Below are 288,358 nucleotides of genomic sequence, written 5' to 3'. Positions count from 1 at the left end.
ACCCTGTGACCCTGTCAACGAGCAGACATCCACAGGTCAAACACACACACACACACACACACACACACACACACACTGACACACACACACACACACAGGATACTAATCCCTCAGCCTGCTGAACTTGCTAACCCCAGAACTCCAACAGAGCTTGAATTAAAACCAACTTGAGTCGAACAGCCTTTATGTTTTTGTTCCTCAGTCTTCATAGTTTTTAATTTATGTTCCCTGAATCTTCTCTTTCCTTTTAGTGGATTTTTTTTTTTTTTGTCTGTGTGTCCAACTTTTATTATGAGCTGGAAAGTGGAATTTGAAAGGCAGAACTCTCAGCAGCTGGTCTCTGAAACTTGTTCTGAAAGTTTTCCACTCGTCCTGTTGGTCAGCTTTCACTGATTTACACACATGAACGAGGAACGTTGCTGCAGAATTAGACCTCATGTTACAATGGCTTCAGGGGGAATTATGGGGCTTGCTAGGACCAGAAGACAGAACATCACACTTTTGACCTAAATAAGAGAATTTGCCTTTAAGGGCACAAAGTTGAAAAAAGGACGTGTCATTTGAAATGTTTACTGTTTGCTCTTACTGGTCTCATTGATTTAAGGTAAATGAGCTGGAAAACCTGCTTTTCTTTGTTGTTTTTTTCTTAATTTTGGTTTAGATCCTTAAAAGAGGATCCACCATCAGAACCATGATGAAGACATCTGTTTGACTGAGGAATTATATTCTCTTCATCTGCTTTTTAATTAATGTTTTATCCTCTGTAGTAAAACAGTAATAAACCCTGTGACATTCTCACAGTGGACGATGTCACAGTTTTGGTAATAAATGATTAATCTGTGAATCTAGGCCAAAGTCTGATAAAAAAAAAAAAAGCACTCACAAGTCTGAAGTGGTGTTTATATCTAGAGAGCTACTGCTGACCTACTGCCGCTGTATAGTAAATGTTCAACCCAGTTTCCTAGAGATTATGTTTATACTATTAGATTGTTTTCCCGATTATGTTGCGTTTGCAAACACTTCAAACATAATCAGTGCCTCTGTTCACAGGTGAAGTTTTATCATAAGCCCTACATTTATTCTCCGAAGTCAATTGAGGTTTGCAGCCTGAATCCTGCATGTGTTTAGGCAACAAAAGCCCTGCAGTTAAGGTTAAAGAAAAGATTGTGGTTTCGCTTAAATCTTAATAACCATGTTGTAGTCATTATGGACCTTTTTCTGTATTAAAGAGCTGGTACTGTGGAAAACAAGAAAATGAGTTGGAGCCCTCCTGTGCTGTAAAATTACTGGTCTCTGTCTCCTCTGTCTTTTAAAGTTATTTGAAATTTGCGGCTCAAGAGCTAGCGGCGTTGAAGCAGAACCTGTTATTACATCACACCAGAAAGTCAACTCAAATATGTTAGGAAGCTTTAGCATGAGCCCACCCCTGCTGTAACTTCTGTAGTTTGCATTTCAGTCGCATGACAAGCAAAGCAGGACGCTGGCTAAGCTAGCGACCTCTGGCTGAATTTGAAAAAATAACTTTTAGTATGTGAGGAAATGTAGACACAATCGTATTGTTCTGAAACATCCTGTTGAAATCTGAACTGTGCAACAGCAGGTTCTTCCCCTTCATTCATGATCAGACTCAGGTTCATAGATACTGGATCTATTTTCCTGCAGGTGCAAGGCCGGTGCTGGTCCAAACGCAGTCTTTATACAAGGTGCAAGTCTACTTTTTGTGTGTCTGGTAATTTTCTGGCACCAAAGGAGTGCACTTGTGCCAACATGGGAGGAGGGGCATAGCTGAGGCTGTTTATGCAGATTAGGTGGAGCAGTGCAGTTTTGGTGCTCATTTTGGCATGAAATTGCATTAGCTTTAAATCTCGCTCAGACCACCTTTTATCACAGATGCAGGGCAATTTTCGTGGCTTCAGTTGGCAGAGGTGCACGTACGCAGACGGCTCCAAAATCACAAAACACTTTATGCTGATTTATGTCTGTTTTGTAAGGAAGATTCTTACCGATAATATCATGAGCATAATCCGGTGACCGGTGCGTTCTGTCGGATTCCATTTCTCACAACAACTTGTAGAATGTCGGATCTTTTCCGTGTTTATTTAACAGCTGTAGTCATCACACAGCAGCAGGAATGATACGTGTGTTTCATCTACAGTCTCTGATTTGAGAGAGAGGCTGTCATGTGTGGATGGCACAGAAGAAGAAACGTCATTAATTATTTAAATCTCCCAACGTGGCAACAGGATCAGACAGGATCTAAAGTCATTAATGTTCAGCATTTTCTAAACATCAGACTGGAAAACTGTTACTCGCAGATCCCAAGTTTAACAATAAATAATTTGAAGTTACACAGTTGTCCTCAGGATGCGTCCTGACCTCCATCAAATCTGTCGGGACATTTTTATTAAATAAGAGTATAAACTCAGTTTAGAGAACTGAAACATTTTTTCTTTCATGTCACAAGGATCATTACAGTGAGTTTTCAGTTTTGCCACTGACAGTCAAGTTTCAAAATACTGGCAGTAGTCTTTTCTGTGCACGGATGTGTATCCATATAATCAGTGTGTAAAACAGCCTCTGACAGCTGGAGGTCCTGTGCCGTGTGAAAAAAAATCAACAGCAAAATACAAGAAGTGGATAAACTTGTCAACATTGCGATGGCTGATTTAAATAGACCGCAGGTTTGACTCATTCCTCCAGTCATAAAAAGGAAAGAAAGTTCAATATTTGTTTAGAAGCTTTCAGATGGTGGAAACTAGAAAGCAATTTAATTGATTTAAATTATAATAAACTGGTATATGTGAGTTTTTTTGTGTTTGTGCACCAGGTACATTTTTGTACATTTTATTCTGCTCAATTTAAACATTAAACTTGTAACAGCTCGTTTTCAATAGTAATATAATATATTTTATACATTTTATTGTAAATTTCAATTAAAATTAAAATTTATGATTACTATATTTTTGTGTATATTTTGATTGTTATGCACCAAAGTAAATTCCTCATATGTGCAAACCTACTCGGCAATAAACCTGATTCTGATTCCTATCAAGTATTACTCAAGTTGTTGGGGCATAAATCTGTTTACAAAGTCACATTTTCAGGACTCCAGTTCCTTTTGGGAACTTAAAGCAAGTCCCCACAATGTATATCATTAATTTTAGGGTGAAGACTTGGTTTAAAGTTAATGTAAGGTTAGATTTATAAGAGGGCGGTCTACAGCCGGAGGTTGTAGCTCGAGGTGTAAATGATATTAAAGGAGGCATCAGGTTAGGGTTAAGATTAAGGTAAGTCTGATCCTCTGAAATTATGTAAATATGACTGTGTGTGTGTACGTGTGTGTGTGTGTAAATATTGTGTTTGCATATTGAGGTCAGGTTCATAAACCACTTAACCTCAACTGACAATAAATATCACCACATGACATGAATGAGCAGGAGTTACATCCTGAAATGAAGTCAGAGTCATAAAAAGAGAGTAAAGGTTGTGACATTTCGCTCATGTGAAGTTCCTGACTTGAACAACGGTGATAACAGCAGCCTGAAGGTCAGAGAAACAGGCTTATAACCAAAATGTCACCAATTTGAATCCGCACACCGGCTGGCAAGAACTGGGCAGGGCTCAAAAAGAACATAGGCCTGATAAAATGTAAGCAATAAACCACAAGAGACGGTTGTTTACAGTGATTTTAGAACAGCTTAACGGCTTTGTTTGGCACTCTGCCAAGTTAAATCATTGCATCATTAACTTACCATAGATCGTTGGTGTAGTTTGTCCACTTTGGAAGGAGATATATGGATTGAGTAGCAGTAATGAGAGGTATTTTTCCAAGGAAGTGACAGGACACAGTCGGTCCCCTGGCTGCTCAAACATAAATCCCCATAGGTTCTCTTTGTTTCTTTTGCTGGCATCTTTGTGCATTTGTTGAATGACAGCCTTTTATACTTCTGACTGTTCTCGTCAATAAATGATTCGGGCTTCAGTTGGCGGTCGCCCTCTTTAGCTTTGCGTCCCATATGCAGCTGTACATCAGACCAGACTTTGTTGAAAAGACCCTCAGGTGTGTTTGGATTCAGTGCCTGACAGTGCCTCCGTTAATGCTTGGTGGTGGGATGTTTTGTCGCGTCGTTCTCTGCAAAGTTTGTTCACTACTCCAACGAAGATGTTGCTAGCGATAAACTCTGGATCTTTCAACAGACACCAGGATTGGTTGATCGGTGGATCATTGACTACGTTTACATGCACCTTAATATTCCACTAATTCCAAATATGACAGTACTCTGAATTTGATACGGGTCATGTAAACAGCATATTCTGTTTGGATATTCTGAATTAGGCCTTATTCCAAATTTTCTGATTAAGGCATGTGGGATATGCGGATATTACTCAGGTTTTCGGAGCATTCGGAATATGCGTCTCAAATAGGGGTTTTACCGCAGTTTGTGACACACGGCCTTTTGCCTGTTTACAGTCAGCTCTGTGTGTTGTAAACAAACCAACTAGTAAACAGTTTGCAAGGCTGGGATAGAGATGCCTGACAGGCTGGTTGTGTAACGCACCCCTGTGCAGGCAAAATGACATATGCTGGAGCAGGAAGGCAGACAGAGGAGAGGACTGACAACTCGACTCAGTAGTGTAGTAAACATCATGGAACAACCTCGGTACTGGATGTGCCTGTAACGACATTTATAATATCAGTCATATCAGTATCACTAATAAATATCAGGCAGCAGCTCACTAATGTTTTTCACCTCGCTGGTTTACTTCACTGCCTGCAGAGATCTGGTGATTCCAGTTCCTACTGGAGCAGAGGGAAACCCTGAAAACCCTCTGCATGTGACGGGAATATTGGTGGAATATTCATGTTCATTAGCAATGTAAACAGCTTAGTAGGAATATTGTCTTTTTCAGAATAAGGGGAAAAACCAGAATATTTTGTGCATGTAAACGTAGTCAATGTGCCAGTTAAGCCTCACACGTAGGCCGACATACCTATTGAAACCATGTGGGTTCACATTTCCTGTTTTTCACAGTTTAATAAAACTGAAGGAGAGCCTGGTTCAGCTCTATTTTGGTGATTGTTTTAAAATCAATAGCCGGATCTTTCTCAGCACACCAAGTCTGAAAACAGCTAACAGACCACATTGTCTGTTTAAAGGTCTTCGTTTCTTGACTTTTCCAGCTCTTCAGTTTCTCTCTCAATAATTTCAGCGTGTTTCTTTTCTTTTTTATCTTCCTCCTCTATCCTGTCGATCTCTTTCCACACTTAGCCCACCCAGTAAACCAAAATTCACAACAAAATCTGACATTTTGAAACATTTTGTATAGGTGACTAATTGGCACAGTAATTTGTAATGTGGTCACAGCTTTGAACGCAGCTCAGCCAATCATAATCAAGGACATTTCAAATATTTGGACAAATTGTATTTGGATGCTTTGGCAAATTGTTCTCGAAACTTTCATGCCAATAAAGCGCACTGAGTTGAATTGAATTGAATTAAATTGATCTATTTTATAAAACAGCTTTAAAAAATCTTCCTCTAACTGTGACCAGCACGTGCTGCTTTTATTTACTGCAAAAGCATTTATAACTTCCTAACAGTGAACACCGTTATCTGAGAGTTATTGTGATCCACAAAGATAACAGAGCAATAAAGGTAAATTTTTTTACAAACGAGGGCTGTAAAACTTTTCCACTAAGGTGTTGTTGATGTCGTCTAACAAACCCACACAGAAAACATTTCTAGAATTACATGAAACCACAGATTCACAATTTATACGTCAATGTTATTTCATGTTTCTCTAATTATCGCATTTTGTCAAAGCGAATAATGCAGTGGGGAATGTTTTTTAAAAAAATTTCACTGCTGGAATTTTTAGAATTGACAGTCAGCTACTGAATCATCTCAAAAGCAAGAAAACTCCAAAATGACCCTGTTTCAATTTCCCTTCCCTTTCACACTCACAGTCTCTCCATGGGGGCTTTCCTACTGTGAAATCTTGAAGTATAGCCCTGGAGAGCTGGAGAGCTGACAGATGGCTCTCTAGTTCACTTTTTGAGTCATTTCTGTACATACGTCCACAACTCAGCTGACTTCGCTTAAGGGAATAACCCAGAATGCCTCGTGTTGTGATGTTAAACCAGCAATGACAGCAGAATATATCATCGGAAAAAGAAAAATTATAAAAACATATTTTTCACTACAGGCCTAACATTTTGTAACCTCAACCCCACAGGTAAAATTCATCTTAAAACAAACAAAACCAGCTCACGTCTGGTTTACAGTAACACTAGAGTAGTTTATCCAAGTTCATCTAATTTAATGTCGTCATAAGAGATGGTTTTGTGAAAGCCTGACTTATAAAATGTTTATGAAGAGAACAATCCTGCACTCAGACCCAAAATGAATTTCAGAGAGAACATTGAAGTGAACTAACTTGATGATTGAATAACAGTCTATGAATTCACAGCACACATATTGCATAGCACAGTGTAGTGAAGTGGGTGACCTGGATACCGCTGTCATGTGAGGAGATGTGCTAACTGCCGGCCCCCCCCCCCCCCCCCCCCCCCCCTACTCTCTGTATCTCTTCTTTCTTCTTGCACTTTCCTTGCTATTTTTGGCTTTCTCTGTCTTCCACAAATTTACAGTACATGCAGTATCTGATCAGTATCAATCTGACATTTTACTCTACTGGCACCGAGGACATGACTGGCAGGGTCGCAAAGCATATCCAGTGAGGAATGTGTTTATGTATAAAATGATAAAACAATATAAGATTAACTTAGGTGCAATGCTGGAATAAAGGCCTGAGAATGCTTTAACTGAAGCGCTTGTCGGATCATTGAACAGCGTCTGAAAACCGTCCCTCCACAACTTTCTGACATTAGAATCTGGGGCTGCTGCTCAAACCATTTTTGTAACTTTCCAAAACCAATAATCTGACAATCACGCCCACTTTATGCAGTAATTTAATCAGGTGTGTGTGAAGGTGTTAACTTCTCCCTCAAGCTCTCTGTCTTCATTGCTCACATTAATTTGCCAAGTTTTTGTGTGAATATCCAAATGCAACTTCATGGATGTCTTCTGGGAGAGACAGTGTCTGTTATCCCCATTTTTACAACTCACCGTGTCTCATCCATCTCTGTGACAGCAGGCTTTTGGCCTGTCATGAGGAACAGTTGTAGCCATGTATGCCTTTAGACATGTTCAGGCAACACCTTACGAATTAGTCTGAAGCATACTGAAACCTTTAGCATGATTAATGGAGCTGTTTCTGTTATATTACCTGGCTTGTAAACTATGTTGACACACAGGTGTTGTCTGATCCAGTGGTCTGTACGGTGGTCCCCAAAGGACAAAACACATAAAAAAAGTTAAAGAAACATGAAGGAAATGAACTTCAAATTCAAAAATGGTACAAATTGTAAAACACATTCACCAGGTGAAAACATAAACATTCATAAAAGTGCGGTTTGAATCCAAAAAAATGCTACAAATACTAAAACCAGGGATGTGATTTTTCTGGATTAATCTGGAATTCCGGATTTCCTGACCTGAAAATATGACCCATGTGAATCATGCATATCCGTAAAAAAAATAGCCAGTAAATTGTCGGTGGCAGGATGTTTCGCTAGCCTGCAAAACACTCACACTGGAGCAGCGTCAGCCGTTGCCAGTGCAAGTTTTTAGCTGTTTTTCAGCAGTAAATAAATAAATAAACAGCTGTGTGTATCTGACTGTAAATGGAGGAGCTGTTCAATAGCTTTGTGGAATTTGTTGGTTGCAGCGGTGGCTGTTAGCAGTTAGCTCTGCTCATTACCCGCTGAACTGCAGCAGCAACATGCAGGCAGAGCGAGCAGCTGCCAGACTTCACATCTGTTTATCCCTGCAGGTCTCAGATCCGGACTGTCAGGAGAAGGTTTATGGTTTGTTTGCGGTTTGACAGGCGCGTACGAGGCTCGGTTATCTGTGAGTGTAGCTGTGCTGTAAGTAAACAGTCTGAACTCGGTGGAGTTTTCGCTGATGGAGCGGAAAGTCTAGTTTTTATGCATTTTGTGGTCCCGGAGTTATCACCGACACTGTGAGAGGACATGAGTTTAAACGTCGGAGTTTTAGAAAGAATTCAAGCTGAAATGAAGTTATTTTTTTCCTTGTAAACAGTGAGATCGATAAGTCAGAGTTTACAGTGAACTTGGGTACAAATAGTTTGTCTAGTTGACTCAAACTGGTTATTTATGGTCTCAAATTTGAGATTTTGAGCTTTTTTTTAAATGATGATCAGTAAGTGTGTGCTCGTAAATCATCATAAACCTGTCAAAAACTCTGCTGGAGAAATGCAAGTTTGTAAACGTGTAGAAAATATTTGTAGTTGTAGAAAAAAAATTACATCTAAATAAAATTTTGTGCACAAATTATATCAACAAGGAGGTTTCCCAAATATTCTGAGTGCTTTTTAGAATATATGAGTTAGGGCAGAAACAAATAGCTGAGTAATTGATTAGCTTATTGTTATTAAGCTAATAGTTATTTTCCAATCAAAAATGGTCAAAAAAAACAAGACATTCAAACACTTTGGACTCTTAGAAAAGTGAGATGGACAATTTTAGCTGATTTCTGTCACCATACAGACAGAACAACTCATAATTTACTCGAGAATATAATCCTAATCTGATTAGAGATGCAACAAAAGATTATCATCATTGATCAATCTGACAATCATTTGGTCTGTAAAATGGCAGAAAACTATCCAAGGTGACTTTTTGACTGATAGAAAAACCAAAATGTATAATTTATGACGATTTAACACAACAGAAAAGCAACAAATTATCAAATTTGAGAACCTGAATCCATCAATATATATAGACAAGGCCGAAATTATTGATACCCTTGCATTTTATTAAAATAATGCACCATTCGCAGTGAACAGTGTTGAAATTAAAAGATATTTTATTACCAATGCATGTCTATGTTTGGTTTGCAGCAAACAAAAAAGTTGTGAAAATAACTGAATCCATGCTTTTTCTACAAAGACGTTCAAAAATAGCCTGAACAAAATTATTGGTACTCTTCAGAAGTTGACAGAAGTAATTGATTTGTAGTGATACTTTAAGCAGACTATCGTGTTTTAATTAGTATCACAAGTGTTTTCAATCTTACAATTGCTCATGCAGCCAGTTTAAAAGGAGAAAATTGCTCACTCCGCTGTTTTGTGCCACTTTGTGCATCACATTGAACATGGAAAACAGAGGGAAAACCAGAGAGTGGTCTGAAGACATTAGAAAAAAGGTAACAGCCAAGCATGGTCAACATAAAGGTTACAAGACCATCTCTAAAGAGCTTGATGTTCCTGTGACCACTCTTGTCAATATTATCAAGAACTTTAAGGCTCGTGGAACTGTAGCCAACATCTCTTGACATGGTCGCAAGAGGGAAATGGGCCCGAGATTGAGCAGAGGGATTGCTCAAAGGGTCGAGAAATAACAAAGAAAACTTCAACACAGACCCAAGCTGATCTTCAAGTTCAAGGTACAATAGTTTCAAGTCGCACCATCCGTCGCTGTCTGGATGGGAATGGTAGAGGACCCAGGAAGACCCCACTAAGAGGGACACATAAAAAAGCCAGACTGCTTTGGACAGATGAAACTAAATTAGAGCTTTCTGTTAAATCACACCAACCCTATGTTTACAGAAGAAAAAATGAAGCCTTCAAAGAAAAGAACATCATGCCTACCATGAAATATGGAGGAGGCCCAGTGATGTTTTGCTGCTTCAGGCACTGGGAGCCTTGAATCACAAGACTATCAAGGCATTTTTGAGCTGAACATACAGCCTAGTGTCAGAAAGCTATGTCTTAGTTGCAGGTCATGGGTCTTCCAGCAGGATAATGACCCCAAACATACATCAAAAAGCACCCAAGAGTGTATGAGAAGAAAACGTTGGACCGTTCTGAAGTGGCCCGGTATGAGTCCTGATCTGAATCCCATTGAACATCTGTGGAAAGAGCTGAAACTTGCAGTTGGGAGACGGCGCCCATCAAACCTGAGAGAAGTGGAGCAGTTTGCTCAAGAAGAGTTGGCCGAACTACCAGTGGAGAAGTGCAGAAACCTTATTCAGAGTTACAGAAAGCGCTTGACTGCAGTTGTTGCCTCCAAAGGCTGTGCTACAAAATATAAAGTTATGGGTACCAACATTTTTGGTATGGTTTTATTGTATTAAATAATATGTTAAGTTGTAAATCAAAAGCAAAGTTTCAGTTGTATTCAATGTAAAATAAAGAATGATTGATACCATATAATACTTCTGTCAGTTTCAACTTAATACAGAGAAAATATAGGGGGTTTTTTTTCAAAAAAGGTGCAATATTTTCGGCCACGTCTGTACTTAATAAATGACTTATACGGTTAAGTATGTGGGGTTAGGGTCACCCTAACCCCTGTGTGTATGGGGGGAGGGTGGGGGGGCTGCCACGTCGTGCTCTGCACTCTGTATTGTCCTATTTTTTTGTCCTTTGCCAATCACATGCATATAAAAGATACAATAGTTAAAACACAAGCAATAAAGGGCATACATCATGCTTTTTGTGATTTTCTGTCATTTTTATACTGTTATGATGTCGGATGTCTATGTTAAACATGGTTGAATTTCCAAAACTTGAAGTGAACGTATGTAGAAATGATATTTTCTCGATGGGAAGTATTTTTGAAGATGTTTAAGGCCAGATAACAATTTAAAGAAACGTAAAAAAAAAAGGTAAATTCTTGGGCTCTGACATTTGTAGAAACATCTTGCGGATGCTAAGCTTTCATAAAATTTCAACATACAAAGTCATGAATACGACATCTATGGAAGCTCGTTTCAGAAAAAAAACTAATACTAAAACTAATAAAATATAAATACATATGATAGATGAAATTTATGAGACACTAAGTCAAAGTTTTAACTTTTGAAGTCAAGATTATGAGATACAAAGTCATAAATTTGCATTGTATGTGAAGACACAATATTGAGATAAATCACGATTTTGACCAGCTTACTGTCTCTGAACTTTGAATCATATTTTATGAGTAATTTTATTCATCATTGTACAACATTTCATCTATTTTTCTGCTACTGTTGTAAAATTGGCCTCATACAAGTGGACTATCTTCTGTAAATACAACCCTACTTGAACGCACCATGTAATTAGATTGCATTACATTCATAAAAGTGTTCATTCATAGAGTTTGTCAGACTAACTGTTGTATCCCAAACCAAACATCCTATATCAAACAGTTCAGGATAGACATGAGAATTGATAAAAACCCTTTGATCTTAGCTGATAGTTTTGTGGCCTGTGACTGACACTGTAATCCAGCATCTTTCAGTCAGTCAGCCGTCAGGAGTTTCTAGTGACATTTTGGAGTCAAAGGAAATTAGATCCATTCTTTAGTGTCAGTCGTCCTCAGGGTGTTTCAGTGGAGCAGGTCACTAATACACCTGATCACATGACCAAAACACTGTTCACCTGGTGGAGTGGAAAAACTAACCTGCACCAGGGTGGGGTGGGGGGTGAAAGATTGTCTTCAGGTCCATCACATGACAACGGTATCCAGGTCATTTAGCTCATTACACTGAGGTGTAAATGTGTATGTTTGTGTGTTTGTGTGCTGTTGTGCTGTTATTGTATCGAGTTTCAGACATTGAAAATGAGGACATCTTGTCCACTCCTCACATCTTCAAAGAGTTGTTTGAGGGTTAAGACTTTTAGTTAGGCTTAGACATGCAGATGTGATGGTTAAGGTAAAAGTCCAACTGAAATTAAATACTTTTTTGTCTGCTACAGTATATCTGCGCTATAAATCACATGTCCTGTGCTCTCATTTGAGAAAAAATCTGAAACCAGAAGTTTGGTGTTTTGTTTCATGATGGCGCTCCTGATTTTGCATTAATACTCAGAATACTGTCAGTTCTCCACCGACTTAGATGGATTTCTTCTTTCCATAAAGCTGGAATGTCATCATGCTATCAAAGGCAGACGGTCACACTGAGCCTGATAGCATCCTGCTACACAACACAAGAGCCTCAGAGTCTGAACAACAACCTACATTAGCTTTCCTGCTACAAACATGAACACACATCTTGCACCATAGCTTGTTTAACAAGCAACAAACAGTCACCAGGGAAAGGTGCACTGCTAACATCATTTAGCAGGCTGGATATCTAATTAGCTGCTTAACTTATGAATAACTGTAAATTATATATAACTATATTCTCAGCCCATTACTTCCCCCTTGCAGCAGCATTTCCAGTGTAGCAATGAGCTTCGCAGCATTTTTTGTTTTGCATGCTTTCCCTTTCCTTTGCATGTGTTTTGGTATTTGTTGCATTTCTGGATTTGGAGCGTGTTTCCCTTAATGTTTGTGCTTTCACTCTTGTGTGTGCTTTGTCCTTAGGGGCCACCATAGGTTAGATAAAAGGGGGTATTTATGATATTTCTGCAAAAAATACCTTTTTTCTTCCTTTTAATGATAAAAACCTGATCACAATACATTTAAAAATCATATTATTTTTGATTGCAAAAAGGGATGACTAGATGTGATTTCAGCTGGATTTTAAGGGTTCAGTATGCTTGAAATGACCTAGATTGTACAATGTGTCTAAAGGTTTTGTTTTGAATGTTTCAGAGTCTCTCCTCCTAATGCATTACTGGTGATACACGTGATTGTAGACATGCAAAGTTACAGAAACAATTGCAGGAAAAATGAAAAAAAGAGATTGAGAGAAAAGTCCAAACCACACCACGTCACACAAATTACTTTCACACCACAACACATCTGGCCAATAAAGCCTTTTCATGGCAGACATTTCAACTTGTCAAAGCAGGATAAGCACCACTGTAATGACGGTTCATTCCATTACATGTGCCAGTAAGCCATGTCAGGGAGCGGCTCACTTAAATACAATGCAGCCATCATTAATGTTATTAATTCCACCTATGTTTTTCCTGCTTTGACAAGTCAAAATGTCTAACGTGTAAAGGGTCTATTACTTTGTAAATTGGCGTGATTATCAGCTCTGTTTTGGAGAATGATCAGACGTAAATCCCAATACACTTCTGACGTTGGAAAGTTGGTTTCAGACACGGTTTGTCAAGCAGCTCAAAAGTTTAAATCACAGACTGACTGGCAACAAGCTGCACGTACTCTGTCATTGTCCACCCTGTCACCAAGCCTTCCATGACAGGGTGGACATGTGCATAATGCTTGCCACATTGTGATAATGTTACACATATTACAACAGTTATTACACACATATTACAACAGTAGATGCTATACATAGTAGGAGTGGGTGGTGTGGACTTTTTTGGCGATATCGGTATCAGCAGGCCTTTTGATGATGATGATGATCAGACTGTGATCAAAACAAAGTCCATATAACATATTGCATTGCCTGTTACCTGCCTAGGATAATTATGCGTCTGTATGTAGTATGAATACTATTTGTCCTATCCTGTTTGTTCAGTGTTGTATGTCATTACCAAGAGACTGCAAATCTAAAGGTACTGTAGCTCTCGCTCTGGTATGAATGACATTTATCTTGAATTTTGTACATGGTCCCTCACAAATAAATCTTATAAAAGGCAAAGAATAGATATTTAACCCAGTTACATATATATCTGTGCACCAGCAGTGACATTCACAATGGCTCAGTGTCATTATATGGATGTTACATTGTGTGTCGTGTTGGTGTGTTCCAGCCTCGTCGGCGAGCTAAAGTTTTTGTGCCACTTAATCCTTTCCTGCCCAGACTGTTTATTCATTGTGAGCTACAGTATAAAGAGCTTAATAAAATGTTTGTTTTCCAGATCACCAACAATCACAATCAGACGTACTGTAGTTGAGAATGTGGAGATCATGAGATCAGTCCGTCATTGTGCTAAGTAAAGACTCAACACCTGCTGCAGCGGATTTACCAGGACAGAGAGACACTAGAGAGAGATAAGATACATGCACTGCGTGGCCAAAAGTATATGGACATCTGAGCACACTGAATACTGAAGGATCCATTACATATTTCATATTGATGATTTTATATTTTATATATGAGTACGGAGCCAGGAAATGCAAAACAAAATGTCTCAAGCTCTCCTTCGTCCCTACCTCCATCAGGCTGTTGAACAAAGAACCTGTGTGATTCCCAGTATATCAGTTACACAGTTGTTTATTTTAACAGACTAGAAGGTATACCCAGTTCAATATGGTTTCATGTGCAATACTGACTGATGGTGAGCAGCGCCTGAAAACCTCAAAACTTGAGCCCCTTCAACCATTTAGCACTTTGTTGATTGTTGCGCTACTTTTTTGTTGTTTACGGTATTTCTTATGCACTTGTCTACTTCCAGTTGTTTCAAATAGAAATAAAAAAACTTCCGTCTAGCACTCTTTCTCATTGCACTCGTACCTGGTCAGCTACTTGAGAATTTGAACTTTCTGAGTCGCTGTCCTCGAACACTTGATCGTCTTGCCTCACTTGTAAGTCGTTTTGGATAAAAGCGTCTGCCAAATTATATAAATCGTAAGTGCAACACTCTTGAACTGTTAATTGGATATCAAATTTATGAACATTGCCTATTTTGCACATCTGGTTTTCACCTTTTTTATTGTTTTTAACTCTTCTAAACATGCTCTGCTACTGTACTGACCACAAATCATTGTGTTTTATCATTTTAGGAACAGTGTATACTCTGTGTACTGGGGTTACAGTAGTGTATTGTGTCTATCTGGTGTCTCTATGTAAGAAGGTTCCTGTTTATTGACAAAGCTCACCTGGACATGTCAAACTTATCAAACACTTAATGCATTCGTTTACAGGTTCTGTGAGTGAATACTGAGCTTGAGAAGTCAGCTTTCAGATGTGCTGCTCCACTCTCATGCAATAATTTACACCAGATCCTAAAGTTCAATAATCTGGTGTCCCTGATTACTTTCAGAGAACTCATTAAGGGCATAATTAATATTAGTTGTATACGCTTTAGCAGTGCTGCTCTTGAATAATACATTGATGTTTCAGTTAATAATTTGATGTATTTGATGTTTTTTTTCTTTCTTGTTCATTTTTAATGTCTGTTTTTACGATGTAAACTCCTACTAGCACCTGTACCTCAATGTGCTCTTTCTGAGCATAAGTGAAGGTATGAATATATTGTATGTATGGTACCCTGTTTTTTTTTCTATATGTAGCTGTATATAACACTTGAGCCCAAGATAAACTTCCCCTTGGTGACAATAAAGTATATCTTACACAAATTTCATAACATGGGCATTAATCTGCTGCTATAACAGCCTCCACTCTTGTAGTTTCAGGCTTTCCACCAGGTTTTGGAACCGGCCTGCAGGGATTTGCGCCCATTTAGCCACAAGAGCTTTAGTGAAGTCCAACACTGATGTTGGGCGATAAGGCCTGGCTTGCACTCCTGGTTCCACCCAAAGGTGTTAGATGGGATTGAGGTCAGAGCTCTGCAAAGGCTAGTTAAGTTCTTCCACACCAAAATGGAAAATAACGGACCTTAATGGACCTGGCTTTATGTGTGAGATCATTGTGATGTTGAAACAGGAGAGAGACTTCAAAAAAACAGCTGGAAACACACTGTTGTCCAAAATATCACTGTATGCTAGGCCTATAGCATCAAGATTTCCCTTCATTAGAACTAAGGGGCTCAATCCAGGAAAAACAGACCTGGAAAAAATGTACAGTACATAAAGAAGAGGACAGAGATACACAGGGCTGTCTTGCAGAAAAATAAAGATCGAAGACAGTGCAGCAGACTGATGCAGTGAGAGAAAATGATGTAGACCGAAGCAGCAGATTTCACTTTATATTGCTTGTTCAGCTGCTGCTCTCAACTGGTTGCTGGTGGAACTTACACAATCTGTCAAGGAGCAATTCTGCATTGTACTGTACTCATAACACATCCTCATCATGTAGAGTTGTGTTTAAGAATCAGATTTCAACTCAAATGTTACCATCCAGCACAGTAATACATACACTCACCAAACACTTTATCAGGAACACCTGTGCAATCTGATGCAATCCAATACACCAGCTCCCGATTTCCTGATTCCTTCTCCCAGCGTCCTCTGGGTTTTCTCTAGACTCTTAACCACCACCTCAGACTCCCACTGGTCCAGGAATACATACACTCACTCTTAACCACCACCTCAGACTCCCACTGGTCCAGCAATACATACACTCACCAAACACTTTATCAGGAACACCTGTGCAATCTGATGTAATCCAATACACCAGCTCCCGATGTCCTGATTCCTTCTCCCAGCGTCCTCTGAGTTTTCTCTAGACTCTTAACCACCACCTCAGACTCCCACTGGTCCAGGAATACATACACCCACTCTTAACCACCACCTCAGACTCCTACTGGTCCAGGAATACATACACTCACTCTTAACCACCACCTCAGACTCCCACTGGTCCAGCAATACATACACCCACCAAACACTTTATCAGGAACACCTGTACAATCTGATGCAATCCAATACACCAGCTCTGCCTATAAATTTGACTTTAGCTTATAAGTTTTCAGTTTTTGTCGACATTATCAGAAAGGTGATAATTCTACTTTATGTGTATTATTGAGGGCGTAGTGGGTGGTGGTGGTCTACTGGAGTGCCGCCCTCGTGTATGCTAATGTGGTGGAAAAACTGTTAGGAACACTAACACTCAATAATGAAAATGTATAAACTTTATGGCAGAGCTGTTGTATTGGATTGCATTAGATATCACAGGTGTTCCTAATAAAGTGCTCGGTAAGTGTATAACGATCATGTGTAAAAAATGTGTTTCTTTATCAGTCATTCATCAGTCAGTCAGGCTCAGCAGAAGTTTTCCCTTGAGAACATTTAATACAGTGACAGTGTCAACAACATGACGAACGACCCAACATCAACATGAAATCACATAACACGCTCAAGTACTGAAAGAGATTGAAAATGAATTCCACTGTTGACGGGATCTGTTAAATTTCATTAGGATTTTTGCACAATTTTTAATTTAGTTAGCATTTGGGAATTTCACTTTTTATTGACAGGACAACAAGGATTCCAGTGATTCACAGCAGGTTACTGTCCACCTCAGATTTTGGAGGATGATAAATAAAAACCCTAATTTGTCAATTTGTATGACGATATTTTCCTAAATTAATCTTTTTTTCCTCTGCAGTGAGGTAAGTAAAACATAGCTAACTTATTCTCATTATTGCCCTTTTATATGTTTATATTTTTACTGATCTTATGCACAATTTCATGCCCTGTTAAATGAGAGGAACAAAGTTTTGTCGTCAATCCTTCACTATTGTCGGAGAGTTATAGCTTGGAGCAGACTGGAAATGACTCCCAGAGGTTGAATCATGAACGGAATATGTGGTCCCTCTGACGTTCAGCAAGTCAAAAAATTACAGGTTGATGATTAAAATGCTGACTCAGATTACCAGAGTTAAAAACTCACTTGGCGCTGGACTAACTTGGCTTCAGATAAACATCAGTTACCAATGCGGTTCCAGCCAAGTGCTTGAGAGCGCAAGTCAAACTGGCGTTCACCCCTATAGGGTTTGATCAGTGATGCAGCAGCTCTTCTGCAAATCAGACGCTCAGAAATTCTCAATCAGGAGGTTTCTGAGATGCAGTAGATAGTAGTAGTAGTAGCAAATGTTTCAGTAGATAAAACAATTAACAGATAATTAATCAGGAAAATATTTGATCATCATTTCAGTCTTAACAAGAAAAAATGTCAAACATTCTCTGGTCACAGTTTCTTAAAGGTGAGGATTTTCTCCTTTTCTCCATTTTATACCATGAATTAAACTCTTGGTGGGCAGAGGTGAATTACCAACTGGGCAAAGTCGGTCCTCATATGTATATATGTAGTGTGCCAATTTGATAAATTGTAATTTATTTGGAGGAATATCAACCATTAAGTCTCAATGATTTTGGCCTTAAGCTGGCTCCTTCATTATTATCTATCTTGGAGAGAGCCCTGTGTCAAAATATACATGCTGTATATTCCTAAACTAATTAGTTTATTTTTTACCAAATTACCACAAACATGGGAGCACCTACAGCTCATTTCTGTCCCAGGGATCTGTAAGTGGTTAATGCTGGATGTTGGAAATGTTGAATGGACAAAAAAAAACGACATGAAGATGTGATCTTGGGCTCTGGGTAATTGTGATGGGCGTTTTCACTATTTTTTGACATTTTATAAAGTAAACCAACAAAGTATTTGATGGACGCACCCATATAATTACATAATGGCATGTGACATCAACCTGACGTCAATGCTGAACTCAAGTGTTTCATTCAGTACATTTTGGAGAAATCTGATCAATCTGATGATCATATCTGACTGTTTAAAGATGTGATAGACGCTCATACTGCTGAGCACTAGCAGTGGAATGCAACATAGCTAGAAATAGGGCCAAACTCCTTTTAAATTATCTTGATTACACTGTTAGAGCCAACCAGTCGCTCTCGGCTTGAGTAGTTCAGCAAACATCAGCGGTAGATGACGAGCCCAAATCAACACCTGTAAACCGGTTTATTAGAAAACTTCCACCATGAAAATATTATATCCTGAAATAATTAATTTAGATTATTACCAGTAGTGTTTAAGTGCATGTTTACATATTCTAACTTGAGGTATCTTCTCTAACCAGTTCCTCTAAGCAGCATGTAGACAGCAGAGATGGTGATGGCGGTGGCAGTGTACGCGAACACAGCGTTATAAAAGGTGTTTTTCCTAATTCCTTCTCCCAGTGTCCTCTGGGTTTCCTCTAGACTCTTAACCACCACCTCAGACTCCCACTGGTCCCCTCTCGCTGGTCTTTCAGGCCTCTCCGGCTGCGGCTGACTAGCCTGTATTTCCCTCTGTGGACTGGTCTCCAGCAGCCTCCTCACCACAGACACTTCGCTCTCTACCCGACCGAGTCCTTGCTCCAGTTGGCCCAGTTGTGGTGGGAGGGACTCCAGGAGGGACTCTGTCCTTTCGCTGCCAATGTGGAGGTCTTTTAAGGCTGAAATAGGCACAACAGGTGAGTCTGAAGTCGGACTTTCCTTTTCCTGAAGGGAGTCGTCCTTCTTCGTGAAGGCGTCCTTCAGAGTGAACCTGAGGCTGTCGATGAGCATTCTGAGCTCGTCCTGCTGGGAGCGATGGTTTCCAGCCTGAACCCTGAGGGCTTCCTGCAGGCTCTCTGGACCTTTCTGGGCCTCCAGCAACAGACTCTTAAGCTCCTACAGACAAGAGGAGTGAAGATGTTATCAGATCACAATCATCAGTGCACACTGGTTTCCCAGTGAAGCGCTGATAGAATATACAGCACAAGGAGCAAAACAACTTCGTATGTTCACTTCAAAAAATTAAGAGAAAAGTATGTGTGATTTGTAGTGAATGATGCATTGAAATTAAGTTTATAATCATTTTCCTGTCAAAATGACAATAAATCATAAACTGTAAATCCAACCTGGCAGCATCAAACAACATTTTTTGAGTTCACAATGTTACAAAAAATGTTAATTAATCCATTATTTGGTGAACTTTGCAGCAATTTTGATCAATTAATCATTTAATTAATTCATCAACCTAAAAATGCCAACCATTCTTTGGTTCTTGCTTCCCAAATGTGAAGATTTCCTGCTCGAGATCCATTTCTTACATCATTGTAAGTTGAATATCTATCTATCGTCACCTTGGACTCTGATTATTTAAGTCAAAGCCATCATCACTCTTCCTCACCTGCAGGCGGACGCGGTTGACGTACGTTGATCCCATGACCCCGATCAGGGCTCCGAGCACCGAGCCGATGATGGACCAGTTCTTGGTGCGTTCGGCTCTCGTCCTCTCCTTCTCGTGGCTCTCCCTGACGCCTGCTGAAAACAAGGCGAACTTCTCCCTCTCTGCAGCCTCGGCGTTCTCGTAGGCTGTCCGGAGACGACGCTCTTCCTGCGTTCAGGAGAGAGCGTGAGGGTTAGGGTCAAATTCAATCTGTTTATTCCACAAACAGATCATTTTTTAACTGATCTCTCTAACTGGACTGATAACTTAATTCCCTACAACATCATTATCAACAAGGTAATTATAATTGTTTCATTACTTGGTGGTAGTTTATGTGCCACTGTGGCTAAATCTACTTAATCTTATTCTGATCTCAAACTATCTGGATCTAATACACCGTAATGCCAATATCTACCTATATAAGTCTCACTGACTGCTCAGGCAACATCTGTGACAACAAATTAAGCCCTTTAAGCTGTGGTAATGTGGTGGATATTTGTCATTATTATCATCAAGTAAGCTACATTGTGCAGGGATTTTTAAATGTTTTACTTTGGTGCCATCTGGTGGTTGTATCAACAATAACATCATGACTGACAGCAACATCTGCAACAACAATTTTTACCTGGATTGTTTCATTTTCCTACATATAAAACATACATATAATGAGTTTAAGGCTTCTATAATCCACTAAAAGGCATGATTCATCTTCTTCTTTATTTCACATAAATGTCTATTTGATGAAAGTCTTGATCTTGATACAAATGAAGTTTCTAAACATATTCATGTTAAAATAAAAGATTTAAAGGGTTTCTTTTTAGTATTTGTTTTGCTTGTATATTCATATGTCTAAACACCTGTTTATGCCACAACTAACCTGCAGCAGTTTGTGCTCCATCGTTGCCAGCTCCAGGTAGTGAGCCTCCTCCCTGGAGACTCTGTCCAGCCGGTCTCTGACCTCCTTCAGCCTGCCCTGCAGAGCCTCCAAGCTGGAATGAGCCTCTCGTACCATCCCTCTGGCCACCATGAACGCTGCCTCAGCCTGGGCGAAACACACACATCAGATTTTTCTCAGTATGTATCATCCTCCGTGACTTTTTGGAGTTCATCTATAATGCAGGTCTAATTTCACTGACTCTTAAAATGAACACACAGCATCCTGGATGCTGGATTTCCAAAGTTTCCTCCAGCTGCACAGTGCTGACACAAGCTGCCTTCACTCAGCTGAACTCCTCCACTAACATAATGAAAAGTTAATTCTGCCGAGACAAATTTCATGATAAATCACCCGTACAGACAAGATAAATATTACAGGGGCAGGTCAGTAATTAAAGATTTGCCGTGCTCCTCAGTAATTAAAGTAATTGTTCCAGATGACATTTAACTTTTGCAAAACTACAGGAGCTGGTTTTCAGTACAAGGATATTCTACAGGAAAACAATATTTATTATCATCACCAACTGGCTTCTATTTACTGGTAATTTAATTATTTACCTACAAGCTGAAAACTACTCAAATGACTCTTTCTGGATGCCTGTTTTGGTTTTACAGTTGAAATCAGTTAAGCTGTACAAAGACAGACCAGCGAAGACAGAATAAGACGTTAAAACAGCCCGTCTGATGCACTTGTAAGGTATTACTCTCATAATGTTTTCCTTAATTGTACAAGTTGACTAAAAATTGGTTGTTATGAGCTGGAATCCATCAAGGAAAATACGTTTTCTATATCTTCAGTTATTACAAAGAACTGATGAAAATCCATATACACTTTTAATACGCAGAGCACCTCTCTGGATGGGCCTTAAATTACAGAGGAACCAGTGGGCACTTTGGGGCTGTAATTACATCTGAGGTCTGGGGTGAAAAATTAAACACGTGGTCTGGTTGGGGTTAAACTCACTGGCCAGCACTTTATTTATTAAAATCACCTGACTTTCCTTGAAGAAATTAATCCTGTCTGAATTAGGCTCAGTACAACAGTCCTGCAACAAATCCTTCCTTCATGAAGCTTATGATGCTCAGTTTTATTGAGGTGTTGATTCAATATAAGGAGGCTCTAGTCTGCGGTGCTATTAAACTGTATTGTGTACTGAGAGATGTTTCTCTTATTTTGTCTACCCCATTTATATATACGTGACGGTCGACTAAACTTGGCGGTTGCGAGTTGAGGTGCTTCTTACTGTCTACTGACCTCAGTGACCTTGGTTTGGGCCTTGCGGACCTCGTTGAGACCGACGAATTCCTCGTACCTCTCCCACCAGTTGTTGACTGTGGCGGTGGTCATCTGAGCCGACCACTGACCCCACTGCCGCCCCACATCACCTGCATGCTGGAGGAGGAAGAGGAGGGAGAAAAAGGACAAATTATTTTAGTGATGAAATTATTTGGTCTTGTGTTCTTTTGTGTTTAATGCTTTAATGTCTTTGTATCAGATGATAGATGTGTTTTTATTATAAAATTGTTAATACAGATTAATATGTGGTAATGAACATGTTAGCAGTGATGTCTCTGGTCTGGAAAGAGTCAACACAGGGATTTCCTGTACCTGTAAGGCAGCCAGGGCGTGCTCCTTCACCACCTCGGCTCCTCCCTTCCCCTCAGGAGGGGCTGGGTTAGTAGGTGGGGGGGAGCCAGGCTGATGGTGAGCACTGTAGGTTCGGACCAGAACGATTCTGCCAGGCAGAGATCCAGGCGGGAAGAGGCGGGATAAACAGCATGAGCCATGAGCCCAGAGACAGATCTGAGCTCCTCTGTACCTGACACAGTAAAGATACTGTTAATCCTCAGCATCAGTGCTGTATTTTGACATAAAACCAGTCGTAGAGCTCAGTTCTCCTCTGTGGTCAACATTTTAAATAAGTACCTCATTGAGAAAAGCAGCGGTCAGAAATCCAGCTTGAAAACTGTCAGAGCTTCACTTTCACTGCAGCTACGGAGCTGACACTGGAACAGGCACCTGTGAGAACAACCGTATATAAAATATTAGATGACAGATAAACTATCGACTGTACATGTTGCCAGGTTCAGGACATCTCATTGAGATCAGCTGGAGGTGTGCTGTTGTGTCAGAGGGATCGGACAACTGAACTGGGTCCAGTTTCAATAGAATAATAACTCAAAAAACATCTTCAAGACAAAATTCATCATTGCATGGGCCAGTAAAATTATTTATTAATGTGGTAAGTTTTTTTAAAATATATGTTCACATGAGTTTTGTCAACAGCCATCGTCAATAATGAAACCATAACAAAGGAAACTAGGGCTGCAACTAAGGATTTTCACTATCAATTAATCTGTTGATTATCTTCTCGATTATTGATTTATTGTTTGGCCTATAAAATGTCAGAAAATTGTGAACAATCTATATCACTGTTCCCCACAGTACAAGGTGACACCTGCAAATGTCCAATTGTGTCCCGACCAACAGTCCACAACCAAAGATATTCAGTTTACTGTCACAGAAGACTAAAGGATCAAGAAATTATTCACATTTGAGAAGCTGGAATCAAAGAATTTGGACATATGTTTTCTTAAAGAATGACTCCAAACAATTAACTGATTATCATTATAGTTGGCAATTAATTTAATGGTTGCCAACTAATCCATTAATCAACTAACAGCTCTAAAGGAAACCCTTCATGTTATTCTGTTATTGAATTCACATTTGTGTGAAGTGACATAACTCACATCTAAAATCAATAACAGATACTTAAATACCAAAATTGAAGAACTTTCTAACCACATCCTTACTGCTACTAAATGTAAAACATGAAAGAAAACATGACTAATATGGACTCTGTACATACAGCATGATGAATGACTTTCAATACAGTGAACTGTCCTAAATTCATCATAAACAAACCACAACTCAACACCACTAATGTGGCTGATACATCAAATCAATAATCAGACTGGAGAGAGATAAAGTTTACAGACATGAACGTCATTACTATAACTTAAATCAAATTAGTTCCTCCAAGGTTAGCTGACTGCTCTGTTCCTGTTTCTCTGTTTCATTGCCAACATATGAGCTTTAAACTGTAGCTGAAAAACGATCCGTGATGACGTTTTAACTCATATAACAAGGTGACAAAATAAATATACCTGTTTTCTTCAATACTGTCAAAGCAAACATGTCACATGGATGAAGTTTCTTTGAGCTAATTTATAGTTAGCATCATGATGTCAAATGAAAGGGAGTTTCGGTTTAACGAGTGACCGTGTTAACTTGTGACTGACGTTCAGCGTCGTGGGTCCTCGTAGTGACGTAGGTGTCCTCTTAAAAGCCTTAATAATTTTACTTGAATCAATACTGATCTGTGTAATTGTTTAAAAAGGAGGGTCATATGTTTACTTGTAGTGAATTCTTATCAGAGTATAACATTTTTGTCTTTGACGCTATTCTGTAAGGTATTAAAATTCTGCTGTCATCTGCAACCAGAGATATCCATCAAACTACTCCACCACAATTATATATAGGGAATTCAGATACTTTTTTGAATATAAAAACTAATAATGTATTGAATGTATAAGGGAAATAATCCAGAGGGGCACGATTAGTAAACTGTATATTGGTATAGGATGAAAAAAAAACATATATATATTTTTTGAAGTAAGGTGCGAGAGGTGTCTCTGAATATATTGCACATGTGTTATCCAGTTAATTTAGCTATTGTTCCTTCTGTCACCACACAAATAAAATGACAACTCATCCTTTTTTTGGTGGTGGTGGTGGTTATTTAATTTAAGAGAATTTAAGGACTTTTTTTCTTCCAAACTCCATAAAACAAATCACATATTACAAAACAACATACAACTTGAAACCAGTGGACACAGATATGACATTAATAACAGATCTATAATACACATAAGAAATGAAAAGGAGCAAATGGAGCAGCATAAAATAATAAAGGGAGGTTTGTAAATGAAAGCTGTTTTCAATTTAAGGCTTCACTGAGGACACCTATGTGATTTGTATCTGGTTTCAACAGCTGCCTCCACAACGCGCAACCACGGACGCAACCGGCTGAAAGTCACCAGTTAACACGGTCACTCGTTAAAACGTAACACCGGGTGGATTTTTGATCAGGCATATAAAACAGATATTCTGTTTCCGGTTCACAGTTCGCTGGGGTCCTGTCAGTGCGGATTATAGTCACACAGCCGGCTACATTCTCAGCGGAATACGTTTAATTCTTCTCTTTACACCTCCCTTACAAATCTAAAACATGTCCGGCAGAGAAGGTGAGACGTCGTTGTTTCTTCTACTCGAAATGTCTGTCGTCATAAGAGATTATTTTTTGACAACGCGACAAAACTCAGCATAACGTGTCAGCTAGCTAACTTAACTAACTGCTGAAGAGCGCGCGAGCCTGGTAACGGTTTCTTCTTTTGCCAGAATACGTTCATTTTTTTTAGAAAATTAACGCCTTTTTCTTTGTTTACAAATATAAACACAAGATAGAGTATTTATTTTGACCACGTACGATTCACGGCTATCGTTTTGGACATTCGGCTTTTTAAATTATCTTCCAAGCAACTAGAATTGTTAATGACTGATAGATTAATTGCCGTCGATAATTTAACTGTTCAAAAATATATTAACCGGTAATGCAGAAGACGAGGGAGATGCGGTGTAACTGTCAGAAAATGTGTAGATATTTATTGGACAACGTTTAAGGTATCTACAGTACAAGACTGCGGCTATTTTAAAGGATCAGTGTGTAGGATTTAGTGGCATCTAGCGGTGAGGTTGCGAATTACAACCAACTGAATACCCCTCCTCACCCCCCCTCCCCCTCATCTTCCTCCCCTTCCAAGTGTGTAGGAGAACCTGCGGTGGCTGCCAAAAACTGTCTACAGCCAGTGTTTGATTTATCTGTTCTGGGCTACTGTAGGAACATGGTGGTGCAACACGGTGGGCTCCGTGGAAGAAGACCCGCTCCCTATGTAGATGTAAAGGGCTCAATCTAGGCTAACGAAAAAACAATGATTCTTATTTTTAGGTGATTATACACTAATTAAAACACACTCATGGATATTACATTAAATTTCTGCCAAGTCCGTTTTGCTAGATGCCACAAAATTCTACACACTGCACCTTTTAATGAAGTCCATAGTATTTCATAAATTGTCGAAAATCACTTGAAATTTGCATCCCAAACAAAATCTTAAATATTTAATGCCTGTGTTATTAACAGGCAAACTAATGTCTATTCTAAAATTTGAAATCCATATAGGGGGCTTCTTGCTGCAGTGGGTTTATGTCACGTATCACCATTGTCCTTTTGTCTACTGTCTGACAAGTCTTTTTTGCAGACAGCGAGCTAACTTTTCATTTATTGTCCTCAGGAGGCAAAAAGAAACCACTGAAGGCGCCCAAGAAACAGACCAAGGACATGGATGAGGTAAGTGTCCTTCTGTGCTCAGAGATGATCGATACTGTACATCTGTGGTAGGCAAATCTGGCCCTCCATCAAAAATATACGGCCATCTAAAGGGAAAAAAAAGCTAAAATTCCTCCTTTCTATGGACTGTAACAAAGACATGTTCATGTTTATGAGCTGCTGCCACTCTATGAGCTTTATGGGAATTATGAAATCTGCTCTCAGATTCAACCCTAAAACTATTAAATAAGTCCATTTATTCTTGAATGAATGACTGAAAAGGAATAAACAGAACATATTAAAACCATTTTAGCTTTGTTTTCACTGCGCCTATATGTAGCCCCCCCCATAAGCAGTGCAGAAAGAACTGGCCCATGGTTGAACCTAATTGCTGATCCATACTGTATATGAACAGTATAGCTTGTATAACAAAATCTTTTTTATGACATAGAATTGGACAATATGAAATAAAAATATGCTTTTAAGAGAAATTACTTTGACATTTCTGTTAAATCTGCTTGCTCTAATGTATGGATGCATCCATACAGTATTTTCTAAATTAACAACAATAACTCATATTTAAAGCTACAGCTACCATTCACTCATTTTCATCATTGATAAGTTTTCATCTTAAGTAATTAGCCTGAAAATGTTTCAGCAACAGTCCAAAAGCCAAAAAAGATTCAGTTTAGAAGGATGTAAAGAAGAAAAACCGTAAATACTTGAAATGTCAGGCTTTTATGGCTTTTATGGCTTGAGATTATTTCTTTCAGCTCCAATAATATGTTCCCAATACTGATTATTCCCCAATCCAATATTTTTCGGTTTTATTAAGAAACGTGAAAAGATTTATTAAAATTCATCAGTCAGTTGCCGTTTTTGCTCTGGGAACCTGTGATATAAATTTGAATTTTTATTTATTTACTTACTTATTTATTTGACTAAAGTGATAAATCATTTAGCTGCAAAAATAGTCATAAATAAACATTAGTTGCAACCCAAACACAAGAAGAATATACGACAGAAGTGATATCAGTTGAAGCATTATAAACTGTGTGTGTGTGTCTGCAGGATGACATGGCCTTCAAGCAGAAGCAGAAGGAGGAGCAGAAGGCGATGGAGGCAATGAAGGCCAAAGCTTCAGGAAAAGGACCTCTAGGTAAGACCAGAAAATCAGCCATGGTGTTTGTGACATGTATGTGACCCATAAAGTGTTTTTTTAATTTATACTTTTGCGTTGGACTTCACCCGTTGATTTCACCACCACAACACTAGATGAATGTATCACACGTGTTTAGATGAAATGTTTCCTTTTTTGATTATTTTTTTAGCTGTCTTCAAAGCAGTATTGGCCTTTTAAAAGGGGGGGGGGGGGGGGGGGGTAAAAAAAAATCTGTATGATGTATAAAATGAAAATTTAAAAAGTGTAAAAAACACGTGATCGCCATGTTTCTGTACCTTTACTCACTGACGGAGAACAGCGATCACAGTAAGGAGAAGGACTTGTTAAATGTTTATTACTGAAAGTAGCAGATTACTGAGACTTTCTTAAACCTGACTTCACTCAGCGAACCTCCACCAGAAGCACAGTTCTTATGGACTTCATGTGGTGTCTCTGTTGGCAGCGTAAGCCTGATGCGTAGTTACATAGTTGAGCACATGTTAGCTACTGCTGCTACAGCTTAGGCTCCAAAGCTGCGCCGTAACCACTTAACACGCCACTTAGGGCTAGCCAATATAATTAATTCTAATTTTTCTTTTTGCACAAAGTGTAAAATGTCTAAATCGTAAAAATCAAGTAATTACAAAACGCACTATTGTTAGTTTAGTTGAAGCTCTGGGAGTCGACTGAACAGTTTCCAGACTCTACATTGTACAGTTCATCTCTATCTGCAGGGCGCTAACGCTAGCTAGCAGCAGTCTGCAGATATCAGGCTGATGTCTTGTAAAGAAACACAAACAGCAGCAGATCAATTAGTGAGCGGACGTTTCTGCTCTGTCTGAGCTGAAACTGATTATTAAACTGGATGTACTCTCAGTTGAAGCATCTGGAACCGACTGTCTGTAGCTGTGTGGTGTTTTTTTTTTTTTTACAGTGATGAGTGGTCAGAGATATAGCAGGGAGAGAGGCCATGAAGAGCCTTAAAAGTAGTCAGTAAGATCTTAAAATCTATTCTAAAACATACAGGGAGTCAGTGTAAAGAGGCTAAAACAGGAGTGATGTGATCATGTCTCTTGTATCAGATCATGTAATTCCACAGAGTATATTTTACACAGAGGGTAAATGAAAAGGTCCAATGTGTGTTTGTTTGCACACATGCTGTTTAAAGTTAAAAGAAGTAGCGATGTTTAAAAAAACCAGTAGCATGAACATTATTGGAGTCATCAATGTGGATGATAAAATTACCACAAAGAACTGATAACTGATGGATTATTGATCAGTTATTTTATTTTAAACATGTTAAAATAACATAATAAAATATATAGGCAGCGAAACAAAACAAATAAAATAACGGCAAACTTTCAGTAAACAACACAAATAACCATTTAATGTTCGAAAAGGGCATAGGATGAAGAACTTTTCTAGTCCTACCCCTTTTTTTTAAATACTTTTATCAATCAAATCAAAGACAAAAACTGTTTAAATTGTGATAATTTAAAACAAAATTGGATAAACATTCAGGGAGTAAAAAGCTGCCAGTTGGTTTTGGGGGAGCAAACATGAGCCAGATGGAGACCGCCAAGTGTAAAAGTGTGAACTTCAAAGGAAGAAAATGCACCACAAGGTCTTTGATACCATTTGGGCTCTAACCATAAACACTCACTGGGCTACCACCATGACAACCACTGACCCTGTGTTGGATGAAACAATCATAGCGTGGACACACTTCAACAAGACGGCTTTGATCATTAGTCTGCAGCCAAGATTCAGTTTAAGTTTGTAGATGAATTAAAACCAGAGATCTCACATTGAAGAAGCCGTTTTAAGTGTATTTGTGCTGAGCAGAAGTTGATGCATTTGTCCGAATCTTTAATAGATTATTAATATTTCTGAGTAGAATGTGCACGTGTGGGTCGACAGACCTATGTGTTATGATTACAGGTATATCAAAACTATGTGAAGAGACAGACTCATCCAGCATTTCTTACAAACTCATTTTTTAAATGTTTCCTGTCTTTTCTTTCCTGCAGCAAGCGGTGGCATCAAGAAATCAGGGAAGAAGTAAAATCTGAAGATGACGTTTTGTTTGCTCCCCTGCCTCGGTTCCCCTGCGTCCGAGATGTCTGTTTGCTCTCTAAGAGACTCCAGTTTGTTTTGCTCTTTGAAAACACGAACCCATCAAACACAAAACATGTCCCAGGTGTTGACCTCGTCCACAGTGATAATGAATTTCAACAACAGGAATGTCTGTTGCCAGTCAGGTCCAGTACACACATCAAAACTCCCCCTACGGCCCTAATTTGAGGTTTCACACTGTGATATCTGTCAAACACGTTTGTCACTCAGTCATACACACTGACCAAAATCTTCCAATTCATTCAGAAATGAAGCTCTGCAGCTGTAGAGATGGATAGCGTGTGTTCTGTTTTGTCATGTATCAGAAACGCATCAAAACCCCCAAGTTCTTTTGTTTGTCTGGTCTGAGTTTTGTTTTATTGTAAAGAGGGAGATACAATAAAGATTTTGTAATTACTGTGTGTTAATTTAATTCTTAGTATGGATGAAAGGAATCTCTTAGTAATCTCAAGTTTTTACAGTAACAGCAGTGATGAGCTGTTCCTTTTAAACCCCCAGTTGTCAGTTTCAGGCCTCATTAAATCAACAGTTGGCTTTGGTACAGTGTTTTGTTTTTTTTATAAAAGCAGTAACATGACAGAAAGCTGGAGGTTGTCACACAGCCTCGGTTATAACACGTCATTGAGAGGAATAAATAAATTAACACCATTTATTAAGAGTTTTTGTTTAGAAAATCCAATATTTTTGACTAAAAACTTTTGAACAGTTGATTTACAACATGCATTAGACTTGATTTACATACATGTGTGTGTCAGTTCTGGGTTTAAAGGTGGTTTACGTTCAGTTTTCTCCCAAAAAACACATTGGCTGTGTCCGAAATCACTCCATATTTACTATATAGTGCACTACATTTACCCTTCACCATTTTATTCGAGTGTATAGTCAGTAAGATCTTAAAATCTATTCTAAAACATACAGGGAGTCAGTGTAAAGAGGCTAAAACAGGAGTGATGTGATCACGTCTCTTGGTTCTGGTTGAAAGCCTGGCAGCTGAGTTCTGAACAGTCTGGAGTCAATCTATAGATTTTTGGTTCAGGCAAGAAAAAAGACTAAGAATCTGAGCATGATGAGATGAAGGTGTGAAACTTAAAATATATTGTTTTGTTTTTTTTCAATTACAACTTGGAACCAGCAGGATTTGTTTTGCCATGAGCTGGGACCCGATGACAAGGATCTCTGTTTTGTTAGACTTCAGCTGAGGAACATTTTTTCACATCATGAAGGCAGATAAGTTAAGTTAAGTGCATTCAGTATTCCAGGGTCTGTGGATCTAACAGGCAGGTATCATCGACATAATAACAGAAAGAGACACTATGTCTATGAGTAATGTACCCAAGGAGAAGCATGTATAAAGAAATTCAACAAACGCCTGAGGCACAACAAAAGAAAATGAGACAGTTGTTCACACAGACAAAGACCTTACTGTTAGACAGGTATGATGAAAACCTTTGAGATGCTTTGCTCATTAAAGATGCAAGTGGGACAGTATTAATAACTGGCGATTCACATTTAAAAACTATACATTTGTGATCAGATAAAGTAATATCCAGTAATTCCACAGAGTATATTTTACACTGAGAGTAAATGAAAAGGTCCAGTGTATGTTTGTCTGCACACATGCTGTTTAAAGTTAAAAGAAGTAGCATGAACATTATTGGAGTCATCAATGTGGATGATAAAATCACCACAAAGAACTGATAACTGATGGATTATTGTTCAGTTATTTTATTTTAAACATGTTAAAATAACATAATAAAATATATAGGCAGCGAAACAAAACAAAAATTAAGGAACTGTCATAAATTAAAACAAGAGTGGATAAACATTCAGGGTAGTAAAAAGCTGCCCGTTGGTTTTTGGCAGCAATAAAGACAGCAAACATGATCAAATGGAGACCGCCAAGTGTAAAATTGTGAACTTCAAAGGAAGAAAATTTATCACAAGGTCTTTGATACCATTTGGACTCTGACCATAAACACTCACTGGGCTACCACCACGACCACTGACCCTGTGTTGGATGAAACAATCATAGCGTGGGCACACTTCAACAAGACGGTTTTGATCATTAGTCTGCAGCCAAGATTCAGTCTAAAAACATAAAATCTAAGTTCATACGCCTGAGGCACACCATACTTAACAAAATAAAATGAAGAGACATAGTTCTTCACAGAGACAAAGACCCTACTGTTAGACAGGTATGATGAAAACCACTCTAAGCGGTTACGTTGTAGAGCACAAATAAACATGCCCACAAATCCACACACCTCCGCCCGACCCTGCGGCTGAACGCTGCACTGCCTGATTTGGTGTGAATGAAGGGTTAAGGCTGTACCACATATCCTCTCTAACAGGAAGCTGTGGTCAATCACGTCAAAGGCTGCGCTAACATCCAGAAGTACAAGGACTGGGTTGTTGGTAACCTTGAGCAGTGCAGTCTCATGCTGTGATACTTCCAGAAACCAGATTGAAACTTTTCTAAATTATTGATATTTCCTAGTGCAGAGATAAATTGCTTAGACACTTTTTTTTCCAAAAAAAAAAAATGATAGAAAAGGAAAATTGGTCTGTAGTTTTGAGGGAGGGAACCAGCCTAGGTAACAGTGGGCTCACACAAGCAATTTTAATATATTCAGGGACACACCCATTAGACAAGCAACTGTTAAAAACAGAAACACAGCCTGACAGAGTCCATTACTTTTATTAAAAGCTTTGTTGGTATTATATCAAGAGGGCTGGAAGACACTCTCATATGATACTTTCTCTAGAAGTTCAGACAAGGTAATGTGATAAAACTGATTCAAACTATCTTGTTGCGGGTGGTGGACATCAGAGTAAGTGGCGTTGGGGGTAATAGAGACTCTGATTGACTCCACTTTATCAGAATACTGTCGTTAAACCAAGGCTGCTTTCTTTCTGAGGACTTAGATTTGACCTTAAGAGGTGCAATAATATTTAGTGAAGACGAGTAGATTGAATATTCCCACACCGATGAACTGACTAACACTTCTAATTCAGACAGGTGTGGGCTTTGATTATCAAACAATGCGCAGAACTTTGAGATGCTTTGCTCATTAAAGATGCGAGTGGGACAGTATTAATAACTGGCGATTCACAGTTAAAAACTATACATTAGTGATCAGATAAAGTCATATCCAGTAATTCCACAGAGTATATTTTACACCGAGGGTAAATGAAAAGGTCCAATGTATGACCACGGTTATGTGTTTGTCTGCACACATGCTGTTTAAAGTTAAAAGAAGTAACGATGTTCAGTTTTCTCCCAAAAACCACAGTGGCTGTGTCCAAAATCACTCCCTATTTACTATATAGTGCACTACATTTACCCTTCACCATTTTATTTGAGTGTCCGAATGCTGAGTGTGTAAATATATCTGCGATATAGCACCCTCAAAAATTCCACAATGAAACAAAAAAAGCAGAAGTGTCCATTGCATGTACACTACTTTCTGCTAGTAATCCCACAATGCAATGCTCCACATTTTAAAGATGTGAAAACAACCGTCACACGACTCTACAGCTGACTGTGACGACACACGATGACGACGATTAGTTAAGAGTCTGAAAACTTGATTTGCTGCTCACTATTGAGTGAACTATTTAGTATATTATGTGTAGTGAACAAGTGAATAACAGAGTGGTTTCAGACGCAGCCATCCTGTGCATCCTTGAGGCCGAACAAACATGAAATGCATTCCCCTCATGAAACATTTACAAAGATGTTTTTTTTTAAATATTATGATACTTGTATTTTTTTATATCCATTAACATTAACATCTGCTGTCTTGGAGCGTTATTGCTACCAACTGTCCATCAGCAGAAAAGCATGCAGGAACTGTAGGGATGTGTTGTGATTGTGCACAAGATCTAACAAAACCAAAATCACAGCGTGTGAAAAACCTTTTATTAATATGCAATGGCAGAAATAAGTACACCCACACCCACATCCTTTCCCTTCATAGGAAGCGACGAGATCAGGGTAGAAAATGCTAACTGTAGTTCTGAAGGTATTTCCAGAATCGAATCCTCAATGAATCTTCTTACCACATGGATTGGAAGTAAAAACCTGTTTTTAAGTATGCAAGGAAAGCAGACCGGGAGATGAATCAAAGGGAAAAACCTCAATGAGTGGAGAAACATACTGAGTGTAGATGTTTCCACACAGGTCCACCGCATGGTGCGGTTAAGTAATAAACATCCAGTCATGCTCTGCATCATGTATTCAAGTTTTGAGCAGGACCAGATGTTTTAGACTTTGGATGGCAAAAGGAAAAGAGGGTTCATTGTTTGAGCATAGATGGGAAGAGCTTCGGTCACAAGGACTGATCAACTGGCTGGTGTTTCAATAATAACAGTGACTAAAGTGACATTTGCATTTAGATCTATGGGAAAGAAATCAGTAAATAGGATAGGAAATTGTAGCCAACAACACGCATTTGATGACCGTGAACCAGCCAAAGGAGAGATTCGTATATAAAAGTCACCCAATGAGAAAGTCTGCAGACATACAGAAGCAGCAGCATACAAAGTACAGTGATGTATGAGATCACCACAGCCAGTAACAAAACATAAAGCACAGTGGTGTCCAGTATCTAACTTCTTTAGGCACTAGTCAGGTGCATTCATAAAGAGCAGATCACCATAATCATAAACTTTGGCACTACTGGCCAGACTGGAATCCATCCAGCTTCTGACCTATCAGGTTACCAAACGCCAATCATGATCTGAATTGAGTAACCTGAATATAGCTTTTGACGATTAGTCACATGGATTTTCTAACAATTTGAGAAATCTAAAATAAATATATGCTGGAAATAAATAAATTCAGTAGTGATTAAACATGCTGATATAATTCAACTTAAGGCAATGATTTGCTTCCATACTGGAGGGGATCTTAAAGTTTATTTTGCTTCTGAACCGAGGCGTCAAGTTTCCACGTCACACTTGTGCAACCTGAATACTAGCCCACGATTGGGTCCGAAACTAGTTGTGATGTCACAAATCCTGCTTGTGGCTACACGTGTTTAAACTGAGATTTAAGGTGAGCTCAGAGAAACTTTCCTCCTTCAGTAGATGAATGTGAAAACAAACTCTGCACAGAGAACAACATCCAACTGAAGGAATGAGAAGAAAGACGTGTTTTTTGAGTGGAGTGTCACTAAATTCACTGTAATAATCTAGTGACACTAATACCTATCATTAGATACTCTTGAGAGAAATTAGAAGATGTTTTATTATAATTTGTGGGAACAGATCATTTAATAATAATGACTAAAACAATGAAGAACAAAGACAAATAGTGTCAAAGAAAGGCAAAAAAAGCTTTAATATGTAATATAATTTATATATAATAAATAACTATATATAAATTTATAAAATTACATTTACAAAGCTTAAAGTGCATTGAAAAGTGCATAACAAAACATACAAAAAATCATACAAACGGGTGACAAAAAATAAAGGAAAAACCGGTACAGGTCTGAATGCTTGACCCCTACAGCGAGGGGATCTGTTGTGCTTTGGGGGACATTTTGTTGGAATGGTTTGGGTCCACTTGTCCCCTTAGAGGGAAGGCTCACTGCTAATCAAACAGTCAATAAGGGGGACGGGGACGAGGGGGGGTTGTTCTGCATCATTATTCTATGATGACACATTTATTTTCCCTTTAATTTGGCACACTCAAATGGAAAAGCTTATCACAGCAGAACTGTGAGGCCAGAATGCACGTATTAGGGCTTAATTTGACAGGTGTGTTGTGTTTGTTTAGCATGTGTATAAAACACATGTTTTGGATTCAACTCAGCTTCTTTTTTTTTTTTATCCTATAATGACACATCTATTTTCCCTCTAATTTGTCACCCGTCTGTACAAACACATGCACACACACACAGAGAAATCTCAGGTCAGCAGGCAGTAACATTAAGTTCTTTAACCTCTTAACATCCACCATTTTTTGGGAATTTTTGCCTATTTGCCACACCCAAATGGAAAAGCTTATAATAGCAGAACTATGAGGCCAGAATGCATGTATTAGGGCAGGGGTTCTCAACTGGTCTCAGCCCGGGACCCACATTTTCCCATGGTCATTAAGTCGCGACCCACCTTTATAGAATACAAAACAAACAAATTTATTTTGTTTTTGAAACAACCTTCAAAAACACATTTAAACATACATATGCATGCAAAGCGAATGCATAGCAATTTTTTAAGAAACTCAGCAGGAACATGACAACTACATGTATAAAAGTTACTGCAATAAAATTAAATATCAAAACTGCACAAAATAAATAAGGCCACAAAATTAGATATTTTACTTCTCTGCATATCTCTGTACATTAGTAAGAGGCTGAGGAGGACCATGCCAACTGCATGTATAAAAGTGATACAGTGAGCTACGTGGTAAGACGCCCGGAGCGTTTGTTCTTGTTTGGAGCAAGATGCTGTCAGACACTTCTGTGATACCTTCAGTTCATGAAGTCGTCTTTGAAAAAACTCCACCGGCTTGTCTTTACATGCAGGATGTTTCGTTTGTAAATGTCGCATTAGTTTGGATGGTTTCATGCTCTCATGTGCCAGCACTTCATTACAAATAACACACTCTGGTTTCTCTCCGTGTTTGTCCTCAATGAACGAAAATCCACATTTCAAATACTCCGGGTTATATTTGCGTTTCGCCATCATCACAAATTTAAAGAGAAGGGTTACCGGCAAACGAATGGTGGTTACCATGGCAACGAGAATGCTGCGCACATCTGATGCGTGCCTCAGAACGTGTCCGTGACCCACTTTTGGGTCGCGACCCACCAATTGAGAATCGCTGTATTAGGGCTTAATTTGAAAGGTAACATCTTCTAGTTTTTGGAAATGTGTTTGTTTAGCATGTGTCTAAAACAACCAAAACTACATAAGTTCAAACATGTCTCAAGAAAGTGTTTTTGGTCCCCGTCTATAATGAGTCACAAACCTTACCAAAATGTCTCCAACTTTCTCCGGCTTGTACTCATTAGTGTATGATGGTAAGCCTCTTACAACTGGCTTTAACATAACCAGCTTTAAAAAATTTTTTCAATTGCTTAGAAAAGTATGTGCAAAAACTGGATCGCTGAAAACTGCGAAGGAAGAAGGCAACCTGGATATTTCCCTATTGAATAATTGCAGACGCTTCTCTAATCTTCCCTTTATTGAGAAACTACTGAGAAAATTGTTTTGGATTCAACTCAGCTTTTTTTTTTTTTTTTTTTCTAAAATTGTAAATGCCCTTCTGGAAAGATTTCAGTCTGGCTTCAGATCACACCACAGTACTTCATCTAAATCGGGTCAGGTCTCCTTTTACTGCCGTGGGTCTGTAGGTCAATATTTCCGATACCAGAGTGTACGCGGTATCAGCTCTGATCATGTGGTACGTCACAATCACCGCAGGAGAAGATGGTGTGTTGTAAGGCCAGATCGACTGTCAGTGTTTCCCCTACATTCATTCAGCAAAATTAATGAGCGCCGCTGCTAAAATTTCAGACGATCATTAATATCAATGGGCTACTAATGATTTTCACTTGCACACTGTGCGAGAACAATAACACCCTACGGATTTTTTTAGTCATCCTCTCTCTCTCTTCGTTCTTCAAAGGACATCTACGTGAAAGGTACAAAAGTAGCGGAAGGAATAAGGCAGTGCGTGTGTAGTTGCGCGAGCGGCAGAAACATGGCGTGAACACGATAAACAAGCAAAGTGCATTACAGCAATCTGTACTGAGCAGCTTCATTAGGCAGTGTTATTAATTAAATTAGAAAAGTGAAATAAGTCACTTCAAGTCTTGCTGGATGATTTTCAGGCCGTTTTCCACAGTGCTGTCCAGGTCTTTACCCTCTTCTACTGCTCAGATCATCAGGTTGTCCATTTGACCGTTGTTTGCCGGCATCTCTGCTTCCCCCTCCCTCCATCGTCTGAACCTCCTCCTCAGTTCTATGAGAGAACATGACAACCAGTTTGTGAACATGAGGTTTTACAGTTTAAGGAAGTCTGTGCATACTGCTGAGCAAGTAAGTGTTAGGGATGATTATGGATACGGATATATTTCAGTTATTTATTTATCACAATATGGCAAAAGTTTGCAAAATAAACTGACGTTTAAGGCATGAACTGTGCTCCACTGTTCATTCCATGAGCTAGAAGTATAAAATAAGAACTTAATACTTGTTTTTCTAAATTATGGCTTGCTTGAAAGCTTTCACTAGGAAAAAAATATCTGTGATAAGAACAATATGATAGCAAATGTTATGTACGTTAGTATATGATAACGGAATTATCAATCAGCTCTGGTGTTTAAAGCACAAATGTCTCAAAATATTACATTTTCACAGGAAATGAGGTCGACTCTGTGATCACTGGATAAGTTTACATACAAACAAAGTGAGATTAGTGGGTTAGCCAGCTATCTTTGGGCTTAACTCAAGTTTCTGAGACTTGACTGCATCCTTTGGCTCAGTGTAGCCGATAGGAGAGCCAGACTAAAAGGTGCATCCCGATTCCCTTATTTGATCGTTCCTCGATCTCGATTGCTTGACCCAGAAGTCGTTCCAGTCTGCCATCATGAAAGTTGTCCCAAAACACTTATTTCTGCTCTTTAAATGTTGATATTAAAAAGCTGTGGGTAAGTTAGGCTTGTAACTTACCATTTCTATAGATCCAGCCTAGAGCTCCGATGAGACAGCAGATGACAATGACAGTGAAAATGGTGCCGGTAAGGATAGCTGCTGTGTTTTTACCACCTGAAAGGATATGAGAGAAGAAGTTTGTTTGAGAGGCAGCGCAAGCTCAATGAGATGCAGTTTTTCCCTTAAGGGAGGGACTTAAAAGAGAAAATTGAAAGCAGAAAGTAGCTCCAATTATAACTGATGACAGTAAAGTCTGTGGATCATTAGGGACACCATTTCTGCACACAGACATTGAGGTTGTATTTATTTAATCAATTTACACCTCTGTCGTATTTTGAAAACACTGGGCGAATTTACACAGAATGGATTGCAGCCGCTAAAAGCACCGTGAATTGCGCATCATTTGCAACCGTCTCAAAGTCTGATTCACAAAAGATTTTATATGATATGACGGCGCAAACATGCCCAGAAAGTTTTGCAGCTAAGTGCAATTTCTCCACATTTCAAAGCTATCTGTATGGTGAGATAATACTTAAGTATTTACAGTCAAGACATTCAGCTGCACATTTTCACATGAGACTCACAATTTTTTCTCTTGATCTTACAGAGAAATAAAGATAAAGTGTGCTGAAGAAACTGCACTTTGAAAACATCTCAAAGTCATTTACCAGAATACATCTCGGTCACATCTGGATGTCTGGTTGTCCTCAGGTCGTCATCTTGTGTTTGGTTGCTTTGGACTTTTTCTCCTGTTAAAAAATGAGATAAAATTGAGGAAAAGTACTCATAACCAAGACTTGTTTTTACAAATGATTTAAAACTCAGTTTGAAACAAAATTCTTATATAAACCAATAACTTCAGCTTGCTTACCAACTTTGAGGGTAATAAAACAATAGGTGTCTGTTTTTTTGACAAAGCACTTGAATGTTCCATTATCAGACAGCCGTACAGAAGAAAGTTGCAGTGTCACATTTCCTCGGCTCAAACCTTCACGGAAGAGGACTGTCCTGCCTTTGTACTCGTCCTTCTGGTCATTAAAGTAGTCTTGTCCATGTCTATACACATGGACGAAATTTGTGCGGCCATCTTTAGTCCACTCCACGAGTGAACGCTCCAAATTGACTTGAGGATCCTGTGGACACTGTAACAAGACGTTGTCGCCTTCTTCTGCTACTACTTCTACTTCTTTTAACGTAGCTGGAAAACAAACATTATAATTAGATATGCAACAATAACCAAGATTACTTTTGAATTAAGTGTTTTTAAATCCAACGTAACAACAATTCTTCAAATATACTTGTGGTGCACCACCTAATTTCACAGCAACATAATACACTACATAGTGATTTTTAACTGAAACCTTCTTATCAGTTTTCCATGTGTGCACACGTGGGAAAAAAAGTGTAAAAACAGTTTTGTTTTGTTTGTTTTTTTTGTTTTTTTTATTTCATGTAAAGTGGGGCAAATTGAGTCTGGAGGCTCAGCAGTGACAAAGAGATTTTTTTTTAACTTTAACAGAACATGTACATACAACATATTTACAACCAAAACAGATTTCTCCAGGGATATAGACGGCATATATATCAAAATATAGTTTTAATAAATAAAACAAACAAAATGTTAAACAAAAATGTTTAACATATCTAAATGTGGCACCATACCCTGATAGTTCTTGCAAAGGTCTCTAACGTCCAAAGTTTGAAGTCAGTCCATTTCTTTTTATGTAAATTTTCCTATTAATAAAACCAAAGAATATCACGTCTTTGGGCCATCTCATTGCCTTCAAAACAAAGAAAATGTCCTCATCATTTGCTCAGTTTTCCTCCTTCTATGTCCATCTCAAAAGGACGGAAGAACAGATGGTAAATACTTAATTTAACTAGTCTACAGAATACATCCAGCAGCCTGCCCGGTGTGTCTCACTCATGGTCTCGCAGCCTGACAGTTCATTAGTTAGGAGACATTAGTTCTTGGCGAAGCTCTATATGTGTTTGCACGTTAGCATAAACGTTTTAAAACCATGACATAAACTTGTTATCTAACAACATTATAGCAATGTTAAAGACCTGAAAACAGTGTCGATGCTGAAAGCTTCTTTAGGTATTAACTGAAAAAGCGAGGTTAATTAGCTTAGTTTAGCTTACCGGTTTCGATGAATGGTAAAATGCACAACAAGGCTACCAAAGTCGTCTTCATCATCACGGCAAAGCCCGGTTTTAAACTACCGACAGTCATTGAGATTATCAACAAACCGGGTCCTGTTATCTCTCTGTGATTTGTAATGTTTGAGTCACAGAGTCATAGAAGTTAAAAGCTGCTCCGCCCACTGTTCCGCGCCAGCACAGTTGAAACACAGGAAATCTCGACTTACTAAGGGACAGTTCAGGGAAACGATGATATGTTTTTTCACGACTTACACGCAGCTAAAGTCTTAACGCTGTTTAAACCCACTTTCAGACCTGTGAAACATTTATCTTGCTAATATACTTATTGCTTTTTTCCCCCATCAAGTGTAAGTGGTGCAAAAACGAAGAATCAGCGGCTAAATCAATATTTATGTTTCCCTTAACTTTCCCTTTTAACCCCAAAGATACTTTGTCACAAATAAAGTGAAAGAAGTTGGGTATAAACTTATTCCTTACACACCTTACTACCACAGCAATATCCACCTGACCTACACTAATGTACGGTGTACTATATTATAGCATACTGATGTCACTGAACAGTGTATACTCAGCAAATAGTACATTCTAGTCATGGTTATATCTCTAGTCTCTATATTTGAGTTAGTCTATTTAGTTATTGTATATAATTTATATATTTGTATCTTTTACCTAAGTTACCTCATTGTTTTTGTATTTTGATGTCAAGGGATGAGCACCTCTCACTGTAAACTGCAGTAATTAACTTAAGACATGCAAACAAGTTTTCTAAACTAAAGTGGAAAATAACATGCCACAAAAATTGAGAAACTTTTTAACAACCCAGTATTCATCAATGGATGAATCTAAGTTGGGGGGGTAATGACACAGACACCCGCTACAGCCTCTTCAACAACATTAACTACAAGGTTTAAGCAAATTAAAGTTTTATATTTGTTAACTTGTAAACAACACATCTAAGATTTCACATTTAGTCTTGAAATGAACATATAGCCACATTCTTACCTGTTTTTAGAAACTTTGAGGACAACCCAAACTTTAGGTGCTGTTAACTCGATCATCTTCTCAAGCCCCTCCCACATGTTATTGCGCCACGTGGGCCCGATCTGCTGCCACTTCCTCTAAATTTCGCGCCGTTTTGGGCTTCGGAGGCTTCTTATTGGCTTAGAGCAAAAGAGGGCCGTGTCAGTGGTCACGTGATTGGGCGGAATTCTTTTTCTACAACTTCAAATCTAACAGATTGACAAAATTTACGTGAAATACAGTTTAACTTCGCTCTCAGCCTTTAAAATGACAATCTATCACTTACAGTGGTTCATATTACTGTCAATTAATAACATTACATTCAATTTATTGATGAGCGCATATCAATCTGAACCATACAGCCACGATCTGAACACACAAACATGATACATATATTTCAGAAGAGTCTTGTTATAAATAGATTTGATTAATACTGCAGGACGTTTTAGAGGTTTACAAACTGCGGGAGGGAGTTTGACAGAGTGGAGGCGTGAGTGTAAAAAAAACCAACAACACCACATCCTCCTTTGAGTCATAATAATCTGAGCGTGATTCACACTTTCGAGGATATTATTTTCTCTGGTGTGCATTTCCAATAAACCTCCATAAATCCGCTTAGAAATCGTAAGAAAAGAAGAAGCTTCAGAATTTGCCTGGTAATTTTCACGTTTTTAAGTTTTCTTCAGTAATCCAGTGATAGTTGTCTGTACATACACGATTACACACATACAAACAGGAGCTGATAAAAACTGGCTCAAGTTATAGCACACCAGCGAATTCAGAGCATGGATGTATAAAGAGAACTCTTTCTCTCCCATGATTCAGAGACGGTGTACATTTTGTTTAATCCCTCAAAGCATTTTGGGAACCTGAGTTCAAAACTGAGCACGATTATTCCCCAAACTGGAGGAAGACAAAATAATGAAAGGAGTTACAATATACATACACACACACACACACACACATATATATATATATATATATACACACACACACAGTTGCAAGAAAAAGTATGTGAATCCTTTGGAATTACTTGGATTTCTGCATCAATTGGGAAAAAAATGTGTTCTGATCTTCATTTAAGTCACAACAATAGACAGACACATTCTACTTAAACTAATACTGCACAAAAAACTATATGTTTTCATTTTTTTAATGAACACAACATGTAAACATTCACAGTGCAGGGTGGAAAAAGTATGTGAACCTTTGGATTTAATAACTGGTTGACCCTCCTTTGGCAGCAATAACCTTAACCAAACGTTTCCTGTAGTTGCAGATCAGACCTGCACAACGGTCAGGAGGAATTTTGGACCATTCATTCCTCTTTACAAAACTGTTTCAGTTCAGCAATATTCTTGGGATGTTTGGTGTGAATTGCTCTCTTGAGGTCATGCTACAGCATCTCAAACGGGTTGAGATCAGGACTCTGACTGGGCCACTTCAGAAGGCGTATTTTCTTCTGTTTAAGCCATTCTGGAAATTCATTTTTCCGTCAATGACAGCAATACGCCCAGGCCCAGAAGCAGCAAAGCAGCCCCAAACCATGATGCCCCCTCCACCATATTTCACAGTTGGGATGACGTTTTGATGTTGGTGTGCCGTGCCTTTTTTTCTCCACACATAGCGTTGTGTGTTCCTTCCAAACAACTCAGTTTTGGTTTCATCTGTCCACAGAATATTTTTCCAGTAGTGCTGTGGAACATCCAGGTGCATCTTTTGCAAACTTCAAACGTGCAGCAATGTTTTTCTTTGACAGCAGTGGCTTCCTCCATGGTGTCCTCCCATGAACTCCATTTTTGTTTAATGTTTTACTTATTGTAGATTTGTCAACAAAAATGTTAGCATGTATCAGAGATTTTTGTAGGTCTTTAGCTGACACTCTAGGATTCTTTTACACCTCACTGAGCATTCTGCGCTGTGCTCTTGCAGTCATCTTTACAGGACGACCACACCTAGGGAGAGTAGCAACAGTGCTGAACTTTCACCATTTGTAGACAATTTTTCTTACTGTAGACACATGAATATCAAGGCTTTTAGAGATACTTTTGTAGCCCTTTCCAGCTTCATTTAAGTCAACAACTCTTGATCTTAGGTCCTCTGAGAGCTCTTGTGGCGTGGCATGGTTCACATCAGGCAATGCCTCAAATCTGGTGTGCATTTTTAGGGCAGGGCAGCTTTAACCAAAACCTGCAGTCTCACATTATTTGGACTTTTTCCAACCCGCACTGTGAATGTTGTGTTCAATAAAAAAAATGAAAACATATTATTTTTTGTGCAGTGTTAGTTTAAGCAGAATGTGATTGTCTATTGTTGTGACTTGGATGAAGATCTGAACACATTTTATGTCCAATTTATGCAGAAATCCAAGTAATCCCAAAGGGTTCACATACTTTTTCTTGCAACTGTATATAGCTACTGATGAAGAATAAGAATAAGCATACCATTGTTTGTTATATCCTGATGCTATTGATCTAAAGTTTTTAATACACAAAATTGTTTAGCTAATGTTAATCAAGTAATATCTGGGAACAACTGCCTACCCCCTCCTGTTTCAACCCCTTGAACCCCCCTGCCAATCAACAGTCTCCATATTGTTATTACATTATTAACATAAATATCATTGCATCAATGTATGCAGCATTTTAGTGTAGCTGGTCACAGAGCTAATTATATGTACTGTTGGGTAGTTTAAAGTCCCCCTCCACTCAAAAATATGTTTTTCTTCATGTTCCTACAGTTGGATGTTTGAGCTTCAGCGTGTAGAATGATGTATATTTCTCTGTGCTCAATTCATTTTTAGTTTCAGTTGTGGTCCTACGAGCATGATTTGTGACATCACAACTAGTTTGGAGTCAATTGTGGTCCAATATTCAACTTACACAAGTGTGATGTGGAAACTTGAAGCCTCCAGTGCACAAACACTGAGAATGGACTTGACAGTGGTCACATCTTGTGTCCAGCAGGAAAACTACATAATAAAATATTTGCATATTTATAGATCCTGGATTTTTTTTTTAATGAGGGAGAAGGAGGAGATGCCATTTTAATGATTTTACATGGTAATTATCCTTTTTTTGTGGAAAAAAAACATATCAGACACACATTATTGTTCCAAGCAAAGTATTTTTATAATAGATGTCTGGAGGGGATCTATAAAAATGCATCATATTTAGAAACTTAATTTAAAGAACCCTTCCAGACATATATGAAGTGATTAAAATACTCTGCTTGAAACAATAATGTGTGTCTGATATAATTGGGGGCCAAATCTGGCACCTCGACAAAACTATTTTGCCCCGTAATGAAAGCTAAAGTTTTCCTCTTTATAGAGCAATTCAATTCTTTTACATTGTTCTTAATGTATCTACATATATAACGATGTAAAAACAAGGCTCATTTAAATCCCAATAAATATGACCTGTTAACTTCTTATGAACTTGCAAGATGAATAACACATGTACATAACATAACTTGGCTGGTCTGTCCAGAACAGATTTATATCAATAAGAGCACTTTGTGAAGCAGGCCACTGCTTATTGTGTGAGGTTAAGCTATCAATTACATTTCTAGTCTATGTTCAAGTTCATGAGTCATTTTTTCCAAATGAGTAATAACATAAGATACTGTCTCTGTCTTCATCATGCCTGTCAAACATCAGGCATTATTAACTGACACATAGTTGAAGCCAATAGCTGAGCCCTGCAGTACAATCTATAATCTTTATCTGGGGGAACTGGATGGTCTGCTGTGCTGCAAAAATTACTGCAAAAAGAGAAAATACAAGAAAGAAGGAATTTTTTATCCCATGACTCTTTTTTTCATGACATTCTCCAGTGTACCTGTCGTACAAGTAGCTACTTCAGCTAATTTTCTCCTCTGGAAACTGTCACAATGATGACTGGAGGGGCTGGTCTGCCAACTGATGCCAACGAGCAAATTCAGATGATCTGTGAAAACATAAGTAGAAAATATGAATTGTTTACAGTTTATTTCCTGCACACATTCACACTGCGTCATGCTGGTGTTTCTGTCACCAGATGAAACCCCTTGCAGAGAATCGAGCAGGAAAGTGCTTGGTCCCTTTCTTTTCCCCTCAAATTCAAAAAACATACTGCATAAACAAGTATGAGGAACAAAAAGAGGAAACAAAGTGCCAGGGAATTCAGTTATGACAAATGATAAAATAACATAAAAAAACATTCAGTAAGCTTTTTACCTTCAATGAAAAAAGAATAATACAAGGGAAGAGGAAAAAATAAAGAAATAAAGGGTTACAGATTAATAATCAAGTAACATTAGTCAATAATTTTATCCATCCATTTTCTTTACCGCTTATCCTCTAGAGGGTCACAGGGTCGCTGGAGCCAATCTCAGCTGACATTGGGCGAGAGGCGGGGTGCACCCTAGAGAGTTTGACAGGTCACCAGTCAATCATATGGTTAATATATAGTATAGAGACAGACAACCATTCACACCTATGGGCAATTTACAGTCACCATTTAACCTAACCTACATGTTTTTAATCTGTGGGAGGAAGCACGGGGAGAACACGTAAACTCCAAACAGCAGGGCCTCAGCCGGCCAGTAGGTTCGAACCCAGAACCCTCTTGCTGTAAGGCGACAGTGGTAACCACTATTTTATATTATGTTGCTTTTTCATTTTGCAGTTTAACTAGAGAATTATTACAGAGCTCAATATCAATTAAAAATAAGGTAAAGTTTGGTTTTATAGTGGTCAATTTCATTGTGTGTATATGGAATTTGCCAAAAATGATAAATAGTTTATTTAAATTACATCACCAATCTGACAGACACACACAGCGGTGATTTAAGTTTCTTCCAAAAGGCAAAGACAGCATAATATGCTGCTTTGATCCTTGTAACTTATAAATTGATGAAGACTGCCCATCTATAAGTCACAAAGCAACCAACAAATGTGGTAGAAACAATACTCTTGAGTTACTACACCACCTTGTGTTTTCTTTTGGAACAACTGCTGTGAAAATATTAACTGGAAGTGGTTTTTGGATGTTAACGAGAAAATATCTGTTAACAAACAAGGTAAAAGAAGTGTCTTTTAAAATGAACAGTGGTGTAAGAAGTTTTCAGATTCTTTACTTAAGTAAAAATACCAACACAACAATGTAAAAATACTCCTTTACAAGTAAAAGTCCTGCATGAAAAATCCTACTACAGTAAAAGTACATAAGTATTATGAGCTTGATGTAGTTAAAGTATTGAAGTAAAAGTAGTGATTTGGTCCCTCTGACTGATATATTATTATATATGACATCATTATATTATTAATACTGACACATCAGTGTGTAAGCAGCATGTTACTGTTGTAGCTGCTGGAGGTGAGCTAGTTTCAACTACTTTATATACAGTTAGATAGTTTAGTCCAGTGGTTCCAAACCTAGGGGTTGAGGCCCCTCCAAAGGCTCACCAGATAAATCTGAGAGGTCGTGAGATGATCAATGGGAGAGGAAAGAAGAAAAAATAAAGTTCTGATAAAAAAATCTGTTTTCAGTTTTTGGACTTTTTCTCTAATCTTTGATTTTTGCTGAAATATTAGATCATTTAAACATTTTTTGAAATGAAAGCATGTGAGAAGTTTAGAGGGAAAAATCACTATTTGGTGGAGCTGTTAACAACTCATAGACATCTGAAATGTGACCCCAACTACACACTGCTTTTTGTAAGACATCAAAAGACAAAAAGGTTGGAAACCACTGGTTTCATCTTTAACAATGTGTTGTATATTAAAAGCTTGTTATATTATCCATTGTGTCAAATCTTCATCTGAAAAGTAACTAAAGCTGTCAAATAAATGTAGTGGAGTAGAAAGTACAATATTTTCCTGTGTAGTGGAGTAGTGGAAGTATAAAGTAGCATCAAATGGAAATACTGAGAGATGATTGATGGGAGAGGAAAGAAGAAAAAACAAAGTTCTGATACAAAAATCTGTTTTCAGTTTTTGGACTTTTTCTCTGATCTTTGATTTTTTTTTTTTTTTAATAAAATGAAACCATGTTAGAAGTTTAGAGGGAAAAATCACTATTTGGTGGATCTGTTAACAACTCATAGACTTCTGAAATGTGACCCCGACTACACACTGCTTTTTGTAAGACATCAAAAGACAAAAAGATTGGAAACTATCTTGATATGTAGTTAATCACTCGCGTGTTGACCAGTAGGTGGCAGTAATGGTCTACAAGTCCAGTCTAGATTGTTAAGGTAATGCTGGCAACATAACGTCGTGTCTGAACTCTTTCCCTTGTTGCAAAATAAGAAATAAAACAGAAACCACTGGTTTCATCTTTAACAATGTCATCTTTTTAAAGCTTGTTATATTATCCATTGTGTCAAATCTTTATCTGAAAAGCAACTAAAGCTGTTAAATAAATGTAGTGGAGTAGAAAGTACAATATTTCTCTCTGAAATGTAGTGGAGTGGAAGTATAAAGTAGTATCAAATGGAAATACTCAAGTAAAGTATGAGTACCTCAAAATTGTACTTAGGTAGCTTACAGTACATGAGTAAATGTACTTAGTTACTTTCTACCACTGATCCTCACTCTACGTTACTCTGGAAAAATGTATTGTTTGGATTCATTAAATATGACAGGAATCTTGTTATGTTATGTTTTTATTCCAATGTTAATTTGTATACAGTTTTAATTTTGAACATTGCCTTCAGAATAAAGTATATATGAGTAGTTTGTAAATCGGATTTCTCTTTGTTTATAGGGTATAAAATGTACAGATGCCATGGTTGATGTATCAAAAGCCACCATTATCACTGTTGCTATTGTGCAAGGATTACAACTCAGCACAATTTATTTTTGAGCCATGTGCAGGAATGTGTGTTACCTGATCTGTGAACAGGTTTCTGTGCCGCTACACCCTCTGGCACCTCTGTAGCCTCCACTGTCTCTGCACAAGAAACCTGTTTTTCGATTTGATGTAACGCTGCAGCCAAAAAACAATGGCATTTTGGCTTTGAATATTTCACTAGATTATAAACATTCACATGTTCGCCAAACATTACAAATTGAAATCTAATATTGTAGGAGCATCAGTGGGTAGATCTTTCCTTGAAGATGTATCTAAGCTAAGTAACTTGGAAACTGTTTGTACCTGATATAGATAACAGCATTATCAATGTGATGTAGCTTCAATGAGGCAAGACACAGAATGTGACCTTTTTATACAACAGAATATTTTATTTTCATACAGTGTGGAAAAGTTTTGCCTTTCTTCTTTTGCGCCTGCTGAGAAGAATTTCCCTCAACTCACCAGTAGTCTATGTGGTGAAATGACATCCAGCAACATTTTAATTAAAAAAAAAAAAACACAGCTAGATTTACATCGATCAATCATGCACTGATCACATCTCCTTTAAGCAATTGGTGAGATGGACACAAGAGAACAAAAATTACTGTTTTAAGCCTGTTTCCCTTTATTTAATGATTTGATGAACAATTACAAACACTGCACATAATTAGAGTAGCTGATAAAACTGATTTGAACAGATAAAAGAAAACAAGAATGCAACAATGAAACAGATGAAAACCAGAATAGCCTCGGAGTGTCATACACCTTTAAGAAAGAAAGAAGCATAACTTGAAGTAGGCGTAACGTGAAGGTGGTGTAACTTATAGTTATGCGGGCTGCAGATGGATTATTTTGGTTGTTCGGACAGATCTGACTTCCTGAGTTTAAACTCAATCTCCATGTTTCATAATGGCCATCTTCTGCCGGAGCATTTGGATCTCCAGGTTGAGCTTCTCTCTCTCCAGAAGCAGGTTTTCTCTCTTCAGCTCATCCAGATCTCTATCTGGGGGAGCTGACCCATACTGCTGTGGTTTTGGACCTGCAGGAAAAACAAACAAACAATCCACTGAGTTAAATCAGCACAAGTTAGGAAGGCTAATTTTTAAAGGAATAGTTTGACATTTTGGGAAATGCGGTTATTTGCTCTCAGGCAGAGTTAGACGATGATGATCAATATGCGTCCATTAAATATGAAACAGATAGCAGCCGGTCAGCAGTGGTGGAAGAAGTATTCAGATCCTTTACTTAAAGATGGAGTGCAGGACTTTTGTCTCCCCCTTCTGGCAGTGAGAGTAATTACAAAAACACTGTTGATGTGCTACTAATAGCCTTCTAGTTGTGGCTGTAAAACGGTGGATAAACTGTTTTGAGTGTCACGCAAAATGACTCATTTCACTATCAGAATTTGATCCATTTGGTCCGATAACATTTGGAAAGTCTAGAAGAGCCGCATGATTAAATTATTTTATCCCCATTCAAATTAGCAGAGAGCTAACTGGAAGTTATTTGTTCGCCCGGCAGAAGTCTGCATTCATGCATTCATCAAGCCAGTGCGGGAATGTCAAACCCAACACCAGATTAAAAACTGTATACTGTGAAATACAGAGAGATTTATCTGGCAGTGACAGGCTTAATCAGATTTGTGTGAACTCGTTTGGCTTGGATGTAAAGGACTTCTGTTTATATGTAAAAGTTCCGCACTCCAGGTTTAAGTAAAAGTGCCAATGCAATAATGTAAAAATACTTCCATTAGTCCTGCATGAAAAATCCTACTTTAGTACTTTAGTACATAAGTGTTATCAGCTTGATGTAGTTAAAGTATTGTACTAAAAGTAGTGGTTTGGTCCCTCTGACTGATATATTATTATATATGACATCATTAGATTATTAATAGTGAAGCATCAGTGTGTAAGCAGCATGTTACTGTTGTAGCTGCTGGAGGTGGAGCTAGTTTGTACTACTTTATGTACAGTTAGCTAGTTTAGTCCAGTGGTTCCCAACCTGGGGGTCGAGGCCCCTCCAAAGGGTCAGCAGATAAATCTGAGGGGTCGTGAGATGATTAATGGGAGAAGAAAGAAGAAAAAACAAAGTTCTGATACATAAATCTGTTTTCAGTTTTTGGACTTTTTCTCTAATCTTTGATTTTTAGTGAAATATTGGATCATTTAAACATTTATTGAAATGAAAGCCATGTGAGAAGTTTAGAGGGAAAAATCACTATTTTGTGGAGCTGTTAACAACTCATAGACATCTGAAATGTGACCCCAACTACACACTGCTTTTTGTAAGACGTCAAAAGACAAAATGGTTGGAAACCATTGGTTTCATCTTTAACAATGTGTTGTATATTAAAAGCTTGTTATATTATCCATTGTGTCAAATCTCTATCTGAAAAGTAACTAAAGCTGTCAAATAAATGTAGTGGAGTAGAAAGTACAATATTTTCCTGTGTAGTGGAGTAGTGGAAGTATAAAGTAGCATCAAATGGAAATACTCAAGTTAAGTATAAGTACCTCAAAATTGTACTTAAGTAGCTTACAGTACTTGAGTGAATGTACTTTCCACCACCGATCCCCACTCTACATTACTCTGGAAAAGTGTACTGTTTGTATTCATTAAATATGACAGGAATCTTGTTATGTTAATGTTAAGCTTTTTATTCCAATGTTAATTTGTATACAGTTTTAATTTTGAACATTGCCTTCAGAATAAAGTATGTATGAGTAGTTTGTAAACCGGATTTCCCTTTGATTGTAGGGTATAAAAGGTACAGATGTGTCAAAAGCCATCATTATTACTGCTGTTATTGTGCAAGGTTTACAACTCAGCAAAATTTATTTTTGAGCCATGTGCAGAAATGTGTGTTAGCTGACCCATCAACAGGTCCCTGAGCCACCACACCCTCTGGCACCTCTGTAGCTTCCAGCATGTCTGCAGCCTCCAGCGTCTCTGCACAAGAAACCTGATTTTCTATTTAATGTAATGCTGCATGCGTGCAACGATGGCATCTTGGCTTTGAATATTTGATAAAGTAATATCAAATGGAAATCCTCAAGTAAAGTACAAGTTAGTCAAAATTATACTAAGTAAAATACTTGAGTAAATGAACTTAGTTACTTTCCACCACTGCTGGTTAGTTTAGCTTAGCATAGCATAAAAATGGAAACAGCTAGCCTGCCTAACAACACTTCTAAATCCCACTAAGTAACATGTTATATGTCTTGTTTTTTTCAATCCATCCAAAAGCCGAAGTGTAAAAATTACAATTTGGTTATGTGGGATTATTTCTTGCTCAAGACTGGCTATTAATTAAACAGTGTAGACACAAGGAAGTTACTACTCCCAGCAAAGAAATAGTATAATGCATATTTTTCTAGTTACCTTCTACGATTATGGACTCGAGTTCAACCTCCACAGGGTAATGGTCACTCACATCCAGCGCCTGGAAAATAAACAGTTATTAATTGAGTAATCACTGTTTGGATTTAGCAATTACATAATTCTGGATGAATATGAACCAAGTGCAGTTAGACAGAATCAAATCAGGTCATACAAATATACAGTTAACCAAAGGAAAACCTGTTCCCACTAAGTCACATTATGGCTCTTGTTTTGTTTTTTTTATTTATTTTTTTATTTTAGCTTATGGTGTCCATTAGAATTGCAACAATTAATCAATTAATCATATTATTTATTATTTTATTATTATTATTATTATTATTATTATTATTATTATTATTATTATTATTATTATTATTATTGTTATTTAATTATATTAAATAAATTATATTATTATATTATTATAAATTAATCGGCAACTATTTTGGTAATTTTGCACACAAGATATCTAATATAACAGTTGGATTGCAGAGTTGTTTGCTGTTCCTATTCAACATCACTGGAGGATGAATCATGGCGGCCTTTCCTATATTGTCACACTCATAATGGTAATAATAATAAAAAATAATAATAATAAACTTTATTTGTATAGCACCTTTCATACAAAAAAAATGCAGCTCAAAGTGCTTCACATTGAAAAGATAAAAAAAACAAACAAGAGACATTAAGAACATTAAACAGGAATACATGAGTAGAATAAAAGGGGGCAGACAAGAAAAATGAAATAGTGCATTACATTAAAAGAGAGCACAAGAATAGTTAGAATTCTTAAGTAAAAGACATAATCACTCATGAAAAAGAACGACACAATTGCACATATTATACCAGATTAGAGTACCATGAAAAGTTGCCAAACATTTTCATCATTAAATATACACTGTAAAAAAAAATGATGGGCGCGCCCAACTCTCCATTTGAAAGGTATTACAGAATGTAATTAGGTTAATTATCTTGTCATTAGCTTGAACCTGGTGATTGTGTAACGTGTTCTCTGTAAGGCCAATCTGAGGTCAGACGAACAGTGGCAGACTTTAGGAGTATGCCACAATAATTAATTTCAGGCTTCATGAAATGAAAGTATGAACATAACAGACCTGCTCCTGAGTGAGTCCGTATGCTTCGTGGAAGTTGAAGGGTTTGGCAGAGTTTGGTACAACAGCCTTGAGCATGTCGTCTCCGTAGATCACTATCCTGAACAAAGAGACATGGATAGATCAATGCTTTAGATCCTTTCATTATAGTTTTGTCAGACCAAAGTGTTTGCACCTCTGTGTTGTTTTTTTTGTGTTACCTGTCGTATGTGTGGTCATTTTTGGTGCTTGCTGTGGTGTCGACATCATCTCCAATCAGCCAGTGGAAGTTCTTGTCGGTACGGATACGGATGCTCTTCATGTCTTTCTTGGAGACATACGAGCCGTCCGCATTGAAGTCGCCCAGGATCATCACGTTCTAGAGCACAGAGGTGGCAGAACGTCAGTGATCAAAGAGCTGAAACATGGAGCTCAATTTCTGTTGGGCTAGTTGGGCTATGATACTTATACTTTTATTCTCTTAATGTAAATTTCCTAGTAGGTAAAACATTTTTTATTTTAAACTAAAATTTATTTAACCCTATTTATTATATAAAGGCAGAAATTGTAATATGTTTTCCATACAACTGCACCGTCAATATTGTATTGGTTAAGTTTTTATCTATATTACTACCTGGAGTGGCAAAAGCTTGACGTTTCAATTATTTATCCATTAATGTTTGCTATGTATTTTAACCATACATTAATTGAAGTGTTTTCATTATTCATCCATCATTTTAAACAAAGCATACATTAGTTTTACCTATCTAGTTCAACCATTTATCCATTTTAGCTATCTACATCAGCTGTTTACTCATTACTTCTAGCTAGCTATTTTAACTGTTACTTTTAGTTGTCAACCTTTTATCTATTGTAGCTTTTTCGCTATTTTCTGCTACTTTTAGCTAACTATTTCAACTGCTATTGCTTTTAACTATTTCAACTGTTTATACAATACTTTTAGCTATTTCAGCTGTTTATCAGTTACTTTTAATAATTATTATTTTCTACTTTTTCAATTGTTAAACAGAAAACTAGTTTTCATAGACTCTCAATTCCAACATGTTTGGTCTAGACATTTGAATTCACTTTTTAAATTTAGTTATATATTTTTTTTTTCAAAGGAGATGATCTGTTTTACAATCCATGAACTCCCTGGCAACTGCAGAGGACGCCCATCGGGTATGAGTATCCTTGGATGGGAATCACTGTATTAGATCATGTTTTGTATACCATCAGCAGTACCCTGTCACTGTTAGTGTACTAATCATGAAATGTCCTTACATCAGTTTTCCACTTCTTCTTGACATTCAGGAAAACATCATAGAGCTCATCAAGCTCAACCTCCGAGTCCTCTGGTTTGGTGTGAACTGGGATCAGCACCAGGTCCTTCAGCTCTGTTGTGCACACAAACACACACATATCTTTACATCCACACAGTTAAAGCTGACAGTAAGGCCCCTACAGTCGTTTCTTCCTGTAAACGTTGCTGTTACACTAAAAACACTCAAGCCTGATCCTAACCCTCAACCATTTGCTCTTCTTTAAAAACAAATGTTCTTTTATGTACATGACAGGCGTCTTCTACCTGTATTGTGGCATCTGAATCGCAGGATGTAGGGATCTCTGGCGAAAACATCTTCTCCCTCAGTCGCCTCGTCATCAAACTGATAGGAGCCCACCAGGTCCACCATGTCATCCCTGCACACACACACACACACACACACACACACACACACACACATGTAATTTGTATTGTAATGCATTATACTTTATTATTATTATATTCTATTTTGCAGCTTCATACAGCTCCAAAATGATAGACAGACAGACAGATAGATAGATAGATAGATAGATACATAGATAGATAGATAGATAGATAGATACATAGATAGATAGATAGATAGATTTCCAAAAGTTATGGGAAAGCTGTAAGAATCTGTGTCAGATGAAGCTCACCTGTACAGGAACATGAACTGCTCCTTGTAGCGAGTTCTTCCCAGACGACTGCTGATCTTCAGAGTGTAGTGATGGTCCGGGTTGGCTCTGAACATACAGAAAGGCAAACATGGTGTAAATGTTACTTTAATTTCCCCTTAAATAGCTGTTGTTTACTGTTGACTGGTTAATGTGCTTTCTGCAGTTGGTGTCTGCACTCAGCTAAAGATCATTCATGGAGAAAAAGACATATCATCGCCCTATGAACATGAGTGGACTGTGTGTTTTTAGCCATGCTAGTCCACCACTTCTGTACAGACTGAAACATTTCAACAACTATTGGATGGATAGCCATTAAACTTTGTACATGGTCCCCAGAAGATTAATCCTAATGTTTTTGGTGATACCCGGACTTTTCCTTTAGCACTACCATTAGTTGAAATTGGTGGTTTTGAGTAAAATATTTCAACAGCTATTGGATGGGTTGACTTTCATGTTCCCATCAGGATTTCTTGTAATAACTTTGGTGATCCTTCTCATGTAGTGTGATCATCAGGACAAAATTTCCTAATGACATTCTCATCAGCCTTAGCTGTATTTAGTGCTAATTCCAAAATGGTAGCATGTTAACACAATAAACTAAGATAATTAATATGGTAAACATTATAACTGCAAAACACATTGTGAGCATGTTAACACGCTGACTTTGCCCCAAAGCACCCCTGTGTCCAAGTACAGCCTCGTAGAGCCAATAGCGTAGCTGTGGATGATTAATCTTATTTTTCATAATTTTGCCATAAATTGAAATTCTTGTAAAAATTGTAAGGCTGATAATCTAGCTTACTGAGAGTAATAATAATAATTATAACAATATTAAAAAATAAGGAGAGAAACAAAGCGTTCGCTCACTTGTTGAGTGCTGTCATAAAGGTTTCTACTGAATCTCCGCTGGCGTCCACCACCTCCAGGATCACTATGATGTCATATCGAGACACGATCTGGGGGGACAGACAGAGAGGGAAAGACCTCAGTGTGACATCAGTATACTATGTAAAGTCTTAAATATGGAGGATCAAACCTGACTTATAAAGAATTTAAAATAAACAATGTGAAATTAATTTGTCACACACCAAGATGTAATATACTGTATGTCTCATTTTATTAATGCATCTTATTATGCATTTATTCATTCTTTTGTTGTTAATTTATCAATATAATTAGTAACTTAATTGACCAAGAGAGGATTTTCATAATCAAATAAATGTTTAGTCATTTTTCAAGAAAAGTTTATCAAAAATTTGTGGTTCCAGCTTCTCAAATGTGAGGATTCACTGACTTTCAAGCAATCTGAATACATCAGTTTTCATTCCAGGAAACAGTGATGTTTGTTTTTTTTCAGTATTTTCTAAAATTTAATAGACTAATTGATTAATCCAGAAAATAATCTGCAGATTAATATAATGAAAATGATTGTTTGTTGAAGCCCCAGTACTATGACTCATTTTATTTCTTTAGAAAAATTAATTGAAAATTAATTAAATTAGTAAGTTTGGTTTTCTGATTAGTAATTTAAATTAGTAATTTCTGAATGGCCTCAGCTATTTAATTTAAGGTAAACTAAATTTAAGATTTATTATTATGTATTATAATTGTTGGAATTCTGCCTTCAAAATGACATGAAATACTATCATGTGCTCCAACATTTTAAGCATGAAACACTGTACTTTTTCCTCATGAAGATGAACTTTTAGTGGGAGCAGGTGATAGTGTTGCAAGTACTTAACAGTTCTGGATTCAGCATGCGGGCAAGATGTGTGTGTGTGTGTGTTTTCACACTGGCCACTGTTACCTTAACCAGGATATCGAGGACAGCTGGGTCTGACACTTTATTTTTTCCAAACTTCTGGATGTTAAAAGCTGCTACTTTCATGATGGCTGCAGATGAAAAAAGAAAAAGAGAGAGAAGAGGGAGGGAAAACATTATAATTATTATTATTATTATTATTATAGAGCCTGGCTCTGTCTGAACATGCCGAGGCATGTGTGATAAACAAACTAATCTGAATGTACAGGTGTGTCCCGTGTGTGCAGCTACAGTCTGTGTTAATATTCTGCCGAAACCCGAGGGCTTTACAACTCCACTCGCCTGAGGCCTCTGTCAGACCTTAATAACACATACTAATAAAAGAACTTTTTTGATGTAATTACAACTACTTATTACTTATTAAGATAAGACAAACTGTTGGAAGCATGTTTCACACACAGCAGGTGTGTGTTTGACCTTTGTTTCTCCAGGAAGTAACAGAAATTACAATTACAAAAGATTATACTATCATTACTATTATAAAATGATAGTTCTTGTCAAATGAAAATATGAAATTAATAATTTGAAGCATTTAAAAGACACTTTGATTAAATTAGAGAGGATGTGATTAAAATCAGTTTGGAGTCATTTGTATAGTTTATCAGCATTTTCTCCCCATAATTGTTTAAATAACAAAATGATTAGAAAATGAACAGCGTGATGAAAATGAATGTGAACTGAAGAAGAGAGTTCAGAACAAAATATGAATAATTAAACATGAATATTTTACAATGAACCACAGGAACATAAAACAACAAATGAAGAATATTGTCTTAGTGACATAAAACATATTTTTTTAATCTTGTGAAGCTATACTTTCACTTTGTTTACACTTTCACATAACAACAATAAAAACAAAAAGTACATAAATATCTATTCTCATGGTCTGTGACTCTGGTTTGTACATATCCATCAAAAAACACAATTTTTATATAATGTCTTTAAACAAGTGATAGCTATATTTGATGTTACAGTACTATTCATTGATATTTTTTCACGTACCAATGAATTTACTGCCACAACTATTCAAATTTTTGAGAACTCATTGAACATGATTTTATAACATAACAAAAGAAGACATTAGTTGAGGTGAATTAAAGAGCTTATTTGCTAAAATGTCAACACTTTGTCCCATGTGTGCTATAATTATTCATTCATCAGATTAATTAGCTACTTTCTGAGCTTTTCTAACTTACGGCAGCCTGACTGAGGTCAGTGCTTCAACCAAACCGTCTGAGGAAAAATGTTCAATACTTGTTCTAACAAGTTTAAGCAGAGTTTTTTTTTTTCCAATGCCTCCTCTCCCCCCACCACCTTTCTCCACTGATTAGACTGCCTGCAGCTGTCTGCTTTGCATGAACACAGGATATACTGTTAACATCCTACTGTGCTGTCAGTTTAGCTGTCAGTCTACTCTACAGACTCCAACTCTGCTATTTACCTACATGAAGGGAGAGGTCTCTGGGGAAAAACCAAACAGATCTCCAAATATAACAAATGATGAACCTGTAATTTAACAGTTTTTTCAGGATGTAAAAAAAAAGGAAATGCATCATCTCAAAGTCAAACAGCTCAGTACTTTATATCTCATAACATGTTGCAATTCTCTCCACTTCTGTATTGACTATGAAGTTCAGTTTAGTCATATTCAGTGGTGGGAAGTAACTACGTATATTTCCTCAATTACTATATTTACGCACAGTTTTAAAGTACTACTTTAGAATTTTCATTTAATTTTTACTCCACTTCATTTATTTGACAACTTTAGTTACCCATTACTTCTCAGATTATGTTTATTTATGAAGTATTTCCTTGAATCCAAGACAGTTTTCATGTGATGAGCTTCTAAAATACGATACGCTGTTATATAAATGAGTTAAAATGACCTTTGTCAGATAAAACCTTTTAAAATGTAAACTTACTGATTTATGTATCTATGATAATATTCCATTAATATAATACACAGTAAATGATAAAAGGGCCATTCTGCATAATGAGCACTTTTACTTTTGATACAAGTACTAAAATTTAGTTTATTATTTTATTATTATCAATATTATTGTGTTACTGTGATGGTGTTGACTTAATTAGAGATATTTTTGCATGTTTGCATAAGGATAAGAACATAATAAATATATTTTAAAATATAATCATAAAAGTACATTTTGCCAAAAATATTATGTAATGAAAGTATGTTTTTTGTGTATTTTTACATTGTGGTACTTGGTGGAAAATTACATAAGTACAATTTTTTTTTTTTTTTTTTTTTTACTTTTCCAGAGTAATGTAGAGTGAGGATCAGTGGTGGAAAGTAACTAAGTACATTTACTCAAGTACTGTAAGCTACTTAAGTACAATTTTGAGGTACTTGTACTTTACTTGAGTATTTCCATTTTAAGCTACTTGATACTTCTGCTCTACCACTACAATTCAGATGCCAGTACCATACTTTTAACTCCACTACATTTATTTTACAACTATATTTACTTGCTACATTTCGGATTAAAATTTTACAACAAATAACACGTGACGAGCTTGTAAATTACAAAACATTGTTTAAGATTAGTAGCACTAGTATTATAGTGACAGTAGAGAGATGACATGCAAAAACGGTCTGCTGCTAGATTTCAACCGACATTGCAGTTTTTTGGCATGCGGCTACCGGGGCGGGTACCTAGTACTTTTAATCCTTGATTAAATTTAGCTGATAATACTCATGTACTTTTACTTAAGTAGGATTTTAAATACAGGACTTTTGTTTGTATTGGAGTGTTTTTACATTGTGGTTTTGCTAGCGAGTGTTTGGAACATAGAGTGGAAGGAAATGCATTGTGCTGGATGTTCAGTTATGGCTGTTTTGATCATTTTGTCCATCATGAACACTGCTCACGATAGAAGTATGCTAGGAGCAAACTACCAACAGCTCAAGTATTTGAGCCACTGCTGGAGAAGAATAAAGCCATAATATTCTGAGAAAAAAGTTGCAATTATGAGAATGAAGTTGTAATTTCAAGAAAAAAAAATTTAATCGTTATTAGAATAAAGCTTTAGCTTTTGTCTGTTTCCTAAAACCAATAACACTGAGGTGCTTATTGGTGAAACCAATAATAATAAATAATAATAAAATCTTCCACATCTCTTATTTTAACACACAAACTGACTGTTTTCACCTGACAGGGTTTAAAAAATAAAGAACATTTTGTGTAATTTACAACTTTATTCTCAGTATCACAGTTTTTTGATAAAATAACTACTCTAATCTTACAATATTAAGATTTAAGAGTAGATTTTATTGACTTTTTCTTGTAAAACTGTGACTTTGTTACTGACTTTTTTCAAAACATTACAACTTACTTCTTGTAATATTATTTTTCTCAAAGTTACAACTTTATATTCACAATAAACCCCCCAAGAAATGCCCCTAATTCTTTGTTGTAACATAGATAAAAGACTGAACTGATTGTTAGTAGTGTCTTGCCCTTAACTGTTTTGAGCTTTGCACAATCCTCACCGACATTAGGAGATCCATTTCCACTTTATGACATCCATACATTCACATTAAATGTCTGTTTTGGCAGCGGCACACGTTCAGCTGTCTGTGTAGCAGCCTCAGGACATGTTGTTGCAGTAGTTCAGGAATGTCATTCACTTGTAATATTCTATATATCTGATAAGATGTTAAATCTGAGTGTTCAAGTGTGTCTCTTCTATTAAGGCAGCTACAGTATGTGTCAACATTCCCACAAAACCTGGCAGCTTTACAACTCCATTCGCCTGAGGACTCTGTAGGTGGTTAATAATACACACTATAACAAAAGAACCTTTTTGATGTGGTTTAAGTACACGCTATAAAGGTAAAACATATGTGACCTACATGGTTGGTTTCAAACGCAAAAACAAATTGGCTGACTATACAGACCTGTTCATTCTTCAATCCAAAAAGAAGCAACAATAAAAGGAATTGCCAAAAACCAAAAAGGGACCATTTTCGATTGGTTTTTTGATTCTGACACAAAAAATGTTTTTTTCTGTTTTTGGTTTTGAAACAAATAACAGATTTATGTTTTTGAATACGGATTATCCGATGATACCTGGACTCATACTGTTGGCAGCATGTTTCACTGAGTCTGACTGTACATATCAGGTGTGTGTTTCACCTTTGTTTTTCCAGGAAGTAACAGAAATTACAACAAAAATGTTATGGAAGAAAACATATAATGATAGTGCTTGTAAATTAAAATATGCATCACAAAATGTGAAGAATTTAAAAGACACTGATTAAATTAGAGGGGATTTGATTAAAATCAGTTTGGAGTATTTTCTATCATTTAGCAGTACTTTCTCCCCGTAACTGTTTAAATAGCAAAATGATTAGAAAATGAACAGCGTGATGAAAATGAATGAATATTTTACAATGAACCACAGGAACATAACAAAACAACAAATAAAGAACAATGTCTTAGCGAGATTGTGAAATGGAACAAAATTTTTAAAAAATCTTGTGAAGCTATACTTAGATTTCACATAACAGCAATAAAAACAATAAACAAAAAGTACATAAATAACTATTCTCATGGCCTGTCACTCTGGTTTGTACATATCCTTCAAAAAACACAATTTTTATATCATGTCTTTAAATAAGAGATACCTATACTTGATGTAACAGTACTACACATCTACATTTTTTTCACATACTAACAAATTTGCTGTTTGCTGCAGGTCACTGTCTCACCACGAGAATGCCATTCACTTGGAAGTTTTGCTGTCCAGCTAGAAGGTCACGCCTCTTTTCAGGAATTACATCACACACCCTCCTGGAAGCAAGTAGTAAACATGCTACCGCCCGGCTATCTCTCACTGGTTGTCAGTTATCATTTATGGGCGACTCAAACAACAACAACTTTATCTCCAGAAGTCGATTTGCATGTGTATTTTGGAGCTTGTCCAACTAGTTTGAATTTATGCTATCCAGTCAAGTGACCAAAGTCTGCAGTCTAAACCTGCTCTATGTGAAAAGAGCCCTGAGATAACCTCTGTTGTTAATTGATGTTATATAAATAAAATTGACTTGGCTTGACTAGCTGATAACTGCAACAAAGTGCCGACACGCCTACTTTTCCTCAGAGCAGATAATGGTATGATGATGTTGTTGTAAACACTGGTATCAGATATCAGTGTTGCCCTGACGAGTTTTACATCTTATGCAACTGTCGTACTGTTTCACTCTTTGTTTCTATCGGCTGGTGACTTTCCTACAAGCTCTCTCACTATAGGCTGTGTGAAAAAATGGGCGTTTTGGTGCCTGGGTGTATTTTGGTTTACCACTTGCTTCCATCTTTAAGACCTTTTCAACAGCAGGAACCTTTTAGGAGCTCATGAACTCAGACCTGTGTTCATTTTTAAATTGCATGTTAGCTCCAGTTTTACTTCCTGCCCCACAAATAGTACCTCTTAATTTTATGCTTTCTGATCAGCCAGCAACCATAAAAGTTAAGTTAATAATAGAGTTCAAACACATTCCTCCGGACTGTAACAACTTGTGTACAGTATTCTTTCAGACTGTAAACAAGAACTGGCTGAATCGGTGTCAACATCAAGATTTTAGATGACGATCAAGATTTTTCCTCTTGTGTTACTGGTGTTTAAATGATAGTTATGCAGCTAACATACTGAAGAAAAACATAAAGGCAGTTGGCAACAAATCCAACTGAAACCCTTAAATCTGTTTAAACTCAAGACCAATGCCATCCTGTGACACTGCTGAAATTCAATTTTTATCATAGAGGTTTTTATTCATGTAAGCCACATGACACTGGATGTTGATGGCGGTCTAAAATTGGTCCAACATCAAACAAATATCTCACCAACTGTTGAATGGATTACCATCAAGTTTGACACAGACATTCTCCAAACTAGATTTTTTTGTCATTTCCATCCAAAACAACCCATGCAATGTTCTCATGTAATCTTCAGCAGTGAAACTGTGTGACAGCACAAATATTTGAACAAATGAATGGAGTATGTGAAGTCCTGCATATTTCCAGGAGCTTACTGGGAGCTTCAGGTTTCACTGCTGTTTTATCTCTTTGTTCTCTGTCAACTTCCAGTTTTTTTTATCTCGTCCTGCAGCTGCAAACGATGCTGTAGGTAAAAGGTGGTCCTGTGACTTTTCCTCTTGTGCTACCATGAGGTTGGTTTTTTTAATCATGTACTGAAATGTCTTTACAACAATTGGATGGTTTGCTGTGAAATTTGGTTCAGCCTCCATCGGCCTCAGCTGTACTGTGTTAAGTGCTAATTAGTGAATTTTAACAAGCTAAATCAACTCAGAACTACACCTGTAGTGCTTCAGTTTGTCATACATTTTTCATATTTCAACACATTTGTAATGATAGTAATAAACTGACTTTTATTGCAATTTTGTGTAAAGATTTTGGTTTGGGGGCCAGTGAGGGAGCAACCTCTAAATTTTATGTTGTGCTTCAACCGCCCTATATGGGGACATAACAACATGGTAACCATTATACCTGCTAAAGATTAACATGCTACAACCCCAAAAAGTTAAAAATCAGCTACAATTGATTAAGAACTCTGCAGCCCGACTGCTGAACAGGAAGGAGAGAACACATTACACCTGTTATAAAATCCTTAAATTTGTTACCTGCCAGGTTCCCATATTGATTTTGAAATTATTTTACTTGTCTTTAAAGCACTTCATGGTCTTGACTTGCACGCGCCTACATGCCTCACATAGTTACAATGTATGAACCAATACGGCCCCTCAGGTCATTTGGCAGCTTTTAGCTTTTACACTCTGTGCTGCTGGAACAAGATCTGAGAGCAGCTGGAAGTGTTAAACTTAAAACTTACCTCTTTAGTCTGGCTTTTAATTAAGAATATTTATAGACATTATTTACCTTATTTTATTTTATTGTTTTGTATTTATATTGTAAAAATTTCATTTGATTTTATTTATTTATTTTTCCTTCTTACCAATTTTATTTGTCTTTGTTTTTCATCTAGTTTTTTAATCTCGTTTTTATTTCACCTCAATTTTCTTTATTATTATAGTTTGTAAATCAATTTTATTTTCATATTTTTTATTTCTCGTGTGCATTAGTCTCAAATTGTTTTACTGTTTGCATTTGTTAAATGTTATTATTGGATTGTCAGTCATCTGTGAAGCACTTGAAATTGCACTAATCTGCATGAAATGTGCTATACAAATAAAGTTTGATTGATGTTAGCTTTGTCATTGTGATGCTGTTAGCACACTGATGTGAGTTATTTCATTATCTCCGATTTGTATTATGGATGCATGAACAGGTACGCTGCAACTCATCAATAAATTAACACATACAGGGACCATTTTCCACAATAAGTACTTTTCACATCTGGTGAATTTTACTTCTTATGCTTGTTTGCTTTTATTGAAGTCAAATTTTACTCAATATTTTTCCATTGTTTAACTTGTATGTTAAATAAAGCATTTGACTAACTCTTGCATTAAAAACATAACAACAAAGGCTCACATAAAAGCCATTTAAACCACCAGTACCACAGATCTGTACTCGAATGACTCAACTCAGATTTTCTACCTGTTGTTTTAGGCCTACCTTTGATGAGAGGAGGTTGTTTCATTGTCTGAAGACAAATATGTTAAGACTCTCAGGTATTTAACTGACAAAAGAGGAGGACAACAAACAATAAGAGGCTTTGTTTCTCACCTTCGAGAGTCGATTCTGCTGCTGCTGCTGCTGCTGCTGACAGGAACTCAGGTGAGATTTGTTTATTTACAGTTAGGGTGCAGTAAAATGGAAGACAGAGGGGAAAAGCCTCGTTCACTTCACACGAGGCTGTTGCTCTTAGATCTGATCTGCAGTCACTCAGAGGGACAATATATTCTACAGAGGGTGACCACAGACAGTGTGATTGGTTGAAAGCCAACCAATAGCTGGACAGAGACAGAGGTAGAGAGAGAGAGAAAAAAAAAACAAACACAAGTATCCCGCCCTGTTTTATGTTTATATGTGTTAAAAGGTATGTGTGTGTGTGTGTGTGTGTGTGTGTGTGTGTGTGTGTGTGTGTGTGTGTGTGTGTGTGTGTGTGTGTGTGTGTGTGTGTGTGTGTGTTTGTGTGTGTAAGAGGATACCTTATTTGTAAAAGGATCTGTAGGCCTACCTTAGCTGTAGGGTGATGGGTGGTATTAGAAACAGGATTGACTCAGGTGACAAAGACAAGTTTGTTTTGTCCAGTTCATCTTTCTGCTGTGAGAGCTTTAAAGGAGCTTTAAAATGTCCTTGTGTGTGTGTGTGTGTGTGTGTGTGTTTGTGTGTGTGTGTGTGTGTGTGTGTGTGTGTGTGTGTGTGTGTGTGTGTGTGTGTGTGTCAGAGAGGGAGGGAATGTTTGTCTGCTCTTGGTTGCTCAGTAGCAAATCTACAGAGATCAGACACCATGAAACCCTCAGTACAATGACAACTAACACACCCTATAGGAAAGGGTTTACCCTTCAGAATACCCAAAACATCACTCTTGTTTGTGATGACATTTTCCTTCGATAGTGACGTTGGACTTGGAATTGAAGTTGGAATTGTAAATGTCTCATCAGTCACAGATAAATGTGTGACTAATCCTTAATGAAGCTTTCAGAGAGCAGAGAGAGTTTATTCTTTAGTTTTTATGCTTTTTGTTTATGGAGAAAAAAAACATTTTTTTGAATAAATATGGTTCAAACACTACAAAAGTGTGTATCAGCTGCACAAAAATGTTTTTAAAAAGTTTAAATATTTTCAATTCTGTATATTCTGGGTCACATTAGGGCTAAAAGGATGTTTTTACTGATCTTAAATGTAAAATCAGGTCAAATTTGACCCTGAGCACAACTGTGATTTCAACATGAAAAACACGCTTAAAGAGAGACAGAATCAGACAGAGTTGTAAACAACAAAGCAAACACTCATTCCTCTGATATCTCTCTGATTTCGACAAATGATTTGACCTGGATTTAATCAACATGTATATATGATGAGATTACAGACACAGAGAGTGTGTCTGAGTAGTTAAATACTACACATGACAGTGTAGCTAATTTATTCAGCGGCTTTGATCTATAACATATAAACTGAGCAGTAATATTACGGAGTGAGTCTCAGGCAGTTTTATATTCTCACGATTAGAGTGACAGACAGTTAATAATGACAAAGCAACTGACGAAACCAAAGTGATGTAAGAACGTACTCAACCAGTTGGCCTTTGATCAGAGCAGGGATTAACGAGGGATCGTATGCCTATTTTCAAGGCCCATTTGATGACGATCTCAAATTGTGTACCTCATCATCTAATCCAATCCAATTACTTTACATAGATATCCGATGTAAAAACCATCTTGAACTCGTTCACACCATAAAAAAAGGCATTCAATTATAAATTAAAATATGCTAACAATTACACACATAAACGGGGAGAGGAAAAGTTAATGTTACTAATAAAACACAACTACCACATTTAAGTGTCAGGCATAATTAGACAGTCTTAACATTTGTATGCTGTACAGATGTTATTTTGAGAATCCTCACATCCTGCTTGTTACCAAAAATTTTGTGTCACTATAGAATAACGATTATATTTTATTGACAGTAAATGTAGAGAGACGGGAAACTCGGGGAGAGAGAGAGGGATATGATATGCAACGAAGGTCCCTTGGCCAAGAGTCAAACTGTAGATGTTGCAGTTACCGTACACACCTCAACCATTAGGCCATCAGGGTGCCCACCATAATTAAATATTTGATATATTTATTTTAATTTACTGGTAGTAATCAAATTTGTCATCCACCGAGGAACATTTATTCTGTTGAGTAAACTTTCACAGTACAAAATAGGACAAATAAAAGGAAAAGTTCCTGTAAAAATATCGATGAAGACTTTAAGATATGTCTGAAAGCTCCGGAAGAAGCTTATAAGTGGACCCTTATTTAAAATTCTGTTGTAATTTTTTCCAAGGTCGAAAAATGAAGTTTAACACTTAATCTACTGATAATGTTTGGATTTATTTTAATAACTTTAGTTGATAATGAAGAGAGCTTTAGAGAAAGTTCAGTCAGGAAGATTACTGTATCTTTTACATGCTCAGGTCTGTAGTTTCATTTATTTATTCGCTCATAATTTCCTTGTTGTCATTACCCGGGGCCATCAATTGAGATGTCAACTGTTCACCTCAGCTAGTCACGTGTAACCAATAGCACAGTGGCACACCTTCACTGTCAGCCTATCATCTTGCAGCTGTATTTTTTTTTAGATGTTTTCTTCCTCTCTGCCTTGGTGCTTTTATGCTTCCGCCATGCGCACCCAACCATGTCTCCATCACCACCCAGTCTCTACAAATTCATCAGTGCATCACTTCAGCAACCTTATCAGCCTTATCAGTCTCAAAACGTCATCAGCCACCGGTATCTGGACTCCATGGAGGGATTTATCTTGTTGCTGCACAGGACCGATGTGTCTCAATTACAGAATCTCCCTGTAGAGTCTAAGCACCAAATACTTTTCACAAGACGTAATCATCAACATCATCTGTATGATAAACAATTCTTTTTTGCTTCAATCAATTGTCTCTCCTGATGGAAATACCCATCAACAGTTGTCAAAGCACAACATGATGCTATGATATTTCTTGCTATGTCTGACAGACAGTCTGAAAACCCAAAGAGATTCAATTTAGAAACATTCACATTTGAGTTAATTCATTAACATTGTAATGTAAGTCAATTATCCCATTGGCTTACATTTTTCTGATTTTCTCCCGATCAACCCTGTTCTCACCAAGAAAATATCAGAAGCAGAATCATTTGTTCAGTTGCTTTAAACAACCTACAGGTATTTTCCTGACAAGCAGCCTGTCTGTGCACATAACTGAAACTGTATCGCATTAAATTACATTTTTTATCTGTCCTTTTGCAATATTATTTTTTTTATGTCCCATCACGGTATCCTGTTTCAGCACATCATATTTAATATGCTGTTCACACAAACAAACCTTTGCTGCGTCAGTGAGAGACACCGATGGGAAAGATAACTCTTGACAAAAGGTAGGTGGATGCTGAACAGCCAAAGTAAATAAACTTCTCTTAAATTTCCTCCTACCTCACTTGATGATTCATTTATTCTTATGGTGTTTGGACAGGTGAAGTAATCTCTGTCGGTGGCACCTCAGTAATGTGCGCCTCTTTGCCAGAGGCCCTGTAAGGAAGCAAGCTGCTGCCAAAATGTGTTTCAGTGGAATTTTAAATGATAATTATGGTAACACTGAATTGTGAGTACTTACTGAGAAACACATCTGGAACAACCTGACAATGGATGAGTCGCTAATAACTCTGAATTGAGGACAATATAGTCCTAGTGTTAGAACAGATTTAAATATCTGTGAATCGACACCACTTTCTTTATGATTCGTTCCTGATTAACTTTGATCAGCACTAAACTAATAACTGATCATTAATTACTAATTACTTAAACATTAGTTACTATTTTTGTGCACTCCCAAGTAATATCTCATGACATTCATCATTATGTTTCCATTATTTACCCTTTTTATGTCCCATCAAGTAAACAATCATCCAACAAAACTAACAAATAGCTACTGAGTTTTTAGTTAATATTTTATTAATAACAAACCAAAAACAGCAGGATTATTATAAAATCTTTTAATCATCATAATCAGAGCACATATACATTAATATTCATGATGTCCAGTAGCCTTTGGTTCAGAATTAATCAGGAACAGCATTTATGAACTTATTATTACATAATGATTCATTAATAAAGTATCTCCCTGTCTGTCCTCTACTAACTCATCATTATAGTCCTTGTTTCAGAGTTATGGAGGAACTTATTAATGATTTATCAATTATCATTCATTCCTCCCTCATTCCTTCATAACTGCTCATGATTGTGTGCACCGTATGTCATCTTTGTGTTTTTATGTGTTTTAAAACTGTATCATCTTTACAATCTCTGCTGAACTTAACAAAACACTGTTGATTTGGTTTTACTCCAATTTTTTTTTCTTTTTTTTTTTTTGCTTTTAGTCATCTTTATTGTAGCTGCTTTGACTTTGACTGGACTTTCTGTTGACTTTTATCACCCTTATTCATGTGTTTGACTCTCTCCTTTATTTTTATTTCCTGAGATTTGCCCGATTTCATTAATTGTGTTTTTATTTCTGTGTAACTTTTGTTTTGGAAAGAAATGTATAAAGCGATGTTATAATGATAATGTTTATGGACCATAATGTTTTTCCATCATTTCTGGATGACGTGATGGAAACTAAACCAGAAATATGGGATTAACAGTGTGTTTCACGTGTATTTTCCATTCTTACAGAAACAGCCTACAAGACAGGACTTGTCATGGTTTCTTAGCATTCTTCTCATGAAAGGTATGTTGAAATGTGAACTCCAAGCAGTGTGACAGTTTGTTATCATCATATATATCATCAGCTATCTTCAAAATGCTCCTGATGGCCTGATGAAGCTCCACCTCCTACCATGTGACGCAAACAGGAAAGAGAGTTATTCTTTGTTGCTCTGACAAGAGATTCACAAACTGAGAGACAGATATTAAAATTAATCGCCATAACTGAGGAAGGATTGTCACCACGATACTGAATACTTCTCTTCAAATCTGCTGCCAACTAAAAAGAGGATGAATCAAAGTGAAAGTAACTGAGGAAACTTGTTACAGCAGCGAGGGAAAACACAACTGACTGTCTTCCTGTTTTAGCCTTCGGCTGGGTGTGTTTTTGGCTTCACTCGAAGAGGAAATGGCTTCCTGTTTAGCGAAGGATCTCTCCTGTCCTGTCTGCCATGACATCTTTCAAGATCCTGTTGTCCTGTCATGTAGCCACAGCTTCTGCAAAGCCTGCGTGCAGAGCTGGTGGAGAGAAAAACTACCACATGAGTGTCCGGTTTGTAAGGAAAGACATTTACTGAGTGATCCACCTCGTAACCTGGTATTAAAGAATCTGTGCGAGACCTTCTCACTGAAGAGAGATCAGAGAGCTTCAGCAGGGTCTGAGGCTCTCTGCAGTCTGCACTTTGAGAAACTGAAACTTTTCTGTCTGGACCATCAGCAGCCAGTGTGTCTCGTCTGCAGAGATTCAAAAACACACAACAACCACAGATTCAGACCCATTGATGAAGCTGCACAAGATCACAAAGAGGAGCTCCAGAAATCTCTGAAGCCCTTGCAGGAGAAACTGAAGCTCTTCAAAGAAGTTAAAGGAAACTGTGATCAAACAGCAAAACACATTAAATTTCAGACCCGAAACACAGAGAGGCAGATTAAGGAGCAGTTTAAGAAGCTTCACCAGTTTCTACAAGAGGAAGAGGAGGCCAGGATTGCTGCTCTGAGGGAGGAGGAAAAGCAGAAAAGTAAAATTATGAGGAATAAGACTGAGGCTCTGAGTAAAGAGATAGCAGCTCTTTCAAACACAATCAGAACCACAGAGGAGGAGCTGAGAGCTGAAGACGTCTCATTCCTGCAGAACTTCAAGGCTGCAGTGGAAAGAGTCCAGCAGCGCCCCCTGCTGGATGATCTAGAGCTGAACTCAGGAGCTCTGATAGATGTGGCCAAACACCTGGGCAACCTGACCTTCAACATCTGGAACAAGATGAAGGAGATGGTCTCCTACACTCCTGTGATTCTGGATCCAAACACTGCTCATCCAGGGCTCATCCTGTCTGAAGATCTGACCAGTGTGAGACGTGGAGAGACACAGAAGCTTCCTGAAAACCCAGAGAGGTTTGACTATTATTGCATTGTCCTGGGCTCTGAGGGCTTTAACTCAGGGACTCACAGCTGGGATGTTGAGGTTGGAGACAGTACAGGCTGGGTCCTGGGTGTGGCAGCAGAGTCTGTCCAGAGGAAGGGAGACATAAAGTCTGGATTATGGAGAATAGGGTTATCTAATTGTAAATACGCAGCAGTCTCCCCATCAGTTCCCCACACTACTCTCTCAGTGAAGGAAAAGCTGCAGAAGATCAGAGTTCATCTGGACTGGAACAGAGGAAAACTGTCATTCTCTGATCTTGATACTAACACACACATACACACCTTCACACACACTTTCACTGAAAGACTGTTTCCATACTTCAACAATAGGAATGAACTCCAACTAAAAATATTGCAGAGAAGACTCTGTAACAGTGGAACAGCCCAGTTAGAGATGATGATGAAGCATGAATAGTAATATTTTTTTAAAAGGAAATGCTGCACACTTAGAGCTCTTTACTGTGTATTAATGAGAGTTTATTATCTTTTGTGCTTGCAAGGTGGCTCTGATAAGTTTATAGTTTGGTTGTCAGCTTGTATTCAAAGCTTGATTCCAATGTTGACCCAGAATCATGGAAAAATAACATCAAAATGTCCACGTAAACTTCTCAAACGACTCCTGCAGCATAACCAGCTTCTGCACTGCTGATATTCTCCAAGATTTTTTATTGAGTTTGTCTTGTCTTTTTAGAGAGCTTGAGTTGGTTCTGGAAATGTTGACTGACATATATGTATGTGAAAATACTAGACTTGATATTTAATTGATGTTAGCATATTATGATTGGCTGTTTCAATACTACACACTAGCATCGGCATCAGTTATAGTATTTGCTTTTATATGATAGTCTAACAGTGTAGTCAGACTATCATATAAAAGAGTAAACATTTTTTGGTTCAAGTGTTGAAATTATTATCAGTATTAATATATGTAGTTAGAAGACAAAGTGGACATAAGTTTGTGCCACAATCATTTCTTCAATATATCGTAAAAAGTAACGTGACTCTACTAATCAAACATGTCACTCTGTGCTCTTTAGCTTCTTTGCTAACATGATAGTTATATTTGCTTACTAGTGTAACTTACCTAGGAGCTCACAAATGTTACTGTTTTTTAAAGTCTGTTTACAAATGTACAAGACTTACCTTTTTCAGAGGTATTTTTTCATCAGCTCATACATGTCTTTGTTAGTTTTGACAGGAATAGTTATCCTGGAATATGAAGTAGCAAAAGTTAACCAAGTCTCAAAATAACTTTGGCTGACTAGTCTGTTAGCTAGCTTTAGTGAGCTACGGTTAATCTGCTAAAGTAACTTCATCTACTAGGTCTGTCACTTTTTATTCAAAATTTAAACTACAATTTCAACATGGGAAAAATTTGTAATGTTTGATCAAAGACCAGCTTCAAATTTAACAGTGTGTAGAAACACAACAGGCTCCAGCGAGGGGTTTTCCTTAAATGCACTGTGAATGACTGTGGGAGCCATGGCATGCCCTGTTGGCCTATAAAATAGGCTATTGTTGTTCTCTTGCTAATGAAAAGTGAAGAAAACATGGCTGTTTGTCAATGACAGTAAAATTAGTTTAGGAGTATAGGTTCATATTAATTCAGACAAAATATGTTTGTTTGAATTAATTCTAATTAGATTTATTGAAAAAGTTCTACTCCTATTACTAACCCAAACTTAACCCCACAGTAATTTTCTGAGAACTTGTCAGTTGTTAATTTTAGTCACTGTGGTGTAAAGCTACTGAAATGCTGAATCATTGTAAGGTCAAGATGTCTTGCATGACTTTAACAGGCTTGTAACCTCTCTCACACTCAGTGGGGGCCTGATGGACCATGTGACCTTGCAGGGGTTCAACTCTTATTAGTTTGTTGCAATGACTGGCTCCTTCCACAGATAACGAGGGGAGCTGTTTGCATCAGTTTATGACCTTGTTGTCTCTTGTGCCGAGGTATAAGTCAAGTATTCTTTAAACATTTGTATTGTTTATTTTATTCTGTAATTGCATTCTGTGTGTGTACAATTGCTTCCTGGGCTCAAAATTAAAGTACTTTCATCTAAGACAACAGAGACCTGACCAGAGAGTTTTGGGGTTAACATTTGCAGAAATGCTCCCTGCAAGTCTAAAGCCAGGGCTACAACCTGTCAAATGTTTTTCTTAAGATGGAGAAGTCATGACCTGCCGTACTCTACCTCTGATTGGCTAGTACTCATTACCTTCGTTGATTGGGTTGGTTGGGTTTAGGCATGAGGAGTGAGATTGGTTAGGGTTAGGGTAAGAATATCAGGGTAAGCCAATCAGAGGCAGAGTAGGGCGGGTCATGACTTCGCCATCCAAGGAAAAACAATATCGCCAACCTGCCCTCGGTTGCTAAGGTTGTTGCTAAGGTTGTTACATGGGTTGTTGACATTGATTGGATTTCAGCTCCAACATGCACAGATGTATTTGAGAAGTTGACATTTCGAGTAAACAATGAGAAAAAGAAGTGAAATCCTGCTACTACAGTTTTTTGACGTTGCCTCCTTAGCTGCCAGATGAGGAAATGTACGCAGTTACTTCCCACCACTGAATATGACTAAACTGAACTTAAATCATGGTCAATAAAGGGATCCAGAGAATTGTAGCACGATATGAGATATAAAACACTGAGCTGTTTGACTTTGAGATAATACATTTTCTTTTCTTTGCATCCTGAAAAACAGAGACATTTTTAATTACATATTTGTCATTCATTTTAGTTGTTTCTTTCACATCAGATCATAACTTCCCCTAAAGGGTGATCAGTTACAGGAAGGAACACTAGCAGGCCCGAGGCTACCATTGTGGAAACCGAGGTCATGTCCTAGGTATTTTTTCTGGGCCTTTTTCAATATATATATTTCTTAAAATGTTAAAGTAAAGTGACAAATCGCTAAAACTGCTTAGTTGTATGGTGTGTTGTGAACAAAGGTTGACATCATCTCGCCAGCAGAGTTGATCAGCTCTACGTAGAGTACGGTCCCTTCAGTTCAGCCTCTGTCTGAAACAGGTTGTTTTGGCTCCTGTCTCTTTAAAGCCCCCTTCCCAATGAACCCACTCTGTTCTTATTGGCCAGCTTCCAGAAGGTGACCCTCGGCAATCTTTAACCTATGTTACAACAGAGAATCAGGGCCACTTCTTGGGGGTTTAGGTTAAGAATTGGTTGTAGGCTCCTTAGCTGCCAGAATTCTGCCGAGTGTCAGCTTCTGGAAGTTGGCCAATCAGAACAGTGTGGGCTCATTGGGAGGGGGGCTTTAAAGAGACAGGAGCCAAAACAACCTGTTTCAGACAGAGGCTGAACTGAAGGGACCGTACTCTACGTAGAGCTGTTCAACTCTGCTGGCGAGATAATGTCAACCTTTGTTCACAACACACCATACAACTAAGCAGTTTTAGCGATTTGTCACTTCAGTTCACTGAACTGAAAGGCAACATATGGAGCCAGTATAAGATAAATAACATACTTATCCCTGATTTTCTTTGACCCTTTTTTCCTTATTTGTATTTTAGAGACTAGACTTTGCGAGGTAACTCCAAGTAACTTTCTTATATACTATTCCTGTCTAGTACAAATTGAATGGTCTGCACACGATACTGTGAGGAGGCTTATGTTCCCAGGCAGGATTTTTTGGTCATTGGTGGTTACAAATGTCAGTGAGATTTTAAATTAGGTGATCTTACTTTTGAAACAGAGCCCAGAAGATCAGTATAACTCAGTTTTGGCTCTCTGTTGCACAATTAAATGAAAATCAGTTATGTATGCATCCTCATACTTGCAATGATGTGCAGATATGGGGACATATGACCACAAAGAAAAATGTTATTTTCATATATATATGTAGTATTGTTGTATATATGTTTATATATACATAATATAATGTTTATATATTACATTTCTATAGTACAACATAGTGTACAGAGTAAGAAGTAAGAGCTTGTCTTTTACTGCTGTCCTTGATGAATAAAAACCGACATTCATAGTGCTGTGAAAGGAAATACATGCTTTGTTTATTGCACTGAATGGCTTATTGTTTGACACAGAGTGCCTGACAAAGCACCACCTCCTACTCACCTGAGACAAACCAGGAAACAAGACCGTTGTTCCTCCACCAGGAAGCCACACACATACACACACAACAAACATGCAAACTTTTTGTTCCCCGCACCTCTGAAATGAATCAGATACCCCTGAAACCAGGCAGGTACATGTTTACTGGTTGATGCCAGGCAAGTGTGCGATTCATCTTCTTGAGAAGAGGTGGGAACCGTCTTGCTCAACAGCAAAATTTACAATGAAATATTAAACTGTAGCAACATGTCCTGAAGATGCTGCACAGTCAGCTATTATTGCATAAAGCTGTATATGAACATGTGCTGCTGCCTTTTTGCTGATGTTGTAAACCAAGACAGACATTTAATGTGTGTGTTGATTTCATAAAGTAGAAATGGAGCTCCTAATCTCAGTGAAGATTGTGCAAAACTCAAAACAGTTAATGGAAATACATTGTACATACGATCAGTTCAGTCTTTTTAATTTAAACTATGTTACAACAGAGAATTAGGGACACTTCCCAGGGGAGTTTATTATGAATATAAAGTTGTAATGTCGAGAAAAAAATAATATTACAAGAATAAAGTTGTAATCTTTTGAAAAAAGTCAGTAACAAATTCATAAATTTACAAAAAAAAAAAATCAATAAAATCTACTCTTAAATTTGAATATCATAAGATTACAGTGGTTATTTTTCCAAAAAACTGCAATAACCAAGAATAAATCACAAAAGGTCATCTTAACTCATTTATATAACAGTGCATCGTATTATAGAAGCTCATCACATGAAAACTGTCTTGATTCAAGGAAATACTTCATAAATAAACAAAATCTGAAAAGTAATGGCAAACTAAAGCTGTCAAATAAATGTAGCAGAGTAAAAACTAAATTAAAATTCTACAGTAGTACTTTAAAACTGTACGTAAACATAGTACTTGAGGAAATGTACGCAGTTACTTCCCACCACTGAATATGACTAAACTGAACTTCAATCAAAGTCAATAAAGGGATCCAGAGAATTGTAGCACGATATGAGATATAAAACACTGAGCTGTTTGACTTTGAGACAATACATTTCCTTTTCTTTGCATCCTGAAAAACAGAGACATTTTTAATTACATATTTGTCATTCATTTTAGTTGTTTCTTTCACATCAGATCATAACTTCCCCTAAAGGGTGATCAGTTACAGGAAGGAACACTAGCAGGCCCGAGGCTACCATTGTGGAAACCGAGGTCATGTCCTAGGTATTTTTTCTGGGCCTTTTTCAATATATATATTTCTTAAAATGTTAAAGTAAAGTGACAAATCGCTAAAACTGCTTAGTTGTATGGTGTGTTGTGAACAAAGGTTGACATCATCTCGCCAGCAGAGTTGAATAGCTCTACGTAGAGTACGGTCTCGTCATTCTATTCACTCCGTGGATGAGAAGGCTGTAACCTACACACACATACAACACTTACAAGATTAGTCAACACTGTGTTTAAATACAGTTTGCTCTTTCAAACCATGCATGACTGACCATGGATAATACAAATCCTCTTAAGAACAATATAGAATGGCAATAATAAGGTGGGGCGATCCGGTTATATAGCCTACATCTTTAGGCAAGATTGGTCAATGTCATGAACGATAAGCCTGGCTATAGCCTTCTATAGACTGTATTCCACTTGATCTACACGCACAAAACAAGTAACTACAAGTTACACTACAGGAACAGAAGCTGCAACTGTGTTCAAGATCTGAGCTCACAAACTATTAATCTTTCAAAACGTGATGTGTCCAAACTTATGCACACGGAATCAATTAGGAGTTTCCGCTCTGATATTTTAAGTAGCACAAATATTGGTGGGAAACAGGCTAATAAATTATAATAAAGTTACAGAGAATTACTGTCTGCACGGCAGCAGCTTTGGATAAACAATTAGACTGTGTTGCTGCTGTCATGCTGTCTGTTATTGCATCAGGGCATATAGCCTATGTCCAAAATAATGCTGCTCCTTCATGTATCAGAATCTGCAGACAGGAAATGAGGCACAGATAGACAATTGTGTGTACAGTGATTATTACCAAAATGTTTCAATGATACCTTATTTATCACTATAATTCATTGATCAATAAAGAGAAATACCTCTTCCTTTTATTTCATTGCTAATAAGAATTACATGAACAGTATTTTATTTCTTATTTTAAAGGGCATACTATGTATTGGTATATATTTAATTTAAAGACATATTAGGCCGATGTATCTTTTCAACAATTTTATACAACTTCCTTGAATCTGTGGAACATGTTAGTATTTTTTTTTTTGTGCAAAGTTTGAATCAAATTGTAATTTTCCAAGTCAAAAAATTTCGAGCACCTCTTTCTTCCCTTGTATTGAACACGCCATTTTTGGTGGGTGTAGCAACCATCACATTTAAAATGAATCATTTCCATCCCTGCCTGGCTACCCCATACCCAAAAGTAAAAAAAAATAATTACAAACTGAGCAGTGGGCTACAGTACATTAGGTAAGCAATGCTCCTGCCTCCAAAAAGCACAGCTAACTGATTAATCAATGCTAGTTCATTGCATTACAGAATTACTGTCTTTGACATCATCAGGGACAGTAACTTAAGTAAATGTGAGTGTGATATAAGTACAATCCTCATAATGTGCAGTGTACTTAGCTCGAGTCACTTGTGATTGCATCTCAGAATTGCTCCTTGCAGATATAATTTATGGACAGTATCTGTCTGCTGCCATTGCATCATGTGACCACATGAGGGCGCCCCAATCTGTCTAAATTGTTGAATTTGTGGTTTGCACTCAAGTCATTATTGCTGAAAGTTATTTTATTTTATTCATTATTTGTTTGTAGTTTTTCATGCATATCAGTTGGTATATGATACTTTGGGAAATATATATATATATCCCACATTTGAGAATCAAGGTTTTTGATCAACAGTGAAACTAAACTTTCTTTTCTTTTTGATATTTGAGAGAATTTTATCGGTTATACTTGTTCTCTTTTACTTGTAAATTTTGAATGCTTTCTGCATTATATTTTCACTGTGGTGTTACTACTTTTATTGAAGTAAAGGATTTTAATACATCACAGACAGATGTTCCAGCGCTCTGTGTGTCTGTGTTTGCTTCAAAAAGGCCACATATTCTAACAGTTTTATTGTTGCTTTCTCTGACTGCCTGGAAGGTGAGGTTTGATTTGTTAAATGGTTATCAATAATGTTGAGGAGACTATAGGAAAATTGTTGTGTGTTAAAAAAAAAAAAAGCTAAATCACAGCTATGAACCTTTAAATCTCAACCCCATCAACCCTGATTAAGTCCTACAGCAGCAACTTTTATGTCGATCCATCTTTCTGTGAGAACATAAGTTTCATTTCCTTGCTGATTTTGTACTCTGTGTGTGTGTGTGTGTGTGTGTGTGTGTGTGTGTGTGTGTGTGTGTTTGTGTCAGAATAAGTCAGTGAGTGTCTCTTCAGTCTAATAAGAACTCTTCATTTGTTCACCAAAAGAGGAAATACCGTCCTTTGCAGCTCTGAATCTCCGCTGGTAAGACAGAAAACTCGACTGGTGAGTAAAATAAAAACTGGTGAAAAACTGATAATAGAAAAAAAAAAACAATTTTCTGTTCAATATTTCTTTATTGTGCTCTTTAAAAAATTACAACAATCAACTAAAACAATCAAACAAATCTTATTTTGTCTGAAATGTTTTGGTACCTTCTCAATATTAAAAAGCTGTTGAGGTAACAGTGAAGCAGCACAATATGTAACTTTGTTCAAACAATGTGTTTGTGGAGGCACATATCAGTTTCTTTTTTATGTTTTTAGGCAATCAACCTCAAATGACCAAGTCATACTGTATGCCATTAACTCCAGTGTCTTTTTTTTTCTTTTAATCTTTACTCTTACACTCTTTTTCCTGGACTGATTTGTGTGTGTGAATAATTTAATGTGTTTTTGTGTGTTTTAATGTTCGGAAACCAGCTTTCCTATAATTCCCCCCCTAAGAGGGACGAATAAGTCATTTGAATCAGTTTTAGATTGATTTTCTTCTTGTTAGACAGCCATTAATTTCAGCTGATTTCTATGTAAAAACAATTTGCAGAGATTTGAATCTTGCTGCAGACAGCTTGTTAAATTAAAGTCATGTTTGAGTCATGTTGTTTTCCTTTTGACTACCCTCACACATTACAACAAAAATGCAATCTGTAGTTTCAAGTTAGCTGTTTAATTATATTTTCCTATAAATTTTATTTCACAAGATGAAGGTCTAACTGTCTAAAGTCTGTTTACAGTACAGGACAAATAATGCAAAGAAAACAAATATGTCTCTGGTTGTTCTGTGTCGATTTTGATCCTTTTTTTACTGTCCAGTCCGGTGTACTCTTAAATACTCCATAGACATATAGGATACAAATACTGAAATCAGAGTAAAAAATAAAATACCCATGATGTGTAAGTTATTACTTTAATTGTAGAATGGCTGCTAGAACCAAAAATACACAGTTCATAACCTCAATATCTTCAATATCGGCTGGTTTTAAAGTCTTAAAACGTGTAAAAATGATTTCCACCAACATATACTTAAATATCTTATATCATTTATTCTCATTATCTCTTTCTTGTGTTTTAACTATTGTCATCACCATCATCACCTTTTTCTTCTAGTGTTTTGGGACCATGGGAGAGTATTATGGGCTGGCAGTTGCGGTGGGCGTGGCCTTGTTGCTGTCGACCGGCCAATGTGATGTGAACTGTAAAGGATTGGACGGTCGACCGGGAGAGGCAGGACCTCTGGGCAGAGATGGATGGCCTGGACAGAAGGGAGAGAAAGGAGAGCCAGGTAAAAGTCTGAAGAGTACACAAACACATAGTTAATGCATACTGATTTGTTCTTTAGGCAGCTTTCTGTATGGAGACCTAAAGTCTTTATTTTGGGGTATTTTATTTATTTATTTGCTTGGTTGGTTGTTCTTTGCCCTTCTAATCATACTGCAGAGTACTCTCAGTAGAGCAGCTCAGGGGAATCAATCATTCCAAATGTGGGAGAAAATAGTGATCCAATCCACTGCTAAAATTTCAAATACTGATTGTATCAAAATAATTATCCTGGAAATATGTCCTGTCGTGATAAAAGCTAGAAAATGACTAAATACTTCAGAAATTAGGAGCAGATTTGTCTCGTTCATTTTGGTTGACAGTTAAACCTGTATTATCAGGGTTGGGGTTTTTTTGGCCACTTGGAAGCAGCAGAAAAAAGTTGTGAACACAAAACTAACATATCATTGTCTTTTAGGTTGATGTGGCACTTGTTAGCAAACAGTTGCTTATTTACACATCCAGCAGTTTAGGAGCAACATTATCATTCATTTGCAGTTGTGTTTCTGTCCACCTGGTCCAATAAGTCCAATACTCACTCTCTTTTAGTTCTGTTTTTAGTCTCTACCGACTCCTGAGGGAAATATCTGGTTCTTTAGCTGCTAAATGCTCCACTATGTTCACCAGCTAGTCTACAGCTAAATGTGTCTCTTTGCTGTTTGGTGCCTAGCAGGTAGTGTACGGTGGGTTTTTAGAGCTTTTTCTCTGGAAATAGCTGCCTTCTGCAGCTGAAAAAGGACGCTATGAGAGCGCTGAGAGTGAACCAAAAAGCTAAACAGCTAAACAATGAGCTGAAACTGGCTATAAATCTCCATAAAGACGAGGGGAGCTGCAGCGTCTGTAGGTTCATCACTACGAGAAACGCCTCTGACATTACACAGTCATTTGATACATTGTTATGATGAAAAATATTAATTATAGCCGCTTTAAGAACAGCATCATGATGCCCTTCTCTCCCGGTAGCTGTTAATCATTCATCTGTTTGTCTTCAGCTGTGGCGGACAACACTCAGGTGGATGCAAACACCCTGCTGATGCTGAGGGGGGAGATGGGGAGTCGGGGCTTGCAAGGGGACATGGGTCCCAAAGGTTACCGTGGAGCTCTGGGAGCAGTGGGTCCATCTGGACAACCTGGTCAGCCCGGCCCTGAGGGGAAGAGCATCGGCCACAGTAATGACACGACCTCTGACTCTCCTGTATATAAATATAACTGACTCTTTAACTTATCTCTCATGTATTCTTTATGCCTAACAAGTTTAAAGAGTAACTGAACACCAGTTAAGTCCTGATACATGTCTTATCACACCCAGTGGTGATGTCACAGTGTAATGACCACACCCTGAGTACACTTCTACATCACGTCAGTAAAGTGAAAACTTCAACAAAAACAAGACTTTGCAGCTGGTGTTGAATTACACTTTAAATGCAGCCATGGCCAATTCTCACACTCCTTATCAGCTAATTCTCCTTATTATATCATAATACTATAAAGCAAATATTTCAACAAATGTATTAAATTAAGGTGCTCACATTTTACTGTACAGATGACAGGATTGATATTTATGCTGATACCTCTTTGAAGGGCCAAAGTCTGAACTACTTTTGTGCTACCTCACAATACTTTTCCCATTGACCCTGATCCATAGAGGAAGGCCATTAGTACAGTATGACCACGGCTGTAGCTGGCTGTGAGTTGAGTTATAGTTGAAGTTGTGGCTGTTTCTGTGGCTGTTGCTATGGATATGTACATCTTAAGCACTGCATGTGATGTCTAGTTTAGTGTACTGGTCATGGTGTATTATCCATGTGTGGACTATGTCTTGGACTGCCCGCTAATTGTGAGTTATTTTTCTTCTTTCTTTCGTATGTTGAATTTTGTGACCACACTGCATTTCCCTCTGGGATGATAATAAAGTTAACCAAATATAGCTACAGCTATACAACTGTACTACGACGAGTATGACAAAAGTGGCTACTCTTTACAGCTCCTAATGTATTAACAGTAGCTGAGAAAACATGGTAAAACTTGACACTCAGGAACCCTGTGCTTCTACCAAATATGACAAGTGTGTTGCTTATATAGACCACAGAGGTTCAGGAATAGTTTCACCACAAAAATCAGCCATGTCTACTCACTGCACACACACGCACAACCCCTGCATGTAGTTCACACTAATTAAAATCTCACATGGCTATAGTCACCATCATGGTGACAGTGGCAGTCCACTAGCTTGCCTCCACTAGTTATCTTGACATTAGTTGCAATGAAAAAGACGTGCACTGTGGTCACAACCAGCTGCTGTAATATTATTGTATATCGTAATACATCCATGTTGTATGTTAGCATCAAAACTCCTCCTTCCTTCCTTTATGGCTCAGAGGGAAAATAAAAAAGTATCTCAAGGTGATGGGAAAGGTAGAAAGAAGGAAAAAAGGTGACCTTGGTCTGTAATATGTCCTCCTCTGTGTTTGATGGTAAAGAAGAGTGATGTTCACCACTGTGTCTCCTCTCTGCTCCTAGGTGATGACTCCCCTCAGCAGGCCAAGTCAGCCTTCTCAGTGATCAGGAATACTAACACTTACCCTACCTTTAACCAGGTCCAGTCTGTCGTCCATCACTCCTCTCTGTCTCTCAACTTTTTCATTATGAAATGTTTTCAACATTTAAGAATACATCTGTTTCTTTCTTTAATGTCTGCTGGAGTAAAAGAAAAGACATTACATTTTAATACTATAATTAAAGGATGTGGCTAGCGATTTTCTGTATTTTTCTCTTTTTTTCAACAGAGTCAAACCAACAATGATCTACTTACAAGTATTGTTTGTATATCCAAAGCCTGATATATCTTATTCCTCTGTGACGAAGGAAGACCTTCGTTTTTGTCCAAAAACTATTAAAAACACGTCAGTGAGCCACACTGTTGCACTGGGTGACATGTTCCTTCATCCCGAAGATCAAGATCACGTTAGTTTGTTTAGAAACGGCTCCAAAGACAAATAACAGCGATCACGTTTTGAGTCTCCAGAGAGTAGTTCTCACTAGCTTATGCTACATATCACAACCTCTTGACTTTGTACTACATTATAAATTCATAAAGAACTTTAGTACAAAGTCAAGAGGTTTTGATATTTATCACAATAAGCTAGTGAAGCTTTGTAAATGGAACCACGTTCCTGCCTTACACAGAACTACTCTCCAGAGACTGAAAACATGATCGCTGTTATTAGTCTTTGGAACTGTTCCTAAACCAAAATCTTCAGGACCAAGGAGCATGTTACCCAGTGCAGCTGTGTGGCTCATTGATGTGTTTTTAATAGTTTGGAGGTCTATGACACAGAGGAATAAGATATATCAGACTTTGTATACGCATACACAATGCTTGAAAATAGATCAGATCATCTTTGGTTTGGTTCTGCACATGAGATTTGATTACAATAAGAAAAAGATTGAAAATTGCCAAAAAAATATATATGTTTAGCCATGCAGATATTTTTTGAGTCATCTGCTCATGTTTTAAAATATCTGTCTTAACTGTTGCCTCTGCCCCAATACACTGCTGATAGTAGCGTGTCTTTCCTGTAAAAGTCTGTTATTCCTTGTTACTTAACATCCAGCAACAAATGACATTTTTCACCGAGTCTTTTATGTTTTTCTCATTCTTGTCATTATTTATCTTGTACTGTCTAATAGGTAGTAACCTACCAGACATATGCGGTCAACAGACCTGGGGACTTTGACAAAGACACAGGTTACTTCACCTGCAGAATACCTGGTGTTTATTACTTCGTCTTCCACTCTATGGCCAAGGTAACACACTGACTGCTTCTTTACATGAGAATAAGTGCTGACCATTTCCTAAAATATATCATGAATGTTTTTGATATCAGAATGTGTTTTATTACTTTCTAGATAGACAGGAGTTTCATTAAATGCAGTAAAAATCAACATGCAGCGAAGAGACTTTAAACCTGAGATGTGATCTAAACCTTCAGCTCTATCATCGCTCTGTGTTACAGTGATGTTGTGTGTTTGTAGGTCAGCATGTGTCTGCGTATCGCCAGTGAGGTTCTGGGCCAAGACAAGATTGGATTCTGTGATTACAACAGAAACCTTGATCAGGTAAGTTTCAATTAGTACCACAGTGCCAAGGAAATATCAGGAGAGGAAGTCTTTCACTGAAATTCCTAATGTACTCTTTAAAATGACTTAATGATGAATCAATAGGTTATTCCCTACCATTTGTCCTTGTGGAGTGCAACTAAACCTTACTCGAGTTTACCTGAAGCTGTGTTTTGATGAACTAGAAGAAATTTGCTATATCTAGTCTTTTGTGCCTGAGCAAATTAGTTTTTTCCCCTTTTTCCACATTATCTTTATTGACAGTACCAATAAACAGGATTGTGACAGTTTGAAATAAATTATAATAATAATAAATACAGTCCAGACAGTAAGTATTTGGACAGTTATACATTCTTTGTCCGTCAGGCTCTCTGACCCTTCACAGTATCCTCTCATAATTAGTCCCCCACAAATATATTTTTCATTCATAAATACCTTATCAGTCATTAATAAATGGGTGATTAATCCTTAATGAAGCTTTCATAGAGCAGAGAGAGTGTATTATTTAGGTTTTACACTATTTGTTTACAAAGAAAAAACACAATCACGCTATACAATAGTCCTATGATACATAAAGCACAAGAACATAACAGCACCATGATTTCAATTAATTGTATTGAATTTGAAGAATACAACAACATTTTGAAGGGTGATTTATGAAAAAATACAGGTCAAATTTAACCCGGAACACCCTCTATCATTCTGGGAAAAGTCTTAACATTTCAGGCTAAAAGAAAGGGTGTTTTTACTGCTCTCACATGTCAAAACGGGTCAAATTTGACCTGAGCAGTATGTAATAGTTAAAGTACCAAGTGTCAGCTTTGATGTGAGTAGGATTACGTCAATATTGAAAGAACTGTGTGGGAGATACTGCCCTTTTACTTTTGTACTGTTGCAAAAACACAGTTTAGGCTGCTTTGGAATCACAGATGGTTACAGGACACAATAATCTGTGTTTTTAGTTGTTTAATATATATTGACGGCTGAGTATTGTCATGAAGTCTTAATGTAATTGTTGTGTTTCAGGTGCTGTCGGGTGGCGTGGTCTTAGAGCTGAGATTTGAACAGAGGGTCTGGCTGGAGTCCTTTAAGGAGCATCAGACAGATAATGATGCAAGAGACTCCAGAGAAAAAGAGATCATCTTCAACGGCTTCCTGCTCTTCGCAAATTAACAAAAAAAGTTCAGTTGTACACTCAATGATTTCACTAAAGCATGGATTCAGTGCTGAAGACTGAGACCGCACCAGTTTATGAATTTAGCATCTAAAAGTCTCAGATTTCAGTTCACACTTTTCAAAAAGCTGTTTTTAAAAGTTGCTTGTGAAACTTTTGATTTGTTCACTGATTTGTTTCCTTTATACTGACTCATGTAAACCTTCTTTAAATGTTTATTTGGTCTGTAAATGCTACTAAAACAAAATTAAAGTGTATTATTGAGTGTGGGTATGTTTGGTATAATTTCATTACACACAGATTTAATACAGACAATCACTGATTTTATTGTAGCTTCAAGCAATCCTCCAAAATCGAGCATTTCCTCCATTTCCACAAATTTTCACAGTTGAGTTTCAAAACATAAAAACTTCCTCTGAGTGAATGCGGAAGAAATTTGGAGATTAGGGAGCACTGTTATGCACTATAAAAAACCTCAGGGTCTGATGTTCTTGTGTGTATAAATGCTAACACTGGCTACTAGTATATGGTGAGATATGCCACATGTTGTTGTAGTATTATCACACTTTGTTGTACTTAAATGTTATCAAACTTTATTGTGTAATTGTAGAATAATATTATTGATTTTAACTTTCAATAGGACTGTGAATGACCTTTGGTTTTGTCTGAATACACATACAAACTAACTGTCAAACACTCAGAGAGGAAACACTCTCGCCAAGTGTGCATAACTCTCTAAATCTGGTATCATAAAAAACAAACGTTTAAAATTTTGAATATGTATCTGGATTCAGATATGTATCAAAATACACATTAATAATTAAAATAATGAGATATATGTGCCAGATTTTAGTTGAAGTTGAAAATGTTCAAAAATATATTGTCTCTTAAAGGTGCAGTGTGTAGGATTTAGTGGCATCTAGAAGTGTGGTTGCAGATTGTAACCAACTGAATACCCCTCCCCCTCACCTTTCAAGCATGTGGAAGAACCCACAATGGCCATAAAACCTTTGAAAAATGTAAAAGGCCCTTTTTAGAGCCGATGTTTGATTTGTCTGTTCTGGGCTACTGTAGAAACATTGCGGTACAACATGGCAGGCTTCATGGCAGAGGACCAGCTATGTAGATATAAAGGGCTCATTCTAAGGTAACAAAAACCCAATGATTCTTATTTTCAGGTGATTATACACTAATTAAAACATATTTATGGGTATTACCTTCCAATTCTGCTGAGTCCACTCCGCTCGCCATTAAATTCTTCACACTGCACCTTTAATGTTTAGAATTTTTATAAAAACTTTTATAAAAATCATGGATTACTTGTTCCTGGTCGACAGCTGAACTGTCTACCAAACTTGCCAAAGTCTGTACAGTTTTTGCATTATCCCACTAACAGACAAAGAGGACCAAAAACATGACCTCCTTGGTAATTTTTTCTGTCTCAGCTAACACAGCTAATCAATAGACCAAGCCCTCTTCCCACATCCACAGAGAATATTTCAATATGACACATAAAAAGCAGACTAGTTTGACCTCGCGGCAATGAACATCTTACAGAATGGAAGTATGTATCGTCTTACTCAGATAAGAAGATCAGCAGGGCAAAGTTATCAGTTTCCCCTTGCTTCCAGTCTTTGTGCTTCGCTAGGCTAAATAATGTCCCGGATCTATGTTTGTATATGAAGCACAGAGATGAAACTGATCTCCATCTTCTCATCTGAGTCTGAGGAAGACAGAGAACAAGCAGATTTCGCAAAAATGTTGCACTGTTCTCATAGGTCATCTATGCACAAAACACTGTAAACAAGTTCATCACCCCGTCTCAGCATTGCAGACCTCCATAAAAAATTTTAAAGTCTTGTTTCCTTTCTTGCATATTTATTGATTTTCTCTCATCACATTCTCGTGTGACCCCTCTGAAGGTTACGGAAGTGAAACGTTTTCAGGTTTTTGCACTTCTTCTTTTTGGTAAACTTTTGTCATTTTGGCACATCCTCAGCTGACCTCTTCTTTTTATTGTAGTGTGTGTGTGTGTGTGTGTGTGTGTGTGTGTGTGTGTGTGTGTGTGTGTGTGTGTTTGTGCATGTTTTGAAGTGTATTCTTGCTGTATTTGTGGTTAAATCGCTGAAACCTGCATCTAAGAAAAACATATCCTGTCAAGAGTCAGAAATAACTTGCCAGTATTTTTTGAGATAAGAATGCATATTCAATAAGGCTGGCGATATTCTACATAGGGCTGCATCTAATGATCATTTCATTATCAATCAATCTGTTTTCTTGATTAATTGATTAGTTGTTTGGTCTATAAAATGATGAAGTATGTCGATCACTGTTTCCCAGAGCCCAAGTTGACATCTTCAAATGTCTTGTTTTGTCTACAAACCAAAGATATTCAGTTTACTGTCATAGAGGACTAAAGAAGCCAAACAGATATTCACATTTGAGAAGCTGGAACCAGAGAAACTAGAGACAAGAAGATCATCAGACACTACATGAGTAAATGTACACTACATGGCCAGAAGTATGTGGACAATGTATGTGGTCCAAGTGTACTGGTCTGAGGCTGTTCTTCCGCCTTTGGTCTGGTCCTCTTAGTTCCAATTAAAGGAAACGTTAATGCTGCAGCATACAATGATATTTTCAACAGCAGAGTGCTTTCAACAGAAAGTCCTTTCCTGTTACACGACAATGTCCCTGTTCACAAGGCCAGCTCCATAAAGAAATGTTTTCCCAGTTTGGTGTGGAAGAACTTGACTGGCCTGCACAGAGCTCTGACCTGAACCCCATCCAACATCTTGGGGGTGAAGTGGAACACTGACTGTGAGCCAGGCCTTATCACCCAACATCGCTGTTGGACCTCACTAATACTCTTGTAGCTGAATGGGAGCAAATCCCTGCAGCCAGGTTACAAAATCTTCTGAAAAGCCTGAGACCAGGAGAGTGGAGGCTGTCATATCAGCAGCTTAATGCTCATTGTTTTGGAATATCACATATGGGTGTAATGTTCAGGTGTCCACATACTTTTGACCATGTAGAAAACTTTCATACCTCTGCTGGTTTTGTGTCTCAGTTTGACAACTTGCTGGTGTCATAAAAAATTTGAAACCTAAACACAGAAAAGGTTGACAAACACTCATTTACTGTTGAGGGATTTGTTACTTTATTATCTCTCTCTCTCTCCTTCCATCTCTCAATCACTCCCTAAAAATGCAGAACTACATACAGCAGACGCCGAAAAAATAGCAAAAGCTGCTGAATCTTCGGTTCTGTGTCGGCTTCCTCTTCTGGCTGCTGCAGGACTCGGAGCTCCACTTCAGTTTGCTTGGAACGCCAGGTGGTGGATTTTTATTCCTCTGTCTGTCCTCTCAGGTGAGTTTAATACATTTATTTTCAACATCTTTCAACATTTACGGTGTTCTAAATAGAAGTAAATGAAATCTATTTGTGAAAGAGAATCTGCTTTTGTTAACAAGATCATCTACTGTTTCTCCTATTTTACTATGATTGTGTATTATTTTTTATTAAAAGAGGACTTTGATATCTGATACACTTTGATTATTGGGGATTGAACCAACAACCTGTCAGCACCTGCTTTTCTCCTTCTTCTCCTTGTCTCCTCTTCTTCTCCACTTCATCCTCTTCCTCATCGTACTTTCTCTCCTCTCCTCCTTCCTTCTTCCCTTATCTCATCTATCATGTTTCTTTCCTTTTCTCATCATCTCCTCTCCTTCTGTCCTTTCATCTAATCTCCCTCCTCTCCTCTTTTCTCCTGTTTTATCATCTTCTCCCCTCTCTTCTTTCCTTCTCTCCTCTCCCTCTCTACCCTTTGTCCTTTTCCACTCCTCTCATCCCTTCCCATCCTGCCTTCACCTATTTTCCTCTCCTCCTTCCCTGTATTCTCATCCTCATTCTTCTTATAATTCCTTGTCCCTTCCTCTCTCCCTATTTCCCTCCCTCGCATTTCTTTTCTTCTCAGCTTCTCCTCTCATTGAATCCCTCAACTCCTCTCCTTGTCTCCTCTCGTCTAATCTCCTCTTCTTTCATCTATCTCCTTTTCTCTTTGTCAGGTTCTCCATCATGCTCCATCGTTGTCTCATTGTGACCGGAGCCCTGCTCTCATTAGCTGTAACCCTGCTGGTTGCCCAGGACACCTGCCGAGCAACAGGGATGCCTGGGATGCCAGGTATGTGCGTGCATGTGTGTATATGTTTATAGGTGCATGTGTGTGTGTGTGTGTGTGTGTGTTCATCTGTTTATCTATCTGTACGTCCTCAGGTATTCCCGGGCTGCCCGGCAGAGACGGTCGTGACGGAGAGAGAGGACAGAAAGGAGAGCCAGGTATCCAACACACACACACACACACACACACACACACACACACACACACACACACACAGGGGTAACCATCAGAAGTTTGTACAGATATTAGAATACAGTAAGGAAACGATAAGTCACACAGAAACTTTGCACTTCTCTAAATTTTCAGCCAGAATTTCCCTGAATCTTCTTAAGACCCTTCTACATAAGGCACATTTTTTTTTGGGGGGGGGGGATTCATTTTCATGTCATTTAAAAAACATATAACTGAATTAAATAATGCAATAACCTGCAACAATGCAACAATTGCTCCAAAGTCAAATTTTCCTTATTTTACCTGTCACACATTGCAAAGTACAGAAAAAAATGGTAGATCATATCATTTACAACTCACAGCAGCCTCCACTTTTTGTAAAGCCTATATTAAAAAAAAACACATTCAGATATTGGCATCCAGTTTTCAGTTCCGAGAAAGTTCACCAAGGTGCAGACAGTAGTGCTGGTTTTGGTGCACACATGATTAAAATCTCAGACAGCTGTTCATTTATCTACCATAATGGGCAGCAGCTGATATCAAAGCAGCTTTTTCTCAAATGCAAAGCAGTATGAAGTATTCAAATTATCTGACTATCATATTGTTCTTTCAAGCTGTGTGAAGCTTTGTGGAAATAACTGGAGGAATCGTCTTAAATTTGCACTGCAAATTAACAACGTTGACAGCAAACTTGACACATTTTCATGCTATTAATTCTTGACGAGTAAAAGGGCCTTTAGTTTTTGTCCTTTCGTGTAAAGTTCAGTTTTAACAAAATGTGTCTTATGTTTGTACTTTAATTCGTCTTTGTATGAAAAAACACAAAACAAATCTCCTTTATTATATAAACTAGAATAAAGTTAATGCAAATACAATGCATGCTGAAAAGTATGCTTATAGAGCTAATTGTCAAATTATTTTATTATTTGACAAATTATTTGCTGTTATCTTAACAAAGTTTAAGTTGATTTGACAGGATTAGTGAATGATCAGCATTAAGCAGGACGTCCATTCAACTCATTTCAAGTCACATGACTTGAACATCTGATTATAAGTCTACCTCCTCCTTTAGCCAACTCCTACTTAAACCACAAACAGTTCTTTAATATCTGTGATTGGAACAAATGAGATACAATATGTTAACTTGAGAGTTTTAGAGGTGCTGATAGGTGTATTTAGATGAACTTTGAACAGAGCTTAGCTTGCTGTTTCCCCCCTGCTTCCAGTCTTTATGCTAAGCTAGGCTAACCACATCCCGACTCCAGCTTCTTGAAATGAATAAGCTGAACTGTTCCTTTAAAGTGTCTGACACAGCAGGCGATTGCTCCTGTTTTTTCTCTACAATGACTCGCCTGTTGTTGTCATCTGCAGGACAAGCGTGGGGCGGCGGCCGCGGCCCTCAGAGGGGAGTGAAGGGGGACCCGGGGAATGTGGGATTTGTTGGTAAACGAGGTCAGAGCGGGGAACCAGGGAAACCAGGGGTCTCAGGGCTTGCAGGACCTCCAGGAGAACCAGGAGAAAATGGGTATGGAGTCAGACAAACCCTTGAGCAAAGTACAAGTGTTCTAATGTGGACAGCAGGGAGGTTGACTGAGAAGTTTTGGTTGTTAAAAGTTTTGGAATCCGTCATCCTGCTTTGAATTAAAGGAGACCCCAGTCTACATTATAAACCATTACAAACTAATAAAATCTTAGACCACTCTGCAAGCCCACAGGGGTTAAATCTACCATACTCAAAAGACAGAGAGTGTGAGAGTGTGAGATTTTCAGAGGAGAGTCACTTAAAGGGACTTAATTATATTTGATGAGAACAGATTGCCAGATTCAGCTGAGCCTCGAGGCTGGATGACTGAGTGGGCCCCAGACCCTCAAGGGGCCTCAGATTCACTGTGTGGCAATAGCTTTGTGGTATTTTGATTAACAGAATATAAACAATATAAAATTCAAAAGGCAATTCCTGGATTTTTACCTTCTAACCTAAAATCTAGTTTTCATATTCCAATTGATTTAATGTTTACATTGTGCATATATAACGTAGCATCTAATTAAACTAAGTTGGGGGACATTGGCAGCTCAACAAGGGCCCACTAGCAGGTTAATCTGGCTCTGAGTGTCACTGTGTTGTTTCTGTGGTTACAGGGCTGCCGGAGTCCAGCAGAAGGCGGCCTTCAGCGTGGCCAGAGGAACCACCGAATACCCGGACAGGAGCAGCGTCATACGGTTCACCAAAGTCATCACCAACATCAATAACGACTACAACACAGAGACAGGACACTTCAGGTGAGGAAACCACTCGTTTTCTAGTCATATATTACTGAAAGGTAAAACCCTAGACTACAAATAAAGTTGGATGTAGTGAGGTGTGACGTCACCCATTGCTCTGTATTGGAGCCAACAAGTAATATTAAACTGAGTGAAATATTACGACAATAGTCCGAGTCCGAGTCAGGGAGAGTAACAGGTGAGCCAACTGTCAATCACAACTGTCAATCAATGCTCACACAGCAGATATCACAGCTACTAAAAGTCTTCAAATCTTATTAATGGAGCAATAATTTCCAAAATAACCACCAGCACACTTATTAGAGGGCCTGAATTTAGTGATTGAGACCATAATGACTTCTTGACGCTTTGTGAATGGGAGTCAGTTGGAACGCTTCAGCCTCAAGCCGTAGTAGTTTCCACTTTATCACAAATTTGTATGATCAACTGACTCTGAATAAATCGTTTTGGATGAGGTTAGGGCAATGTCAGTTCAATGTAAACAAGACTAAGAGTCTACAGCGTGGCTCACAATGACGATGCTAACATGCTGATGTTTAGTGGTTTACTGTCTTCCCCATCTTAGTTTAGCATGTTAACATGGCTAAAATTAGTTAATTAGCACCAAATGCAAGTGCGGCTGAGGCTAATTGGAACGTCATTCATTTTGCAGATATTTAGTCATAAACCAAAATATTTGAGAAATAGAAATTTTGACCCAACAATGAAGTTAGATGATAAGTCAGAGGATCATCAAAGTTATTAAAGTTCATCATGAGGAGAGCATGTCTTAACCAAATTTCATGGCAGTCTATCAAAGAGATGATGATGATCAATGGGACTTCCTCCTCTAGAGACAATGAAAGTCTGTACAAAATTTCGGGGAAACCAATCCCACAGTTATTGAGATATTTTAGACCAACATCCTTACAGCCATGCCGCCAGATTGGCTAAAAGCTAAATGATTCCCTGGTTGCTCTGCAATGTTTCAACCATGTCAAACAAATTCAAGACATTTCTTTTTGTACGAATTTCATTTGTGATCAAACTGTCAAACCAGACAGGAGGAAAAAAAATCCACTTTTAGTGAATTAATGAAGTTTGTGTGTTGTAGGTCTCGGATCCCAGGAACGTACTACTTTGTGTTCCACGCCTCTGTAGATAACCGCCTCTGTGTGACGCTGAAGCTGGACGGAACATCGCTGACGTCGTTCTGCGATCATCGCCACAGGAGACGACAGGTAAGAGCATTAAAGGGATAGTTCAAATTTTTTTGAAGTAGGATTGTATGAGGTACTTATCCATAGTCAGTGTTTTACCTGCAGTAGTTTGGGGGTCGGCACGTTCCCAGTTTCGAGAGGCAAACAAGAGTACGGAAGCCAAGAGCACAACAGCATTACAACATATTTTAGTCACTTAAATAAAAGCCCACTTAAAAAAGTCAATATCAGTTTAAGTATACACTATATTCAGAATATTTTCACCGCTTTACCTTGCAGTGAGACAGCCCTTTACTTTGGCACTACATTTTCTCAACCATAGAACTACTCCTATGCATGCCACGCACTATATTACACCACACATCAGCTGTTTTGGTCAGAAAGTGCTGTTGCATCCATGCTGGTACTCGTGTCTCCAAACTAGGAGCAAGCTGATCCAAATCTACTGCAGGTAACACACTGACTATGTATAAGTACCTCATACAAACCCACTTCAAAAAATACAAACTATTCCTTTAAAACAATACTACAGATTTATTTTACTACATTGTTGTGCCACCAAATAATACTCAAGTATTAAACAAAATAAAATAATATTAAATCTAATGAGTCAGCTCATGTTTCAGCTAACTAAACTACTAACTAAATCCTCAAATTTTTGTAAAGTATGAGTGCATGTTATCGTTTACAGTAGTTCTCATTTCTGGAAAAAGATGCACCCTGTAGTTAAATTTCAACCGGTACTGATTACAGGTGACTTCAGGCGGCCTGGCGGTCTACATGTCGAGGGATCAGGAGGTTTGGCTGGAGACTAAAGACTACAGAGGGATGACAGGGACAAGGACTGGTTACAGCATCTTCTCCGGCTTCCTGCTGCATCCTCACTGACCCGCAGGGACGAGAAACACAAAACAGCCTTTCTCTCGCTTTTACTGAACAGTTTAACAGCAACTATTTGAGTGAAATGAGTGAAACTAAAGGCAAAACAGTATCTTCCCTCCCTTCACACTGACCCTTTCACATTGTTAAAAAAAAAACATGTTCGTTACTTTTCATTCTAACATTTAATTTTCTGTTGATTTTCAATGATTTAACCAGGTTAAGGCTCATTAAGATTGATATTTAGGTTAAAGAGAGTTGGCCAAGAGGGCAGCATAAAAAATGTTCTTACTAACAACATAAACACTGTCACATGCTAAAAATAAGTGCAGGCAATTTCCTGTTAAGATGCATAAACACATTTTCTCAAAATTATCTAAAAAAAAAAAAAAAGCAAACACTTTGACCAAGAATATGGTTTTCCAGATCCATTTAGGTCCTTCTGTACATTGTTTCAGGTGGAAGGGAAAGCACATTTAAAAGCTTTTTTTTTTACCCAACTTTGTCCAAACATCTGCACAACATCATGAGACTGAAGGTCATACTAGATTAGATTTTTACACATGTATGTACACAGAGAAGGAGGAACCAGCCCACAGAGAGATTTATTAATAAAAGTGCAGTGGTGTACAAGATAACATAGACAGTAATCTGAAAAAAAAACATCTGCTGATGTTACTTTCTCTGTCTGTCAGTAAACAGATAATATTGTATGAACAGGAAATCAAATAAACAGCTGAAAAACAACCTGAATGCTTCGTATTTGTTTGTCATTTCTCCTTTTCTCTAATCTGTTCAATATTTATTTATTATTTTCTCAACACAAAAAGCTACTATCAACTAGCTAAGCTATTTTAATTGTATTTTAAAGTGTCCATCTCCATGTGTTGTTTAAAGACAGCTGAGGCTAATTGATTTACAATAACAATAAATAAAATAAAACTCTCCTAATTATTTTTTTTTAAAGATTTTTCGAACATGGTTCAGCAGGCATTAAAACAACACGACAGAGTGCAATTTGCAGAAAGCCTGGAAGGTATCAAGGTTATAAATTTTAATAAGACCAACATACTTATATCTAGAAATAAATTCATAAAAAATAACACGATCCAGACTCTTTTCTTTTGTGGTTCTGCGATGGTGGATTGAGCTACTCAGCACCACACATCTGCTGGTTCCCCTGGTGCGTTCAAGAAACACCTGAAAACTCAGCTCTTCCGTGAACACCTCAACACTTGAGCCCTTTAAACCCTTTAGTACTTCTAAGCACTTTGTTGATTGTTGCATTAGTTTCTTGTTGTTTATGGTATTATTCTAACTTTAATTTACAAAAAACAACAACAAAAACGTGTCTGTCTGTCTGTCTTCTGTTTGTTTGTTTTTGTATTAATTGAGCATAGCATTCAAGCAGAGCCCTGAACATTGCACTTGAATTAGCTGATTAGTATCAGCTGCTTCATTCATCATGCAGGTGTCCAGTGTGGCCATTATAACCAGACACATCTTGTTATTACTCTGCTGATACCTTCGTTACAACGCCATCTGATGCTGCAGCTCCTGCAACCCCAAACCTCCTCCTTATAGCTTTTCTATTGTTGATTTACAATCATCTATGTTTGTTACATAAGGGAGGATTCATTCTCTCTGCAGAGTCTTTGCTGCGCCTCAGTTTCCTTGAGAGCTCCCTCGAGGAGAAGAGCCTTTTTCTGCCAATTTTAACCATTCACAATAAATAGACACTTACATTTCTGCTTGGAGTTTTTCCTTATTTGAATCAAGGGTCTAAGGATAGAGACTGTTGTATGGTGAACAGATTGTAAAGGCATCTCAGTGTCATTTGACATTGACATTCATGCAAAATTTGGTGATTGCCAAGTCAAGTTGATTTTTTATTTGTATGGCCCAATATTGCAAATCAGAAATTTGCCTCAGAGAGCCTGAAAAATGTGGTTGTTTACCTGGAAAATATTTAGTAGTGCATTCATTCATTAGGTGTAACAACATGATTCAGACCAACCCAGGACATTAACCCCCAAAACACAAGGGATCATGGGTGGAAGCTGATGCTCACGTTTACCAGAACGAGAAAACGGAAACATGGACAGAATGCAGTAAATGGAAAGAGGATCTGAGAAAGACTGAATATGACAAACAGGAAGATTTCACAGGATGTAATTATTACATAAAAAATACATATCAGCTCTCTGTTTTTAGATGCAGCTGAGGAAATTAAATATTTTGTGGAACAGATACTGACCTCCACATCCGGGGGGGGGGGGGGGGGGATCAGCGAAACACTGCCGGGAAACCAGTTTGTGTTTCTGGCAATAACGAAGAGGAAGTCCAAAGAAAAACAGAACAAAATGTTAATTTGAAGAAAACTTTTTCTAAGAATCAGATACATTCAATGATGCTTCATCAGTTCTTCATCAGGTGGACTTGTTCCTGACTTCGGGTTAAATAGTTTCACTTCCTCTGATTCATGATTTGCAGATAAATGCAATCAAATACTCCATCGAAACCCACAGAAATGAAACTGATTCGAAAAAATGGAATGAAGACACAAACAGGAACAGAGCAAACAGGAGGGATGATAAACAAATGCAAGAAGATTTAAAGTATCATGCAGGAAATTATCAGCGATTCTGCAGCTCCTCTCGGCTTTATGGAGCTTTATATTGAGTTTCAGCTCTTTCCAGCTGCAGCAGGAAGCTGTTTTCAGAGAAAAACTACTAAAAACCCACTTTACACTACCTACTCAGCACCAAAAAGCAAACATACACAGTTAGCAACACTTAGCAAGAGCTAAAAGCGGATATTGGACTCACATTCACCAGTTTGACAGAAACTCAAAATGAATCATAACGTTGCTCCGTAACTGCTGGATGTGGAAATAAAAACTTAAAAGTTGATGATATGTCAGTGTTTTGTTCACGACTTGTTTCTGCTGCTCCCAAGTGGCCAAAAAATCAGTTAATGCAGGTTTAAGTAGAATCTTGAAAGCTTGTTTTTGAATTACTTGTACAAGGTAATAGAATATTTTTACATTGATGTATTGGTACTTTTACTCAAGTAAATGATCTGAATACTTCTTCCACCACTGCTTTATGAATGTCCTAAAAATGAGCTCAGTGCTAAAGATTACCTTTGAAGGTCTTTAGGTAACGCGTCACCTTTAGCTAAAATAAAGATAGAAATAGTAAATTCAAGCTGTGTCAGATGTTTGTTAAACCCAGAGTACATAACCTGGGTTGACCCATTCACACCAGCAGCAAACATGCACACAGTTTTTTTACAGGTCCATGCTACGCTAATGTGAACAGTCAGTATTTTATCCTTAAAAAAAATATTTAATGAACTCCAGTGGAACAGCAACCATGCTGTCTTCTATTGTTTCACTTCCTTTTTTTTTCTGATTGAGCCGCTGTTGTCGCTGTGAAGCAGGACAGCTCTTCACCTCCACTCTCCATCAACTCCACCACTCCACCACAGCACGAGAGACTGCTTTACCTGCAAATGGTGAGACTTTTTTTTATCCTAAAAAAACCAAAATAAAAAAACATATATATGGAAGGAGAGAGGGGGAGAGAGAAAATTCTGATTTGACGTATGTGTTATTGAGACAGAAGTGGGTGGTTTTCAGTTCCATAACACTCTTGCTGAATGTTTCTTGATGTTTAATATAAATCTCTGTCAGTATGTTTAACTGTTAAATATAGTTCAGTATTATTTGTCTTTCTCAGGCAGAATTAGAGCTGTTGTTGTGGGCTGCAGATCTGTAAGAGGCTTCAAATGTTTTAAATTTAAATGCACAAATTAGGCCTTTAATTTGTCTTAATTACAGTGTTTTATATCATCTTGTATTATTTACAAATAATGGACATTCATCACATTTAGTACAGTAGAGTGTTTGTATGTCGCTGTTGGCAGATTTCAGCCTCCAAAGTGAAATAAGTCTTTATTATATGTAGCTTATGTATTTGTGTAATGTGTGTGGCTGTAAACTTGTCATATGTGGGTTTTACTGATGTGAGTCATTGAGTCAGCTACAGTTATAAGACTTTATTTTTGTGTATGTGTGTATTGTGTTAATCATGGGGACACTCCTTCCATGTTGGTCAAAGATCTGCTCTCCACAAGACAAAACATTTCATATGAGGGTTAAGACTTGGTGTTATGATGCGTTCGGGTTTAAACATGTTCTGGTTATGATTAAGGTGCAGGGAATCTTCAAAAAGTCAATGCATTGACACAAACAAGTTGCTGTGTGTGTGTGTGTGTGTGTGTGTGTGTGTGTGTGTGTGTGTGTGTGTGTGTGTGTGTGTGTGTCTGTGTGTCTCAGGCCCCCCAGTGGCTGAGCTGCAGTACTGCAGTATTGCTGCTTTTGGTTCACGTCGCTCCGGTCGTCACGCAGTCCTGCACCGGGGGAACTCCAGGGATTCCTGGGATACCAGGAACCCACGGACCTGATGGCAAACACGGTGTGAAGGGAGAGAAGGGAGACCCTGGTGAGCTCGCACTGGACATGAAGACATCAGACACATTTTACACATCCTGTTCACAAACTTTTCTCCACATTATCACCATTTCTGATTCAGTAAATACTGTATATAATCTATATAAAGTTTTAACTACCTTATACTGAGAGTGTGGCTTTAGACTCCACAAAACAAGGTTGTGCTCTTGTTTGTTTGTGTGTTTGTTCAGAGGATTTTTCAAAAATATGTCAACAGATTTTAAATGAAATTTGATGGGAGTTTGACCCTTTTGACCAAGAAATAAGTGATTAGTTTTTTTTTGTTGGAAACTGGAGTTTATCTTATAGGATTTCATAAAGTTGTGAGATAGGATAAGTTTGAACCTTTTCAATATTTTCTCACTACACGTGTATGTATTTTACAGTGGTCCTGATCACTCAAAGTGTTGCAGCTTAAGAAAACACATGCAAATAGTCAAAATACAGGCAACATTTCAACCTCATGTTTTTTTGTATTTGGTTGTGTTTTCTATTTGCGGCGTGTTTTATGATGCTGTATGTGTTGTCAGATTGGTGGAGATGTCTCCTTCATTTGATTTTATCTTTGTATTTTCCAAAAGCTTGATGCAGGATATAAAAACATCCTTTTATTATAACACCTGTCTTTCATCTTAGATTCAGATCACAACCTTGTGACATGTAATAAGTGTTTTTTTTGTATGAGCAGGTGAGTCAAGTCAGCCTGTCAGGGGCCAGAAGGGGATGACAGGTCCACGGGGCCCCCCAGGACGACCTGGGATGAAGGGGGACCTGGGTCTGCCGGGACCTCCTGGCCTTCCGGGCCAACCAGGGGAGAAGGGAAGGGCCTTCAACCCTTCCAACCAGCAGAAATCCTTCTTCTCCTACAAACGGATGATACCGCAAGTCCCAGAGTCCGACACTGCCATCGAGTTCAACAGGTCAGAGACGAGAGATCAGAAACGTGACATCCTTTTTTGGAGATGAGTGCATGGAAATGGAAACATAATGTGACCGCACCTTTATTCAAAACTGCGAACCAATGTTTAAAACAGAGAGGAAGTGAAAGGCCATTTGATTGGATAGTGAATGTAAAAGATTAGAAAGAGAGTTTTTTTTTTATTTGCTGCTTAAAGTTACAGGATATTTACAGGACATTTTCAAACATTTAAAACACAAGTAACAAACAAAAACTCTGTAGATGTTTTGGAGTTTCTTGTTAAAATGATGAGTAATGTAAAATAGATCTCTTAAATTTGATTATTATCATTAAATTGCGACAAAGATACACTCTGAGGGGAGCATTTTACAGTTTAACAATAAAATAGTGAATGCTCTTTGGTGCACTATATAGTAAATTTCAGACAAGCCTGTGTGTAAATTTATGAACCAATGTGTATATCTGTTAAAATCAGGCTCTAAAAGTATTTATATATATATATATATATATATATATATATATATATATATATATTTAATACTCCTTTCTTATAAAGCAAGCAAGTTATATATATATATATATATATATATATATATATATATATATATATATATATGGATGGACTACTTTATGTGTCCATGTAAAAAAATATATACATACATCCGACTTGTTAAAGGATATAAATATCAATATTGGTCAGGTTTTTGTCATAAATCTAAAATAAATGGCTTTATTTGTGTATCTCACTATTTACAAAATGTTTACAACTGTATTTATAAAATAACCTTTGTTCCCCAGACATGATTAAAACATTTTTGATTTTTATAGAATCATTAAATACAAATAAAGTAATAAATAACTCACAAGGCTTAAACATAAATGGAGAATGTTTTGATGATGGAGCTGAAAAAAGAACAATCATAATCAATAATCAATAAAACATGAAATGTGTGTGTAAACTTCCTACAGTCCGATTTTGCCGGACCTGGATCCACTGCTTCAAGGAGTATCGCTGATAGATAAAAGTTTCGTGTGTGTCATCAAAGGAGTCTATTTCTTCAGTTACCACATGTCAGCGAAGAGCAAGGTGAGTTTCTGTGTATCTGTTAGTATCAGTCTACTTTGTCTTTCCAGCCTCATCGTTCTGATTTCCTTCATCTCTTTGTTTCCCTCTCCCTTGTTTCCTGTCATCTCTCTACTGTTTATATTAAATGCTTAAAGATCCCCTCCACACATGTTTTAAAACATATAATAATACTCTGCATTGAATTATAATTTGTGTCTGTTATGGCTTTTCCACACAAACGTTAAATTACCTTGTTAAAACCTCTTAAATTAGAAATTAATCCTTCATCCTCATTTCAAGTTGAACCACTGAATACAAGATGTCTCCTACGTCACTGAAAAGTCTCTCCAGTGTTTGTGCACTGAAGAATTCAAGTTTCCACATCACACTCGTGTAAATTGTATACCAGACCTCGATTGGCTCCAAACTAGTTGTGATGTCACAAATCATCCTCATCCTCACTCACCTTAAACTCAGATTACATTGATGGAAGTTGTACTTTTTGTGGGGAGCTCAGAAAAACGCTGGTACATTTATTTATTATTATTGTATTATTATTATACAAAACAACTGTGGAGTAAATTGTCACATTTTATTTCTGATCATATCTACTCTCACTTTACATCAGTGGTTCCCAAAGTTGGGGTCTGGGGACCTCCAGGAGTCCTTGAAGGGGTTCCAGGGGGTCCTCAGCAAAACGTTTTTTATTTTCACTATAATTCTATCCATTAGTAACACAATAACAGACTGTATGACTATTTTGGTCATGGGGTTCATACACTTACTGTAATAAAACATCTAAAAGCAAAAATCTTATCAGATTAGGGGTGCTTGATGTGAAAAATTTTGAGAACCACTGCTTTACATAAACAAAATGTATTATTTGGATTCACTGGATATGACAGGAATCTCTGCTCTCAGTTTTATTTAATTCATTTGTTTACTACTTTTTGAGGAAGGGCACTTTAAAATGCCAGAAACATAACATTGTGTCATACATGTGTTATTATTATTTTTATGACTCCTGACCACAATCTCTCCTCAGCCTCAGCTGTACCATAGTTACCATGTGTAGATATTGCAGAAAGCAAGAATTTTAAGAACATTGGATGTAAGAAAACATCATTGAAATGTCGTTTGCAGAATTGTCAAATGTTCTTGTCTAGAATAAAAAACACATCTACTGTTTCTTCACCAGATGCAAAATACATCCTGACCTCCACCTCTCAGTGGATAACGATATCTCATACTCACATATTCATACTCCTGACTGTATTTTAATGATAATCTAGGTGTGTCTGAAGCTGGTGAAGGGAAGTGAAGCTCACATGACGTTCTGTGACGCATCTGAGGGTTTCCTGGTCACCTCCGGCTCGGCGGTCCTGGAGCTGGAGGTCGGAGACACGGTATCGCTGCAGGCGTCCAGGTTCAACAACATCGTGACGAGCATGGGCAGCACCAGCCACACCTTCACCGGCTTCCTCATCTTCCCGACCAGCTAGAGCTCCAGCCTCTGATCCATACAATCATTAATAAAATCAAAGATGTTTTGGGACATTTACGGCAATTAAATGAATATACTGTATGTGTTTTCTATAATAGTGCAAAGATCATCAGAATTAATAAAGGCTGGCTCAATTGTGTCACTGCTGCCTTCAGAGATCAGTGTTTTTGCTTGTTAACTACAAATCGTGAGTACTTTAAGTTACTGATGTGCATTTTCCAAAACATACTATAACAGTTTTGATTGAATCCAAACTTTCCAACAGTTAGTGGTTTCAGTTTATTTCAGTACAATAAATCCATCACAGTAAACAATTCACCAGCTTAATTCAATCATTTTGTTGGTAACACTCTACTTTAAGTCCCCTTATTTAGTATTTATAAGCAGTAATGAATAAATGGTTTATAAGACATTATAATGTTGTTGTTTGCAAAAATAAGTGTTTATTAATGTATTTGTCAACAACTATAACTCCTCCTGTGGGCACCCACAGGCCTGATGTATACACAGATAATATAGTACAACACAGTATACAGTACACAGTTGTAATAACATAAAATATGTCTCAACAGGAGAAGTTATAATTGTTGACAAATACTATACATTAATAAACACTTAAAATGTCCTTATATCTGTTACATATATATACATTATAGTGTGTTATAAACCATTTATTACATTCTCATATACTGCTTATAGATGCTAAATAGAGGGATTTATATTAAAGTGTTTCCATTGTTTTTAATACAATTAGACTGAAAAAGCAAGACTGAAACCTGCTGTTGCTCCCACACTGACGGACAAACTGCTAATACATTCTAACATTGAACAACTAAATCTATATTAAAGTGTTTTTTGAGGCTGTTAAGTGTTTGTTTTATTCGATTATAAGCACTTGACACACTTGCTCCATTTAAAAATCTTCTGTTGTATATCCTCAATAAACCTCCATTTTTTATGGTTATAAAATTATTGACCATGTGAGACATTTCACTTTGTTCAGATTGGTACCAAAATGAGTAAAAACACCTCAAGATCAGATTCACATGACAAACACCTTTTGTCCACTAGTGGTCTGATAGAGAACTTGTATACAGGAAGTCTGTCCTGTCTTCTCTGTGTTTTGTTTTTGTTTTTAAAGTGAATTTTTGTCTTTTTTTCTCATCAATAACAACTTAAATAATAACATTGTTGTTTTCAGTCGTTGATATAATGTCCAGCACCAGCAAATCATTTTACAGCGATGACATTTTTTTGATGTTATTTCATCCATCATTATATTTTATTAATTACATATTTTATCAGCTGAGTTATCAAAGAACAAAGTGGTGTCTAAAAAGGAAACAACACATTCAAATATCAGTCTAACTATAGACATAATATTGTGCAGATAAATAAAATAAATAAACAACTTCTTCACACTTCCATCAACAACATGTGCAGGTGCTAAATTAGATAACTGAGACTGTTATTATCCTAATTTAGATGTATTAAAAGACTGACATTATTTTTCCAGTTTTATTTTATGATGTCAGGTGTCCCACATACATCGTCCTGCTGCAGGAAACACACACTAGAGCATCAAATGTGTATTAACTTGCAACAAATGCAGAAAATCTACTCCAGTTTGACATTTGCTGAAATCTTCAGTGGCCAGCCTTCAGGAAATTACTGAGGCTTTTCCACAAATGAAAGAATATATATTCATGATCCATTTTTAAAGATTTACGTCTTTGCAGACAGGGTGGGAAGTCAAAATGCAATAAGAGATGAATTAATGGGTTTGGTCTCTTAATGTGATTTGTTGACAGATGGAAACAAAAATACACATCATTACCAACCTTATCCTTCAAAAATCCTGGCTCAGTTTATACACTAATGTGTAAAAACACCTGGGAAGACATCTCTATATATGGAGAAAGAATAATGGGATTATTATGACGGAATAGAAATAAAATATTTAATGGTGTGTGGTGTGTAACATTTCCTCCAGTGACTCAGTGTTTAAAAACACTGAGGTATCAGGTGTGTGTGGTTGAAGTGACTCTGTCTGACTGACACCAGTCCAGGAATCCATTAATTATCCATCATACAGTATCAGGTTGTCAGACACTTAACCTTACAGCTGTATGGATGGTAAACAGACATCACAACAGGAAGCAGAAGATGGATGGACTCATCTGTTGCGTTTTTTTTTCCCATATCATCGCTCTCACAAAGACACTGATTGGACAGACAGACCCTCTGATCCCGATTTAAATATTTGCTGCTCATTCAAACTGACCCACATCTGACCAATCAGTCTAACATCTGACACTGGTGTTTCTGTGTGGGAGGAAGTCAGAATAAAATCTCTCAAACACAAAATAATTAACCTCATAAAATTCAAAAAGCCTCATAAAAACAAAATACTGTGTAATTTTAAGGGAAGCACTCCCTAATTTTGTTATAGCAATCCCAAATGCCAACATTTTATATCGGGCTCCCAAAATTTGCCATTTGTCATGATCCCAAAATGGGTTATAGTACCACCAAATCCCACAGTGATGACATGAGCGGGGTAGTGGGGGTGTTTGGGGGATTTGTTGGCACTATTTGCCATTAAAACTAAAGTTGTGTCATAAAACAAACAGGAATGGTGTTTATCACATGAAAGACTTTTAGCTGCTCTAAAATCACACACCAGGTGTGTCGGTAGCCGACGGGCTGCTGAACACGCCGTTCCTGGCGTAGAAAGTGTTCTTCACCACTGACGACCTGGCGTGGGGTGGAGTTCTGTAATCCAGAGTGTAGTCACCTGTGGATACAAAGAGATGCTCACGTGACTCCAGGACAAAGACAATACACAGGCATGGCTCTATGGATGGTAATGTCGCTTGGTCTGTCCACTACTTTGGTCCATGCTGAAATATCTAAACAACTATTTGGTAGATTTCCATTAAATTTTGTCCAAACATTAAGGGTGAATCAGTTAATCAATCAATCTAGCGTCACCAGCAGGTCAAACTTTCCCCCTATCCAACTGAAATATCTCAGCATTTACTTGATGGATTGGCACATTTTGTACAGTCATGGTTCACAGATGAATCCTAACGACTTTGGCTTTCACCATGATGTTGATATTTGTAGTTTTGAGTGAAATATCTCAACAACTACTGGATAAACTGGATGAAATTTTGTACAAGCATTAATTTTCCTCTTAGGATGAATAACATTGGTGATTCCTCTGCTTTTCATCTAGCACCACCATCAGGCCACAGATTTAATGTGTTGAATACTTTGGTTTATGTCCAAATATCTGCAAAACTAATGACATACCCATGAGTCTATACTTTGTGTTTAGTGCTAGCTTGCAAATGCTGAACTAAGATGGTTAATATGGTAAACATTATACTTGCTGAACATCACCATGTTAGCATTGTAATTGTAAGTATGGTAGCATGCTGACATTAGCATTTAGCTCAAAGCAGAGTTCTGCCTGTAAGTACAACCTCACAGAGCTGCTAGCATTGCTGCAGACTCTTAGTCTTGTTCAATCCAGAATAGGCTTTAATCAAAGATACAGACATATTAGATACATTAAATTCCTCTATACCCAGCCTCCAGCCGTACTCCCAAGACGACAGCAGAGGAAAGTCAAACTTCTCCTCAGGTCTCATCAGGCCACGTCTCTGCAGGTAGAGACTCCGCCCCTTCTCCTGCACAGGACATATTGTTTAATGGTCTTGTTTTTTGCTATAAAATGAAAAACTTGTTTCATGCATAATATTCCCAGGTAGTGAAAGATTTAAAATGAAGACTTTGAAAACAAATGTAGTTTAAATGTTTTGTACGTGGTGAGAGGAATCCTGATAGAGAGCCTGTCTGGTCTTGGGGGAAATTGGCCTCATCAGAGGGGCCACATTGAGTCGCCCCTCCCCTTCCATAGAGAGCACAGGAGGAGGAAGAGGAGGGACACTCTTCTTCTCAGGTGTTCTGGTGACAGGAGGCAGGAAAGCCCTGGTGGGTGGAGCATAAACACAAGATCAGTGTGTATCATCAATAGTTTACGTGATACATTTATAGAATTTTACAAAAGTCTTTATGAATATCATTAAAACTACAGCTTTTACCAGATTTAGTTTCTGTTGCACTATATTCCCACTCATTAAACAGTACATATATGAATGAATTCAACACATATTGGCGCCTCAATGCGGGTTCAGACACATGACTGGTCAGCACATCCTGGCTATTGTACCTCGACTACTCTTTTGGTAGTCTGTGTGGTACGTCTGCTGTGTGCTAGGGGCTTCAGATGATGCAACTCTTCGTGATGCATTCAATGTCTGTGCTCAGATTTAACTAGACTGAAATCACAATTAATTTTGGACAGGGTGTTACAAAATGGTGTCATACAACTGCAGGTTGAATGTGAATAGATTAGCTCACTGGGGGTCAGCAGGCAGGTGGGGCAGCTGTGTCGAGTCTGTGCTGTTTTTTCGGGGATTGTCGCAGGACGGGTAGAGTTTGGCGTAGCGGCTCTTCCAGGCCAAACGGGTAAACATCTCCTTCTGGATCTGTTCCCGGTAGCAGTTCTGGCTCTGGGTCGTCAGCAGGCAACACATCTCCTGCCAGAAAGCTTGATTTAGCAATTCTGTGTATCATTTTGACACAGTTTTACATTAATTAACATCTTTAAGATACTAAATTCAAAGGACTTTAAACATGAACTGGCACAGGTACAGTTGTTTTGTTTGGTGAACGTTGTTCCTATAACAAGAAAACAGTGTCATTAATATAAACCAGGTTCATCCAGTAACACACATTTATGAGGTGGGAGGAGCTATTTTGGGCGCCACTGGCTCCAGAAGTAAAAGTCCCGTTCATTTTCTCATAGACAATGCATTGTGATTGATAGTTTAAGTACTTTCATGTGTTGGATGGACATGAAATTCTCACGGTTGAATCATCAGTACAGAAAATTATTTAAGTCAAACATACAAGCCTGCGGGCATAAAAATGTAAGGTGAAGTCAACTACGACTCCCAAAGTGCACTTTGGTAAGAATCATCCCATCTCAGAGCTTCAAAATCTCATACGTACATCACTGACAATGAGCAAAATATAAAATTACACTGTTTAGAAAACTGATTTCCCAATCTGCAGTTTAAATTAATTCTTTGTCAATTTTGGATGATTTCAGCAACAAACACATGACCTGTTTCAGCGAGGCAAACACTGGGGACAGACATTTAAATAGTCCCAGTAGGTGTACTAAGCGCTGAAATAATTGTCCCCCATCCTGATGAAAATGTCTTGATGCATACATGTATACATGTGCACATGCATGAATGTGCAGTAACGTAAGCTTGAGGATCCCAGTTTGGGGGTTTGAAAATATGGTCATCCTACAGCGTCTTACTTTGACAAAGAATGCTGTTCACATACCGTCTCCTTCCAACAGTCAGTGTTTGTTTATTTAAATGACCACAATCTTTCCCTAAACTCAGCCAAACTGTTTTAGTTGTCTTAAATTAACCAAACCTTCATATCTGAAAACAGTCACATGAATCAGTGACAGTTTTGAAAGGCACTGACATGGAGCGATTTATAGAGATTCATTTATTGGATGAGTTTCCGTCTCCATCACATTGGATCATTTTGTTTCTGGTCAAGTTTGTGAAAAAAAAAATCTCAAAGACACTAAAAGGAACTTAGCCTTGAGTCAGTTTGGACTGGTACTGCAAATGGGTTTGAATAGTAAATTTTTAGCTGCTATTATTTATAAAGTCAAGAAGAAAGAAAGAAGAACAGTGATCAAAAACTCTAGACTGAATTCCCTTAGATTTAGACTTTAACTCTACAAATATGGAAAAAGTCCATAAGGGTTGAATATTTTCTACAGAATCTGCTGTACACCACAACACCACCACAAACTGCACAATAAACACTACCTGATGGATTTCATGACCACGACCAAGTTAAAAAAAAATGTCTGAAAATCCAATTGTCCGATGTAGATTTAGTATTTGACTGAGCACACAACAATATTTAAATGTTAAAGGTGCTGCATTTCTGAAATCCTTTTATGAAATGATTATATTATATTAAAAAATTATCCAAAATGTCTTCATTTACCTTTTGTGTGATGCAGAGCTGTGCAGGATCAGCTTCTCACTTTGGAAATGAGCTGTGGATCAGATAACACACAGCAACACGGGGAAACATGAGACACACACACACTCTCTCACACACTGACACACTCATTAGTATCCTGGTTCTGATCTTAGTCGGGAAAGGCCGTCTACAGGGATCATTAGAAACCTCGTTCATTCAACAGTATCCAGATGTCTGATCATTTATGTCCAGTTGTGTCTTGATTCCTCAACATCTCAGCGTCTCATTTTGCTGCTAACAGAGAAGGTTCAGAAACCTGGAAAAGGTGTTCAGAAACCAGATGTATACATGCACAACACATATCTGGGATACGCCAAAAACGCGAGCATACTAGGATACTATTGTTCACAGTTTCACAGTTTTTCAAGTCTGTCTTAAAACAACAGTCAGGTGTCCTTATGAACAGTGAAAGAGGTTTTCCCTCGCTGTAATCATTCCTCTTGTTCATACTGGCTATTAAAAGATCCCCTTCAAATGTGCTTTCAATGTAAGTGATGGAGGACAAATATCACTGTTACAGATTATCAGATGGATGTAGAGACGCAAACACAAAGTAGTCACTCATATCTCCAGGATTCTCACTGGACAGGGCTCAGAAATTTCGAGCATTGCTATTTAAGGAACGGAGAAGTCAAGGGATTTTACAAAATAAGTATTATGTATAGTATTAGTGTCCTACAGGTTGTGTGACACATTGTGTTAGATTGTGGGTTGTAGCAGCATTTTTTTTTCAGGACCAACTGCATTGAAAACCAGAATGTTCACCACTTCTTGACTTCTCCCGATTTGGACGTAATACGTTAGCATGGCTGCTTATGTACTGTACGTCATATCATGGGAATCTGGGGGCATCAGGCACTTGGCTTTTTTGGGGGGGGTTATGATCTAGGAAGTCCTGCAAAAGACCAGAAATCAGATTTGACTTTGAATATGTGCTAAAACAAATATCTGTATGCACTCTTTTTGTCAGATTAATACAACTGTGTACACACATTGCTGTTTTATAGATCTTAATCATAATGCAACTGGCACAAGTCTGATTTCCACTTCTACAGTTAGCATAGCCCCATCGGTGACCTCAGTACTTCATCTGTTATTCTGTGGAAATGCATTTTACTGTTGGCAGATTCTTACATAAATGAGAGGAAAATTTGAACTGTAAAGTAACTGAACTACTTACAACCTCCTGTAGTCCATGAATGAAGCTGGATGTCAGAGCGTTTCTTAAAATAAATGAGATCCAGGAAATGACAGACTCAAGTCACAATCATCTTATTCCAGTTGATTTTAATTATCAAATGTACATAATCTCAGAGTTTAGTTTCACATTAACACACCCATTCCCTAATAACAAAATGAGAATTTTTTTCCCCCCGTACAAAATCCTCTAATCCCTTTAGTATCAAAACTAGCAGTAATTAGGCAACAACATCCAGATGAGGCATAAAGACAAAGGTTTCTGTGGGTTTTACACACAAACCAAAAATCTGACCTCCAATTATGCAGCTCAGATCTGATTTTGAATGTTTTATTTTAACATTTTATACCAAGAGTATAGCTGGTAGAACAATACTGTGGATGATAGATAAACTTTCATTAATAACAATATCAAATCTAAATCCAGGTCCTCTATATCAGAGGGGATTTGAAGCAGATCAGAACTGAGCCACAAAAGTTAAAAGTCAGATTTGTTCATGTAAAAATGCAGCTGAAGGAACAACAGAGAACAGCAATAAACTCAGCATGTATAGTAATTAAGTAGTCTGTCGTACAGTGCAGGAAACAGCAGTGTGAAGGCAGCTTAACAGTCATTGATTTGTTATGGCAACATGCACTCATGGGATTCTGGGAGCTAACGTTCAAGAGCAAGAAATCAACAATAAACATCAGTAGTCTCGTATAGTTTGACCCTTCCTGTCAGAGTGAGTCCGGTCTGTTTGCACTTTAAAAAAAAGAGACCTCAAACTGACAATAAACCAAACAGAAATCTCCAGTTTTCTCCTTTTTTAATTGAGATGTTTAGCCATTTTTGTTCTGTTCACAGCACTTCATAATTTAGTTGAGAAAAGTTCTGCAAAAAAATCTGGTTACTATTGGCTGGTTCCCTGTGGCAGGTGGCCAAGCAGAGAAACCATTAGCTGGTCATTTGGCTCCCTGGTACACAATCAAACCATTAAGAAACCTCACAGAACTCCAAGTTAAATATGTCTTTCGTTTGTTCCTGGCACTGTGTAACCTCCTGAAGGAAAGTGCTGTGTAATTCCAGTTTTTTTTTTTTTTTTTACTCATTTAAAAAGGTTTGGCTCCACTCGTCTCGGTCCAGACTTTCTCCAAATCCAGTTTAACATTTTGGAAACGTGCAGAGACACCAAGCTGATGTGTTGGGACGTTCTAATCAACCGACTTCTTGTGTAAAATCAGCAAACTTTAATTTATCATCAAGTGTAAAAAAATATCATCAAGTGCAAAATTTGTCAATTGATAATTTCAGGGCATCAAAAAAAACAGACTAGATTTTCCTCCCTATCAGGTCGTGTCTCCCTCTACTTTCTTTACAGCTCCAGTTTTAGGCCAGATTATAATCTGCCACTTTTACCATTTTGCCTCCCTGATTCATTGCAGAAGAGTCCAACTAACAACTAACTACCAAGTCTCCATTCACTGATGTGTTTTTTTTTTTTGTTTTGTTTTTTTTTAAATGTCTTTTGCATTTTTGCTTGTTTTTATAGAGCAGTTTGGAAGGATGAAAAATGTCTCAACAAGTAAATCAATTGTGTCAGGAGTGTGTCTCATTTGAACTGAACACATCTGAAAGCAAAATTAGCAGACAAAGCTTTGTTAAGCAACTTGTTCACTGGACAGTTACTTGCGGTCCAGCTAATGTGTCCCCTTTTATTCAAACAGGGATGCAAAATGGTACAAGAGGAGTGACAGTGGGTTTTCTTAGTTCATCATGGGACGGTGACTTGGAAGGGGGATCCAGGGATGTGGTCCTCGCCCCATTTGACCACCAGGACGTAGCTGCCCCGCTCCTTCAGCAGGTAGCTGACGTTGTACTGCAGGTTGCCCATGTGTTTGACCAGAACCTCCTCACAGGGAACCTGAGGACCGTGTACACCCACCAGGAGCATGTTCTTACCTGTGGAGAGGAGGATAAGGAGAGGACGGGATAACAGGTAAGTAAAGTATCTGATTATCAATCAATTATCCATCGTCTGTTTTAACACGTTCTGTATTTTCATTCATCATTCCTGTCAGTCATAATGGAAACATGGACGTCACCAGACAGATTTACATCTCAGTGTATGAGCATTTCCTGCATCATTGTATTTATTTGAAATTTTCTGATACTGTTGCTAATATGACACCTGAGTAGGTCTGGATATTGAACCTCACTACTTTTTTTGGTACCTATTGAGTAGCACAAACAGTCAAGTAATGAAAGCATCGAATGCCTGATCATTATTCTGGATTATTTACTATTCTGTGACCAAACATTATATTCCTCATTCCACAAGGTAGTGGAAGAAAGTATAATTGAACGCTATTAAACAGAGGCAGCTGTTCAAGAACTTTTGATGTACAACAGGAACTATCTGATCAGAGAATCGGTATCCAAGATTATCAATGTGACCAGAACCAGACTTTAAATGACAACTTTCAGTACTTGACAGTTTGATATTGTAACAGTCATACAGAGACGTCACTAGACAGTTTTAAAACTGAGTTCATCAAGAAAGCAACAAAAGCAAGAATCACACAGACTTTAAACAAATCCCAGGTTTAACCGAAACCAAAGGTCACAACAAAATTCTCATTTATTTCCGTGAAGAAGAGGGCTGGATGCATGTAGTATTTATCATTATTACTGTTAAGCATATTAGTTTGTCAGCATGGTATGTTCGTATTAATCCCAAAGTCATTAGGATTTATCTAATGTCTGTAGTATTGGCTGAAATATTTCACTTTGTGTCACTCAAACTGTTGGATCAACAGGTCATCCCTGCAGCAACAGGGCCAGTGTGGAATATAAAAGAAAGATGAACTTTGATGTTTATGACCTCAAAGTATTTATTTAAAACGTCACTGTAGTGCAGCATTGCTTGTGCCTGCAACTACTTACCTGAGCTGCACACACAAGAAGCTGTGTATACATTTTGTTTTAGTTCCAAATCATTCAATTTAGATAACTGGGTTAAAGTTTAAGTTAATGTTGTTGTCCTGTTGTTCCCCTCATGGAGTCTATTAATTTGTAAATTGAAAACAAATCTTTCCTACCAAACACAAAACATGTCATGAGTTGCTAACTGAACTCTGTGTTCTTGTGTATTATCAGCTGTGGGCCGTCTCCCTCACCGGCTTTGCTGCAGTCGACGGAGAAGCTGCTCTTCTGGCCCACAAAGGCCTTGCTGAGGCCGGGACCTCGACTCAGCACCTTGCTGGCATCAGAGTCGGCCGGCCTGGGCATAGCACTCTGGGTGAAGCTGCTGCTGGACGCCCGCAGTACTGGATCCACTGTCAGGGTCGACGTCTCGCTGGCGTTGGTTACATTCACCAGTCGAGTACCTGAGAAAGAGGGAGAAAAAAAATCAGGTATAATCATTTTTATTAAATCTTACTGTGGTAGCTGAGCAGAACCACAAACGATAAGTGAAAAAGAAGAAGCTGTTATGCAAAAACAGGGATTTAAATAGAAGAAGAAAGAAAATCAAATGAGATACACCAAATGTATTCAGCTTTGTGTTTTTTCATGTTAGGAGGAGGAAAACTACTCATACTGAATGGATGATAAAATAAGTAGCTTTCAGCTTCATGTCACAGTCATCATTGTTCCATTTGCAGAAAAAGACCATGAGATGGGGTTGGAAGCTAAAATCAAAGGCTATTATTATTTTTCACCCATCTGGTATTAATGTTCTTCCAGAGGTCAAGAATGAACTATGCTCAAGATGCCAAATGGCATTACTAATGGAAATAAATATATTTTTCTACATCTGAGAAAAAGTGAAAATCACTGCATTGGAGCTGGTAGAAATATAAGGACGTGACGTCACTCCTTATGCAATGAGCAGTTATCCACAGAAAAGACCCACACACATACACCAATCTACACAGAGCCATGTCTTCATCACAAACATCTGGTTTTTAATGTAAGATTATAGTGGTTCACTACACTGAAGTTCAACAGAGTGACTTTCACCACATTACCTGTGACTTTGGCCTTGAAGGGGCTGCCGGTGATGTGGTTCGGGCCTCCATATTTGATGCTGATCAGGTAGTTCCCGGGCGCCATGGGAGTGTACTGCACCTTGTAGCCCTCTGGAACCTCCTGGCAATCCATCTTTACCTTGGACGGACCCTCAATGGTCACGGCCAAGGCCCCAGGGCCCGCCTTAGTGTTGTTGATGATGAACTCTGACTGGGTACCTGAGAGATAAGTTTTATAACTATCAGTCTTCACAGTGTTGTGTCCTGTGGTCAGAGCAACAGCTGACTGCTAAACCACAGTTTACTGCTGGTGGATATGTGTTGTTGTGTACGTCATGTTAAGCAATATAATTAAAGGCACTGAAACATCTATGTAATGTTGTTGATGTACTTTACCAGTCAAAAGTTTGGACACATTTTCTCATTCAAGGGAACGTGAAGGTGTGTCCAAACTTACATCATGTGGTTATCAGATGTTACAGTAGGTCTTTCCCATTGTGACAACTTAACCTGTTAACATCCCGTAACATGAACTTTTGAGAACCTGTAAAGCTTTGGGGCTACAGTCTGCCTTGTGTTGACTGTCTGTCATGTTTACACACAATAAATTTTTAATATCTTAATTATTAAATTATTTGAAGTTAGTACCACCTCCTGAGCAGTGCTGAAATGTAGTTTCTGGAACGCGCAGGTGCAGAACCCTAACTTTGTTTTTTAAAAGTGAGGAGGTCAGGGGTCACACAGGTGAACAGACAGACAGGTAAACCCACCTGTCGTGCCTCTCTCCAGTCCAGCTCCATACGCTGAGACCAGACCAGGATCTCCGGTCTGTCCCGGTTCCCCGACTCGGACCTTGAAAGGACTTCCTGGGATGTGAGCGCCATTGAACTTGACGTCGATGGAGTGGATGCCGTTCTCTCTGGGGATGAAGCGGATTGCGTACTTGTCTGGAGGACAGGAGAGAGGGTTTGGTTACCAGCAGTCACAATATTAAAGATTTTTGAGACTTTTCTACAATTTTGTAGTGTTTGTGAACAACAACGGGGATTCAGGCAGCGACTTTCTGGCATCTCTGGACCACTAAGTTGCCGAATGTTGTCTTGAAAACCTGCTCATAAATACAAACCTCTTTCCAGCTCACTGACAGCACACTCCTCCAGAGCTCCGGAGGGGCTGTGGACTTTGGCCTCTATCTTGCCCTGTGCTCCGTTCAGACGCACTGCAAAGGATGCTGGGTGATTCGCCTTCAGACCAGACTCCTACCGAGGTCGGATACGCACACACAGTTAGTGTAGGGATGGACAGTTAACACAGACACACACACACACACACAAATACATCAACATGTTTATTAGTAGCAGATCTACTCTATTCTGTTATGGTCTCTGCTCTACTGGCATCATTTCTCAGGATGCTTTCTACTCACTGTCTTCTACTCTTACCTGAGCTCCTGTTGGTGCAGCTCCAGCAAACAGAGACAGACGGCCACAGTGTTAAAAAGCAAAGTTAGACGCACCGACACTACACTAGAGTCTTACAGTGTTATAGTACAGTACTCAGTCTGATAGTGATATTAGTGGATATTCTTTTGATACACTTTTGATAAGGATCCTTTAAATCTGCTTCTTAAAGAATTTTACTTGTCAGGATATACACCAACACAGATACTACTGTCATAAGCTAAATGTTATAGTATTAAATGTTGTGTAAACAAAATCAACTGTACAGAAACATTGACTTAATAAAATAGTGTCCAATGGGCACATTTGTTATGTAATCTGGTAAAAGGATAGAAGAATATAAATTAAGTTATAAATCTAATCAGGCATTCAAAGGCTTTTGGTTCTTGACTGTTTTAATCTCATTTTCCACTATTGAGGCTCAGTACCTAACTCTGATCACAATATTACATTATTTTAAATTAGAGTGTTATATATAATGATATATTGAATTGAAATTAATTTGAGAAACTGTTGTCATATAGGATAGCCAGATGAGCATGTCTGTCATAAGCTAAATGTTGTAATCATATTAAATGTTGTGTAAACAAAATCAACTGTACAGGAACACTGACTTAATAAAATAGTGTCCACTGGGCAAATTTGTTATGTAATCTGATCAAAGAATAGAAGAAGCAGGTCTGTTTTCGGTTAATGGGCTGAATAAATATCTGATTACATTGATACAAAAATAGTGGAAGTAAAGCCGATCTGTTCACTAATTTGCAAACAAGAGATATCAAAGAAAAAGGCAATTTGGCAAAATCTATTTGTTGACAAATTTGTATTGCTGCACGGTATATATCATCATATCATCCAACACTAATTCATTATTCTAATTCAGTACCAACACAGCGGTGCTTTACCTGTTGACTGTACTATAAGACCCAGATTTAACTAGCTAACGAGAGCAGACCTTCATTTACAGCTACAGACAAGAAACAAACTACGGTCTCTAAGAGCAAAGCAGGAGGTCTGCTGTGGCCCGCCTCTGTCTGCTGTAGCCAGGCAACCAGGGAGCTGATGTTGCTGTTGATGGTGATGAAGATGATGATGCTGTTAGAAGCCTTTAAATGAAACACAAGAGAAACACCGACAGTTCCACACCAGACAAAAAGGGATGACCAGAGCCAGGCAAAACGCTCAAGAGAGGGAAGATAAGCTGACATCAGATCTCTAAACTCAGCCAATCTGAACAGCTGTGTAGAGCTATTAGATTACTGTCATTTACTGTAGAGGATGAAAAATCTAACAGTCAAGATAACAATGACTTTACGTCACTACATCACTGAGAATATTCCAAATCTCACTGTACGATTTTGAACTTTTGGTCAAATAATGGTGCTGTCTGTCCAACATATTAATCAAGAGAAAGTTATGTCTACAACTGTCGGCCAGATTGCAATTTACTTTTCCTCTAGTTCCACCATCACAACAAAATTTAATGAAAAGTCTCAAATCTCATTGATTGAGTGTAAAATCTGTCTCTTTCAACACTTGACACACAAAAAAGCTGTGTTTGCCTAGCTGTGGTCACACCCATGAGGCCAGTTGCATAAAGAAAATTCAAATACTATAAATAACCTATCTGTTCATCTGCAAAGGGGTTCAACTGACATGGGCTATTTAAGGCTGGCACTAAGCCTCAAATAAAAAAACCCCAAACCAGTCAAACCCTCAGTTAATCATCTCTGTATGGGATGAAAATCTAGCGTGTTGTAACGCTTCGCTCACTAATTCACATTTTTATGCAACTGTGCCCCAGAGCCCCTTAATAAAGGCAGGGCAGGCTGGTTGTGGAGGTGTCTCCTCATGCCTCACCTGAAGACCGGTAACAGTGAGGCGACGGGCGTCGTTCACTGGAGCGACGACAGGAACCAGGTAGGGGCTGTCGGGTATGTGCTGGTCGTTAAACTTCACTGAAATCTCATAATCACCTGGAGGAGGAGGAGGAGGGTGAGAATGTGACTCAGAGACAGAGATACATCAGTGAACACCCATAAGTAATCTGTATGTTTGTGTGTTTTCTCTACCAGGCTCCTGAGCGATGTAAGAGACACCACAGGATCCGTCTTTGCGGTCGTCAAAGGAGATCTCCGCCCTGCTGGGTCCCTCCACAGCGATGGACAGACCGCCGGCCCCGGCCTCCCTCGTCCAGATACTGAACTCAGCTGGAGAGAGAGAGAAGATATAAGAAAAACCCACAATTCACAGACCTTTTTCTTACATATTAGTCCAGGCCTTTTTGTGCATGTGTGTGTGTGTACCTGGCTCTCCTGCCTGTGCTCCCTCCAGTCCCGGACCTCCTGCTTTCACCTTGGGGGCTCCTCCCTCTCCAAGAGGCCCCACAGTGAACTGGAAGGGGCTGCCCGGCACGTGCATGCCCCTGTACTTCACACTCACGCTGTGCACGCCCATCTCTGTGGGCACAAAGCGCACGCAGTAGGTGTCCTTGCCCACGGCGACCAGCTCAGCAGGCTGACTGGCTCCGGAGGGGGAAGTGACCTCAGCAGTGACGTCCTGTATGTCGATCGCTGTGAGGACAGAGACAGTACGCCGTTTTACTACTTATTTGTGTAATGATATTTACTGTTGGGAAGTTTAATCTGTAACAATCATAATAATAAATCAATTAGTTCAAGATTGAAGTTGTTGCAGATGCTTATGGTGGAACAACGCCTACTACTAACTCAATTTGTTAGTTTTTACTGAAATGTGTCACCCATCTGTGTATGCTGATATTAAAGGAAAGTTTTCTGATTATTGTGATATAGTAATTTATCACCGAGCCCTAAAACTAAAACAAAGTAATGCTGAAAACAGATGTGGCAGATTGTCTTAACACACCCACAAACACACAGCTGCAACTTAATAAAGCATGTTGTTGCAAACCTTGTACTCATAATTTTTTTCCCCCCTAGGGCTCTACAACGCACCCTCTACCCTGGAACTGCCCACCGAGCAGCGGGCATCAGCGACCCAAACACCCCTCGCTGCCCTCGCACCCCCTGCTAGCACCAGACCAGAGAGGCCAGAAATGAGGCGAAAGCGCCCAGGAGAGAGGCTCTGATCCTGGGCAGCAGTAGAGGGACGAGCCCCGCGACCGCTGGATCTTCCAGACCACCAGATGGAGCAGTAGGAGCGAGAGGAGGTGTGAGAGAGGAGCTGCCGAGACAAGACCAGGAGGAACCAGCTGACTGGAGGAAGAGGGGGGTGATGAAGAGGAGAGGATGAAGAGGTGGAGGAGGGAGAGAAGGAACGATTGGAGATGGGGACAGAAGGTAGAGGAAGACAAAATAAGAAGAAACTGAGAAAGAGAAGAGGGACGAGGAGAAAGGGAAAGTGGATTAGGACAAAAGAGAAGACAGAAAGAATAAAGAAGAAAAGGAAGGTAGCAAGGAGACGGTAAGGAGGAGGAAGGGTGAGACAAAGGGAGGAATGGAAGGGGAGGGAGAGAAAGAGGAAAAGAAGAGAATGAGAAAGGAGAAAAGACAAAACTGACACAGACTACAGTCAGTACAGAGCAGCAGTGAGAAACAACAGACAGAAACCAGAGAAATGTTGGAGCTTCAGACAAGAAAAAGATTTTCAAGGAGGAAGAGCAGCTCTGATGGCGCAGGATGTCTGAACGCTGACATACGAAACATCCAAACACACCGTTTTTACTTTAAGAAGTGTTTACAGGTGAGCGGTTGGATAAAAATAAGAAAAACACAGCACCTGTCTCATCCACAAGTGTGTGAATACCTCACAGTAACCACATAAGGAAACTTTTGTGTGTGTGTGTGTGTGTGTGTGTGTGTGTGTGTACCTGGTATCTTCAGGCTGAGGTCACACACGCTGCCCACACTGGCGACAGACGCCGCCTTCTGTCGTCGGGTGATGCTCTCCCGAATACGACCCTCTCCCGTCACCCGCACGGTGAACGGACTTCCTGTTGACAAACACACACACACCTTAAATTATTTGTCTGTTAAGACTTATCAATAACATCACCCCAGTGAATACTCATACTGGTGATTTGTTCTCAGCGGTACTTGTTCTATGTTAGCATGCTAACAGGCTAAACTATGGTGAACACATTATTCCTGCTTAGCATCAGCATGTTAGCATTGTCATTGTGAGAATTGTTTGCATTTAGCTCAAAGCACCACTGTGCCCAAGTACAACCTCTAAGTGTTACTCGCACGGCTTTAGACTCTATTTTCTATTTTTACAAACAGTGGAGGCTGAAGATAATTGTTAGTTTTTACCTGGAATGTGTTCTTCAGCAAAGCGTATTGAGACGATGTAGTTTCCTGGTTCAGTGGGACAGTAGGTGACTCCACAAGTCCCGTCCTCCAAGTCCTCTGTCTGGATGTCCACCTTACTGGGACCTTCGATGGACAGAGCCAGTCCGCCATAACCTGCACACACAGACACACAGTATATAAGCTACCACTGGCTCCCTATCAGCAGAAATGACATTCATGTTCCTGAATCTCAGCTATTAACTTGTGAGTTATTATTAATGACAGAAGACAAGAACAATCCTTTAAGTTTATATATAAAAAGTGGCAGACAGAAACCACCGTACTGACCGGCCTCCTGTGTGTCGACCACAAAGCTGGCGTTGGTGAAGGTGGTTCCCTGGACAAGGCCGTCGCCGTGAGCTTTGACCCGGCTGGCGTCGCCGATCTCAGATTGGACGACCATGATGGTGATGGGACTGTTGGCGACGTGACGCCCGTTCTTCAGGATGCTGACCACGTGTTCACCCACCTCCCTGGGGATGAAGGAGATACCTGGGAGGAGGAGGGAGGGAAAGAGAGAGAGAGAGAGGGGGTGCGGAGAGGTAGAGAGAGTAAGAATTTGGAGGGAATGAAAAGAGGAAGAGGAAGTGAAGGGGAGGACTTCAGAGCGTGTTTGTTTTCGTGTGTTACCGATGTGGTTGTTGGGCATCCTCTTCAGCAGGCAGGGCTCATCACGTCCGGACGGCGCCTTGATACTGGCAGTCAGCAGACTCAGGTCCGTCTCATTAATGTCCAGAGAGAAATCCGCCGCTGAGCCCAGTTTGACCTGAGAGCGCCGCTGTTTGTCCTCTGAAACACACATATGACACCACTGTGAACATATAGCCAAATTCAGATATTTAGAGATTATATGACGCTATTTACCAAGCACATTCACAGAATATTTCACGTTTTAAGATGATGAATTTTGGAGGCAGAACTGAAAATAAAAGGCTTGTAAAGAGGAGATATTATGTATCACATCCTTAATGGTGATACAATTCTCCACATATCCGTGTCTGTCTGTTGGTGTGCAGACTGACCGGTGATCCTGGCGGTGAAGGGGCTGCCGGCGATGTGTTCGTCGTTGTATTTGACCAGGATGTTGTAGTCGCCGGGCAGAGTAGGCAGGTAACTGACGCTGCACGTCCCGTCCTTGTTATCCACACAGCTGATCTCAGCTTTGGACGGACCCTCGATGGCCAAGTCCAGACCTCCTGGACAGACAGACGGGGAGACAGACACACTGAATATATCTGATACTACTGTAACATTAAGAGTCTCTTACAACCCAAAACCACAATACTTTCACCTCTGCTCTCCCTGCTGTTGTTGCTACCACAATGACTACCATCTCTCCTCCCCTCGTACCTTCAGAGGCGTCCTCTGTGAAGACGGTGAACGTGGCCGTCTTCATGGCGACTCCGTAACTCAGACCAGGACCGTAGGCTGTGACGTTGGGGCTACTGGTGTGGTTCACATAGAACTGAAGGGGAGACTCTGCAACACATAAAATATGCCATCAAGAAAAAGGATGAAAAAGGAGAAAAATGTCACCTACAGGCTGCAATGTTCACTACACCCACACAGGAAACGTCAAGGAGCAATTAACATCTAAAATGTTATCATCCTCTGGAGAGCAGAACTGATTTTATGGGCTGGCGATTCTAATAGAGCAAACTTAATGATGCCATCTCTGCTGCCATCGATAATAGTTGAGGTGTAAATATAGCTGAAGTGTGTTGTGCTCTGAGGTGTAGCTGCACCGTCAGCTCCTGAGGGAACGACTCCATCACACAGCTGAATATGAACACATAAAACCTCCTTCAGTTTGAGCTCTGTGGAGCAAAAAACCCTTCAACTCAGGTTTCAGTTTCCAACTTCAACACACACATACACAGAATCGCTGACACACAAGAGTAGACACACACATACACAGTAGTGTTTCCATCTCTTCAGAGGACATTACACTGACGTACATTCATTATTTCCTGCAGACTTAAAGACCTAACCTAACCACAAACCAAGGCTTCACCCAAACATTTTTGGATTTACATTATGGGGGACTCGCTTTTCGTTCCCAAAAAGGGAGACGAGTCCCCACAATGTAAACACATTTGTCCCCACAACATAAGTAACATCTGGTACAAACACACACACACACAAACAGACAGATTCTCAGGGTGTGATGTCATCGCTGGTTGGTGGTTAATGGTTTTCTCCTTGTGGCTAAAAAAAGACCAACAGATGCGTAACACTCACTCACTCACTCACCCACTCTCACACACACACACACTCTCTTAATCATTAACATGCACATATCACATCACACTGCACACATTTCTTCTATAGCTGATATACAGTCTTAATCACACACACACACTCCTCTCCATGTTTCATCCTGACTCTGATGTCAGAGCCCAAACATCCTGACAGCAGATTGATGTCTGAGAGAGAAACAGGCTGCAGTTCTCCTTCTAGACACCAGGTGTCTCCAGTCCACCTTTCAAACCCTTGTCATGAGATTTGACTGAAGTGTGTGTGTGTGAGTGTGCACTGACCTGGGATGTGTGTGCCGTTGTATTTGATGTGCATCTCGTGCAGGCCGGCCTCAGTGGGCGAGTACTGCACTGTGACCGTCCCGTCCAGGTTGTCTGTGATCAACGGCTGAGCTGATTTACCTGAAGGCATCAGCACCTCACCTGAGTTGAAGAGAGAAGTTCATGGTTTTTGCATATTTCCATGTGACCTATTTCTGTTATTATTCTGTCACGTATTATTATTATTATACTTATTATAAGAATTTTGTTTTATGTACATTTTTTTCTTATTTTGAGGAGGACAAAGAGAGAGAAAGAGTGTAAACCCGGTGCTGTACCACTTCACTTAATGGCAGAGTAGATGTTGAAAGAGTCTCTACTACACATTTGTTATGTTAATAAAACACATTTTTTGCCCTGTGTGACCTGCATTTTGATAGCAGAAACCAGTTTTATTCCCTGCATCGCCACGTTCAGCTGTGGTGACATTACAAAAACAAACAGAGAACCTTTAGTCACAGAATTTGGTTCTGAGTTTTACATTTCTGGCGACATGAACACTTTAACAGCGGTCTATTTATATGGACTCTTCTTGTAAAAATAGATTATATTTACATTTTACAAATATATTTCCCTCTGATAGCTTAGTGCTGCTTGAGCCCCGTTCTGGTCTGAATCATGTACTGTGTGGTAGACAGATGCTTTGCGGCTCTGTGCTGCTCTTTAATGAAGGTGGAAAAGTTAACCAGATGTACATTTACCAAAGCAACCAGTTGTTATTGTTACATTATTGGATTATTATATCTGATGCAGTAAACAGCATTTTAATGTTATAGTTGTTTGAGGATTTTCATATTATATTACAGGTCAGATTCAGACATGAGACCAACATGTAAAATTAACATCACATCTACGTAACGAGGTGCATGTGTGAGAGGGGCTTCTGTCTGAGTAACTTGCCGACCTTCAACAAAGAGCAGCTTCTTCCCAAAGATTTTAAATAGCAGCATCCAGGACGGTCTCCACACAGCGGATGAGATACGGATCACCGACATAAACCACTTTGCATTTCTGAATCAGCAGATAATATACATTCAGTTCACCAATCCCTCTCTCTCACCGGTGATTTCTCCCTTCCTGAAGGAGAACGGTATCACCATGTCGAACGGTCTGAAGCCGCTTCCGTTAACGCTGCTGCTGTTCGGCTCATAGTTGTCTGTTGTAACCTGCAGAAGACAGACAGACAGAGTTTAACGTGTTATTAAACACTAAAACAACTTCCTGTCCTTCTCAACGACCTGCATTACAAACATGCTGCCGCATCTGCACGGGCATCCTGGGAAGTGTAGTGCGATGGAGCAGCAAGGAGAAAAAGGATGACGAGGCGACTTTGTGATGCAGCCACGGCGATGAAGAGTGCACTGAGGAAGAGGAGAAAGAGATAGAGAAAGAGAGAGAGGCCACCACAAACAAACCTCTGGAGGAAAAGACCCCTCGAACACCCCGTAACCATAGCAACGGCTTCTGCAACACGGTTCATTCATGTTACATTGTTAGATGTTTGCTGCGATCCGATTGGCTGAGACAAAAAGAGAAGCGATGACATGGAGGAAGGCGAAGCGGCTGAGCGAGTACACTTTAGAAAGGAGAGAGAGAGGTCAAGGTTTAACCAGCAGCCATTCACCTGCAACAGAGAGGAGCTGTGTGTGTAAGTGTGTGTGTGTTTGTGTGTGTAAGTGTGTGTGTGTGTGTGTGTGTGTGTGTGTGTGTGTGTATGTGTGTAAGTGTGTGTGCTGTGGCTACTGCTTTGTGTTTATGTTTGCATGGAGCTGCTTGTCTGTTAAAGGGACATTTCACCCAAATAACAAAAATGTACAGGATGTGTTCAAGGTCGTCTGTGTATATGCAGTAAGCTTGTGCGTGTGAATGTGTGTGTGTGTGTGTGTGTGTGTGTGTGTGTGTGTGTGTGTGTGCATGCGTGTGGTACCCAGGGCTGGAAGCCAGCTCCAGGGGCAGCGGCTTGTTGCTGTAGAGACTTCTGCTCTTGCATCATGGGTACCTCGTCAGTAGCCTGCAGACACAACAGTAAGGGTTAACATCTGACGTCACACACACACACACACACCTATCCACTCCCCCTTTTGTTTGTTCACACCGGTATGTGTGGAGGTTTCTCTATATTAAGATCCACCACAAATCATTAAGTTTGCAGTGGGAGTGCTAATTCAAACCCCCCAACAGCGAGTCTACACCGGTGCTGACTTGTCAGGCGATGCTAGTAAACAGTATTTTGGACATACACATAAACCTTTAGCTACTTTTTTTTTTTTTTTTTTAAACACTGCCATTAAACTGTGGGTTCAAAATCAAAGAAGGTACAGTATGTGTTTTAATAGACACTGAAATATATGGGTACCCCTTTTTTATATTACTGGTGAAAATGGTTGGATTGTAAACCATTTGCATAACAGAGACTTTATCCTTCCTTGTTTTTATTTTCTTCTTTTATCCTAATATCATATTTAAATCATGTCCGTTATACTTCATTAACAAAATTTAAAGTTCAAGAAAAATATAATGTCACTGTTTTATTTCCTAGCATTAATGCGTGTCTAAAACATTTTCCAAAAAAGCAACAAATTTAGTTCAGCACATCCTGACTACTGCACCTGGACCACTTCCTCTGTCTTTTGTGCTTCAGGTGTCAAATGACACAATGCTACATGATGCATAATAAAAGCACAGGGCCAGTGTAGACAGCTGTATTTGTTAAATTTGAAACGTATCTGTTCCATCAGATACATGAGACAGAAAACTGAACAACAGAAAGACCCACACACACACACACACACAGCTTAACAGATGGGAAGCACAATTTACACATTCAAAAGGTTGACAACCACTGCTGTGCCATCGTGGGTAAATCCTTGTCTGTAACCTAAAGGCACAAGGTCAAAGGTTAATTAATCAACCCATAGTCTCACTTAAAGCTGCATTAATTGATGTTTTAGGAGAAAAAGAACATCAAGACTATGATGCAGTGGAGACTTTTCCAAATTCAGTATTATAATATAACAAACATTAATGAAGAATTCATGTTCACAGAGGATTACACAACTCAAGAGGCTGCTAGCTGGTCGCACAACTCCCTGATGTTTTTGGCTATCTTGCCTTCATCCTGATGATGGTGAGATGGCCGAAAAAGCTTGGTGAATAAAGTATGGTGTACTGGAGAAGAAGTGCGACCTGTTTTAATATTCATTGACTTGAAAGAAAAATACATAGAAAATCTAAAACTATATATATATTTTTTGTGGTTAGGGAGCTGGCCCTTTAAATACTAAACCCATTTTGGATCCCCAATTAGACTGTAATAAGCACAAATACAGTGCGGGTCTTCCCTGCAAAGCTGCAACAGATAACCACCTCTGCTTACATGAACCCATTTTGGATCCCTAATCACAGTGTAATAAACACTATTCTGCATCCCTGGCTCACCATGACTTTGAAGGGACTGCGTGGGATGTTTTCTCCTCCAAAGCGGACGTAGATGACGTAGTTTCCGGGTGCCGGTGCGGTGTAGAAGATGTCGAAGGTGCCGTCCTCGTTCTCCAGCACCTCAGCCTCCACCTCGCTGCCGTCGGGCTGAACCACAACGCAGCTCACCTTCCCCTTCCCAGCACCTTTAGCGTTCACCACCAGGCCCAGCTCCTCGCCGATGGCCACTGTAGGACCAACACCAGGACCTAAGAGAAGAAAAATGTACTTAATTTTATTTACTATATTTATATATAATTAAAAGCATCTTTTAATGTTTGTATTTATTTATTTGAAACAGATGTTTTGAGCGGTGACAGACCGGTTACGGTGCACTTGCTGGCGTCTCCAGTTGCTGTGGCGCGGACTCTGTAGGGTGAGGCGGGGATGTCGTCACCCCCGTACTTTATGACGATGGTGTACCGGCCCGCACGGTCAGGGATATAAGACACCCGGTATGTACCGTCGCCGTTGTCATGGATAGTGGGCTGCTTAGGTTTACCATCCTGGTCCTGAGGTAGAAAGAAGAAAGAGAAAGGAACATGTGAGACAGATTGTCTCAGTGTGATGTCCGCTTTCATGTGTGTGTATGATTATGTGTATGTTACTGACGGTGATGAGCACGCTCAGTTGGCCCTGGCCGGCGTCCTTGGCGTCGATGTTGAACTCTACGGGGAAGCTGGCAGGGACGCCGCTGGTCAACCCGGGACCACTGGCTCGCACTTTACTGGCATCGTGAGTCGGCAGAACCCGAAACTTGAAGGGACTAAAGAGACACAGACACCGTTACTACCAACAGTGATCCACAGGGACAACAGTGCAGTACTGACATTCCCCTGAGCAAGGCACCGACACCCCGACCACTGCAGTCATCAGACTAACTATTTGACTTGAACAGGCCAACTGGAAAGGGAAAGCAGATCTTTATTTTTCCTAGAGACACCGGCAAAGAGACCTTCTACCTCCATTTTATGTTGAACTAAATGAATGAAAACAGTCTGCTTTACTGATTCAACAGTTCTTTCGGTTACTTCTCAGTTCTTTCCCATGGTAGTTAAAATGTTAAATGAAAAGAATAGAAATATTAGTACTCAATATCTCAATGTTAGAGTGTCAAAGATTATTATCCTCCAAAGCAACAAAGATGCAAATAAACACTAAAATAAAAAAGACACGTGTGAATGAAAAAATATTCTGATATTCAGATCTAATTTTGGATTTAAACAGATCACATAGGATCCTACGTTTGTGCTGCAGTACTGCTCTGTACCTGCGGGGGATGTCCTCCTCTGCGTACTTGACGGCCACAGAGTACGGACCCTCCACAGATGGCGTGTAGGACACCGTGTGAGTCCCGTCCCCGTTGTCCGTCACATCCACTGGCTCTGCCATGCCTTTGGGAGCGGTGACAGCCACAGCTAGCGGGGCCACGCCTGCCTTCCTGCAATCCACCGTGAAGGATTGTGGGATATTGGCCCTGACCCCTGAACCCACACCTGGACCAGACACCTTGACCTTACTGGAGTCGACCACGTCCTTCACTGGAACTTTGAATGGACTTCCTAGAATGAACAGGAAGAAGAAATGTTGGTTTAAGTCACAAAACAAAAGTATCCTAATCACTGTGGTCACCATTTTATTTGTACAATACTTTGGTTTATGACTAAATATCTGCAAAAGTAACGACATTCCCATCAGCCTCAACTGGACTTTCTTTTGTGCTAATTTTAGTATGTCTGCATGCTAAACTAAGCTGGTGGCCCATCGTAAACATTACCTGCTAAACAGTAACATATTACCATTTTTATTGTGAGCATGATGATATTTGCATGTAACTCAAAGCACCATTGTGTCTAGGTGCAGCCTCACAGAGCTGCTTGCATGGTTGTAGATTTGTGAAGTAATATGGATGCCAAGGTGAAAATAACTGGTCAAGATAATCATGCTATTAATATTTCGAATTGACACAAGCCTACCTGGCTAAAAGCCCAATTAGATGGATATCCCTATTTAAATTAAGATTTGGGGAAAAATAGTTGTGTCCAAGGCAGATATAGGTCTAGGATATGTTTATCCTAGCTTAGTGGAAAGACTGGAAGCAGGGGGAAATGCTAGCCTAGCTCAGTTATTGTGCTAAACTAGGCTAAACATGTCCTGGACCCACAGGCCTGGAAGCACAGAGCTGAAACTGATGATCATCTTCTCATCTGAGAACAAGCTTATTTCTCAAAATGTTGGAATATAATTTAAAAATTTCTCTTTTAAATTATCTAGTTCAGTTTGAAAGGAGGCTAAAATTAATCTGGCGACAACAGTAATTGTAACATTTCCTCTATAAAACTTCGCACTCACTGCTACAGCCAATACAAATTAAGGACATTTTGAATTTTTCTTCATTTATCAGATTATATAGCTGTATTAATGCAAAAAAATTATACAAAGTTTACCCATGTTGATATCTGTGATTATTGGAATTTTTTTTGTGGAGCTAAATATTCTTAATTGTGTTGTTGTACCTAATGTGGGGTTTTGCAGAAATGTCCAATGTATTTTTCTGTTTTGCCAGAAAAGAACAGCTAAATTAGGTGAATTCTGTAAAATGACGGAGTTCCAGATTAGCCATCTCAAACCGGCTCTTTACTTTCTAACAAAGACCAACACAAATTAACTGATCAAATAGAGCCATGAATTTGAGCCATGTTTCAAACACACTTGAGCCAATCTCAAATTCTTAATATAAATGGTCATCAAGCACAAACCCAATTCTAAATAACTTGTTTCCAAAAGATAAATATGTTGTTAGCATATAACAAATTGTGCACACAAGATACTACTTTGTGGGCACAAGATATTGTTCCCACAAGAAAAACAAATCTTTTCAGAGTTTGGGGACTCTGTACATTGTGTTCTTTATCCATTTACATCATTATTCATTGTCCACTGCGGGAAAATATTGTCCCAAATTCATTCTTTAAATCTACATTAGCATCACTGACCTCTGATTCTCAAATTCTTCAGTTTACCGTAACAAGTAGCTTTACTAATTGCAAAAGCTCTATAAAGTTTATCCTGCTGTTACACTCTTTGTAAGTTTGATCTGGGTGTCAAGGTTTTCGGATAATGTGGTTTCTGTATCCTGAAGCTTTCTGCAACGCCAGCTGATGCAGACTTCATACAGCAGAGCCACAAACCAACAGCTGTCTATGAAAGGTGTTAAACAAGGGAACACGCTGAGCTTTTCCTGAACAAAGTCAATTAAACTGAGCTGCAGCTTTTCAACTTCAGCCAATAACTTCAACCACATCTTTAAATCATTAAAGTGAAACACTTGGCAAATCTTTTATCAGCCAATAACATCAACATCTTTTTAACATGAACTGAAAAACATTATCCACATCTTTAACATCAGTGGTTGTTTATGGACGGAAACAAGAGCAAAGCCAACAAAAAGTGTTATGAGGGAATAGATATCGTGCCTTTAGGTAATAAATAGTGTATGTGAGATCTAAGCAGATCTGGGTTACATTATTTTACTTTATTTTTATTTACTGTATCCTGCTTTTTCTCATGCTGACAGGAATTCAAAAACTCCATAAAACGGTTAAAAAAAAAAGAAATCTAATCTCACCAGGAATGTGCTCTCCTCCGTAGGTGATGTTAACGTCATAGAGGCCGGGGGTGAAGGGAACGTACTCAACGCTGCAGCTTCCATCTTTGTTGTCTTTGCAAGACATCTTTGACTCTGATGGACCCTCCACGGTGATGCCAAGACCACCGATACCTGCCCCTCTGGTAAAGGAATCGATACACTCACAATCAGCAATAGTTTGACCTCAAATTAGAGACTTTTTTTAAAACAACAAAATGCTTCACAAACAGAAATCCTACTGTAAAACTCTATAATACCTGGTGATGATGTTGAAGTTGTTGGGCTTGTCTGTCAGGGCTTGTTGGAGTCCGGGGCCGGTAGCCACCACCCTGCTGGGGTCACATCCCTCCGACACAGAAACCCTGAACGGGCTCTTAGGAACCGGTGTGTCGTCGTACAGAACCTGGACGTTGTGGACGCCTGAAATACACACCAAGACAGGCAGACGGTTTGGTAAAGATTAAAGGTTTATGATTAGCGTATCTCAGTCCTGACTCGTAAACACGTTGGTGCGGGTGTGTTACCGTTCTCAAAAGGAGTGTACTCCACGTCGTAGGTCCCATCAGCCTTATCGGTAACCACGCAGTCTGTCAGCGCTCCGGATGGGTTCCTGACCTCCGCCTTCACATGATCTCCTCCTCGCCGGCTCAGAGGACGGGCATCCACTGTGAATGCTGTAGTGGCTTCTCTGAAAACAGCTGAAGAAAAGAGAGGTTTATGTTAGTCTGGGTCAAATAAGAAGCAGTCAGGTGTGTATCTGCTGCTGTGTAAAGAGAGATTTAGTTTAGTTGAGGGGATGTAGAGCAGAGGTTCCAAGGCTTTTCTGCATTTTGTGCACAAATTAATGCCTCCTTTTCTCAAACCAGACTCGGATCGACTATACTGCACCTTGTCCCTCCACTCCGGGTCCAAACACTTTGACTTTGGAGGTGTCGACAGCAGGATCCACCATCACTTTAGCGGGGAAACCAGGGACAGTCTTGCCTCCGTACTTCAGCAGCAGGGTGTACATGCCAGAGGTCAGGGGGATGTAGGTCACCGTGTAGGTCCCGTCTTTGTTGTCCACCACCTCCGTCTTAGCTTTCACACCTGAAACACATGATGCATTTCAGCATAAAACATTTTGAGGATGATTTCAGTGGTTTCCCCTTTGTTTCAGTTAATTTACAGTTGCTTTTTTGTCAATATAATTTTATAGCTATGTAGATGAGAACTAGGAACTTTTTTTTTTAAAGCCATCACTGATTGTGCATGAATTTGGTTATTTCTTGCAGTTCAGCTTCAAAACTCAGATGTCTAGATTAACACACCAAAAGCGAGAAATAACAGTACCTGCTTACAACTGCATTAGCTGCATTATAGTTAATATACTGATTACTGGTGAATGAAAACAGTATTGGTGTTACCAGAGCCTGGTGCAGAGCCAGTGGGACTGGTCGGGGAGGAGTCTGGAGCAGCCTCCAGGGTGAGCTGTCCCGGTCCAGCACGAGAACAGTCCACATTCACCACGCTGGTCTCTCCAACCTGCACAGACACAACAAGCTGCATCAGACTTCAAGCTTTATATAAATTTTAAAAAACATGACAGTTTGTCATTTAACCTGACAAGATGTCTAAGAATAGATATTATTTTTTGTAAATCAGTAGAGCTGAGGAGTGGGAGGAGCTGGAAGTAATTTTCCTTGACTGTACATTCCCATTTCAAAGTTTTCTTTTGATGATCTACTCAAAGTTCCTCATAACAGAAACACTGGACTGGAGTCTTCTGGACACTTTAACCACATTAAAGGTTTATGTTCTGACCATCAGTTTGAATTATTTTAACTTTGTTTCCGAGAAATCATGTTTTTTCTGCTGGTTTGGTATAGTGGAGTCAGAGGATCAAATCAGAGCTCTAACAAAACACATCACCATAATCACTAAATTGATCCAGAATTGAATTTTTATTTAAACTGCTCAATGTTTTCTGGTTTCTAGAAAGAGATTCAGGCCTGTCTATCCAATGTCAAGGCCCTCACCTTGGCTTTCTTTAGGCCCGACCCAGACGCCACCACCTTGGAGGGATCAAAGGGCATCTGGATGTCGGCTCTGAACGGCGAGCCGGGGATGTGGACCTCCTCAAACAGAATGTTGACCAGGTAGTCTCCGGGCTCGGTGGGCAGGTAGGAGACAGAGCAGGTCCCGTCGCCGTTGTCCGAACACTCGATCTTGGCCTCGGTCGGTCCCTCCACCGTCAGCCCCAGACCTCCGGTCCCGGCACCTTTGGTGTCGATGGTGAACTCTGCCGGATTACCCACCAGACCTCCCTTCAAACCGGGACCGAACGCCTTCACCTGGAAGGAGGAGATCAGAGGAGGCGATAATGGTGCCATGCAGCCGCTTTTATTGCATTTTCAGCTTTTAGGTTTACATTTTCTGTTCCTGTATTATTTGCATCTATTTAGTATTTAGGGGTATCTCATTGATTCTGTTTCTGCAGAACATGTTGTCCTTTTTATTATTCAAGTTTTTTAAAATTTATAACATTTTTTGCACATTATGAGTTATTTTTGATTCATACAATTTAGTTTTTTGGCCCTTTTGATTTCCTGCTGACCCAGAACCTTAAAACATCCAGGACATCAACAAACAAATAGATGCTACCTATTCTCATTCAACGTTTTATATAAACTGAGAAAAAATTTAAGGAATAGCATAGAAACAAAGAATTAAAAAATAAAGTTTTTCTTTTTAAAATGTGGATCAGATGCTGATGTTACCTTGCTGGGGTCTGGAGGCAGCTGGGCCTCCACAGGGAAGGGGCTCCCAGGGACGGGGTGTCCGTCATAGGTCACGTTGACAGCGTACACGCCCTCCTGTGTGGGGGTGTAACGGACCAGACTGACATCTGCTTTACCGGGCTGAGGCTGCACTTTACAAGGTACCGCCCGCTGGCTGGGACTCAGCTAGTAACACATAAAAAACACACACAGTGAGAAACACTCAAACTCCCACGAATGAAGAAACACGAAAGTCTGTCTTTTAAAGTATAAGTCTGCTGACATTCTGTATAAAGACAAGAAATAAAAATTACAAAACATAGTATTTTAAACTTATATGTTTAATTGCACCCTGAATGTCTCATAGTTTGAGTTTATTTACTTACAAAGGTTTAAAATCAAACAAATATACACAAACAACAAGAAAAAAAAGAATCAATGTGTGTCTAGATGTGCTTATTGATTACCTCTAACTAAATAATATACATATGTAAATATTAAAGAAAAACACTATTAAAAGAAATTAGATTAAACCAAATTCTCTGAGGAAGAAGAAACTCCAACCCAATGAGAATAGTAGTTTCAGAAATTTAGACTCCTGTATCTGATTAAAAATTGACATCTGGTTGTCAGATGTTTGGAAAGATGAAGATTAGATGACTGTCTGGTTGAGTAAGAGTGAATCTGAGAGTGAAAGATCTGAAATGATCTGGAATATTTACCTCCTTTAACTTTATCTCATAATAAAAGTACATATCTGGAAAATGTTAATATCATAAATTGTGAGAGGACGAGTTTCTTGAAATAGAGGAGCTGAAAGGCAGCAAAGATTTGAGTGGGTTGCAATTCTGGCAAAACATTTTAGGAGCTTAAAGGAGAACTGAGTGAAAGACTGAATAAGTACATAGACCGTCTCCGACACTCACCACCGACACCTCCAGGTGACCTTGACCTCCTGCTCCCTTGGTGTTCACTGTAAACTCCTGATCCTGACTGACCTCCACTCCTGAAAGACATTTATCGATTTAAAAATAATGTAGAAATGAGTGCTTTAAAAGCCCTTTGAATATCACGATCAATACCAGTGACTCTCTGGTGGACGGGTGTTGTCCTGGAAATGTATTCATTGATGGAAATTCCATATATATTAAGTAGAGAAAGACAAATTTCTTACTTCCATCCAGGTTGTCCACAGTGATCTTGTCGAGGTCCAGCGGAGCAGCGACACCGACCGTAAAGGGGCTCTTGGCGATAGGATCTCCTCCAAACTTCACCACTACCGTCATCTCCCCCTGCAGACACATGCAACATGCAGATCCAATGCTTCAACAGTTACTCCCCTGTTAAAGCACTTGGTAAGAACACAGGAGGCGACACACAGTCTTTGTTGCTTTTTGTCGTAACGTCAGACGGGTCGTGCTGCTTTGCTTTCTTTTCTATTTTGATTTCAAGCCGATAAGCATTCACTGGGTTTGTTTTTCCTGACTTTTCACCATGATTGTGGACAATTTAGGAACTCATGCACAATAAAACTTTCATTTTTATATCATTATTTTGCGCTGATCAAAGCCACAAATCGCAAACAAATCTGTTGCACACGTGTGCATTTGATGTGTGTGTTGCATGGGTGTAAACCTGACATGAATTTTGTGCATGTTACACAAAGTTTACATACCTGTCATACATGTTTGTATTTGAGATACATAGAATATGAAGAGTTTGCTGTGTAGGTGTGTATTGCAAATACCCGTTCTACAGGTGCACATTTGACATACCTGTTGTACGGGTGTGTATTTGACAGTATGAGAGTAGTCGTAGTTGTCGATGATGTCAAAGTCACTGACAGGAGAGGAGAAGGAAACATCCAGCGGTGCTTTACCGGCTCCTTTAGTCAACACTGTGAAATGAGTCGGCTTACTGCTCTCTACTCCTGGACAGACAGAGAGAGAGAGAAGAAAAGGAAACGCTCAGACAAGAATGCACATGGACATGAATAGTTTGAGGAAAATAAAAACAAACAAGCTTTAAAATTTTTGTGCAAATGGCTCATCTTCATTGCATGTGTGTGTCTGCGTGCCTCGTGTGTCTTACCATTTCGAGCCAGTCCAGGACCCTCCGCTTTAACCTTTGATGCATCGTGAGAGGGATCGACTTTGATATTGAAGGGGCTCTGTGGAACTTCCTGCATGAAAACAGACACATGAATTCAACAGGATTAGTCTTTAAACTACCACATCACATCCTAATCAGTGTTGTTGTTCATTTTTCCCCAGCGGTGTCCAGGTGTGTGTGTGTGTGTACCTTGTCAGTAAACAGGACTTTAACGGTGAGTCTTCCAGCAGCAGGAGGAATGTATTTGACAGTAAATGTATCATTGGCGTTGGGAATGATGTCAAAGTCCACGTCTGCCTCTTTCTCACCGACCATGTTGGCATCACACTTAATGCCCACGCTCACATCACCTAATGTGAGAACGAACACACACAGCAGAGTTGAAGCAAAATGCAAAACACAGTGTTGACAGAGCAGATGGACAACCATATCTTTTACATATTTATTCTTTAACTTGCTTCTGTGACAACAAGCTCAAACTAGACCCGTGTTTGTTTCAGTTGGTTTCTATCAAGTGTCACTAACTGCCACAAGGGGGTGTGCTAGATTGTCTTTGTTTACCGCTGCTCATTCATTTCATTCAATCATATCAGCACCACTTTGCCTCTCCTACATCCTACATAGTGCACTATTACAGCCTCTAATGTAAACAATGAACTTAATCATGCAGTACTCGGTGTTCCTTGCTGAACTGTCAATCACAGCAGAGGAATTCAGAGTATGAGATGAAAGATGAATGGTTGAAGATTGTTCAAATGATATCATCAGCTGCAAACTGAAAACTCCAGTCTTTTCACTATCAGATACTAACTGCTGTAGGTGGCGCTAAAAAAGTTTGTAGCTTGATGCTTTGTTGAAGGAAGAATTGAGTCCAATAGAGACCCAGAGTCATCTAAAAAACATAAAAACATTCATAGAAACTTCACAGACAACTAAAATTTTCCACTGTTGCTCCACAAATTCATATTTTTTGCCAATAAAATTGCCAAATATGCCACTTTGGACCAGGCTTCAGAGACAAATGTAGTGTGTGTAGCTCTGTTGTGGAGAGTGTTAGGAACATACTGAACACACAGATCAACAGTGGAGAAATGGGTTATTCTGCAGCAGTAATTTGAGAAGTTTGAATAGACATTTTGCAACTAGAGCTGGGTATTAAATCCCAATATGTGTTTGGGACAGACAGACATGGACCTTTAACACTGACACCAGGCTTTCTCCCATCATCGATCTGTTGTGTGCATCACATAAATCAAATTCAACTGGGTGCCATTTGAAGCAGCAATCGGTGCAATGTTTTTTCCCTTTTACTCTAAATCAGAATAGAGTAGCAGACTTTAAAAGTAACTTATAGCTTAAAGCTATAATAAATATTTTTCATAATAACATATCGAGGTGAAATGTCAGAGGCGTTGCTCGTAGTGATGAACTTATCAGCGATTCTGCAACTCCGCTCAGCTTCACAGAGTTTTATAGTGAGTTTCTGCTCACTGTTTAGCTGTCCAGCTGCCACTTTAATGTTTTGGTTCACTCTCAGCGCTCTCAAAGTGTATTTTTTGGCCACAGCAGGCAGCTGTTTTCAGAGAAAAAGCTCTAAAAACCCACTGTGCACTACCTGCTCAGCACCAAATGGCAAACACACACAATTGGCGACTAGCTGGTGAACATAGTGGCTCCATTTAGCAGCTAAAGAGCCAGACATTTCCCCCAGGAGGTGGTAGAGAGCAACAACAGAGCTAAAAGAGAGTGAATATTGGACTTACATTCACCAGGTGGAGAGAAACATGACTGCACATGAATGATAATGTTGCTCCATAACTGTTGGATGTGGAAATGCTAACAAGTTCAACATATCAACTTCAAAAGGTGACGATATGTCAAGTGTTGTGTTCAAAACTTGTTTCCGCTGCCCTCAAGTGGCCAAAAAAAAAAAAATCAGTTAATGCAGGTTTACATAAAGAAAAAGCAGTTTGATTGCTAAATGTTTTCAAAAATGTAGTTAATTAATATTAATCAATTTTGCATAGACTCTTTCTTTTGAGGACATTTTTGAAAGCTTTGTAAAATCATGACGGAAAATAGAAAAATAACATTTGTGAATACAAAATGTTCCCATCATAAATATTACCACACTTGATTTAGTACTACCTCCTGGGGGATGTCGGGTAGGTAGTGGAAAAGGCCTTCATGTAAGCCAGTAAAAAAGGCACTTCTCAAGCCATTACATGGCCGGTATAGACATTAAAAGGAGAGTTGGTATGTAACTACAGTTCTATGAATTCTGGATGACTGCCATATTTATTATCTGGGTATTAACACAGCTAAAACACGTCCGGTGTAGACAGTCAGGGGGAAATAGAAGGACACTAGAGCAGCGATCTGACAGAGCTGCAGAGGGGGTGGAAGTGTCAGTAGTTGTGCGGCAGGGGGGCCTGTCTGGGTTTGAGTGCATTTTTTTTTTGAGATATGTGAAGGGTGCAAACTGAAGAGGGACTAGTTAAGTTGGTCTTTGTTCTTGGTTTGTGTAAAAACATGATGCCGTGTAATCTTGACAAAGAGTGTGTCGCTCCGCTCAGGAAGGTCAGAGTGATGAATTTCCTGTCAGGATGTTTCTGGCTTGAGATCATCGCCAAGACATACCAGGGAAAGGAGTGTGTGTGTGTGTGTGTGTATGTGAGTGCAGAAAATATAAAGAGTGAATGTTTGTCTGTACATGGCAGAGAGACAGAGAAGTCAACAGTGGTGTGTAGAATGTGTAGACGTCTTTAAATGTGTAACTTCTTGTGTGTTTCTCTGACACAGATGGAAACTGCTGTCACACCAAATAAAACTGTCTGTGGGGATTTACTGTCTTAATTATTACTCTGTGTGTGTGTGTGTGTGTGTGAGAATGGTGTGTGTGTGTGTGTGTGTGGGTTTTACCGTCTCCAGCTCCTGAACAGTCCACGGTGAAGTGTGTGGGCTCGTTGGCCTTCAATCCGGTCCTCTCCACTCCGGGTCCGAAAACCTTCACCATGTTGGGGTGGCTGCCTTTACCCACATTCACCTACAAGCACCGACAGGACATTACATCACTTATTTTCATTTAAAAGAAAGTTTTTGAAGTTTTTTCCCTAATGAGATCCTGCGGTGTTTAAAAAAAAAAACACAGCAGTTAATCAGTTTTTTTCCTCATCATTACAAAGAATGAACACTTAATATGGAGTGCAACAAGGCTCCATACTAGATCCACTACTTTTCAGTCTTTAAGTCTTTTTAAGTATACAATATATTACTTAATACAACATATTTCAACACATTTAGAAATACATTGTACTAAGCATCAAAACATTTCTTTTGACTTCATTTCATTAAACTATATTGATAAAGATGAAAGAGAGAAATGCAGTTTAGGTAAGATTGGTAAAATTTTAAACAGTAAAACTGCACAGATCATTGAACAATTATTGAATCTTAATCTGCATATCATAGAAATATACCATAGAAAGTGTTTTTTTCCTTCTTAATTGATTCAGGGAAGGCACAGATATACAGTATCAAGAATTATAGATATTGTATCTCTCAGAGCCCCTACAAGTGGTACCAATGCTAATGAACCAACATGCAGTAAACCAGGCTTGTGATACTCAGCCTTGATCATGTTTTTAAAAAAAAAATGTTAAAGCTGGAGTGTGGGACTTTTACATATAAATGAACGTCTGTTACATTCAAGCTCTTGCCAAACGAGTTCACACAATGTTGATTAAACATTCACCACCAGATAAATCTCTCTGTGTTTCACAGTATACAGAGTTTTTAAATCTGCTGTCTGGTATGACATTCACGCGCTGGTGCACAGGTAGTGATGCATTTTACACTAACCAGCAATGATTGATTTCCCCTCAGATATACTGGGGAAATTATGTCATGTCTGGCATCCCGACCCATCTCGACGGGTGCTCGGACCACGAGGCATACTGGGTATGTGTGACTAAAAGCTGTAATTTTTGCTGTAGGACTGTTAATGTCAATTTATTAAGTTTTAATATTTTTTCAGGCAAGAAAGTAACCTTTTTTTTTCCCGATGCTGGGTGAGACCAGCCAGTTGGCATATGTCATATCGTACGTGTCGACAGTGTTTTTGTGGTTATTTTTACCGCCAGAAGGGGGAGACAAAAGTTCTGGACTGCAGGTTTAACATGGTACAATTAAACAGCTTTTCCAAATGTAAAATTAAAATGATGTGTACACCAGTATTTAAGGTATGCATTTTTTATCTTGGTCAAAAAACATCACTCAGACGTTTCTTTAGTACGCCGACAAAGAGAATATGCTATGCTATGTTAGCTCACGTTCTAACTACAACTTGCTACAAACTGCACTGATAATTGATTTTGAGTCTAAACTTGATCTCAAGAGGTAAAAAGCATTCAATAACAGATCATAAGAATAGTCAGATAAAAAAACAACAAAAACAACTGACACAGAAATCCAAACTATATAACCAACATCTTTTTTGTTATTTTACAACTGTTTAGCGCAGCCGTAAATAGCAGCAATAGGTAACTGTCCCTGTGTGATGGTATCAGTAAACTAGTCTATGATGTTTTATACACAAGCTTATCAAACATCGATCTTCACTGCTATTTTTCTTTTCAAGAATAGTTTTTTTTTTTTTATTTGGTCAGCAGCAGTTATGGTTTAAAAGCAATACTTATCACTTACTCAGCACACACAGCTACAGAATGCTTTATGTACACATGTAGTGATTTATGGTCAGTGCGATGTGTGTTTAGTCAAAGTCAACTGTCTGTTTCCTGTGTTTCTGAGATCCAGAGAAACATTAAAGTCATCATATTTCTTTCAAATGAAGTAACAAAGACGAATTCTGAAGAGAGGAAGTCAGAATTTCCACTGTAGCTACTTCAGCATTTCTATTTTTGCCAAGCTTGAAACATGTTTCATTACTAATTTCTATTTTAATATTATAAGTTATATTATTATGGATCATAAAATCCATATTTCTGGTTGATCCTTTGTATTAAAATATCATATTACACCAAAATTTTAAATATGTGAAGTCCATCATCAAACTATTAAAAGATACTAATAATTTTAATAAACTACCAAAATGAAAATTAAGACATCATTAATGTTACAAAAGTCAGCAAACTCTAAAGCAAATGAACCAAACAACACAGTAAAACATTTAAATGAAACGTCAGAATTTATTTTGATACCAATTAAGTTTCCACTGAGGTTGGTTTAAATTAATGTAATTAACTTTGGATTTTAGTACAGCTGGTGATTAATGTGAGTTTCAGTCAACATGCTGGTTACAGATTTAGATTCAGTCCATTGCTGTTAGACAAAAATGCAATCATTAAGAAAATAATTTCCTAAATTGACCTTTGTAAAACTAATTCAGGAATAAAAAAAAGCTAAAAGTTTTTGCTTTAAAGTTACCCAGTGATTCAACATTTTACACAGATCAAAAGTCAATAGACTCACATGATACATGAAAAACTAGAAGCCAGACTGGAAAGTGCATAGCTGCATCTACACTGAACATTTCTTTAACTTATAAAGCTTAAATTCAGCTTTCTCATTATTTTAAGTTTGTTTATCAGCTGTCTTCCAAGTTTGTTTTTAAGAGGGTCCCCCCCAAAGTTTTATCAGTCAACCTAACTGCAGTCAAACCTCACACCATCCTCACAACCAACAAGATGATTCAAACATCCAGAGATTAACTTATTGAAGACGCAGTGACTATTCTGAGTCACTGCACAAGCTTTCCAGAACATGCTAGCATGAGTCAGCCATTGTTCAGTTAGAGACTCGGCTAAATCATCTCAGTTTGTTGTAGAGACGTATGTATTTGTATCATCAATTCCTGTTAAACAGGCTGCAGATAATGCATCTTCCGAGGAACAGATTATACTCTCGCAAAGCAGGTCAACTGCACACATTCACGTACCAAAGTCAACAAAAGTTGAACTACACATGAAAGCTCTGGACAGATTTACTTTACCTCAGTGAGTGAATCAAGTAACCATAGCAATTCCACTGCAATTAAATGATTTCACTCTGAAATTTCACTATAATAAGTTCTGGTATAACTGAGCCTGTTTGGCTGCAAAGAACAATAAACTTTTGTCCTTTTTGTCTCGGAGAGAGTGACTTGGATGGTTTTTCCTTTTTAATATCTTAGCTATTAGACAAAGCACCAACACTACAGTAAAATCTTTCTCAGCAAAAGTAACAATGTCGTTCTTTAATACATCGAACAACATCTTTAAAATCTGCAGTCATGTGATGTTTTGTGACTATAAGTAAATAAGTCAGGTTGGATCAGGTTTCCACCATGATCTTCTCCTTCCTCGCTGGCTTCTTTCCTTTCCCATTTTTAATGAAAAGGTGTCACTGCTGTATGTTCACAGCCTGACTGAGAGATGGGTGTGACTATTTACTCTCTTATTCATCTACTGTATCAACATTGAAGTTGCAGAAAGGTGCAATTGGTACCAGGCAGCCTGCAGGCTGCTGCAGCTCACAACAAGCCTGCTGAATCATCACTGTGACATCATCTCTAAACCTGGAATTATACTTAAAGACAAGTACAAACTTCCCGGGACCAGCTGAAATGATTTGTGGACCAGTACAAATGCTTTTGAACTTGTAGAAAGTCAGAACAAGTACTTTAACAAGTTTGTTCCATTGCAAAATGTTTTTCTTACTTTGAAAACTGAGAAAAGCGCTGTGCAGTATAATAAAGCCAATGGCCAGATCTTAACTCTCAAACAGTTTGATCTTATTTTTGAGCAAAAACAATGTGTAATTTTCTTGTAATTGCACAACAAAATTTTCATGTGGGAAAAAAAAACTCTTCAAAACTACATCATCATCATCATCATGTTCTAACTTTTGGACTTTGTACTTCTGTCGTCCCATCAACACAAAAAGAGGAATGCCAACTTTCGAGGCCTGACGGCATCTTAATGAATTCCTGAGCAGCACTCAGACATGTCTCCAAACATATCTAAGGCACATTGTCAGTTTCTCGTGAGACTTGTTTCCCCTGCGGGTGAAACTTTAACACTTTATGACAAACGGGGAGAAGGGAAGACAGCTGATGAACAAATTAAAACTAACAGTAATAACTACAAAAATCTACCAAACCGTGAATAAAAGAAAACAATTTTCTCCGTTCAACAGAAACAAATTTTCTTCACACAAAATATTGATCACGTGCTGTTAAAATGACAGCAGAACTTCACTTATCTGAACCTGTCATGCTTCCCAACTCAGTGTTAAACATCTGTTATTTGACTAGAACATTTGGAGCCAAATTATTTCTTTCATGACTACACCCAAATGTTTTACAACTTACAAATCTGTGTTACAAACTCATCTCTGCACAAACATGTTTATACTCTCTGATTTATTCTACTGTCAGTGCTTCAGGAGCTTCTTTTTTTACAGTCATTGCTAAAGAATTGCTGATAGGGTTCAACCAATTTAAAATCATTTATTCGATCAGAAAAGTTCAGATTAGTGAAGTTCTAGTGTATAAAGTGTTAAAAAAATTACAAAAAGCAAAGTGTGTTACAGTGCATAATCAGTGGATACAGTGCAGGATGGGTTAGTGCATGTGGTGGTTAAATAATTTTCAGTAAAAATCAACATCAAACATACCTTTAGTTAAAAAATATTTTAAAATGTATGATTAGTGAGGTTGTAAAAGACAAACCAAAGGTTGATACAGGTTAGACAGACAGGTTACAGTGTGGTTAATGAGTACGGTGATTAAACTACTACATATAAAATGCAAAAAAATAATCAAAATACAATAACGTTTGTTAAACATAGAAGTTGTAACTACTTTTTTGATCATATCAGTAAGCAATAGTGAGAGGCAGACATGTTTTTTCAGTCAACAAAAAAACTTTAGGGTGTTATTAATCGGTTAATTTCATATCAGAAGATGGTTTGAAATTAAAGTCTGGACAATTTATTAAAACGTATTTCAGTTCAGAGATTTACCACAAACTAACAATTAGCTGTCAAGTGTTCAAGCTACTATTACTGCACATAACCAACCAACCTGTGTTCAGTCAAACTGTTGTAACAAAAACGACGAAGGGCTTCATGACCTCTGTGACGACCAAACTGAAGACAACACAGTCTGAGAACTTTTTATTCTTTAAGAACTGATAATTGATGTTTCTGTCTGTTTTCTAGGCTTATCAGCTTCTTAACTAGCTAGATAGTAGCAATAGTAACTGCCCAGAAAAACATTCATTACACATCTGATTAGCAAACAAGGTAATATCTGGTAGCAGCTAATTAGTCAACATTAGTGCTGTTTTTGGCTGCTGGTTAGTTGGCGAGTTAACGGTCTGTTAATGTAACAGTTATTAGAACATTTTGGTCTGTTTTATGTTTAATTTGATGAGAAGATTTTAATCTCATGTCTGTTTGTTAAATCCAGAGCTGGAGCCAGGACGTGGCTAGCTTAGCTTAGCATAAAATTTTACCAGTAACACCTTTGTATCTTATTTTGTTTAAGCCGTACACAAACAGTATAAAAACATATTTTTGCTTTTAAAGGACAGTTATGTGCTAGAACTATTTCTTGACAAACAACAGTGTATCCCTCCACCAAGCACTTCTGTGCAGAGTCTCCTGCTAAGTTGCTAGATACAGTGGGTGAGCACCATAGACTGTATATAAAAAGATGGACATCTTGACAGCTCCCCAAAAGTGAAGCCAAAACATCTCGATCACCCATTGGCTGCAGTATAGGTCATAAGTCCCGCCCTCCATGTTAGCAGAGCGAACATGAGCCAAACCAAAAAAAAAAAATCACATCAAATAAATGTTTCCCAAAGATGCATAAGTTCTCATTATGCTGATATTCCAAGTGCTCATTTTTCTGATAAGTTTGTTTTTAAATTAAGTTATTTGACGATATAAAAGGGGGCCGCCGCCCGACTCTACTGCACAGACTCTGGCTCCAAATGATGTCATACAAGCAAGATGGCAGCTAGGGAAAGGAGATATTTAGGCTTCACTTTTGCACGGCGGTAGGAAGTGGAGACACGTCGTCCATATTTATATACAGTCAATGGTGAGAACAGGTTTTGGTTTTGATCTGTGTGCAGGCACGACTAAAGACTTCAGGAAGCTGCACGCAGTCATTTCAGTCGACTGTTGTTCAACAAGAAATTTTTCGAGGACATAACTAAAAGCCGTACCTCTCCTCGGTGTATGTAGTGATGATTATCAGAGGCTTCTTAGTTTTACTGCTTGCGCCTGTATATTTTGACTGGACCGTCTCGACATTTTTCTTAGGAACAGTCGGCTCTGACTGGACAAACTCGACCGAAGGCTCTGAATTGACAACCGTGGTGCTTTCGGACTTAATCGGATCCTCAGATTTGGGAGGGTTGTCACCTCCTGTTGTAACGGGGTGCTGTGATTGGCTGCTTACCCTGAAGGGGCTGTTGGCGATGCTGACTCCTCCCCAGGCGATGGCCACGGTGTGTTTGAGAGGGCTGGAGGGTGTGTAGGAGCAGGAGTACAGCCCGTTACCTTTACTCCTCACCTTCACCTCCACAGGAAGTCCCTCTGCGTCCTGACAGACAGGAAGACAAGACAGACGGTTTAAGCTATAAATATTTCATCAAATCAGACCCTGTTTTTGAGACTATTTATGGTCTTTATAGCCATTTAATTACATTCTGTAACTATCTCTCTATATATAATAGTCCACAGGGTCTGCCACATTCCAGCACTGGATTAAAATTACTTTCACATTTTTATTAATTTATTTTGTTTGTTTATTTAACACGGACCATGCAGATAAACGTGGTTACATACAGATAAGCAATGCAACAGATGTAATGTATACGGAGCATCTAGCTGAAGCTGAATTTGCAGCCCCACATGCACGAGGGATTTACAGGAAATGATGCAGGATGAAGCTAATTATATAAATCATGTAAGCATGACTGTTTTTAATTTTATCACAAGATGGTTCGAGACTTCACACGTGAAACAAAAACACAGTCGTTGTGTTGTTCTTTGTAGTTACTGTTGCGTGACTTTGATGTTTGACTTGGATGAAAAGGAGACGTACGGTGCTGAGTGAGGCCGACAACTGCGGAACATCTGTATCTGTAGCATGTTTGATGGATATTATTTTCTGCTTTAGAACATAATCCACAATAAAGCAGTCGGCAAATTGACTGTTGTCTGTCTCTCTCTTTTTATCTCAGTCACCAATGCTCACAACTCATCCGTTATCTGATCATCACTTGTCAATACGTCCCTTGAAAAGCGGAACATCCTGTTTTATGCGGTGATCATCAAATACTGATCATCATTTCTGAAATTCCATTTACTAAATGATCACTAAATCAAAAAAATATTGAGAGATTAATCTATAATGTAAATAATCTTACTAGCAAACCTGACATATAATTGTTAGCATTATTACAAAAAGCTGTCTGCTGTAAACGAGACACACACACACACAAGATAATCTACATGTGCATCATCAAACACATCCAGAGAATCAAACCTTTGTTGATTTTAAAGGCGCGTGTGTGTCTGTATTGAGTCTGTATCTTACCTGAGCCATGATCTTCAGAGGTCCTTTCCCAGCATCCTTAGCGTTGACAGTGAACTCAGCGGGCTGGCTGACCAGACAGCCGGTCTTCTCAAGCCCCGGCCCGGAAGCCTGGACCTGCGACCACAAAACCAGTGAAATTCAAATCTCAGTGCTGGAACCAGTGTTGTGTCTAAATCAAAGCTGCAACAATTAATCGATTAATCAGTTAGCCAATGGATTAAACTCTAGCTGGTGTCAGCTTCTCAAATGTGATTTAATGATTTACTTTGTCATACATGATGTTAGAGTCAATATCTTCAAGCATTTCTCACAATTTTTTGACATTTTTCAGGTTAATCGAGAAAACAATTAGCAGATGAATCGATAATGAGAATTATCGTTAGTTGCAGCCGTCGTCTAAATAGTTAATTTCAGTATACAATGAAGAACTAAATTCACATAATTTTCCAATTTAGCATTTCAATGCTTATATCTAAACACATCTAGAGCTGTAACAGTTAGTCAATTAATCAACTAGTTGATCAAAAAGAAATTAATCAGCAACTGTTTTGATAATCAACTAATCATTCAAGTCATTTTTTAAGCACAAATGATGATTTGAAGTTTTTAAATGTGAGAATTTGCTTCTTTTTCAAAAATTATAGTTAATTGAATATTTTTGGACTGTATAGGATATTGTGATACAACATTTTTCACTTTTTACTGATGTTTTATGGACCAAACCATGAGTGTTTGCTCATGGGGGGAATTGTTGGGTCTAAAGAGTACGGTCTAGACCTGCTCTGTGTGAAAAGTGCCCTGAGATGACTTTTGTTGTGATTTGGCGCTAAATAAATAAAACTGAATTGAATTGAAAACGATTAATCGAGAAAATGACTGACAGATTAATCAATTATGAAAATAATCATTAGTTCCTACACAGAACCATATTTCATTGTAAGTATATAAGTATAAGAAGAAACTGGTAACTGAAACTGAAGTCTGGGCTCTTTGTGTCTTGCTGACCTTTTCCAGGTTGTTGTCATGGTTGTCGGGGACGATGCAGGCCATGAAGGGGCTGTGTTCGATGTCCTCTTCGTCGCAGGTCACGTGCACGGCGTATTCGCCTGGCTCCGTCGGCCAGTAACGGACGTCACATGACCCGTCGTTCTGGTCCTCGCACTCGATTTTAGCCTGAGAAGGTCCCTCGATGGCAAAACCTGAAGACACAGCAGGTCAGATGTGACAAGATTCAGCTGGAATATGAAGTAGACCTTATTAAACCTTATTTTTCAGCAGCTACTGGATCAAAACCATTAGGTTGATGATCACACAATTTGATATCAGTGAGAGTTAAACAGGGATGTCTCTATCAGAGTCGACAGCAGACGACAAATATCAGCTTGATAAATACTGTTAAACCACAAATAAACTTGATATGAAGAAATCAGAGACTCACCCAGCACTCCGACATCAGTGCCGACAGACTCCACTACAAAGGCGGCAGGTTTACCCACAATGCCTCCCTCCAGGCCAGGACCCCAGGCCCTGATCTGCTGAGACCCCGCCTCCGGACCCACCGACACTTCAAATGGACTGAAACAAAAGAAGCGAGAGCAAATCAGTAAAATCTTACTGCTTTGTTGCTGTTCTGTCTGCAATGTGGAAACATATGTATAAAAAACGGTGTGTGTGTGTGTGTGTGTGTGTGTGTGTGTGTATATATATGAGAGAAGAAGGGTAACAGACGTCACACAGCATGAGCTAACCCATGAGGCTGTCAACACACGTACATACAAACATATAAATTAACAACCTCAGTGCCTCACGGAGCTGTAATCCAATCCTCAGCAGTTACTGGCTGTATATATAAATATATATATATACTTATTTCTCTGTGTGTGTGTGTGTGTGTGTGTGTGTGTGAACGGTTAAAGTGTGTGATTCTTCATGTGTGTCGCTCTCGGATGGAAACTGGCTTCACACTAAATAAAACTCTGTAGGGATTTACTGTCTGTCATTACGTACCACATACAGATTTTTTTTCCTCCCCTTTACGTTTTTTCACAATTTGTCCCAAAATACACGTCTCCACTGCCTCCACCTCATGCTGCTACTACTATTAATATATCTAATTATAATTAATCATAATTATTTGTATAATTCAAACACAGATTGTTGGTCAAAATAGTAATAACTGAAAAAATAAATACAAATTTGTATCTAAAGTAGGTTTCTGCAGTGATAGCGCCCCCTGTATTGATGTTCTCAACTGGGTGTTTACATTAAATTTTTAGTACCGACTATGAATGTTGTGTACTCTAATTTGATTGGTGCAACATCTGTGTGTGGACGAGCACTTAAAATGGTTTGTTATATGACTTCACTTCAAGCCTAACGGGCAGTTCTGAGCACTTTGATGAATACTGTAGGTCTGAACCAGCTGGAGGTCGACGTTGTCGTCCCCGTCTGTAATTTCAGCGCTCTGTATGTTACTCTCTGTCCTGATTTCAATTACTTGACAACATATAGAGTATAGAATAGTAAAAGTATAGAAAAGTATATAAAATATCCACAAAAGCAGCTGCAGTATCATTAAAGTTTATTTCCTCGCACAAAAAGAAAGAATTTAAATTGCAGTTCAACTCTCTGACTCTTTGCTCAGTAGAAACCTAGAACATGATTCTTGTGTGTAACATTAGCCCGATGAGCTAAGAGTCAGCACTGGATGAAATAAAACAGAAACCTGCTGAAGGAGAGCTTCTCAAAATCCCCAAAGTTTTGAAGATGGCTTTTTTTTTTCATTGTGGGAACATTTATGATTCAGAATGTGATGCTGCCTGTACATGTTTCTGCTCCGGATTATGACTGAACCATGTTCAGTCACGGCAAACACTCTTTATTTCTCTGTCTGCTTTTCAGCAATCACATGTTGTTCTCGGTCTCTAATTATCATTATTTGATTAAGTATTTACCCTCCGTGCACAACTTCTGATGCATGTTCTGTTTGTCTGAGCGGGGCTACTCATCAGTATTTTAAAAATGACCTCACCGGACCAATTTGTCTTGCTGCCAAAAATCCCTCAGTTGGCTTCTTTTCCCAACTGGATGGCTGCACAGAAATGTGGGGAACTCCCCGCGGCAATACTATAACTAATATCCACACAACAAAACCCACAATCTGCTTAATCTGAGAGGTGACAAAGAGAACAAGAGGCCCAGACTTTAAGTCTTGGTTTCCCTGCGGATCCAACCATTCAGATCAGATGAGGTAATGTGTTGAGGTAATGCATTGAATCACACACATACACACGCACTAACCCCTTTTTATATAGAGATCCCATAATATTGCCATAAAGAAGAGCCGTCATTATGTCGGCTTGTTTTTTTGGTTTTCTTACACTACAAAGCTGACATAATGCTGCTCTCGTGTGTGATTTTAGATCGCGTTCTGGAAGCAGAGGAGTGACATGTAACACAACACTGTCGGTGTCCAGTGTGTATAGTCCCATCATGTCGGCTGTCCCTTTTTACACAGACGTCGATCCGGCAATGTGACCACCTCCGCTGCCTCTCCATTCTTTGTTCATATGTTTTATACAGAACGGCGAGGCGGGATAACAGCGCAACATTCCCGCCTTGAACAGGCTGTGTAAACAGGGTTTGCTCACCTCTTTGGGATGTGCTGACCCCCCCAGGTGATGGAGACGGTGTATTTGCCAGGACTGCTGGGGTAATACTCATAGGAGAACACACTGTCCTGACTGGAGATCTGCTTCAACGGCTCCTCGATACCCTCTGAAAAAACACACACACACGCAGATCAAACAGAGAAATCAGCACTTAGATCTCAGTTAAAAGAACATTCTGACATTTTGAAAATATTCTTAGTTGCCGTCAAATGCACAAGACCAAGGTCACGTAACAGGCAAAGGTAAACGAGGTAAGAGTTGTGCTACAGTCGTAAGCTTCTTCACCGGCACTGAACACCAGACCCGATGATCAGATGTCATTGTCCAGGGGGAAATCTTGTATTAAAGCCTCTACAGTGTGAATCCTACTCACTGGGTCCTTTGACGAGCACCTTCAGGTCTCCACTGCCGGCGTTCCTGGTATCCACCTTGAAGTCTCCGACCTGTTTCACCCTCATCCCCGACGGCTGCAGACCACGTCCTGTCGCCCTGCAGGCCCCCGGCATACAGGCTGGACGGGTGAAAGAGAAAAACACACATGGAAGTATGATGGGATGTTTTACGGTGCGTTCAAGATCGCCGTGCTGTCTGTTGAGATTTATTTGAACTCACCAGGCCCCACATCGACAACGAAGGGGCTCTTGGGGACCGCCACCCCTCCGAAGGAGACAGTGATGGTGTGCGGGCCAGTCTGGATGGGCCGGTAGGTGCAGCGGTACACGCTGTCGCCCTTATCCTCCATCATCACCTCCACGCTGTTCTCACGGCCCTGCGGGTCTCTGATCATGGAAGTCACGTCTCCTGTACCGGCTCCTACAGAGGAAGAGGAAACTTTATTCAACAAGTCGGTCTTGGTGATGGAACTTCAGTCAGTGCTTATGGGGAACAGGAAAGAATAAATCTTTTAAATGTGGACGCAGTAATAACATCGCTCAAGCTGAAAATATGCTAATAAATTGAGAAAAAGTGTGTTTCACTTTATGAACTCAACTCTTCATTTGAAAGAGAGATGTTGTGTCATTTCTTCTTTTAAAAGTTATTTAATCTCACTTTAAATGTCCATTCAAAGCTACCAGATGTTCATCCGTTGGTTATACAGTCTATTCAGTATACTGGGAGGTAGGACAGTAGCGTATCCTGATGTGTGTCAAGATGCCACTGGTGTGTCTGTTTAAATAGGATGCACTCCAAAATCCAACCAGTATAATGCTGGTTTGTGCTGGATGGGCGTGACTTTCACTCCATTTGAATCCAGCACATAAAACGTCACTTATGCCGACCTGATTCATCATCTCTGTGCGACACGTTAACAAAACACTACATGTACCGACAACATCACATATAACACAGACTACTGAAAACATTTTTTTTACACAGCTTGTCATAATAAAAATGTTCTGACGTGGTTTTGCCAACACTTACAAGCTGTAAAAAGATAAAAGTTTATACAGCATTTCTGCCACCTGCTGCTGTTTAATTATCAGCTAATAAAGATTCAACATGATACCTACCATCTGACGCCTGCACTCCATTCGACCGTGTTTCTCCACCCTTACCGCTACCTTAACAACAGCCTGCACAACCAAATGGAGCGCAGCCATAGAAAACAATGAGTGTGGGCGTTTGCTGCCTGTACGTGTTGCCCTTTATACTACCACACTACTATCAGCTTTAACACTCTTATAGATGGTTTATAGTTTGTGATTGCTCTGCTCGACATTTATTTATTTATTTATTACCATTATCAGAGCCATGACATCATATCTTGTCTCGGAGTCGAGTGATGTGGCACTTTCGTTTGACAGAAGATGATAATTTGACCATAACTACAAACATATCTGTTTTTTCTCTGGTTTCTGCCATTTCTCTGACCTGCAGTGTAGATGTCAAAGTAGGTGGGTTTGTTGGCGATGTTGCCCACAGGTTCGATTCCCGGGCCTTTGACCGTGACCTTGGTGGCGTCTCCCAGAGCCTTATCTACATTCACCTCAAACGGACTCTTGGGAATCTGCTGGCCTGCAAACAACACTGTCACCTAGGAAACAAAAACAACAGTTACTCAGAACTTCAAAGGCAATAAATTAGAAACTCTTTTTTTTTTTTTTTTTTTTTTTTTTTTTTCAATCTCAAGAGAATTTCAAGGGATTTTAGGATGCAGGATTTAAATTCAGAAAACAGCTTGGAATGTGGATATGGATTCCAGGTCTTAAAGTCTTAAAGAACTCCTCTCAAATTGCATCTGAAATGCATTTATTTTAGTATTTTATTCATGGTTACATGTTTACAGAAAAATAAGAACAGACTCTTACTTTGTGAGGTCCCATGACTTGAGGAATGTAGGTGACGCTGAACGTCTTCTTGCCCTCATTAGGCTCCGCCTTCAGCTGATCAACACAACACACAAAACAGATGTCAAACAGATTTGTCATGTGCCAGTTTGAGACCATGGATCATTACAGAGGAGGAGGAGGAGGAGGAGGAGGAGGAGAAGGAGGAGAAGGTGTTTACCTCCTCTCTGGTGCCATCAGGATGGTCCAGGTAGACGGTGACCTGACCCTGACCTGCACTGAATGTGTCCACTGTGAACACAGCAGGACGCAGCACCCTGTTCCCTGTCGGTTCGATACCTACAGATGAAGGAAATCAACAGATACAGTTTAAAAAAAACAACAACTTTTTAACAGTTTCAACTCACTGAAATGAATGAGGGAGCTGTGTTTTTTTTTTTTTTTACGCAGTGCTGATGTTGGTCTGAACGCGGCCCGTTTCCAGGTATTTCCTCCTCAGGGTTACAGTCCAAGTTGGAGGACGAATGTCGACCTCATCAGTCTGCGTGTGTGTGTGTGTGTGTGTGTGTGTGTGTGTATCAGATATGAGTTCATTCCATTGTTCAGACTAACAGCTGCTCACTTCCTCTCTTTGTCAGACAGACCAATGTTTCCAGTGTTCCCATTAGCCGACACACACTGGGAGGAAGAGGTCATAAACATAGAAGCTCCTGTGGTATTCAATCATCAACCAGATGGCCTTTAAGAAAGTGTTTCCCGAACTAATTTAAAACCTATGGAAAAGTATGTGTGTGTGTGTGTGTGTGTGTGTGTGTGTGTGTGTGTGTACCTGGTCCATATGCTCGGGCCTTCTTGGGGTTGAGTTTGGGTTTCAGTGGAGCTCCGGGCTTCAGTTTGGCTTTGGGGAACTGAGACAGGTAGGTCATCACCGACTGCTCGTCCACACTGGGATCAATGATCTCCTCTGGAGCGATCACCTGCACACACACACACACACACACACACACACACACACACACACACACACACAGTTCAGGTTTGTTTAATTGTCATCCAATAATATTTGAAGAACAACATCTCATTCTGCTGTGTGTGTATTTTTACAGAGGCCCAGGTAATGATAAAAATAAATAAAATAAAAATAAAAACACAGGACACTAAAACATCTAAAGTGTGCGGTGCATACAGTAAATAATTACAAGTCATAAATAAATATTCCTAGCGAGCAAGCAAGCAGAATTGGCTCAGCTGCTGATTTTGTGTGGCGTGCCACATCATCGGTGAACCGCCTGTGGGTAAAGTCTGGCACACAGCAGGAAAACCACATTCTGGCTTGCTGCACTTGAGCCAGAAAACTGTTTTTTGACTTAATGCCACGAGAGAACCTGAGATGCCTTTATGTGCTTCCTGACTACACTCAGAGTAAGATACAAACATAAAATGAGAGGTTTCATTAATTAGTAGTAATGATGATAAAAAATTACTGACATCAAACAGAACATGTTTTTTGTGTCCTCTCAGGCTAAATTATCTCTAACAAGATGTACAACTGTCTATACTTTGCAGTCTCAGCTTCACAGGTACACCTGCACAGGACTGTCCTTATGGTTCTGGTTCTGGTTCTTAAAAAGGATTTGTCTCAGTGGATTTAATAGGTCAGCCATTTACATGCCTGATAGCAAAGCAGCGAGCGAACACAGGGCACCTATTTACACATTTGTTCCTCCAACCCGAATGGATTACATATACTTTATATCTGTATCTGTAAAAAGACATCAGAAAATATCCAAACTGTAGATAAATCTAAGAGATAATTCTTCATGGACGAATCAGTAGGAGGGGTGTCCACATAATTTTGGCCATATAGTGTATAATGACTAAGACTCTTTTGAAAAAGGGGGGTGACATAAGTGAGAAAGTATCTGAGCATTTAGAAGGTGCAAGCCCTCTGTGATTGTTTACATATAATAGGATTAACTAGTAATAGTGACCGCTCGGGGGGGAAAAAAAGTGAAGTGACCAAACTGAGCTCACAGATCATAGCTGAGGCATGACGTGGAGGATGATGAGTGATGGATTTAAGGAGGAAATGTGGTTATGAATGAACTCTGACAACAACTGACGGTCTCTCGGTTCAGTCCAGGACAGTGAACTGGTGTCACACTGGTGTAATTTACAGTCACTGCTCTTTTCTTTTCCTTCTGCTCACGTCAAGTCTTTCTGCTTCACATGCTCTTCTGATAGTGATAAAAACTGATATAAATACCGCACCAATTATTTCCTGGGAATAGTCGTTTGTTACATAACTCATTAAAAAGAACGTTTCCGTTTCAGCTCGCAAATCTGCGGGGCTGCATCCTCTTGGCTTGAGACGAAAAAGTGAGTAAAAAACAAACTCAGGTTTGAGCGAGTTTCCTCTGCTGCTGAACAATCAGGAAACCAAACAACGTCTGGGTGAGATGCTGCCGATGACCTTTGACCTCTGCCTCTATTGGGCTGCGTGATACTGAGAAAATACAGGATGTGCGAAATGTTTGTTGGATATCGCCAAGGTGATAAAAGATGTGAAGCGAGCATTTAAATGTCACCGGATCTGTCTAAATAATACAGAGAGGTGAAATCCGTCCCCCTTCCGCTGGACCACCATGGGACCTTATTTAGGAAAAGATATGCACGTTAGTCAACAGCGAGGACTCGATTCTGTTTGATTTGTTTGATCTGGTAAGATACATTTATGTGTGTCAAGGTGACGGCCATGTTGGCGTTGGTGATGTATATTGTGCAAGACGAGGAGATGTAGTTCACTGAGCGGTTTCACGCAAAATTAAATGGTGCTAAACTATTTTTACACTTTTAAAACAGGGAACTTTTTGTAGTGATATAAATTGACAAACATGTGTGTAATTAATGGCACATTGCAGACGGGATCAAAATATTATTTGTCTCTCACTGTTGAGTACCATACATATTTTTTCCAAAATAAGGTCCCATGATGGACAGCAGAAGGGGAGGGACTTAGACTCTCTATTAGACATTAGCACTGTTAGCAAGCTGGGCTTCAGCAAACACTAATGTATGCATCGGAGGGAATCTAACCTGCGGGATGCCCAGCCAGTCGTCAGCCAGCTGCATGGCTTCAGTGGCGTTCTCCACTGGTTTCACCGGATCCCAGGTCTCCCAGTCTGGACACAGACCTGCAAACGACAGAAAAAAACATGGTAAACAACAACAACATACACACAACAGTATGAGCTCTGCTGGGAAAATACCAAAACAATGAGCTCAAGTTCTGTTTATGCACATGATCAAAAAACACAATATGTAGTGATAAACAAGACCACACCTCGTTTTTAATGTACTTAACCAGAAACCATTTCTTAAAGAAAGAAAAAAAACAACTTAATTAGTTTCAGGGCTTATAGGGTCATATTTTATCCAGTCAGTTAATGTTAATCCAGTTACAGCCCACAGTCTTCCCTCACTTATCCTGACAAAGCTCTAACATATGTGAACAGATAATCGACAGTTCTCTTGTTCCCTCAGGCGTAAATATGAACCTTTTTCATCACCAATCACATCATCTTTGGCCTTTGATTCGTATTTTCATTCTGGAAAACATGGTGGCAGTTAAGAAAATACACTTGATTTGGTACTTCTAAATAATAAAACTAATGCAGTCTAAAGGCTCTTATACGCTGTGTGAGATATTACAGGCTCATCGCAGGTCACACTGTGCGAGACAGATCCAATAAAATCTCGGATGTCATCTGTGTCAGACTGTAAGATATCCGTTTCATTAAAAAAAAAAAAGACGTTTGGCATAGATATTTACACGCCAATGTGGTATCTGTGTGTGTTTGTCTATATGTACTTAAAATACCAGTTTATTCTGTGTCATTTCATGCTGTATTCTGATTTATGTCCGTCTCATTTAGATCAATAAAGATGAACAAATATTAGAAACACTTCTCAGCGTTCTGCAATATAATTAAACAGCACCATAAACTACAGCCTCCAAAATCTAAATAAGTTATTTTAACTTTCTGCTTTTAAAATACTTTTATCTTGGGTGGACCTACAGTGATAAACCTGACTGATTGAGTGTCACATGTTTCCTGCCTGAATCATCAACATAAATCAGTTTCTTAATAAAACTGATGCAAGACGACGACCACGCAGGATGACAACACCTCGTTTTCATGATAATCCATTCTTACTCATTCTTTGATAGATGACAAATCACAACATCATCTTCACACTCCCATAGTTCATGGTACAGTATAAACAGAAGGGTTGAGTCAAGATCAACTGGAGACCAGTTGTCTGACTCTCTGGTTCTTTTAAATATTTCCAGATCAATACTGTTATATTAATAGAAAACACTGTATGTAATAATATTTTGGCCTCACATACAACTCTACGGCCTTGTACACACACACACACACACATACGGCATACCTGGCGCACAGCTGTCCACCAGTGCTCCCAGTGCCCTGCCGTTACTCCAGTCCTGGCTGAAGTTGGTGATTGGCAGATCAGGGACTTTGTGTTGGATCCAGCCCAGCAGACGCTGTTTAGGTGTCTTTGACTCTGACTGAACACAAAAGCACAAACGTGGTCAGTCACGTCCTGACAGGCGTCAGTATTTGTGTATTTACTTGTGTATTTATTTTTTGCTTCATTTTCTCTTTTATTTTGAAATCAGGTTTCATCACTTTGTGTCTATTTTGTCAGAAATAGGACAGAAGTTACCTCTTCATCCTCGCCCTCCCACACTGGCATGGAGATGGAGTAGTGCAGGATCAGAGTCCAGATCAGACCCAGGATCAGTTTCAGGTTCCCGTCCACGATGGCTTTAGAGTCTGAAGGAGAGAAACAGACAGATCTGAAGTCAGATTCACATCCTGGTCTGGAGACAGAACCATGCTGCTTGTGGGTGATCTGGGTTGATGACTAATACATCAACAACTAAACCGCAATAACAACAACAACAACACCAACAACACCACAACCACATTACCAGAAAGCTAAAGAAAAACAAACTGATTATTCGATTATCATCACCAATTATTGATGTAGTAATTATTAAAGAAAACAGGTCAAAATGTAATAATCAATGCCCTCTCTCCTTTATTTTTTTATTTTGATAATCGATAAATCGTTTAGAGTCATTTTATTTGTCATAAAATGATAAAACAATCTGGTTACAGATTCTTAACTGTGAATATTTTCTGGTTTCTTTAGTCCTCCATGATCGTAAACTGAATATCTTTGGGTTCTGGACTGGATGTTCAGGATGTTTTAGGGTGCATCATGGGATTTGGGACATTTTTTGCTATTTCCTGACATTTTATAGACGAAACAAGTCATTAACTAATCACGAAAATAAAGGACAGATTAATCTATAAACAGATTAATCTCTAAAGAAAACAGTCACTAGCTGCAGCCCCACTCACTGTACCAGCTGGTACCTCATACCAGTTAACACACACACACACACACACACACACACACACACAGGAGGCAATACTAGCTAATCTTTGGCTGCAGCACACAGAGTTCGGAGTGAAGCAGACAAAACATTCCAGTCATTTTTAATCTCTCTGTCTCCATTTCTCTCTCCCATAATAACAAGCTTGTTAAAATGTTTGTGGTGTATTTTTTTTTGTTTTTTGTCCTCCATAAACAACTGAACGGGGGGTCACATAAAAGAAAGACTACTGCTGGACGGAAAAGTTCCTTTAAGTCTTACAGAGTAAAAAGTAATAACTAACACGAAATGAGGTTACAGGTTATCAGTCCACGTCAATAAACTCCTACATCCTATAAATAGTGCACAAAATCCACTTTTAGAGTCTGTCTCCCCCAAATAGGAAAAGAAAGGGTCCCATATTTTGTAGATCTGAAATGGCTTGTCCTTCTAGAAAACACTTACGGCCTCCATCAGTGTTAATTCCAGGGTAGATCCGCTGTGTTATGATGTTTCTAGTGTTTTTGATTTGAGCAGCGATGTATACAGTTCGCTCAGTAATTTTTGTATTAAAAAATACAAAGTAATAGTTTGTTCAGTCAGTAATTTTACTATATCGTAGTAATTCAGAAAAGTTTGTTGATTATAGCAATTACACTGTTTACCATGATACTTTTGGCCACAATCGTAAAAAAATCATAGCATGAAATTTTAATACAGGGATATCCCTAACCACTAGTATGATTATATGTTGCATAGATTCGCTCCAAATCGGTCGTCTTTATGTACTTCCTGTAAAGAAAAATGCATGAAATCGATTTCCTTGCCAGATGGTTAATTAGTTGGTTACTAGATGACCTCACTCCTTAAACACACGGCCTTTGCGGTGTGTTTTTTTCCCCCCTGAAGCTTAATAACTCTAATATTAGATTTCATAAGTTTCATAAAAAGCTCTCTTTATTTCAGGTGAGGCGGGGCACCTCCACTACAAAATCTGCGGGACACTCTGCATGGTTCTGTTTATGTATTTAACACATGTAGGAATAAACAAGGCTATATATCTGCATCCGTTGCCTCTCTACACGTCTGTAGTGAACACAGTCAATTTAATAGGAATATAATTCTATAACAGTACTCGCTGCAACATTCACACCTTCAAAGTTACCACATATGTTTGTCTCTGCTCGCTTATGTAACCGTGTTGCTGCAAGCTGACTTTCCACACAGCGTATTAAGTGTGTTCAGCAGATATGAGCCATGTATGCACAGTGTGTGTGTGTGTGTGTGTGTGTGTGTGTGTGTGTGTGTGTGTGTGTGTGTGTGTGTGTGAAATCCATCTGGTGAAGCTTAAGGTCTGTTGCACTGTCGGCAGACCAGCTGTGATCCAAACATGTTTCAGCAGCTCTGGTTTAGGTGAGGCTGCTGCCTCACCCAAAAATGACACATCACTGAAATGACTGAGGGTATTCTTCAACATAGTCAAACACACACAGGAGGGGTTGCAACATCCTGCTTTCTACATTCCTAATTTCTCCCTCTTTTACCAACTCAACACACTCATTTATCTCTTTGCCTTTTCTCTCGCTCTCTTATCTCTCCTAAAAACCCCTATCACACTCTCCACCTGTTTGTTTGTATTACGTCTCGTTTCTCTCCAATCTCTCTCTGCGGTTTCTCCCTCCGTTTCTTCCCTCCTTTCTTTTCCGTCTGAGGTCGTCCAGCCACACCTTTTTAAGTGTGTGTGTGTGTGCGCCGCCTCTCTAGCAAACATCCTGTCAGTGAGTAGGACAAGTCGGTGGCCTTTACCCTCCACACACACACACACACACACACACACACACACAGAGCTCCACCCATAGCTGAGCTCACTCACTCAGCTTAACGCTAATCAGTCACACTAAATGGGACACTTTCTTCATTGAAACCAGGTGAAGAACTAATAAAACATTTATGACGTGTTAGTTTAGTTAATGCGGTAGACAGGGGATTATTTTTAAACTTAATGTGGTGTTTTTCTACATTTTAACTGATACCTTCTGCCTTATAAAAGCAAAATGTTTTACCTTAAAAAGGTCAGTTCAACCAAATATTTAAAAAAAAAACACCTCTAGTCTAATTACTTCTCGTGGTTTAACTGCTCACGATTAATGTCCACATTAAGGCTATAACCTGTGATGAGGGCTCACTTACTTTGCTTTAACGGGGTAAGGTTGGAAACCACTGACAGAATCATACAGTTTTGTATAGTACACATGTTTTTTATTATGCTTTCCCATCTTGCTAATCACTTGCGCCGCCTTAGATTAATTTAACAACCCCTCGGAGGGTCCTGTGGTTAGGAACAACAGCTTTAGTGCTATTTAGCCATGTGAATACGTTTGCTTTTATTTTCCCAGGTTTTGAGACATGTAATTTGAATGAACTGTCACTCTTTAACAGTTGAAATGTTACTTTTTAACCTTAAATTCTTACTTTGTCCCCTTCATCTCAATGTCAGTTCACATAATCATACTGGGAAACTAAACATCGTGTGTGTTTGAGGTGCTGTGACTCCTCCCTAACTTGAATGACCCTGCAGACTGCTGCTGTCATTGTATTGGCTGGTTCTGTATATGTATTTATACCCCTGTGTGTATGGGTATGTGTATGTTGTGTGTGTGTGTGTGTGTGTCCTTGCCGACACGGTTTTGTGAGTAACGAGGCTATCGCCATGGTAGCCTATTGTTCCCATAAAGGACGAGAGAGAGAGAGATATGAGGGGGGGACAAAGAAAAAATATTTAAATGCAGCGAGAGTCAAAGCAAAGATTGTAGAGGAGAAAATAACAAAAACACAGAAAGAAGATTATTTTGTTGGAGAGTATCCTCTGATTTTGGCTCTGTGCTTAGGTGTGTGTGAGTGCAAGAGAGAGAGAATTTGTTACAGAGGGTTTAGTTTTAAATGCTCTAATAACCTGCTGCATTGTTTCCTGCTACTTAAAGCCTGATCTCTCTTTCCCTCCATCCTCCTCATGTGACCGACTCAGAGGTCCGGGGACCCAAAAATGGCTCTGCAGTCTGCTTATTTGTGGCCCCCGAAGTGACATCAGCAATGATAGTTTTCCTCATTTTCATCTTACGTTGATAGGATTCATGTTCGTCTTGGGGAAGATTAGCAACCACTATGGCAGGAAAAAAATGAGGATCCAATAAAATAAAGAAACGGCCAGTTATCTTCTAAAGAGGTCCAAGTAAACTTGATTTAAACACTGATGTAATGTTTTGGGTTTGGTCAAAAAAACAAAGCTGATAATACATAACTCAAGGTAAGCAGCATGCTAACATACATCTGGACAGATATAAATCATATTCCTCATGGCTTCAAGGTATTGACTGGTCTTTATAAAAATAATCATGCCAACAATCATCATGCTTGGAGGAACTAAATAAACATACTTATCTGTGAAACTCACCATTGGAGCCTTGATTTTCAATCTGACCTGATTATGGCAAGATTAAAACAGGTCTAAATGACACTTAAAAGTTTGAAGTACAGGAATGACAAACATGGACAGACTTCTATGTTTACTTGCACATTTACAACAGGCACAAAACACTGCTGCAAGAATCTTAACCTGAACCAAGAGGAGTGATCAGACCACATCACTACGGTTCTTAAATCCTTGCACCGGCTACCTACGTCTTTTAGAATCCATTTTTAGGTGTTTTTTTTAGTCTTGAAGTATCTTCATAGTCTTGCCCCCGTTTACCTCAGAAACCTGATCAGAAGATATGGACCTAGGGATCGCTAACAAGTTACCATGCGATGATCAGTTTCTATGTCTCTGACAATCTCAAGGCAGCTGTCTAACAAATATCACATATATATATATATATATATATATATATATATATATATATATATATATATATATATATATATATATATATATATATATATATATCACAATATCGATTAATCATTTTGAGTCATTTTGAAGAGGAAAATTTCCAACTTCTCTGATTCCACCTTCTTAAATGTGGATATTTTCTGTTTTCTTTAGTCCACAGTGATATAAACTAAATAAATAAATATCTTTGGGTCGTGGACTGTTGGTTGGGACATTTGAGGACGTCAAACTGGGCTTTGGGAAATTTTTCACCGTTTTCTTACATTTTATGGACCAAACAATTAATCGAGAAAATAATCAACAGATGAATTGATAATAAAAAATAATAGTTAGTTGCAGCCCTAACTACTATACATATGTCACATACATTAACACACACATAAACCCAGATGTATACTTAAAACTACAGTTACACAACACACACACACACACAGATGGAGCATGCAACCCCAGAGTTAATGAGCTACCGAGGACATATGGTCCAGATTTTACATGTGATAACAGAGACTTCATTTTGCCCTAGATTCCTCTTTTTTAAAGTATGTTCCAGGTGAGAAACTGCCGTGTTTACTGCCCTGCTCTTATTTACTGACATTAGAAGCTCCCCACCCTGTGACCACAACAGTCACCTGTTCTTTCGCTGCTCTAGAGATTTATCTGTCCACAAATCCATTCACAAAAGGTCTCAATTTAAACCAGCCCGGATCTGCGTCAGATCAACACTGTCTGAGACTCTCAGCTGCCACCACTGCTGCCGATACCTGCTGATTTGTTGACATGTTGTTATGGAAACACAACAAAGCCGAGACAACAAGGACGTTAATGGAGATGCGGGGGCTGGGAGGGTTAAAGTTTGTATTACAAGAGAAAAAGAATGAGTGAACGTGCACAAGGAGAAACGGAAAGTGAGGGAGAAAGATAAAAAGTGTGTGTGGGTGTTAGTGTGTGTGTGTGTATATGTGTGTGTGTATGTGTGTGTGTGTGCATGTGTAAAGGTGAATTAGACTGGAACAAAATGCCTTTCTTTTTCTTATCAGCATGGCACACCCTCTCCGGTACAGGAAGTTACATAATGAGTCGCCATGCAGACTGCAAAAATACCTGCTTTGTGATCCCAACAGTCTACAAACTAACCAACCAACAGTCCGGGTTGTTCGTTACCTCACACTGACAACTAACCACCCTGACAAATAACTAGTTAAGAGGCAGATTGAGTCCAGAAAGAAAGAAATAAAACAGTCATATGTTGACCTTGCCACATCAGACCGACAAAGTAACATAATGTGCGAGATGGGGCCCAGAACTGAACCCTGAGGGACTCCACAAGGTCAAAACCAAACACCAAGCTGAACTGAGCTGTGTTGCAGTTCATTCAGAGTTTATATGAGGAACTTTTAAAGCCAACCTGATCTGTGATCTGGTTTCATAGTTATCAGCTCTCAGCTCAATTAAAGATTCAACATCTCTGCAACTTAGACAGCAAGGCCTTATAAATGAAGAAACAGGTACGCTGATGCCTTCTACATGTCAGTGACAACCATCGCACCTTTTCATATGACTCACAGTGATGAGTGTGATTAGCTGTCTTGTGTAATGACTCAAATAGCACTGTGATAGATAGCATCCAGAGGTTTTAAAGGGCCATGGATGGTTCACTAGACTAGCAAAAAAATAAATAAATCTGGTCTCATCTGGTCATTTTATCTATAAATTGTTTATGAATTGAATTTCTAGCTGTATCATGATATGCATCACTAGCATGATACAATTTTACTGTAATGTAATTTTATTGATTTGACCCTTGTCCAAGTTAACTCAGCCACTTGTTTCCAATCTCACGTTTTCAGTGTGTTTGTTTACCAAACTACTATCAAATCATGGCTTTGTTCCACTGCTTGGATGGAGTTTAGATGATGTCAGACATCCATGCTTTTATTTGTTTTTTTGGACTTCATATTATATAATGAGATTCCAAGTCATTATTTCAAGTTGGATGTTATCATGAAAAGTATTTACCTTTCTAGTTAATTAAAAACACATTTATAATCTTGTGTTTGCCAGAACTGTCGTTCTCTCTATGCAGTGTAAACACATTAACCTGTGAAGTCCAGCCACGCCTCGTGTACAGGTGAGATAAATGACATTCTCTCTTTCAGGTGACTGTAGCTCACTCTGTGTGTTGTGACAGGTAAATATCTGCCCCTCTGTCTTTCTAAGTCTCTCGATCTCATCAAGGCACAACCGCCGTCCCGCTTATGACAAACAGCTGTTCCTTCACATGATGACCACATCGCCGTCTCACAAACACATATGTTCTGCTTCCTACCCAACAATTTACTGCTGCACAGTACAGAACAGTCGACGCCTGAGGCAGATTAGCTAACATACAGCCGGCCACGCCCCCCAAAAAACAGGTTAGATTCAACTTTTTTGTCATTTCATACAGTAAATACCACTATAACGAAATGCAATGTAACATTTGACAGTCAAACGCCAGCAGCCAGAGTGAGGACAGCTCATCTTAAATCACAGTTATTTAATTTTAATTAGTTTAATACTACAACATGTCCTGATTTATCAAAATGTAATAAAACCTCACTCTATAAATGGATTAAAAATCAAATAAAGCCTTAAGTTACTGACTTAGTTGGCACAAATTACCTTATAGATGCACACACAAACAAATTAGTACACAACGAGCATACATTTACTGATCAATTGGGTCAATGAATAAAGTTTTCCCCAGATGACCAAAGTTAACGAGCTGCGTAGTCATTAACGATCCCATGTATGAATGTTTGAAGCATCTTGAGGCTACTAAGTCAATTTAAAAAGGACCATACTTGTGTTTTTCAAGTTTTATCTCTGTAATTAGAAATCATATATATTTAACATTCCTGCTGACAATTCTGAAATACAGATTTTTTAGTGCATTCTTCCAACTAGTCATTAGTTTTCATTAATTTCCATATAATATAACAACTGGTGGACTAGTTACTTGCTACAGATAGGTAAGTTGTTTCTAACCAGGAGTTCACAAAAACATCAGAGGGGTCAGATTATTAAAAAGGAGAGGAAAGGGGAAAAAAACAACATATTTCTCATATTTCTAAAGCTGAAAAATAATTTAACAGGTGGTGAAAGTGAACTTTGGGTGGAAATGTCCTTTAAAAAAAGGAATGCCGGTACCTGCAGTGGCAAACAGGATGTGGAGCTACCGTCCCTCTGTGGGTGTGTGTGTGTACATTAGGTATGACCCATGGCACACACACACACACACACACACACACACACACACACAGATTCCACAACAGTGAGATCATATCCCCACCCACCCAACCCCCCCCAGTTCACCACAAACACACACACACACACTCTTCAACACCGCCCACCCCACCGAGGATGCAATGGATGGTGGCAAAGGAACAAAAGCCACAAAGACACCCCCCCCCCACCAGTCTCTCTCTTTACGCTTCACATTACTCAACAAACACATTAAACACATTTAAACACAATCACACACACACACACACACACACACACACACACACACACACACACACAGCCTCTTCAAACTGCTGTTAGGTCAGTTACTACCACATATTTCACTCAACACACACACACATTCCTCTAGGTGTATGACATCACTCCTCTTTGTTGTGAGATGGATCACATGTTAGTAATCCAACAGTGAACCCCATCATTATCATCATCATCATCATCATCATCATCACAGTTTAGTAAAGGGCTGGGAAAGTAGATGAAATCAATATCACAATTTTTCCAATATAAATGTATGTCACAGCATGACAAGTGTAAACGCAAAATCACATAAAATAATGTCCTGAACTATGATGTACTGTACATCAGACAATACTCCTGACACATGTAAAAGAAAAACTTCTCTAGTCCTTTTGTTAGTTTTTAATCCTAATTTACTTGGAATCATGTGTTTGGATGACAGACTGAACAATAAATGGTATAATGATCATCTATCAACACGATAATTTCCTCTGAAGTTTGATAAATAATAAATACTGAACTTTCACCCAGTTGATCTTGGTAGAAGTCAAAAAGTTTAAGCTGTGGTTCTCAAATTCCTGACATATCTTTGACTCATGGGTGCCATCTTGACAACTACACGCTAACCTACCACAAAATTTGATGAAGGCATTCGTGAACCTCAACGGAGGATTTCTCAAGATTTTGTTGAACCAGAACCAGAACTCAATAAGATTTCAGGCCTGCCTAGCTTGACTGGTACTTTTGACAGTATGTGAGGCATATATTTGTACTGTACATTTGGCCTGATGGTGGACGATGAGTATTATTTCCAAAAAGTCTTAAAGGACGGGTTCACAATTTTTCAAGTCTGTCTTAAAACAACAGTCAGGAGCCCAAATGAACATTTCAACATGTTTTTCTTGCTGTAATTATTCCTCCTGTTCATACTGACCATTAGAAGATCCCTTCATAATGCACTTACAATGTAAGTGATGGGGGACAAAATCCACAGTCCTCCTTCTGTGCAAAAATGTATTTATGAGTTTATCTGAAGCTAATATGAAGCTTCAGCGTCCAAATGAGTCAAATCAAGTAGATATCTTTCAACGTTACAGTCTTTTTAGTGCCGAAGTCCTTGTTTTTGTTACTATACTTCCACCACAGCTCAACAGGGAAACACAAAGAGGGAATTTGATGCTAAAAAGACTGTAAATGTGGGGACACACTGTGGATTTTTGCCCCCATCACTTACATTAAAATCACATTTGAAGGGCATCTTTTAATAGTTAGTATGAACAAGAGGTATGATTACAGCGAGGACTGTTGTTTTAAGACACACTTGAAAAATTGTGAACCTATCATTTAAGTATAACATCTTTTCATCTGCATGTCTAGATATGACTAGAAGAAATATGTTTGGATGAACGGGGATCCTTAAAGCCTCCAGTGAGGTTTTGCAAAAGACTGAAAATCTTAAAATAAACTTTCAAGGCCTTAGATTTGAGCCGTTTCCAGAATAGTCAGCAGTATTCCCCAAAGCATCATGTCGGCACTCCCAAAACTGTGGCACCCACTGATGACATCACCACATGATGCATTGCTGTAATAACGGCGCTGCTTAACAAGAGTCACATGAGTCATGCATCAGCAGCTCAGACGGGGGCGATCCCACCAAAAAAAAAAAAAAAAACCCAGATTACAGACAGAAGAAGGCAAGAGACTTTTAATGTCTTTGATTTGGTTAATGAGGGGAGAGCAAGAATCACAGTCTGTGTCATTCTGTCTCTCTCGCTCTTTAATCTGGACATTGGTCAGACTCGAACAGCTGCAGAGATGAAGAGAGAGAAAGATCAAAGAGTAAGAAAAACTTGGTCTCATGTCTTTTAGACTCATTCACAAGGAATCAAAGAAGTGAATGAACCAAGAAAAATACTTCTGAAAAGTGAATGACCCAAGAAAAACACTTCTTAAAAACATCCAGTGATGGACCAAGAGGTTAATGTGTAAAGACTAGCATGTAGGAGAACCTTGCCAGATGATCTCATGTTGTGACCCAGCTTGTAAAGGGTCACAGATGTAGCTTGGGGGCCAGATCTAGTTTAGATTTGAACGTTATCAGCTAAGTTTTAAAATTGATTCTAAATTTGACCGCAGTCAAGAGAAAGAACTTTGGCCCGAGCACGACTAAACAGAATTAAAAAGTCAAAACTGCACCAATAAAAACATGTGTAACTTTCTCCAGGGGATGAAGATGATATATCAATGATGAAGCTAGTTCAAAACATCCAAACAGTCCAATTCCACACAATCAAACAGTCAGTTTTAGGTACTCCATTCGCAAATTAAGCCACCGGTTCAGTTAAGGTCATTCAAAACAAAACAAAAGTCCAAATTTCCACTCTCCGATTTACCGTCAGCTCAACCTAAAAAATCACAAACAAAACAAAACTGGGAAACATCTCAGTTACTGCAGTCCAAGTTATATATTTACAAATATTTACAAGCAAGTATAATTTCTCAGAACTGTGAATCAGTCAAGTCATTCATGCTGACGGTCGTGGGCAGAAGTGGGCAGACGCTACAGCGTGCTCAGAGAAAGCAATAGTGGGCCTTAAATTGAGCTTTGCGGTACACCATGAGTGGAGATATATAAGATATAGTCTTTATTGTCCCGCAGGAAATTAGTTTTTGTAAAGACTGTACATATTCCACTCAGAAACATACACAGGACAGTAGAGCTGCAACAGTTAATCAATAAGTCAATCAACAGAATCCATTTTGATAATCATTTAATCCCCTTTCAAGCAAAACTGCCAAATATTCTCTGGTTCTAGCTTCTCAAATGCTGTTTTTCTTTGTTATATGACACCAAATTGAATATCTGAAGGTTTCGGACTGTTAGTCAGACAAAACAAGCAAACTGAAGACATCACTGTGGCCATTTCATAGAGTAAAGGATTGATTGATTCCAGTGTTTCCCTTAGTGACTTGCTTTGGTGTGGCGGCCTTGGGGGGTGGGCTGGGATGGGGGGGACTGAAGACTTAGCAGCCACACATTTCTCTGTTCTCTGTTTAGCATCATCAGGTTAGACTAACCCATTGTTGCTAACCCCCTTCACTTTTCCAGCACTTAGAGAAACAACAGATGTGACTTTTCTTTGTCTTGACAAGCTGCAGCGTTTATTTACTGACATACTGGAGTCTGTGCTGTATTTACTGCCAGACTGACAACTTACTGCTAAACTTTTTCCTCTGCTCCGCTCGCATGCACTGTTACTTTTCTACCGCCTGCACTCGCTACGCACACACATTACGCATTGACCTATTGCTTAAAAAAGGAGCTACGCTACGACGAGTTTCCCAGGCAGCGACACAGAAGTTAACTCACGTTTTAGAACAGCGCTGCACAGAGAGGCCGCCGAACGCTATTGATTTCCAAATGAACGGATATTTGGCGTTATTTTTGGCATTGAAAAAAAAAGATTTTTTGGCCTGGCGGAGGTTCTCGTTGGCCTGGTTGCCTGCCAGACCTGTATAATTATAGGGGAGACACTGGATTAATAGAGAAAATAATCAGCAGATTAATTGATAATGAAAATAATTGATGGTTGCAGATTGTTTTTGGATTTGAACCAGAGTAGAGCGCCATCAAAGATCCTGTCAAGACTATTGAGCAACATGCTCTGGTCCACTGTCTGATGCTACTTGTTGTAGCATGCAGCATCACAGCAACCAGGAGATCAAATTAAGTTAAAAAAAAAAAAAAAAAAAAACACAAATAAACCAGTTTCTTTTAGGGAAACAGTAGAGACTAAAAAAGTTTGATACTAACAAACAGCAGAAGAAACATGAAAACATAAGAACCACAAGAGAGCTGAGTAACCGAGCTCAGTGCTGCCCTGTCATTAACACACACACACACACACACACACACACACACACACACACACACACATCTGGCATTACGTCTGCGTGCATAAACAGGGGACACACACACACACACTGAAACACACACACTGCAGCGTTTAGCCTTGCATGACCTCACCCTGCTGGTTCCCAGGCTATGATGTCATCAGACTCAGACTGGCCATGTGGTGAGGAAGAGGAGGATGAAGAGAAGAAAGAGAGGGGGATAACAATGCACTAATGAAACACTCCGGTGGTGAAATTTGTGTGAATAATGCAAGACAAAGATCTATTAAAAAAAAAAGAGAAGAGAGCGTAGAATCTTTCACTACTAATGCCAAAGTTCTCACATTTTAAATATTGTCTAAATGACACCAGTTGTTAGTTGGAGCCCTTCGTTCTCTGATTCAAATCAGCAACTATCTGATCAAAGAATAAATTAACAAGATTGCAAATAGGACCAGATATTTCAGTCAAGTGCCAAAAAAAAAAAAAAAGTACTGAATACCCAGAGGTAAAAGTTGAAAAACAATAAAGACAAAAGGAGAAGAAGAAAAAGAAGAAATGGAACCAGAGTGAGTAAGAGAAGCAGAGTTTGGGATGTTTGTAGACGAGCCAGGCTGCAGGAGGCTGACCACGATGATTATCACTGAACAATCCACAGAAAACCCTCAACCACACACACACACACACACACACACACACACAGGCTGAGCTCAACATCACAATGTGTGTGTGTGTGTGTGTTTGGAAGTTGGAGTGTATGGTTGGTTAAATTTAGAGGTTTGTGGTTCGCGTGTGTGTCCGTGTGTTTGTTTGTGTGAGAGAAAGAGCGAGGGGAACAACAGTTTTTTTGTTTCAGTGAACTGTCTGTCTCTCTCTGTCATCTTCTTGTCGGGTTCGATCATCATCATCGACCAAATATTTAGTGAACAGTGACAATGTCCCGAACGCTGCATCATGTCTGCTGCCTCTAGAACCAGACAAATAAGGACTGTGTGAGTAATAAAATTACATTCCAGACATCAAAAGACAGCTCAGCGCCAGAGCACAAAGACACCAGAGACGTGATGACAACAATTCAGCTTCATAAGGGCATCGAGGTCTGCTGTGAGACAACGGGATGACTTGTAGGGACAGGTAGGTGTGTGTGTGTGTGTGTGTGTATGTGGGGGGGGGGTTTCAGGGTTTTTTTCCGTGGTGTCATCACCACAAAACAAATTTCCATTCACCGTTATTGGGTTTGGTTGGCATCAGCAGACACCTCATAACCCTTAAAGACACATTAAAACCAAAACTACTGTTGTGCTTAAATGTAGAGCTGCTGATTAATCAATTAGTAGCCAACTATTAAATTAATCGGCAACTTTTTTTTTTTTTTTTTTTGGAAAAAAATGTCCAACTTCTGTGTTTCCAGCTTCTCAAATGTGAAGATTTTCTATTTTCTTTAGTCTCCTGTGACAGTAAATTGAATATCTTGTGAACAAAACAAGACATTTGAAGATTTCATTTTGGGGTTTTGGGAAACAGTAATCAATATTTTTCACCATTTTAAGACGTTTTATGGACCAAACAACTAATTGATTAATTGAGAAAATAACAGACAGTAGAGTTGGGCAATATGGTCCTGAAATACCACGATATTTCAGGGTATTTCTGCGATAACGATATTCTTGACGATATGACAAAAGTACTGAAAAATATTTTATTATTAATTTCAAGAACATACAATTGCAACAAAATAAGTGTTACAGTTTTATATGTCAGCATAAACGTAACAGTTTGCCTTCAAATATTCGGTACAGTATGACGTCATTCCATCACCAAGTGGGACTATGCCATTATCACGATATAATTTGTTTTTTATTATATTAAAAATTATACTAATATTATTGTGAACAATAAAATATGGCAGACCTCTAATAGATTAATTGATAATCAAAATAATCATTAGTTGCAGCCCTACCTAAATGTTCTTTTTTGTGATTTGGGTGAACTGACCCTTTAACACGTGACTTTGCATTACAGACAGTGACATATATGCTAATGCTATGCTAAGCTAAGCTAACTAGCTGTTGGCGGTAGCTTCATATTTAACAGACAGCTAAGGTGATGTCAATCTACTCTTCTGACTCAGCAAGAAGGCGAGCAAGCGTATAACGATTAATCTATCCATTATTTTCTCATATATATGTGTATAATTAGTCATTTGGTCTTTAAAAATGTCAATAATTGTTTTCCAAAGACCAGGATGCAACTTAAAATGTCTTGTTAAGTTCCGACCAACAACCAAAAGATATTCAGTTTAATATCATTGAGGACAAAAGAAACTATAAATATTCACATTTAAGAAGCTGGAAACAGACATTTTTGGCATTTAAAAAAAAAAGAAAAAGAAAAAAGACTAAAAATGATGAATCGTTTATCAAAATAGTTCATTTTCTTTCTGTCCATGAATTGATTCATCGTTGCAGCTCATTTCCCTCAAATGTCAAACTAACAGTTACTCAAATTAAACAGTCTGGTGTTAGAAGAGAGAAAAACAGCCAACAGTGTGTGACGTAGGGTAGCTAATGAGAATCACAGCACTGAAAATAATCAACAAAAATCCCATTTAACCATGAAATGTGTTCATCACTTTGATATTAAATAAACATGAAGTCTGACTTCCTGCATTACATTCTTTAAATGTTTCTCAAAGTGGGTTTCAGGTCGACATTTGTTCATTTAAGCTTCACATTGAAAAAAAAACTTTCACAAAGCTGCTGCGTTTAGACCCAAAACCAACAAAAGGAGCTTTCTCTGCAGAGGGGAGGTGTAAGTCTATATCCCTGCCTCTCTCAGGTTACCTTTTCTGCAGCAACACAGGCTCTCTGTCACACACACACACACAGACACACACACACACACACACTACAGCCTTGTAGCATGGGAGGGTAGCTGATCGAGTGAAAAGATAAAACAACACACATAAAAAAAAAGCTTTATTTCTGCATATAGATAAAACATCTGCAAGGTCAACTTCAGACAGAAAAAATCCTGACATGCAGAACTGAGACAAAGAGAATTTTTCTTCATGCACTTGTGTATCGTTTTTCCATCCCCGACTGCCGAGCAGTGAGCTGCAGGTTTGGAGCTGCACGATGTGTGTGTGTGTGTGTCCGAGTAGGAAGCTTCATGATACGGCTGACCCGTCCTCCTGTGTTTTTAAACAGCTTCAGTCACACCTGAATGAGACTTTTGGCAGAGTCGCTACATGTTTTAGCTCCACATGTCACTTAATTGTGTTTTCAGGATAATTTAAGCTACTCAGAAGTGCCATCAATTTGCATGTGAGTGGTGCTACACACAGGGTTGCAACTTAGAATACTTTTATTATTGATTAACCTGCAGATTAGTTTCTGGATTAATTGTTTAGTCTTAAGAAGTCTGAAAAAATTGCTTGTTTTTACCTGACTGGCCAAAAACCATAAACAATTCAGAACCAGCAAACACTCACTTTTGCTTGAAAAATGATCAAAATAATCATATGATTATCAAAATAGTGATTTTTTTTGTCAATCACTAATTGTGACGGCTCAGTATCCGTGTTGTCCTGCCTCTGCTTCCCTCTCTCCAGATTCCCGGGATGGTCCGTCCCCTCCCACCTCATTAAAGGACTGGCGTCACCTGTTTGGAGCCTTTATGAACTGGGCTTTTGATTGTGTTTAGTTTAAACTTTGGTTTATGTTTTTTTTTAGTTTACTTAAGTTGAGTTATCTTAAATAAATCAATCATATACTTAAGCTGTCACTGTGTGGAACTTCCCTTCTTTGTTATGCTCCTAAGTGAGTCAGGTATCATAAAATCTATGATCAAGCTTTTAAAAAGACAAAATGACTCATCGATTAGTCAAGAAAATAATCATTAGCTGCAGCTCTAAATGTAAGAGTACAGTATGAGCTACAGTCTGTCACAAGCTAAATGCTACAGCTCCTCACTAACCAGAGTTTAGTGACGGTGGTTAATCCTGAAGTTAACTCCGACCTCCGCCCTGGTTCACGACCGCAGTCTGCTAGTAGCAGGAACGTTAAATAGCACGTTTCAGACGCAGCAGATACAAACCCTGAAATCATCCCACAGGCTGAATGAGATGAACAGAAGCCATGAAGTTATTTATAACGTTACTTATTTTGATAGTCAAGACGTGAAACAGCAGATTTTTCACATAGGTTTTCTATTTCAGATAAATAAGAGTTTCACAGTGAGGACGGAGAATCTGGTGCATTTAATTTACTCATTATTGAGATAAATGTGACAGTTAATGGTGATATTGATTTCAGGTGCTATCAGCTAAACCCTGCTGCTAGTTACTGCCAGTAATGCAATTCAAAAAGTGGGTCATGTTATAAATGCTCCCATTTCGACCGCAATACAAGTGACGTGAGCTGCGATCTGGTGGTAATCATTGATCTGATTGTGATCGTTATCGTGGTTGTGAACACACTGATCATTTCTACCACGAGTAATAAACGAGCGGTTGACAGTCTGGACTTTGTGTCAGCTGACATGAACATAAGACCCTTCAGTGCTGCTGCGGAGGTTTCAGTTTGGTTCGGCTTCAGTAACAACGTGTGCAGTAAAAGCAAAGATGAGAGCAAAGGTCTAGAAGCATAAATATAACAACAGCTCTGATGTTTCTGGAGGAGTGAAACTGAAGAACTGAAACAAATGAAGAGAAGAAAAAAAGTATCTTTATGGCTCTAATGAAATGAAAGTGATCTGTGGACGTTAAAGGAGGTTTTGCACACATCTCTGCACTACAGTTTAGGGCTGCGTCTAATGATTCTTTTCATTTTCAATTAATCTGTCGATTATTTTCTCAATTAGTCGTTCGGTCTATAAAATGTAACTTTATTATCTCAAAAAACCCAGAAAATATTCACATTTGAGAAGCTGGAACCAGAGAATTTTGGCATTTTTTCCCTAAAAAATGACTTATCATAACAGTTGGTGATCGACTAATCAATTAATCGACTAACATGCTAAAATAAGAAGGTGAACGTTACACCTGCTTAACAACAGTATGTTAGCGTGCTCAGCTCATATGTTCTTAACACCGGTTCTGACTAAATGCCGACCTGAAGCCTCATCTGGGTCACAGCTGGAATTACAGGTCACATGATGACTTTTTATATCATCATATTTTCAACCTTTAAGGTCAATGAATATTAAAAAAAGTCTCAAACAGATGTACAAGTAAACTATTTTGGCTCCATTCATGTGTTCATGAATAAAAAGAAAGCAGGCAAGGACTCAAAAAAAAAACAAAACAGCCAATCACTGGCTTTGTTTACCGAGGTTGCCGTGACAACAGGTGGAATGTGCTTCATCTCATACTGACCTTGAGACACTTCCCCCCCCCATGCTGTCATTCCCTGCTGTGTGTGTGTGTGTGTGTGTCTCTTTGTCAACACTGATTGTTCTTGTGATTGTATTGTGATTAAAGTAAACAACAACGTTACCAAATCAGTTTCAGATGATTTTTTTTCCCTTTAAACCTGGTTTCTGTGAGAGTTTCACTGTCTTCACGCTGGAGAATCTCTGTTTCTTTGTTTATTCAGATCCACATCGGGTTAATATACATTAAACCAGCTGAATGCCAGAGTTTTTATAAATTAATTGCATTTTTTGTAAATGTATTTTTACCATACACATGTTTTATTGATGTTTTTGAAGTTTTTTTTACCCGTTTTATGCTGTTGTTATGCTTTTAAATGGATCATAATGATGTTGTGTCTGTTGTTATGATGCTTTAGGCTCTAATTAAAACTTCCACAAACCTTAAATGAAGATGTAGAGCACTGGTATTGGAATCAGTATCAGTTTCTTGCCTCACATGTTTAGTTTTTTTGTTGTTTTCTTTTAGAAGTCGTTCACCATAGATGCCGATCTAACCCCTTTTTCTGACGATCTACAGTATCTGAATGGTTCAACATGTGTGAACCAACTCTCTTTCCTACGTGGGTTGGATGCAGGTCGTCTTCTGATTGTCTTTCAAGTCTGACATAACTGTTGCTTACGTCAAGTAAGTCTCTTGTAGCTCCAAACCTGGGAAACGATCTGATCTGCTCTCTCATCATTTTGAAAGAAAAATAGCGAGATACAGCGAAGATTAAAAAAAAATGGAAAACTGGCGAGTCCTTTTGTCCTGGGACAAAAATAATATTTTACTGACCGGAGATACTGCAATTAAGACTCAGTTTTGAGGAAACCAAACCAAAAAAAACTACCTCTGTTCTTCTGGTATTTCATATTTAGTATTTTGGATTGAAAAGTCTTTCATCGTCATGCATTCACTGCGCAAAACGGGAAAATATCCAGATCTAGGTCAACTTCAGTGTGTTTGAAACATCAAAAAAAAACAGCATTCAACAATATTACACGCATGACTGAACAGGCACAGACGAGCCACACAGGAGCATAAACATAAACAATGATGTCTTTCCTTTTTTAACAGTTAGCATGTGAGAGTTTAATGCCGCTTTATAAGTCTTAAGTCTTTAGCAGTCAGATGTTGCATCTTTTTAATTGACACATTAAAAAAACACCACAAATAAAAAGTTTAACCTGCGAAAACAAACCGCTTGTTTGTGAGCGAAAATGTGAGAAAAATCCCAGACGGCGGATAAAACCAGGCAAACGATTCAAAAAAAATAAAACATCATAACACTGAAATGAAACACATCAGAAACAGAAAGTTGAGTTTCAACAAAACGTATCGAAGCCTGAACTGTAAAGCACGAGCGCGCACACACACACACACACACACACACACACACACACACACAGACACGCACACACACACACACACACACAGACACTGTGCATGATCCTGTTAGACTGAAACCAAACATTTATCAGCTGTCAGAGTTCAACGAGCCGAGCAGGCCAGAGGCTGCTGTTGACACACAGTGCCATGGCAACCGAGTGGTCGAGAGACAAAGAGAGAGAGAGAGTGAAAGCAAGAATCCGCGCGTGTGTGTGTGTGTGTGTGTTTGCAGTGTGGTTTCTGGTCCAGCACAGGAGCAGCCTGCCAGTTAGTTAATATATTACAGAAAGTGATGTCAGGTGTACGCAGGTCTGCATTTAATAATTACTTTTATTACCAATATATCTGCCACATGTTTTCTCAATTAATTGATTAGTTGTTGTGTCTAAAATGTCCAAAAATAGTGAAAAATGCCCATTATAATTACTAAAAGTCCATGGTGACGTCTTCAAATATCTTGTTTTGTCCAATCAACAGTCCAGAATCCAAAAGATATTTGGTTCACTGTCACGTATGATAGAAAAGCTTAAAATCCTGACATTTGAGAAGCTCCAACTAGTAATTATTTGGCATTTTTGTGACAAAAAAAAATGAATAAAACAGTTATTGACTCATAGTTCCAGCCTTAGTTTAGACTGAAAATAGTCTTGTGTTAAAAGACAAGTTGCTGCTCTGATGGGTGCGTTGTGTTCCAGGTACCAGCGAGAAGATAAAATATGATACAATTTCAGTTTCAGTGACAGATCCATGAGTCTAAAAGCTTTATCAGACGCCAGAGAACTGCACAGCGGTTAATATTTCCAGGAGATCTGAACACTCATACGACAATAATTTCATCCTCCCGTCTCCACAATCGGCAGGTTAACAAAAATAAAATTGTTCATGGCACAAAGAAATCTACCAGGAATGTGTGTGTGTGTGTTTGATCATCCAGCGCAGTGTCGAGCCATTACTGGGAGCCTTCTGCGTCCACACCCACACTAAAATTAATGAGGCGGCTGCATTTCTTCACGGTGTTGATGTCGGTCTGAACGCAACTTTATCGGCCTGAGAAGGTCAAAACACATAATTTCCTGTGTGGCAGCAATAAGCCACCAGTGTTTACAGCGACGAAGCTTCTAATGAAGTGGCTGAAATCACTGCTGCATGTTAAAATGTAACAGATATGTTTATACTCCAACCGTCGTCTTCCAGGTTTAAAACACGGTCCGAAGATTCAGTCACAAGCGAACGGTACTCAACAAAAACACAGCCTGGAGGTTCAGCAGGTTAACTGTGTGTGTGTGTGTGTGTGTGTGTGTGTGTGTGAGGGAGAGAATGAGGTCACACAGTCTGATTTAGGTCAAAAGTGAAAGCTACAGATCCCGTCGGGCCTGTTCTCACTGTTTTCACCTGGTTTTTCTCACTTTCACACAGATGTAGGACAAGCAGGGTGAACACCCTTCAGACGGATTTAAATGAATAAATTAAAAATTTCAAGAGCTGTGCGACGGCTCAGTGGTTAGCGCTTTTTTACACTGCGGTCTCTTGTTGGGGTGTTTCTCTAAAAGTCTTGCAGCTTGTTCCAGCGGATGAGTCTAATTGCTGGTGGTGGAGACTGTAATCACTTCTGCTTTATTGGACCATGATGCTTAATATATTGCTGTTTGTGGTGTTTCCTCTCTTTGTCAGCACAGATTTTTCAGCAGCATTTACTAAGGCACATGATTAATTGATTATATAGAAGTGGGGGCTTTAACTCCAGTATACTGTGTGCCTGCAATATGAAACATAACTGATACTTAAGCCAACATGTCCTGATGAAGGTCACTGACAAAAAGTAGGGCTGCCACTATCATGAGTTTCATTATCAATTAGTCTGTCAATAATTTTCTTGATGAATCAATTAGTTGTTTGGTTCTGTCGACGGTCCACAACACAAAGATGTTCAGTTTACTGTCACAGAGGACTAAAGAAACCAGAAAATATCCACATTTGAGAAGCTGGAATCAGGGAATTTTGAAATTTTCTTCTTTAAAAAACCGACTCAAAACGATTAATTGATTATCAAAGCAGCTGGCGATTATTTAATAGTTGGTAACTAATGGATGAATTGACTAATTGTTGCAAAAAAAAAAAAAAAAAAGTGGGTGTGAGCACACAGCTAATTTTGGTTTTACGGTACATTTACTGTTTTGCTTCAGTCTCTGTGTTTCCAGCAGCTGGCAGCTGTTTTCATGCTCTGATAAACTAAGAGTTCACGACCCGTCCAGAACCAACCAGCACACAGACAAAGTTAGAGACTAGCTGCTGAGGAAAGTGGAATATTTAGCATCTCAGGAGCTGGTGGAGACCAAAGCAGAGCTACGAGGAGAGTCCATACTGTACTTGCATTAATCATGGACACAAACGTGACTCCAATGGGACGATCGTGTTGCTCTGTGCGTGCTGGATGTGTAAATAAACAGCTGTTCATCAAACAGATCATAAAAAATTCAATATGTGATGTTGACGTTGTGTTTACAGCCTGTTCCACTGCATCCAAAAAAATAAACAAATAAGCACCACTTTCCAGAAACACAAGGCAGCGCTAACAATAACTAATAGGTGATTATTAAAACTATAAAAATAATCAAATCATTGACTAAATTATTACCCAACTCACTGTTTCATCTCTACGCAACACATACTAAACAGGCTGAAATCTGTCCTTGACTTAAGTCATGATGCAACACACCTGTCTGCACAAGCAGGTTAGCCAACACCCTTTTCATCCACACACACACACACACACACACACACACACGGTTCTGCAATCTCAGACTGATAAAGTCTCAGTTGTTATTGTTGCTTCAAGCTAAACTGCTGCTATGCAACACATAAACACACACACACACACACACACACACACACACTCATAAACTGTCACAGTAAAGTTCATTCACAGATCATTTCACTTTAGCTTCTACTGGTTTTTATTCAATTTACATTTGAGTAACTATAAAGTTTATTTCTTTTTTTTTTAATGTGAGACACAACCCAGAGTTTTCACTCAAAAGTCAAACTTCTGCGATGTATTAAAGGACCGTTCCGGTGATTTTGGTAAAACTCCTGGAACATAAATGAATCACAGTTTTAAGACAGAAACAGCAGAAGTTGACAGATCAGGTCAAAAGGTCAGTAACACCAGGAATAAACCACAGCTGGTGGTAATGAAGCAGGGTGGACACACACACACACACACACACACACACACACACACACACACACACACACACACACACACACACACACGACAACCTGCAGCTTCCTCTTATTCAAATCTCCAAGGAGACACTGAAAGCAGCAGAGCACCGAGGAACAAACACACTGCAGCAGCAACAGCTAAAGAGACAAACTGGGAACTGAAAATATACAGACGTCAATAAAAGAAGATCATCTGATATCATAAAAATGTCTAAAGGCTGCAACGATTAGTCAATTAATCGATTAGTTTATCAACAGAAAATGTATTGCCAACTATTCTGATAATCGATTCATCGTCTTTTTCTCTGGTTCCTGCTTCTCAAATGTGAATATTTGCTGGTTTCTTCAGTTTTCTATGACAGTAAACTGAATATCTTTGTGTTGTTGACTGTTCGTCAAGACAACACAAGACATTTGAGGACGTCATCTTGGGGTTTTGGGAAACAACGATGAACATCTTTCACCATTTTCTGACATTTTAAACAATTAAATCGAGAGAATGATGGTTAGTCGCCGCCCCGATCAAATAATTAAAACACATAATCGAATGCTTTGGTGTGAAATGTGTATCATCTCTAATAAGACACACATGCTGAAAATATTCCTCTGCCTGCCTCAGTGTGTGTTACAGACAAAAGCCAGGGGCCTCCCAGAGGGGCCCTGCACCACAGTTAACCATTAACACACACACACACACACACACACACTTTGAAAGGAGACGTTGAGTTACATCACTTTGTCTGACAACATCTCCTTCCCACGCTCCCTCTCCCTCTCTCTGGTGCACTCTTGCCGTCACGGAGGTGAGATATCTGACAAACTATTGTTACCTGTGTGACCGTACTGGTTCCTTTCCAGTGTGTCCAAAACTCCAGATTCACAAAGTCTGACTCACTGTGGTTACAGTATATGGACCCTCTTTTTTTTTTTCCTTTCAGAAAGTGCAAAAGTATTTACAGAGTTCAATAAAATGTACTCAATAGAGTCCTGTTCTTATGTTCCACAGTAAACACTGAGCTGCTCTGACGTGTAGTCGGTTGAGCTGCTGCTGCGCTGAAGTTTTATCTGGATATTACATATAATACATTACTGCTGCAGACAAATCTAGTAAACGTCAGCTTTATTAAGGATGGATTTCATGTGGAAGACGCACACATGAGGCTGTGATGATCGTTACGCAGCAGGAAACAGAATTATCAGATGGATAAAAGCGACTTTATGTTTGGTTCAGTTCAATCAGACTCTGCTGCGTTTGCTTGCTTCGTTCGGTTCGTTCTGGCCGTCGTGAAAGCTGTCAATCGAACTCAACAACCAGAGAGACACCGCCTGAAAACGGTGTGAAAAAGCAGAGCAGCCCAACTGTTTAAGGCCGTTTTCAAACCTTTTAGTTTATCTGCTCTGGTCCCAGTCACTGGACCAGTTTGTGAACTTTGGTTCGGTTTCTTTTCACACAGAGAAAAAAAATCCAAGCGAACTAAAACGCATCACTACAGGCCACATGAGGAGTTCACTCTAGTCCAGGTCAGACCTCGATTCATTCTCCAGCTTGTGCTGACGACTGTGATTTCACTCATTCGCATCCCAGCATGCAAAGTACACCTGGTTACAGGAGCCGAATAGTTGGATCGGACTGAGGTCGGATCACATTCCCGCTGCAAAGGAACCGCGCACCAGAGTTTGTTTGGGATCGGACTGAGACCGCATCCTCAAAAGGGTCTGGGTACAGTTGATCACTGTGTTTAGACCTGCCCGATAAATCGCACCGAGAGGAACCAGAGTCTGATTCAACTGGACTGAAAACACCGTGAGAATAGATCTGCGGTTTCTAGCATGAATTCAAAAAGATAAACTAAGTACGGGGCAGTTAATCATCAAGTAGTTCTGGCACGTAATTCCCCATAAAACCGCAAACTTATGTTTTACATTCCAGTCTTTGTATGGATTAAACAAACAAGATAAAGCATGTCAATCAGTGAGCTTTAAAAAGGTATTGGCAGGTGTTCTTCTGCTTCTAGTCTTGATGCTAAGCTAAGCTAAACTAATTAAACTCCATCTGAACATCTCTCTGAAAGGAGAATATATAATAAGTGTTTGTGCGAATATGGAGTATATGTGCAAAAATAAAGCGTCCAGTGGTGTAACTCTGAAAGTCTTATTCAGTTAGCACCATGTTTGAGCCGTATGTACTCATAAAAGCCCAAATACTACTAAAACTACAACAAGTCTTCTTAACTAAAACCCTAAATACATATTTTATCATCATTATCTTTAAAAACAAAACATAAATCAGCATTTTCTGATCTGACTGTCTGGTTTACCTCTGATCTGTCTGGAGCTCAGAAAATGGAAACAGGACCAGTGTTGCCACACTGTGTGTGTGTGTGTGTGTGTGTGTGTGTGTGTGTGTGTCCCACCCACCCAGTCATTTCCTTTCTACTGTGGAAAATCAAACCTCCCCAGTTTTACATCACTGAACAAGCTCAGCTCATTCCCATCACCAGCCTCAGCGCGTCGGGACGGTTTGATACTCGGGTCGGTTGGTTTTTTCCTGAACCAGAGTTTATCCAGAGAGTTCTGTTCATCTGATCCAGTATGAAATCTGCTGTCCAATCCAGAAAAGCAGTCCTGGTGCACCTCAAAAAACAGTTGGTCCGGGTTCAAGCGAGCGCTGGTCTGAGAGTCTCTCAGTTCAGATGTGGAAAGTGACTTATTTAGACTCATGGTGAATACTTTTGTTTCAGTCAGACTGACTTTAACTACTTTGAATATACGAGTAAGTATCACAGTGCATGAAAATCCCATGAAAAGACTAAAACCACATCCAGAGCGAGCCAGGAAACAAGAACCCTGAGCTGTGGAGTATTCATCACTCCACAAACACACCTGGACTCACCCACAGGTCTGACCACAGACATGAGATGATGTCACTAATAAAAGCCTGAGATGCGTCTTACAAAAACCACATTGTGTGTGTCTGTATGTGTGTGTGTGTGTGAGAATCACTGACGGAGGGCAGAGCTGCAGCAGCACAGATAGCTGCAGTCTGCCTTCAGTCCTCGTGCAGCTCAGCTCACCTTTGTGCGTTGGTGTCTGCTGGCAGGATCTGCTTCTGTGTGTAAAATGAGCTTCAGTGTGTTGGTAAAGTTGACTGTGTGAAGAGTTTTGAAGATGTGGACTCAGTGCTGAAGCATGTATTGTGACCATTTGTAAAAAAATGAAAATGGCAGTGAAAACGGTGCAAATGTCAATCACCATTCCCCACCATTTGACAGTCCAAAAGCCAAAATATATTCAGTTTACTGTCATAGAAGACTGAAGAAGTTGGAATCAGAGAAATACTCAAAACAATTAATCGATTATCAAAAATCGTCGCAGCTCGAGTTTGAAATCCAGTTTATCTTGACTTTCACTTCATCAGGATGAAGGTCAATAAAACATCTTGTTAATCAGAGACCTTGAGTGAAGTCAACATTTTCACTTTCATAACAATAAAAGACATAACAGTGAACACAAAGAGATAAGAGATCAGATCAGACTCTTACATCTCTCCCAGCAGCCGGACAACAAACACACACTGATGTTTGAACAGAGAAAACAAAACACACCACAACAGAAAAAAACATCTACATACTTTGCCTCAAGTTTTCTCCCCAATTTATGGAAAAAGAAGAAGTTGGAAACGCTGCAATCAAGGCTGAACAGTTATCGGAATTTTTATCAAAATCCCAAAACGGCCTCCTGCAATTTTCAAGTCACAGGAGGTGCAGTATTTGTTAAAAAGGAGAAATATGCGTCATGATACTGTTTTAAATTAAATATTGTTGTGCTGCAGAGACGTCCTGTCCTCCACATCATCATCATCATCATCATCTACAGACTTAAGATCCCCTCGATACTCACATCATAATCATTTTAATATGTTTTTCAATTAAAATGAGAGTAATGATGTCAAAGTTAACATTTCCTCTAATATCGCAAAATCATATCACAGCTAAAAATAATCGCAAAAAATCGTTCAGCCTTTGCTCCAATCAATGATTTACAATGACACTTATGCGCAGATCATTTTCTGAATCAACCAAATAAATGTTTGATCTGCAGAATGTCAGAAAACAGTTTAAAAGCCGAACTTAAAACACTTGTTTAATCCAACCAGCGTTAAAAAAAACCCAACGATAAGTTTCCAATCATAGAAAACTGAAACAATCTGAACAAAACTGATTCGATTCATTGATAAACAAATTGGTGCAGATTTATTTTCCTCTTTATTCTTTACCAGCTTTAAACAATTTAAGAGGTCAAAAAATCAAACAATCAAATACAAAATTTTGAAAACATGATTGTAATCACATGTGTGTTCATTAATTTTTTGGACACAATAACAAGCAGCTTGTTAAAGAAAAGTAGTTTTAAAAAGCAGAATAACTGAACAGCAGACGGAGGCTGAACATGTTTATTCTCACAGAGCTGACAAACCACATTAACAACAGTTGGCTCTGCATGGCTTTGTGAGGTTTTCTATTGGGGGGGGGGGGGAGTTGGGACTTGGGAGTGGAAATATTTTCATCCGGTACCCAAACTGAGGAGCCTTCACCTCTCTACGTGAAGCCAGGCTCATTAACACAGGTGTGTCCTCTTTCTGTGGGAGCCAGCTCATTAAAACACACTCTGCTGTTGCCATGTGGAGACTCCACACCCACAACATGCCAAACTCCATTGAGAAATCTGTCACTTTAATGCTGCTCTGGACAACATGATACATTTCAACAGTAATTACTGTGGGAGTCCATTCTCAGACCCGGATGTGACTGGTGCTCTCAGAAACCAACACTAGAATGGAAATGTTTGAGGTGTTTTGGTTCCAGTACTCAAAGTCTCCTTTAAATAAATATTAATCCGAGGAGAGAGAGGCTGAAGCAGCATGGTTTACTTAGAAAATGTGAGTTTTTCAATAGAGCATTGGCTTAATTGTGGGTTGTGTGTATGCCGATTTGAAAATGAGGTCCTGTTAGTTCTATAAATATTCTAAAAATAAAAATGTATTGATTATAGTGTCGCCGATAAGCAAATGCACGTTAAAGTAGAAGATTTTTAAACAAAGTTTGGTACACACATGTGAGCTGCATGTACTGGAGCAAACAGTATTTTCTCGTTAAACCTTAGATTTTAAGAACCGTTGGTTCTTTAATTACATGAGGTACTTTCATTAACTCATTTTGTTTCACATTAAAGTGAGAAAAAACTTAAAACCTCCGGCGGGAAACTTCCATATAAATGAGACCGACTGAACTTTGGTCTCCGGCAAAACTGCATGAAGCTTTCTTTATAAAACACGAGTCAAACTTGACTAAATACTCATAAACCTCTCTTAACTTTGACGTAACAGTAGCGCCAACTCCCATTAAATCTTGTTTTTAGTGTTTTTTTCCTCTAGATTACAAACACCGTCTCTCACCTACAGCTAAATGCAGCCAGGTAAACGGCGTGAACCACTTCTAAAACCTGATGTTTTGTAAGAAATACTTATTGCTTTTGTGTGTTACATGAATGCCGAATTAAAGAGTGGGGGCAGCTGATTCAGAAAATGTATGATGGTAATAATATATGATATATCTATACATGTGGAAAAGCAACTAGACTTTAAAATGGTAGATTTTTGAAGGCAGTCCGTCCTTTCCAGGGCAGAGAACCGTGTGTTTGTGGCTTTAAACTGGGAAAAGTGTGGAGAGAAAAAAACATCTGCTGGGACAACTAATATTAGCAACACCAGCACTCATGTCCTGGTTAGACTCTCAATTAACAGTTAAACTAATTAGGGGCCACCGGTTGAGGGTTTTTGATCCTCGGAGAAACTTCCAGACAAATGAATGGAGCGTCGTTACTCACCGACGGAGAGGAAACATCTCTAAAACCTGAGGTTTTGTATAAAATATTTATGGTTTTGTGTATTACATGAATGCCGAATTAAAGAGTAGGACCGGCTGATTCATGAGACACCATTTACATTAATATAAGATATATCTATACACGTGGAAAAGCAATTAGACTTTTAAATGGTAGATTTATAAAGGGAGTCCGTCCTCTACAAGACAGAGAACCGTGTGTTTTAAGGCTATAAACTGGGAAAAGTGTGGAGAAAACTCTGCTGGGACAACTAATATTAGCAACACAAGCACTCATGCCATGGTTAGACTCTTAATTAAGAGTTAAACTAATTAGGGGCCACCGGTTGTGGGTTTTTGAGCCTCGGGGGAAACTTCCAGACGAATGAATGGAGCTCCGTTACTCACCGATGGAGACGAGCCTTATGTTCTCCTTGTCCAGGAACTCCAGAGCCACCGACACGTTCTCCAGCTTCATCTGCCTGAAGTTGGGCCTCGGGTGGTACTTTCTGTACATCTTCTTGTGGCTGAGGACCTCCAGCAGGGCGATGAGTCTCAGGCCGTCGCCCAAGTCCAGCTGCAGGTCCCCGATCCGCTTGTTGACGCATTTCAGGTGCTCGTTGGTCCAGCGGGTGAAGGTGTTCTGCTGGATCTTCTTCCACGGAGCGTCCTCAGCCAGGTCCTTCTCTGTGGCCGGCATCTTTTCTTTTGTTTTTTTACTCTAACGGCTCTTCTTGTTCGGTAGTCTAAACGCTTCTTGTTCGGACTTTGGTGTGAGTGTGACAGGGAGTGAAGCGGTGTTTCCTCTGAGCAGGCTGAAGTTGATCTGCAGACTTTCTGATCCTCACCGAGACTGACTGTTGCTGCTGCTGCGTTCAGGTGCTGCCCCATAAACTCGGACTGTTCAGCTTCTAACTGTTCAGCTGAGACGTCAGTGGCGTATTATCGCCCCCCATCGATGAAAATGCTTTTTTGTGACCTTTTTTTTTTAAAATTTTTAAAGATCCCCTCCCGACATGTGTGAAGACCTATAAAAATATTCTGCTTGAAACAATAAAGTGTGTCTGATATGTTTTTTCTACAAAAAAAAAAGTAAATTACCACTTTAAAATTCTAAAAAAAATGCCATCTAGGCCTACTCCTTCTCACTCATTAAAAATCCCGAATCTATAAATATGCAAATACACAGACAGGTGATAAATTAAAGGAAAAACCAACATAAAGTGTCTTAGTAAGTTGTTGGGCCGGTGGTGCAGAGCGCTGTCTAACATGTCAGTCCAAAATCTCCCACAGATGTTCAACTGGGTTGAGATCTGGTGACTGTGAAGGCCATAGCATACGATTCACATCATTTTCATGCTCATCAAACTATTCAGTGACCCTTCGTACCCTATGGATGGGAGCATAGTTATCCTAGAAGAGACCACTCCCATCGAGATAGAGATGTTTCATCATAGGATAAAGCAAAATTCCCCCCAAAGCATAACAGAGCCACCAGATCCCCTCACTGTAAGGGTCAAGCATTCAGACCTGGACGGGTTTTTCCTTTAATTTGTCTGTATTTCATGTCAGAAGTTTGACAGCTGGGGACAAGATGTCTCCAGCTTCACTGTAAAGTCCATTATCAGTGTTTGTGCACTGAAAGCTTCAGGCTTCCACATCACACTTGTGTAAATTGCATACTGGATGACCAAATTAATTATGATGTCACAAGTCTTACTCATAGGTACACGCCTCAGATATGAGATGAGCTCAGAGAAACTTTCCTCCTTTAGTAGCTGCAAGTGAAAACAAACACATATATCATTCTGCACAGTGAAGGAACAAGAAGAAAAACACATTTTTGGGTGGAGGAGGATTTTAATTTAAAAAGAAAACCTAAAAGCATTTACACTTAAAATTTTAGATGACACCTGGCTCTGGTTTATATGGAAGTTAAATGTACTATTGTGAGGACAAACGCCTTTGTTAAATCAGTGTAATGTGATATAATAAGTGTAGTTGTGAGGGACGTTGGTTTGGGGAAACAAGGTCAGAGTGATGTCTCTTGTCGCCTGAATTGATTCATCAGAAACCAGACATGAACTCAGTGTGAATCAGCAGCTCTGTGACTGTCAGGCTGATCCATTGATCAGTTTGGTTATTTACACAACAAAAACTTTTAGACTGTCACAGATCAATAAAGTTTGATCTGATCCGCTTCACGTTTTCATATTATATCTGTGAATGAACTGAGCTGCTCCGAAAGAGTTGGTGTTTGTTTGCACTCCTTAATCTGTTGCTCAGGCAACCAAACCCTCCATGACAAGTCTCAACACACACACACACACACACACACACACACACACACACACACACACACACACACACACACACACACACGGTAACACGGTATACATAACCATCAAACCACCAAATAAGACTTCAAAGAGTGAGACTTGGTGGTGTCTGAGGTTGTGTTTGTGACAATCAGACATCTGAGGACTGATTTGTACATTTTAGACATCAATGTCCTCTTGTTGTTTCCTGAACTGGTTTACATGAATCACAGACAAGTATTAAGTGATGTGTCAGCGTCACCTGCAGCTGGTTGGAATCCGTCTGTATCACTTCCTCACCGCTCTGCTGGAAAATCTTCACAATATTTCTCCTTTAAAACAGTATTTCAGCTCTGATTTCTGTGTTTTCTCCACTTTGTGCCTCTAACATACCTGGTTTTTTGTTTTTTTTTACATTTGATAAGCCCACTCAGACATAAAGCTCTTTTTATTCAGACTGTGTAAATTTGTTGCCTGTGGCGTTCAATTACTGTAAGTAGATTTCTAACCTGTTTCATGAGGAACAAGACTTCTCTTTGATGGCAACCGAAAGTAATATCTCATGTTAACCAGCTGCCATCTTTGTCTGCGTCAAGGAAAGATTTGTGAAGCAGGTTAAAAGTCTCTGTTACCAAACACCAGAGATACATGTGGAAGCACATTACCAACAGGAAGAAAGAAGAAATGTGAGGAATCATTAAAAAAAAAAACTCATGGAAAAGTAAAAACTGAGGTTTTAAGATACTGACTCAAAATGTTAAATTTCTGGGACATGCTTATGAAAAAGTAAATCAAATTCAACTCTGTAATGACAGTGATAGTGGTGAAATACAAATTATGACTTTTGAGTTACAATGTCAAAATAACTTAAAACTATTTAAGACAAAATGATGAGATACAAATGAAAAATGTTGACTTTTAAAGACAATTATGAGATACTACATCAAAATGATTACTTTTGATATTTTTAACTTAAATACAATCTGGTAATTATGAAATACTGATATTATAATTCTGAGATAAATTTGTTTCCTTTGTGAATTATGGATCTTATAACTTCTAGATGGTTTTCTTGTAATTATGAGATACTGGTTTTATATGAGATATTATAATTATGGGAACTTTAATGCTACAAGAAAATAATTTCTTACAATTTTAAGATATTAATCTTGTAATTTCGAAATGTTGTTTTTTAAATACGTTAATAGGATCTCATCATTTTTAAAATCTAAATGAAAAATGTGATTCTTAAGGTCTATCTGGTCAAAACTTTTGACTTTAAAAGTCATAATCATAATATTGACGTAGTATCTTGTAATCTTTATTTACAGAAAGTATTTTTTATCTTTTTTATTCTTTATATTTTATCTATTTCTTTTTTTTCCCTGCAGATAATGTGGTTGCTTTGACACAAGACGTTTCATACAAATATAAGTGTCTTAAATGATTTAAAACGTTTGTTCAGTAGTCGTGTCTTCTATCTGCGACTTGATGTAATCTTCATGTAAAGTCTTAAATGTAAATGTGACGATTAAACAAGAACAATAAATCCGTCTTTCTATTCCATAAATACTTCTGCGATGTTCTTAATTAGTCAGCCTTCATTAATTATCTTTTTAGTAGCAACAGATGTGAGTTCATGCTTTCAGTGAAACAAACAACAGTTTTCCACCTAAACTGTAACAAATGTCTCATGTTTTCATGTTTTAAAAAAAATCATCTTTTTAATAAACTTTTCCAACAGCGAGAATAAAAAAATGAAAACTTTTTTCTTTTCATTTACTTCTTTTGTTCCTTTGAATGTGTGTATTTCTGAGTGTTTTTCCCTCATATAGGACAAAATCAATAAAATATCAGTCACTATCAGTCACACTTTCTCAAGTATTTTCTTTCTTCTTTCCAGTTTTCTAATTCAACATTTGACTCTTTATAAAAAAAAGAGACACAGACACACTGGACTGTGTGCCAACTATTAATTCCTTCTGCATGTTGCAACGGCCTCGTAAAGATGACATCATGCCCCAGCTGGATGATTGATGCGTGTTTGTCGTGTGAAGACATCAGCTAATATCACACACACACACACACACACACACACACACACACAGTCGTGTTTTCGTCACTTCAGAGGACATTACATTGACTTACATCAATTCCCTGGAGACTTATCTTAACCTTCACATAACCTTCAACTAACCTTAACTTAACTTCACCAAGTCTTCACCCTAAAATTAATGATTTAAATTAAGGGGACTTCCTTTTTGTCCCTATAAGGGAGGCGAGTCCCCACAACATGAGGAATACCTGAACACACACACACACACACACTAGGCCTGTGTTTAATGGTGTAGTCTTTGGTTCCCTTTATGGCTTTGTGTTTGTGTTAAATCACACATACTGTATGTCCTCACTGTATTTTATTGCCTGATATGTTCATATAAAACTCCATTACTCAATAAGTTTGACATTTTTTTTTATTATTTTTTTATTGACAGTGTAATTTTAGCTCATAGTTTTGGTTTTGAGGCACATTTTACTATTTCGGTTCAGTGTTTCCAGCAGCAGCAGGCAGCTGTTTTCATCAAACAGGCTCCCGGTGAAAACTACCAGCTCAGCACCAAACTGCTGACAGGCAGCGTTAGAGGCGACACAGAGGAACATCTGGCGGTTACAGGAGATGAGTGAATATTGGATTTATATTCACCAGGTGGGAACAAACACGACTGTCAATGAATGTTAATTATCTGATCAGCTTCAGCAAATCACTGTACATTCACATCTGTAGTGTGTGTGTGTGTGTGTGTACACACTATATTCACATATTTTTGCACCCTTAAAATATCTCCCCTCTGTACATTTTATCCACACTGTAACTCACACACAATTACACTTCATTACTCTTTCTGTTAACTATATTGTAAATTACTTTGTGTACCAGGATTCTAACAAATCATCTATATACTTCTGCTCCTTTCTAATTGTTTCTATTACACATTTTGATTCTAATCTTGAGACCTTTCTGTTGTCTGTTCTCACTTACATTTATTTTGCTGCATCAAAACAAATTCCTTCTCCACATCAATAAATTAAATGTGCTGTATGTAGCTTAACGCCGCAGCGTTCAATCATGATGTCGACTCTCTGCTTGTTGCCTTTATTTCGACAACAAATCAAACCTTCGACTGCCTTTGAATAACAAAGTTATCTGAATCAGATTAACAGGATAATTTTAGCCTGATGACGTCATGTGAATTTGAATCAGTTGAACCATAATTGAAACCAGAGCCAGGATTGTTTTCATTATCGATTTAATATTTCAGTCTATAAAATGTCAGACAATGCCTGTTATAATTTCCTACAACCAAAGGTGATGTCTTCAAACTGCTTTTGTCTGACCAACAACCAAAAGATGTTCAGTTTACAATCATGTGACAAAGAAAAGCAGCAAATCTTCACATGTAAGAAGCTGGAAACAATGAATGTTTGCTAGAAAATTAATCAATTATCAAAACAGCTGCTGATTATTTTTCTAATCGCTGAGTTGTTTCAGCTCTAAGCAGAGTCTTGATGTGTAACCATTTATTATTTATTACAGATGTGTGTGTGTGTGAAGATGTCAGTGAATGAAGACGCTGGAAGCAGGTTTGGTGGGTCAGCTTGCTACAACTTTAATCCAAACATCGCTCTGCATATTCAATACATCATCATCATATCCTCTACATAGCTCCCTCTCATATCTCTAAACGATTTTAACAAAATAAGTCTAGTAGCACATCATTCAATAACATTTTATTTTACAATTCTCTCTCTGTACTGTAGTGTTTCTCTTTAAACATCAGGAATATTTGTTCGTTGTCTTTTTTTTTTTTTTTTCTTTTAACACGGAGACAAGACAGAGTACACAAACGATGACAAACGTTGCTCAAGAGTCCAGAGTGTGAATCAACACACACTCCCCTGTTCGCCAACACACGCACACACACACACACACACACACACCCCCCTTGAAATAATTTAATGTCTGCTTAAAAACACCTCAGCAGAGGTCTGAAGTGTCAAGTTCAGAGTTGGATCTCACAGCCGCCATGTTGGAGTGATGACAAGAGTAAAAGATTAACTTAATCCTGATGGAAATCTTGTTTTTCTCTATTAATGTAACTTCTCAGTTTGCTGCAGTGATGTACATGTGTACTCCAGGACACCGTGACATCACCGCTGGGTGTGGTTAAAGGTGCGACAGAGCAAACGTCAGACAAGGCCAGACGAGAGAGGCCAGTGAAGTTACTCTTTAAAGACAAACACTGACAGATTTGGCTCTCGAGTCTAAGATGAACGTCATGTTAACAACGCTACGCTAGCATCGACCTCCAGGTGCCGCTAACCCACGCTGATGTTCAGCACAGTGCTTCCAAACTGGTTTTGCTTGTGACCCTTTAATATAAAACATCTGCATGAGACCCTTCCTGACAGGATGAGTGTCTATTCAATTTATGGGTGATTTTATCATCTCTGACCATTTCATTTTAATAATCTTAAAGGCGCAAATAGTGGAACTGTACAGTATTTCACATGAAAAAAAGCAAATATTAGAGAAAAGTCTGAAAATTAATATAATTTTGTGTAGCAGAATTTAAGGTAATCAAGGGTCCTGACCATGAATGTATTAAGATAACTGGATACGGAGCTGCTGCTCAGCCTTGCTTCACATTTTTTCCCAGTGGCCACTTGCGGTATTGCGGCTAAAAAATCCCCTGCGGCCCAAAAAGGCATTTTTTTTCCCCGTAGACCACCATTATAAAAGAGAGTCTATACAACTGTTGACAGGACACCTCAAACTGCAAATAAGGTAAAATATGACTCTGTATTATAAATTTTTAATCCATCAAAGTTTTATGTCTGTAAAACTTTCCTCAAGCCTAGAAAAGTGATTTTTAGAAACAGCACTGTGCATTTTCAGCGGGCCGCACAGCACGGAAGCAAACCTGGAAACTAGAAACTTTTTTTTTTTTGGCTCATGCGCCAGGCGAGCAGTTTTCATTTGACTGAATAGGCGCCATCTTTGAGTCCAGTATCCAGTTCGTATAATACATCCATGGTCCTGAGCTATCTAAAGCTAACACGAACATGGGAACATGCTGATGGATACATGGTTGTTAGATTTTGAGCTACTCTGTCATGAACTCAAGTGGATATTTTTGACCTGTTAACGGCGCTACACGGATTCATCCTTAATGTCTGAACCGTGAACGCATCCAGTAGTTGAGACTTTTCAGTCTGGATCACAGCGCAGGATCGACTGTCATCATCCTCAGAGCTGCTCATGTGGGTAAAAAAAATCTTCTTCCAGCTGATGTGAATTGTTGGGATGAAGCCACAATAATAATCTTAATTCAAACTGACTCCATTCACTGAAGAAGGCCAAGAGTAGCAGTTGAAAGCGTTGGAGAAAGCTAGTATGACACTGACAGACCTCTGACAGTCGAATAAACCAAGTGTGTGTGTGTGTGTGTGTATATGTGTGTGTGTGTTTATCAGAGACAGTGTGTGTGTGGTTGTGTGCGTGTCTGACCGCACACATACACAAACTGTGGTGTTAGTTAGTTACATCAGAGGCACTTTGACCCCCTTTTCTGTGCCCTCAAAATAAAAATTTAAAAAAAAAAAAAAAAAAAAAAACCCCACAGAAAATAAATCTGATTTTTATTTTAATAATTTGGCTTCAAGTTTCAACCCCGCCCCCCCCTCTTAAAAGGAAAAAATCAAAATGTAGAGAAACACCATGTTAGACATCCAACATGGCCGACTAAAACCAGAACAGAGCAGAGCCGGACTTCCTGAAACCTCCTTAATGTGAACACTTTCCAGCAGACTGAAAATCCAGATCAGGTCGACAGAAACACAAACACGTTCTTTGTCACGTTTGTGCTCGTTTTGTGCTGATAAATCCTGGATGTACATTCGTTATAAAGCAGATTATCATGAAGTACTAAAGCATAATCCTGTTTAGTGATATATGGAGCTGATTATGTCTTTTTATTAGTCTCACTGTATTTAACCTGCTCAATTTAAACAGATGAATACAGATTTAAGTGACGGCTCTAACCACAACCTGCCGCAGGTTCGCTGTATGTCAGTATACGATCATTTGACTGAATACAATTTTGTTTAAGGATATGCACCATGTGAGCATTATATTGACTGAAATATTAAAGGTTTTACGACTAGATTATGACAGGGAGCCCCTCTAAACAACACAGCTTCAAGATGAGGTAAAAAGACCCAAAAGCAGTTTTTATTTTGCTTTATTGAGCTTTAGTGGTGCATATAACCAAACAAATTTGCATTCAACACCTGAACTGACACTAACAAACACATTTGGATAAAATTCAACATGTTTATTATTATTATATTAGGCTGTTGTTATTTTAAATCTTTTTTATTCTACACTCACAAGAAAAAAAAACAGGACAATCTTTTTGGCATGAAAACTCCAAATATCAGCAGCAACAATCCAATAATAATCCTATCAAATAAAGAAAATGACACGTACAGATAAATGACTCAAGCTGAAGACCTCAAAGCCTCATTTCTGGGACGCAGCTGAAACCACTGAGCTGTTTTCAGGATTTCAAAATCAGACTGATGGAGGGTTGCAGCCCGGTTCATCCAGAAAGTCTAAACCATCTCTGGCGGAGCTTCAGGCTGGCTGCTAGCAGACATCCAACAGCCAATGAAATCTATCGAAAGATGTGCGCAGATGCTGCTACCAGCGAATGCAGCTTTTGTGGTTTTGAACAGAGACTTTTCAGTTTTGAGAGATGAAAGCGGATCATGTTCCCCTGACTGGACTGAGACTGATGGAAAGTGCCACGTTCGCTTCCATCCCCGTTCCGTTTTCTACGGGCACATGTGCGAACGTCACTTCGGGCAGGTTTGCGTGGAAGCTCGGCCTGCTGGAGAACAATTTTGTTACCCAGAAATCAGCAGAGAGACGAAAAAAAACCAAAAAAAGCCCCCACCACAGCTGAGAGAGAGCCGAGAATAAAAACAACAAAACTCCTCGCTGCAGGAAAAAAAAAAAAAACACAAAAAAAAAACAACAAAATAAACCAAGAAACATCTGAATCCTCTGTAGAAACCACAACCTTTATATTCCCTCTACAATTATGTACAATTAGACTTTATACAAGTAAAGCAGTGATGCTCTCCTCACAGCGCTCTCTGTGTGTGTGTGCGTGTGTATATATGTGTGTGTGTGTGTGTGCGTGTGTGTCCATCCTAAGTGGAGCTGCTCTTGGAGAGGTTGGGGTAGAGGACGGCTGCCGTCACGGCGACCATCACTGCGATGACCGGCATCCAGGGGCTCCAGCCGCTCTGTCCGAGAGACACGACAACACACACACACAGAGACAAACAGACGAAGAAAATCAAGTTAGTGTGCTGCGTCGTCTCCAAGTTGTTGTTTTTTTTTATACTTTAACTCAACCAAGACTGAAACCAGAGAGAATGAAGAAAGAGAAGAAGAAAGAAGATGCAGAAGAGGGAAAGAAAAGTACAGAGGATTGCATAAAATAAAATAAAAAATATTATAAAAGAAGCCAAAAACATGAAGCCCCCAAAGTCCCAAAGAGGATATTTTTCCTTTCTTGGGCAGGAAGATTATTTATCTAATTGGGGAAGTTATCTAAATAATTTTCAGCTGTACTCCTGACAATCATAAAAACTGACAAAATGGATAAATAACATTTTAGAATAGTAGAAAATGTCTAACAAGACTTTCTTTAGGGGAAATTTTAAGTTAGATTTTAGAGATACTATATTATGAAGCGCAGTTCCTTATTTTTATAGGCGGAGTATTTCTGAAAAGGCTGAATGTTAAATGATTTTTCTGAAGGGGATCATTCAGTCGTCTCTGGCGACTGCACTTGTTTTCCTGGAAGTACTGTCCGTGATTTTGGCAAAGTGTCTCAAAGGAGGAAGTGTCGTTTCATGCAGAATCTTAAACATGAGACTCGAGTCGATGTACCGTTTAAAACTTTCCGTACTGAATAACTTGCATGTCTGTATGATACATTATGACATGGTGGTGATGGTTGGGGGGTTTTGTAGAATACTTTAAGGGTTTCTTTACACAGCGAGACTATCGGCTTTAACACGCGAACTTCCACTTGTGTAGGTAAAGTGTGAGAAAATCCTTGCGTGCATGATCTGTACAGGTTTGAAGCAGGATTGTGCGACATGATGATATATATCATGCAATGAGAGAAAAATGTCTATCGTTTCATATTATGCTCTGTTGTTTATTTTGTTGTGACACAAATCACTTTACAGCAATATTTTTCATCATTTGAAGTCCATCTTTTGCACGGATTACATTGATAAATTGCTCTTCTTGGCTTTTTACTCCAGAGGCTTTTATTGCATTTACAGTAACATAACGAGTTTAGTTGTTGTCAACTTTCCACCGCTGTCTGTCTCCTCTGCTGCGCTGCAAACACACGGAGGATTCAGCCCCGCTGCCGCTGCGCTGAGAAAAAGCAGAGAAGCAGCGAGACGGCGACTATAAATGACAGCAAAACGCAGCAGAGACCGTCTTTATTTATGTTGTTTACCAAATGTATGTCCATTTGTTTAATTTCAACTCAGTGTGAGAGTCTCTGCTGCTTTTTGCTGTCATTTATGGTCACGCTACTCTCCTCTGCTCTCGGCGGGGCTGAACCCTCAGTGTGTGTGTGTGTGCTGCACACACAGGAGAGACAGTGAAGCAGGTGACGCACTCAAGCTGACGAAAACTACACTTGTTACATTACTGTAAGTGCAATAAAAGCTTAGGGAGTAAAAAGCCAAGAAGAGTAATTTAATTTAATCCACCCAAAGGACCAACTATTTATTCATTGAATTAAAATAACCTATATCAGGATATGAGATGATTTTGGTCATATCGCCCAGCCCTAGTTTGAAGCATCTGGTGATAGACAGGGCCGAGGTGATGTTTGGAAAAGCTACCTAACACTTCTAATACCTCTTTATAGTGTCTCTGAATAACCTCTGGGTCACTGCTTCTGCTGAATTATTTTCTGTGAGAAGTTGTCAATACAAATATACACACACCAGATGGTTTTAACCTCTTCATAACCATGTAAGTCTTAACTCATAATGAGTTCTGTAAGTAGTATATGTAACGAGTGCTCAGGATCAAGCTCAACTAAGATGTGATTCTTCACTTTTGAGGCCGTTTTCTTGGCGCTTTGTAAACATCCGTTTAAACCTCTGCATCTGATGAAGTCAACAACATGTGTTGTGCTTTTATCAGCTGATCTTGTCGTCTGTCAAACCACACAACAGATGATTCCTGCTGAGGACAGTCAACGTTTTTGTGTTTGAGCGTTTCGTTGTCATGACATTCTGAGGTGAAAATAAGACTTTTGCTGTGTTGTGTATCAAACACAGGAAAGCAGCATGGTAGAGAAGCGTATGAGTTTATAGTCAATTATCTTGGTCCCACAAGATAATGACTTAAAAACAGAATAAATAAATAAATAAATAAATAAATAATATAATCTCTTGGGACTTCAGGGACTCTGTACAAGAGAGGTAGAGGAAAGCAGTAAATAAAAAAGGAAAAAAGAGGGTTAAATGAAAAAAAACACAATTGAAAGCAGCAAAGTAAAGGAGGCCGAGGAGGCTACCTGAGTAGAAAAACAGAAAAGTTACAGACCAGTTTTCCTTCCCAGCAGACTGGAAACACTGGTCAGACATTCCCGAATAAACAGACAAGCAGCGAACAACCAGCACAACACAGGACGAACATGATGGGCAGAATGATGAATGTTTAGAGAAAATGAAGAAGTGGCTGCAAGGAAAGTTCAAGAGGCTGAATGTAGACAAAAAAGGGAAAAAAAACTGCAGTGCAACAAAAAAAAAAAAAATAAAAAATAAAAAAAGGAAAAAGACTTGAAGATCAAAAGATGGATGAGTCAGTGTAAACAAACCACCAAACCTGTACGCAGGTAAAATAAGACAGAATAAAAGGAAAAACATCAGATTAAGCAGCAGACTGGATGCATGAAATGGAAAAAAAAAAACCATAACAACAAACCCTGTTTGCAAGAGATGGAGAGAAACAAGGCATGAAATTAAATAAAATGAAAAAAGAAAAAAAAAAAAACAGGAGCACCAAAACCCTGAGAGTGAGAGGGAAGTGAAGCAGTTAGTGAATGAATGAGGCAGGCTGGAGCAGATGTCATATTAACGGACTTCCATAAAGGAAGTCTGACTCTTTAAGAAGACTCATTTAGCTTCATACTAGTTAGAATCATTCAAAATAAGAGATTCATTGGGTCACATCCTGATTTTTATAGAGACTTGTTGGTGTTTAAACAGCTTTGTATTAATTAATACAAATTTAAACAATCCTGCATTATTTGTGAGAGATTTTATTTTATGCAATTCTCACAATACTTCAGAAAAAAAGGTCGAATTCAAACTAGAAGTATATAAAGTATTAAGTACATCTTATCTTAATACTAGCAAATGTCATTATTCTCTGCCCTTCTCCAGTTAAAATAATCAAATTTAGGACAACTGTCATGTATAATAATTAATAATCTAAGCCTTGGCGAAAAACTAATATCAAGTTTTCTAAACTTTTGTCTCCTTAATTTTGACTTCACAGCCAGATCTCTTACCACCGGGCTGACAATCACTTTCAACAATCTGAATGATCTCTCATCCAATACCTCAAACTAACCATTTGACACTTACCTGACAGGCTAAACTGAGGGCTATAATTATGTTGAAGAATATGTCAGGTGTTGTTCTCTTTTCTTCTTGTCAAGAAATCCCATAAAAAGACCAAAACCAACAATGACTTAAACAGGTATTGTTGTGTATCCAAAGCCTGATATATATCATTTCTCTGTGCCATTGAGCTCCATCGTTGTCCAAAAACTATTAAAAACACATCAATGAGCTACATTGTTACACTGGGTGACATATTTCTTTGTTACCATGTACACAAACACTGTAATTTATTTTGATTCAATCCCACATACAACCTCCTGCTGTCAGAAATACTTACTAGATCATAAAAATGTGAATTAATTTTGAAAAGATTCATGTCTCCAGCAGGGACCGATGGGTTTGAGTGCCACAGACAGGGAGGGAAGTCAGAGTACTGAGAGACGGACTGACACATTGTTGGTTTTCATCTTTTCATGGGATTTGTTGACAAAAAAATATATATATACTGATGATGTCTGTACTTTCAGCTTCTGAGAGCTTTTTTTCTTGAGGACTGATGTTTGAACCTGTCCCCCTTGAACACTATAAACATCAGCAGGCGCTGCGTAGACTGATGTATCCTCTTATAACGAGGGTCTGTAGCTGGTGGGGGATCCAACCTTTTAAAGAGTTCGGTGTTAGCCGCGGCAGAGAGGAAGCAGAAGAAGTGTGACTGACAGCCATGCAGTTAGAGCTGCTCAAACCAGACAAAGACAGACCACCATGATGATTATGAAAATGATGACGATGAAGAAGAAGAAGATGATGATACTCAGTCTTAAAAGGGAAGAGTAGGAGGTGATGAGAGCGTCCTGCTGATCAGAATTCAGGGTTTAACCGTCATGTAGCAGCAGTCTACATCATGATTAATTAAATCCAAAATAATAAACTGCACATTTATCTTTCATGTGCAATTTAAATTTGTTTCATTTCTTTTTATTTTACACTGGTCCAGTAGCTGTAACATATCTGACCCTAATTATTACTGTATCATATGTGTTATTGGTATCTTAATGGTGGTAGATCAGGAAAAAAAAACACCTGCCAAACACCTTTTACAGGAGCTTTGGAGGTCAAAGGTCATGACCATGGTTTAGATTTGGCAAGAATAATCATTTCTGCTCCAGGAAAACCTGCTTTGGGTTGAATTTTAGCCAGTAAAACTTAATGGAGCTCTGATTCCAGGGTGTGGGTTCCCACTAAAACCTGACACCCTGAATTCATCACAGATCAGGACGAAGTTTTCACCTCCGTCATCTTTCCTTCCACAGATGATGAACAGATGGAGGCAGCAGAGACAGACAGACAGACGGACAGACAGACAGACAGAGAGACAGACTGATGTCATGTCGGTGTGTACCTTTCTACCACAACTGGCCGAAACACCAGTAGAGCAGAGCCAGGACAAGGCCCATGAATATGGCTTGGACAGGCTGCAATATGGATGGCTAGAGGGGAAGGAGTGAGGGGAGGGGAGGAGGGAGAGGAGAGGGATAAGAAGAAATCAGCCGGCAAATCAACCAAAACCAACATGGAGGATGGAGCAGCTACGGCGAGGGGGGAGTGAGGGAGGGGAGACAGAGAGAGAGAGAGAGAGAGACAGAGACAGAGAGAGAGAGAGAGAGGGGAGGAGGGGCGGGGGAGTTGGAGGAAGGTAGGTTCGTGTCAGATATCTAATCAGGCATTTCTACAAAGCAACACCACCATTCCTACATATTCAACAGCCACACTGATAAAAACACCACAGAGGAAGAACTGCCATCCATCACCAGGCTTGTTTTCCACAGCAGCAACTCTTTCCTGTTGGATTTCAGCCCATTAACTTTCGGCACCAGGACGCCTCGTTAAGCGCTCTGAAATTGAACCCTACTAGCTGTTGGCAGATAAACAGTCCACTGATTTTAATGAAATATGTCAGTATGAAATGTTCGGAATCTGATCTTTAATAAAAACAAAAAAACAAGAACAGCAAATCTCTCTAAATGAGAGACACAGATTCACATGAATAATACTAAAAACTGTTTCCAGTAAACATGCTAATGCATGGCATTTGTGCCTGGTGAAGCTAAATAATGCACGTAAAGGATAATTCCAGGTTATTTGGGTATTATTTTCATAGTTTTGTCTATCAGTTCTATCAGTAATAATCATACTATACTCACCAAAGTAATAACTGAGATCTAGAAACACTGATATCACTGCAACGTAGTGCGACTAGCGACTGTCAACGTATCCCGGCTACTGTTCTCTGACTACTATGCAGTCTAGACGACATGGTTGGTGTGTGTTGTACTTCAGATAATCAGACAGATTGTAAACAAGCCAAGAATCCGTCCAGATTATGTTTAATCAATTTATTTTAACTGAAAGTGACTACAGCTGAAATGTCAATAATAATAATAATGTTAACTATGATGGATGTTTATAACAGCAGTTTGGGTCATAATTCTACAGTTCACCTTGGTTCCCTCTTTACAACCTGTTTCTTGACCCGCCTGTTTGGTGACAGTGTTCCCAGATCTCTGTTATTAAATTGGTGAGTAGAAAGTTATTACTGACAGAAATGACAGACAAATCTCAGACTTGTTGCCTCACAGAACTTTTCAAATGCAGGAACTTTCTAAGGGGACCGAGAACCTTTTGGGGGACTAAACCTGTATTTCAACCAGAAGAACCAAGAAATTAAATTTAGTTCCAGATGTAAAAGAAAAAACTTACTTTTTGAGTTCGTAGGGCTGACCATCTCTGATTGGTCAAACACAGAAACCACAGCTTCTTCAACTTGTGTATTGCACTGGGTGCCACTAGTACTAGTATTAATATCAGGATAACGATTGGATATTTCTCGTTTGTTAAACTTAAAAATAAAGTTAGGTTTTAGTGTCGGTTTCCTGACTAATTTAAAAAAAGAGGGACATAAAGAGTGTGGAAACGAGCCGAGAGTACGAGTGAACGAGAGCGGGAGCTGTGGTTCCAGAGATTAAATTGAGAGAAATAAAACTTTATTTGCAGATAGTTTGATGGCCGTTTCTAAAGCAGAAATAAATAACCGTCATATACTCAGCAGATTGGCTACTTTGGAGACAGATGTTTTTGGAGTTTTCAATCTCATTTTCCAAATCCGCACATCTCTTTTTCTTTTTATTCATTACATCTAACTCAAACATCAGTAAAAACAAAGACCAGCAGGACGAGTCTGTTGTTTCTTATGTGTGAAAATTGCATTTCAAACACTGTCATTGTTTTATAATCATCAGTCCAATTTGCCTAAACTACACGGTTATGATGACGATGTGGAAACACAAACAGAGACGTTCAAAAGGGACTTTTTAATTCTTAGTTTAGTTCCTCTGGTTCCATAGTTCCTGGTAGTCAAAAAGGGTCAATAAACCAGAATTATCCTTTATTATTATTATTATTATTATAATTATCCTTTATTTTAAATGTTAAAATAAAGATGGTTCATCTAGTCCTGCGACTCTGGGTCAGGACTCTTTTTTCTGAAATGTTCTGGTGAAACACAAAAAAAAAACCTGAGGAACAAGACAAATATCAACAGTCACATCAACGAAGAACTGAGGAAGAGGACGAGCTGAAGACAGGTAGATGAAAGAGAGAGAGAGAGGAGAGGAAGAAGAGGGGTAAACAGAGGGTGAAGGTTGCTCTGCCTCGCTGTCGTCCTTTGATTTTTCTGATTCGTGTTTCCTGGAGTTTTCAACGGCGGCGGAGACAAACTAACAGCTGTTATTAATCAGTTCAGGATGAAAAGGCAGGAGAGGCGATGATGTCACATGACGTCACCTCAGCTGGAAGAGCCCAGAAGATTTTTTTTTTCTTTACCGTCAGTTTAGTTTAATAAAAAACAACTGTTTTCTCTCTAACGTACAGTTTCTATGCTGATTGATGTTTCTGAGCTACAAATCACACTTGTCAAGTTAATGATTATTTTGTTATGATTTGTAATTATTGTTATGAGATTGTGTAGCGGGATTGAAGGTGTGATTGAAGGTTCATTGGGAGATTCAAACAGCAGTGGTTGGTGAGACTTTTTCGTCTTTAGATTTAGCGAGTAAGCAGTGAGGAGGGAGGCTGTGAACTGAAAGTGCTGTGTGGGCTACAGCTAGCAAGTCCAAGACTGCCAACAGTGTCCAAAACAAGTCTGGTGCTTCTCCTGCGTTAAAATGTAAGAAAAAAAAAACCTCCGAACTGAAGGAAAAACATCAAGAAAAACAAAACATCTGGATTTAAAGCTGAGCAAACACACAATAAAAAACAATAACTGTCACAACACAAAGAGTCCATATAGTCTTTGGTCTTTTTAAAAAGGACGTGTGTGTGTTTGTGTGTGTGCGTGTGCGTGTACTCACGGAGCTGGTCTTGTCCTGCAGCAACTTCAGGCTGCTCCTGCACTGCTCCAGCTCCTGGTGGATGTTCAGCTTCTCCTGCTCTGTTCTCTCATAGCGCTGACGGAGGTCCAACAGCTGGGACTGTGTGTCTTCATACTGTATGCACGCGCACATACACACACACACACACACACACACACACACACACACACAGCAAATCACATCACATCATGTCTATAAATTGTCAGGTCATCAATATCCATAAGGAAGTGACTTAACAACTTAAAGTGATTGTGTATCCCTCTATGCAGTGTGTGTGTGTGTGTGTGTGTGTGTGTGTGTACCTCTTTCTGCAGTGTGTGTGTGCGGGCCTGGGCCTGGTCCAGCTGGCTCTTCAGCCTGCTTTCGTCCTGTAGGTGCTGGTTCTCTAGTGAACCCAGTTTGTCCTGCAGAACATCCTTCCTCTTCTCCAGAGACTCCAGACTGCTGCTGAGGACCTGACTCTGCTCCCTGGTGCTGCACACACACACACATACACAAAAACACACACAAACACACACAAAACATCAGCATGTCAGCAACACCTTCATCAGTCCCTCCACCTGTGATTTTAATAATATAAATCACATAAAACTGTCAACTATCTCCCACATTTGCAAGAGCATGACATTTTTTAACCCAGCAATTGTTTCTGCAAAGATGATCAAACTGGAAGAATTCCAACTTCACCAACCACAGCAAATGTTCAGAACAACATTTGGGAGGTTAAGTAAAAAAAAAAGCCTTGATCTCCACTAACAACTTTGTTTTTTTTGTCTCTAGAACTTGTCTTCTCAGGCATCTTTGTCCCCAGCTTATGAATGCTATAGTCTATTTCCTGAAACTATCCATTTTGTTTATGGGACTTTCTTACGCAGCACGTTAAGAACTACTATGATGAACTTTTAGACAGATATTTAAGGCTGCGAGCCGCCATATGAGGACTGAGACGCCTGTGAAAATGTCATTCTCGAGATCAAGAGATTCCTAAACTCATTTTTACGCTGACTGGAACTTATTACACACTATGATTTGCTTTGAGTACTTTGAATAATTGTATTATTTTACAGATGACTTGTAAAACTTCAACCTAACCACAAAACTCATCAATTTTCCCCTTTTAGTTACTGACATGTCAGAAAAGACACTTATGAGGACACGGAGAGGAAAGTGTGAGAGTGTTTATGATTTTTCCTGCTCGAGCTCCATCTGTTCACTCTCGCTGACCTCATCTGTCTTAAACATTTATTCTGATCTGGGAAATTATGTGTTGAATGGATGGATTTCATTTATTGACAGCAAAGATTGCTGGACCGGAGAAAAACCTCCCCTCTGACCTCACGGGGAAATTCCTACTCACACAGCTCTCAAAAATTATTATCTGCTCATGTATGATACAGTGAAATATAGAGTTTTATACATGTGGTTTTCAAAAACCTGGTTTCAAACAGGACTTTTAATTTACTGGTACTGTATGTTTGGTTTCTGCATGTTTATTTCTTATCACATCCACACTGTGCTGCCTTACTAACTCGTTAACGTTAATAATTTTCAACGACGCTCTAGAAACCCTGCGTGCAGATATTTACAAAACTAAAAACAAAAGGTTCAAATGTCACTGAATTTCACCTCGGTGTAAGAACACCGCCTGACTTTGGGGGCAGTTGATTTCTTTGACTTGCAGTTTGTGGTTTTTATTTCAGCCACAGATGTCCACATGTAGCGTAACTTCTAGACATCATCGTTGATTGAGTGTTTACAGTTTAGGAAAACTGCTGGAAAAGAGCATCTCAGCAGGGATGTGACAGTGAGCTGCAGCAGCTGACATCTGCACTTTTACTGGAATAGTGCATTATAGATGTTTATGAAAAGTGCTGCATGTGGCATCTACACTTTATTGGAAACTAGCGAAAGTGTAAGTCCCACACAGATGAGATCCTGCTGAGCTCTCAGCTCCGATGAAAACAAGCAGTGATGTTTCCTCTCCACGTAAAGGAGACGGATCTGAACGAGCCTCAGAGAACAGAGGCTTCAGTCCGTTAACCTGCTGACTGCTCGGTCCGGTTCAGTCAGCTGTCAGTCAGCTGTCGTCCCGTCTTCCTGTTCTACCTGAATCAGCTGGACGCCACGTTTCCTCCTGTCCTTTCCTTTAATGCTGAAACCAAACTCTGAACCCATCAGATCCTGCGGACCTGGCAGCGCTGCTGTCAGCTGTCCTGAGCCTGAATTCATCGACTCAATCAACGCTGTCACAAAGACTTTTAGGTCCAATTTTAAACATTTTGACGTCCAGTTTGACGCATTCTGGATACGTTTTCTGTTAACCTTTCCATTTTAAATTAAAGTGTAGTACATTTATATTTATATTCTTTAGTTTTGTTATTTTCCATAAAATATTTATTATCTGAACTGAATTATCTTGATTGTTACAGATTTCAATAAATAAATTAATTTAATTTAATATTTTTTAGAATTTAGAATTATTTTTTATTATTTTCCAGAACCAAACAAATCACCACAAATATCCTCTGCATCACTGCACAAGCAGAAACAAAAAAAAACAAACAGAACATGAAAAAGATTTTTTAACGCTGTGCATGTGTGTGTGTGTGTGTGTGTGTGTGTATATATATATACCTGCTCAGCTCAGACTCCAGGTGGTGCAGTTTGTCCATAAGAGCTTTCCTTTCAGCTCTCAGGCCGTCACAGTCCTGCTGCAAACACACACACCGCTGCTGCAACGCAGTACACTCCGCTGAGAGAGAGAGAGAGAGAGAGACAGAGAGAGAGAGAGAGAGAGAGAGAGAGAGAGAGAGAGAGAGAGAGAGAGAGAGAGAGAGAGAGAGAGAGAGACAGAGAGAGACAGAGAGAGAGAGAGAGAGAGAGAGAGAGAGAGAGAGAGAGAGAGAGAGAGAGAGAGAGAGAGGACCAGAGTGTAGTTATAATTAATATCTAAGAAAATACTTAAAGACAGATGTTGTTAAAGGTGCCCTGTGGAGTTTTCTTGTAAACCAAGTTTCTGTTTACATTCAGTGTTTCTTACTAAAATGCATTAGAGGCATCCTTTTATTGTCTTTTATCTTTTAGCACTCATGGTTTAATTTCCCTACTGATCTCCTTTTCTTTTCCTTTACATTATTCCTGTGGACATCATTGTGTTAACACTTGAATTTAAAAATGTAGTCATTATTTATATGTCCTTGTGTTTGTACAGACAATATTAAGCACTTTGTAAACAATGTTTTTAAAAAGTGATATATAAATAAAGTTATTATTATTATTATTATTATGAGGATGTTGAATACATTTCCTTCCCTATAGAACATTTGCGAAGCAGATTTTTCTAAACAGTTTGAATCTTGTATTGTTTACATCCATGTTCACTAACTAACAGTCTTCCTCTCTCCTGCCTTTGTAGCGTTCCTTGGAGCATTACTGCCACCCGTTGATCCACACCATTGGCGGGAATGTTTGTCACATCCGTGTGATACTAATGATCACAAACTCCACAGGGTAACTTTAATCTTGATTCAGAAACAAACAACGACAGATTGACTTTCATCGGCATTTTGATGCTCCTGCAGTGGAAAAGGAAACCAGCAGATTCACACACACACACACACACACACACAAACACACACACACACACACACACACACACACACACACACACACACACACACACACACAGTGCTCACTCTGCAGCTGGTTGGCGGTGTGCTGCTGCTGTTGCTGCTGTGTGAAGGCCTCCTGCAGCCGGCTGATCTCCTCCTCGTACTTGGCGGCTGTGCTCCTCCAGTGCTCCAGCTCGGATCGGACACCGCCCAGGTCAGCCTGCAGGGCGGCGATCTCGCGCTCCCGCTCCGCCGTGGCTGCCTCCATGGCATGCCGCAGAACGAGAATCTGGCAGCAGAAAAACAATCCGTGGGTCAGAGCGGAGTTGGGTGGAGTAAGGGTGAGTCAGAAGGAAGTTGGAAGGAGTAACAGGGGTGTCAAGAGGAGTTATGAGGAGTCAGAGGGGAATAGACAGGAGTGGTTGTGAGATAAAGCGTTACCTCCTCCTGCGCAGAGTATAGCTCATCTCTGGTGCTGCAGATGGTGCTCTCCCTCTGCTCCCTCAGTGCCTCCATGTCAGCCTGCAGCTTCCCAAGCTGAGCTAAACACACACAAACAAAGATTTATAGATTTAAACACATGCATGTGTGTAGCATCTCGCTGTTCTGTATGTGTATGTGTGTGTGTACTAACTCTGCAGGTACTGGATCTGTTTGGTCGACTCTTCAGTCTGCTGAGAGTTACTCCTCCTTTCCTCCTCCAGCAGAGCTACAGACAGGCACAGATCGTATCAGGTCACGCGGTCATCATTTTTATCTCACTGATCCTTTATAATATCATGCATCATGTGATGTATAATGACAGTAATATTGGATTCAGATTTGTCAGAACGATGTCAGAAACTAATGTCAAATATTAGAGGGAAACTCAAATCTGCTGCCTCCCTGCTCAGTGATGAAACTTACCATACAGAGTGACGGAGTTCCAATGATATGTGTGTGTTAATTGAAGTGGGGTTATTTTTATACTGTTAGTTACCTTGTAGCTCCAGACATTTCTGCTTGCCGGTGTTGGCTAATTCCTGGGCCTCCAGGAGCTCTCTGTGGAGATGGTGGATGACCTGCTCCGTGTCTCCAGGCTCTAGACCGGCCCGATGCAACTCAGCTACTCACACACAAAAAGCATTATTAAAAAACTCTTTTAAGACATGTTTTAACCATTTTATGCACTGCAAATTAACAACATGATAGATTAAAACAATAAAGCCTTTTAAAGGAGCTGCAGCCACTAACATACAGTATCTGAACAGCGCCCCCCTAACGGACAATTTACTGCATTACTGAATGTGTTAAATACCTGGTTTACAGCCTTGATTAACAGGTTTATGGTCAGATTGTACAGAACAGGATAAAAAAGCAGAGATGAGTTGCCATGGTTACCTTTGAGCAGAGCTACTCTGTTCTGTGGTTCATTCAGCTCCTGATCGTCCATGTTGCCGTCTGAAACGTACACACACGCACACACACACACACACACACACACACGTTAAAAATCATGTTACCCATATCCCAACTAGTGTTTATATTAAAGACTAAATTTATAAAGGTCTTTAAAAGAACAGCAAAGTGCTTTAAAAAGCCACAAGATAACAACAACAACAATAATATGACAATAAAATGATTAACATGATTAATAGCTGCAGACAACAGTTACAACAGCAGCGTTGAAAATAAGTCTAAATATGTTTTATTTAGTTCTTAGCATTATATTTAGAGCCTGATCCATGATGGATTCATTAGAGTAGATGTTCTACATATTACAGATGAGCAGACTTTAACACTATTGAATAAAAAGTTATTTAAAGTCAGTTTGAAAAGTGTTGTACAAATGAAATGTATCATTATTATTATTAGCTCAAACTCAAAAAGAAAACACTAAATAGATAAATATGTGTGTGTTACTGACCTGACGTGTCGTCACTGCTGCGGTCTTTGCTGGGACTCAGAGTGTCTGACATGTCAGACTCTTTGGCATCCATCCCTAAACACACACACACACACACACACACACACACACACACACACACACACACACACACACACACACACACACACACACACAGACACACACAGACACACACACAAACACACACAGACACGCAGGTCAGCCAGGCAGGGACAGAATGGGTGGGACAAATTTTTGTTTACAGTTACAACTAGGCAACATGTAATGGCAAACAAAATAAAGAAATAATTAAATAAAATAGCAATAACAAAATAGCAAGGCTCAGAGAACTTGATAAAGAAGCAACACACATGTTTATATGTGCAAACCCAGATATGAATGTGTGCAGTTCACTGACTGGAGTTACTGGAGTGAATGAGGTGCAGCAGGTGGTGAAACAGAAACAGCAGCAGCAGTTTGGAGCAGCTTCAGTAACATTCACTCTGCTACAGTGTGAGGACAAATTTAAGTTTGAACCAATCGTAGTGAGGACATTTCTGCAATGTGAGTCTTTACTTCAAAAGGACTGTTTGAGGGTTAAGACTTTGTTTTAATTAGGGGAAGAATAAACACTGGCGTTAGTCATTTAATTGTGACTGGATGGATGGATGGATGGATGATAGATAGATAATTTATTCATCCCCTTGGGGAAATCAAGGTAAATATGTAAATGAGGGTCCTCACAAGAATAGGAAGATAAAAGTGTGTACGTGTTAACATGCAATGATAGTTAAGGTTAAGATTGGGGAAAAGGAAAATGCACTGTGGCAAGGTATGGGAATATAAAAATATGTGTATCCAGAGAAAATGTATTTCTGCGCTGTGTTAAATCCTCCACACATGGCTGCTGGTATGTCTGAGCATTGTGTGTGTGTGTCCACAGAGAATCCAAAAGGACAGCAAACAGTCAGACCTCTCACAACAGCAAAGATAGAGGTCCAAGGTCAAAGGTCACTATGGAAGAATTTCTACTTGTCAGCAGTTTAGCTCTTTGTGAAGTCAGTCGATGTAACTGTCCCCAACTGACTAAAAACAACTAAAACATCTCATATTTTATGAAACCCAGACAGATCTGGGTATTCTGTAACATTTAATAACATTATCAAAGGTATTTAAATAATATTATTAAATAACTGACACAAAATACGATTGTTAGTAAGTTTCTTGAAGATATTTTATGATAAAAGATAACACAGATTACATAAAAACATGTAGCATTTCTCACAGGATGTTGAGCTGAGATTGAGAAACAAGCATGTTGGCATACTTCAGTTTGTCATTTTCCACTATGAACATATCACAGACTCAACACATGGTTTCAATCAGTTATAATTAGTATATATTTAGCCTCTGGGAGATAGAAAGTCTGTGTGTGTGTGTGTCCTCTACCTTTGAGTCGATCGGGGCTGGCCAGGATGTCGTCTTCTGCTGTCTGGTTGTTCTGTAGGTGAGCATCCATCACTTCTGCAAACACACATAAACATGAACATATGGCTCAGTTTTCACATTAGTGATGACAGACTATAAATCAGTTTAATGTAATAACGCAGCTTTTTATCTTAAAGCTTCACAAGATCAGCCATCCATTCTCTGTTTATATAGAAACTGATTTTTACATCCGTTTCATCAGATTGAGTTTATTTTCTCTAGATTTCTAGCGTCAGTTCACAGACTGAACTCAGACAACAGAGGGGAATTCTTAATATGTGCTTTTTATTTGAAGCTTAGTTGAGTTCTTACCATCAAAGTTGGCCAGTTTGTGGATTGAAGAACTTACAGTTTCCTTCAGCTGTTTGACAGCTGTAGAGAGAGAGAAAAAAAAAAAAGAAAAGCAGAAGAATCAGTGAGTAAAGCCAGTCGAAATTTGTTAGAAAACACAGAATCTGAACTTGGATCAATTCAAATCTGTCTCTGCAAATGTTCAATCTACCAATGTACCATCCTCTTAATAAAGCAACCAGCAGTCATACAACCGTTTACACTGACTCAGGGTCAGCTATGAGCTGAATTAGTGGCTGGTTAGTACAGATGTTGAGTGTAAAGACTCACTGAACTAATGTTTCACTTTGGTTACTGAAGTTACTCAGTTAAATCAGGTCTTGCTTGGTTTGAAATCGGTGTCAGTTAGCTGAATGAGTTTTGTGTTAAAATACCTAATTTATGGTGCTAATCACAAAAAAAGGGACTGGATGCAGATATTACGTGAAAAAGTACCTCTACTATACACAGAATAAATTAGTTGTTAAGTAAATCACTACAACATGTCAAATATTGACTAATCCAGGTTGCAGACCGAGGAGAACAAGCCACTATCACTCCAATGGCATCTCACTCGTATATCTACACAATAACATGATGATGTACAGGATATCAAGGACTTTTTTGCCATTTTTGGACAGCTTTTGCCAAAACAAAATATGTACAGGATAATGTATAAAATCCTCTACAAGTTGAAATACAATTGAAAAAAGGACATATGTAATCCAGAATTAACTTTTCAACTAAATTACACCCAGTTAAACCATTTGCAGAAACCACACATACTGGGCTGCGTTGTTATCAGCTGCTACGACAAAATCTACAAGTCTCAGTTCAACTCATTTTGATTCATCTCATCCACTTAGAACCATACACTCTTATATGTTATGTCTCCTTGCTGCAAAGCCACATTTTTTAATGTTACTTAATCTGTGTTCAGTTCAAATGGCAGTACCACTAGAGGGTGAAAATCAGCCAGCGGACTGGTCTATGAAAATGTTCACCAATGGCGGCTGATGGAGAAATTGTCCAACATCTACTGCAAACAGCCAGATCAGCAGCAAGTGGGACTGCCAGTGATGTTACTTGTATTGCCACTTGTATGGTAATACAATGTGTCGCCACTTGTATGTAACTGTCAGCTGATGGAAAATGTCACTGCAGCCAACAAACGAGGAAAAGAAGCCATTAAGGTTCAACATCAGCTGATGTTTAACCGGTATCAGAAATGTAGGCAGTCAAAGGAAGTTTCCACAGACTAGATACTTGAACTGTAGCTATAAACAAAGGGTTAATGTTTGAATTGTTTATTATAAATGCTGCTAAGCCAAAATTCGTTCCAACTGAGGGGATGGGAGGCAAAGAAAGGATCAAAACAGAAGGACAACAACTAAAAAAACAAGAAAAGAAATAAGAAGGTTAGTGAATTTACCCATTGAAAGCCTATTAAGGCAACATGATGGAAAAAAAACATATGAAGATCTGCTACAGAAGAAGAAGAGAGGAGTGTGTGTGAGTGATGTTTGAGAAGCTGAGAACCAACCAGTCAGCCGGAGGTTCGGCTTGAACCACAACCACCTACTGACCTACAGTCAGACCATGAAAATGACCAAAGCACCAGTAAAACTCATTACTATCAGACAAGAAGTCCAACAAAAACATCTCCAGCAGCATTAACACAACATTAAAAGAAACATGATGTGGTTTATTCTCAGACTGCCATGAAATTGATGAATCAAACACTTTCTGTAACATCAAGTCTGTTTCTTTAAAAGGATCAGTTCCCTCAAAATCCCCCCTAAAAAGATTACCTTGCCCTGCAGTGACCTAGCAATGTATTTACAGAAACAGTGTCCGGGTTACTCATGATGATCCTCCGACTTTAACAATTTTCAGATAGTTTGCAATACAAACTGCTGACAGTGGGGTCAGTGGATTATTCTGAACAATGAGGACAATGTGGATGAATTGGATGCTTTGCACAACCCAAATGTCATTCATGTTCACTGTATTGAGGTAAAGGCAGAAATCTCTTTGCAAAAAACTGCAAATAAAACCAAAACTATGTGTATGGATAAATAACACTAGAGGTTTTTTGGGTAATTTGGGTGAGTTGATCCTTTAATGCAACATCTATCTTGTGACATACTAATCTGTACAACTCAAATCAGTTATATCTCACCTGCAGACATTCTTTACATTGTTGGAAAAATGTTTCTTGAATTGTAAACAAAAAAGGTACCAACTTTATTTTGAAATGAAAGACAAACAAGAGATGCCACCTCGCGGTTGGATGCCTCCGCGGACCAGTGAAGTTGCAGGTTACATCCATGTCTGTCCAGACTCGTATAATATTTGTAGTCAAGACTTTGAAGGAATTTAATAAAAGGTATTATGTGTATTTTGCTTGTATATGTTCACATGTTTGGCCAATAAAACTGATTCTGATAGAACACAAAGTTGTTGCCGTGACAGCAGACGATGCTTCAGATATGGACGTTGCTGCAAAGAAGCTACAAATTCTACAACGTGGATGCTTCTCACACATCTTCAACCCGGCAGCAGAGAAGCTCTAATCATCACAGTTTCAAGGTGGGAACTACGATTAGTGTCACTAATTCAGTATCCGACCAAATGTGAAATATGGTCACAATCTTCTCTTCTGTTCCTGAGTTATGGTCCGTTGAATAACGGCCAGAAAAGTGTTTTTGCAGAACATTATGATGTCACAGTGAAGTTGACCTTTGGGATATAAAATGTCATCACTTCATTGTTTTATCCTTCTGGACATTTGTGTGAAACTTTGTCATAATTAGCGTATGAATTCTTGAGTTATGGCCAAAAATGTGTTTTGTGAGGTCACAGTGACCTTTGACCACCAAAATCTAAATTTGACGAAAGGTGTTCCTGAGATACCACATTCACAAGAGAACGGGATGGACTTGAGATCATAGTGACCTTCGCCTTTGACTTTTGACCACCAAAATCTAATCAGTTTATCTTTGAGTCCAAGTGGACGTTTGCACAAAATTTGAAGAAATTCCCTCAAGGTGTTCCTGAGATACTGTGTTCATGAGAGAATGGGACGGACTGATGTACGGACGGACAACCCGATAACATAATGTCTCCAGACATGGCTGTTGACGACGCAGAGGCATGAAAAGTGTCATGTCTTCAAGAGGATCTTCATCTGTCTAGGTTCTAGCTGGGTTTGTTTAACTTGAACACTGAACCACAACCTGCAGTTCTCAATCAAAGAAGGTTCCTCTGGAGCAGAAGCATCGGATACGTAAGGAAGGACATTTTCAAAAAAGTTACGAGATTTTACAATTGATCAAAAATAAAAAATACTCATGGTAAGTCAAAATTATGAGATACCAAGTCAAAAATATGTGACTTAATCAAAATAATGATATCAACCAAGATAAAATTATGATATTAAGTCCAAATTTTGAGAACACAATTTAGAATTTGGCTTATTTTTAGGGCAATTTTTTATTAATTGCTATCTCATAATCTTGATTGATTATTTTTATATTTCTTCATTCTCCCTCCCCCGTGTTTTCCTGGCAGCAATGAGCCTCCACAGTTACATATTGAAAAGAAAGCAGATGTATGTTTCTCTGTATGTGTGAATGTGTAGCAGCATACAGCAGGAATGGATGTTTGTACTCACGCGGACACTCAATCAACTGTGGGATTCTAGTCGAGTCTCCTCCGCTGTTGTTAACATGACAGTTGTCTGATAGAAACACAGAAACTGACATTACTAAAAATGACTATAAGAGTGGAGTTGGGTATTTATTTGAGATTTTACTGATTTTTTTTTTTATTGATTCTGCTTATCAATGCCAGATCTTGGCTCCAGTTCTTCATATTATTGGAGAATGGAAAGAAAACATGTTGAAGGCAAACAACATTTTATTTGAAGCAGACTGAAGCTGCCAATTGTCATTTTTGGGATTATTTGTGGTAAGAGATAAAATAAAAATTATATGTATACTCCGTCTTTCCATGCATGAGTTGAATGTTCACTTGTTTTTTTTTTCTCTGGCTCTGATTTTGAGCCATTATGACATCAAAACTACAGCAGATGGATATCCTCCCAGCATGAAATTATTTGATTGTAATATTTTACTGTTTCACTACTTGCAAGAGCTCGTTTTGGTCTGTCATAGTGTAACAATACACACATGCGTTGATGCATGCGTAGCCAGTTATGTACATGGAAGAGCATATGGTCCAAATTTGGTTTTCTGGAATTAATAAGCAGAATCAGAGAGCATGTTTCTTCATAAATTTAGATCTTATTCCAATTCAGATTTGGCTCTCAATACCCAACCCTGTATAAGAGAGGACGAAAACAGAAAGAGCCCGAAGACAGACGGTGATGGCAGAAGAGATGACGGACAGATACAAGCAGGTAGAAAGCATGACAGAACTCACGAGTTACAGAGAGATAGAGAACTACATGGATAGATAGATGATTGATAACCAAACGCATAGAGAGTAGAAATCAAAGCCATACAAGGCGAGTATTTTCAGACAGATAAAGCTATAACACAGTGGTTCTGGACCCCACAACAGACAGGATGTGGACAGGCGGACAGCAGACAGACAGCTGAGGCACAAAGGGTCGTAAAGTCAAGTCTTAACAAATCCTCTTAAATGTCTCAATAAAGTTTGAGTTCAATATATTGCCAAGAAAATGTGGAATTAACCAGCCCAACAGTTTAAACTGAATTACACAACTATTTCATGAAAAAAATTCATTATTTCTAAATCAGGAAGTGTTTGTGCATCAGAGCACAACTCCAAAAACTAAAACATGAGAGATGATCTGTTTTACATATATATTCTCGTCAGACTGGAAGCATTCAAGAAATCTGTTCCACACAAAACCTGACCAGTCAAAAAGAGACAAATCCAAAAGTCTCTCCTAAAAAGAAAAAACTGGACCTAACAAGCCATAAGTGAACTGAAGTGCTCCAACATTATCTACAGTCTGCAGAAAAGGAGAAGGACCTGTAGATCAACCTTTTGATCACCTCCACAACACAGCTAGAAGACAATAATTAAAGTGAAATCACGTATATTAGGTCCAATTAAGACAAATAAGCCTTGTAGAGAAAGTAACATCATTCACAACTAAGTCATGTATAACCATGATCCAGGATGTCTAACAAAATGGTTGGTTAAAGCACATTGATCTACCACTGATAGATTAAAGTGTATTCAAAGTGTGCACTTAAAATGAGACTACAACATAAAGATTAAGATAAAAGACATATTTGTCTGGATCAAAAGCTAATTTTTTCTATTTCTGAATAACTACTTTGACAATAAGTAGATTAGTTGGAATACTGGAGAAAAGATCAACATTTCAGTAAAGACAGAAAACTATAAACTAAAGTCAGATTAGGTTAAAAAAAAAAACTCAATACTTTGTCTTTTTTTACATCTTATTTTAAAGGTTTGATTTTCATATTATTCTATTATATCATAACATTTTATTCTGCTTGTTTAATGTTGTGTAATTTTTGTTTTTCTTTTACTGTTCTGCGTCCTATTGCATTGTTTTCTTTTGTTCTGTAAAGCTCTTAAGCATAATTAAACCAACTACCATCAGTAGCTTCATCTTCACCAACTGCACCATCATCGGTATCTGTATCCTCCTCATCCTCGTCATCCTCCTGGTTCTCAGGTGTCTGCAGGTTCTGTTTGTCCTCGACAGGCTCCTCTACTGGTCCGTGGGAGACATTGTCGATATCTGTCATGTGACCAGATCAGATATATATACGATTTTGTCTAAACTTTACGAGCCAAACACATGTTCAGAACAGTGTAAGAGTCCAAAGGATGGCAGGTTCCTTCACAAAGTGGCTACTGTGGCAAAGTGCGCAGTGAGACAGTCACCTCGAGCATTCATGTTCGGTGTTGTCATTCGATCACCAGAAGTCAATCAGTGACCAAAAGCTCTTTTTCCCCCAGAAGAAGAAAAACAAAGCGGTGGACAGTTTGGCAACCATGGAAACAACACAGATTATCCAGAAAGCCCAACAAGCCCCTTTCAGACCCGACAGAATGCCACCATGTTCCTGAGACAACCTGTCTCCTGTGAAACAGCCACACGCAGTGTGTGCAGAAACAATCCTGCCATTCAAAAGTCACATGTTTGAAGCCTCGTACAGCCTGGCATTGATTCTGGGGGCTTTTAAAAAAAATTTTGGCATAGTGGCCACAGCTAAAATTACAGGAAATGCTTGAGCTTAGAAAGACTTTACCCATACACAATCATTATATAACAAACTGCTTTAAGAAGGTGCTCTATGTAAGAATTGGCCACCTGTCAAACTCATACTCCAGACCCATTGGGGGCAGCATATCGCACAAAGAGCTGTCTCCAGCAGTGGAAAGCAACACCCATGTTAACTCTTGTTTTACTTCTATTTATATCACTTGTTTTCTTTGCCACTGAACGTGGCTTCTTGCTGCGGTGGGTGGTGGAGGTGGTGATAATGGTGGTTGCTTGCCAAGAGCTTTAGCCATCATTGTGTTTACTGTTCCATTCATTGACTAACTGGGGGCGGTACCTTCAACATGATTGGCAAAAGGTCAGAATATGCCCTCAGGGCAGCGCTACTTCTTCATCCTCTCATGTTAGACTGACGGCAGAGTGGACGCTACAGTGACTCACTATCGCCCTTGCAGGTACAAAGTGGTATTACGAGACAGGACAGGCCAGGGCTAACTGGTTAGCATGCTTATTTCAGTAGATATCTCTGCAATACATAGACGCCTTGGACATAACGTCCAAAATTTCTTCACATTCTGTTGATAATTTTAGCTAATTTTTGAATGTTTTAAATTCTTACATATAGCACCTTTAAATATTTTTTTTCTGAGTGACTTTAACACTAAAACTGGGAAATTACTCCGTTTACCCCAATTTGAGCCATAAGTCAATAAAAACCGCACCAGGTATTTGGTATTTTCAGCCAGAGAATTATTTTAAACCTCATGCACTACGAGGCCAAAAACGTGCAAGTTGTCGGCGTATGTACTGGGTGAGTATTTCATTGGAATGAATGGGATGTCATCTTGGAAAAACGAGTCCAGTTCTCTCAATACATTCATGGCACAGCCAGGTGTCCTGTCCAAATGTCCCTCAACAAGACACCTGTATGCAGTGTGTGTGATTACACAGGATGACCCAGGATTTTAATTTAATTACATTTCAATGTCAACACCTATTGAATAATTGTACTTATGCACATTATGTACAGTTTATACAAATCAGCCCAGCTTGCGCCGGCTCGATCTCTTCACACTCCCTGCACTTCTGCATACTATGCACATCTGAACGCCATACACATTTTAGCTGAATGACGGATTGCTGGACTGTTATATTATTGGCCAACATGTCTTATCTAGATATTTTATCTTGTTTAAGCTACATGTTGATGTTAAATATCACACAATATATTTGAACTCAAATATCAAGTATTGATATGGGCCTGAAAAATCCAGCATTGGTCGGGCTCTATGTTTATATAATATACATATTTATGTATATTTTTAATGTATTTAACCTATTTTTATTGCATTGACACCCAGTCAAAAACAAATTCTTGTAAAGTAAGTAAATAAAGTTTGTAATTATAATTCTAAACTGAAAGATTTGTTTCTTGTTTTCTCAAAATTCATAACATTTGAGTACCTCTGTTTAGGTGGATTGATGACTTATCTTGCTAACAGTAGCAGACATGTTGTAACACTGCCAGTGTTGCCAGTGTGACTGTGTTGAGGTTTCTGAATATAAATCAAAAAATGATCTTGGCAGAAATGTGCGTAATTAACATACTGAGTGCTGATGTGGACAATTCAATTATTGTGTATTCTGAAATCAGAAAAATCTCTCAACTGAAAGTGAATCAACATCACATGTCCCCTCAAACTATCAGAGGTCACCTGAGGGCCGGACATCAAACTACCATAAACAAGACCAAAACAGAAGAAGAGCCAGACTTGATGGACAGAAAGACAGATGAACAAAGAGAGAGAAAAAGGGCAGCGAGCAACAGGGAGTCATGTGGTCGTCATGCAGGAAGTTGTCATGCATCATTAGTGGAAGATGAGAGAGTGAAGTTAGCACCACGGAGAAACAGCGGCGGGGGGGACGTTTGTCCCAGAGCAGACCAGAGACGTGTGGACTCACCCAGACTGTTGTTTTCTTTAATGCTTTTCTCTTGTAGCTGCTCTAACCGCACTGTAAACAACAACAACAACAGCAGAGAGAAGCGTTGACTGACAGAAGACCCAGCCAAGACTCCGCATTGGTCAAAGACCTGTTCGAAACCTGCTACTGGTTGCTATGGCAACTTGTGTTAACCAGGAAGTTAAAGTGATTGGCTTGCAAGGTGCAGTGTGTTAGCTTGTTAAAAGTGAGGGCAGGACTCTGTGTGTGTGTTTCTGTGTGTGTTTGTGTGTGTACCCTGCAGGGCGGCAAGCCTCTCATTGGTGAAGTCATTGTCGGCCTGCAGAGCTTCGATGCGAGCCTGGAGAACCTGCTCCTTCTCCTCCATCTCCTCGATCCGCAGCTCCAACTCTCTCTTCTCCGTTGCTCCCCGCTGGGTCAGCTCCTCCTGCCGGCCCTCCGCCGCCTGGAACAGGAGAGGAGGAGAGAGGGGAAGGGAGAGAGGTTGGAAAGGAGCGGATAAGGGGGTGAGAAGGGTGAGAGAAGAGGACAAAGAAAGGAAAGTGGGACAGAGCAGAAAGATTATTATATTATTATTATCATTATTTTGTTTCAAAACTATCTGCAAAACTACATATATTCAGTATTGAATAGAGTATTATTGCAGGAAGTTAAATCTATGTCATTTAAAGTAATAACACACTCGTACCTTAATTTTGTCAGTGAGCTCTTTGATCTCGTTGACGGCAGCGTTGTACTTGTTGGCGAGCTCCCTCAGCTCATCCTGGCCCCTCTCAGACATCTCCTTCAGATGGGTGCACTCATCCTCTGTGTTACTGAGCGAGCGCTGCAGAACAGCAGGAAGAACAACTGTTTGGTTTCGCCAACACAACAGCGACATGCCTCAAAATTACAAATAATCATTACAGAGTGTGTGATGCACGTGTGTGTGTGTGTGTCTTACCTCCACTTCTGACAGCTTTCTGACCACCTCGATCTTCTCCTGCAGGACTCTCCTCAGAGACTCCTTCGCCGTCGTCTCATAGTTGTGTTTGTCCTCCTGGAGAGCCAGGAGCTCCTTACGGATCCCCTCCTCCGTCTGAGACTGAGGAGAAGGAGGAGGAGAAGTGGATGAAATGTTTGATCTAATTTCAGTCCATTTATTGCAGGAGAATGTGTCTTTTCTGTCATGACATATTCTGACAGTGTGTTACCTTAGAATAAGCCTGTAGCTGGCTGCCCATCACCTCCAGTCTGGAGAGTAAACGGTCTTCATCAATCAGAGCCTGATGGAGAAATAAACTCAGTTTACAGCAGTGTTGGACATATCGGCTCGATTCATATGTGCATGATCAAAAGAACATTAACTGATGGATTAGTTATTATTGCTTATTACAACCATTTGTTTGCTTTACAGATACACTAAAAACAAAATTCCCATTCCCAAAATAACCACTTTTATTTTGATTTTAAAAATTACATCACTGAAGAGACAAACTGTTGAACTGAAAAAGGAGCAAAACCGCCTGAGTAACACCTCAGAGGATGTATGATGACATTTTTATTGTGTTACAGTGCAGGGCTGAAGTATGATAAAGGTGTTTCCTACCTGCCAGCTGCTCTCTGAGGCCTCCTGAGTGGTGGCTAACAGACGCTGCAGAGTGGCTAGCTTCTGCTCCAACATCTGCTCTCTGTGTAAGGCCTCCTGGAAGAGAGAGGAAGCAAGAAAGACAGACCAACGAGAGAGAGAGAGAGAGCGAGGGAGGAATGAGGCAGGTAATCAATGACTCAAATAAGAACATTAAATCGGGAGGAACAAAAGCAACAGGATCATTTACAGTAAAGAGAACAAGACTTTTAGTTTTATTCTACAAATGTTCTTCTGTAAGGGGAAGGCAAGTTTTGTAAACCTAAACTAAACTATTTTCTATTAATTCTATTAACTTAATAACCCAGGAGCAGGGGAAAGATTAACTGGCACTTCTTTTAAATCTTCTTCTTCTTTTAATAATTTATACCTACTTCTCAGTTTTAAATGTTTTCTGTGCTTTTTTTTCTTTACAAGTCATTTCATGTGTTCTCATCTCCTGTAATGATTCTGATTGTTGATGTTTTTTATATTTTTATGTGTATATTTTGTAATATATTGGATGCTGTATGCTTTGTGCGATTTAATCAGGTCAGTTTCTGTGTTGACACTAATCATGTTCACAGTGGTGAAGGTTATTTGATTTATGTGATGAAAAACTTCACACAAATTAAAAAAAAAAAAAAAATTTACTGCCTCATTATTTTGTAGTGTAGCTCTGCAGAATGACCAATAGGTGTCAGTGTGTTACCTGTAGATACTGGGAGAGCTGGAACAGTTCCTGAGAATACATACTGGGAGTGTTGGCTGCAACCTAGAAAACACACACACAAACACACCAAGGTAACATATTGACAGTTGTATAGAGTTCAATCAGCCTTGAGTTTAAATTGAAACAGATGAAAATTACACAAAGGTAAAAAGCTCAAGCTGTACATACATATACACACAACACACACACACAGAGGTCAGTGACTCATACAGTCTTCATATTACAGAAACAAAGGGCAGGGAAGAAATACATACACACATTTAAAACACATGTGCACAGTGTACAAGTATGTGTTATCAGAAAACTCAGTAATAACTGGGATCAACCCTCATCCTACACTAAATTTAGAGGCATATACATTATTATCAATGGTCAAACTGGTGGACCAGTGAGCCAGTTGTAAAGGACTTCACAACAGTCATCTGTCCCGAGCACATGTCAATCTTACAACAGTAGTTCAAGCACTAAACTCCACTAAAACCACTAAAACTTTTATTTACATTTTAAGTTGTGTATAGATTAAACAAAAAGAGTTGCAAAATGTGTTTATTAGTAAGCTTTTGATTCCAAGAAGCAGGTTTATTTTTGAAACATTTCCCCTTTTCTTCTAGTCTTTATGCTAAGCTAAGCATGTCCTGACTCCAGCTCTGTGCTTAAGACACAGACGATGATATTCACCTGAACAATGTGGTGAAACTAAACGACATCTAATCTTGTCCAAAAACACCACACATTCTTTCTGTGCATCTAGTACATTTCCAGCATAAGTCAATGTGACAGCCTGGGAGTGTGCGTGTCTGTGGAGACCTGGGAGGCGTAGGGATCTTGCTGTAGGACACTTAATTATGTTAGAGAAGTGGTTCAAATCTAATCACAGCTCCTCCCTGCCACACACACACACACACACAGAGTCATGTTTCCATCACTTCCGAGGACATTACATTGACTTACGTTCATTTCCTGGAGACTTATCCTAACCTTAACCACCACATGCCTAACCATAAACTTACCTAAACTTTAAACCTTTAAGTATTTATCCTAAAATTAATGATTTACGTTAAGAGGACTTGCTTTTTGTCCCCATACGGAAGGCAAGTCCCCAAAACATAACTGTGTAAACAGATTTAAGTCCCCACAACATGAGGAATACTTGGACCACACACACACACACCCCATCAGCTCCAGCCTACATTCCTCAGACAGGTTACACGAGGCCTGTTGTTGGAGCGAGACACGGAACAGGACGAGGCATTAGAGGAAGCTAACGTGATAGTAGTGTGTGGTACAACGTGGTATGTGTTATGGCATGGTAGGGTTTTGCATTGCAGAATTAAAATACCATAGTATAGTATTGTACTGTGAGTCATGTATTGTATGTATCAGTGTCAGCTGTGTGTTATGAGTGAAACAAGTCCACAGGAAGGACTGGGGCAGGTCTAAGTATGATGTGGTATACGATCTATAATATGGTGTATGATTCTGGTATGTAGCATACAAAGGGCTAAATAGAAGGGCTGAACAATCGCCATAAAATATCTAATAGAGGTGAAAGTGGATGTGGCTATGCTCTTCACACTTTAGGTGCTAATGAGAAAGATACAGGTGTCAAGCTGTCACACCTTACATGAGTCGGTGTATCCTTGAGGTTAAACTAACTTGTTGAATATATCATTATATATTTGCAAAGCAGATTTTTGAATATCTTAAATCTTGCATTGTTTACTTTACATCCATATTAAATGACACATCCATCATGAAATACATTCATCCGTGATACAAAGAAAACAGGGAGCCACTTGTGAAAACATTGCTCCGTAGCGCTACTGGTAGTAGAAAACCTCTAATAGCTGCATCAAAGCTAACGGAAGAGTGAGGAAATGTCAGTCATGAAGTCTGTACTCGCACAGTAGAGGTCCAATTAGAGCAAACAAATGAAAACAACTGTGTGGGTGAACCGTGGCTGTGCTGGGGCTTTAAACCTTGTTAAGACAGCATTTGTACTAATGTAGGCCATTATCAAAATTGCAGCTCCTATGGTTGTTCAAAAAAAACAAAAAAAAAAACTAGAAATACCGCCTCGCAGTTGTTTGTTCAATTTTCAGTTTACATCCATGTCTGTCCATCATATAATAATATTTGTAAGAGGAGTACGGAGGACTGATAGAGAGCTTCATCACATGGTGCAACAATGATCACCTGAAGCTAAATATCAGCAAAACCAATGAGCTTATGTTGGACTACCAGAGAACCAGGAGCCCCCCCCCCCCGTCCTGCTTCTCATCCAGGGAGAGGAAGTGAAGAGGGTGAACTCATACACACACCTTGGGAAAGCAAAATGTAAAGAAGCTACAAATTCTAAAACGTGGATGCTTCACACACATCTTCAACCCGTCAGCACCGAAGATCTAAACAATCACCAGAGTTTCACGGTGGGAACCAAGATTAACAATTCAGTATCCGACCAAACATGAAACATGGTCACAATCTCCCATTCTGTTCTTTGACCTTTGGGATATTAAATGTCATCATGCATCATTTTATCCTATCAGACATTTGTGTGAAACTTGTCATAATTAATGTATGAATTCTTGAGTCCAAGTGGACGTTTGTGCTAAATTTGAAGAAATTCCCTCAAGGCGTTACTGCATTCACGGATGGACGGACAACCCGAAAACATAATGCTTCCAGACACAGCTGTCGCCAGCGCGGAGGCATAAGAAAGGCATGGTTTGATGTGGTCTATCATATGGTATACAGTATGATATATTAAGGTATGTGGTGTAGTTAAAATGATATGTGTCCATAGGTTCTGCCAACCTCAAAGCAGCCGGATTTCAACCTACAGAGAGCATCAGATCTCCTGTTCCTGCAGTATCATCATTCAGTTTCAGCTCTGGATAGAGAACGAGACGAATGACCGAAATCTTACACTGTTTTTAACTTTGGTGAACAAACATTTAAATAGTTTTGAAGACACTCAAAGGCACAGAGCACTCAGAGTGAACAGTGGGGGGAAAAAAACTTTGCCCTGATCCACATGAAAGACGTCTGTAGTGCAGCAGGAGAAACTAGCAGTGATCCCTGCATTCCTCTATCAGCTGACTACTCCACTCTGTCTGTGTATGTGTGTTAGATATTACACACATAAGTAGTAATTACACTCACACAAAGAGACACACACACACACACAAACACTCAGCTCCATCAATGAGTTGCATGCATACATGTAAATCTGAGACTGAGACAAACAACTTGCACGTGTGGGACAGGACATTAAAGCATCAAAAAAACAACACATTTTTCTTCTTACCTTGTCTACAGGTAGTGGTAACGGAGCCTGGATGACACTGAAAGAAGAAGAAGAGAAGAGAAAACTGTTTGTCACCATGGAAACAGCAGGGAGGGAAGACACATGGAGTAACCACGGCGACAGAAGAGAAAAAAAAAAAATTGTTCTTGAGACAAAAAAAAGGTCTTTTGACATCCTTTTTCACCTCCTCTTTAAACACAAGCCTCATCTCAGCGGCACATCAAAACAGTCTGTACAACAGTTGATGTGAAAAATCAAACCTCCACTTCCTCGGCTCCACAGTGCTTTGAGGACTTTTTAAAATACCTGTGAAGGTTAATTTAGAGCTGTAACTAATGATTATTTTACATGATCAAATATTAACTTCATCTGATTTTTTTTCTTTTAGCCAATTGATCAAAAGACTATTTACATTCCAGGATCGATATCAGCTTAAACTAGAGCCTCAAAAACACCAACACACACTGAGGGAGTGTCAGTTCTCAAGTAGCCGTCATGTTCCTCTTGATATTTTGTAGTAGTGTGATTTTACAACTATTTTAAGACTAAGCTTCACTGAGTTTAACAACAGCTCACACAAAGTCATTCTGCTGCTTATCATGTGCAGACCTGGTAGTGTGGTTGGCAACTAGTTTCAGTCTCAGTTTCAGTCACAATGTTCAGCTTTACATACAAAACATTTTACATAATACAAAATGAAGTTATTGGTAGATTAAAGGTGCAGAATTTTTGTTTAAAACATTAAAAACATAACAAAAATTGTCAACAGAATGTGAAGAAATAATAGTTTTGACGTTATGTGAAAGACGTCTATGTATTGTGCTGCAGAGATATCTACTGAAGTTAGCATGCTAACCAGCTAGCTCCTGCCCGTCCTGTCTCGTAATACCACTTTATACCACAGGGGCGATAGTGAGTCACTGTAACGTCGTCACTCCAACATAAGAGGATGAAGAGGTTTCGTTGTAGGACTGTTAATATGTCGCTTTATTAAGTTGTAATATTTTTAAAGTGAGAAAGTAACCATTTAGATTCCTAATATGTGGTCAAAAAGGTGGCCACCTTTAACCTATGGCTACTAAATTTCAGTAGATTGTCGACTCAGGGTGTAAAGATTAATAAATACATATGACACAGCAGAATACAAGAGTCATAAAATCATTATATCGCTTTAAGGTTACAGATCTGAACCAAATTCAGGGAAATCTGCCATAAATTGATACCTCTTGTGCTGTTGAACCACAGGCCAGGTGTGTTACAGTATATGACAATAGAGGTTGTTCTGGTTTTTCTCCCTTAGATTAGCTCAAACTATGTGTCCAACCTTGTGGCCACCTTCAGTTTCTGCCCTGCAGAAACTAGACCTCTGCCATGTGGAGATGATATTTATCTAAAGTACCGGATCTTACAGCAGCACAAGGTCATACAGATTTGTTTTAGTGGGGGGGTGAAGACCATTCAAAATGTATGTGGAAAAAGCCAGTAGTTCAGTAATGAAGGTAAACTTGACTCTGGATAAAATATAACCAGAGTCTGTTAATGTGTAACTACAAACCAACAGGAAAGGTGGAGACAGCAACGGTTCCTGAGACAACGGAGGACATAACACAACCCGCTTTTAGTAAATCTATGATACAAATGTACTATGTTTTACTCTACAGGAGATAAGAGTGTACCAGGTTTCCAACAATATACTTGTTACGCTGCTTGTTAATAATGATGTCAACTGTTATAGTATAAGAGTAACAGTGTGCAGACTACACTCTCAGACAATGACGAGTGACGATTCAACAATAATCTTGATTAACAAAAGTCACAGAAGTACTATTAAACTACATTTCACAAAATAACACACTATACATAAAATTACAAAACATTATAAGCATATAACAACCATAATTCTCCATGTATGTAGGTATAAATGAAACAAAGTTTAAAATTTACTGCTTGTCTTGGCTCCTTAAGACTTCATTTTTTTATTTTTTTTTTTTTTAACTATTTTTGGAAGTTATGTTACTGATTTACACATTACTAAGGTCTTTACTTGTTAAGACATTCCTTTAGCTTTAATGATGCAACCAGATTTAGTAAAGCTGCTAGTTACTAAATACTTAGAGACGACTTAACGCAGTGATGGATTTACAAATAGCTGGTGCAACCCAATCCTGGTTATAATGTCACATAATGTTTCTGCTTGAGGAGAGCACAACAGAGAGACCGAGACAAATAAGACAAAAGAATAAAAAATATTTGCTAGAAATAAACCTTGGCAGTTCTTAATAATTAAAAAAGGCAGCAATGTAGACGGAGAATAAAAGGTTTGGGGAGGGAAGAGTCCTTTAATTGGTAATTGCTGTTTTGCACTCAAGGCCAAAGCTTAAGTAAACCAGACTGAAGGCACTTGAAAAGATAAGCTAATAATTTAAAGGACTTCTGAAAGATCGGGATTTCTGCTGCTGCAGTGTTGTCCTCGTTAAGTGTGACAAACAACTTCCGGAGGCACATCATCCATCACTGTAAACACCAGAGACTTTCTGTTTTATCGTGTTTTCATTATGCTGAGTTGAATGTTTTCATATCAAAGCTCCGCCGCCTGTCGATCACCTGACGCCCCGGGAACAAACAAGCAAGTCTCCTCCAAGAAAAAAAATCTTCCTAAATATTTCATCTTACAATCTTCTCTTGTGTCTCACGCAGTATAAGACCGTGTATCTTTTATCTTGTCTTTTTAATAAGTCTCTGTGAGCTGTGGTGGAAGATAATTTCAAGCTACATTTAACACGGTAAATGAATAAATGTTACAAAAATCATAATAGCAAAAGGAGTTATTAAAAGCTGGACAGAAGCAAAGGAAAAGTGTCTGTAACTTTGAATAATTTTGAATAACACAACTACAGATGGTGTAAGACATGAACCTCTAATTTTGAATGTTATGAGGGGGGTTTTCTAGAGATAATTAAATAAATTCCAGCAATTCAGCACTTAGTTTGCAGCATTTTTGCTCCAACTTCTTTCTGAAGAAGACTCATTTGTCTTTAACGACTCAATTTTTACTGTGCGGTTCCAACACTTTATGTTTCTGCAACAGTCATTCAGCCGCAGCAGTCCGTCACACTTAAATTTTCATCACCACTGTGCATAATACTGTCTTATTTATCTCTACTTGCCAGCAGCGTTTCTGTTGCTCAAACAGCATCATCACAGCTGGAGGCCCTCCATTCATTAGCTGTGGTTAGCTAATGTTCATATGTGTAAAACTGCTGTAGAGACATTTCACGTGCTTTAGAATATTAATAATCGTTTTGATGTGGAGGCGGCGGTAGCCCTTTATGGTGAAGACACCTCAGGAAGTGCTGACGATGCCAGTGAGCTGGGGTGTGGATGTATTCCTAGCAGATGGTTCAATATGAATCCAGACTCAAGTGGATTTTTATTATGTTTATTATTATAGCTCTGATACAAAAATGATAGATACGTTTATAACGATACAGTACACTCAAAGCTAATTTGCTACCATTTGATGCAGCTGCAATTTAATGTTGATAATTGCCAGGTTTAAATGGGATTGGATTTTTGTTTGTTAGTGAATCAAATAGCTCTTTTCCACTGTAGGAACTTAACTGGAGCTTTTAACATAAACTGAACTTGTGAGGCTTGTTGAGTCTGCTCTGTATTTTACAAACAGGGATGTATCAGATACACAACATTAAACAAGATTAAGAGCCTACAGCTATACTAATGGCTTCTCAGGCCCAGCTGTGCTTTGAGCTAACAGATCTTAGTTTAGCATGTTAGCATGCAAACATTTGCTAATTTTCACAAAACATGAACTATAGCTGAGGCTGAAAAGAATGTCAGTTTTGTAGGTATTTAGTCATAAACCAAATTATTGGACAAATTAAAATTTTGTCCTGATGATGGTGCTACAAAAAGTCAGGAGATCACCAAAGTTATTAGGATTAATCCTCTGGAGACCATGAATGTTTGCACCAAATTTAAGATGTTTCAGTCTGGACCAAAGCGGTGGACTGGACAACATTGCCATCTGTAGCAACTAGAGGGACTAAAAAGGCAACAGCGGAACCGATCTCTTCATTTTCAGCCGTTCAAAACACCAACAGAGAGGATAGTGATCTCAGGTTGTGCAACAATTTCCACATACTGGTTCATCTGCTAAGTTAGCCAATATTGTCAAAAGTTCCCTAAATAAAGTTTATAACAAAATAGATTTAGACATTTTTTCAGTTATTGTTGTTCGGAGGTTGGTTTAAAAGACAAATTAGATTTTATTACATCTCTGATAAAGCCTGGTGAAGAAGTGTGGATCAGAAAACATGAGCAACTATTAACTTTCAGCTGTTGGGAGTAAAAGTAGTTTTGGTTGATGATCAAAAAGAAGAGCATGATGGAGCCGAGCACAGGTGAAGTGGTAAAGGAGGCTCAAACATCAAAAAGTGAAGTTCCACAGCAGGTGTTTTACAGCGGGCTCCGTCCACATCAAGAGAATCACTTGTTTTCAATCATCATCAAACACTCACTGCAGAGATCAGACCCGCACTGCTCCACAACAACACATTTTTTAAAAAAGATGGGAAAAATCCACAGCATTACATGACCTAAATTCACAGCTCTTCAACTATGGCTCACAAGAACATCAAGTCTGCCCACACACACACACACACACTCAAAGTACAGCCAGTCCACAGGAATCAGTCATCCACATCAGATTCAGCTGTGTGTGTTTTGCATGCGGTCCAGCAGACACTGATGATGGAAAACACTGGCAGTAGTTTCCATCTGTGCACCGCTCAGATATTTCTACCACTCAATAGGTTTTACAATCACACCACAACATAGACCCGTCCTGAAGTACATTTCGACCTGTCCTGCATACAGCTGGGCATCAAATAAATCTTTTTGGCATCGACCGAAATATGGTACGTCGGTAAAAATCAAAAACAAAATTACATTCAAACCCTCAAAGTTCTTGTGCGACTGCTTGTGCTTACACATTTAACATTTATTTTGTTAAATGAAGAAACGCTTTGGAGAAAACTGTCTCCATTTCTCAAGAAAGACATAACTTATTTTGGTACCAATATCAGTGCTGAAACCATTGCTCAACCAATCAGTCAATCAAGAGATAAGCAATCAATTTCAAACAAGCAGCTAGAGATGTCACGAGTCAACTGAGGCTCACCGTTGGGGCCGATGTAGATATATTTTAATAGGCCGCTGCTGTCCTGCCTACAGTGCGTGTCTGCATTAGAGTGCAGCCCCTCAGTTCAGCCTCGGTCTGAAACAGGATGTTTTAGTTCCTGTCTCTTTAAGATCCCCCCTCATGATGAGCCCATTCTGTTCATGTTGGTTAGCTTCCAGTAGCTGCAACCCTCAGCAGACCTACAACGTTTCTGGAGGCTACATACACAAACAATGGTGGTAGTGTTAGTAGTAGTAGTAGTAGTAGTAGTAGTAGTAGTAGTAGTAGTAGTAGTATTTTTCTTCTTCTTTAATCAACATGGAAACTTCTGAAATCCATCCCTACATGTTCGAGCCCAAATCCAACCCAAAATATGCAAGTGGTCAATGAGAACGACCTTAGTAACCTCCAGATTTTTACAGAAGGTTCCTTGCTCACTCAGACTGGCCTGTTTGAAAATCAATACTCTTCTGTTGTTTCTCATATACGGTTATTAAAAGGACAAACCCGACAGTCATCTGATCGTACAACAAGAAATCCGCTGCGCCGGTTGTTGTCTACCAACCGTCAACCGCTTTAGACTTCCATCTTTATTTTATGACTGGATGTAGATCACTCGGTGCCCTTTATAGAGATACAATAAACTGTTAAATCTTCAAATAGTGTTGTAACACTAATCTAAGGTCATAGTAGTCATTAGCTGTAAAGCTCAATAACGAATCAGCAGCATGTGCCGGTCTGATGAGGACCATCTGAGTGTAAAAACACCGGTTCAGGTTCTGGACAGCAGAGACGTTACCTGTCAAGTCTTCTTCCTGTGTGTATGTATGTGTCAGCTTGTGATCTGCCAAAAGGACAAAGTTCACAGTTCAGCCTCTCTCTCTCTCTCTCTCTCTCTCTTTCTCTCTCTGTCTCTCTCTCTCTCAGCCTAACTCTGGTGCTCCCGTGAGAAAACAGATCCTTCCCTCTTACTTCATTTTCTCTTCCAGTGTCAGAGCGAGCAGCTGATTCCTCTCTACTTTTCCACAACGTGAGTTAAGTCATCCCAATAACACAAACTTTCTTTCTTTCTTTCTACTCTGTGCTCCTCCCCTCCTCTGAACAAAACAGCTGATTTTTCTTCCTTGAACTTGTGCAAGATTCTGTAGCTCCACCCCTCCTGGCACTCACAGTGAGGAAACAAACTCTCCTCTCTACTGCAGCCATGGTTCTTCACTATGTTTATGGTCTGTGAGAGACTACAGGTGCATTAGTGAACTGACCTGGCACTGAATGAGCGGTCGGATCTATAATTTCAGAGCAATGGTTCTGAAAACGAAACGTCCACGTTAACCACCGAACCGTGAGTGTGTGTGACAGGGTGTGTGTTTTAAAGAAATATGGCAGGTGATAACAGACTGATAAGAGAAACAAAGAACCATACTCACCACCAATACGGCGACTGGAGATAAACAATGGTGGTTCAACCTTTAACAATTTGGAGGTTTTACATCTACTGACTGTCTGACTTCATTATGTCAGATGAGTCATATTTACACCTGTTAGGACCATTTTCACAACACATAACAGGAAGTTGCATGTTTTCTGAGCAGAATCTGCAACTTGTGAGACATAATCAATATAGCAAAGTTTAATTTACAACTTGCTCTAACTTCTGATTTGCATGTTTTTTGTCTTGTTCTCCATGTTCTCGTCTCCGTGTCCCTACGTGAGTTATAATGTTAAAGAATGACTTCACACTGAGTAACACAGGAAGAAAAAAAACGTGGTTTTCAAAACTTTCTGGCCACACCCCAAATCAGTGATGTCACAGCAGGTGTTTTGCATTAGATGGAGAAGTATGGGTTTGGATGGAGATTTTCTTTCTATTTTTTTTTTTTTTTTAATCCGGTGCCGCCTATTTTACATAAATCTAAAGGAAATATCTGCAAGGAGCTCAGACTGCAGCTATTTAAAAGATACTGCAACTGGCTGCTTGTTCTGCAGAGCAGAGTGTTTCCTAAAGTTGAAAAAAAGTTTAACTTTTCAGAAAAGTTCAAAGATTTTCACGTTGGCACCTGCAGTTGTAACCAAAAGTAACGACTGATTGAAGTTTTAAAAGGACACAGATTTCGTCGGATGTATAAAAGCAGGTGTTTTGTTCACACAAAGAGGACCACTGAATCAAACTGTATTTGGCAGACTTCCAAATGGCTAATGCTAACACCGGGGAGCAGAAACATTCTTCAGCTATTAATAATTCTGGTTTAGCTTCACATTACTCTCTCCCCGGCTGTACTTAATGAGACACAGAGCCGCATACACTTAAATACAATAATGAGTGGAGCTGTCCTGGATCGAGGAACAAGTCCCTTTCTAAAATTTGACCTGTTAGAGAGAGTAATTGGTGGAAGGCATCACTGGTGTATAAGCCTATGAAGGTGGAAATTAGAGCTGCAACGATTAGTCGAGATTCACAGAAAATTAATCTGCAACTATTTTGATTTTTTTTAAAAGCAGAAATGCCAAAATCTATGCTGGTTGCAGCTTCTCAAATGTGAGGATTTTAAGTTTTTCTGTGTCGTACATGACAGTGAACATTTGCGGAGGTCAAACAGGTTCTAACAGACATTTTTCACAATTTTCTGACATTTTATAGACAAGCAATTAATTGATTAATTGAAAAGAATAATCAGATTAACCGATAATGAAAACAATCATCAGTTGCAACAAAAGTGTAATTTCCTCCACGCTGTCCCAAGTAGGAATGTTTATGATTAATTAGTGATCAATTACTATATTAGAATCCATATATTAATGAATATTAGCTATAAATAAGAACATTTGGGCATCTGTCAGGTGTTTTCAGTGGCTGGTCTTTGAATTTCCACACAGTTTGAGTAACGTGACACCAGCGTGTTTAAGGTGATGATGATGACGTGTTGGAGGTTTTAGTTGCTATGAGCTGAAGTATGAGGCAACCCCTCTTCATGACAGCTCGCCGTGGCTGCTGATTAGTCGGCCATTCCTCTCATCAACAACAAACATTTTGCAAAACTCATCTGTCAAATTGTTTATCAACAAGTTGTTGCAAATGACAGCAAGTCTGTTGTCAGCTCATTTGGTTTTTCTACTTGATGTAAACATTTGTAAGCATAACAAATTTCCAAGGTTATTTCTGGCTGATCATTTATTTGAAATATGTTGTTTTTTTACCGGTGGTGTTGACTGCGCCTGTGATAAATGATGCAGGAACAGATGTCTTTTAAAAATTAAAAGCAGTGCTTTATTAGTACCTCTCTTGATTTATTACCAAGACATAAAATAATTTCTGAGCACCTGCAGTCACAGTTGTAAATTAGTGCTGATTACTGAAAACATTCATTTTTGCAAGTTTTTTACACAAGATTGTGTAAATTTCTAAAAAGGGGATATATGCTCACTTAAGTTGAAAGTTTTTAGAACTACACAGAAATTTTGCCCCAAAGCTTAGATTCAACCAGAGACAGAATTTACTCACATGATGAGCTTGAGGTGAGCTAATGCGTTTTTCTTAAACATGTAAGTGGCCATTGAGTTTTGAGGAATCAACTCTTCATATGCCAACACAGACAGCAGAACCAGTAGACTTTATTCCAGTCAGCAGGTCACAATGCTTATCGGTGATTTCCAGACAGAAAGCTGGACAGCAGGGCAGCAGATGGCACTGCCCACCGTGGCACTGTGCCCCGGCATCACACACACACACACACGCAGATTCCACATGGTATCTACAGTAGCCAATCACACACACACACGGGACTCCAAGTACAGTAGGAAGCTCCATACTGGGTTAGCTGCTGGTCTGCTAAAACCCATTTAACTGTACACACACACACACACAAAATGTTTGTGGTGCTATTATTAATATATAATCAACAAAATGTCATTCATTCTCCAACCCTCAGCATGAATCTGTGTAATCGTCAAATGACCACTTGACCAAAAACATATTTTTTTCAAAGGTTGTCAAAAAGAAACACCGACACACACTTACACACAAACACGCACCATTTCTCTCACAGCTTCTTAGCAGATTGGCTGTCCTCATCAACAACTAGACTGACACTAATCACATCACTATGCAAGCAGAAATTTGGTGTGTGTGTTTGTGTGTGTGTGTGTGTGTGTGTGTGTGTATGTGTGTGTGTGTGTGTAAAAGCAGCCAGACAGGCAGTAGCAGCATCATTTACAACAATCAGAGAATCATCCGTCAGCCATCAGTAATTGATTAATTCTGTCTGATGATAATGTTGCAGTAACAAATTGCCATCTTTCATTGTGGCCGTCTAACCATGGAGAAAGTTTAGTTACAATATGTGATACCCAGACAATTTGTGAGTGCTTAATATGAAAGCGTCATGGATCAGTGTTAACCAATGAGAATGCTTACTCGCTTCGTCGGCGTGCCTCCATCCCATCAGGTAGGAAGAGTTTGATTGTTGACACGATGCAGCCATGGGTGACTGGAGACACAGACAGACAACCACCACGTATGTTAATGTACAACTCATTAAAGTTTACATCATGTCGGGAGAAACTGGAGAAGACTGTTTACAAGAAGTTCTGCATCATCGGTGAACATGGACGATGTGGAGAGCAGTCCTGCACATCACTATCATTCACATGAAAAAAGTTCATGAGCTGCAGCCGTCCTTGAACCTTTCATATTGACATAGTGACTCAGTTACAGCTAGTGTTAGTCCTGACTGTTGTGATGCTGATATGGGAGTGCAAAACCTACACATCTGGTGTAATGATTTCACAATTATTACAGTGATTGCGATAATCAACAGAAACACACAGGGAGTAACTGTGTGCATGGCTGCTGCCTTAATCCTCCCCTTCACCAAGTTTCCTGTTTACCCTTTAATGTTACATTTATTTGGCATTTGTCCAAAGTGACTTTCATTTTTTCCCAACACACACACACACACACACACACACACACACACTGGGATTACAGGTCAAAGTCTTGCTAAAGGACACTTTGGAGGGGCTTGATCCCTGACCCATCGACAGCCAGTCAATGGCCGACCCGCCCTACGTCCGCCCACCACCTTCCATTGCAGACTAGCATCTTGTTTATGGGGTGGTAAGGAAAAATTAAACATGTTTGAAAACTGTTATAGTGTCTGGCACAGCTCACAACAAGGTCAGGAGTTATCCAAGAACAGCTCCAACAAGACTATCCATCATATCATGAATGGCATAAACAAGAAATCCATGCCAACTGAAGAGTTTTGTTGAAAGGATCTAAAAAAAAAAAAAAAAGAATCACGCCAACAGTTGTATATAATCTGTCCTGAGCTTTAAATAACCACAGCAGTGGGGATTTATCTAGATGGGACAACACATCATCCATCAGGCTTCATGGAACTCTTTCTGAGGATATTAGCTAGAATTTGAATTAATCCGGTGTTTATTTTATGTGATGTAATTCTGTGTAATTCTAAATAAAACTATGTTGTATGTTTAGTGATGTGATGTGTTTGGCACCGCTGGTGCAGACTGGAGTCTTTATGAAGCAATGATCTTCACAGATGAACCTGTGACAGTAGCCTCATATGAATGAAGGTCCAATGCAGGTTAAACTGGCTGCTGGGTTTCCAGAATGAAAGTGCTATTAGTGGAGCTGAAAATTTGACCTCAATATCTGCTCTGCACTGTGTATGTGTACAATATGTAGTCTATGACCTTAACAAAATGTGCCCTAAGGTACCCTGGAGGGTTAGTCAAGTGTAATTATGTCAAAGCTGTATTTGTGCATTATCAACTATACTGGTATTAAAGGAAAGAAAAACCTGTTCCTGCTCTACCTCACCGTAACCTACTTCCTTTTGTTCTTGTTATTCTGCATGTCACTCAGCATTATACACAATTTCTCCAGTATAAAAAGTGTTTGTACTTAAATTACTGGGCTCGTAGTACTTGTAGCTGTGTGTAAATATATCGGGTATATGCATGTACCTTTACGTGTGTTCTCAGTGACATCGACGCCGAACTGGATGATGTCTCCGGAGAGGACCTCACAGGGCGGACTCTCCTCTGAGCCACGACTCAACCTCTGGCTGTTGATGAACGTCCCGTTGCTGCTTTTAGTGTCCTGCAGGTAGAACTGAGAGAGAACACAGAGCAGGTGAGAACCATAAAACAATGTAAGACTGTTATAATCTATCATGAAAGACACTGATAGAAGAGAGGCACAAAATGTTAAACAGGATGATAGTAAACATTCAGCTGCACCTTATAATGAAATTTCACAACCGTCAATAGTCATTTTCAAATTCTATACATCATACTAGTGCTTATACCATTTGACTGCAGCCAAAAGCTGCCATACCCATACCCATCCGATATACTCGGACAACGATACTGTCATGTATCTATATATCTTAATATAGCAACTGCAACACGTTCACAGAAGCAGCGTCAGCCCTATTAGCATGCTAACATTAGCTAATATCACTAATCACAAAGTCATTAATTTGCAAGTTTAGGAGCCTTTTCCTAACGTGAGGCCAAGTTCTTGAACGTCATGCTGGGAACGCTGCTGCAATGTACTGGTGAAACTGATGGCTTTATGATGAATTTATGGACTGCTGTATTGGATTCTTGCATTGCCTACTGAAGATCCTTGTACAGTGAACAATAAATAGACTGTAAAGCCTGAAGAATACAGTTTATTACTATTTACAGCCTGTCTAGTATAGGCTAGTATAAGTATTTTGATCATAAACCAAAGTCCTGGCCACATTTTTACCTGATGATGGTTTAAAAGGTAAAGTTAGGGGTTCACTGTCAGTAGATTTCATCCTCTGAGAAATATGAATGTCTTCATGGCAATCCATCTGATAGTTGTGAGGCTATTTCGGTCTGGACCAAAGTGGTCGCTGGCGTAGCTAAAAAAAGCACCTACACATTGATGGTATACTAGTGTTTCTTAGGTCGGGACTCCGAGGGTCCATAAACCAGCGTGTAGGCCAAAAACAGCTCATTCATTCATTAGAACATCCATCCCTAAATTCAATTTTTTCAATTCAATTTTATTTATATAGCACCAAATCACAACAAAAGTCATCTCAGGGCACTTTTAAGATGGAGCAGGTCAAGACTGCACTCTTTAATTTACAGAGAGAGAGACCCAACAATTCCTCCCATGTGCAAGCGCTTGGCGACAGCGGTGAGGAAAAACTCCCCTTTAACAGGAAGAAACCTCAAGCAGAACCCGGCTCTAGGTGAGCGGTCATCTGCTTGGACAGGTTATAATCTAAATCTGTAGAACTGTTCAATAGACTTTACACTATGATGATATCACGTAAAAATAAATAAATATGTAAATAAAACTTTTCTAGGCTCTGGTGAAGTTTCCCTTATGGTTGAAAATTCAACCATGTCTCTTTCATTCAAGACATCCTGTCAGTCATCCTGTCAAAACACATCTTGAATAATTGTGGTCGATGAAGAAAATGCCTCCTGTTGCAGTACTGCGGTTGGCCAACGGGAAAAACTGACAACAACACTGACTGACACGCTATCCGCTCTATAAATGTACCCAATGCACCAACATACAGTCGATGAAGCAGTTATTTGTAATTTTTGGCTTGGATAGTTTTATGAATTTGTGCCTCCATTTACAACAAACTCATTAATTCTCTCCTCCCATCAGCACTTAAGACTGCATGACAAGTTGTTCGTAATTGTATCCTGAGGCTATAATGTAGTTCCACAGCCCGGAAATATACAAAAGACACTAACAACACCGTAACTTTTCACATCATTTACAAGCACTTAGACACAGTCGCACAGCGTGAATCCACAACGATGACAACATCGACCGCAACAGTACACCACAAACTGCGAGAATCACGGCAACAACCCCGTTTCATTCACACATCATTCAGCAAACACATGTGGAAGTCAATTATATAAACACGACACAGACGAGGGAAGTAAAGTATAAACACACACATGCAGATGTCAAGACAGGAAACTGAACACACACACGCACACTTACACACACACACCTGACATTAAAAAAAAAGCATGTGTACAGAGAAACAAGTATTAAAAGCTAACATACAAACATAAACCTAATGCAATGACACACAGAGACGCAGTAAGGTATAAAATTACACAACACACACACACACACACACACAGTTTAAGCGATCTGATCTGGATGCCTGAGGCCTGTCTGTCGTTCCAGGAGTTTCATTCATCAGCTCTCAGCTCTCCATCATGACTGAAAACCATTGTCGATCTACCAGAGAGAGACACATACACACACAGATCGAGCGCTGGAGAGAGGAAGGAGGGACTGAAGGAAGAAAAAGCAAAACAAAGAGACAGAGCGAGAGAGAGAGAGAGAGAGAGAGAAAGACGCACTTAACTGACTGACTGGTTTACTGACTTCACTGTTTATCTAACTGCAGTGTGCTACGAAAAGCTACCGATTCACAGCTCATGATAGCTTACCCCCCCCCCCCCGCACACACTCACACACATACACACACATAAACACACATTGACAGTTACCTCCTGTCCCCATGGTAACCCGGAGACAGGGAGGGAGGGACCTAACTATAGAGCTTTTCACCCAGCAACAACACACACACATACACACACACACTATGCGTCACATACCTCACATATGGCTCGCACTTATACCTAGTGTGTCTCACATACACACACACACACAAAGAAAAGATGACGTCATCGACCTGAGCAGGCGACTGCTGGTTTAGTCTCCAGTGAAAGTTGTCCGTCTGTCATTCATCTCTGAAACATCATACACCTTATTTCTATTAAACCGTTTGACATGTTGACTTTTTCTTGATTTACGGCATCACTAGTAACATGTCACACAGTCTATAAGTAATAATCGACTGACAACAGCAGTGAAACGGCGAGTAAAGCAGCGCTAAAGCCATGTACGGATAGATACCAGCGCTACGTGAAAAAAAAAACACAACCCAACAACCTCACTTCTTTGGATGGGACCATTTAAACAAGTCTGTTTACATGCCAATGATTGTAGGAATGTAAACTTGTCGTTGATAAAACCATGAATAAACACCAGCATGGTCCTTTAACAAAGTGACAATGACTGGTTAATTGTGGAATGTGCTGGCTGATAAGACCTGTGGGTAAAAAGCTTACTATGAGGACTACAGAGAAGTTCCCAGAGTTGTTTTGTGATCTCAGGCAGCGTTTCATCTCCCTAACATTTTTTAACCCCTAAACCTTTTTTTTTTTTAAACATACAGGAAGTTCCTTTCATTTCCACAAACAAGCTGTGGGTTTATGCTGAATCACAGTTGCTTCATTTCCTCATTTACCAGACATAGAAGGCTGACTAAAACATAATTTTGAGGCAACACGGTGCATCATTTTCTCACGCTGCTGTAAATCCACCAGTCACACCAGCAGTCAACCTGCAGTACAGCCTCATATCCTCCTCTGTTCTAAACACCCCGTAATGACTGACTGCTAACTTAAAACTTGTGTGAACTAATGAAGACAGGCAGATTTATTGGTTAGGCTGAATTGTAACCAAGCCACCAGACCAGTTGACTGTTGTTTTTTTTAAATGCTAAACGGAAAGTGAGCTCACCTGAAATGTTGTAATAATCTCTCACTGCACAGGAAAAGTGTGTGAACACAACCACAGTGCGTTCAGTGGGTGAAAGCTGGTCTGTAAACTGTTTATAATGGACAGTTTGGGTAAAATATTACTGTTGACCTTCATTTTATTTAAACCCAGAGGTTTGTTTCCAACCTGTTAAGCAGGATGTGGTCTGCCCAGACAGGCTATGTTCATAACAGAGGGGTTTTTTTTTTTTTTTTTAAACCAACCAGATCCAAACTGGCCCAAAGAACAGTCAACAATCACAGAACTGAGGATGATTTAACATGATCCAAAATGTTGTCGACCCAAGCAGACCCCCAAAAAAAAAAGAGAGAACAGCCTGATGCTCTGCTACATAAGCAGCCACGGTGGAAAAGAGAAGCGATACGTGTCATTTTAACATGCACGTTTTCCCTGCACAGTTTCATCTCACCTCAAGAAGAAGAAAAAAAAAAATCTTTCCCCATGTTGATGTGATCAAAGCTCATAGAAAGTCTGCTTGGTTGCGTGTCAGTGACTGGGAACTGTGTGGACCTGCAAAGACCACTATTTTGTACGCTCCATTACTTTATTTCAGACGTGACTGCTGCAAAATGTCTCAACACAGCAACAGTCATCTGTGGCCGGTTGTTTTGAATGTCAAGCAGAAAAAAAAACTAGTAAAGGTAGGTGGCTTTTGAACTTAAAGCTCAAAGTCTGCTTGTGTGAGTCTGATCTTCTCACATATTTACTGGTCTTTCTGTCTGCTGCTGCCTCAGTGCATCACTTTTGCTTTCCTTCTCCTCGCTGTAATCCATCTGTGTTTGTGCCTCTGTGTGTGTTCATCCCACTGATTCTCCTACTACATCCATTAGTGATTAATCTCCATCACCATTAACAGTTATGTAACAACAAGCACAGGTTTCCTACCGTCCAGGCGTCCGTTAGTTTCAGGTTTGTATGAAAATCTAAATGTTGCTTAAGTTTACATTACGCTGGCGTGACAATGTCCATTAATTTAAATGGTCTGATGGTGTGATGCGTTCAAATGCTGGTGAGAGACTTTCAAACCCTCAAGATCAACAAAAAAATGGCTCTGAAAAAGGGAGATAATTTTTCCAATCTATACACGGATGCATCACTTTTCATACCGAGCCTTTCCACATCCACTTTCAACCAACTTTCACCACCACCACCGACATTCCTTGCTCTGCTTCCACCCACTAACCGAACATTTCTCGGGGAAACACTGCATCCCTTTATCCCTCTCTGTCGTCCTCCTCCTCCTCTCGTTCTCTCTCTCTCTCTCTCTCTCTCCTCCCTCATTAGTGTCAGCTGTGAATGTGAATGCCATGTAATTGTGTTTGGATTTTAATTTGCCCTCAGCCTCCAAAAACAGTGCAAACCATCATCTAGCAGCCAACAGGCATGACAACCACTTAACCAGTCAGCAGGTCAACACATGACACCAGTTTGGTTGGACACTGCACACACATACACATACACATACACATACACACACACGCACGCAGATGTGTTAATAAACAGATAGTAGCAGTCAGCTGACAGATAAAGTCAGCCTGTATTTATCGAGTCCCGCAGAATCACTCGAAAGAACATGGAAAGTTTAACTACGACTAAAAATACTTCCACCTCAGAGTAGAGCTCTAGCGACCTACATCTAGTCTCCTCAAGAGTTTACATCACTTAGAATAAAATTTAAATGAATGACGTCTTAGTTTTCTCCCCGAGTACTTGTGTTATAAAGTCAACGCATTCATAAGACTGTTAACTGATATTCACGACCGTTGCACATTTTTGTGAGTTTTTTTTTCTCTTAATGACGCCAGTAGACTTCAATCCTGCATTATATCATCAGCTGTTTAGCCAGCGAACCTTTTTATTCATAACAAGTATATTAAATTTTAATGTAACTTGGTGACAGTAATAAAAGCGCCAATGTGTTGATGTTGGATGGTCCTGATCTTTGCATCTATAACCACTTACATGTGATGTGTGCGTTTTTGATTAAGTGATGTCATTTAGTCCTCCTCTGTGCTTGGAGTGTTGATATGATGTTGAGTGATAATAACATAGATTTATATTTCTAACCACATTAGTGGCAGGCCAGTTATTTTACATGCACAGCGTTGGAGCTTTTATGTGCAGTAAACACATTTACAGTTTTGAGGGATCCAAATCATGATTCTAGGTTTATTTTTCTTGCTACCAATCATACATTAATAGCAAAAAAAACTTGTTTAGAACAGTATTATGGAACATCATCATCATCGGTTACAAAAAGCTTTAATCAAGTTCATCTTTGAAGAGTCATGAACCTCTTAAGAATGTTCTACATCTTGTATTTCCACATAATCTAAATCTGGTACATATTTGTGTCCTTTCCACCTGCTGGGAACATGTCAGAACAGCTCTGCAGCTTTCCTACATATAGAGATAGTTATAGGAAGTAGAACCAAACATCTGTCACTCTTTGAATCTTCAGCCAGATAGGACAGATCTCTTACTGCGAGGGTCTTGATAAATATATTCCCGTGTTCCCTGAACTCTCATAGCCATGTTAAAAAACGATGAAGCAACTATGTAAAACCAAAAAAAAGGAAGAAAGAAGACACTGAGGCTCAAATAGATAGTAGTAATAGAAAAGTAGATACATACTGCATATGGACAAAATACTGATGTACCTCCAAAAAAAATATCACCCTCAGTATCACCCGTATTACCTGAACTATCCACCATTTAACAAGTCTGAAAATATCTGTTTGCTGTTTGCATTATGTGTGGTTTTATGTAGTTTGTAAAAAGTAAATCATTTATTTTGAAGATTAAAATTGAAGAAGCCTTATTACATTATTATAATTATTTTTTGGCTTAGTTTGTTAGCTAAAAAACATGTTGATGTTATAAATAGCAGCAAAAGGGGAAGCAAACAATAAAGCAGCAGGAATCAGGTAAACAGAAACTGTGGGAAAAGTACTGGTATAGTACAGATAACATACTACAGGAATACTGGAGAGTATTGTAGTACAATATAGAATATAATCTATAAGTGTACAGATCAAAGAGCAACTAAGTTAAAATAAGAAGTCACTGCCCCAGAGGTCAAGTGGAAGATCAAACGGCAAACAAAGAAGAAGCCGTTAACAGTTAGTGACAGTAAAAACATGAAGAGGCTCCTTCATGGGGCTGCAGGTCAAAGGATTGGTCACAACACAGGACTGGAACTAAGGCGTGAGATTTTCTCCTTATTTTAATATTAAATGAATCAGCCACACTGATGGAAGTGAGCCATGGCTGGTATGATAAATCTGTTATATTAACACTGTTGCTGAGCAGAGAAAAAGAGGAACAGCAGGCTACAAAAAGACGACGACACCAAATGACTTTTCGATCACGGACTCCATCACGTTGCAGTTTTCTTCCATCTGTTTAAATAAATGTCCTGTTAGCTTTCACACAGAGGTTTCTTTTCTGAAAAGTTCCATCTCGACCGTTCAAACATAATGGAACAGTTTTGGATAGTGCCACAGTGCTCACGTGATATTTGGCAACTTCTACATGAGAGGTTATGTATGATGCACATGGTGAAAATTGTTTAGTACAACGTGCTGCTAAGCTGTCTTGTTATTTCATCCTTGGCATGGAGGGAGAGTATAATGCGCATAAACATATATTTAAATATTTGACCTCCTCAACATTTCTAAACATAGAAACACTGGAGTCTCCCAGAAAATACAACAATCCTTTAAGTTTATGCTCATGGCCACCAGTTTTAATTATTTCCACTTCTTTACACCTTATTTCAGTCTGTTGGAAATGTGAGTTTTTGATCCTGACTGTGGTGCAGAGTGTCACTGCTATGCTGAACTTGATACCTACACATGCTGAGCTAGAGGCAGGTTTCATAACTTGTTCATACATGATGCAAGTCGATAGAAGTAATATTTTTCAGACTGGAGTTAAGTCCGTCTACTCTACAGGTCACCAAGCATTATTTGGAGTTATATTCGACGCATGTGATTGGCTGCTAAATCAGTTAAAGTATCCTGGGAAAATTAGAAAAGATTAACATACCAATAACAGCTGAACATTATCCAGCCTGGTAAGATAAGTTGTTGTTGTCATAAAGCCAGAAAAACAAAGAAATTAGCCGTTCACGTTGACCAGAATAAACTCCAGCAGACAGGTGAACCGGTTTGTTCTGTCTGGTGATGCAACTCGTACAGAGTCTTCAGCTTTTCAACACTTCCTCAGACAAAAAGGAGGATGCTGTCGACACCGTCTGCCTCTGAGAGCTTAACGTTTAGAAGTCACCACGAGCCACCGCAACACATGATGCTAAATCCTGACATGTGGCTAATAAGTTTAGGTTATCTGGATGAATTACAGCAAAGAGACACTGTTTCACAAAGCTATTCTTGAGATGTAAGTCTCCTGTTGAAGTTACCTCCTTAGTAATCAGACTACAGAACAGGAAGAAGATGACGTTTTCAACAAATTATACTGCCTGGACTCAAAAACTCATTTAATACATGGTATTATAAAAATGTAAAGCTGGAGTGTGGAACTTTTGTCACACAACCCCCGCGAAATGACTCCTTTCCATATCAGAATTTGATCCATTCACCGCACAAATTAAATGATTTTATCTCAATTCAAGTTAGCAGAGGGCTAACTGGAAGTCTCTGGTGTGTATGCTCCGCCCATGGAGCGTGTGCAGTATCATCCAGCCGGGAATGTCAAACCTGACACCAGATATAAAAACTCTGTATACTGTGAAAAACAGAGAGATTTACCTGGTGGTGATGGGCTCAATCAGCATTGTGTGAACTTGTTTGGCAAGGGCTTGAATGTAACATTCAGGTTTAAGTATGACATGACACAGTAGTGCTTAGGTGATTGATCTTGTTGGCATCGACTGACATATAAAGTATCATTAAAAAGTAACTACGACAAAAATGTTTGCCTCCAAGCATTTTCACATGAGGACCACAAGTAATTTAAGGAATACAGTATCTTATTTGAAAATAAGCCTAATAAAACTAAGCAGAACAAGGAAATCCTCCATGTAGGCTGCTTGGTAGAAAAGCTTCCTCCTGCTACTTACAAGTAGATATCTGCTCAGATTCCTTAAAAGACAAAAAACGTTATCTATAAAGAAGACGGGTTTGATTTGGTTTTAAAACAGCATAAAACTTAGCAAAAAACAAGATTCATGACACAGCAGAGAGGGAAACATTCCAGAAAAAGACTTTACGACATTCATTGGATTCCTTTACTGAGAGTGAAAAACTTTTGGGCTGCGTCAAATGATTATTTTCATCATCAATTGCTTTTTTGATTAATTGTTCAGTTAAAAATGTAAATGTTATGTAAATGATACGTTTTAAGCGCTCGAGGTGACTTTACGTTTTGTCAGTCCAGCAGTCCAAAATCCAACAATATTCAGTTTAGAAAAAGACAAACAGAAAGCAAATCCTCACATTTCAGAAGCTTTAACCACATAATGATTGACATTTTTGCTTTATTAATGACTTAAATCCATTATCACAATTATGAGGATGATTTTCTGTGTATCGACTAATCAATTGCATATTTGACAGTAAAAAAATCGATGATATTTTGTTTACAAGTTTTGTCTTATGAGCTACTGGTTCAAGTAGATAATCCATACTGGAAGACAAGAGTTAGTGAATACCATGTGCACTCCCTCGCTGTCTTCCCCCTGACTTCCATTTAGACCTCTAGTGACAGAGCTGAAAATAGGCAGCTGGAATCTGTAGCCGACACAAATGCACACACACACACACACGCACACACTAACACTCACCTTTCAAGGAAACACACACACACACACACACACACACACACACACACACACACTCTGCTGCAGTAATATGTTCACATGCTAACTGATAAAACCCTCTTTCTATTTGCCAGTTGCAGCAACCCGTCTCTTCTAGATATGGTGGCAGGAGTCCAGGTTTAGTCAACTGGTACTTTGCACAGACACACACCGCGATCAACAAACTCTGCCCTGCCTTCTTCTCCATCTACAGCCTCTTACAGACATGCACTACACCCTGGAAATACTCTGTAGGTTTTGCATGTCAGCATCACATCTGAACAGCATCCCAAGTTAACTTTCAGTAAAAATAGTCTGTCTACTTACATCCTGTCAAAGTTTCTCTCCCTATATAGCCATACAAAAAAAACCATTTTGTTATTGCAGATTTAAGAGTTAATGCCTTCACGAGCTGCAAGAGAAAGTTTAGTTGCCGACTGTCAACTTAGTTGGTCAACTATAGTTATTTCATGTTAATACTGTGTGTTGGACGAACTACAAATGAAAAGTGGTTGAAAAAAGGTTTTTACTAAAGTATGAAAACATCACTCTGTATCACTTTGTGGTCTGGAAAGATACACTAGAAAATGGACTGCCAGGCTTTATCTACATTGTCTCATTTAACACTATGTCAGAATCAGGTTTAAAGGCAAGTAACTAGTATGCACATCCAAGGAATTGCCTTAGTGTTGTGGTGCATAACAATCAAAATATAAATTGAGAGAATACAAGTATCTATAACTTGTATTCTATCTATACAAGTAAGATAAAAAAAAGTACCACAAGTCAAATAGAATATAAAATAAAAATTTACAATGAAAAATATGTAAAATATTTTCTGAACTGAAAAGTGCTGTTAAGGTTTAAAATGAAGATGGATATATATACATATGGATATATATACATACACACACATATATATATATTGACCTTGAATGTACAAATGATCATGGTGCAAACATGTAGAGCAGCTGCTGCAGTCTATTAGTTGCCAGCTATCACCAACTATTTCAATAATCACTTTGAAATCATTCTTTAAACCTGCAGTGCAGAACTTTTACATCTAAATGAAGGTCGGTTACATTCAATCCCTTACTAAACCAGTTCACACAATGCTGAGTAAGTCTGTCACCGCCAGACAAATCTCTCTGTATTTCACAGTATGCAGAGTTTTTAAATCTGGTGTGGGGTTTGACATTCCTGCGCTGGCCGGATGAATGCATACTGTCCATGCTCTATGGGCAGAGCATACACAACAAAGACTTCCGCCAGCCGAGCCGCCTCACTTCCAGTTAGCTCTCTGCTTACTTGAATGGGGTTAAAAATCATTTAATGGCGCAGCTCTTCTTGACTTTCCAAGTGTTATCGGACCAAATGGATCAAATTCTGATGAATTTGAATTCTGAGTTAAATGAGTCATTTCGCTAGAATTGTGTGGTGCTCATAACAGTCACCATGCAGCGACAGAGTAGGCTAAGGCGGGTCCTATGACGTAAGCATGTGTCAACACTGTTTTTGTAATTATTCTCACTGCCAGAAGTCCTGCACTCCAGCTTTAAAACAAAAATGTCCAAATTCTCTGGTTGCAGCTCATCAAATGTGAATATGTTCTCGTTTCTATGATAGTAAAGTGAATATCTTTGGGTTGTGACATCACCTTGGGCTTCGGGAAACAGTGACTGACATTTTGCACTGTTTTCTGACATATTATGAACCAAACAACTAACTTATTAATCAAGAAAATAATTGACAGATTAATCAATAATGAAAATAACCGTTAGTTGCAGCCCTACAAACGTGCAAACATTAATACAGAATTGCATTACAGAATTTGGTTCACAGATGAGTAAATAAGATTTTAGAATAACGTAACATCAGCATGTGGCCAACCAATACATTGCTGGGGTAATTTATAGAAAATAATAGCAATTGCAATATGGGTCAGAAAATCTTCTAATCACTCATACTTAACATTGTCAATGCTGCATTGTTGCTTGTAATATTTGTGATGCGTTAGCAAAAAGATTAAAAATAAACTGATGTAAATGAGCTGACTGTCTTTTTTTTGCGTTGTCTGTGCTAGCTTCTTGACTGCATATCAGTAGATCTCATTTCTAAGGCTTCATTGTGGTGTCCTGCTGCAGTATCTGGACGCAGTATTCTATCACTGAACACACACATGCACAATGCCAGAGCCGAGACTGCCAGCCTGCCTTTCCTGCCAACAGTGTCTTATTCCTTCACACTCACACGCAGATATAAAAGAGAGTTACAGAGCTGTGTCCTGTCTGTGTAACAGCGTTCCTGTGCTGTGTTGGTATTCAGATTTGAGGCCATTACCATGCCATGGAATACTGATACCAGACAACAGCTCTGCTGTCAACACTGCTCTCCACTGGCTGCCTGATTGACTGAATGATTAGCTCTCCGGTTGTCTTTACCACAAACCAACTACCCTCCAGAGCAAAAACAGACTTGAGAGGCTGGTGAATGATGCTGTATTAAAACCATGCGCTAACTGGTTATCTCCCTGGATAGCTATATTCTGAGCGTGGCTTGGTCTCGCAGTGATGATAGCACTCTGTTGCAGTGAGGCAGTAGCGGTGAAGATGTATTTTTTTGAAGTGGCGGCTTGGGATGGAAGTGTATTTTAATTGTCAATGTTTTCATGTAAGCGAATGTATTCAAAAGGTTTTAGGACTGAATCTACTCCAAAAACACCCAGGCATGACAGCTACAGAAGTGGCCATTCTAGTTATGAAGCTGTAAGCCTATCTGTTCATAATCAGTTAGTTTGTGCGCACTGATGCTGACTGTTATGGGGCACTTGTAGTCGAGCAGTAACACTAAAGGTACAGGGAGTGAAGAATCTATTCTCCATTTCAGAGTATATCTGGTCCCACCTGAGGCCTGCAGCGATCTAATGACTCATCTACTGTAGAGAGAGAGAGAGAGAGCGTGTGTGTGCGGGTGTGTTTGTGTGTGTCCTCATTACAACTTACCAACTAGACTGGCAATAACATAATTTTTTCCCCCGCACAAACAACATCTGATGTACATCTACATGAGGAAACATCCCGGGGGAAAAAGACTGTGACCAGACTGTGACACCGAGGTCTCTTGTTAAGTTTCTCCTCAGGGTGATGCAAGTGAAAAGGACGGGTTACAAATATCAGAAGGTTTATCCTCCGACATTCAAATGTTAATATGCTAACTTGAAGCTTGTAATGCTAATGTGTGTTTACATATTTCTTTGCATGTTCCAGTCTAACAAATGGACCAAACAACCAGCATTTGCATCCCTAAAGCCACATATAGAAGAAGGCTTAAGAAGCAATCGAGCTGTTACTAAAAAAAAGAAAAAAAAAATAGTTTGAACAAACAAGAACCAATTCGTCTGTGCCCCAAACCATTACTGTAAAAATAACTTAATACTCCACTTACTCCAACATGCGGAACAATAATTCTAGAGCGCGAGTTCCACCCGGGACGTTTTAGCAGTACACCACGTAGCTGTAGCATGCTACATGGATGTACATTAGCCGGCTTAGCCAAGGTAGCCTGGTTACCCCGTAATGTCGCTGCCATCAGAGTGACAAACCAGAGACCCATAACACTGACCAACAAGTGGCCGCATCCAGCTTTGAGCACCATCTGGTCCGGCTCATGATCATCCAAAACAGGTAAAAGAAACAACGGTTAAGGTTAGAAACACCGATATGATATATCCAGACTCAATGAGGAATAACGTTTTGTAAATAAGCTTCAGTAAAAAATATATAACGCAGCTCACTTTGTCTTTGCTACCCTGCTGGTCTTAAACACACCGCGAGTAGCTCAGCTCACTGGAAACTCATTGGACGAGACGCATGCAATGCAATCTGGTTGTTGTAGGATTCCCCCTTAAGAGCAGTATGGGGAATCCACAGCCTTTTTCTCAGTTTTCTCTAGTCATAGGGCACCAGTTTTTTTCCTTTAAGTTAATGTAAACCAATGATATGAGTCATAGTTTTACTTATTTGGAATTACAACTGTTGTCATGGATATTTTCAAAGGTTCAGTATCAGCAGACAATAGCTAATGTCCTCATTAAAAGACATATTTTTGAGATTGTGAAATCAGATAATAACATGTTCCAAACCAACACCAGCCAGGCATCAAAAGCACAAGTATATAAAATGACATGGTTTGTCTTGCCACCTGGCAGGAGGGATATTCACTCTGTGGTGCCCAGCACAGGTTTCTACTTGCTGACTCGTAGTTATACCTGTTTAAACCGTGAGGCTTCAAGCTGATAACACTCTTAAACCATTCATTCATAGTTCAATTACAGTCTGGGGTTCCCCTGCATTCTTTTCACTTCTTAACTCTAAATCCTCCACAGAAGGCTGACCAAATGTGACAAAGTGTTGCAGATCCTGATGTGGGTGGAGGTACTGCATGGGGGCATACAGGCCGCCAGCAGGGAAACATGTAGGACAAAAGAGGACAAATTTAGCTCTAACATCATATCACACATAGCTGCAAAACAACAGCACTGATGCAGCAGTATGTACACTGGCTAGCAGAGTATTTATGAAGCAGGAAGGCAGACGATTCAACATTTTACCGTCCAACTAGCAGATGCTAACCTTTCAGTATAAACAAACTCAGCCACATGCTTCACCAAAGCCAGAATTTGACCAGCAGCCTGTATTAGTTGATATTCTTTACTTTTTACTTTATTTTTTTTTCATGTAATACTTCTACTTTACTTTAAAACTGGCTGTAGTGTGGACACCAAAAAATCTGTTGTTTTTACAGATTAGTGTCAGGGCTCTGTAGGAGTTACCAGGCGTAGTTTTGATGTGTTACAACTACGTCCCCCAGTAGGATAAACCTGGTCTGATCTGGTCAGCTGGCACGTGTTAGGGTTCAGTGTACACATTCACTGGATGAATGAATGACTGGCTGGCTGGCTGGATAGCTCTAAGTGATACAGCTGCGTTACAGAGACCTCCACTGTGAGTCCTAAATCTGGTTTAATCTGGTATGTATCTGTCTGAGCACACCACTGAGTGACTGACAGGCTGTATAGTGATTTCTGGTTTAAGGACAGTTACTGACAGCTACATAGCCGTCCTGTCTTAAGTGTAAACGCGCTTCTTAGGTAGCATTTCAAGGTGGGATGTGGACATTTTCCAAGTATTATAATAGGCAAATCAGACATATTTGACTGGTCATAACAGGAACCAATGATGGCTCAGTTCCATTAAGTGTCCCAGTGAGTCATGCTAGGGAGCAGTCATGCACAACACCATGGCCTTGAAACTGATAAACGTGAATGGAATGAAGCCTTTATTCATGTTATCATTTCCACATGCTGTTTTCCTGCTATGACATGTCAATCCTCTGCTTTGAAAAAGATCTATCAAGGCTGGGTTTCATTTATAATGCGAGTTTCTGTGCAGATAGCGAAAAGACATTTTTCTTTCAATACCTTTCTGAAAGTAATGGAAATGTTTTTCCACAAAAGTCTTGTTTCGCCTTCAACAAAGCTCTCAAATGGTAAAGTTCAAGTCTGGTGTCATTCTATATATTTTTTTATTGTCAACAAATCCATAAAAAGAACAAAATCAACTGTGCATTAGTCCACCTCACAATACTTCCCTAATCTTGTCTGTGGAACTCAGCCCCAAACCCACTGGTTCATATTGATGACGAAGATCTTTAAAAACAGCTCACAAATGTATAATTTCAGTTTTTTAAAAAGAGTCAGTAATTTCCCAAAAACAGCTGGGCACTACGGCTGCAACTAACTAGTATCTTTATTATCAATTAATCTGTTGATTATTTTCTCGAATAATCGATTAGTTGTTTGGTCCAGAAAATGGTGAAAAACGACAATCACTGTTTCCGACAGTACAAGGTGACATCTTCAAATGTTTTGTTCTGACCAACAGTCCACAACCCAAAGATATTTACTTCACCATCACAGAGGACTAAAGAAACCAGAAAATATTCACATTTGAGAAGCTGGAATCAGAGAAATAATAATAATAATAATAAATAATAGTTGGAAACTAATTGATTAATCGACTAGTCGTTGCAGCACTCCAGAGCACTGTAGTTTTTAAGATTAAGATTAGCCTTTATTGTCTCCCTTGGGTAATTGAGAGAACACAGGTGACAAAGCAGCACACACAGCCTCTCCTTATACACACACAACATACCCATATACATGTACAATCAAACTACAGTTAACATGCAATATCACACACAATTCCATATACACAAGAACACACACATCAAGAATACTGCACGATGCCCTACAAGATACCACACATTCCCCCCCAATAATCCTCCCCCACCTCATCTCTTACTGTTCAGTAGTTTGACTGATAGTGAAACTAAGGAAAATTTATACCCATTCAATATACAGTTTGGTGACCTGTACCTTCTGCCCGAAGGCATCGGCTCGTACTCTTTGTGAAGGATGTGGTTTGGGTCACAGGTGATTTGAAGGCCCTGCTTCCTCGCTGTCTCCTCGAATATCTCCCGGAGAGGAGACGGGGGCAGCATGCCAACTATTTTCCCAGCCCTTCTGATAAGGTTTTGGAGTTGTGATTTGAGTTTAACGAACAGGTTACCGAACCATGTTGTGCTGCCATAACGAATAATAGATTCATAGCTGCCCTGTAGAACCATAACGTAATGCTTTTACCAACTCGGACACTGAGCCTTCACAGAAAATGCAGACGCTGACTGCAAAAATACTCCTCTTGATGAGCCCATTGTAACTGAGAATCAAAGTGAATACCTAAGTACTCGTATGGTGTTACCTGCTCAACTCTATCCCCGTTGATTAAAACTAGGCTGTGATCACCAACAGACCTGGGATCGAAGACCATTTCTTTAGTCTTTTTGATGTTTAACATCAGGGTTGTCCCCTCACACCACTGAGCAACCTCTTCCATCTCTGACTTATACATAGCAATGTCTGAATCTTTTGTGAGTAAACCAGAGTATGGCTGTAGCTCCAGTACTTATAATCTGTATGTCTGAGAGAGTTGAGTTGACTTTCACCTGCTGTTGTCTTCCTATGAGAGGTAGCACCCATGTATCTCAGTGTTCACAGATTTGCCTTTGTTTAAGCCATAGTTTTGCCTTAGTATTAAAAGCTTTAAAAATCAGTTAATGTTTTTATTTCTGATGGCAGGGTATTCCAAATCTGTGGGCCTTTAACTGGAAAAGAGGATTGACCGAATGTTGTTTTGCCTTTCTTTGGTTTACAGTCTCCACTAATTGCTCCCTCCATAGCGGCTCCTTTGCTATTATATTTTAAAATCATTTGACTGACTGGTTCTGGGGCAAGGCCATTCACACACTTAAAAATTGGTTTCATAAATGAGAGATTTATAAAAAATCTCAAAAGGTTAATAAATTAGACTTTTTCTGAATGTTACAATATTGTGCAACAGTGTTATTCACTGATGTGTATTTTTAACATTTTAATAGTTTTTGTCAGTATTTATGACAGTCAGTACCAAGACAGTACAGATGTCTGATACCCAGCCCTACTTATAATCAGGCAGGACATGTGCAAAACCCCCCCTGAAATGTTTGGGGGTCATTTTGAAGGATGAGTTCTTTGCATTCAACAGCTCCGTGTTGAGTGCATTGGCCCCAAAATAAACTTAAGACTGTGAAAAACATCTTGTACTCAGCATTTTCAATATTTTGAGCCACGACTGTAACATGGTAATATATCTTTTGTATTGTTTCATGGAATGTAAACAAACTTCATCGGGGCTTGACGTAGTTGCTGTAGCAGTAATGATAAATTACAGACAGAAAACTATTAAATATATACCAGATAAACACAACGTCTTTGATCACATTTCAATCTGGGTACAGTTTTTCAAAGTTACGGAGGAAAGACGTAACAACCATCAATGACTGAGCGTGGACAACTCAACTTGACTGCCGGGGGCTGTTTGTCTGAGAAACACTCTGACTGGTCCTCTCATAGGAATGCGGGCTGTCTGATTGGCTGTCTGCTTGTCTTTATCTCCGCTTCTCAAACACAGCGCTTCCCAAACTGAGGTCCCAGGACCTCCGGGGTTAAGAGAGAAGCAGCTGGGTCTGATCTGACCTTTCAATGATGGCTGCTGCTTAAATAAGAACACAGTTCATTATTTCTTTTTTTCTAAGAGCCCTTCAGATATTCATCCCACCAGCTGTGTTCATGTCAATTAGTTCATCCTTCCTTCACAGAAGTCAGTGTCAAGGCAACAGTCCCAGCAGGACTCTATGACATCAGCAGGCTACAATACATAACGTGTAATCACAGTGTTACAGTTCTCAGTCCTTAATCACATTTACGTCTGGCTGCAAAACAATTAAACTGACTGAACGACAACTGAACATGTTCAGTGATCTAAAACATCAGGTTTTGCTGTCAGTCATACAGAATCAAAGTGTAAGGGATCTCTGTGAGTCTCTTCCAGTCTTACAGTAGGACAGAAGACCCTGCTCTGATGTGCAGAATGATCACATCAATAATACAGCAATGTGCCGGATCACTGAGCCGACTGATTGGTTCATCAATCACAGAGCGCGTCCAACCATACCTGTTTCTTTTTCAGTGCACACTTATCTCGCACAGACAAGATTGAGGCAAAGGCTGCAGAGCATCAAAGCCATCAGAAAGACAATGTTACGATATGTACAGTAAAACATATTTACACCCGTTCTCGTCTTACCTTATTCTACTTTTGCTTGCTAAATGAACAGCGGGATGTCGCCGCACACGCTCTCGGTCACGACGCAGAACGGTTCAGGTGAAAGCAACAAACTTGCATCCAACTGTTTCAACATGGTATTAGAGCAAAGTGAAACTGTCGGCTGTTTTTTTTTAACAAACTTAAAACTGCAGACTCATGTGACAAACAATGTTCTTACTGCAAGAGGAACCTACAGTTGTGAGATATTGGTTAAGCAAGCCAGGTCTTCGTGTGTGTGTGTGTGTGTGTGTGTGTGTGTGTGTGTGTGTGTGTGTGTGTGTGTGTGTGTGTGTGTGTGAGAAAAGAGTGAGAGAGCGCGCGAATACTGAGCCATTGCCCTTTTTAGTCTTTCTCTAATGTCCATAACTTGAATGCAGTGTATTTTGTATTTGCATTATTTTATTTTATTGATATGCACTCACCCTGTGTCCTAATTGTACACTAAAGACAAATTCTACCCACGTTATGTAGTACTTCAACACTGTGAAAATTAAATTTAAGTGTAAAAAGAGCCTGAAGCATACTGATTTTTTCAGGCCAATATCAATATACCAAGAGTAAAACAAGAATAATAATGCTATACTGGCTTAGGCTTATGTTCTATTTTTTTTTAAAAACACGACGGTAAAGTTTGAACAGTAAACTTAACTGAAAATAAATTATAAATAATTATGAATATGAAGAAATACTGGACATATTTTACTGAAACATTATTTTATATCTGCCAACATGCTGTATACACCTCTACCAATAGATCTTTTCACTGCAGACATGTTGACATGTCATAGCAGGAAAAGCACAGATGCAAACAATATAATTCATAAAGGTTGAATCCTATTTAGTTTTTCAAAATTCATGACCCTGGTATAGTATATGATGATTTACCATTATGGCTTACCTGGACACTTTAATGGAACTGAGCCATCGTTACTGTTATTAGTTCTATTTGGGCTTTTCCTGCTACGACAAGTTAAAATGTCTGCTGTGACACCTGTGATAAGTTAATATCAACCGATACGGTCAGCCTGCCAATGTATCGATTGGGCTTTACTTAAAAATGGCAGCATATGTTACAAAAATCCCTTTATTTCTTGATGAGAAAATTTTGATTTGAAATGACTGTTGATAGAGACTACTGTCACATATGAGATGTTTAACAGGAATGGAGGCGCTATTCCCAACAAGCAATTATAATTTTTTTATAATTTTTAAAGTCTCCTAACCTGTTTTAGGTTGATAATGTATGGAAGCAAGAAGCTGCCAAAGATAGGCACCAAGAAAATGTAATATGTTTCCTATTGACTAAAAGCAGGTGTTACAAAAGGGAATCGTCTTGTGTTTGGGCCAACAGAGTTCATATTATATATTTATTCAACTTCTGGTGAAATCTGTTCTTGTATGATCAAACTACTTTAGCATTGAAAATCACTTATGGCCGGTCAGTGACCAGGTTCATTATTTTGAAAGTTGATTAACTATGTTTATCAGCACAATAAAAAAGTACCAGTACAGTCCTTTTCTGGACCATAAAAGCTGTTAATAAATCAGTACTAATAATAACTGATCCTCCATTTGATCCATTTCAATACAGGATATATTGGTGACTTGCAAGTGCCAAAAAATCAGTCTGTGTCGGTATGTGTGCATGTTGGTTGGACCGAGTTTGTGTGTGTATATATCCCTGAACAGAGGAAAGGATGACGCTACTGTCGTTATAAATAGCTTATGCTGTGTGCACACACAAACGCACACAGGGTATTTCAAAGTCCCTGCATGCCACATAGCTGGGTAATCCCATGGCTGTCTCAGCCTGTTTGACCTGTTCTACAGAGAAACTACAGATACACTAAAGCCACACAATGACAGATGCTACGACGCACAGATTTGATCCGTCTGCTTCAGATCTCAGACCTGTGGATTTTAAGGAAATAACAGGTTGGATTCCCAGATAAGGATTAAAGCTAGTCTTACACCGGACTTCGCACATTTCTCAATGGATAGCATTGAGTTTTGCTGTATTCCAGGACTAAATTAAATCCAGTCTGCAACTGTTTTCTTAATGATGCTCTCTTCATTTATATAAAAAAAATCTCGACAAGAAAATGAGTTTAGTCTTCAACTTTTACAAATCATAAAAATTACTTAGATATTTCACAAAAGATTAACTGTATAAAAGGAAGATATTGGTGCTGAAACGATTCTGAATTGTCTGTCGACTGACAGGATATTAATGAGAAATTATTTTCATAACTTATTCATTATTTTAATATGCAGAACATTTGATGGTTCCAGCTTTTCAAATGTGACATGTTGATTTTCTCGGCGTGATGAGTTTTGATTTTCTGTTTTAGCGGAAAAGCGGGGTGAGCTTGTGTTTTTGCCCCAAGTGTTCCTAAAGAGGACGACTTTGTTTTGAAGCTATTTGTGAAATGAAATGATGCAGATGAAGAAAACATGTTTCATGAATCAGAACATAAATAAGTAACAAAATAAGATCCTGTACTTGCAATAAATGGGAGCAAAATGTGCAATAACAAAATGAAAGTCCACACAACGTTACATTTACAATACCTTTAACTTTGGATCTTTATGTATAAAATCTGTGAAAACGTCTTACAGACAACATATATTGGTTTCAGAATACCTCATATTTAATATGATTTATATCCTAACCTTCACTGTTGTTTACGTAGAGTAGAAACACAAAACAAGTGTCAGGATCTAAACAGGTTCTGAAAGGCTGAAAGTTAAATTTACCTGCACAATTAAAGGCAGAGTTTGCACACATAAATCATGTGACTCAGGTGTCTTGTCAACTGGGTTTTGATAGAACATCTCCAATCAGGATAGACTTTTTGGTCGAGGGTGGAGCATAAATCCAGAACCAATCCAGACATTATTTTGTTCTGCTAATTTTTCTTCCCGTTTTCCTAGCATGAGAAACACCATATGTGTTTTACTACCCATAATCCCTTGAGTTTTGGGAACATTTCCTGTGCTCAATTGGGATTATGTATTACCTTCCAAGTACAGTGTTGGATTTGTCTACAAAAGGCAACACTCCAGAGTTTGACGTATCTCTCCAAACATGCATCAATGTGAACGCACCCTTAAACAAACTGAATCTGTTCAGGACTAATCAGAGTTCACATTCGGGAGAAAGTCTTGCTCCAGGGTGTTGTTGTGTGAAAGAATATGTGTTTATGATAGGACTAGTTGTAATATAAATATTCCTCTGAATCATTCTGAGGTGGACATTTGTGAGGCTATTGTAGAGGCTAGCCTGCTGCAGCATTTTGGATAATTGGTCCCCATTATTATTCAGTTATGACTTTAAATCAAAACATATTCATTAGAAAGGGTGAGAAGATTCACACCAAATTCATTTGAAATCACGGAGGACAGTCAATCCTAGGAGAAACAGTAATCAAATGTCAGTTTGTCATTATCATCTTGTCTTACCTTGCCGGTCTTGTGGTCGAACCAAACCAGGGCATGATTCCTGGACAGGACCTTGCAATCGAAGGTGGCATTGTTCTGGGCAGGGCGGCACCGAGCCACAGACCTGCCGATCTTGACTGGCTCATCCAGGTACACATGCCGCTCCTGGAATGGATGCGAGTTGGGTCGGCAGGCGAACACGGCCAGCGCTGAAGGCATTGATTTTGGCTTGAGAGTATTACTCCAACCAGACACGAGGGACAAGTCTTCTTGATCCAGAGTGGCAGGCTTCTGTTGCAATCCCCAATGAATAATCTACAATATCTATGGCCTGTATGTAGGCAGGGTTGTTAGTCTTCCAAGCTTCTAGGCACTAACTAATAAACATTGTCCACTGTACACAGCCCGGGCTGCACCACTTTCCCACTTTGATTCAACAAGACTCTCCTGTGTTTGAAAAAAATGAAAATAAAAAACAAACTGACAGGTATAAAAAAGACAAGACATTCCCTTCACTCACTGTCCACCAAAGCTACATAACGACACTTATATCTGACAGCAGGCACTATGTACAGACCAAGGTGCCATGTGTCAAGACATACATGACTGAGTATAGCACGGACAGTCTGGCAAACAGCCTCCCACGTCCATCAAACTACTCCAGCACTGAAACAGGCGATTGAGCCCAGTCAGCCACCAGACTTTATCTTTAGCCCGCACCCCCCAAGATAGTAACAGTTCAAGTCAATAATTGTGAGTGCTGTTCAAATTAGTTACCAATCCAGGAAACTATCAATATAATGACTATCGAAAGCAAATTATTGCGCCCTTTCTTGCAGTGTTTAGTCTTGTCTTGCAGCGAGCTAACATCGGAGCACACACCCCAATGTGCAACACGCCAGTCGGTCTACACACGTTTGGTGTTTAGTAATGTGTTATTATATTCGTCATTTAAAGTCATAATCTGTGTGACCTTGTTGCCCTGATACAGGGAACCTCAGCTAGCTACCTGACGTTACCACTCCCTCCAGAGAACACCTACAAGACCGCTAACGACACCTTAGAAAGACTGAATGCCAGAAATACCCCTGAGTTACAATACGTGAACGGTCAATTAAACTAAAACAGTTCACTCCCCACTCTTCGTCACGGTTAACTAGTTAGTGCGGAGGCTTCAAAACACTCAGCCGGGATGAACTGGGGGATTAGCAGGTCTTCTTGTGCAACTAAAATGCTAATTGGCTAGCTCGCTAGTGGACCAGCTAAGCGCTAACTGCCGGCCAACGATTTCTGGCGTTGTACCAGCAAGCTAGGCTAGGCTAGGCTAGGCTAGGCTAATGAGTGCTTACAAACTTATCATCCAGGTCCTCAAATGTTTTCTCCCCACCCTTCTCAACCAGTTCGCTTACCGAATGGGGACGAAATGCCATCCCTGTCTCCTGGAGCAAATAAAAGCAGCAAGCTAGCCCCGTCTTTTTTTTGGCTACTACGGAGCCCTGCCAGCGGACGTTAGCATGAAGACGGTGCGACTACCTAGCAGCAGCTAGCCGGCTAACTGACAGTCAGGGCAGAAACAGACGCGGAAAAATCAGGGGAGTTTCTTGGCTGCGGGGTTCCTCACGCATCACATCAGCCCGTTTATCTTCCAGGAAAATCCTCGGTACAGGCCACAAGTTGCACTGTCGTCGTCTATCTCAGTCCAGGTCGTGTTTGCCGTGGTGGTTTGAACTTATTGCGATCGCCTTCCAGCAGTTTTCTGGAAGGAATCTACAAGAAGTTGTCCTCCTCCGCAAGTCCCGGCCGCCATACTGTAACTAGAGAGCAGGCAGGCGGGGTGCGTTCACTGCCCGAATCACATCCACTCCGCTCACCGCTGAGCTCATTACATCTGACTAATAATACAGTCTTAATTTTGGTTTATCATATATGCGATGGATTGTTTTCTTAAAATGGAGACTGAGACTGCACCTGCAAATTTTTACGTTATACATATTTATTTTAGTTTAAATATCACCTCCAGGCTTGTTTTGAGATGTATGTAAATCAGAATCATCTTTATTGGCCAATTACGTTTACACACGCAAGGAATCTGACTGGTTTAGTAGCTCCCAATGTACTTGCACAAAATAACAACACAGCAATCTTCAGAAATATACACTAGGGAATTTACTATATATATATATATATATACAGGTGAAGCTGTGTCTGTGAACTATAAACAGGGTACAAATTGTGCAAAGGTAGTGCTGAGATAAATATTAAATGATAAAAAAGACGTTACTTTATATACATACAGAAGGTGATTATGTACAGTAAAATACTCTACTTTAAATAACAATTTGTGTGTGTGTGTGATATAGTTTTTCAACAAAAAAAGTTAAATTATCTTGTGAAAGTCCTTAAAATGTCATCTCCTCATTTTCCCTCATTAAATTTTCATCTTAAAAGTTGAACTGCTAGTCACGGGATGTCTCCTACTTCTCTGTAAAGTCCATTTGCAGTGTATTTGCACCAGCTTCAAGTTTCCACATTACACTTCTGTAAGTTGAATATCGGACCAGGATTGGCTTCAAACTAGTTGTAATGTCACAAATCAAACTCGTAGGCCCACTTCTCCAAATTGGATTTTCAGTGAGCAAAGAGAAACTTTCCACTTTGAGCAGATGAATGTGAAAACAGCCTTCCAGTGTCAAACTCCGCTCATACATCATTCTGCACCGTGACGCTCAAACATCCAACTGTAGAAACAAGAAGAAAAACACATGTTTGAGTGGAGGGGGACTTTAAAACAGGTTTGGAGGTGATCTTTAAAAGATGGTGTTTTGATTAGGGGAAATGTAACTGATATGGAAAAATATCATACAACAGGCCTCATACAGTAACTGAAAATATATTTATTTGGTCAATATAAAGACTGCCCACTGTTTAATTGAGGATTATATTATCATTAACAACAGGAAATGGAAAACATATGCTTTAGACAATATACTTCTGAAATCTAGTTAAAAAATATTTAGATATATCATAAACATAAAAGCAAAACTACATGTCTGTATTAGAATATTACAGAACATATTATGATTATGATATGTGATTGTGAATAATATAATATATAATATAATATAACCAGAAAAGTCTTATTTTCTCCCAACCAGAACCTGACTCTGTTGGGGTCACAGAGTGGAGATGTCACTACTAGATGGTAGTAAAACAAGACTTTTCTTCATAATTGTTAAAATATTAGCATAGGTATCATTGTGTTTTACTCAAGTGCTATGTATCTAACTTGATTATGGTTGAGTTACATAGGAGTGTATGTTTAAATGGGTTTCCTAACCTACCTTCACCTATGTAACTTACTTACCAGTTTTATGTCACTTTTCTGTAGACAACATTCGTAATACTGTGAATTTCAGTGTCATTATATACATATACATATAACAGAGCACTAATTTGCAATATTTGACATTTCCATTATGAGGTTTTATACAGGTGACTGACTGTGACAGTAGGGTGGGGTGGGGTAAAATGGGAGGAGATCAAATTCTGCTTAGAGGTCAAGAAACGTCTCTGCAGTGTTCCAGTGAACCGACAGCTGAGACCAAATCAATGCTGGACGAGACAGTAGGAGAGTTAAGAATGGGGAGAAATCAAACACCACAAGGCTTATCTGCTGCTCATTTTATTTGATTCAGCAATCATTGAACAAGAGATCTAATAAAGAACATTTATATCAAATGAAATATTAGTTTTTGCCTTTTTCATCCGCCTGAACAAGGTGTTCTCAACCTTTTTTGCCTTTCAGGCTGCACATAGAGTCAGGTCCAGGTTACGAAATCTTGTGGCTCGAAGCTATTATCATCTGAGGCTCCTGTTTGGTCATGTTATAACAAATAAAAAACATTCAAGCCCACAGGAGAACACTGTGAGTGTGCTGCTACTGATTATAGGTGACAAACTAAGAATTATGTTTTTATTACTGTTGTAATATTACATTATAATGTTTATTAGACCACAAAATGATAAATTAGAGACTACTACAATCTGACAATCACAAACAGGGGACTGTTTAGGAAAAGAAAACACCAAAACAATTCATTCTACATGTTGACCCTGCACATAAAAAAAAGGCCGTCAGAGGTGTCACGACCACCCGTATCAACCACGCTAAATCCAGCAACTGAGCCACCAGACTCTTAAACACTACACTGAAGTGCACTATATCTAGTGCACAGGTGAATGAAAGAGTGAGTTTCCCTTATATGGAAGAAATTCTGCTTCACAGTTCATAAATATGTGAAATTATTTAGTATATAAATTAACAATAAAGATTTTTAAATGCATAAACAAGAAAATAATTATAGCTGCAAGCAGCAGAGCAGTGACCGAGCACCAGATATTAAATTAGTCATGAAAAGACAAAAATAAGCCTAAAAATCAGAACTGTAGAAACAAAACTTCACAAACAAAAAAAAAATCAAATAATGTTGATTTCTATGAATCAATGTTTCATTCATTTCTATCATGAAATATTCAAAGATAAATGGATGTGCTCTTCCTGCCAAATGAATGCAATTTCACATATATAGTGTAAATATTGCCCCATTTCTATGAAGGACAACGTTTACAGTAACCTTTATAGCAGAAATGTTTCAGTTATGGGCTCAAATTTTGACTAAATTTGAACTTTTATTTACATTACTTGTCCAAGTCTGAAGACAGTTGACAGAAATTGTGGTGAAACTGGAACTTAAACCCAGTTAAAATGACAGAAATTCAGGTGAGTGAAACAGCAAACTATTGAACTACGATTGATTTACTGATATTATGCACCACAGTTCGAATTTCCCATTTGAGAACATTTGGAAACCTTCATTTGGTCACTATATTGCTTGTATAGTTTTTTTTGTACCTCTACTAATATTGAATTATTGTTGACAACCTGTCACTGATGTAATCACATTTTGGCTGAAGTCCATTTAACACAAGGTGTATTCTTAAAACTGACATGTTTCTAAGGTCATATATAATAGTCCTGCTGAAGGTCTTGGCTGGTCTGAGAGGCCTGAGTGTTGATACAGGATTCATTTTGGGATCAGACTGATTATCAGTCTGTACCAAATATACCAGAGTGAAGGACGCGACAAGGACTGAGGGACTAACACAGAGTGTCAAGATAGAGCTGTAAACTACATCAGCCTGTTGGTTGGTTCTCTTTTTGTCAGAATCAGAAAGTCTTGCAGTTTCGTTGTAACCAGTTCCAGATTTAGGTTCTGGTTGGTCATGGTCACGAGCTAGATCCTGGTTTTAGTCCATGCGGCCCTGCCCAGCTCTCCTGCAGAGCAATGCGAGCAGGGGACCAGCTGTCACTACGCTAACAGTCTGACTAGTTGAGATTTAACAGCATTTGACGGTGTTTAGCTTCTTATCCCAGTTTGACATCATGGTGTCCAGTTGTTCAGCATTTTCTCAAATACTGTGGTTTATTTTAAGTTATTCTGTTTTCTGATCTCACTCTTGTTTTTTATTATCTACTTCAGTTTCATGTGAAGCACTTTGTAATATTGTTACAAGTGTGTTATTATTATTAGTTCAGCACTGAGGATGTTATTTAATGATGCAATAGGAAGCTCTGATGCGCTCAACATGGAATTTTATTCTATTTTTATTCGACTATTTGGCAGCAGGTTTTTAGCTTGTACCAAAGTGATTCCATATTAATGTGATATAATCTAAACATGTATTATATGTAAATATGTATTACTCAGTTACTATATGGACCATGAAGTGAGACTGATTATTGTTGAATTTTCTGTTCATTGTTCATTGTTTATCTATGTATATACTGTATATATTTAGTTATGTGCATTGATCTATATGTATTAATTTCTGCATGAATTATTTTAGTACTTTATGTTAACATTTATTTCGTTATTTTAGCCATAAATTAAATGTAATTTATCTTCTAGGACCAGGGTATAAAAACCAATGGAAAATAAAAACATTGAAACCACACAAACATAGATAATATACAGAATTTGTTTAGTATTACTCAATATTATACTAAGTAAAGTAAGTAAGTGAAAGTTTATTCGTATAGCACCTTTCACAGATACAAAATCACAAAGTGCTTTACATTAATGAAAAATACACTATTAAAGTAATATTAAAAATAGCAATCATAACAAACAGCGCAGGGCTAACAAGTTAAAATCACAGCAACAACAAACCAATGAGGACAGAGACACATAAACGAGTACAAAAGTTCTGAAGCACAGACGAGGAAATAAGCTAATAAAAAACAATAAATAAAGTGGAGAAGCTAATCAGACAGGCTAACCAAAAGCCTGTCTGAATAAAAATGTTCTCAGCTGTTACTATACTTTTAGTTTAGTCTAACCCAGTAATTTTGCAAATATTAGTACATTTACATAAACAAATTAGATTTGTTTGCATACTCAGTTAACGTAAGCTTTGTTTTTGTCTATCTGTTAATGATAGTGTGGATTTGTGACACAACTTGTGCCAACAGGGGGTTGGCTCAAGTTAGTACTGGTCCTTCTGTAAGCACCCCCACTCTGTTTTATCCATCTGCTTGCTAGGTGTTGGAGCTATTAAAGGATTTAGATAAAGCTGATTTACTGCCGTGCTCCTGATTCAGAGTCAGGATGTAATTAAAGAAGTAATTCATTCAGTGATGTGAGTTGTACTCAGAGTTGGGGATGTGAAGGGGAACGACGCTGATCCAGCAGAATATACTGAAGTTGCTGCCAGTGGCAGGTGCCAACATTAAATATCTTTAAATATAACAATTGTTTAAGCCCAAACAGTCATTGACGAAACACAAAGATACTTTATAATAAATATAGATTTCAGAATTGCAACATAACAATTGTCAATAAAAGTTTGACAATTTCGTATTAGTTCTTGTTTCTAATGCTAATCTAATGTAGTTGGACAAAAAACTGTTCTGAATCATGGTCCACTTCCTCACTTTTCGCTTTCTGTGCCAACTCATGGTCTTTATTTATATATCACAATTATGAGTTTTACTAAGTACATAACAAGTCATTGATTTACTGTCTCAAAATTATGACTACATACCTCGTAATTTTGATGAAGAAAGTCTATTTGTAAGTTTTGACTTGAAAATTTTTATTGACTTATCTCAAAATTATGACCAAAAAATTGTGACTAAATCATTATGACAACACTTGTAATCTCATAGTATCAGTTTATTTTTTTCATCGTGAAAAAACAAAAAACTATTAAAATTTGGTCTGATTTCAATTCTCATGTTTTCAAAACCACAAATGTTACTCACTGTTTTAATCTTAAAGATATTGTTTGTTACTATGACATTATGAGTAACAAATCTATAAACTATGTTAACTTTTTTATTTTATTGGGAAAATTCTTTAATCACAAACAGAAGTTCTTAGGTTCCCAACCCTATTTCCCTCTTATCTGATTTTTTAAATAGAGTTTAACTCAATACTTAACTCTCTTGCTCTTACAAATGATAAAAAAGCAACAAGTTCTTAGAATATTACAGAAATATATTTGATGAGACTGATGAGTCTGATGATTTGATGAGGTCAAATTAATTACCCTTTTTTCATGTCTGTCCTTTTAAATATATATATGTATATATTCCTATAATTGTTTAAATTTTAACTTATTTTGAATATTTTTTGTTTCTCATTTCATTGATTTATTTAGTTTTTACCCATTTTATTTTATAAATATTTATATACTGCTTTTTTGTTGTTGTTGTAATCAGCACTCTGTACTTTTTTCTAAACTTTATTGAAAACAGTCAAATTTAAAAAACAGTAACATATAACCAAGTATGAAGAACAAAAAAAGAGGAAGTGCCATAGAATTCAATTATGACATAATAAATAAAAATAAAATAAAAACATTCGATAAGGGGATTGTGCAAGGAACTTTTTACATTCAATGAAATCAGAGATAAGAGATAGGAGGAGGAAAATAAATAAATAAATAAAGAGGTATATATTAATAATTAAGTAAAATTGGTCAATAAATTTACATGTTTTAAAAATTGCTTTGGTCATGTTTACTTTTTTATTTCGCAGCTTGCCTAGAGAATTGTAATAGAGTTCAATATCAATTAGAAATAAGGTAACGTTTGGTTTTCTATTGGTACATGTCATTATATGCATATGGAATTTGCCAAAAAATATAAATTATTGGATTAAAAGGCAAAAACATTCTTGTCCATTGATTTATTTTGAAAATTAATTAAAATATCAATACCATAAAGCATGACCATTTGACCAGTTTTTCTAGATAGACAGTTTTCATCCAAAATATTTTGGAATACATACAATGGAAAAATAAGTTAAATTTAGTTTCTTTGTTTAGCACTCTGTATGGTGTTGTGTACTTGTTTTGTGCCTGACGAACACATAAAACCAATTCTGTTTTCATTGCACTGGCTCCCTGTCTCCTTCAGGCTTGACTACAAAGTCCTGGTCCTCACACATAAATCCATCAACAGCCATGCACCTCCCTACCTACAGGAACCAATCACACCACAAACCTCCACCCGCACTGTCAGATCTGCCAACAGCTTGCTCCTCCGGGCCCCCAGTACTAAGCTCCACACCATGGGGGGTCGAGCCTTCTGCTCTGCTGCACCACGCTTGTGGAACAGACCTCCTAATAATCTGAGGGCAGCATGGACCCTAGACTCTTTTAAAACAGGCTTAAAAACCTCTCTATTTGGGAAGGCTTTTTCATCTTAACTATTGTTAATTTCTTTATGTTGTGTGTTGTATGTTTTTAATGCTGAAGCATGTAGCACTTTCACTGTGATTCGCTGTGAATGAAAAGTGCAGTACAAATTAAATATATTTTATTATCATTATTATTATTATTGTTATTATTATTATTACTTTTTGTTGGATAAAGTTTTGTATTTTTAAAAATGTCAAAAGTTTGCCTTGGTATCTCACAATTTACCATCACTATTTTTATTTTTGTCATTCCTAACTTGTCCTTTTTTCTTTTCAAAGCATTAATTGGCCTCCGTATAATGAGTACACCTCAGTTCCAGGGACGGCCTTACGTGATGACGTTTCCCTTTCATCACCGCTACGTACTTACGCTCTTGCTCCTATGCTAAGTGCTAGCTGAGTGGCTACTTTTCTGTACCGTTGCTTTCCTCCTGTTGTTGTTACCTGAGGGGGGGACACCAAACAGAAAGACCGCTAAACTTAACCAGAAAACCGTTAACATTCTCCAGAGCGTCTGAGTGTCCGTGTCGGGCCGTCGACATGGCTCTGCAAGGCCCGGAGGAGCTGGGGGAGCAGGTTGAAGAGCCGGAGGATCTGGACGACCAGGACGCTAGTAGCATCTCCCCGGCCGAGGAGATAACGCTACCAGTCGGGCCCGGAGGCGACGAGGAGCCGGAGGAGGCTCTCCTGCTGCCCTGGGACCGCTTCTCCGCCTGGCTGCACTGCATCTGCGTGGTCGGCTTCGACCTGGAGCTGGGACAGGCGGTGGAGGTGAGAAAGAAGGAGCCGCCGGGGGCAGCTGGGTCATGTGAAACTCTTCACTGTGGCTAAAAAATGCCTAAGTTAGCAGTTATTGAAGGCTCTGACTATTTCCTGGACTCCTGCACACAAACCTCTCCACGAAGCTGCTAGTTTGGTACTTTATTAGTTGTACTTTGGGCTAACAGTGCTGGCATGTTTACACACAAATGCTACTAAATGCAACAGAATATTTTTTACTGCAGGATAACGAATTTATTACCCGATAGTGGTTATCTTATCCAAGGTGAAGTGTTGGTATGCTTTCTTCCCTGGAGTTAGCCTGTTCCAAGGAGCCATAGCATCGCCTCATCTACTGTTTTACATGAAGGCATTTATCTGTTGTCATCTGAAACTACACATACATGGAACTTATTCAGGCTTTAAACTAGGGGAGTTGAGCAAGGCACTTCTGGCTTGGAGGTTTGAATCCTACTGGAACAACTCAGACTGACAGAACAAAAACACCTGTTGTCCTTACAGGTGTTTGGGATGCAGACATCCATCAATAAGTTGTATACAAGTTTTAACATGCGTTATGCAGCACACTGCATGTGTTGATAAGGTTTTATAAAACAGTCTGGGTTCAGATTCCTGCCAGTCAGCCTGTTTCACTTTCTGAGTTAATTGAGCAATACGGAAACTGCAGTAAGATATCGCTGTAGGGAATGTAAACTTTTGTCATTTTTGATTTATTGAAGTTTTAGTAATTCATCACTCTGTGTCAGGAATGTGTGGATTTGGCCAAAATGTGGAGACATGCCATTTTTAATGCCTGGTATTGTTTGACATATTTTCATGCTGGTGCTGATCTGACCTGACGTTCGGTACTGATATCAAAGTTTCTTTTTTTTTTTTTTTTTTTTTTTCTAAACACCCTTTAAACAAGGTTTTTCTACAGAGTGCGTTTCATGAGAAGTTCTCAAATTTTAAATGTTGTCTCATCACAAGCAACACAGTCAATTTTGATTCAAGTCAGATAATATCTGACTGAAGAATAATTTGACAAGACTTCATGTAATTGACAGTTTTCTACACGCGATGCTACAGACTCGTTGCAGTTAGTCACAGATATTCTAGATATTATTTAATGCTGAAATGTTCAGCGCATCAGTCACTCAAAATCAGTTTACATCACAAATTACATCCCTTTTAAACTTGCTAAACTGAAAAATTAGCTTTGGGCAATTTAACAAAATATCATGACATTTAAACATTTCAAGATCAACTTTGTTATTATCCCAGAGGGAAATCAGTTTGCAGTGTGTACACCAAACTTGACAAACACTATAAAAAAAAAAAACATATACGCCAAGTAATAAACACACACACAAAGAAGGAAAGAGCAGCAGTCGGTTCACACATGGCATACATCCTTCATAAAATACACACAACTAACTCAGTGACTGCTAATCAAATCAAGTGCAGCTACAGAAAGTAATGAACCCAGTAACATTAAGAGAGACAAATAAATGTTGTAAAGGTGTCCAAGTTTGAAATCCTTTGATGAAACAGTGCAGATGTTTTGTTTCGCAGAAGCTGAACAAAGTTACCAGATGTGAGTTGATGAACTCCTGCTGTGTACTGTAGTAACTCTGTTCATCTGTGTTGCAGGTTATTTACCCTCATCATTCCAAACTGTCAGAAAAAGAGGTGAGTTAAACTGACCTGGTGCATTTTGTACAAAAGTCAAGTTCATTTTTAAGATATTTATTTATTTATTAAAATCATATGCTGATAAACTATCGTGTGTCTGTCTTAGCAGTGTGGATCAATGAATCGACCTGAGATGACACAATAAAGAAGACAAGAAAACTAAATCTTGTTGTTGTTTATTTTCAGAAAACAAGCATCTGCTACCTTTCCTTTCCTGACTCCAACTCAGGTGAGTTCCTGTTTCAATCCAGTGTAGCTGGCTGGTAATAACAACACACACTGAGAAGTGTTTCTATTTTGTCTACAACATCAATGAAGGTTCACTGTTTATTAACCACACCACAAACTACATCCTCCAAAACAACCATAAAGAATCAACACCGCTCTAAAACTGTTTCATTTGTTAATATCTCAGAGGGAAATCAGTTTGCAGTGTGTACACCAAACTTGACAAACACTATAAAAAAAAAAACATACACGCCAAGTAATAAACACACACACAAAGAAGGAAAGAGCAGCAGTCGGTTCACACATGGCATACATCCTTCATAAAATACACACAACTAACTCAGTGACTGCTAATCAAACCAGGTGCAGCCAAAGGACAGATGGCAGTTACAGAAAGTAATGAACCCAGTAACATTAAGAGAGACAAATAAATGTTGTAAATAAATAAATAAATAAATGTTCACTGTTTATTAACCACACCACAAACTACAGTCTCCAAAACGACCATAAAGAATCAACACCGCTCTAAAACTGTTTCATTTCACTAAACATCATAACACTCATGAAGTCTGATTTGTTGCAAGGCTGTTGTATTAAGCTTGTAGACACAGCGGATCGACCAAACTCATATGCAAGTAAAAGTTTTTCTACCATTTGAAGGTGAAAAGCCTGCCGTCATAGAGAGAGGGTGAGATGTGATGAATTGTACAAATGTGGATAACGGTGCGCACTTTCAGACAGTTCCTCCTGAAAGATATTCTTGGTGTTGCGCTCTATTTTATATATAAAGAGTGACAGAAATAGTTCCGAGTAGTTCAAACCCTGCTTACATTCACACCTCTACGTACTTTACCATGTAAAGTGGATGTGATTGTCACAACACTCCCGGTTCTGGCATCGGAAAGAGGTTTCAGAAGCTGTTTGACCATCTGATAATCGTTTGAAGCATACTGATTAATTTTAGCTAAGTACACATCTTAACAATTTCTCCTTATCTATGATATCCAGCCATGCTCTCCTTTATCATGTGTCCAACGTTTTAGCCGTGATCTCTGCTGTCTAAAAATGTCTTCCGGCCTTCCTTGTCTATTCTCATCTCTCACCACTAGACTGGCCTCAGTCTGTTGTTTAGCCTTTAAAATCTCCCCTCCCACTCAAAAATGTGTTTGGTTGTTGTTTGAGCTTCACTGTGCAGGATGATGTATGTGCAGAGTTTGACACTAGAAGGCTGTTTTCACATTCATCTGCTGAAGGAGGAAAGTTTCTCTGTTCTCACCTTAAATCTGAGTTTAAGGTGTCTACAGACGAGGATGATTTGTGACATCACAACTAGTTTGGAGCCAATCGTGGTCCAGTACGAATCTTACACAAGTGTGATGTAGAAACACTGAGAATGAACTCTTCAGTGAAGCAGGAGGCATCCAGCAGTTAAACTTCTGAAATAATTGTTTTTGTACATTCATAAGATGTAGACGTCATTTTAGGGATTTTTAACGAGGTAATTGAACTTTTCTGTGGGAAAAACACATCAGACACAAATTAGCAGAATATTTTGATATATCAAACATGTCAGGAGGAGATCTTTAACTCTGGACAGTCTTGGGATTATGATAAATAGTGTTAATCAAATGCAGCTAAAAACAGAAATATTGAACAAAGAACAATATTACGCTGATTTTTAAAGTTTATCATTCCTGTCCAGACTAATACGAGACATTCTGTTGATCAGAGTTATGTTGTAGAGCTGGATTTTTGCAAATTTGCGATCATAAGTGTAAGATTGTCTTGTTTCAGAAACACAACCTGGAAGTTGTTGTTTCACTGCACCTTTTTATTGACACTTGATTGCCTTTAAATCATAACTGTTTGGCTCTGGTGTTACATTTAAGGACCATTGTGAAAAATCATTAACTTTGTCCAAAAAACAAGCCCAGACAAAAAAGAATTGGTTTACAGAGATATTTTTAGACTCTTTCATTTGACTGAAGATAAGGTGGCATGTGAGATTGATTTACACACAAACACCTCTCTGGATTGTGTGTGTGTGTGAATCAGGTGTGTGTGTGTTTGCCTGCAGGTGTGTGTTTTCGTTGACTGAGTCAGCAGGCGGTGGAGCTGAGGAGCCTGCTGCCCTCAGGATGATGACAGGATTAGGACAAATGCTTACAGGGCTGCTATATATACCGTAGGTGTGTGTCAGACAGAGAGAGAGAGAGAGAGAGACCTTACACTGTGGATCTGCCTCTCTCTCTCTCTGTGTCTCCTATAATTCAGTCTCACATCTTTATCAGAGTTGGCATCATTGGCCTTTAATCCACTTGAAACTCTTGTTACTGCGGGGAAAAGGATGGAGAAAGTGCAGCGTATTCAGAAACGAGTAGTGAGACGTGATTTGTTGTGTTGTCTCTGTGTTCCAGCTCACTGGTTTTAAAATTAAAACTGTGACTGTGAGGTTTAAGCGCTGAATCTCACCTTTAACCTGAGACTATTTATATCCAGATTAGATGAAAAGTGGAGGAACTGTAGCACCTGCGTTTAGAGGCAGGAATTAAACCAAAACAGCAGAATCAGACCAAAAAAAACTAAAGATCTAAAGATTGTTTTTACAGTTTTGATAAGGTCAATAAAGGCAAAATGATAAAATAATCTGAAGATTAGTCTAAAATGAAAACAATAGCATAATCTATGGCTGCAACGTATGATTATTTTCAACATCAATTAATCTGTAGATTATTTTCTCAATTAATCGATTAGTTATTTGGTCCAAAAAATGTCAGAAAATGGTGAATAATGTTGATCATTGTTACCCAGAGCTCCACATGACGTCCACAAATGTCCTGACTAACAATCCACAGACCAGATATTCAGTTTATTTTCATAAGAGACTAAAGAAACCAGAAAATATTCACATTTGAGAAGCTGAAATTGGAGATTTTGGAAATTTTCATCTTAAAAATGACTCTAAACAATGAATTGATTATCAAAATAGTTGGCGATTAATTCAATAGTTGGCAACTAATCGATTTATCGTTGCAGCTCTAGTTTAATCCAAACATTCTCGTCATTCAGGACGATGAATATTGTAAAATATTTTGCAGCTCAGATACTTGATCTCATTTTATCATTAATGGCAGTTTGGCCGGAGTTCTCTCAAACTTTCCCCTCTGTGATGACAAAGTCATTTTCTTCTTCACTTCACTGCGTCCATTTCGCTAATGAGATCCTAAAGTGTTACAGACGGTGCTGACAGGGTCACGGGTTCAGATGCGGCGTCTCATCTCACACGCTCTGATCAAAATAAACAAAAAACACACAAATGAAATGACGATACGGAGGTGGAGGGAAGAGGAATCACAGCCCGTCCAGTCAGCTGAGTGTGAGAATCAGAGCTGCGGCTCAGCTGCTGGGTGGTCTTGAACGCAACCCGACTGCATGATGTCATGGAGTCTTGGCTGAGCTGCGAGAAGCGTGTGTGTGTGTGTGTCCTAAAAGTGAAACGCCTCGAAGACTGTGTGAGACTCATTTGCTGTAAATTTTAATTGCTTTATTCGTCATAAAGCTTTTAATATGTTAGTATTTTTACTAATTAGTTTTTTTTAATTACTTTTACTTTTTTATTTATTGACTTTTTTTTAATCCAAGTACCTTATCTGTGTTTCTTGGCGCCTCGGATGTGTTGTTTGTGCTTCGCTCGGCTATATTGTAAATGAGGTCTCCACCTCAATATATTTCCGACTCTAATTAAAAGTTGAATGAATGAATGAGATTGAGTGTGTGTGTGTGTGTGTGTGTGTGTGTGTGTAGTGTTTGTAATTTCTTAAACTCTGATTATCGTTTTCTCACACTCACACACACACACACACACTCTCTCTCTCTCTTCTCGCGTGTCTGCCGGAGGATGTGTGGAGGTCATGTGGAGGTTAAAGGCCGGTTGGTGACTCATCGTGTACTTTCTATTTCCTCTTTTTTTTCCTCTTCCTGTTTGTCCAAGAACCAGGAAGAGGAAAAAAAGACGTGAAAGAGCCGACCGATGCACATTGTAATCAAAGAAAAAAGTACAAAGCGAAATATCAACTCTCTCTCTCTCTCTCTCTGCAGTTTTCTATAACTTACAGCTTTTAAAATTCATTGGGTGAAGTCACATTTTCTAAATTGCAGTATATAACTACGCTATATAGGTTAGAATATGAAAAACCAATGTCTGCATCGTCAGGTTTAAGTGCTTTGCTTCATATTTAACTCGTAGACTTCAGAGAGACGAGGTTCAGGGTCATGTTTGTGTTTTTAATTATGAGGATGACATGGCTTTAGTCGACCCTCCTCAGGAAACAGATCCCATAAGCGAAGCTGCGTATTTGACCCAAACAAAAGCCCCTAAAAGCTCGGTGGGGAAAGTAGCAATTTTGAGATTAATGCTGAAAAGACTAAAAGAAATGAAAGTTTCAAATATCCTGATACAGTTCTGGGCTGCAGTCCGAGCTTCTCTGAAAATGTTTTTTCAAGAAACGCACACAACAGCTTCGTCTTCAGCAACATCTTTCAAGTAAATCAGTCAAACTGGAAATATTTTATACAACTCTGAGAGTGTTTTACCTTTCTACTTGACATCATGGTTTGGCCACCTGACCTGCGAGGCCAGAATGGTTGGCACGGCCAGTAAAATAATCAGTAAATTGAGATGAAACTGACTGAGTTGCTCAAAATGAGCTTGTATGTGTTCAGAGGTGAAATGAAAGTTCAGTTAAGCTGAAAAACTGAGCCACAAATCTTCAATTATAGGTGAATAAATTGGAATCTGCTCAGGCTGAAAATGTGTTTTTTTTTTTTCTATTCTGATGATTCAGCATCAGCAAATAAAGTCCAGTTACCAGAACACCCACTGCATTTTATTCTGTTTACGTCATTGGTTAAGTCCACAATGGAAATAAGTCTCTTAACTTTCTGACGTTTTTGTAGTTGTGTGTAATTTAATGTCCTAAAATAAACTAGACTCAAGATTAGAATATATGTCTGAATTTAGCAAATGTTTTCTTATTTAACACAAATAAGAAATAAAAAAAATAGCAATGGAAATAAAAACTGCAGGTTCAAAATATAATAAAATATGAAGATTTCAAATTATATGTTAAGTATCTAAACGATGTCCAGGTAAAAAGTCTCATAATCCTAACTTAATGCAGGTTTTGATGAGTGTTTCCATGGTAACCACATTGTCACTATGTTGTCTTCCCAGGTTGCCTTGGCGACACCCAGTTCTGCTTCCGCTTTCGTCAGGGTTCCAACAGGAAGTCGTCGCTCGGCTGTTTCCTGGAAACCACGGACCGTGACGCACCGCCCTGTCTGAAGGTTGGGACACACACACACACACACACACACACACACACATGCATAGAGCAGTACACACCTACATATATAAACACAGTATGCATTTATCTGAATATAAAACTTGATTGTGTGTGTGTTTGTTTTGCAGAGGGAACAGGGCCATTACTATGGTTACGTGTATTTCCGTCAGGTGCGAGACAAGTCTCTGAAGAGAGGATACTTCCAGAAGGTCAGTGTCGGTCTGCAGCATTGTCACTTAAGGAAAGCCCTGAAATGAATCTGTTTATCTAGTTTATCTAGTTAATTACCTGCACTATATCAGCTACATCGGTAGTATAATGTACGTTTCCACAGCAATAACTCATCAGCACAGCAACACGTCATGTCAGTCTGTTCTCACTTACTAATTAGTTCCAAGCGCTTCCATTTTTATGTTTTTATGATCACTGTTAAGCTACTTTTAATGAAGCGGTTCCTGCAGATTGTTCACTTTAAAGCCTGCTGGGAAAAGCAGAGATTAACAGAGATCTAAAAACTGTCTGGAAGTAATGAGAGGAAAATGGATGAAAACAGTATTTCTGTTTAAAAAAAGTGAAAGTGAGAGCAGCCGAGTGGTGAGTATGATGTGACTCTGATGTTGTGCTGATGAAACTGGTTCTGTCTGCCTCTCTCTAAATTTAACCTGCTACTCTCCGCTACTATGAGAATTTATGATAGTTGATCAAATTAAAAAAAAACCCTGTCGATTCGATTTACAGAATTTATCAACAAGATTTTCGATAATTAATTAATTAAGTCATTTATTAAGTAAAATACCAAACATTCTTTAGTTCCAGCTTCTCTGATGTGAGGATTTGCTACTTTTCTCTGTTTTTTATGATTGTAAACTGAATGTCTTTGTGTTTTGGGCTGTTGGTCAGATGTAACAAGCTCTGGGAAATTGTTGTGCATTTTCACTGTTTCCTGGCGTCTTACATACTAAATGATAAATCTGTTGACAGAAGAAATGATCAAGAGATTAATCGGTAATCAAAATAATTATAATTAGTTGCGGCCATAGTGACAGTATGTTCCTACACTGATGTCTCATTGCTTATTGATAGTATTGAAAGTTTATAAAATCTCTCTGTGTGTTTTGTCTTTCTATTAGTCTCTGGTCCTGATCAGTAAGCTGCCCTACGTGACCTTCTTCCACTCCCTGCTGAAGATCATGGCTCCAGAATACTTTGAGAAACAGGAACCATGTTTGGAAGCCGGTAAGTCTGTATATCTTACATCCTACCTGTCTGTCTGTAGCTGCCAAAATGTTAAAAATGACTGATTTTATAATGTAAACATCCATAAAGAGAAACTGTGAGTGTCTCAGATGTTTCAGCTCAATCTGCAGCGATGCTTCTAATACAAACAAGCCTCAGATCACAATTTACAACAAAATTTTCATCTAGATCAATTAGCTTCTCATAATCAGGCTCTTTGTACTATAAAGTATTGTGACCTCTGAACACCAGGAAGAGACTTAGGTCAAAGGTCAAGGCTGAAAACTAAAGGTTGTCTTGTTTTTGTCTCTGAGAAGCATATTTCTTTGGTCGTCATCTTGAAATTTTATATGTTGTGTTTGTGCTGTTTGTGTCCATGTTTATGTGTTGTCCATCTCCTCTATTTCCTCTTATTGTTTGAGAGGAGTTGAAATGTGTTTTACAAACGACTCTTTCTCAGTAGAGCTTTGTTTGGCTACAGGGTGAATGTCTTAATCTGTGTAAATAAAATGGACATTGATTTGGATTTCTTTGTGTATTTGATGAACAGCTTGTAATGACATTGACCGGTGGCCGACGCCTCATCCTGGAAGAATCCTGACGCTGCCTATTATGGGCGTGGTCATAAAGGTACACACTCTCTCTCACACACACACACACACACACACACACACTCAATAGGTGGAGATGAGTAGATGGTTCATTGTGACATGAAGCACAGGTGCAACTGGAACATCTCATTTACACCTGGCGTTAAAATGTGATCTGTATCTGGATAAGGATAAACACACGTTAATACAAGGTGTAAACATATTGTCATGGGAACGCGATCGGATCAGCCAGACCATATTTGGAGGTGGTCACACTCACATCATAAATGCAATCTGTACAGAGTGATGACATTCATAAGAAAAAATTAGTCCCTGTAAGTTGAAAGGTCACCTAGCCCCGCCTCTTCCTGCCATCTGAAGCGAAGCCTGTGAAAGATACAAGTAATGTTCACTCGCAAAAGGTGATTTAGAAAAGAACAACGTCTGTGAATGCATCTTAATACCAGGTGTAAATGCAAAGACTTGTGGATCGGATGCGATTATCCAGATAATGTATCCAGACACAGATCACATGTTAATATCAGGAGTAAATGAGGTACTTAATGCAGCCATTATTAGTGTAATTCATTACACCTGTGTTTGACTAGTCAGAATGTCCCTCGTTTGAAAGGTCTAATGTGTAACAGTGTAATTCTTTTCTTATATAGACACATTGCAGACTTTCTGACGCTTCAGTCCTACATGTGAAAAATGTGTTCAAGCTGTGATCCCCACCAAGAAAAACATGGTTCAGAACACAACTCACAGCAACATTATATTATAGTCTACTGTGTCCACTGTATTTTCATCAGATTTTGAAGCATTAACAAGCAATCTGATGCCTCAAAATACTTAAACTGAGCAGTTTTAGTTGTGCAATCATGTGATGTTCATGTGCAAACATACAGACGGATGCGGGCAAAACCAACTATGAGATGTGTACACTATCTGATTTTTATCATCTGATAAAGCTGTGAAGCATTAAAGGGGAAGTCTGCATATGTTAAAAAGGTTGTATGAAACTTTTTGTGGCTCAAGAGGGAGCTACATAAATAAAGTGATGTCCCTTGAGTGGTTGATTTGTATTGTGAGTAATTTAAACACCATGTTTTGTCCATTGTGAGTCAGACAGTGTTACAGAAGTGCAATGCTGAATCGGTGGAGGACTCTTAATATTCAGAAGTGAAGACACACACAGAAGAAATCATGTCTCAGTGTTTAATTGGTTTCTGATGAGTGTTTGATCTGTGTGCTGCTGCAGGTTCGTATTCCAACCTGTTACGACAAACCAGGAACTTCACAGCTGGTCCAGTCTGCCCAGGTGATTTTACACACACACACACACACACACACACACACACACACACACACACACACACACACATACACACACACACTCCCTATACTTGTGAGGACCCTAATTGACATAATGCATTACTGAGCTCCTAACTCTAACCTAGACCTAATTCTAACCGCAACCTTAATACCAAGTCTTAACCCTCAACGGCCCTTTGAAGTCGTGAGTACTGGCCAAAATGTCCTCACAATGTAGAAATGTCATCACTAAGATGGTTTGCCCTCACAACGATATCAATATAATCACATACAAACCCCCAAACAGCCCTGGTCCAATGTGAGGATGGAAGTAGCTGACATAAATGTACACACACACTCAAATATCATATAATTGTCTTGTGAGTTTGGTATATTGTAGTAACTTCTGACTGAAGTGTGTGAATATACATTGAACATTGACTTCAGCCAACAGAGAGTGTCTGTTTTTCAGAGCGACAGTCTGGTGTCCATCGTGCTCCCAACCATCCATGAAGTCGACCTCTTCAGGTGAGACCTGCGGGCCACAGGTGTTTTCCTCCTTGTTTATGTTGCCACCTGCTGTTCAGTGGTGGTACTGCAGCAGTAGCTGATTGAAGCACAATCTGAACTGAGTGTTTTTCCTCTGATAGTACTGCTTTTACTTCTGGACACCTGGAGAAACAAAAAGTTTTCTCCTCAAGATTACCACCAAAAATAGTTTTATGGGACAAAATGAAGACTGAGTGTCCATTGAAAGCCTTAATCGCAATATTTAGGTGGCATTTCTAAAATGTGATTACAGTTAAGGGGTCAGTAAACTACCCCCCTCCCACCCACACACACACACACACACACACCTTTCTAATGTTGGATTCGGGGGGGTGGGGGGGGGGTGGCTGTAGAGCCATTTCTCTCAGAAACTGACTGTCACAACCACTGGCTGTGATTGGTCAGCTGTACAGAAGTGAGAAAGGAGAAAGGAGTTTTAACTCCTGTCTCTAGCTCTCTCTTTTTTTTTTTAATACTTGACTCAACTATTTCTGTTCTAACAAACGAGTGCAACACTTTGAAGCCTTCCAGGAGAGACTGTCTGAAAATGTGCCCCATTATCTCCGTATTCAAACGATATCACATCTCAACCCTCTGCTGGAAACAACTATAAACACATTTAACTTCTGACGTGGTCGGACAACACGTCGAACGAACTGACTCTGATTGAGCATAAACAGACTCTTATTCACAGAACTCGCCCACAGAGTCAGTGTGACCGGCATGAATAGTCATTTTAATGATAAAAAGGTTGTTGTGTTGGCAGTTTCTTTATTCAGATCAAAAAAGAACAATAACCACCATTTGTTTATTTTGCCCTTTATCACTGGCATCTCTCAAAGGGCCTTTAAGAGAAAAAGGGGAACAGAAATGTAAAAAAAAAAAAAAAACAGATAAAAAGTCGAATAAAGAAAACTAACAGAGCTGTTTGACCTTGTCAGTCGTATCTGACTCCACCAGCCCAAAACTCAGAAAGCATGAAGGAAACAAAAAACATCACCTGCTCTGTTCACACTGTGGGCTCAGAAGAGTCAAATATTGACGAATGAGGAAATGCTCCACTGAGACGACCTCAGCTTGTAAATGTCTGCAAATGTTTCTGAGCACAGAAAATATATTTTAGAAAAGAAAAAACATTTGTCAGTTTAATTTTTGCTGGCAAGTCTGTGGGGAAAAAAACCAAAGCTTTAGTCCACCAAGAATCACTTCTGTCTTGATTTTATTAAGCAACCAAATCAGGGTCTTTGTATGTTTTAGTCAAACAAACACAGATTCCTTTACATTACAGCCAAATATCTTCCAAAGCATACAGCAGTGTTATGAATGGTGTTATGACACGGCTCTTTGGCCACAACAAAACAGGAGACACACCATCCTACAGGAGCAACTGAAGATAAATCAAATTAAAGGAGGTAACTGCATTGAAGTCAGTGGGATCAGTGGTGTGTGTAGGTGTTGGAAGGTGCTTGAAAACAAAGAAATAACTAAACTAAGGCAACATAACTAAACTAAACCAGGACGGGTGCCTTAAGAGAGAAGCAGAGAGCTGCAGTCAGAGGAGGGAGAGAGAGAGAGAACTGCCTCAGCTGCAGCCCGGTGTTAATAACCTGGCCTCACTGTGGGCCTTCAGGTGTCGCCAGCTGCCCTTAATGGTCACCTGCAGAAACAGAGCAGACATCTCAAGGCCAAACACAGAAGACACCAAAGGTCATCACAAATGGTTTAAGGTGGGTTTTTTTCTATGCAGACATTTGTTTCAGGTCATTTCAATGCATCAGACAAAATCAGCCCGCAAAGACGTGAACCTTTATCAACATTATTAAGCTCTGTAATCCATTCAATCCATCCAAGTTCCCGAACTATTAAATTCAAACAGATGACAGTGTGAGCTTGTTTGAAAACTCTGCTTCTAATTCATGTGCTGATGAGAAGCTCCAGAGGATTCGTGTCCATGGTGTGATTTTCGGTTTGTACTCGACGAATGTTGTCGTGAGAGAAATGTGGTGAAATATTTGGCCGTCAGTCCAAAAGATGGTCCTCACCAACAGCTGATTTAGAGCTTTGGAGACCAAAGACAGTGTGAGCAGTTTGTTCTCAAGTCTTTCAGATTTATTCATCCGTTCAACTCTTTTATTCACCCTCTCCCTCTTCTTCTTCTTCTCTCTCTCCAGGTGTTTTTACCCAGTCTTCTTCCACATCCAGATGCTGTGGGAGTTGGTGTTGCTGGGGGAGGCACTTGTTGTCATGGCGCCGTCGCCAGCGGAGTCATCAGATACCGTGCTGGCACTGGTCAGGTGAGTCAGATGGTTATGGGCAATCGTACTGCTAAAAGTATTTTGACCATCGATAAATCGTTTCAGTAATATTTCAAACAAAAATGCCAAGTAATCTTTGTTCCAGCTGGTCCGATCCTTTTCTCTGTTTTATATCACTATAAACTTGAATGTCTGGGAGTTTTGGACTGTTGGTCTGACAAAACAAGCTCTTGGAAATTGTGAACCTTTTTCACTAGTCAATAATGAAAAAATATTTGATATAACATTGATTATGAAAAGAAATGTCAGTTGCAGCATGAGAAAGGTTAACTTATCTGATAACTGCACTTGTATTTCACAACTTCGAAGTAAAATTTGGATTAATTTGAATCTTTATACCATATTGAATTTGCTTTTCTATGTCACATATAACACTTAAAATATCTAAAATTAAGTTCTCTATATTCACAGTTTCAGTGCCTTCTTGCTGCATTGTGTCTCTGGAAGGAATTAAATCGTCTATTTATCAATCAGTCAGATTTCTAAAACATGAAATTGGTCTTATTTTTTCTTTAAATGATAAGATGTTGACGTGTTGATGTAATTCACAGAACCTTGGTGTTAATTTTTTATCAGATTAAATAAATTCAAATCTGATTTGCAATAAAACTTAAGATTGCAGTCGCCTTTAAATTCAGATTCAGGTTTCTGAGCTGCTCTATCAGGAACAAAGAAAACAGATTCATCCGTTTCGTCTGTCTCTGATCTCAACCAACACATACTGACTGTACCTACAAGTACATTTATTACACAGCTTGTTATATACAGAGCAGCATCTCTCTTCTCTCTGTTAATGGAAGGGTTTTTTAAGTTATTCAGGTTTCTAAAGTGAAATGTTCTCTCTCTACAGCTGTATCGCTCCTCTGCGTTACTGCAGCGACTTCCGGCCGTACTTCACCATCCACGACAGCGAGTTTAAGGAGTACACCACTAGGACGCAGGCTCCGTGAGTAAACAGCTCAGCCTTTGAGCAAGGCACTGACTTCCCCTCTGCCCCCATGTAGCAATATTCCAGTGTGAGTGTGTGAGATAATGCAAAAAAAGCAGAAATGGAAAATGATTTGCTTTATATTTATTGGCAAGTTTGTGATGCCTGTACCAGACACAAAACAGAGGTTATTAAACACTGTACAGATCCACCCGCTCACCGTAGCCATCATTGCTCTCCGACCCCTGAAAGGTTTTAAGGTAATCTTTGATCTGTCTCTCTCTCTGCAGGCCGTCAGTCATTCTGGGAGTGACCAATCCATTCTTTGCTAAAACACTGCAGCACTGGCCACACATCATCCGCATCGGAGACATGAAGCAAGCAGGTAGACGACACTGCTGCTGGTCAAGACGTCTTCAAATATTCTACCAATATTTGTCTTTAATAGATAAAAGACAAATATAATGTTCTTGCAATGCGATTTATTCCACCACAGCAGAAACTTCAGCCACAGAAATTACCTTAAAGACGTTCAGTCTATGGCCAAAAGTATGCGGACGCCCCAGTCCAGCTACGTCTGTGTGTGTTTGGTCTGTTTTTGCTGGTTTGGTCGAGGACCCACAGTGATATTTTAGACAGTAGTGTGTTTCCAACATTGTGGAAACACTTGAGGGAATCCAACTCTCCTCTTTCAACATGACAGTAACCCTCATGCACAAAGCCAGCTCCATAAAAAAAAAAAATGTTTTTCCCAGTTTGGTGTGGAGGAACTTGACTGGCCTGCACAGACTCCTGACCTCAACCCATTGTGGGTGGATTGTTTTGGCCATGAGTGCATCAACTTCTGTCTGACAAAGAGGCAAGAAAACATCTGTCTGTCTCTCTCATCTTTCTTCTTTTCATCTGTCTGTTCCTCTCAGGAGAGATGGCCAAACAGATGAAAGTCAAGAAACTGAAAAACCTCAAAACTCTGGACTCTAAACCCGGTAAATGTTTCATACTCTCCATTGTATGTGTTTGTTTTTCAGTATGATGTTTCTTTCAATGTCAAGCACCTCACAGAACTCTGCTCACAAACTCACCTTCACATTTATCACTTTTTAATGATCTTTACAGTGGCTTGTGTTGCTTTTATATTCTGTCTTGATGCCTTTTGTTGTTGAAATGTGCTATAGAAATAAATTAACCTTGCTTTACCTTATCAGACTGCAGATTATCCACCAGGGGGAGCTGTTCAGTCACTGTCAGATCAGATCTACACTGTCAAACTTATGTTATTTGGTGTGTGTGTGTGTTTATTGCAGGTGTGTACACTGCATACAAGCCATATCTCAACAAAGATGAAGAAATTATTAAACAGCTTCAGAAGGTGAGCAGGCTCGCTCCTCTTACTTGTTTTATTAAGTGACTAATTGAAGTCAAACACTTTAGTCCTCCGTGCCTTTTGACATGTCAGTTGCTCAGTGCAGCCTTTGCCTACATCACTCTATAATAGAAAGTAAAATGAAACAGTTACTATGGGGAGTATAATTAAAGCATCATACAGTCTAATTATGTAACTAAGGTATATATTTGGCGGATGGGTTTTTGATTTCATGACTTAAGAAAGGTTTGTTTGTTTTTTTGGTTTTGAGAACAGCTACACTATGTTGTTGCTACTGGGAAACATACTTAAAGTATTACACTGATGATTCTAGTTGAATGTAATGTTGTTTTTGTTGTTGTTGTTTTTTTCTCCTCAGGGTGTTCAACAGAAGAGACCCTCAGCGGCCCAAAATGCAATTCTTCGACGCTACTTCCTAGAACTGACACAGAGCTTCATCATTCCACTGGTAACAACCAATAAATTTCTCAAGATGCTGTCATCTAATAGTGACATGGTGTTCTTCAGTTTATGTCTGACGGTGTGTCTCAGTGTGTTTGATCACCTATCAGTGCGTTTACATTCACTTAAAGAACAAGGACACTGCAGGTAATCAGGGAACACATTTACAGTCACTGTAGTAACCTGGTTACTGTAAATCTGCGTTAACATGCAGCAGATCAGTAACCAGATGTTTCCCTGTGGCGTTGCTTCCTGATTTGAACTGCATTAGTGACAGAAGACACTGCTTTCTGACTTTTTATGTGTGTGTGTGTCACAGAAGACTGACAGCGCAGTGAGAGATAGACTGAGTGGAAGTTTTCCTCATAATGAATGTGTCTGAATTGAACAAATAGGCAAATGGTCAGCGGTAGAAACTGACTAATCAAACTTTGAATAGAATGATATGAAATACAAGGATGCAGAGCTTTGTGTAATGATCTCTCCTTTCATCCAGCTGCTCCACACTATGCTTTCCCGATTGTCATGCACATACATAAATGTATGAAGCCAATTAGAATCCCAGTTAATTGTATAAATGGCAGAGAAATCTGTCTTGTTAACATGACAGTTAATAAATCAGCTTACTGGAGAAACCTGACTGTACTCTGGTTACTTACTTATTACTTATGCATGTAAACGCTGGATGTTGTATGTGTGTGTGTGTGTGTTACAGGAGCGGTACGTTGCCAGTCTGATGCCTCTCCAGAAGTCCATCAGTCCCTGGAAGAGTCCTCCTCAGCTGCGACCGTTCATCCAGCAGGACTTCATGAAGACGCTGGAGAAGGCTGGACCTCAGCTCACGTCCAGACTGAAAGGAGACTGGATAGGACTCTACAGGTACGCATACACAGTTTTAATGTTGATGAATGCATAACATCATAAAAACCCAACGGAAATCGGCAGTATTGTCTACTCTACCGAATACTAGGCCTGTATTTGAAACAGGCCCATATTAGAGACAGACTTTATTATAAATTTAAAAGTATATTGAGCATAATTTAGTAAAAAGCGTGTCTGTTTTTTAGCTCAAAGGGCAAAATTCTTCCCTTTACATACTTTTCTTTTAATATGAAACATCTGCTGGGAGTGTTGAGTTTGATGGATAATAACGTAACAGAACTAAAAACAGCAACGATCAAGTAAATGGTCATTATCCTGAGCATCATTGGGTCTCCTGTTTGGTTTTCTCTGCGTCTGAAGGCATTTCCTCAAGTCTCCCAACTTTGACGGCTGGTTCCGCAACAGGAGGAGAGAGATGACCCAGAAACTGGAGGCTCTGCACCTGGAGGCGTTGTGTGAGGAGGTGAGGTGGGAGGGAGGAGGAGGAGCAGACAGGGTTTAGTGTGAAGATCAGGCAGGGTCAAAGTGCAGTTCACATAAACCTGTACCGACTGATAGTTCAGACTTGTTCAGGCATTTCAGTGCAATTTTCTGGTTATAAACTGTTATGTCTCTAACTTTACGACTTGATGTGGTCTGGACTTTGCCACAGTGTAACTACATAGTCACCACTACATAGAAAACCCAGTTTACACCACAGCGAATCAGTGACACAGTTGTACTCGCCCTGAGTGAGTGAGATAAACTTTTATTCACCAAGAAAGTTCAGTTAATATTTGTTCAGTTAATATTTGTGTTTCAAATATCAGTTATGGAGTAATGAGTTTTTGCAACATGGAGGAGCCAACGCCTCATAGTTGAGTCCGACTGAGTCAGGATCTCGTTCTCACCATAAACAAATTGCTTCACAATATGTGATCGGACTGAGACCACTTCCTGTAAAGGGTCTCCATGCGGCTGTTTCTGTCAGCACCCGAGTACGATTCCCAGTGATGGAAGAAATACTCAGATCCTTTATTTAAGTAAAAATACCAATACAGCAGTGTAAAAATACTCCTTTACAAGTAAAAGTCCTGCATGAAAAATCCTACTTTAGTAAAAGTACATAAGTATTATGAGCTTGATGTAGTTAAAGTATTTCAGTAAAAGTACATAAGTATTATGAGCTTGATGTAGTTAAAGTATTGCAGTAAAAGTAGTGGTTTGGTCCCTCTGACTGATATGTTATTATATATGACATCATTAGATTATTAATACTGAAGCATCAGTGTTAGAGCAGCATGTTACTGTTGTAGCTGCTGGAGGTGGAGCTAGTTTCAACTACTTTATGTACAGTTAGTTAGTTTAGTCCAGTGGTTCCCAACCTAGGGGTCAGGCCCCTCCAAAGGGTCACCAGATAATCTGAGGGGTCATGAGATGATTAATGGGAGAGAAAAGAAGAAAAAACAAAGTTCTGATACACAAATCTGTTTTCAGTTTTTGGACTTTTTCTCTAATCTTTTATTTATTTTTTTGAAATACTGGATCATTTGTTGTTTAGAGGAGAAAAATCACTATTTGGTGGATCTGTTAACAACTCATAGACATGTGAAATGTGACCCCGACTACACACTGCTTTATGTAAGACGTCAAAAGACAAAAAGGTTGGAAACCACTGTTGTATTTTAAAAGCTTGTTATATTATCCATTGTGTCAAATCTTCATCTGAAAAGTAACTAAAGATGTCAAATAAATGTAGTGGAGTAGAAAGTACAATATTTCCCTCTGAAATGTAGTGGAGTGGAAGTATAAAGTAGCATCAAATGGAAATACTCAAGTACAAATACCTCAAAATTGTACTTTAAGTACAGTACTTGAGTAAATGTACTTAGTTACTTTCCACCACTGATGAAACCAGAGTCTTATTCAACTGTATTAAACCATGCAGGTTTTTAAAACATCTTTAGACAAGACTCAGACTTCCTTTCTCTCCATCTGTCTGTCACTCTTATCTCCTGTCTGTATCTGTTTGTAGGATCTGCAGCAGAGGATCCAGAAGCACACAGAGGTGGAGTCAGTTGATCTGGTTCTGAAGCTAAAAGATAAACTGGTCAGTACAAACTCATTCAAATCCTACTAGTGCTACTAGTGCTGTTTCTGTTTAAACTGTTAATACTAGTACTGCTTCTACTACTACTAGTGATCTTGCTAAACTCCTGTTGTTACTGCTAGTATTACTGTGAAACTGTGATGAATGAGATCTATTTACAGAGCTCCACCTTTTCTGCCACTGGTCCAGCTAATACCACCATGAAACTAGACACCCACATCCGCTATCAGTAGTGATCACTAACGGTGTTATTCCCACTACTATTACTGTTAAATCAACTTGTAATAATACAAATATGTAGCATTTTCTCATTAAAACTTCCTCCTTTAATTATTAACTACTTTTCAAGGAAAAATGACAAACATTCACTGGTTCCTGCATCTCAAATATGAGGATTTGATGTTTTTTGTTCTCATATATCATAGTAAACCGAATATCTTTGGGTTTTGGACTTTAGGGTGTGAACATGTGAATACATCTCACTGGGCTGTGGGAAATTATAACAAGTATTTTTCACAATTTTCTGAGATTTTACAGACCAAACACATCATCAATTAATCAAGAAAGTATTTAGCAGATTAATCACTAGTTGCAGCCCTAAAGTGAAGCCTGATCAATGCTCACTGTGTTGTCTGCTGCAGACCCAGGCGGAGAGGGAGCAGCTCCCTGTGCGTCCAGGGACCCTGGCCAAACTGAAAGCCCACATCGAGGCCGTCATCCTGGCGTTACCAGAGGACTTGCAGGGCATCCTCCATAAGCCCTCCACACCCTGAACTTTAACCCCTTCCGTCTGCAACCTGAAGCCACAGGTGGAGCTTGTTTTAAAGTTTTGGGGGCTCCCAGGCGGAGGGACCCTCGTTTACTCAGACTGGGTCCCATGACCAGTTTAAGGGTCTCTAATCTGGTCTAACGTGGGAAGCACACAGCACATTTTTTGTTTTCCCAAAATATACATCCCACTTCAGTTATATTTACTTTTATCTCAGACTGCTACTGAGGCGGTTCAGTTGGATTCAGATCAAACGTATCCCTCACGTCTCAGTGATCATGTGGTATTGAATCGGCCAGGCTGCAGCTACCCGACATAAACTCCTCTGAGGGATTTTCAGGCGGCAGAGCTGAACTTAAAAATTGTGAGGATGTTTTTCATCATGGAGACATCAAGTACAGAAAGGAACACTTGATGCATTTGCTCTTTTAGCACAAGGCACATCATGAAAAGGTTCATCTGAGCCTTTGGTGGCCCGCGTGCAGAAAGATTTGTCATCACCTTGGAAGTAAGAGCAGGAAGATGATCCCAGCTGACCTTTGATCCTCAGAATTTTTACCTCCTGACGTTTTTAATTTTTACTTTTTTAACTTGACGGACAATGGACTGCTGCAGTCAGGCTGAACTGACTCCAGAGTTTTTCATCCATTTTTAAAAAAAAAAATGTTTTTAAAAGAAGTGCACTTCATCGCTAACTGGACCAGTGTGCCCTCCACACACACACACACACACACACACACACACACTTTTATGCAAACACACTGAAATGAGCAGAGCCAAGCAGTGCTTTATAATTCAGTTTTACTAAAATGTTCACTAAACTGCACACACACACACACACACACACACACACACACACACAGCATTAAGCACCAGCGACCCTGTAATAACTGTCGATGCAGTAAACGGCTCTTGGCTCGTGTGCTGTAGAAGTGTGTTCAGAAGCCAGTCACATCCCTGTAACCATGTCACATGATCTCTCCGTAGCCTATCATAACAGTCTGAGGGAAATATTCAAAATTGTCCTAAAATGTTCAGAAATCTTGGCGTGGGTTGTCATTATATTTGTATTTTTTTTTTGAAGACTGAATCCGAAACTTGACTGTCACTGTTGTTGTGTGAAAATGTTCTGCTTATTTAATGTTTTTATTTCCACTGACCAAACCTGAGCTCCTCAGGAAGTCATTGGCCCACTGGACTGCAAATCTATGGAGGCCCATTTCACCAGGAAAGACAAAATAAATAAAACGGAAAGTTAGAAATGTTAGAAATACTCATGGTAAATCAAAATTATGAACTACTTAGTCAAAATGAGTAGAAACTAAGTTAAAATCTTAAGTCAAAGCTATGATATAGTATGTTCAGATTCCTCTTAAGTAACATTATATGAGATTATAAACTATAATAAAAGTTCAAATTTTGACTTATTACATTTATAATAGTAAGTCAAAATTAAGTAATTCTGACTTACTACCTGATAGTTTTGACTTGGTATTTAATAATTTTTACTCACCATTAATAAATTGTCATTTCTAACATTTAATCTGTTCTTTTTTTTCTTTTCCTGGCAGAAATGGGTTTTTATAGTTAAATGTCTGATAAACTTGAGCTCAAAGCAATACTGCTTTCCTCCCTTTTTAAAAACTTTTCACTTGGCAGCAGTGACACAAGAAATTCATGTGGGTAGTATCTACATGTCTTTCTTCGGGGATAAAAAATTATATTTGAAGTTCACCATATAAATTACTAATCCAGTCCAATTCTGGCAAATCCAGAGTGTAAAATCCATCTAACAGTTTTTAGACATTTGATGTTTTTTAAAAGTTTACTTGAAAAAGTAGAATTTAATGTTATGCTTTGCATCAATTTGTAAGAGCAGGTTTTTTATTTCAAATGGAGGAAGACTAAGATTTGGTGATGGAAAATCATAAATATTTTCAGTGGCTCCAACTTTATAAACCCCGGCCACTAAAACAAGACTCATGTACACAGATGAATCTGCACTCACACTACCTAAGCTGCTCTTTTAAATTCAGCTGACATGAACGTTTGGGACAGTGATGCTGAAGTGACAGTAAAGGCTGGTTTATATACTTAGGATATAAATAATGCAAAGTCTTCAGTTGTAATTTGGGCGACAAATCTCAAAGATGTGTCGCACAGTGATTGGATGTGGGAAAATAGACGTTGAGGGGAAAGTCTTATATTCTAGTATTTCTTCCTCTGAATGTATAAAAAGTCTCACCTGGTTTCTATGAATTATGAAAGCAAAACATCTGACAAAACGCCTGACATACCGGTGTATTTTACAGATATACAGTATATGTAAGCCTTAATGTCTTTCAGGAACTAATGTGCTGTTTCAGTCTCAATACCTAAGTCATCAGTGAGTGATTCATTTAAGCAAAATGCTCCTATAATCATGTGACAAAACCTGCCGCAGTCATCACATTTTAGCATTTCACCATTATCAAAATGAGAAAGTGTTTATTTGGAAGATTTTTTTAAAGGTTTTTAATACTAAGGCATCATTGATATCATACTGTAGTATGTTCTTGACAGCAGTTAAAGAGCAACATGTTTATAGGAATTCAAATTTTATACCAGTAGCAATACAATGCGACTCTGAAGATGGAGCTGTGTATGGAAGCCCATTTCTGCCAGGAAAGGAGAAAAAAAACATTAGCAACGATAAAATTTACTACATATATATGTTAGGGATGTCAACTGTTAACTGTTAATTGGTTAACTGCTGAGAATATAGAGGCTCCGACACGGACAGAAGCACCAATCTGCAGATACAAAGAGACACAATGGATCCATTTTACCAACCTGCATGGCGGCTAGCGGCATAGCTGTGTGTGTAGCCCATAGAGTGTATAAAAAAATAATGGTGTAGTGGCAGTGCCTCCAGTTTAATAGCACCGTGCTGGTGTGCTGAATGATTGAGACTGATATGCTGCCAATCAATGTGGTAGAGAGTTAGCGATTGAAAGAACTAGTTCGGTACCTCAAGCCCAAGTACATTATGCCATCGAGAGCTACTGTAACTAAACGCAATAAAAACACTTTTAGGTGAAGAAGGATGTACTAAAAGTGAAGCTAACAAGGGCAGACAAGCTAGCTCTGACCACTGACTGCTGGACAGCTCTCACAAATGGAAAGCTAAATCACTTTTCTTAAAAATTAACCAGTTAGTTGGTTAATGGCTGTCAGTCTATCAAAAGCAAAATTAACCGTAACTGACATCCCTAATATATATGATAAGTCAAAATTATTAGATACTAAGTCAAAATTCCTAAAAACTCCTAATTTTGTCATTCCGCTGAAGTCATAGTTTTAAAGTCATAATAGCATCTTGAAAATTGTATGTAGTAATAATTTAAGTAATAACTTAAATTTATTAAGTCTAATATTTTTGATGTATTAATAATTTTGACTTATTACTTAATAATTTTACTGAAAAAGTCAGAATTTTGAGTTGATGTTGGTATACTTTGCAGTATGTCAATTTCTACTAAAGTTGTAATCTCATAATTTTGATTGACCATAAATACTTTTATTTTGCAATTCCTCACATTTAATGTATTTTTTAAAATTTTGACAGTAATGTGCTTCCATACATTAGATGATCGCAAAGACAAATACCAGCTCTCACGTTAGTCCCGCCTCCACACACCTGCATTAAATACTTGCAAAGATGCAACACATTAAAACTGTTACAGCTAAAAACTAAAACGTCTGAGAAAAGTCCTGCAACAGGTGGCAATAACTGACGAAATTCACCAGCCACTTTTTAACCAGCCAGCTTTGTGGCTGCACAATCAGACAGTGTTGGTACATAGTTGGAGGCTTGTGTGCATTCTCGAGAAAGGAAAAAAAACAACAACACTACAGCTAGCATTGTTTTAACTGATGTTGATTGCACACTGAGAAAAGAATAACGTGACTTGTATCATTTATTTATATTGTAAAAACAAACTTTTGTTCAGCAGCCAGACAAATTCTTTTCATTTGAAGTTAAAATATGCAAAACTGTCAGTATGGTCCTTGAATTGAAAATTATTCAAATGAAAATTTCTCCTGGACACCTAACAATGTGTAAATTGACAAACAATTAACATGACTTAATTTATTATGGTAATTTACATTTTTAGAGTTTTGACCCAAAAGTACACAACCACTCCAGGGTACGTGAGTGTGATGTTTGCATTTCAAAATATCACTTGCTTGAAAATGTTGAATGGACTTGTTGTCAAGCAGATGGAGTGTTGTTTGTTTATTTGTTTTCTTTGGTCATTTTCTTTTAAGCCATCATGTTCCATTATTGCTTTGAAATTTGCCTCTTTTTTTGTCGAGCAGATAATTGTGAGGAAAAATAACAAAAAAAATATGCTGGTTGGAAAAACCTGTGACATTTGGTTGTTGGGCAACCAAATTTTATATTTGTAAAAAAAAAAACTAAAAAAAAAAACTTATTTTAACAAGTTTGAATTTTTTATGGAGGGCTATTCTCATATTCCACTCTGTAGAGAATGAAGAGTTTTGTACATAATGCTGTAAAGTGAAATGATGGCCCAGATATGAGGATGTACTATAATTATTTTGTTATTACAACAGATGTCTTACTTAATACAGATATTTAAATAAGAATTGCTCCATATAATGTTAATTCACCTTTCTTAGAATAATTACAATGAAACACTTTGACATTTTGAATTTGTAGTTTGTTTGCTAACAGACACTATGGGATTACTAAACCTGAAAACATCTCACTAATGTTGTCACCATTAGTCAATTAGGTTTTAAAGAATAACTAAATTGCTAAGGTCCACCTATTTATTGGTGTCAATGACCATGTATTCATGCTTGTGAAAATTGAATTATAATGTGATTAAGCAACCTTGAGCAAAGCCCTAGATTACCTGCTATGACTGATCTCTCTATGATTTCAATAAAATATAATATCTGCTTATGGCAGTTATGGTATGGTTATGGTTTAATAGATTTGTTTATGGCAATTAAACTATATGGATAAGTTATGGTTAGGGTTAGACAACGAAAACAAACATAACTGCATATTTTTGTGATCTGATGTATGTCTCCTGTCTGCCCAAAATGATAAAATATTTGCCCGGGGCACAACCAACTGGTAACAGTTATACCTTAAAGGATGTAACCCTCACTAGATAAGTTTAAAAAACATTTTTTAAAGAGACATTGTATTTAA

The 288,358-nt window shown here is 38.8% G+C and overlaps 12 protein-coding genes and 1 long non-coding RNA gene across 24 annotated transcripts; 7 read left to right on the top strand and 6 right to left on the bottom strand.

Annotated features, from left to right (window-relative positions):
- Positions 1 to 17,208: 17,208 nt before the first annotated feature.
- Positions 17,209 to 24,060, bottom strand: ccdc51 (coiled-coil domain containing 51). The gene is made up of 7 exons (XM_042407665.1): positions 23,928 to 24,060; positions 22,687 to 22,779; positions 22,369 to 22,579; positions 22,015 to 22,152; positions 20,701 to 20,865; positions 19,785 to 19,991; positions 17,209 to 19,282 (listed from the first exon to the last, which is right to left on the bottom strand). The coding sequence occupies exons 2-7, from the start codon at positions 22,689 to 22,691 to the stop codon at positions 18,701 to 18,703; spliced, it is 1,308 nt and encodes a 435-aa protein (XP_042263599.1). The 5' UTR covers positions 22,692 to 22,779; positions 23,928 to 24,060; the 3' UTR covers positions 17,209 to 18,700.
- Positions 24,061 to 24,926: 866 nt separating this feature from the next.
- On the top strand, positions 24,927 to 29,903 carry tma7 (translation machinery associated 7 homolog). Its single transcript, XM_042407668.1, has 4 exons — positions 24,927 to 25,067; positions 26,175 to 26,230; positions 27,281 to 27,368; positions 29,402 to 29,903. Exons 1-4 carry the CDS (start codon positions 25,052 to 25,054, stop codon positions 29,434 to 29,436), a joined length of 195 nt encoding a protein of 64 aa, XP_042263602.1. The 5' UTR covers positions 24,927 to 25,051; the 3' UTR covers positions 29,437 to 29,903.
- Positions 29,904 to 34,949: 5,046 nt separating this feature from the next.
- Positions 34,950 to 36,755, top strand: LOC121894815. The gene is made up of 2 exons (XR_006095619.1): positions 34,950 to 35,273; positions 36,367 to 36,755. It is a non-coding gene; the product is annotated as an uncharacterized LOC121894815 (long non-coding RNA).
- Positions 35,270 to 41,440, bottom strand: LOC121894813 (butyrophilin-like protein 10). 2 transcript variants are annotated; one of them, XR_006095618.1, is made up of 5 exons: positions 41,346 to 41,440; positions 39,049 to 39,375; positions 38,846 to 38,926; positions 38,196 to 38,291; positions 35,270 to 37,485 (listed from the first exon to the last, which is right to left on the bottom strand). XR_006095618.1 is itself a non-coding variant. In XM_042407666.1 (5 exons), the coding sequence occupies exons 1-5, from the start codon at positions 40,411 to 40,413 to the stop codon at positions 37,400 to 37,402; spliced, it is 681 nt and encodes a 226-aa protein (XP_042263600.1). In that variant the 5' UTR covers positions 40,414 to 40,949; the 3' UTR covers positions 35,270 to 37,399. The 2 variants fall into 2 exon arrangements, 1 of the variants encoding a protein (XP_042263600.1); XM_042407666.1 differs by lacking the exon at positions 41,346 to 41,440 and adding an exon at positions 40,323 to 40,949.
- A 7,363-nt stretch (positions 41,441 to 48,803) lies between these two features.
- Positions 48,804 to 64,358, bottom strand: dnase1l4.1 (deoxyribonuclease 1 like 4, tandem duplicate 1). Of its 2 annotated transcripts, none has more exons than XM_042406676.1 (10): positions 64,201 to 64,358; positions 56,459 to 56,544; positions 55,519 to 55,607; positions 54,631 to 54,717; positions 54,260 to 54,372; positions 53,956 to 54,068; positions 52,893 to 53,050; positions 52,696 to 52,792; positions 51,584 to 51,644; positions 48,804 to 49,241 (listed from the first exon to the last, which is right to left on the bottom strand). In XM_042406676.1, the coding sequence occupies exons 2-10, from the start codon at positions 56,537 to 56,539 to the stop codon at positions 49,093 to 49,095; spliced, it is 948 nt and encodes a 315-aa protein (XP_042262610.1). In that variant the 5' UTR covers positions 56,540 to 56,544; positions 64,201 to 64,358; the 3' UTR covers positions 48,804 to 49,092. The 2 variants fall into 2 exon arrangements, with proteins under 2 accessions (XP_042262610.1, XP_042262611.1); XM_042406677.1 differs by lacking the exon at positions 64,201 to 64,358 and adding an exon at positions 62,526 to 62,651.
- A 3,867-nt stretch (positions 64,359 to 68,225) lies between these two features.
- On the top strand, positions 68,226 to 72,938 carry LOC121894319 (E3 ubiquitin-protein ligase TRIM39-like). Its single transcript, XM_042406843.1, has one exon. It carries the CDS (start codon positions 69,293 to 69,295, stop codon positions 70,715 to 70,717), a length of 1,425 nt encoding a protein of 474 aa, XP_042262777.1. The 5' UTR covers positions 68,226 to 69,292; the 3' UTR covers positions 70,718 to 72,938.
- A 4,915-nt stretch (positions 72,939 to 77,853) lies between these two features.
- LOC121894234 (complement C1q subcomponent subunit C-like) lies at positions 77,854 to 84,827 on the top strand. The gene is made up of 7 exons (XM_042406682.1): positions 77,854 to 77,955; positions 79,056 to 79,230; positions 80,258 to 80,434; positions 81,786 to 81,862; positions 82,956 to 83,072; positions 83,301 to 83,384; positions 84,411 to 84,827. The coding sequence occupies exons 2-7, from the start codon at positions 79,068 to 79,070 to the stop codon at positions 84,555 to 84,557; spliced, it is 765 nt and encodes a 254-aa protein (XP_042262616.1). The 5' UTR covers positions 77,854 to 77,955; positions 79,056 to 79,067; the 3' UTR covers positions 84,558 to 84,827.
- A 2,912-nt stretch (positions 84,828 to 87,739) lies between these two features.
- LOC121894157 (complement C1q subcomponent subunit C-like) lies at positions 87,740 to 94,017 on the top strand. The gene is made up of 7 exons (XM_042406551.1): positions 87,740 to 87,927; positions 88,626 to 88,741; positions 88,834 to 88,896; positions 90,281 to 90,434; positions 91,049 to 91,189; positions 92,286 to 92,412; positions 93,145 to 94,017. The coding sequence occupies exons 2-7, from the start codon at positions 88,636 to 88,638 to the stop codon at positions 93,277 to 93,279; spliced, it is 726 nt and encodes a 241-aa protein (XP_042262485.1). The 5' UTR covers positions 87,740 to 87,927; positions 88,626 to 88,635; the 3' UTR covers positions 93,280 to 94,017.
- Positions 94,018 to 96,682: 2,665 nt separating this feature from the next.
- Positions 96,683 to 101,414, top strand: LOC121894221 (complement C1q subcomponent subunit B-like). The gene is made up of 5 exons (XM_042406655.1): positions 96,683 to 96,789; positions 97,613 to 97,778; positions 98,475 to 98,706; positions 99,675 to 99,792; positions 101,064 to 101,414. The coding sequence occupies exons 1-5, from the start codon at positions 96,787 to 96,789 to the stop codon at positions 101,271 to 101,273; spliced, it is 729 nt and encodes a 242-aa protein (XP_042262589.1). The 5' UTR covers positions 96,683 to 96,786; the 3' UTR covers positions 101,274 to 101,414.
- A 2,183-nt stretch (positions 101,415 to 103,597) lies between these two features.
- LOC121891852 (protein ATP6V1FNB) lies at positions 103,598 to 105,882 on the bottom strand. Its single transcript, XM_042404490.1, has 4 exons — positions 105,707 to 105,882; positions 105,109 to 105,274; positions 104,871 to 104,973; positions 103,598 to 104,072 (listed from the first exon to the last, which is right to left on the bottom strand). Exons 1-4 carry the CDS (start codon positions 105,880 to 105,882, stop codon positions 103,951 to 103,953), a joined length of 567 nt encoding a protein of 188 aa, XP_042260424.1. The 3' UTR covers positions 103,598 to 103,950.
- A 2,822-nt stretch (positions 105,883 to 108,704) lies between these two features.
- Positions 108,705 to 183,228, bottom strand: LOC121893985 (filamin-B). 2 transcript variants are annotated; one of them, XM_042406226.1, is made up of 49 exons: positions 182,679 to 183,228; positions 154,336 to 154,445; positions 154,042 to 154,177; positions 152,680 to 152,777; positions 150,413 to 150,560; positions 149,804 to 149,922; positions 149,605 to 149,679; positions 149,168 to 149,330; positions 147,908 to 148,108; positions 147,669 to 147,806; positions 147,275 to 147,401; positions 145,063 to 145,199; positions 144,630 to 144,823; positions 143,625 to 143,738; positions 142,482 to 142,625; positions 135,932 to 136,055; positions 133,199 to 133,359; positions 132,989 to 133,079; positions 132,673 to 132,827; positions 132,072 to 132,189; positions 131,824 to 131,903; positions 130,898 to 131,083; positions 130,157 to 130,471; positions 129,545 to 129,662; positions 129,027 to 129,227; positions 128,663 to 128,836; positions 128,396 to 128,558; positions 128,118 to 128,278; positions 125,760 to 126,051; positions 125,102 to 125,255; positions 124,812 to 125,001; positions 124,451 to 124,698; positions 122,940 to 123,023; positions 122,073 to 122,178; positions 120,974 to 121,114; positions 119,784 to 119,912; positions 119,456 to 119,629; positions 119,064 to 119,222; positions 118,722 to 118,925; positions 118,395 to 118,547; positions 117,953 to 118,075; positions 116,409 to 116,675; positions 116,175 to 116,312; positions 115,963 to 116,078; positions 113,769 to 113,901; positions 113,413 to 113,589; positions 112,643 to 112,861; positions 111,791 to 112,000; positions 108,705 to 110,573 (listed from the first exon to the last, which is right to left on the bottom strand). In XM_042406226.1, exons 1-49 carry the CDS (start codon positions 182,968 to 182,970, stop codon positions 110,386 to 110,388), a joined length of 7,848 nt encoding a protein of 2,615 aa, XP_042262160.1. In that variant the 5' UTR covers positions 182,971 to 183,228; the 3' UTR covers positions 108,705 to 110,385. The 2 variants fall into 2 exon arrangements, with proteins under 2 accessions (XP_042262160.1, XP_042262161.1); XM_042406227.1 differs by lacking the exon at positions 122,940 to 123,023.
- A 5,003-nt stretch (positions 183,229 to 188,231) lies between these two features.
- slmapa (sarcolemma associated protein a) lies at positions 188,232 to 255,683 on the bottom strand. 9 transcript variants are annotated; one of them, XM_042406230.1, is made up of 26 exons: positions 255,249 to 255,683; positions 253,861 to 254,286; positions 232,128 to 232,275; positions 230,551 to 230,623; positions 220,940 to 220,976; positions 217,609 to 217,671; positions 216,879 to 216,974; positions 216,484 to 216,555; positions 216,234 to 216,374; positions 215,979 to 216,116; positions 215,567 to 215,735; positions 215,291 to 215,341; positions 212,696 to 212,842; positions 210,749 to 210,814; positions 207,055 to 207,114; positions 206,704 to 206,778; positions 205,276 to 205,350; positions 204,750 to 204,809; positions 204,349 to 204,474; positions 204,004 to 204,078; positions 203,811 to 203,911; positions 203,454 to 203,658; positions 202,393 to 202,510; positions 200,061 to 200,232; positions 199,738 to 199,872; positions 188,232 to 191,962 (listed from the first exon to the last, which is right to left on the bottom strand). In XM_042406230.1, exons 2-26 carry the CDS (start codon positions 254,056 to 254,058, stop codon positions 191,867 to 191,869), a joined length of 2,697 nt encoding a protein of 898 aa, XP_042262164.1. In that variant the 5' UTR covers positions 254,059 to 254,286; positions 255,249 to 255,683; the 3' UTR covers positions 188,232 to 191,866. The 9 variants fall into 9 exon arrangements, with proteins under 9 accessions (XP_042262164.1, XP_042262163.1, XP_042262166.1 ...); XM_042406231.1 differs by adding an exon at positions 196,731 to 196,818 and having other exon boundaries at positions 191,879 to 191,962; positions 253,861 to 255,683; XM_042406229.1 differs by having other exon boundaries at positions 253,861 to 255,683.
- A 7,267-nt stretch (positions 255,684 to 262,950) lies between these two features.
- dennd6aa (DENN/MADD domain containing 6Aa) lies at positions 262,951 to 288,105 on the top strand. Its single transcript, XM_042405748.1, has 19 exons — positions 262,951 to 263,375; positions 265,017 to 265,055; positions 265,245 to 265,287; positions 270,520 to 270,632; positions 270,760 to 270,840; positions 271,762 to 271,867; positions 272,418 to 272,497; positions 273,719 to 273,778; positions 274,244 to 274,299; positions 276,492 to 276,614; positions 277,486 to 277,581; positions 277,854 to 277,948; positions 278,484 to 278,549; positions 278,868 to 278,932; positions 279,306 to 279,395; positions 280,104 to 280,267; positions 280,631 to 280,733; positions 282,285 to 282,359; positions 283,001 to 288,105. The coding sequence occupies exons 1-19, from the start codon at positions 263,145 to 263,147 to the stop codon at positions 283,130 to 283,132; spliced, it is 1,818 nt and encodes a 605-aa protein (XP_042261682.1). The 5' UTR covers positions 262,951 to 263,144; the 3' UTR covers positions 283,133 to 288,105.
- The last annotated feature ends 253 nt before the right edge of the window (positions 288,106 to 288,358 follow it).

The sequence above is a fragment of the Thunnus maccoyii genome, chromosome 3 (genome assembly GCF_910596095.1).
Source record: "Thunnus maccoyii chromosome 3, fThuMac1.1, whole genome shotgun sequence".
Taxonomy (NCBI): Eukaryota; Metazoa; Chordata; class Actinopteri; order Scombriformes; family Scombridae; genus Thunnus; species Thunnus maccoyii.
The sequence above is the reverse complement of the archived record's forward strand: the minus strand, read 5'-3'. Positions and strand labels throughout refer to the sequence as shown.

Excerpts from the sequence above, each read along its gene's own strand:
- ccdc51 (XM_042407665.1), bottom strand. Across the intron at positions 20,866-22,014 it reads CCCAAACCAAGGTCACTGAG|GCTGAGGCAGCGTTCATGGT; the intron begins GTCAGTAGACAG and ends TGTTTCGCCCAG. Across the intron at positions 19,283-19,784 it reads TCAACCGCGTCCGCCTGCAG|GAGCTTAAGAGTCTGTTGCT; the intron begins GTGAGGAAGAGT and ends TCTTGTCTGTAG.
- tma7 (XM_042407668.1), top strand. Across the intron at positions 26,231-27,280 it reads AGACCAAGGACATGGATGAG|GATGACATGGCCTTCAAGCA; the intron begins GTAAGTGTCCTT and ends GTGTGTCTGCAG. Across the intron at positions 27,369-29,401 it reads TTCAGGAAAAGGACCTCTAG|CAAGCGGTGGCATCAAGAAA; the intron begins GTAAGACCAGAA and ends TCTTTCCTGCAG.
- LOC121894813 (XM_042407666.1), bottom strand. The coding sequence starts at position 40,413 with ATGACTGTCGGTAGTTTAAAACCGGGCTTTGCCGTGATGATGAAGACG. Across the intron at positions 38,927-39,048 it reads TTTTATTACCCTCAAAGTTG|GAGAAAAAGTCCAAAGCAAC; the intron begins GTAAGCAAGCTG and ends ATTTTTTAACAG. Across the intron at positions 38,292-38,845 it reads TGTGACCGAGATGTATTCTG|GTGGTAAAAACACAGCAGCT; the intron begins GTAAATGACTTT and ends ATATCCTTTCAG.
- dnase1l4.1 (XM_042406676.1), bottom strand. The coding sequence starts at position 56,539 with ATGAAAGTAGCAGCTTTTAACATCCAGAAGTTTGGAAAAAATAAAGTG. Across the intron at positions 54,373-54,630 it reads CAGTTCATGTTCCTGTACAG|GGATGACATGGTGGACCTGG; the intron begins GTGAGCTTCATC and ends GTGTGTGTGCAG. Across the intron at positions 54,069-54,259 it reads ATTCAGATGCCACAATACAG|AGCTGAAGGACCTGGTGCTG; the intron begins GTAGAAGACGCC and ends TGTGCACAACAG.
- LOC121894319 (XM_042406843.1), top strand. The coding sequence starts at position 69,293 with ATGGCTTCCTGTTTAGCGAAGGATCTCTCCTGTCCTGTCTGCCATGAC.
- LOC121894234 (XM_042406682.1), top strand. The coding sequence starts at position 79,068 with ATGGGAGAGTATTATGGGCTGGCAGTTGCGGTGGGCGTGGCCTTGTTG. Across the intron at positions 79,231-80,257 it reads GGGAGAGAAAGGAGAGCCAG|CTGTGGCGGACAACACTCAG; the intron begins GTAAAAGTCTGA and ends GTTTGTCTTCAG. Across the intron at positions 81,863-82,955 it reads CTTACCCTACCTTTAACCAG|GTAGTAACCTACCAGACATA; the intron begins GTCCAGTCTGTC and ends ACTGTCTAATAG.
- LOC121894157 (XM_042406551.1), top strand. The coding sequence starts at position 88,636 with ATGCTCCATCGTTGTCTCATTGTGACCGGAGCCCTGCTCTCATTAGCT. Across the intron at positions 88,742-88,833 it reads AGGGATGCCTGGGATGCCAG|GTATTCCCGGGCTGCCCGGC; the intron begins GTATGTGCGTGC and ends GTACGTCCTCAG. Across the intron at positions 91,190-92,285 it reads ACAGAGACAGGACACTTCAG|GTCTCGGATCCCAGGAACGT; the intron begins GTGAGGAAACCA and ends TGTGTGTTGTAG.
- LOC121894221 (XM_042406655.1), top strand. Across the intron at positions 98,707-99,674 it reads ACTGCCATCGAGTTCAACAG|TCCGATTTTGCCGGACCTGG; the intron begins GTCAGAGACGAG and ends AACTTCCTACAG. Across the intron at positions 99,793-101,063 it reads ACATGTCAGCGAAGAGCAAG|GTGTGTCTGAAGCTGGTGAA; the intron begins GTGAGTTTCTGT and ends ATGATAATCTAG.
- LOC121891852 (XM_042404490.1), bottom strand. The coding sequence starts at position 105,882 with ATGTGTTGCCTGCTGACGACCCAGAGCCAGAACTGCTACCGGGAACAG. Across the intron at positions 104,974-105,108 it reads ATCAGGATTCCTCTCACCAC|GAGAAGGGGCGGAGTCTCTA; the intron begins GTACAAAACATT and ends TGTCCTGTGCAG. Across the intron at positions 104,073-104,870 it reads GGAGTACGGCTGGAGGCTGG|GTGACTACACTCTGGATTAC; the intron begins GTATAGAGGAAT and ends TTGTATCCACAG.
- LOC121893985 (XM_042406226.1), bottom strand. The coding sequence starts at position 182,970 with ATGCCGGCCACAGAGAAGGACCTGGCTGAGGACGCTCCGTGGAAGAAG. Across the intron at positions 132,828-132,988 it reads TCCTGGACTGGCTCGAAATG|GAGTAGAGAGCAGTAAGCCG; the intron begins GTAAGACACACG and ends CTGTCTGTCCAG. Across the intron at positions 113,902-115,962 it reads TCACTGTTACCGGTCTTCAG|GAGTCTGGTCTGAAGGCGAA; the intron begins GTGAGGCATGAG and ends CGACCTCGGTAG.
- slmapa (XM_042406229.1), bottom strand. The coding sequence starts at position 254,058 with ATGCCTTCAGCGCTGGCCGTGTTCGCCTGCCGACCCAACTCGCATCCA. Across the intron at positions 206,779-207,054 it reads CAAACTGGCCAACTTTGATG|AAGTGATGGATGCTCACCTA; the intron begins GTAAGAACTCAA and ends GTGTGTTTGCAG. Across the intron at positions 199,873-200,060 it reads CACACACACTGCAGAAAGAG|TATGAAGACACACAGTCCCA; the intron begins GTACACACACAC and ends GCGTGCATACAG.
- dennd6aa (XM_042405748.1), top strand. The coding sequence starts at position 263,145 with ATGGCTCTGCAAGGCCCGGAGGAGCTGGGGGAGCAGGTTGAAGAGCCG. Across the intron at positions 271,868-272,417 it reads GGAACCATGTTTGGAAGCCG|CTTGTAATGACATTGACCGG; the intron begins GTAAGTCTGTAT and ends TTTGATGAACAG. Across the intron at positions 280,734-282,284 it reads TGGAGGCGTTGTGTGAGGAG|GATCTGCAGCAGAGGATCCA; the intron begins GTGAGGTGGGAG and ends ATCTGTTTGTAG.